Source organism: Neopelma chrysocephalum, unplaced genomic scaffold, assembly GCF_003984885.1.
Source record: "Neopelma chrysocephalum unplaced genomic scaffold, ASM398488v2 Primary Assembly neopelma1_96, whole genome shotgun sequence".
NCBI classification, from domain to species: Eukaryota; Metazoa; Chordata; class Aves; order Passeriformes; family Pipridae; genus Neopelma; species Neopelma chrysocephalum.
In genome coordinates this window covers 791,303-1,012,674 of record NW_020897759.1, presented here as the reverse complement: position 1 = coordinate 1,012,674, position 221,372 = coordinate 791,303, and the positions used below count along the sequence as shown (strand labels likewise).

Here is a 221,372-nt window from a genome sequence, read left to right as displayed (position 1 = left end):
GACAAGGGAATTTCTGTTGTGCAGACTGTCTTAACAGTGAGGAGGACCAACATCTAGAACTTTCACTGGAAGACCAATAATCACACTTACAGGTATGATATTGGGTCTGTACATTGTTTATATGTAATCTATATAGTAAATTACCAAATTAGAGAGTTTTGTCAGGTGGAGAACTTCACAAAGCAAAATGGCAGGACACATTCTCAGCAGGTGCACAAGAGCAATTATTTGCTCTGACAGCAGTTGGGTTTTCTAAAATACATCCAACACACTGTGTGGCATTTATTTTTCTGCCAGATTAATTATGTGGCTTCCCTTTTCACCCTGCCATCACCAGTCGTATTTTATCCAGGGATAAGCCTCCAGCTGGGCTGGCCCAGGTGAGCCATGCCAGGGGGTTGGGCAGTCCCTGTGTGCTGTTCCTGAAACCAAGGCAATTCCTGCTCCATACCACAATTCCACCTCTTCCGTTTTCAGGGTTGTGTTTTCCAGGGTGTATGGCATGTCCATTCAAGTTGCATGGTAGATCTGTCAATGTAGAAATGTCAGAGCAGTCCTCTGTATAGCTTGGGGAAAGGACATTTCATTTTACATCCCAGAGTGCCACAAAGCCACAGCTGTGCTTTGCTTGGTATCCAGCGTCTGCTTCGGGAAGCACAAGGGCAGCCTTCCAAAGCTGAGGAAACCACACTCCATGCCATGCGAGTTCCCTGTGCCATGTCTGAGGGTTTGGTAATATGTTCTTCTTGGATTTAGAAGCAGATTGTAGGTAAAATACTCTGATCACAGAATCATAGAATGGTTTGGGTTGGAAGGGACCCTAAAGATCATCTTGTTCCCATCCCCTGCCGTGGGCAGGGACACCTTCCACTAGACCAGGTTGCTCAGAGCCCCACCCATCTCCATACTTGCAAGGAGACCTACCTGTCATTCTATATGTGAAATGATAATCACAGCTAATGCCATTTTTCTAATGTGTATACAAAATTCTAGGGGATTTTATTATTATTATTATTATTATTTCATCCTTACGAGGGTTTTTTTCTGCATAACTTTCTGTGCAATACCGTTTAGCTTGTTGTTAGACTGTCAAAGAGACATTCTCAAGGGAAGGTGGCACATTTTTTCTGAGGCCACCTGTATTCTAAAAGGAAAAAAAAGTCTTCATTCATTTTTAAATTGATTTAAAGGTGAGTTTGGGAGGAATTTGGATCTTTATTTCTTTTGTAAGTACAACAAACTCCTGTTGAATGCTCGTTCCCATGATCTTCTTTAGCAGCATTAACTATGGTGTGACATTTGAGAGGAATATAATTTAGGCAGACCCATGTGTAGCAGGGTTTTGTTGACATTTATATTGTCTCAGCAATGGTTCTAACACATCATTCAAAGTTGTCCAAGGTTCAGTGTCTTTCTGCCTGTTGGTTGGCTCTTGGTGAGGTTAATTATTGGATACTGTCTCATAATGGAGACAGGTGTTCAAGAAAAGAGTTCAGTGACATTCCCACCCAAACCCTTTTCCTGCCTGCTCAGTTACAATTATCTGGACTGAGATACCAGTTTTATAGTTCATTGTATTTTTTTAATTACAGGTGACTCTTTTAAATGTTTTAGATATTTAGAAGAAATTATGCTTTGAAAATTATTTATAACCTTGCAGAGCCACTTCAGTAGAGAACAGACATGGTGTTTTGTTTGAACATCCAGCAAGGCTTTAGGTTACTTAATTATGATCAACTTTTATTCAGCTGGGTTTTTCCTGTGAGTGGAGAAGCTGCTGTTGACAGGGGTGTTCTGCACAGCACAGAGGAGAGTCCACTTCCCACACACAGGAACACTTCTGCCTGACGTGGTACCTCCTCTTGCCAAGGCTCTGGACACCAACACCACACCTCATGTTTCCCACTGTCTTCCTGTGACAATTTTTGGGAGGACTTCTCAAAGAATGAGAAAGGCCCTTCAAACTGTACTGACAGGGTGGTCATCCAGGTCACGTCTTCTGCTTGTGTTTGCCAGATGGGACCTTAGATTTGGGAAAAGCCCATTTGTTTGTGAAATAGTTACAGGTTTTCTAGCGAGACTGCAGTTTAATACAAATTATAGTAGTAAGTGGTACCACAAAACGCAAACTTTAATTATTTTAAAACTCATAAAACAACTTTAACATTGTTTTCAAATTAACTTTTGAACTAGTGCTGTTTCTAGGCATTTACTTTACGTATATAGGGGAAAATATTAAAAAATATGGGGGAAAATTCTGTATAAGAGAAACGCTGTTTGCTTCATGGATACAGAATTAATCGGAATTAAATTAGTGATTGTTTTTACAAATATATCTGAGATTTGGAGAAAATGCCATGTTTCTTCATAAACTATTAGCCCTTTTTTTTTTAGGAATTAAAAGTGTTAGGATTTTATTCCTTATTTTCTTTACTTTTTTATCTTTTTTATTTCTTTTTATCTTTTCTTTACTTTTTTATCTCTTCCCCAAATATACTCCTAATAATTATTGCTTCATCAGACAGTGAATTGGAAATTTCCAGAAAATACAGTGCAGTATTATATTTTTATTTATATATATATATAGATCTAATATATATATTTAGATCAAAATAGAATTCCTGGGCAATTGCTGTTGGTGATTGCTAGAGAGGAGATGCTTGACTGAACTTGGTTTTACTTGGTGCAGTTGGCTCTTGTATCCATCTTAGTGTAAATTGGTTCATGAGGTTTCTGAGATATCAGATCTGGAGGAACACTGTTAATCTAATCAAGATATTAGGATTTTTTATGGACAGTACTATGCTTCCTCCTCACCTGCTTCTCTCTTTCCTCTGCCATCTGCATTACTGCTCCCTGCTGAACATGGCAGTGGGAAGGCAGAGGTAAATTCGCTTAATGTTATAAGAACACTGTTCTCAAGTGTGTCAGAGTGTGCTAGCATGATCATTTGGTATGTAGAATTTGTACACAGGCATAAGAAAATAGAGTAAAACTGGGAAAATTCTGTTGAGTAGGATCTTTTGGTGAGTTTTCAGTTTCTCTGGTTTTTAATTTATTTTTTCCTTGAAAGAAGAAACAAGGAGTTCCTTAATATACTGCCTGGTGAGTTTGCTGCAGGAGCAGCAGGGGTATGAGCAGGGCCAGTCCACCAGAGTCTATAGGCAGCCACAGAGCAGAAAACGTTCTGTTCATTATTTCTGTCCTTTCCCTTCTCAGCTTTTTACTCCCTCTAGTTAATGGGAGATAGATCTGAAACACACAAGGGAAATAAAAAGTAGGACAATGATAGAAATAACAGACAATTCTTGATAATAATGGGGCACTGAAGGTACAGCGGGTGTTTGATTTATTGTGGTGTCTTGTAGTAAACAGGGAAATAAAATACTGCTCTTGAGGGTTTTTTTTCTGTCTTTCTTAATATAAAATTATAAAAGCTAATGGGCAATGAAAAATTCTGCTATCTGCAACACTATCCCCATATTTGACCTTGCTAGATGATGGAATCAGGAATGTGTCTATATCATTCTTCGCTTGTGGTACCACTTTGGCCTTTATAAACCTCTTCATTTTGTAAAGAAACAGTTCCCTGGGTTTTTTTAGTGATAAGTATTCCTCTTTCTTTCTTTCTTTCTTTCTTTCCTTCTTTCCTTTTCTTTCTTTCTTTCCTTCCTTCCTTTCTTTCTTCCTTTCTTTTTCTTTCTTTCTTTCTTTCTTTCTTTCTTTCTTTTTCTTTCCTTCCTTCCTTCCTTTCTTTCTTTTTTCTTTCTTTTTTTCTTTCTTCCTTCCTTTCTTCCTTCCTTCCTTTCTTTCTCTCTTTCTTTCTCTCTTTCTCTCTCTCTTTCTCTCTCTTTCTTTCTCTCTTTCTCTCTCTATTGCTTTCTTCCTTGACTGTAAAATGCTCCTACTTGTGCTATTCCCCTTCACAACCCCCCCCTCAAGTATTTAGTAACAAGTAGTTTCAGTGGGAGTGTTTATGTCCACAAGATCCTGGTTATGCATATGGCCAACAAGTAATTTACTGTCTGGTTTTATTTGCCTATTATCCACTTACATCACCATTTATTGTTAAGCATTGCCTTATAACACAGGGTTTTTCTACCTTCAGTTGAGCAGCTTGTTAAGTTTCCCTTTTGTCCTCATTCCTGACCAGCTAAGGAAACACCTGTCTTCTGGTGCATCAAGTGATGTAGTAATACACAGTCAAAGCAGAATTCAACACATTTGAACTACTTTATATTTTAAGATTTCTAGCAGGAAATCATCTAGAAGTGAAGTTCTGCTACCTCTAAACTATTTTTGTCTATCCTTGCATCTAAAATCAATGTTTACCTGCATTGGCTCTTCACTGAACCACTCCACCAGTTTCCTAATTTGTTTTAGGAGATGTTGTACTGCTTATTTCATTATTTTTTGACTTGTGGCTCTTCTAAAATATATAAGGGCTTAATTTTATGAGATGCTGTGTGCCCCTGTCGGCTATGCCAAATGGTATTATGGCACACTGACACACACTTGGATCAGTATTTTAACCTGTATCTGTGTTTTTTTCTGGGCTTCTTTCCAAAATGACCTGTTCTTGTGGAGGTGACCAGACTGTGGATATGTGTCTACATAATATGGAGTTGGTGTGCTTGGAATTCTGTGGTTAGACACAGCACAGGAGTGTTATCATTATTGAAAAACCAATGACCTTTGCAACCAGAGTTTTCAGAGTTGATTACTATTATCTGTAACTATTCAGAGTAATTCAAAAGCATGTGAATGAGCGTAGTTTGGGCACTCAAACTGCATTAACAATACCCTGCAGTGACTCCATGCAGTAGCCATATGGCTCTAATTAAGGCATCTGAGTATTTGTGTTTGCACACTAGAGAAAAAGAAACAGATCTGTCTTGGATGATAATTTAATCCTCCTCTCCACTGTGCCACTTGATGCTGTAATTAAGGATGTATACACGTCCTAACTGTGCATTTCCAGTTTTACTGTCCATGGATTTCTTTTCAGTACGAGCTCAAATCCGTTGTCTGACATTTGAGTTGGGTATAACTGCAAAGGTTAGGTGAGGCACTTCACAGTGCCCTCACAGTGCAGTTCCAAAGCAGAGCCCTGTTGTCAGCCAGCTTCTGCCAGGAGACTCCTGGGGTCTGGCTTTGCTACTGTCAGATAAGAAAATTTTAATGTAAACTAATCAAGTATTAGCACATATAATATTATCAAATGATAGTTGTTTTTTTCTTATGACTTTTTTTGATCAGATTTATCAGTGTATTCTGACTGTATCCTGTATCAAAAAAATTGTCTTTTTTCCATCTTCCCATGTTTCCCTGTTCTTTCATCCTCTGTGTTTGCCTCACACTAATACGAACGATGTTCTTCTTGTCTTCCCCACAGCTCACATTCCTTTCATCCACAGCTATGCTGTTTTCACTGCTGCTTTCATTTTCCCAGCCCTACTTTTTATTTCCCATCTTCACTACCGAGTTGTAAAGGAAAAAGTAACTTTTACAAAGAAACATTTTAGACTAATGTATATGTTCTTTTCCTTCTCTTGTGAGATTGCAGCGTAGTTTGTTTGCAGGGATTAGTAGGGATTGCTGCACACAGCTCTGACATGCAGATGCTTCTCAAGAAAATATACTAATTGTTAGCGCACACTTGAAAATAATATTTCAAGGAAACTTGATCCCATGAAACTTCTGGGGAAACCTACAGAAGAGAAACCAATTGGTAATTTGCAGTAAATATTCAAATTGAATTTTTGCTACGACTGAAATATAAAACCATATGCTAAAACTATAATAGGCCCCTGTTTAAGTTCACCACTAAACTGTATTTTCCTCGCCACAGACTTTTTCTCAAATGCTTTTGACTAGGATGAGTTTTGACGTGATGTCCAGCTTTGTACAGAGAGGAAAGGTTGGGCTCCAAGTCCCAGGAAAGGGATGTACCCCTGCATGACTCCAGCCAGGTCACACTGCAGCTCAGATGCTGTTGGAATATTTCTCCCAGCTGCAGGGGTGGAGATACACAGGGCCAGGGAGATTTGCAGGGTGTTTGCCATGTTGTCCTGCTGCTTAACCAGAGCTGAATTCAGACTTGAACTCCAGCCCTGATTCTGCTTCTTGCTTGAAGCTGTGCTAGATCAAACTTTGTTTTCTTAAACTGTCTCTCCTTGGCAGTGGTATTGGAAGAAGCAGCTGTGCTGTACAGAAACCCCCACAAGCTGTGTCCTCACTTGAGCCATGGCCTCAGACATTCAATTAGAAGAATTTGCCTTCCACGCTGCATTTTTCCTCACTCCTGTTCAAATTGTGGCCTTCTTCCTTTTGCACCTGGCAGAGGAACTTCTGAGACAAAGTGCTAGCACAGTATTCTTAGAACTAAAGCTAAATTAGAGAAATTCAGTCTAATTAGTCTAATTTAGTCTAATTTAGTCTTCTATTTAAGCAGGTAAATGTGGGACTGTAGTTTCTGAATTTTTCGTTGCACAAAATGTCCCCAAATGTTGAAATGCCATTAGGAAATCAGCTTCCAAAGCATTGTTGCTGCTGCTACTGGTGGTGAATTATTACCACTAAGAAAATCAATACTGGCATATGATTTTCTAGAATGTAGGTGTCTGGCTGATCCACTGCTTGAATAAAGACATAGGTCTAAACTAGAGTCAATAATAGCAAGAAATGTCAGCTGATGTATTTCATGACCACAAAAGAAAATTAAATTCCTTTGAAACATGGGGGCAACATACCACCTACATAACTACTTAGGAGGATTCAGGGTTTTTCCTTCCTTTTCTCCCATTCCCCAAAATGCTACTGTGAGTAAATAAGTGCATTTCTCATGTTTATAAATTATATAACCCTTCTCCTTGAAGACCTTTACCTCCTGCTGCACTCACAAAAAACCCCAAGCCCTAACCTGCAAGTGGGGATCACTGAGGGGGTGAAGCTGTAATGCAATGTGGAGGTGAAGGTTTTTTGTCTGGGGTCACAAGACAGTTTTGGTTGTTTATGTTAGAGGAGAGAACAGATATTTGGAGGAAGGACACAGCAGTCATTCTTTCATCCTTTCTTTCTTGCTCTCCTGGTACCGTGTCTGCTGAAGAAGGACTTGGCTCCTTCCCCGGGAGCCCCGTCCCTCCTTTTAAAGACTGAAATGTGGGAGCAGGTGGGGGGTTTATCCAAACTCCTTCAGTTTTAGTTCACATCAAAGCCTTAAATAAATGAGCCTCTGTTTTGGGCAGGAAAGGTATCAGGGGTCTGAGCTGCATCTGTATGTCAAATGGCAGGGGCTGGAGCCAGCAGGGAAAGCTGGAGAAGGAAGGGGACCGGGGGAAAAGGGAACAATCTGGACTGGAACTGAACCTACCCACTGAGCCTGCCTGAGGCCCAACACTGATATGAGCAGTAGGGAGGCATTTAGTTAGCCAGGGGCTGGTTTTCCAGGGTTAAGAAGCCATCTGGGAATATTTCATAGCAGTGGGACTCAGGTGAAGGGATATTCAGCTGTTCTCAGACACCTTTTCTGTCTGCCAGCTCTTGCTGCTGCAAAAGCATTGCTATGGAGATAGGCAAGGGAGCACCCTACAGCAACAGGAGGAGAAACCTCTCTTTCTATAACCCAAAAAGAATAAAAAGGTCTTTGTGAAGGGGGAAGAGGCTATTCAGTGTCATCCTCTTCTTGCCTGGAATCATGCAGAATGAAAACAGAAATTATCAAAGGTTTTAAAGGTGGCTTTGAGTTCAGGGTTGGTGATGCATCCTGCTCAAGACTGTAAATAACACTGGTAAGAGGGTTTTTGTTATTACAACAGTTAGTAATGCTTTACTCTCAACATGCTGGGTGAAAAAAGAAGAGCACTGCAATGCAGTCTTGCATCTGATTTTTTCCTCTTGGACTATTCCACATGAAAAGAAATCTTTTTGTAAAATTATGATGATAAGAATGTTAATGAGAGGTTGATTAAGCTATGGCACATGATAGCTACTAATTAGATATGTTTCCTCTGTCTGAAAACTAAGAACTTTTACTCAGCAAAAAATGCTTATCATTCAACCAACAGTAACCAGCAAAACCTCCCATACTGAAGGAAAATAAGATTACTTCTCACTTTAAAGGATTCAAAATGTGGCAAGCACTGTAGAAAGGTAAATAACGCTGTAGTAGAAATCCAACTACTTCCTAGGGAAGCAATGCAATTGGGCATTTTCTGCAAATAAATGTTAACAGTGCTGGCTATATGTACCATCAAGTAGCCTGCAGACTATAAAAAATATTGAATTCCTAATTCAATTTATTATAATTTTGTTGACTGTGAGCTAAATTTGATCTCCAGAAGGCTCCTGGTGATAGACCTCCTTGCTATCCACTGTCTCTTGAATAGCTGTTAAAAAACGTATTTCAATATATTTGCAGAGTGCAGATACAAAGTTTGCAATCACGACAGTTTCACCTGGGGAATTGGAACAAGTTAGAAAAACAACCCCCAGAAATGGTCAGGAGAACAGTTCTGAATAATGAATTAATTTCTGAATATATTAAAAAAATAGAACAAGATGTGGAATTTGTCACAGAAAATGCATTACTGCTGGCTGCTCCAGCCTTTGGGAGTTGCCTTTGGCACTATCACTCATGATGTTCTGTTGCCATGTTTCCAACGGAGGTAACTGAGGTTGGCTGGTGGAAAACCCTGGGAGCTCCTGCTGGGGCCCTGATTGAGCTTTATTGCCCTGATGAGCATCCCCTGAGCCCCCCCTGCCCTCAGGAGAGCCAGTTCAGTGTGGGCAGGCACCCAGAGCTCTCCTGTTTGCCCCCAGCCCTGCCTGGCAGCTTGGCCAGCCCCGGTGAGTCCTGTTTCCTGGGATATAAAGTAAGGGAAAGGCTTAAAAGGGGAGTTTGCTTTTTCCTAAGGGAATATCTTGGCTCTGTTTAAGTCAGTTGTATGGATCCTGGCAGAGGTGGCTGTGCTGCTGCTCCAGCCTGGTGAGGGTGGCAGGGGTTGGTTTGCTCTGCTCCACAGGCACCTTCCCGTTCTGTAGGCTCCTCCAGTCCCACTGTTCCTTGACTCCAGTGGCTTAATTCCACTGGCTGAGGACTTGTAAAAGCAATTGCACTGAAACAGGTGGTCTGCAGTGGAAAGACTCTTTTTTGTATCTTTTATCTGCTGCTGTGTCCATTGGCTTCCTGCCTCCCTTGAGACTGGTTAGAAAGTATTGAATTACTTTTTGTTCTGTGAGTGAGATTTTTGCATGCATTTGAGCTGGCTATTTCTATGGCAACTTATCCATAAAATTACACCATGAGCATGCTTGGGTTTCTGAAATATCATTGTCCAAAATAGTCATTTATTTAGGATGGGGAATGTTGTCTTTGTTTATTTAAAAACTATCTTAGTGTAAATAATAAGTAAATTTGGTTGCTTTTATTGTTTTATGCAGTGCAGCTAATAAATATTAAAGGAATAAGTAGCAGCAGGATGGGGAAAAGGCAAGGACTGAATATAAAGATTACTTTTAATTAAAATCTGTGAGAGCCTCTGATTTCTCTGACATTTTAAATTGCATTGAGCTGCAATGTAATTTAATTTTCAAGGCACTTAAGTAGTCCGTTCTTGAGTATTGACTGATTATCTTTTGGCCTATATACAGAATTGGAATAACCATTTACCTTATTGTTGGAAAAGTAAGTACTGCAGCGTAGCTTCTGCTTTTCAACAGCGTTTTCGGTCAGTAATCAAGCCAACATCAGTTACTGTAAATTAATGGAATAAAGCTCTAATAGCTGCAGTAGGTTAATAGAAGTGCAGTTAAACCTTGAACCAAAACCAACAGTCTTGTATGAGCTCTTGGAGCACATCAGGAAGATATTAAAGAGTCCCAAATTAACTCGTAATTGTGCAATTTTAGGTATACACACATATATAACAGAGCAAACCAGCTCAGTACAAACACAGGAGTAGAGCAGGAGCTTTTGAGAAAATGTGTTATTTCAGCAGAGATACTTTGCTGTCTTTATAACTGAAATTTGGAGCTCTGAAACACATATATTTATGTAGAAAGTAATGACTGTTCTTTCACTTCCAAAACGGATCTATCAGAATTAATACTTGTCCTGGGGAATTCTCTGTTTCTGGAGTATAAAAAAGTTGTAAAAGCAAGCTTGTTTTCAGGCTGCTAATCATTGAGATCAGGTGCTGAAGCAACAGCCATCTATTCTCATGATTTGTGGGTCAGCTGTGTGGGTTTTTGTCAAAATTGGTCTCACCTGTGGTTTCAAAGTTAGTCACAGAATGGTTTGGGTTGGAAGGGACTTTTAAAGGCCATCTAGGCCAACAGCCTGCAGTGAGCAGGAAAATCTCCAGCTAGATCAGCCTCTCACCTCCTGGGGCTGCTCCTGATCTGTTCGTGTCCAGTCTGGGTTGATACTACGGGGTTGTCACCAACTAGTGCAGCAACAGCACTTGGCCTGTTGTTGGACCTCATGGGGTCCCCATAGGTGCACTTCTGAGCTCGTCATGCAGGTCCCTGTGGATGCCATCCCATCCCATCCCATCCCTCAGGCGTGTCACTGTACAGCTGGGTGTTGTCTGCTGGTTCCAGTACAGCCCCCTGAGGGACACCACTCCATCTCCACCTGGAATTGTGTTTTTCCTGATTTGTACCTCTTATAAATACTCACCTTCCTTTTCTTGTCCCCTTTCACACTAATAGATTTTAACTATCATTGACACCAAGATTTCCCATTATTTAAATGTTGGCTTTATGATGGTTATTACCGTTTTACTGTGGGTTTTGCAGATTATCAACCATATCTACTTTATTCAAATAGAATTATTTTACAGCTGGAGCTGTTGCTCAATAAATATGGTTAACTTGTTTTCTGATAGAATACCAGATTAATTGGATCTAGCATCTCACCTCTCAAATGTTTGAAATTATTATTGTGCTATGTCTTAGGGAATTTCCTGTTTATTTGGAGCTAATTAGGTACTTGAATTTAATTGCAAGTGTGACTTTTGGCAAATTCAGGATATTTTTGTATACTCTAGAAATGAAAATGCCAGAGAAGCACTTAGTATTTTGAACATATTCATCTTAATGGCGGATTCCCAGTCTATAAAAATGTAAAAGGAAATTGTTTTGAGCCTTAAAAAAGCCATGCAGTATCTAGCTGTGGAAATAATTTCAGAAGCTTTCAACATTGATCATTTTAGTATACACAACAGCTTGAGCTGATGCAAAGTATGTTTAGTTTCATGAGACTACTGTGCTTGCAAAATATGAGAAATTTTTTTGTCTTTCTTGGAAGAAAAATAAATCCAATGCATACATTTTCCCCTAAGCAGTGGGTCTTTTACAAGATTCAATAACGAAAAGTATTCCTGAAGGTGCTCATAGAAGAATTTGTACTGTAGCAGTTCTGTAAGAAGCAAAACACCTTAATCTTCATGTAATTTTCTTTTTGATAGAAACAATGGCTGTATGGTGTGCTTTTGAAAGGAGTATCTGTAGTGTTACTCCATCAAGCATCTAATGTATTCTGACCTTTGGTTCACAAGGTGAATGCTGAAGTGCAATGCTCACAAGGAAAAGGATCCTGGAAAGATCCTTTAATCCATTCCTAACCTTCAAATTAATTTCTTGGTTGAAACAGGAGGAAAACAAATGACAATAGATTGATTGAGAGTCGTGGTTCATGCGGCTGCATCTCTTGTTGCTCTGAAGCAGTCAGGCTGAGGGACTTTGCAGAGGAGAGGGTCCCTGGGAACACCTGCTGACAGTTTCTGTAGAGAAGTGGGTGGGTCCAGCATAAGGAGAGGGTTTTTTCCAACAGGTGTAGTTTATGTTGACATAGAACTTGTATTGTGAAGAAAACAGAACTAATTACTGTGCTGTGTTAATGTGAATTAGGGTGGGATAAACATCGCAGTAAAATAAATCCATGGGCACTCTGGCCTTGGAAGGAAGTCTGGACCGGTTTGTGACATAGGTGTGCACCAGGGAGAGGTAAGGGATGAGTGAGAAGCCTTACTAAGGCAAAGGTGACAGTCTGGGCAGTGGCTGCCTGATGCAGCTCAGGAGTGGGGCCCCTTGCAAGGTGCTGCAGGGCTGGGCCTGTCGTGCCCAGGAGGGGCAGGATATGGGCAGACTGGTGACCACTGTCACCTGGGCATGTGAGCAGCCCTGCCACCACCTTTGGGGAGCCTTAGTTTGTAACTGAGTTTCCACAGTTGCAGTGACCTGTGCCACACTTCTGTCTCTTCTGGCATTTCCCACAGGTTTAGTTTGGAAAGTGATAATGGAGCTTGTTAGGTGCTACCCTGCTGCACTGCCATCAGTCACTGCCTTAAGCACCTTGTAGTCACTGCTCTGTCCATCCAGACTCTGTCAGCTCATGGCTCCACCATACTTTCTGCTTCCAGGATAAAGTCTCCTATCTGGAAGAAAGAATCAATAATTCACTCTGTATTTATGACCCTGCCACTGTGTCCCCTCAGTAGTCCCTTTGCCGCTCTTTGCTGCCAGCAGCAGAAAGTACAGGTGGTCAAGGCTGTGTCCATTGCTTTTCCTGCACTTCCCTGCCCTGAGGCCTCACCTCTCTGCCCTTTCAAGTGGTGTGGGAGAACATCCTCCAGCTTCTTTCTGCTGGAATCACACCTTTGTGATTCCCAGTGTTCAGGGCATCTGCTTTCCTCTTGAACAGACTGCTCCAGTACCCACTTGCTGCTCCCAGTACTGGTGCTTTATAACTGTGTACTGGTGCTTCCTGGGGCAGCACTCCAGCACTTCCAGCTCTGCTACTTCCCAGGCTTCTGAGCCACCTAAACAGATGCTGGGTGAGGTCCTCTCAAGATGTGCCCCTGGTGCTTGACCTTGCAGCCTGCCTGCTCCTTAACTCTGAGCTCATTATTAAAACTGTGGTGTGGTCACAATTTTCAGCTCACAATTTTTTGCAGGTAGATGGAGCTATTATTTCCATGCACCCGGAAATCACGAGCCCACTGTACTTTCAGGTCTCTCCTTGTGTTTATTTGTTGTTCTTTATTGATTCGTGCTTTTATCATGCCTTTTCTTCTGCCCCTCTCCCTTATTTTAACATAGAATTGATGAAATTGTGGCTAAATGAAAAGATATTTAATCCAAATACTGATTTGATTCAAACTTAGGGATTTTTATGTTTTAGAAAAGCTCGTCCATCTTTATTTTTTTAATCTCTATTTAAAGTTTTGCCTAAGGCAGAGAGAGGTGTTGGAGGTCTTGGAAACCTTGAAAAGCTGAGATTTTTCTGCAGTTCCAGTTCCACAAGGTTAAAATTGGTTTCCACCAGCCTAATACTTCTAGTACGAAGATGCTTTGATAAACTCTATGACTTTAGATGCTTAAAGGAGCATTTAATCATTTGAGGTGAATTTTTTCTTTAGTTGTACATATACTTGTTTTCTAGATGCTTTTAAATGCAGTGATTTTCTTTTATCTGAACTGCTTCAGCTTTATTTGTGTATTTTCCTGTTTTCCCTTTATGAGTCACAGTATCCAATTTTCTAAAGCATTATCTTGGTCTCTTATCTCTCTGTAAAGTGCTAGGTGATACCTTGCATGCAGAATGTTTTATTAAATTGAGTTTGTTTGCTTTGTGTTACACCACTTATCCTTTAGTCTCTGTAAATCTTATCCTAGGCAGGTCTGTCCCTCCTTCCTATCCCCTGCTGCCCTATCTTTGAATCCAGATGTGTCTCTGCTGAGAGGCATTGCTCCTGCAAAGCCATTGTGAGTGGAGATCAGGTGTCCATAACTTTGTGGTGTTTCCCCAGGGAACACACTTGTGCCTTTTTGTAGCTTTTACCAGAGTGGAGAATTCTTGAGCGTAGATTAGAGTGGTGGAGGCAGCAGCAGCTCAGAGCAACGTTGGACAGATGAAAAGAAATGAGATCTTCTTCAGAAGAGTGGAGAGGCCAGGGAAGATCAGCCTCTATCCTGGAAGGGGCCTTGGATGGAATGGCCACAGCATCCTTCCTCTGGCACAGTCAGAAGGTTTACTTACCAAAAAGCATTTTCTTTAAAAAGGTAACCTTGCTGACTTTTTTCTTATTATTTTACGAGAACTGAACAAGATAGGCCAAATCCTTCTTTGCTCTTCCTTTTCTAAAGCCTTTTCATTCTCAGCAACATTAGATTGAAATTTCTTGAGGTTATTTTTTAGGAACTACTTGAGCTTGGAAATAAAAGAAACTCAGCTTGATGCTTGTGCTAAGTTTGGGAACAGAGCAATTGTGCTGTGGGGTTTATGGAAATATAAATAGAATTTATACAAGTTCAAAGGGAGACTGCCGCTCCTAATGTCAACGGCTTACAAAGGAAACAAGTGTCTTCCATTTAATTTTGGAGTAACACCATTCCTTGGTCTCTTGGTCATTACAATATGTCCTGCAAAGCAGTTGCAAAACTACCTTAGGATTATTTCACAACTTTTAACTTTTTTTTTTTTGTATTTTTAGAAAGAATGCAACTCCAGGTTATAAAATAAGTATCAGAGCTAAATGAACTAGCAGAAAATCAAACTCCATCTATCTGTATGTGCTCATATAGCAGAGTTGTTTAAAATGTCCACCTCTCTTTTCTCTTAAATCAAATAAAGAATAACACAATGAAAAACATTTTCATATGTATAATACTTCTTCTGTCTAAATATCAATGGCCTGATCAAACAGTTTGCATTCCCATCTTTTGTGTCCATTCTTGAAAACAGCTCTGTATTTCACTTGTTAAATTTCAAAAACACTTTTGAAATGGAAATCAATCCCTAACTTAATTTAAATCTAAAATTGCTCACATATCAGAACAGTCTGGTCTCCTTCAGGCATTTTATTATGAAGTACCAATTAGAGGCATAATTTAACTTGTGAAATGTACAAATCACACGGAATTCACATGTGCTACATAAAGAAAAACACGTGCAAATACCAGAGTTATGCATTTCAGGGGCTAAATTGCCTGACATCGTAGTCCAGGCCCCCCATGCACTTGTCTCATTTTCATTGGCTTGTCAAGAATATAAAAAGGAATTTAAAAAGTCAACATCATTTATATTAAAAAGGGAAGGTGAATCTTTTGGGCATTTGTTCATCTTATGCTGCAAAGGTCTTCACATAATTGTACCTGGGAGATAAATAGGTGCAGATTTCAAATTAAAAAGTGGCTTTTTGGGTTCCAGGCCAAACTTAAGCTGTTAAGACCTGATGTCCCAAACACAAGACACAGGAAATTTTGCATCACAGTAATTTTATTGAAATTTCTGTCTTCTCTCCTTGAACCCATCTTTTTTGTTTGTTAAACTTGTGTGTCACAGTGAAGTAAAAAGAGGCTAAAGGATTTTCTCTGCCTTCGTGTGATAGGCATCGCCTTGGCCGTCATCTTGGGGATTTAGGCAGCGAAAAGAGTGCTCAGAACTTCACTTTGAGATGAAAAGCTGACATTTCCAATTGAGTCTTTATAACAGACTTGTATTTCTGTAGAGGCTTTTGTAATGCATTTAGGCATCATGTAGTATTTCAATGGGTTCTAAAATCTGAATAACAAGTATCTTTTTTGGGTAACAACTAATCTCTGTCATGGTGTGCTGCTCATACAAGTGAATTATTATTCCATCTATATAATTCCATGTGCTATGCTAAGCTGGTACATATTATTTCATTTCTACCCTCTAATTTATATTACCTTTAAAAACACAGATTTAATTATAACAATTTTATTTTCAAGATCAAATATATACTTACCCAGAGAACAAAAGATAATATAATAAAAATCACTTAAGCCAAATTGAAATTATATTCAAGCTATATTGAAACTATGCAGTTCAAATAATGATCACAAAGAAAAGAGGGCAAGTCCTTTGCACATTGGGGTGGAGGAGAAATAAATACAATCAGTGACAGTCAAACAGCTTTTGTATGTATTGTAAGATTTTGGCTAGATTAGCATCTTAATTATTCCATGGAGAAGAAAATCTATCAGATGGAGCTGCCTGCCTGAAGTAACCTGAGCCTCATGTGGAATGGTAGGAGGGGGGTTTTCACAGCCCCTTGCAGGGCACTGGCAGCTCCAGCCCCGCTGCAGGGAAGAGCTCCAGGTTGGCTTTGATGGGCCTGGCCTGGGAGTGACCACACAGGGCAAAATCAGAGGTGGCAGGTTTGCACCAGCGAGATCCTGAGACAGAACAGGAGGGAGGAAGAGCCCGATGAAGGCTTTGCCTGAGGGCAGAGGGGTGTTCACCACAGTTCTATGACGGGCATTTCATGTCTGCTTGAAGGAAAAAGAAAACCTCAACGTTGTTAGTTAAACTAATTAAATCAATCAATACATTAAATTAGAAAGGAAATATTCCCATTCCCTTTGTAAACTGAAAGTCCTTAAAGATTAAGGTGAAAGTTGCTGCTTTTTTTCTAGTGAAATAGAACACTACTTCGGTGCAGTCCTTTCCCAGGGGTGCAAAGGATGGATTCTCAGTGTCAAGGCGTGTTTTATTTAGCCGTGCCTGCAGCACTCTGCAATAGTGTTGTTCCCTGTGCAGGGTGGGAGTGCTCCTTGTCCTGCCTCTGTGCCAAGCCTGGCAGCTGGACTTTCTTGTCACCTCTGCTGTGGAGCTGGCTGACCTGGCTGAAGCTGCTTTGAGGTGGTCATGCATTCCCCCTGCCAGCACAGGGTGGTGTGGGGCAGCTGCTACTGAGCCATCCCACCCTGGGGAAAGGTATGTCCAGATCCTCACACCTGGAGGTGTAACACAAACTAAGCTGCTCTAGTGCAAATGAGAAGCCCCTTTGTATCTTGAGGCTTTAAGGATAAGGGAGGTCTTGGTACCGTGGTATGGGAAAAAAAAATAAATCCCAATTTTGACATGAAAAGGGAACACCCTGAGACAAAGGAGGAATCTTTCTGGTATGTGGATCACAAGGCTCAATGGGCATCAGTGCCTTTGCAACAGCACTTGCTTCAGGTTTGTTTACATACTATTTTAGCACCTGTCCCAAGACTGAGGAGTGCTTCTGTCTGGCAGTGGCTTGTAGCAGGTGCCTGGGGAAGCAGAGGAAATGAGTAGGAATGTTGCTTCAGAAAACTGTCACTTTCCTGGAATAGAGCAGAGACGCCTTCAGGCAGAGGTGATGGCATCTTTGCACTTAAGGTTAAGTGGATTTTTAAAAAAAATCTATTCATATAACTGACTGCTTACTGACCCCATTTAAATGTTCACATCAGCAGCCACCAGGGAAACGAGTTCCCCAGTCCAGTCACTTTCGGTGAAATCTTTGTATTTCCTTGGTTTGACTCTACATCAGAGAACTTCATTTGATGTCCCCTGTTTCTTATAGCTAATGTGAGATGGTTTGTGGTCATTCCTTATTTATCTTCCCATCTCACTGCTGAGTTGACAGACCTGGTTACAGTGCTGCTTAGTCATGAGTCTTCCAACTGACAGCTTTGACCTGCCTAATTGTTCCTTGCACAGAAGTAGATCTAATCATCCACTCCTCCTTTCTGCTTCCCTAAACATACTGCACCCTTATTCTCAGAAAGAGAGGCTGGATCTATATGCAGCACTCAAGAGAAGGTTGAGCTGAGTGGTGACACGCTCCATTGGTTGGTTTTTCTCTTCTAACTCACAAACTTGACTTTCTTTTATCATTGTTTGGGCCAAAAGTGAGAGTTGAACCGATGTGTGCAGCCTTTTGAGTATGCACAGGAGTGCTCAGTGGATTATGTCCCCAGTTAGGGGGACTTTGGCCTTAACTGAGAGTGTGACATGTGGGACAAGGTATTGCAGACCTGTAATGCTTCCATAACAGAAACAAGGCAGATGGGATTGTTTGGCTTTGTGAGAAACACCAAAATCACTGAAGGTCTTAAAATTCAGAGGCTGAGAGGTCACAGCTCAAACCTCCTTTCCTTCAGGACAAGGATTTATTGGTGATGGGGTATCTCCTGGGAAGCTGGTACTTCCAAAAAGGATTGAAAGGAGTCCTTCCAAAGCGGTTAGGATCACTCTCCAGAACATGGCTGGGATTTGATAGCTGTCAGTTTATTGTCAGGGCTATATGGAAGTGGGTGAATAGGGCAGAAACTGATTTGTGCTGGAAAACTAATGAGCTGATGGTAAATAAACATGCTAAGGTGGGGAGCCCTGCAGGCAAGGAAAATGTCATTTATTGGAGAGAACCTTCCTTTACAACTCAGATTTCAGCTGTCTGTCACATGGGTGATTGGAGATATCTAAGGGAAATAAACAATCCTTACCATTTTGATATCATTATTATCCTTTGGATATAATCTATAGCTACAAATACAGTTTGATTTGTATTGTATGGTTGCACTGTGATTTAAAAAGAAAATTCATGTTTTATAGCACCTAACCTGGAGTGCAATGAAACCTATTTCATTAATTCAAAACAAAAAAAACCCTGAAAAAATTTCTGCCTTCTCATAGTACTTTTCTGCTATTAATTTTCCCACTTTGCAGACACCAGTGAGAAGGATTCACACGGTTAATTCAGTCCTGTCCATCTGCTGGTTGCTGTTTTGGCTAATGCATTAAAAATTTACTTTTGTACGATTCCTTCCAGGCTGCTATTTATTAATGGATTAAAAATGGTCTTTTGAAGTGAACAGCATGTATGCAGCAAACCATTTTGTTCAATTTAAATGAAAAAGAATGGAAAAAAGTGCTGTTAGCTTAGATCTTTGAAGATGTTTGGATTCAAACATTTGGTTTGAGGTAGTGTTATACTTTTTTTTTTTTCTTTCTTCTTAATTGCATGCCTTGGAAGCAAAACAAATAAATTTTGAGGGTTTTCTTTTACTTTTTTATGTGAAAGTTCTCTTCTTCAAAGCCAAAACCAGCTGAGGGACAGGTAATGTTCATGCACAGCCTGTGTGGAACTGTGGTGCCTGCTCTGCTCCCATGCCCAGGGAGCAGGGGTGGCTCCATCCACACTGTGCCCTCTGGATGGACACGCAGCTGCCTCTCCAGTCCCTGATGGTAGGCAGGTTCCTGGGCCAGTTTTGAGATGAGTGATCCTGGAAGGAAACCCAGTGGTTTCCTGATGCTGAAAATCCCCTGAAAACACCTGCAGGAGAGATGCATCCTAGGCTGCCATCTGTCCCCGTGGTGGCAAGGGAAGGTGGTGCTAGAGCTTGCCTGAAAGTGTTGTCACATCTGGGAGGTCTCTGTCCCTGTAGCTTGTGCAGCATCTGTAGGTTTTGGGTAGGTGGGTTTGTAGGAAATTGTTACGTACCTTCAGCATACTGTGTGTGTTTTCACTGCTCGTGGGAGACAAGTAACATGTCAGAGCACCAGCAGTGTCCCAGCCTGGCAGGCTTCTTGTGTAAATGCAGTAGGTCCAAATAAATCGAGCAGAAGTAAACCCTGATGTATGCACTGAGACCAAGGATTGCTACCTGTGAGGGTTACCATTCCCAAATGATGTTAAATACTCCTCAGAGTTCCTACTGGGTGATGGTGACTGGAAGCATGACAAAAACTGGAATAGAAGCAGCAACAGCGTGAGGAAAACCAATTCAGTGGAGTTTGGTTTAGCCTCAAGTATTCCATTAACAAGCTGTTTTGCATATTTGGCAGAGGCAAGGAAAAGCACCAAAGAACAAGTCAGTAGAACAATGAAAACGTATTTTCTAGGAGTGGAAGTTTCCTTTACATAATGAAATACTACATATGGGATTTTTGTGCACTGGCTTGAAGAAAGCTGTGTAAGAAACCAGTGGGAAGGATTGAGGGAGTCTGTCTTTTCCCCTAGGTCTGTGTTTTCCTCAGTGCCTAAACCAATCTTCTTGGGAAGAGCATAAGGGTGACATGACTTCCATAGTGGGCTATTCGTTCTGGCTGTACCTTCTGGCCATAGTGATTTCTTGAAATCATAACTCTTATTACAGCTATGCATTATTCACAAAGAGAAACAAATGTTAATTATTTCTGCTTGGTGCATTCAGTGATAACTTGCTGCCGTAATTTATTCCCCCTCCCTCCCCCTGTGGATTTCTGGAAGTTTTTTATTTTTTTGCATTTCTAGTGATGAAATCACAGATCCTTAGCACATTCCTCTTTTGAAAGGGTGGGTCCAAATGTTAAAGCTGATATAATTTTCTGGCAAAGAACCATTAATTTGTTTTAGCTGTGTAAAATTAGAGGTGAAAACACTATGTTTAGCCCACCATGTGAAGAAAGAATTAATTGATTAGTGTTAATCGTTAAAGAAAAAACCACTTCTATGAGTGCAATCCCCCTGCCCCAACCCTAAATACGGTCAGAGTGAAAATATAGGACAACTTGATGGATAGTCATTCCTATTTCACTGCAATACTCCACCAATACAATTAAACTAAAAACAAAGATTTAAGATGGAAATTTTCATCACTCCTTAGAAATACAAGGTAGAGGGGGTAAAGCCAGCGTCTAACAAGTATGCAGTGGGAAGAACAGAATTCTGAAGGGATTGGCTATTTAAGAGTTATCTGGATTTCTGTTTTGCCTCATGGTACCAAAAAATATTTTGATCTATGTGGAAATCTTCATTAAAAATGTTTGCTTTTTCTTTACCAAAACTGCTTTCTGTATCCTCGTCTCCCAAGTGGAAGATTCACTCCATGTTCATCACAAGATGGTTGTGGGTGGACTGGCATTGCTGAGCACGGTTGAATTTTGTGGGTGCAGTGCTGGTGACCAGGTGAGGGATGAGCTGTGGGCTGCTGGAGCAGCTGTGGCTCAGGGAGACTCTCTTCATTTGCATGTCCTTGCTTTCTGTGGGCAAAAGGGGTATGCACCCACCTTTGGGCAGATTGCACTCCTGGTCATCGCTGCAGCGCTCAGCCCCAGTAAAGCTGTTGCATATGGGATAGTTTGCCATTAGCTGTCAGAACAGATAGAACAGCCTTTACACCAGCTCTTCAAAGCTGCAATGAAAGAGCTCTGTTTCAAATTCAGACATGAAGCGCACGGGCTCCTTATATTTGCTCAGTATTCCCAATTCACCATTATACTGTGGCTGCTCTGTGCAATCTGTTTGGATCTGCCCCCATCTGTTCCAATCTGATGGTTTTTTCCTGAAAAATGAAGCTGGCGGCGTGTGATTGTTGCAAAGGCAATCAATTACTGCAGCTGTAAAAGTGTTTTTTGCCTGGTAGAGACAGTGTGTGCTCTTCCCAGGCTGCTGCCTTTTTCCACCCCTTCCCTTCATGCAGGTAAACCACACTGTGGGCTGCTGGCACAGACTGAAGCTCGGGCTGCTGGCACACAAATTGGAGACTCCCTGCTGTATTTCATGTTTTGTGAGGGGACTTTGTTAGTAAAAACAGCTACTGGTGGTGCATGAGTGGCTGGAACATTTAGGGAATAGTTGGAAGTGGCCAACTGTGAAAGAGGTCAGGCTGGTTGGAGTTCCTCAGCAGCCTGGCCTGGGTCTAGTACTGCTCAGTATGGTTTTTATTTTGTGAATGAATTGAATGAAGGAATAGAGAGTATACTTCAATTGGCACATGATACCAAACTTGGAAGGAATAGAATTCCAAATGAACCCCCCCACCACCCAAGCATCCAATTTTATTGGTACAGCAGATTCAGCAGCTGAATGGGTGGAAGTGTAAGAACAGCATCCACACAGATACAGGACACAGAACAGCCCATCAGAAGGGAGTGCTGGGAGTTACTGTGAAAAATATTAACACTGCTAGGATGTGTGAGGGAGATTTATATTTCTGCAAGAAGGGGGAGTCATCTGCCCACTCTGCTTGTCATGCTGCCAGGTGCAGCCCAGAGCACTGCACCCAGTTCAGGCTACGCTCTAACAGTAGTTTTCAAGCCAGGCAAAAGTAGCCTGGAGGAAAGCGAAAAGTGGTGAGAGGAGATGAAATATGATCTTGGAAGGCTTGAAAGAACTGTGCTTGTATAGCTTTGCAAAGATAAAACTAAATAGGGATGTTTGGAGAAGGCATCGGCTTTCAGATGCAAGAGGTGTGTGGAGCACCACGTAACAATCTGCTCTCCTCCTCGTGCCCAGGGACAACAAATAATGTGTGCCAGGGTTTCTGCATGAAGGACTTAGTGGGGAAAATGTCCTAGGGATAAGCTTTTAAAAAAAGAGTAGTTTTTGGCTCTTGGATTGTGCTATGGACACCGAGCCGGAAGTCATAGAATCATCACAGAACAGCCCAAGTTTGAAGGGACCTTGAAAGATTGTTTGCCCTGACTTTTGTGGGAAAGAGAGCCTAGATGAGGTTATCTAGCCCTTTGTCCAGTCATTTCTTAAAAACAGCCAGGGATGATATCTGTGCCACCTCCTTGGGGAGGTTGTTCCAGTGCATAATTGTTCTGACTGTAAAAAAACTTGATTCTTATATCATCATGAAAATCGTGCAGTAGGTCTGTAATGTTATGGACCTATGACTTGTCTAAGCCTGACTCTGAAATAGCAAAAACCTGAATGTCTTGTATAAAAGGAAGAGAGTGTTTTATAGTTTGGGGGGGAAAAAATCATATTTCTATAAAATATGTTTTGTATAGTAAGCTCTTGGAATTATTTGCCTTTTGCTGCTGTCTTAGAGAACAAACTTTCCTGGAAGCTAATATATGACAAAATGCTTACATGGCATTGGGAGGGAAAGTATCCAGAGGTTACTGCACTGGGCTTCAAGTCCAACTTGGGTAGACTCAGAATGTTTCCATCTACTTTTGCAGTTTAGAATTTCACCAGATGTTTTTGAGAATACATATTAACAGATGATGTAAATAAATACTGCTTATTTCTACCTTTCAAATCTGCATATTCATAAACACTGCATCGTTACTCTGACATAGCAGTTACAGCATGTATGATATATGTGAGTCTTCATTTATCATTGTCCAGCTTTAGGCTTTGTAAAAGGTAACGTTTTAGAAAGCTGCTTACATAAACCACTCTTTTAATGAAGCTGGCCCAATGAGAAGCTAGGAGTGGAAAGCAATAAATGACACTCCTGAGCAGAGATGACAAAGATGGATCCAACTGTTCTGATAAGAATATAGGTTTATTGGGTTACTTAGTTATAAACTTGCTGCAGTTTAGATATTGCTCTTATCAACTTCATGGGACAGGTGTCTTAACTTCCACAGAGTGATTAAGTGCCACATCATGCAAGCTGCTGTGTGAATCATCATCTTCACATTAACATGCACCTACACGAGTAATTTACTAAGTTATGAATATGGGAAATATTTTGCCATGATTATGAATAATTAATACAAGGCTGTATTGGCAACGTCCACCCAGTGATTCATCCTTATAGCTTTGTGATAGAATGTTTCAAGCTGCCTCCAGAAGGGAATCTGAAGAGTAGAATCAGGATGACAAAACCCAAAACTGTAAGGAGGTCCTGTGGACTGATGGCTTTGCAAACGAACTGCTGGTTAATTGGGCAGGGGGTGCATCTGTGTAAGCTGCAGGCCTTTTGCTAGAAGGATGAGTTGTGTGTCCTGCTGGGGGCTCTGAAGGCTGCAGCTTATGCAGTTATCTCTTCAAGGGGAGATGGAAAAGCGGATGTGTCTGTGCTTTGAATGTTAAGGTGGCTAAAGTTCCATTAACCAGAGTCAAATATAATTGGCTGTGCATATGTCTGTTCTCAGTTTTGCCTCTCCTTCTTACATTATCAGTGTCTAATATTCAGATTCACAGTTTCCATTAACCACTTGCCAAGAATTAGACTGTAGTTCTGCTGTTAGGCTGAGCAAAACCTCGGGTACTTGCTGTACCCTTTGGCAGGATGAGCCACCGTAGGCAGAAGAGGGGAAGGGCATGGTGGATCTTGGCATAATTTCCAGCAGTGTGTCCAGGCTGGGAGCAGGGTGAAAGCAGCCCCAGATGCTGTGTGTGCTGCAGCAGCGTGTCCGTATTGTGCCTGGACCGGAGCTGCAGAGTGACGCTGCTGTCATGGACAGTCACTGTGTGCCTTTGTTTTATTGTTGGGGGTTTCTTATACCCACGTGGAATGATCCAAGAAAAAAAGAATCACAATTCAAAATTCAAATAAAAGCTTGATTCTTATATCATCATGAAAATCGTGCAGTAAGTCTGTAATGTTGTGGACCTATGACTTGTCTAAGCCTGACTCTGAAAAAGCAAATAAAAAGTGACGAGTGTTGGAGCAGGGTGTCAGACCCTGATAAGCAGAGGGAGTTGGGCCCTCCTGCACGTCTCTCCCTTTCCAGGCCCTGCCTTGGCTGCCCGCAGATCAGTGCTGTGGTGCTGAGTGTTTTCCTCTCATCTTTGCTTTTTAGTTTCCCGTTTGCCACAAACTGCTCCTTTTCCATGGGCATGGGTAGGTCATGGTGGTTTCTCCATGTGTTGGTGCCCACAGTGCTCCCTCAGAGCTGTGCAGGGCAGAGATTTCTCCCAGCACAGTTCTGCTGTGATGTGCTCTGGTCACCAGTGTGATCAAGAAGGCTGACCTGAAGCCCATCAAAGCACAGAAATGAAGTAGCTCCCACTTTAAGGATTCACTCCAAGAAGGGAGGGAGGAAATGTTAATGAATACGGTCATATTCCCTGACCTCAAGAATGGTACAGGTGGGATTGTTCCAGAGGGGTCCCAAACATCCTCACATACAATGTAAAGTCAGTTGAAAGACATAAAAGAGTTTTAAAAGAAAGATGCTTATCTGATTCTTAGGAAAAATTCTGAAATTGAGTTGTGTGTGAGGAACTGACTATGTTTTCTGAGAGTAATAGCTGAAGGAAAATAATTTTTGAATTTTGAATTGTGATTCTTTTTTTCTTGTGTGTGAAGCTCGTAAAAATAGTTAATGGTTTATTTGGATATTTCCTGACCTCCTTATGGGCAACACTTGGAAAAATATTTTTAAAAGTTCATAACTTGTGAGGGCTGTATACTGATATAATTTGAATCATGATCTGAGTTCTTTCTAAGACTTAGCCTTGCTTTTTTCACAAGGCCTTACTTGCTTATTTTATTTTCTTAATCCCTCTCTGCCTCCGATATTTGTGTTTTGCTCTATGTAACACTCGCCTCCTTTTGCAACAGCTTCACTGAAGGGGCTTTTTAAGCCTCCTGATCTATTGTTCAGAACTGTTTTTATTCCTTTTCCCCTCTTTTATGTATTGAATTAGATGAAGACTGAATTCTTTTTTGACTAGAAAGAAAGACTTTGAAGGCACCAGATGGTGGCACTGGTATTTCACATCTGACAAGTCTGGATCGTGCAGTGAAGCATAAGTTTTATGCAAGTTATACTCCATGCCATCCTCATTTTTTCGCTTTCAAGCTGCATAGTTGGAATGAGGAAGGTGACATATTTTTATGCTTATCTTTAGAGAGTGCCTAGAGAAGGTGAGATGTGTATCTGAGGGAGGAGAAAGGATAAGCCTTGGCAACATCTGAGCATTGCTAATACTATTATTTTCTGTGTTTGTATCACACCATTGCATTCCACTACATTTCAGTTGACACGTAGAGTAGTTTGGATACCAGCTGAGCTGTGCCAGCTTATACTAGATGAGTCTGTTGTTCTGATTCTTAAAATCAGACATGCAATTTATATTCTCAGTCTTTGCTGAATCTTACTGCGTGGGTAGGTTCTAATACCTATTTTTTTTCTGAATGTGGCAGATACTAGCTGTATAGTGATGTTATAGCTCTTTGCTTTATATTCCTGGAGTCTTCTCTTGGGTATATTCAGAGCAACTTAACAGTATTCTGTTTCTCTGCTTTGAGGAGGAATGGCTGGAGAAATCTGTATTTGAGAGAGAAAGAAGTGTTGAATTCCGTATGAAGTGTTTTGTTAGAGAAATATTGAAGACGAAAAAATGCCCTTCTCATCTCTGGAGCTGAATCTGTGCAGTCTGTGCTGTTATTCTTTCCATTTTTGGGCACAAACTGTGTAAGTGAAGAGAGAGCACCTTCAGACATGGAAGTGATGGGTAAAGGCTGATTGTGAACAGCAGAAATGGCAAAATTCTTTAATAACCTGTGAAGATGAGTTATCTGTGAATATCACCTCTTATGGTCCTGGGACTCCCATGGCAGCTGTAACATAAACTGTAACCAGTGTTACATGGAAACAAGACAATGGAAAACTTGCTGACCATCCATGCTCCCACATCATCTGCAGAGCAAATCTTGATGCTGGGAAGTGTCCCAGCACTACCAAAGAGACAAGACATGGGTCCTGCAGTCTTAAATTAAGCAGTGGTGAATGTTTTTGGTGAATGTTTAATCTGTACACTGTAATGCATTCCTTGGTTACTGAAAGAAAAAGAAAAGGTTGAAAAGCAGTTGAGTTCACGTAGCCTGCAGTCTTTCTTCACATCTTTTATTTTGAATTTAGTCTTCCTCCCCATGCAAGGTTTAGTCCACCTCTGATCTATCAAATTGCTAGTGCAAATCTCAGCTGGAGGTTTTTTACTGAGCTACTGGGCTGTGATTTTGCCTTTTTAATTTTTCTTAAGTCAAGCTGCTTTTTCTAATCTGAAAAAGCTCCCATTTGTCTCATTAAAGACAATAGTTACTTATGTATTAATAAACCATCAAAAACTGTATTGAGGAAGTGACCATGGAGTTGTTATTTTTCTGTTGGAAAGTTTGCTGTTGATTGCACAGGGTTTTTTGTGGTGGGGGGGTTTTTGGTTTATTTTTGTTTGGGTTTTTTTTTTATTTGTTTTGTTTTTTTCTTTTGTTGCTTGTTTTTTCTTGATTTGGTTTGGTTTTTGTTTCAAACTTCCAGTCTCAAGAAAGTTTTAGACCATGGATCAAAGTAGAGCCTGAAAGTTGCAATGTGAAATTACAGAATGTCTGTGTAAACAGTGTGTACTTCTCAACTGACAAAATTTAATAGCAGCAATTATGCATTTTCTGCTTTCTTAGCAGCACCTGGCATTCTGTGGAGTCAGGCCTTTATTAGGCACTAAAAAAATAGTTTTCCCACTTTTCTCCTATTCTCACAACTTGCTCTCCTTTTGTTCCTGAACAAGACTTCAGCTGTGAATAATAGGGAGAAAGAATAATTGTTCTTAGTGGTATTTGCAACATGAGGTGGCCTGTTTGCAAGCTGGGGTCCTGACAGGTGGCACTGATTTGAGATATAAATTGTGTTAGTGCTGAATTGAACCATTTGGCCTGAAGCAAGATTTAAAGGCTTACAGTTTTTCAGTTGTTTGTTTTCTTGCAGGGAAATGCAGCCACCCTAAGTTGCCCTTCTGATTTCAGCTAAAGCACTTGTATAATCAGAAACTTGTAAAGGTAAGATCTACAGTTACTGGTTTCCACCTTAGTTGAGATCATTAAACTGTTTTGTCAATGCACAGGCATTGCATCTTCTTATTGCTCTTGGGTTGAGTGGGATATGTAGGGATCAAATATAAGCATATTATATCGAATATAACTATGAGTATAAATGAAAGCAAAGAACTTAAGAATGTATCTCTTTGTCAGCATTGCTAAGACAAGGAGGTAAATAGTAGCCCACACTGACACAGCTTGTTCTTGGTCAACTCCTGTGCCTTCCCTCTAAGGAGAAAAATTAAACTTTGTTACAGGAGAAGCGGGGACAGTGATTTTAGTAAAACTTTTGATATCCCTTAAAAGATTCCCCAAAATCAACAATGGCTGGGAATACTTGTGAAATAACTACAGCTCAATACAGTTTTAGCTGAAGAACAGTAAATGACCCATCTGGCAAGTCTGTAGGGTGGAAGAACAGACAAGTTGTGAGTGTGGCTGATGAGAAAATATGTCCAGAGAAATGAAACCTGAAGGTGGTGGAATGTTTGGGTGGGGAGAGAATGCCCAAAATGGATTTTGGAAACAGAACGGTCTCATGTGTTCCACCTGTCCATATTGGATAGAACAAAAAGTTAAAAAGTCAGATTTTGGCAAGAAAGATGCAAAGTAGGAGTTGAGAACTTCCCAGAAGTAAGACAGCCCAAGAACAGGGTGCCTGGGAGAGTGTGGGCTCAAGGTTAGATAAAAACCTGCCATAAGGACATCCCTTCTAACTCAGTGTTGGTGGTAGGAAACATGCTGCTTTCTAGTATGGCAGAAGCACAGAATTAGGAGTCTTTCTTATTTGTTTATAAGCAAATTTGATGATTATTTATACTCTATGGAGTAAGATGACTGTGAAAGGGGAATCGAAGCAGTCCACAACTTAGTCTCTGTCTTGAAAAGAAAATGTTTATGAACCTGCTCTGCTTTAAACAAATCCCTGAAGCAAATTAATGTTTTGAAGTGGTCTCTGCTTGAAAACAGGAGATGACAAAATAATTCTGTCAAACTATTGTCATTGCTTGCATTGGGTGTTTTTCCCTGTTTCATAAGAACAAAGCAATTCACAGATAAAAGGATTCCTCAAATAGACTATTTTTCTACTTTTTATTCCTGCAACTAGGACATTACCAATATACACTGTAAGGTGTTTGTGGTTCTATTTGCTCTCTTAGCCTTAATATTACCAATATGTTGTCCTTTATTCAAAATTTAGTTCAAAGAAAGGCACGTAATACTCGAGCTTATCACATATCCTAGTTTAGACAAGCTTGCATATAAGGTGACTCTCTTATCTGATTTCTAGGCATGATCAGTTTGCATCAGGTTGTAAGTAGATAAAAAAGCCAGCATTTTTTTGTACAGTTACTGATTTTAGGCTGCCCAGTGCAGTGAGTTACTTGACTGAGAGGGCAGTACAAAAATAGCAGTGTTAGTGCCTACTGTCTGAACAACCTCAGCTCTTGCGTTTTCCCGGGTAAGTGCTTGTTTATCCCATACAGGGGTGCTTCACTACTTTAGGGATAGTTTGAAAATGGCAAGCAAGCCAGTGTATCACTGTGACCCAGACTGACAGAAAATGCTGGAAGGCTGATAAGGAGAGAGGGGAGAGTGTTTTTACCACTTCTGTTGTTGACAAATATAATTTCTAACATGACCACTGTGGGGATGTGACCTGAAACTTGTTGGGAGATGATGTCAGGGAAACGGGCTGTGCTTTGACCTCATCCAGAGCTGTCTGGGTACAGTCAGTTGTTTTCTAAGCTCTTTAGCAGAGGCAGCGTGACATTTCTGTTTTCTTCTGGTGCTTGTGCTTTAATTTGTCTTTTCACTCAAATGTTAAACTTTAAGTCAGCTATTTCATGATGTGATGCCCACGAGCAGTGCAAGCTGGGGCACAGTTGCCCGTTGTGGGTATCTGGAAGTGATCAAGGTGAGGAGTTACCTCAGCAGTCTTGCAGGTGCCCCAGGACACAGAGGCTCCATTCTGTGGGGAGCATTTCTCTTCAGGGCCAGTGGATTTGTTCAGTGAGTTTAAGCCTCATTATGGTTGCAGGAAGTGTCAGCTGGGAGTGTTTTGATCAGTTTATACCTATTGGAAGTAAAAATCTATTCCTCTGTCACTTACAAGAAGACAAATGGGTATAGGATGATGATGTGTGTTGGTGGGAAACTTGAGTTTGTTTAAAGTAGGACCTATCTATCTAGTTTATCTCCCCCATCTAAAACACTTGGCAAATGGGTTGTGCTACCTGCCAGACATGACCACATTAAGTCTATTTGTTTTATGAACACTTGATGCAATTTTAAGATTCTAAGAAAATGTCTCCAAAAAGATATCATATGAAAATCAATAGTTCTTTTCTATGTCATCTTGTTTATGAGGTAGAAGCAGAAAGAGGGTTCACTGGAGCAGGGCTAAGATCAATAGCTCTGTGAATTTTAATTGGACCTTCTTTAACTACTGAGTGCTGTCTGCTTTTAACCCCGTAAGAGTAAAACACAAGACCCTTTAGAAACTAGTGCCTTTGCCATCCTCTGTTCCCATTGGAGTGACCTGTGGACTATCTTCAACAGAAAGTGGAGAAGGAAATTGAAAAGTGACTTGATTCTTACTACTGTAATATAATTTCATTTAAAACAACCTTTCTGTCATTTTTGTTTCCTATTTAAGCTTGATTAGTATATTCCTCTTTTCACTGTCACTTTATCTTTGTACAGTCCTTGTTTCTACTCTGAGTTTTTCCTGTATTTTTTTCCTCTGTTTTACACGTGCACACTTGTAAAACAATATAGTTCTCGTGTATGCAATGAGTTAATAAGATCACCTTGTTCATGGACTCTCTATGGAATGTGCAGATGATAAGAAAAAAATTATATCAGTATTTCCCCATAAAGAAACAGTTTTCTCTTTTCTAACTTTCATTTATCCTTCTCTTACTCTGCGATTGTAAATGGCAGAATGGCCAAAATGAGTTTTTTTGTGTTTCCTTTTTCAACCCCTCATATCAAAAAGGTCTTATGAAATGCTCTTAATAACATTCCCATGTCCTTTTGGTTCCATCCTCTCTAAATTTGCAGAGCTGAATAAGTCTCTGTTTCCTCCAGAAGCCTCACTGGGATTTTTGCTACTGTGGTTTCTCCTTCATGATCTCTGTGTTTAAAGTCCAATATGATGAAATGTGTATATTGGCCTACCCTTCTTCCAAATCCTATTCTCCCTGCTGTCATCATGTGGGTGTGAATGGGAGGGGGACCCTTGGCAGCATATAAAACTTCTCCTTCAGGGACACTGGCTCTGAAGTGGTGATGGGATCATCAGAGTGGGATTCTTTTTCATGTTGTTTTATGGGGTTGGTTGTTAGGTGCCATTTGGGGTTACTTTTAAGAAGAAATGCTGAACACTGTTTTGTTCTTTAGTTTTTAAAAATCTACATTCCCACAGTGGTAATATTAGAAATTATATTTGTCAACAATAGAAAAGGTAGAAATACTCTCCCCTCTCTCCTTATCAGCCCTCCAGCATTTTCTGTCAGTCTGGGTCACAGTGATACTCTGACTTGAGTGGTATTTTTCCCAATGTATGGGAGACTCCTCCAAAAAGGAGAGGATCCATTTTGTAACAAATGAGGACAGATTGCCGTTAAAGAGAGTGTTTTATGACTACATGAAATATCTTTCTTATTTGCATTGAATATGCAACTGGTGACATTTTATGCTGTTATTGTAAAAGGCAAAATACAGAATTTACAGCCTGGGAGGGGAAGGGGACCTGTTTCCTGTCCTGCTCCAGAAAGTGCTGTACAATTGTTAGAGGTTTGATGATGAAACAAATGGACTTGGAGACTTCAAAAACATAGTGCAGCTCATTGTAACAGCTTTGCAAGTCATGATCAAAAACATCTGTGATGCCATTGTTGAGACATTTTATAGCTCAAGTAGTCCTTTTATCCTCCAGCCACATCCTGACCCATGCCAGCCATCACACATCCCTTTCTTTGGAAACTGGGGCAAATCAGTTTATTTTTACTGTTTAAGCTGCTTTGCCAAATGAGTTGGAGCCTGGATACAGCTCTGGTTCAGGATGCTTGGATTCAGCTACTGGGCCTAAATTTATGGGAGCGTATATAGAAAAAAAATGTAGCCAAATTACAGATACTCCAGTTCAGAATTGTATTGGTGCAAACTGAACCATCCTTAGGCTGTGGTAACTGTAGAAGTCCATGACTTATTTTTACTGTGTGTGGGTTGTTTTGCTTTGGGTTTTCTTGGTTTGTTTTTTTTCCCCCCTCTTTTTTTTTTGTTTGTTTTGTTTGAGTTTTTTTTGTTTTGGTTTGGTTTTTTCCTTCTTCTCTCTGGACCAGAGCTGGCTTGGGGCTGGTTCTGTGTGCAGGGCCAGAGGGGTTCAGGGCTGTGTTCACCTGGGCTGTACCTGACTGTACAACCAGGCTTTGAGTGTTGTCTGTAAAGTGCAGTTGTGATTTCAGGGCTTATGTCCAGATTTTTCATGGAAAAATGAGAATTGCACAATGACAATGGCTTCCCTAAAATTCCCTAAAAGGACATTGTTGGTTTCCTAGAACTTTTACTCAGCAATTGCTGAGGTCTGGAACATGTGTTCAGTCCTACTTTTCGTTCTTAATTATAATTTTACCAAGACACTTAGAGTACATTCTAAAAACTTTGTCCACTGACAGTTCTTCAAAATACACATGAAGTGATTTACTTTTTATATTTATGTTTCCATCAGATCTCTTTGCAACTCTTATCTGATCTTCCATTCACTATGAGTTCAAGACTATTTTTGGCATTACTGCTTTTCAATTCAAGGCGTCTCATTGACTCCACAATTCACGTTATTTCTCACTGGATGTATTTATCAAGTTTCAGGCCAGAGGCTCTCAGAGTTATAAGCCTCTTAAAGGGGGAAAAGTGCTGACAGAGCCTTAAATTGTGGTATGGCAAATGTTACACTATAATTACCTTTATCTATCACCAAACCCCCTTTCAGAGGCCTGGCTGTGTGCCGTGGGCCTCTTGATGGAATGCTCCATTACACTGAGATTTTTCATGGGGAAAAACTCTAAAGCAAACCATGATAAAGTACTTTTTTAAGAGTAGACGTAGTGGCAGTGACAGGGTGGTGAGAAGAAGAGAGATGGTGGTGACTTGCAGGAGGAAATATTCTGCGGCATTAGTGGTAGATCTGTATTAGAAAGAGGACAAAAATGATTTTTTTCCCTACCCCTGTGTGTCAGCCACATTACTACTTGTCTTCCAGATCCTTTGATGAGTCAACATTTAGCATAAGCTGTGAAATTTAAGCAAATAGTCTGTGTATTTTTACTGTGCATGGGAGTATTGGACAAAGATGTACAAGCTGGCAGACCCCAGGCTGGCTGCGGGGTGGGAAGCAATATAACCCTGTACTGTCACGGTGCTGCTGCTTTTGGGCTAATGCACCTGGCAAAAGAGGGCTCAGGAGCTTTGGCAGGAGGCTGTGCTGAGGCTGCTTTGCTGACTCCATGACTGCTCTGCAGTTCGTGCACTGTGTCGTGTCCTCGGGTCTGTGCTCGTTTGATCGCCCCGTCAGCTGGCCCGTGCTCTGGGAACTCTGGGCTTGGGCCATCAGCTTCATCTCCTTGGAACACAGGGAAGGGAAAGGAAGCCCTGAATTGAAAAAGGTTCAGGGAAAGGTGAAATTCAGACCAAGAACAAAGGAGTAGATGCTTTTGTAATGCAGAGCTTTCAGGTACAGGAAGAGAGGCCCAGTGCCAGAGCAGGTTTGTGTTGGATCACAGATGGAATCATTTCAAGGGCTGGAATATAACAACACCCCTGCTGGGTGTCTGGGGTTTAGATTAATTCTGAAGAACTACTAGTCATTTAAAACACAAACAAAAGGAACACTTAAGAACAACACTGAAAACCTATTTGGGAGCTCTGTGTGTGTATTTTATATATACGCAGACAGGCTTTTTGACTAAGTAAAATATTTGTATTTACTTGCTTCTTGTCTTCACTGTCTTAAGTGACTTTTGTAGAGTTGCTGTCTGCTATTTAACTGCTAAGGCCATGGTGCATCTATTACTGGAATGTAGCCATGACTGATGTCCTCCAAGGTGTATGGGAGCATTTCCTGTGCAGGTGCTGTGTAAATGGATGGAGAAGGGAAAGAAGAATTTGTACATTGGAGAATATTAACATTTTGGGTGCAGGTGGCTACTGAGGTAAATTAGATTCCCCTAGACAGCTAAAGGGAAATGGCTTTCTGTTCTTGGGTCACAAGAGCTAGTTTAGAGTATCAGATTGATTCATTTCTATTTGAGCATCTTTACGTTTCTGGGGGAAGGGAGGGTGCAGGTGAACAGGGGAGATTTTGCAGTTGAATTTTTTGGCAGAAAGAAAAGGAATTGAAGAGACTTGAAATACAACATGAAACAGCTGTTCTGGCTTAGGATGCTTCCTCTGTGAGTTACAACAGGTCACCTTGAGGAGAGCTGCTGGGGGGTGTTGGTGACTGGGTTTGCCCACAGATGCTCTCTGCTTTCTGCCCCCAGCAGAAACACAGGCAGTTTGTCTGCAGTAGGATCCTGCGTGTTTAAGGAGAAGAACAAACAAAAAAGCCCCAAACCTTCGGTTTTGACGTTCTGCATGTTGAATCTGCTGCAGCTGGAGTTTGAAATGGGGATGACATCTTGAACTGCCCTCATCCATATTGAACACAGGCACTCTGGTCTTTCTCCTGGAAGAAGGGGAAAGTTTAAGGGGTAGTATCTTGTGATTTGCACATCCTGTAGTGTGGTTGGTTTGAAAGATAAGAACCTTATCAAATTTCTGCAGCAAACAAGTAGTGGTTATGTGCTAAAACTCATAAATTATAATTCTGTTGGTTTAACCTTCAAGCGTCTGTAGCAATTCTACAAGAACTTAACTATTGCACCTCAAACAAATTAAGTTTAGCCATCTACAGACCTAGACTTGAAGATACATGTTGTGAACTGTTCTGGTTCTGTGAATATTAATAGATTAGAATGGTGAATTTTCTGTTTTACGTATTAATTTGTTTTTAATGAGTATAACATTTATTTATCTCAAAATATTAGTGATTGTTCTTTGAAGGTGACTGGATTTTCTCAGGGAAGATTGGAATAAGCCAAATCTTCAAAAACCATTTGTGCTCTGGGAGGGGGAACCCCAGGCACTCTTTTTTCCTTTTTTTTACCTCCTGTTTTTTGTTTGGTTTTGGGTTCTCTGTACATAATGAATGGAAATTCTGTCAGCAGCTGTTGATTTTTCACGTTCATTGGGAATGTAAGTGACAAAAGACCATCTTGTTCCCCACTTTGTAACTTTGGTTGTATCACAGACTAATTTTTACGCAGAAGCTGCAGTTCACAAAAACAGTGTGTAGTGTGGAATCTTAAACTGATCTGTAGCCCAGACTGGCTTGTGTTTAATGAAGTAGCTAAAGCTTTTCCATAACAAAATCTAGGATTTTGCTCTTAAAGAAGCGGGAGCAGCTGTGTGCATGAGGATGTACTCGTAAGTGCGGTGCACAGCTGCTGTCGCACAGGATGGATTTTCTGGGAAAAGGTGCAGAGAGAGATGGCTTTGCCATCACGTCATTAGTGATGAGTGCCTGGCCCTGTGCTGGGGAACAGAACCGTGGCTGCAGGGCATTTCTCCAGGGTCATCAGTGCTGGGTTGCTCAGAGGATCACGTCTACATACTGGTTTACAAATTGTTTTCAAGTACAGCATCACATGAACATTGATTTGCCCATAGTTCTTGCCTTCTGCTCTTCAGGATGAATTTGGAAATGAATTTTCCTTGACATGAGTAAATAATGTCAACATGAGCACATTCTATATTTTATTATACTTCTGTAGTCTTTAGAAGAAACAATAGGGGATGTGCCTTGGTTTGTTCATATGAACCTAAAACAGGAGTTTCAGTAGACCTTACCCTACTGCTTTAGGCCTTTCTTCTGTTAATAAAATGAGATCTTAACTTTTATTTCAGGAATATCAACTGGAAAATGTTATTTAAGAAGCTGTGTGTAAAAAGACTAATTTTTCATCTGTAGATCTTGTAGAAACTTGAAAAGAATTTTTTTTTTTCCTTAAAGCACTTAGTTGTGTTTTAATATTGCTTTATTTTTTGTTTGAAATGCTGTATATTTCTAAACATGAATACACTGTGCAAACGTAAGAAACATTAGGTATATTTTAAGTGCAGGAAACTTTTGACTGATCTTTATCTAATATGAATTACCAAGGCATGTGGGATCTGTTGGGTACATCTGTCGCTTTTAAAAACAGACGTACTAGGAGTTGTATCTGACGACTTGGAATGCTCTGGAAGGGTTGGTGTCCTTGAACACATTGCAGGTGTTTGTCCTAGAGAAGCTGGTCCGAGTGTAGGGAGGTTCAAATGACCTTTTCCTGTGTTAGGGAGTCTCTCTGTGCCTCAGGCTGTGGCTGAGAGTGACAGAACACTGCAGCTCTGACACTGAGCACTCATCAGAGAAAAAGGCCAAAGAAGTGTCTCACACTTCTTACTTGATAAAATAATGCAACTGTTCAAATATGATTCCCTCCACTCCTCCCAGGATGCAGACTTGTATGTTTCTAACTTCACTTTCTATAAAGGATGGGACAATATGATGCAGTAGGCATCTTATTTTCCCTTTTTATGTGAGGGACAATGCGAGGAATCCACTGGCTTTGTATTGTTTGGCCTTGCACAGTTTCTTCCGCAGAGCTCTGGGAGTTGATATGGAGATTAGAGCTTGCTAGGAATTAACCAAGTATCTATTTGTTGAGGGAATATAGTTGTTTTCCTTTGCACTCAAACTCCAAATCCATTTATAATAAGAATGAGTATATACTTAGTTCTGTTTACATGTATTAGCTGGTTTACTCTCGATAGGCATTAAAAAAAGATAGCATCACTGTTATCATTCTAAAAAGGCTTTAGTCTCTTAACAGGGCAAACATCAAACAAAAGGCATATTAACAAGAGCTAAATTTTGGGAACCTTCCACAAGCATTTATATTTAAAATATTTATTTGTGGCAAGGTGGAGACGTTTGGAATGACCAAAAAAGGTAGTTTTTACTTTGAACCTCGAATAAATTATTGTTGTTCTGTATCTGCGTTGTCTGTTTTCATGTGTTTTTACTGACTTATTTGTAGCTGACATCTTAGTTTGTGTTTTGGTTTGTGTGGTTTTTTTGGTATTTGGAAGAGGGCAGGAGGTGGGGGGTTTTTGTTTTTTAAATTTAATACCAGTCCTCTGGCATATGCCAATTTATTCCTCATTCCTGATGCCAGTGGAGAGGAGAATTGAGTCCTCAAGCGTTTGTCAGGTGCACTTTGAAAGGCCATAATATCCCGATCCCATCGCTGGGTAGCAGTGCAATTCCCACAGCTGCATTCAGGGACGTGAGAGCGGACTGATGAGCGTTCATGGAATTGAGTGCGCAGGGAATGAGGCAGCCAGACAGCAAAGTGCCACAGCTTTAACAGCTTTACTGCCAGCAAATATGAGCTACATCTTGTGCATCCCGGCCAACAGTGGGACATCCACAGCAGAGCACCCCTGTCACGTGTGGTGTAAGTGCTCAGGGTCTGTGCCTATGGGCAGCTGTGGGAGCCTTGTGACCGAGGCAAGCAGAGCTGCAGGGCCCTGCCAGGACGTGGCCTTTGTGCTCCCTGTGTGGGGAGTGTGCTGCTGACACACTCAGTGCAGTTGGGCTGGCTGAGTTTTCCAACAGCCAAAGGCTTTATGGCAGATTTAGGGTCAGTTAATACTGCTCTGCAGATAAGAATTCTTCTGTGCTCAACTTTGCTACTTTGTATTGTTGAAATGACCCATGTGTGTTCAGTGATCAGGCTGACTGCTTTTTGTTCTAGGAATGATGCTGGCAGCTCTGGCTTTAGAGGTTATGGACAATGCTGGGAGGATGCAGCTTGGCGATCCGGATAATCCAAACTGCAGGAGCAGTTTGACTCACACCCTTCTCCACCCTCCCTCTTGAAATGTGTTATGCTGGTTATCATTAGATAGAGCTGTCAAAGCAGAATTTGTACTTAATCCTAATTAAAAGTACTTTTAACAAAGAACCTCCATGTTCATGGAGAGATTAAAGCAGAGTTTGACAACTGCTACTATTCCTGGATGTTCTATGTGTTGTGGGGGCTGACTTTGGCCTGTGTAGGTGACACAGCTGACACCAGCTGAAGCTGTACCTATGCCATGTGTTTAAGAATTCAGTGTGGGGTGACTGCAGTGCTCTGCTGACAGTGAGATCTCACACAGATCGATAGAGGTACTTGACTTTTCCATCTCTATTTGTGATCAGTAGGATGTTACCTGTGATGTTTTGATTTTGGTAAATCATCAGCCACTAATTCTGCTATTTCCTAGCCTTTAAAGCCAGTTGTTGTGTTAATCAAACAGCAGTGACTTGGAGCAGAATTATACTAATATGGGTTCCTTCCAGAAGCATGAGATGGCTTAAACTGAAATGTTTATATAGGTAGTAAAACAAAGGGCTTTTGTTTCATCCAAGTGTTGTACATCCCTGGTTTAGAGAAGACAACTGCAATGCTATTTTTGTGCTGGGTGGGCTTTTTTGGTTGATTTAGGGAATTTGTTTGAATCTGATCATCAAAAATGGCAACAACTTCCCAGGAAAGAGAAGGTGGCAAAGCAGCTAAAAGAACTTAATTGAAAAGTGTTTGTTCAGTAAAGTTGGAGGGGAAAAAGACAGGAGAACAGCAGCTGTGAAATGCTCTGGTCACTGAGGGCTAAATAAGTAAATTCCAGCAGGCTGGGTTTTGAATGCCATGTCTGAAATTCAGCTGTTGGGGCTGAGAGGGACCTGTGGGTTCCCAAGCAAAGCTGGTGGGGAAGGTTGCAGGGTTTGAACAGGGTGTTGGCCTCTGCCTCTGCAAGGGGAAGGGCAGGAATTGAGTCCCTGCAGCTCTGCTATCCTCACCTTTATGGCAATTTCACCGCTGGGGCTCATTACAGAGAGAGGCTTGCCTGCTCTGGTGTGAGTGTTACTGTCCTGGGCCTTGGCATAAAATTATGGGCATTTGTGCTTTGAGGTTGTTTGGGGTTTTTTGTCACTCTGGTGTTCTGTGTGTTATTTTAATTTGGGGTTTTGTCTCTTCCCTGTTACTTTGCAGTCTGCAGGCACGGGGCAGTGGTTGTTTCCTTATAGCTGCTGTCAAGTTCCCTGGGCAGCTCCTTGCTTCAGAGCGAGGCCCATATCCCTGTTAAACTTGAAGAGGTCTCCTGCAGTGGTTTTGCCTAAAGAAGCTGAGAATAGAGTATTCTGCTCTCTGGTGCAGCTGAGAGACCCTGTGGAGCAGACAGGATGGCAGGTGCTGGAGTCCTGGGAGGGGGGTGACTGCAGTAGCCAAGACTGGCACCAACCTGGAGAAGATGGTAACCAAGGGATCCTGGCATCTCCAGCAACTCCTCCTGCACTGCTTCCTAGGAGTTATTTCTAAAGTTGCAGTAGTGAAATAAGAGGCAAAATATGCCCTGAAACTTGCTCTGTATGTGAATGAAACCTGGAACATAGAAAGTACAGTTTGAAGGTTGACATAAACTAACAAACAAAGGCTTTCGTGCTTAAGCAAGGTGGCTGATTGTGGGGTTGGTTTGTTTGTTTTTGGTTTGTTTGTTTGTTTGTTTGTTTGTCATGGCTGTTGGTGGGGTTTTTGGTTGTTTTTTTTTGTTGTTGTTTTGTTCATTTGTGGTTTTTTTGTTTTGGTTTTTTGTTTGTTGGTTTGGCCTTTTGTTTGTTTGCTTCAGGTGTTCATTTGAAGTTGGGTGCGTTGCACTAGAGCTACCAGAAAGGCCAAGGCATGAAGCACCTCATTCTTCTCAGCTTCTTCATGTCCTTAGGCTGCATACAGCTCAAACCTTGTCTGATGGGAGAGGTGTGCAGATTTAGGCAAAGAACCAATAGATGCGGCAGTCTGGATAAAAAAGTGAACTTGGAATGTATTGCTGAGTTCAATAAGGTTATGGGAACATTTAAAATAATGACTAAAGGTACTCTTGCAAAATCAGTCATGGCTTTTAGAGTATTTGTTCTCAATCATCTTTAGCAGTGCAGCAAATGCTAAAAGAGTTTCGTATTATAGGTGTAAGGAAAATGGAGACAATCAGGTACCTGGAGTGGTACTTATATCCAGCAGGCAGTAAATATATTGTAGAGTTGGATTTAGACAAATAGAATCATGGGTTGTATCAGTATGTTAATGGGTTTTTATGCATATAAACTGAAAGTTAAACTCCTATACTTAAAAAAAAACAGTAAAGTGGATGGACACTGTCTGTACTGCTAAATGCAATTCTTAGTGTTCAGATTTTGCTGTTGATGGGGGCCTTTATTTGACTTACTACTTTAAGAAAAACATCTGTAGAATAATCCCTATGTTCTTTTAATCTTTGTTATCCATTTATCATGTCTATAGTGATTTGTCATACTAATTTGTTGAGCTGCATATGTGAAATGAGCAGGAGAGGCTACCATCAGAAAAAAATTTGAAAAGTAAGGTAAAGGTAAGGGTAGAACCAGCTCTCTGGGCTTCATTAACCATAAGGATGACTGGTAGACACAAACCTTCAGAAACAGGAAAAAAAAGGAGAGGAGGTAGCAGAAAGGGAAGGGAAGAAATAGAGGAACAATTTAATACAACAATTTAACACAACACTGCATTTCATCCCTTGTCAAGGAGTGCCCCTAACACCAAGTTGGTAGAATGGGCGCTGTCTCATAGCTGGGGCAGCAACTACACAGTTTTCCCTGCACATCACTTCCATGTGTATGTATTATTAAGGAGGACAAATCCTGGAATGGGCTTTGAACTCCTGTCAGCAAATAAGTGAGTGCAGAAGTACTGTGTGTGTGAAATTCTATGCCTTGAATTAGTCTTCTATTTGGAGAGCTCTGAGGAGAGATGAAGGAAAGCAGCAGAGAACAGATGGATTACCAGAATTCAGAAAGGCAGAAATGAAAAGCAGGATCAGAGATTTACAGGAAGCAAAAGACCTTCAAAGATCACACCACAGAAATGTTAATGATGCTTTTTGGAAGGCCTGGGGGATGCAGCTGAAAGTTTCATAACACAGGCTGTAGTAGGGAAGGAGGGCTATGCTTAACAGGCCTGATTTTCCATTCCACTTGGGAGGAAGCACCTGCCTATTTTAATCAGGTCTCAACACTTAACAAAGCCATGGAGAATGATCTGTCTTAGGTTACATGGTCTAAGCTCTTTTCTCCTCTCCTACAGTCCCCCCAGTGTGGAGAGCTGTGACCTACTGGGCAGCTGCCTCTGTCACGGGGGCTGTTGTGCTGCTGATGGGAGAGCAGTGTCAGCAGGGACAGATCATTGCTCCTCTTATTCACCTACTCTAGGTTTTGCTATCCCAAGTATAGTTCTAGCATTCTTCTGTCTTTTAATTCCATGCTCTCAATGTTGTCTTCTGACATCACTTTTCTTTTTTTCCCTTGTATGTGTGCATAGAAAAGCTTTGGAGTCCAATAGCTGCAAATATGTGTTGAACCCAGGGAATACCTCTTGCAGGATGTGGTTTTTCCACACTTCTTTTTTAGGTGCAGCTGTTTGATTAAAGATTATGCAAGCAGTTAGAATAACAAAGGCTCCATCCTTTGTGATATATTTAGTAAAGTTATTTATTAAATTGTTTCAAATTGAGAAGTTTCCTGGGTTCACTGGATCTTTGTTTCTGCTTTCATTCTTGGATTGGTGTTTGGAGGAGGCTTCTGAGGCCCAGAGGGCAGTTTAGTACCCAGTTAAAACTCCTCTGATTTTTCTTTTTAGTAGGCTGTGTCAAGGGAAGCTCTCCTTGCTTTATTTTTGTTTTAGTTTTTTAATAACTCTGGAGTGGAGTGATAGTTAATGCTGAAAGTTGATATATTTCGTATATATCTAATATCGTTCAAGGGATTTATTTAAAAGTCAGAATAAACATTCTACTGAACTGCAAAGAGACTTACAGAAGTAGTTTTGTTTATATACAGACTCCAGCTGGAACTGCAAACATAAGCAATAGTTTAATATCTTGCAGGCCATCTGGGAATGGGATTTGTTTAAGAGGAAAGCACAGCACCATAGATCACACATTATGTATTTCTCTCCATATTGAACATCTTTGCAAATATTCTTCTGATATCTTGTCCGTGCCTCCTGCAGAGAGAAACAGCTGCAGTCCTAAAGTGACCATTTGCTCACCATTTTCGAGGCACATCTCTTCTTTCTGTCTATTTTTCTCTTATTTTCCTCCTGAGAAGGTGGAAGCCTAATGGAGGCTTTTAGACAAGCTGACAGACAGCCTCTTGCAGTCCTTTTTGTCGATGGTTATGTCCTATTTCAACCCCCCCCCAAAACTGAAGAATACCACAGTTCAGTTGTGAAGTATGATAGCATTACTGGTATAGATATTGCATTTATTTCCATATAGGCATGAGAATACACATTGTAATTCATTATTACATTTCTTATCTATTAAACAGTGTTGAGTGAATGCAGTCACTGCCTCTCAAATGCTCAATATGGTTGGATTTTAGTCAGTCTTCTTGATGTAGTGCGGTACAGTGAGCTGACACTTGCAAAACTGATTTAAAATCCTTCTTCCTAGATCTTAAAACAAGTGATGAAATACTGTGAGCTGGGTTAACTGTTTTTTCAGTATATATCTGCTGAGGGGCAAAAAGTTAATTTCTGTGATCTAGATCTATTTAGGAATTTGAAAAAAAAATCTGAGCTCGCAACTTTAAAATAGTACAAAATGACTTGGATTGAACAAAGACGTGCACTGGGGGTGAATGAGGGTGGAAGGGGAGATCCAAAATAATACTGACAGACAGCACATAATTGCTTCCCACCCTCCAGTGTAGTTTGTGCTTCCTGACAGACTGAAAAACTGAAATTAAATCTACCTGTCTGTGTTGTGTTTCTTGATTTCTTTAGCAGGTATTGGATGGGGTAGTGCCCAGAAGGTGACTCTCACGTGGAGCTCCTCAGCAAATGGCCTTAAAGTGGCCTGCAGAGCAGACCAAAGCTGGCAGGGTTTGTCAGTGCAGTAATTGAGCCACAGAAAGTCAGCGACATGTTGAATGTTTAGCAGGCTGTGATGGGGGGGTGTAACCCATTGTGGAACAGGGGGTGCAGAACCTGCACTTTGGTGCTCAGCTGGGACATGAGAAAAGCTGTGTGTGCAAAAAAATCGAACTGTGTTAAGAAACCTCGGGGGGCAGGGGGAGAGGGAGGTGAAATCCAAGTGCAGCAGTAAATCTCATAATTACACTAGACATTTGTATTAAAATCCATTCTGCTTTCTCCAAATTACATAAAATCATGCTAATGCATCTCATATCCTTTTTTAAAAAGAAACAGCTGCTTTATATTGATCAGATGCTGTATCTATGAACTTGGGGTTTTTTAGTGTTTATGGAGAAATACTACTCTGTACTTGAAGTAATTTACGGCACAGGGCATTGTGCAGTATCGGTGAAATGCTGTCTTGAGTAAAGTAAAATATGTGTTTTCTTAGTTTTTTTATTCTACTATTTTATTCTTCTATTTTGAGGAGAGGCCATTTCATTCTAATTAGCTTTCAGACAGCTCTAATTTACTTAAATGAATTTTTAAATCACATTTTGGTGACTTTTTTTCCTCCAGATAGATATTTAGTATGTACAAATAGACTACAGTGCTTAATATATATCTTCTAACCCATGATACTGTTTTGATTCAATTCAGTTCTTCTTAAGCTTTGTTTTCAGAAATAGGATCCCAACTCCTAGCTGAATCCACTTGTGATTTATAGCAATCCTTTGCTTTATGTTGCCAAGTACAAAAATGGAAAGGTAGGATTGCTTTATATCAGGGAAAGATCTGTTTTCTCCCAATGGCCTGTTTGTGTGAATAAAGAGAGATAAGAGACAGGGACAAGTGTTGTGACAAGGCAGGTGGGGATGTGCCCCCATACAGTGTGTTGTGTAACCATCCCAAGGAGCAAATTGCAATGTCCACCTTCCCTTGTGCCAAGAGGAGAGATGTTTTGAACAGGTATTGCTGATGTATTAATATGGCAAAAAGAAAGACAACTTTTTCCTTCTCTATATATTTTTTTTAATATAAAAGAGGTAAAGGAAAAATCACTGAAACTGAGTGAGACTTCATTCTATGGGAAGTTTATTTTCCCTTTAATTTTAGGAATCAACACATGGAACTAACTAATGTATGAAAGTGAACTCAGGATCGGAACCAGGTTAAGGAGACATCACTGATATTGATAACTGTACAGAGTTATGGAGAGAATGCGACTGCATATGACAAACATCTGCATTTGTTTGTCACTACATCAACTAATTGCAAGGTAACTGTCTCCAAAACATGTTCCTGTAGAGGTGTATTCTGTACCTCTGAAAGTGGGGTGCACTGAGCCTTCCCTGAGGCAATTAATTTTTTTCCTGCCTCACTGAAATTTTTTTGTTGTTTGTGAATGTCTGCGTCATCAGTACAGATGACTTACTCATAAGAGCAGATTCATAAATCACTTTATGTCCTCTCCACATTACAGTAGATGAGTATATTTTGGGATTCTAGTTAGATAGCTAATATAGCCAGCTATGAAGAACAAGGAACTATGTGCAAGCCATTCCTTGCAATGCAGGCTCAAAGTCTGTTGTTTGATGTCAAAGCTACAAGAACTGATGACCCCCAAAATATCCTTCACAAACAGGGTTTAGAAATGGTTATAGAAAAATGAGGAAGGGCAAAAGCAAAATAGCAGGTAATTTTGGTACAGTAAAAGTAGGATTTAGAACTGTTATGGCTTTAACATAACAGTAGGATCTAAGTCATTTTCCAAAAATAATATGGTCATTACAATTTTTATTGTTTGTCATCTTTTAAAATAATACTATCATGTATCACTGAGTATAATTAACGCTTGATTAAAAAGCACTCCAAGCTGAAATCATGAGCAGTTTGTCGTAACTGGAATGATCAAATCTCTGGATCACTGCTGCCTTTTTTCATATTGTGTGGGGAGAATGCTTCTATTTTAAAATGATGGAACTGGGCAAAAGGAAATTTATGATCTGAACTTGCTGCAAATCATTTGTATTGATCTGTTTTGTTTCCATTCTGCTGGAGCTAATGGAAATCATTTGTCACCTGACTTGTCCCAGTAGATTTGGAAAACCACCATACCATTTATCAGGCCAGTTGAAGGTCTGAGCAAGTGTGCTTATGTCTGCAATCAGGAAGATATATTTAACTTCCGGCAGAGGAAACAGCACCAGGGGAGAGTGTTGTTCTTAATCTAATTCTGGCTTGAATACACTTTCTATATATTCATGTTCATATCTTCCTGAAACTGAGTAATTATAAACCTGACACAGGGATCATGATGAGTTCTGTCGTGTTCGTGTTTTTCTGTTGTAAGGGCAATAACAGGTTGTTGGTTCCTGTAAGTCAACAACTTTCTACTAATTTAAACAGGTAGGTAACCATTAAATACTAGCCTCATGTTAACATCTTGGTCCTGGTCTATATTAACAGCAGTGTGAGCTCCTCATCTGCTTCCTTCAGGAGGGGAAGGGATAACAGCAGTCTCTTAATATTCTCCTCAGGTCCCTTTCCACTGTGTCCTCTCTCTTCTGGCACAGGATGAGTGTGGGAGCAGGTGTCTCACCTGCCCCAGTCTCTGCTTGCATTTATTATTCATATGGATGTGATTGAGATGGGAGGAAGAGGCCTTAACTCCACTGGAAAACTAAATTAGGTCTGCTCTGTGCATCACTGGGAGTTTTGTTTTTTTCCAGTTGGGTGCTCTTTTAGCTGTAGCAACCCCTTGTTATTCCCCCAGACTCTTCAAACTGACTCTATGATTTTCATGTAAAGAAAATGTGGACTTGGATGACCAAAGCTCTAGCCCTGGTCAGTACAAATCACTGTACAGCAGTACTGACCTAGAGTTGAACAACATCCCACATGCACCCAAGACTCCATGTGGGTGGATAAGGTTGAGAGGCCAGGCCCTAAAGGTTGGTTTGTTTGGGTTTTTTGTATCTGTAGTGCTTCATTGTCTATGTGACTTTGAAAATGAAAGCTAGGTTTTGCTATTCTCCACCACAACAGCCTTAAATTCTACTTCTGTTGTATTCCCCATTGCAGAGTCATGAACAGTGTTGTGGCAGCAAGAAGGAACATTGTCTGGCTTTCAGAAAGATGTTGATTAAAAAAGTCTGAACGTACTGTGATAAAAGAGTAGTGAAACAAACTGTGAAAACTACAAAATAATTTGATTCATATTTTATAAGACAAGTTAAACCATAGTTGAGTTAATTTTAAAGCCAGGTCTAAACCATTTTGTTTTTAAATTTTTAAATCCATCTTTTGCAATTCATTATAGGCAAAAGCCTTAGTTGTCTGGCTCTCTGATCTGTGAGGTCAGGAATTGACAACTTTTCACTATGTATAAAATATGACTATAATTTAAGCAACATCTTTAACAAGACTGTTCTGTAGGTGCCTAGTTGTTCCCTTTTGAAAGTAAGAAAAAGGTTTCAAATGCCTGATGTTGTTTGAAACTCCTATACATTTGAAGTTCTAAATGTCCAAAACTTCTATTACTTTACAATAATAAAACTCTTAAAAAATGTAGTGTTGTTTACTAAAATCATATAAATTCACTTATCTTCAGTCTAATGAAGGTTTGTAGAAGTGGTTTTCATTAACTACCCAAGTTTTAGATGGCCTCATCTGCTGTGGAAACATTCAGCATAGCTTGTGTCCAGTGACAAAGTTGGTGAATGGGAGTGAGAGCTTTAATTCAGGTGTCCAAACACAGAACCTGGCTTACCAGCCAGCTCCCGGCTCTTCCTCAGGGGTCTGATCTTGCATTCTGGTCATCTTTGCTGGTGTTTTGAAAAGTTCTAATTAGGCTAGCAAAGCTGAATTAGCAAAAGGTATACTGCCAAAAATGAAGTACCTTATAAAACTCAAAAACAGAAAATAACTTTAAGGCAGTGGTTTGTTTTCTCAGTGGAAATAAATGTGCTTCAGCAATGGGGGACTTTTTTTATTGTGTTCCATTTACAGTTTCATTGATTGAGAGAATTTCCTTTACAATCTAGTCCTTTCTGGCCCCTGTCCATGAATCGTTTCCATGATTTTCTCCAGGATAGTTATAAGTTGCAATTCAAGGTTTCAGTATTCTTTAATATGCGACACACACATTACATGGATTGTTTTGAAGATTTACTTAGAGCACAGTTGGTTCTTTCTGATCAGCTCTCAGCTCTGTGGAGACAGTGGTCCTAAAGAGCAGCAAAACCAAGTCATTCTTCTACACGTGCAAGATGCTCTTTTCTATCATTAAGTGCTGATCACATCCAACAACTTAAGACTTTTGTTGTTCTACTGCTGTAGTTGTAGTCAGTCCCTCTGCTGTGATTATCAACCAGGCTGTCACAGATGGCTTTGTACTGCTTAATTAAGGATAACTTCTGTCTATGGGATTTGATGTGCCTTACTAGTATTTCAAACTCAAACAGTACAATCTTTCTATTCTTGTGTGGGAAAGTTCTCCAAAATGTGGTGTTTTAACAGGCTGGGTGTAATTCTGCATTTCCTGCCCAATCAACCCTGAATCTTACATCTCTTTTTAAATATGTGAGAATGTGTACCTCAGCACAGGTCCGATGTAGGGATGGTTTAAGTAAACAAGTTCTGCTCCTGAATGATCTCCTTTGTTTTAGCCTGGACCCAGAGAAGCTTACAATTTACAATTGAGAAGCTTCCTCCAGAATCCCTTTCAGGATAAAAACATTTTCAAATCCAATGACTAAATTTAGGCTTAAAAATTCCATACTTGGGTATTTGAGAAGCTTGGAAGTGACAGATTGCTCCAAAGTTGGTATGAGCTACAGAGTTTTCTGTAAACTTGAAATATTCTAGTGAGATGGAAGAGACAAGGTTTAATTAGCATTGTAACATAGATAATTTTCACAGCTGACTTTGTCTCTCCACCGCCCATTCTGAAGCCAAATCAGGCAGTCTAGCTCTGGCTATATTTACTTCAGTCTTTTGCATTCTCTGCTTCACTGATTTTAAACAATATCAGTTTGCATGCAGTGAAGGGAAAACTCAGATATGGAAAGACTCATTATGGAGGGGTGAAACAGGGAGAATAACTCTTTGAGGGATTATGTGGAGCAGTGAGCAGGGAGAGGAAGGCACATGGATCTCTGAACTCTTTGCAACATCAACAGTGACTGCACAGTCATGAGAGTCAGAACCCAAGGTATCCTTACATGGCACTGAGCACCTCAGGGGAGTACAGGGAGCTTTTATTTGTGCTCCTCTAAGGTGGGGTGTTGCGTGGCACAGCGTGAGCGTGCGCTGGTGTCCTGTGGGATAGAGCCACCTGTCAGGACGAGAAGCCTGTTCTTTGCCTTGCACTACTGGGCCAGTGGATCTGCCCTGGGGAGCCTGTGTTCTGATGGATATGTGTTTCCTGAGGCTTCTTTTCATCTCCTGTTTCTATGTGCTGTGTATGACAGTGAAAAATTTATATAGTTATAAACTCCCTTCTTGCCTTCAAGTTTTATTAAGGGCGGACATCGTACATGACTGTGTTCTGAGGCGTACAGGATGTTCACAAGGCACACTGGCCCCAGCTCCTCAATTTTCTGAGGAAGGTGGGCTGTGTGTTAGTTTTTCTGATCTGCTCAGCCACGCTCTGCCTGCTCAGCTTGCATGGGGAGGTACCTGTGTGAGCTGGAACAGCTGTGCTTTAGACAAATGGAACTATGCAAATCCTCAGCCTGATTAACACTGGCTAAGTAGCTACCCAGTAGGAAAGACAAAAAACAATTGGAAATGCAAATACTTGAATCCAAGAGGAAACAGCTGTCAAAAAAAACCAAAGTGCACATGTACTTCAGTGGTGATAAGTTAAAATGAGAGGATTGTTTTCTTTTTTTTTTTTTTAACAGGAATTTGTGCTGTTTTAAAGGTAAACCGGTAGGGGAAATGAACTCAACTCAAAGGAGAGATTATAAGTCAGAATAACAATTTAATAAAATAATACAATAAATACGATTATACAGACAAACAGTTGGTTTTAACCCACAAAACCCAAATGTATAACCCAGCACCCTGGGGCATGAACAGAGTGGTGTTCATTGGGCCCCCTGAGTCCAAAGTAAAAGGAGAGGGAAAAACCTGTTGGTGAGGGTGCTGTTGCAGTCTGGTCAAGAGTGGTGGTTGCAGTCTGGTTGAAAAGTGGTGGTTGCAGTCTGGTTGAGAGTGGTGGTCTGCAGTCTTCCTCTGGGTCCCACAAGTGGTTAAAAAGGTCCCAAGACTCCAAGATTATGTATATCCTCCAGTTCAGGCAGGAATGCCCAGTGCCTCCCTCAGGGTGGGAGGTTCCACAATGGGTGTGAGGACAGGAGCATCTTCCTATCTCGCAGGCCTCTTAACACCCAGTTTATAGCCTGAGGAGTCAGGCTGCTCTGGGCAAAGGGTGTAAATGGTCTATTGATAATAGTTTCTGGGAAATGGCAAGGAAGGCTATAGAATACACAGTTTTGGGTTACACTCATACAGTGATGAACTGGCCCCAGCTGTTCTAACTAGGACGGAATTCACAGAATGAGAGCTGAAATTTCATGTGTGCTGTGGCAAGTAAGTAAGACCCTAAGATACAACTCCCTCCTATTTTTCATTTTCGCAGTGGTTGTGTTGTTCTTTTCCCTGGCCTGATGCAGTGCACCATTCTAAGATGTATGATTGGTTTGTCTGTTGCCCTCTAACACCGATTTTGAATGGAATAGCCATATTCCTTCTAATTAGGAAAACAAGCTCTGTTAATGTGGTACTTGGTTCTTCGTATTCATGAAACACTTGGAATCTCTAGAGCCATGATATGTAACCCACCCGCTCATCATCCTGTTCATGTATTTGTTGTGAAGTAATTTTCCTGCTGTCTTTAGGAAGGCCAGACAATTCATGTCTGTTCTGTGTCAAGCTTTTTAACAAAGAACTTACTCAAAATTTCACTTGATAGAAAAAAAACCTCTTTGATTGCAAAAGAACACTGTTTGATTAAAAAGAGGAGTATTGGAGAGATGAATTATTTGAAAACTTTTGGATCTCCCTGCATCCTACTGGGTCTGTCTGTCTATGGGCAGCTTAAGGGTTTGAAAACAGCAAGAAGAGTAAAGGGCAAATGAATAGCACACAGTTGAGGAAGGAAGAGATTCTTGCCTTGTGAATCAGGAATGAGCTCCAGAGGCAGCAGAGGTATCCTATGGATATGAGATGCTTTTACTTTTGTGTTTGTAAAAACTACTCTTTATAGACAATTGTTCAGGGGCACTGTATAAAAAGTGCAGTTGAGCTCAGTGGGTATGTGAGTGTATTGTTACCTTCCCCTGCTACATTACATTTTCCCAGAACAATCTAGAAAACATTGATTTAAATACATTAATAGTTAATAATACAATACTCTCTCTCTGTCAGATTTATCTCTCTGTTAGATGTCTGAGCTGGCTTTGAGAACAGTACAACTGGTTCCTGTTCTCATACCCTCCAGGTTACTGTTTATAATTACCTTCCACTCCATTGGTATTTCATTAAACAGGAGACCTACAAGAGCTGTGATAAAAGCCTGTGGCTATGCCGTGCATTTTTGAAGAGCTTTGTTGCCTCTCTACCTTTTAAAATAGCAGGAGTTGTTGGGGATGGGAACAGTCTCCCCACTTACTTTGAGGAGTAATTCAAGTGATGCTGGCAAGGAAGGCTATGGGGTTTTTTAATTAAAAACAAACAAAAAATTGCCCCAAAACCCCAAACAAACCAACAACACAAAGCTCCATGTGTTCCCAGTTTTCAGTAACAATTTATATTGGATTAAAAATACTATTATTCACCATTAATTAAAAATTATACATGTAGCTACAGTTTAACTAGTCAAACATACTTAAAGATATACATACAGCAAAGTTTTTTATTTTTCTATCTTGATATCCACTTACTTTTACATTAGACAATATAGTCTATCTAGGTCAGTAGATGTGACATTTTACATCTGTTTTCAGGAATATTTAACCACAAGTACAGATTTATAACTCTTTGTGGTTATAATCACACCTAAATTAATATACTTCCCTCACTGTATTTTAGTTAAAGTATCATAATCTGTAATTTTAGGAAAATACATGGTTTCAATAAGATGAAAATAGTTGTATTTCTCTATTTTTCAGTCATAAATGGGAGTACTGCAGTGCTGTGGGCTTTTTCTTGCTAGTGCTTTAGCTGGTAGACTAAACAGATGCTTTGACAGAGTGACATTGCATGAATATTTCAGGTTTATTACCAGTTTATGTGTCTGTATATTTTTTTTTTGTACAATGCAGTCTTTTGATCTGGTTCTTTGTTTGTGTTGTGTGCTGTAAAACAGGAGTTAAGAGCACATCAGGACGTTTTCAGTATCTTGCTAGCTATGGGCTAGATTTGGTAGTGTTTTATCCAAGGCACCATAGCTTTCTTTTTAATGCTTTGCTAGAGTGACACTGTTGATCTTGTAATTCCAATTGTCTCTCCTGCCACCTTCTCTAGCTCTTTGTCTCTTAGGTATCTTTTAGGTTGCTGGTAATTATACCTGCCTGATTTGAAGTAGAACAAAAATTAAGATTTGGGGTTAGCTTTCCTCCCCACCACCCTATCCCCCTTCCCACTACAGCATTCCCTTTCCTCTTCTGTGGATGTGCTGGAAGTCCTCTCACTGCCCAGTCTGGAACTAGATTGGACTGTAGCAGAGTGCCAAATAGTAAACCAGAAAAACATAACAGTGTAGTCTTGAAGAATTCATATCATCAGGGAGAGCAAGGTGAAATAAAAAGATGTGGAAATAAATCTGTCTGTTCCTGTTACACCCTTATAATTGGGTCCTTTGCATTTTAATACCTGTCTGCTGTATCTCAGGAGGTAGTGGAAGCACATGGAGCCTCCCAGAAAAAGGCAGCTCTCTCCTGTGTGCTCCTTGCCACAGATCCCTGCTGCTTCCCTTGCCTGAGTGCTCATGGTGTAATGCAGCAAATCAATTTATTGAAAAACCAATCCTTTGAAGAAGAAAAGGCATAAAAGCCACTTTCAGAGCACTTTGTTCCTGGATGATATACTCATGCGAAAGCAAAAATAGCCTGTAGGTATGTTAAGAAGTTTGAGTTTCATCATCTGATTCTTCATTTCACTAGTTTTCACCTGTTTGCAGTGCAGGTACATATGAGACTCTGCCTCTCTGCCCTTCCCAAATTTTGGCACCTCTGTGAGCCATATGATTCCTAACCAGCAGAAAAAAGGGGATAATTTTGCTTGGGCAGCCAATGAGGGTTTGTTTGTTTGGTTGGTTTTTATTGGGGTTTTTTGGTTGGTTGGTTTCTGTGTTTGTGTATATTGGTTTAAGAGTTTGTTTTTGTCCATCCTAAATCATAAATGTTATCATTACTCAGTAAGTGGTTGTAGTTGTAAATGTGGCTGGGCCAAGAAAATATTCTTTAATGTAGAAGAGTTAGTTGTACGTAAAGATCTGTCCTACCATACAAGTAAAATCTAACACTCTGGTTACCAGTGGGCTGCAGAGTAGGACTGACACTTCTTATGGTGGTGTGAAGTGGATGATGTCTATGGAATGTGTGTCCAGGGAATGTTTATAGTGGTTGGGAGTAATGCACCTGTAAGCCAGTGTTCCGTTTTAGTGTTTCACATCCTTCGTGTGGTGCCAATTGTCTTGCTGAAGACCGAGTCTGAAAAGCAGTGGCTGCTGAAGTCCAAGATGGTACTCAAAAATAAGTGCAGATTATGATTCAAAACATGGGGTTCTTTTTCACTGTGTTTTCTTATTTTGAACTCAATGGAGGAATGTCAAGCATCTATGAATATAAACATGGAAAAGTTCCATAACATCTGCTACTAATTTCTGCCAGATGAAAGTGGTAATTATGATGAATATTTTTGTTGATGATGCTGATACATTGGCCTAAATAAATTCACTTGCAGACTGTGAATATCTAATTCAAAATACATAATTGTATCACCAAGATATTGACTTAGTGCTCACTTAAATTTTAATTGTTTTAATTTGCTGGAGAGTTTATAGTTTACTATTTTAGCAAAAAAAAAAATTGCAATGAAATCGGGCGGTGTTAATGTATTAAATTAAGAGAATGGTTAGAGATTACATATTTGTGCAGTCATACCTTTGGATTGGGTTATATTGTTTAATTATTTTTGAGTGGTACAATAACCTTGTTAAAATGACCTTGTGTATTTCAAACAAACCAGACTTCACTGAAGCTTTGACCTGATGTCGCCAGTGTAAATTCCTGCTATTATCGGTGCTGCTCTTCCATCTTGCTTTTTCCTGCACTGTTGTGGAGTGCTTATGACATATAAGGAAGAGCAAGGACAGTGTCTGAGTGCCAGCAAAGCTGTTAAGTCATTGAATGCTCAGTGTTGGTTTTTGTCAGGTGAAGGACTTCTCTGGAAAGACCAGGAGCGTGGACCCAGAATATGTTTATTTTCTAGATTTTTGAGAATCCACCACAACTGCTGTTTCATAAGGATGCTTAGGATAACGGACTATGTATAGCAAAAGTACGGTTCACCTTAGTGTCATGGGCAGATGCTTATTCTGTTCTCATTTCTTTAGATATGGCTGATTCTTCATGAGGTGCTTCTGCATTCTCCTGTTTGGGCTTCTCATGGTCCCAGTGAGAACTGGATTTGGGAAGTTGATAGTGAGATGGAAAAGACTTGGCTGGACCTTGGTATGGTGCTGTATTCATGGAGGGTTTGTCTGCATTCTCTCCTGCCAGGGTACCTAACTGTGGGATTTGATAGCTGTGCAGAAACTGGCTTGCAATAAGCTTCAGCTTATTCATCAGTGTGAGGCAGCTCCATCTGTAACTAGAATACTCTTAGAATGGCTTGGGTTTGGAGGGATCCTAAAGTTCATCTAGTTCCACCCCCTGCCGAGGCAAGGACACCTTCCACTAGACCAGGTGACTCAAAGCCCCATCCAGCCTGGCCTTGAATACTTCCATGTGTTGGGCATCCACAACTTCTCTGGGCAACTTATTCCAGTGCCCCTCACCATTTGGCCCAAGTTTGGCCCAAATCAAATCTGCATGCTTTGGTAGTGAGAGTTTGTGAGACGATACCACGGTTCACTTTCAACTGCCAGACTACTAATAGGTCAAAATGATCACAGGTTTAAGGGAGTCAATTTTCCAAATCCTTCTGGGACCAGCTACAGACACTCAGATGGGAGTCAGAAAGAGAACAGAAATCTGTTTATATAGAGGTGCTCTTCAGTTTCTCTGCCAACTTGGGCCAATTGGAAAGACAAGTTCCTGAACAAGAGTTGTAGATAGCCTGATAATGATTTATCTGTTAGGATAAGCAGAGGTCTCATTCTCCCTGGATAGCATCATTTCCAAAGTGTTTGAATACACTAACCCAGTGTTATTTCAACAGCTTGATCTGTCAGTGTTACAGCTTATTGTGCTGTGATTGAGCCAATTGCTCACCTACCACACGTTGTGTTTATCCAGCTCTGGGCTGGACAGTTTGTCCAGAAGTATCCTGGGAGAGACAGTGTCAAAAGCTTGGTTGAAATCCAAAAAGATTACATCAACTGGCTTCCCTTGATCAACCAAGTGGGTTACCTTGTCATAAAAGGAAATCAGGTTGGATAAGCAGGACTTTCCTGTCACGATGCTGTGCTGGCTGTGAGACTGAGTTGGTCAGGAACAACTGGAATGAAGAGAAGCATTAAGTGAGGTTTTTGTGGAGAGAGTACACTGTCACAAGGCTGTCTGTAAATACCATCAGATAAGGGGCAGTGAGTGTGTGCACTTGGTTTTAGTTTTAAAAAATTGACAAAACTGGTGTGAAAATCCAGTAGTAGTGGATCTTTAGCCTGGGTGTCAAAGGCAATTTAGATATCACAGGATGTTCACTTTTGTTTTAGTAGCATGTAATTTTAAGAAATATCTTGTAACTGACAGAGCAATTTGAGTTTTGCAGCCTTTGTGCTCATTAGTCCTGGAATACCATTCCAGAACCATAAATGTAAATTGGCTTCTGTTTTGATAGCATATCTGGGGATCCTGCTATAAATTACCTGGGACATTATCTTGTGATATTTATATTGCATTGGTGTATCTGAACATGTGAATATTTGGTGGCGGAAGTATGAATTTTCACAGAAACTTGATTAGTCTTGAATATTTTATATAACAGAATATATTAAATAACACAGTAATATTGCCTCTTTCTACAAGTAATTGCAATATTAATAACAGGTACTTCCACATAGTCAGTGTTGATAAAAATGTACATTTTCAGAAGAAAATGAATTGTATCAGCAGAACAAGTGTGTGACATGCAGAAATATTTCACAATCTGGTGACCACTAGTATTATAATTTTCATGAAGCAGGTTGTATACAGCAAAGCTGGGAGGGCAGTTTGTTTTACTTGGAGAATTATTCAGATGCTGTGCTGAGAGAAGGTAGGCAAGAAAGGAGAAAGGCAAACAGGCCAGGACCTTGGTGTAATACTTTGTGCAACATCTCCCTCATTACATTTTTCAAATGGATGTTAAGCTGGACTCAGTATAAAAGCCCCATATGGAACCTTCTGTATGTAGAACTGATCTGGTCTAAACCAAAGGCTTGCTTTTTTTTCTTTTTAATACCTGAAATAATTGGTAGTTTGAGAGGGGTTTTTTGTATTTATTTTGACAGAGTTTTGGATAAAATGTTAATGCATTTTCACTTGTTTGAAATGTCATGCATTTTGCTTTCCAATTTTCCCTTGTTATCTAGGGACAGTTCCTTGGATGACCTCATATCTTGATTAAAATGTATAAAATGTTGTTTAGAGCCAGGACTAGAAGTGTTTTGTATTTCATCCAGTCTTGTTTGCAAATGTAAACAGGAACATTGCAGTTTGCTTTTTTTCTCCTATTTCGTTGTTGAGGCAGCTCTTATTTTGAAATTCAAGTAAAATACCTTTATGAAAATACCTCTGAGTTCCTAGCTATAACTACTTTAAAGAGCAGCTCAGCCAGGTTTGGTCTGGATGGGAGCAGCATAAAAACAAAATGATTTAACAGAAATTCACTGAAGTGCTTAGATCTGAGTGGCATCTAAACCTTTACATGTTGTAGCCTTTTCACATATTTGTGAATGCTGCCAAGACATTTCAAAGTAGGATGGCATTTAAAATTAATTGTTGCTGTTGAGACATCTCAGTTGCCCAGACATTTTGAGTGTTAAATTCTTGCAGCTTAGCAGCATTCTCAGCTACTCTGTAACTACCATAGAGATCATGCTTTCTTGTACTCTAGCTCTTCAGTGAAAATACTGAGTTTCTTCTAATGAAATCCAAGTGAAATCCAAACCTTGTAGCTTCTTGGAGTGAACTGTAGCTGGAAATCTGAAGTTTAAGGATCAAAAGAATGCTAAACCACTGATGATCACATTTCTGTGACTCAGGTGTTTTGAAATGATTTATTGTATAATGAATTACCTGCCACAGAGCACAGGTGGTTCATAATGGTCAGTGTTGTAGCAAAGCCACTAGACAATATACATAATCAAAGAAGGAAGAAATGAGATCATCACACAAATCAACAAAGCTGAGATGACTTCACTGAGGAAAGTCAACTTAAAAAATTTCAGTACAGCATGTGAAGGATATCTGGAATTCTTTGAAGCTGCTTCTGTAAAAGCCAAATGTTGGGTCAGTGCATTTTTAAGTTTTCTCTTCTGAACTATTCGGATTTTGTAGGCTGGACTATAATCTAAATTTAGCATTTCAAGTGATCTTAGCTTTACTCTTCTGGACTGTAGTAGCTTGTGACAGAATGGTATCTCCCTGGTGTAGAGAAGCTGATGTTGTTGTATTAACTGAGTTCTTTGCGTGTTATTAAGTACCATTTACTACATTTACTTGTAGCTGTTGTGTGAAGTCTTTTAGTCTTCCCTCCTTCATGCCTCACCATGTCACCCAGTTTACTGTGCGTGGAGGTTCTTTGTGTGGCCCTGGCAGGTGTGAAAGCCCAGCTCCTTGGGAGCTGTGCCTTGCCTTGCCCACAGCTGGGTCCTGCTGCTGGTTGTAGTACCTGGAGTACCCCTGGACTTTGAACCCTTGCATTAGATACAACTTTAAATCACTGCTGAGTTGTGCGGTTGCGTACTATGGTCCTTGTTTTACACATGGCAGTCTGGGCATCATGGTATTAAGGGATATATCAAGGTATTAAAGTATAGATCTCCTCACTAAGATCAGAACAGAAAAGGAGATTGTTTTATGGCTCTCTTAAGTATTATCACAGTGTTTAAATAATTGGATTACAATATCCCTAAAGAAATCTTGTGAACTTTTCATTAATCTGTATCTGGTATTTCTGACACTGTAGCCATGATAGGGGTGAAAACTGAAGATTATCAGGCAGAATTTAAGATATCTGAAGCTACTACTACCCAGCTTTCCTGTGGAGGTGTGAGAAATAAAGGAGACATTATCATCTAGCTATAACTCTAAGCCAAAAGCACATGAACTTTCTGAAGCTCAGTGTGCATTCACATTTGCATTCAACGCTTTGCTTTCATTTGCCTTATTTTGCACAGTGGGAAGTTGATGATGGTTTGTTTCTCACTCATGTGATCTCTGCCAGCCCACAGAATAGTGTCTGAGATGTGCTACAGAAACCAAAATGCTCTCTGCCACTGTGGAGCCATCCCTGCTGCCGTGCAAGGCCTCTGAAGGTACCTGTAAATCTACTTCCCTCAGCCTTCCTTGAGAGACTTGCAGAGGGAATGATATTGCTGGATCTCAAATGACAAATGAGTCTGGTCCGGCTGTGTCCTGCAAGCAGCCCAGACAAGCCAGTGCAATTTAGACTTCCATTGCCCATGCACTTCATATTTCTTGCACAGTATTTGCAGGTGATTTGATGCCTCTTCTAGCTCTTGTCTGCAGGTCCTTTGCTGTCACTAACCCGAAGTTTGTTGAAATAGCATAGCAGTGAAAATAGTTAAGGCTTTATGAGAGCAAAAAGGCTCCCTTTTTTCAGTATGGCATAAAGGAAAGTCTTTCGTGTATTGTAAAGCATTTCAGAATTGGGTATAAAACAAAAGCTGTTTTACCAGGAGGAACATTGAAGAATTCTGTAGGATAGGTTTCTGACAGAAGAACATGCAAATTTTGTGTTATTTTGACAGTGAGGACTGAAGGCTATGCAATAGGGAGCCATTTTTCATCAGTATGAGTAAGCATAATTGAAAATTGTATTGATAAATGTCATAGTTTCGATCTTAAAGACTGCCTGTCAAAATGTATAGCAAAGTTAATTATAAGGAAATCACTGTATTACAAATTACAGTTTCTGTTATTAAATTCCTCAATCATTTTGGATTGCATCCAGGTAAATGAGAACCAGCATTTATTATAACAAATATTTTGCAAAGAAAAAAAATGCATCAAAGATTGGCTCTGAGGACTTTCAAGTGGATAAAAGATAAAATGCTGCAGCATAGAACAACACATAGTCAGTGACAGTGTGGATATATCATGCTATAAGTTTATCATCCCTTTGTCTAAAGTTCTTTCTCTCCCATTACTCTTTCAATCGTTTGTAAGAATTTTTTTTTCATTGTCAGGATAGTAAGAGTGAACCTCTTTACATTTATACCATCTTCTGAGTTTTAAACACACAGGGTATCACAGCAGTAGTCAGTGTAAAACTGAGCTTTAAACAGTGTCTGTGAGTTTATTTGTAATCTCTGGAATGAATTTATTGATGTGTCTATAATAGTAGTTCTTCTGCGGTAAACTTCATAAAGTATTGAGGGGGGAAAAAGAGTCTTGTCCTATTCACTGAGATAGAGTAAATACCTGACTTTTGGTAAAACTCAGTGGCTCTTTGGACTTTCAAGCACTGTGAAGTGGGGTAGTATTAAATTGCTTCTGGTAGTAAATTTAATGATCTGTCTCAGTGAGTGGACTAGAAGTTTTGAAAATTTTAATCCAGTTTTCATCTCAAAACTGACAAGCATTTTACAGTGTAAGTTTTGTTGAAGACAATAGAGGCATGGTTATTAAATGCTTATTGCTTTTTTGAAACAGAAACCTTGGTTCTGGAATTGCTACTTGTAATTTTTTTTCTTCTCTCAACCTTAAAAGGCTTTTTTCTTAGTTCAGAAACCTAATATTTAATGCCTTTAATTTTAAAGATCTTTGTAGATTATGTTCTTTAATATACTGACTTAGAAAAATAACTTCATAACAATATTCTGAGGCAGTCTAAAAGCACAGGTCCGTACTGGCACATGCAGAATGACATAGGACACCAGAAGGACATTTGCAGTCATGTCTTTAGTCCTTGTGATAGTGGTATATTGATTATATCCAACTACAAAGCAGAAAGAAGGGGTCAAGGTATTGTGAAGTACTTTGTTTACTGTGCTTTCATGGAATGCTCCCGTTACTCAAGAGCCCTGTCCTGGCTTTCCTGTGCATGTAATTTCCTTCAGGTGTTATGTGAGCTGCTTTCACACTATGCCAACCTATTCAGGGAACACTCCATCAGTCCTGCTGTGCTGGGAGGGGAGGAAAAACAATCCCAGCTGACAGTGGGTCTGTTTATTCTTGTTTGCTTGGAGCTGAGTGGCGTGTGACTGGACAGGCTGATGGAACTGGGGCCAGAGGTCCAGGCGGTTCGGTGTGTTCTGTGGGGACTCCACCTGCACAGGGAAATCAACAGCCATGAAACGGAGAATTATGGAAAACCTTTTCAAAGGAGAGCTTTCATCCTGACTCCTGTTAAACTGATGTTGCTTGCAACCTAGAATGTTAGAAATTTAAATCATCTACCAGTGGAAAAGATCTAAAGTTGTTTCCTGTAGTAACTTAGGATGTTTTCCTCTTCCCTGTGAAAGATCTGTTTTGTGAAACCTTGCAAAAGTATGATAGCTTGAGTAACCCAACCGAATTTTTGGCTGAACATATGAGCACTTTAAGGTGATGTGCTGTTGTCTAAACTGAAAGAATAATAAAGGGAAGTAAGGATTGTTAAATATATCATATTCATGGCAGGAGTGATGTCTAATGCTTCCCAATTTGTCCTAGTGAATTTTAAAAGAAAAAGAATATGTACTAAAATATTTGAGATAAAAAATAGTAGTGTTAAACACTGAATTTGAGAAGGCATTTAAATTAAATTTATGAAGCATAAAAAGTGTTCATTGACACCTGCCAATGAGATGAAAACTATGGAGAACACATAAAACTGGTAACAGTAATTACTTACTTTAAAGAGGTTCTTGGAGAACTGAATTCTCAGCCAGATGTAGGATATGCAAAGCTTCGGGAGCCAACACATATGTGTAAGGCATCCACTGATTTCTGAAGCCTAACAAATTTGCCTTGCCATTTCATCTTTCCCACAAAACCCTCATTCAATTGGCTGACTCATGGGAAAGGACAATGTTGGCAGGATAAAAAGATGGCATGCACAGAGTCATTGAGTAGAACTACCTGGTGCTTTCTGGAGGCCCTACTGGTGCCATTCTTTTTTCTCTGCTACCTGGGCTCCAAACCAGATCTGATAAGTGCTGCCAAATGCTTTCTGCTGCTGCTCAGCAAATCTGTAAAAGGCAGCACAAACACAAGCCATTTTGTTAGTATTTGCTGGATGCTTGCTTTCCCCAGAGATTTTGTAGTGCATTTTGGGAAGGGTTTTTTTAGAGCTAAAAAGAATGCCATGAGCTAAGAAAACCTTTGAGATTTGTGCTGCTGCAGTTGGTGTATTACCCTTCCCTGTGCCCCCATGCTTGAAAACAAAAACATAGAGATAAGGAAAACAACTTCATTTAGTTTAATGTTTTCAGGTAACACACATGCGTGTTATTCCCAGAGATAGGATATATAATGGGATAACTGAGGCTCCTTAGTGAAACTGGAAAGATACTGCTCCAATGTTAAGAGTGTTAGAGTTTTGAAATAAATAGTACAGGTAGGAGGCATTCTTGAGGATGGAGTTGGATGGGGGGATACTAGGAGCATAGAAATTATGAAGGACTAAACCTTTGTTCCTAGAAAATGGGTCAGAGTGAAACTACAGCAGTGAATAAGTGAATATACACAGGTGTTTGTTCTTCCAGGAAGATTTTTGCCTCATTCCTAATCTTTGACTTATAAAAAGCTCTTTGAGACTTTCTTCACACTGGTGAAAAATTGCATTGACCCCAAAATAGTTATTCATTTGTTTAGATTTATTCATGTGGTTGAGTCATTGCAGCCAGGGGATCGTAACTAGTTTTGGTTGCATTGAAATTTATAATGAACTTCGAAAGAATTATAGTGACTATTGATTTTTAGCCATTACATTTACAGAAAACGGTAACTGTGGGAGTCACTATGCCTGCAAATTGGCAGGCAGAAATGTTTGCTCAAACAAGAAAAAGGGAAATAAAAGGGATGGTGATGACCTGTAGCTTCCTAAGGTAAAACATAAAGGAGTCCCAGGAGATGTAATTACTAAGCCAGCTCTCATTTTTGTCTTGTGATCTTCCTGATCACAACTACTGTTCCATTAAGTGTGATCAGAAGGATAAGAGGTACAATGGAGCTCCCTGTCAACAGGGGACTTTCAGGCAGAAGTTATTCAGATCACGCTTAAAACCAGATCCCATAGTAATAGTAATGTCAATGTAATCTGTACCTTATGTTATATACTTGGTTTATTACACTTGCTCTTATTGTGTTGGGCTTTCATGTGCTTCTAAAGGTGTAACAAAGTCATATTTAACCATAAGTCTCAGATATCATTTGCCAGGCAAGGGTGAATTGCTGCTCTGTGGTTCACTTCCCTTCTTTTTCATAGACCAAACAAATACTCTTGCTTGGCTTCTGAAAATCTCAGATTTAATTCTATATGGCAAGAATGTGGGGAGAATTTCTGTTCACAGTGACATTTATAATTGCCAGTAATGGAGCATAGACATACTGCCATAGGTATATTGGTGTTGCTGGCATGGGATTTAACCATTTAAAATAATTAGGGCAAGAAAGTTGACTGAAAAATTTGCTGTTATATTTTTAAGATGTTATTACTGGTAACATATATGCCTTAGAGGGAAAAATCCTAAGTGTGAAAAATCTGTTTTCAAAGATTCTGCAGTTTTGTTTCATGATTGAAATTTCTTATATAAGCAATACAACACTTTGTGGAAAACAAAACAAAAAAAACAACCAACAGAAAAAAAACACACCCAAAGAGATAGAGGTAGTATATCAGGTTTGTTACAGCCAGCTTCTCCATGTTGATTAAAGAAAAGGTATCATGAAAGGAGTAAAAGCTGCATTTTGACTCCATCTAGTAGCCCTTTCTCCACTCTTGGAAAGCTGGCCAGGTAACCTAGGCAAGTGTGAAGGCTTATTCTTTTGAATGTTCTTGTATCTTGGCCCTGCTGTGTGCAAGGAATGAGGCAAAAATCTCAAGTAGAGCATTTGATTCGGTTTAACTCTAATGCTGAATGTCTAAATTGCATTGTCACGATCAACATCTTGTCAAAAAGGAAACACACCTCATATATAAAGCGAATAATTTATTGCTAGTGTAAAACAAACTTTCGCAGTGTAATCGAAGAATCATTATTAGTCCACATCCATTTGCTACTGGATAAACAAAAGAAATCAATGCTACATACAGAACTATATACCAGTAATAAATAATACAGGTAAAATTGTTATGCACACGCAGTACTAACTGGTTTCAATCCCTTTTCCAGCGGTTATGCTCACCATTCCTTGCTCCTCTGAATCCTAAAATAAAGAGCTTCAGTCAGGTATTTGGGGGTAGGGGAGATGCACCCCTTTGCCTTGGAGTATATTAAGTTGATGGTTTCTCTTTCCTCTTCCTCCTTCTCCTGATTTTTTTGTCCCTTTTTTAATTTATGTGATAGGCAAACTAAATATGGGGTAAAAAGTAAGAGTTTTTAAAGCCAAACCCCTTCATCTGTCACAACTTTTCTGCCTGCTGGGTTTGTTATTTCTTGTGCAAACAAATATACTTTCCTTTGTCCATGGGAAATGGGAGACGGTGTCATGCTGGGGTCTTTTTCAATCATGTTCTTTCTTGGAATAGAATCCCTTTTGGGCTTAGGGGCAAATTTCAGTGTCAAGTAGATCAGAAGTCCTCAGGAGCACAGAAATTTGTGCGCTATAACTTTCTTGATGCCTAATCAAGAAAATCTGGGAAGAAAGCTTAAGCCTGGATTGTGTTTTTTCCAGTGACAATTCCTTCTCTTGTGGAACACTTCCTTTTCTTGTTTGAAAGAGTGTCAGCAGTGTTAAGAGCTTTGGGTGCCACCTCTTCACGCTGTCAGGAGAGTCTCTGTGGATGTTGAAGCTCTGTCTGGGCTTGGGTGCTGGGCTGTCTCTCTGCTCCTGCTGTTAGAATGGGAATCTTATGAATCTCAAAGAGAAAAAAAGTCTGTTAGTGAAGACAAGAGGGACTGTTTATTAAAATAGCATCCAGCAAAGGGAAAACCTGAAGAAGAGAACTGATGTGAAGCAGCAAACCCCTTTCCTTTGGTGTATTGTACCGTGTGGTGTTTAGGGGCAGTATTTCCTCGGGTATGTTGAGCCTTCAGGGCAGACCCAAAATGGAGCTACCTTTCCTGTGAAGAAAGGGCCTGTAAAGTGAGAATTTTCCTGGGGGATGTGTGTGTATGTGCAGTTCTGAACCAAGGGTGCCTCAAAAATGGAGCATGTGCTTCCTGGGGCAGGTGACTGGTGTGCCCAGAGGGTGGAGAAGCCAAAGCTCCTGGAATTTCGATGGGCAGGGCCTCACCTGCATGAGGGGAGATGTCACCTGCACGGGGAGGGGCTCACCTGCGTGAGGGGGGGATGTCACCTGCACGGGAGGGGCTCACCTCCGTGAGTGGGGATGTCACCTGCACAGGGAGGGGCTCACCTGCGTGAGGGGCTCCCTGGAGGGACACCTGGGGCAGGCTGCTCCTTGGTAAGGAGGGCTGGGGCTGCCTCAGGGCCACCCCCTCTCTATCCTCAGGGAGTGTTTTATTTCTGGTGTTGGGTTATTTGTGGGTTTGGGCGCTTTCAGCCCAAATCTGTTTGCCTCAGGTGCTGAGATGGCCAGTACTGAAATGGAGGGCGGGGTCCTGTTGGGACAGGGACAGCTCTGTGGAAAAGCACCGTGGCATGGCCAAAACATGGGGAGGGGAGAGGAAGGGTGAGCAGGCTGTGCCAGGGTAGTGAGGAGAGCAGGGATTTTCACAGGAATGCATGGGAGCAGGAAGGGTCAGAGAAGGAAAAGAGGTGGGTGTGGACAGGGAGGAGGTGGTGGGAGCAGTGTTGCACGGGATGGGGTGTGGGAACAAGACCCTGAGGACGAGTCCCCTTCATGAGCTCATGGTGGACTCAAATTGGACTCTCTTATCAGAAAAACTGATTAAAATTCAAATTCTTGCCTTTTTTTGCCAAACAAGGTGGATATTCCATGGGAAATATGTGGGTAGTTTACAGGTGACCACACATCATGGGATAAGGACTTCTTCTGAAGCTGAACATAGTCTAGCTCTTCTCAGTACCCATACTATAAACACTTCTTCTCTAAGAATACACATTAACATGTGCCAGAAGCTGTCTCTGAATCCAGTAATGTAAAACATGAAGATGCATTGCAGACTAACTGTGCATAGAATTAACAAAAAAAGGAAAAAAAGAAGCAGATGAACTTGGCTAAGCCGGAGCTAAAATGTTGCAGTACTCCATGGTTATACAGATCACTCACTGATGGAACATTCTACCACTGTTGCTGTATCAGGATCACTGCTGGCTAATAATCCTGGCATGAGGTATTTTTTTAGCTGTGTTTTTATTGATTTAAATAACTTGCAGTTAATCAGATTAATTTTCTTCTTGCTTTTAACTGCAAGTTGTCTTCTTTCAGCTCGAATGTATTTTTACGTATCTAAAATATGTAATAGCATAATAAACCAGCCCTAATCTGTGTATAAATTAGTTGATGAAGAAAAACTGTATACAGAATATCTAATTAGGCATAACAGCATTCATATTTTTAACTCTATGCTTAAATTACAGAAGTAGCTGCCAACTATTCCACTATAAAATCAGATGATGTAGCAATATTTTCGGGAAAAAAATAAAATTTTTGCTGCACCAGAAATCATCAACTCTATCTTTGCACTTAATTAAACTCTAGCAAATGTAAACCAACGATGAGGACTGTAATACAGAGAGGGGAACCACATATGCTTTACTGCTTTTTAGTTATGTAGCAATATAAATCATATTGGCAAAGGTCACTAAGTATCATTTGTAGTACACCAAGCTCGTCCTAGCAGGAGTGGAAATTCCTAACAAATAAAACCAAAATACAGCTCAGATTCAGTGATCAGTTCTGATATCAATCATTCCCTAAAAGACCTGATGATCCATAAAGCTAATCAGCTTTTGTTTGTCCCTTGTTATGTATTCTCTTGCCCATGCATATGCTCATGTCTTGCCTTTACAGGTGCACGGTGTTTTGAAGGTACTTTGTTTTGTGATATCAGAAGTGATAGCTGGGTGTCATAAACCATTGCCTCAATTGGAAGAGGTTACAGTGGTTGCACCCTTCATTAGAAGTGTACAAGAAATACAGCAGAGTGCCAATCAGGTTTGGAGATGTAAGAAGGTATTAAGAGAAAAATTCCAATTTTCTCTCTACTGAACAGGCTCAGGAAGAGTGCGTTTATGACCACTGGCATTAGAAAAAATGCCAGCTTTGTTTAGAGTAATTATATATGTATTTATTCAAGGAATAGTTTCCTCAACACCATTAAGTGTAGTTTAGATATGGTGATATTTACGATCTAAAAAATCCTGGAACTGATAAATGGAGCAGGATTGACTCCAGCCAACAGATACAGTGAATCACTCAGGCAGGTCTCATTGTTAGGGGTGGAAATCAGCATCAAAAAGCATTAAAAGATTGAGGTGAACTAATTGTGCATTATGGTATTGAAAGGATTGTATGTCATGGCTAGGACGCTGAACAGTTGCTCCAATTTTTTTGTCAACTTCCACAGCTTTCTGTGCATTTGACTTTCTGAAACATGATTGAAAATAGGAGTGTGCCCAGACCCAGGCAGGAGGGCTGAGGAGTGGACTGCAGTGCTGCTGCCCTAATGTGCTCCCCTCACTGCTGACTAGCAAAGAGCAACTGTTCAAAGATGAGCCCTGCTAAGTAATTCTGTCTGCTCCTTCCTCTCTACAGGGTAATACCACACACAGCTTCCTGTAACTTTGGATCTGCTTCAATGATTAATTACTTAGTGGGTTTGTATTTGAATGTTTTTCTTCATGGGAGGTGTTGGTGCACTGGAACCAGCCCTAAAAGCATGTAACAGCTCCTAGACTAATTTAAAGTTCAAAATTGGAAACTAGGTAGGCGATTGTGGGTTATTAGAGTACGTATGGGAAACAGTGATTGAGTCTCAATGAAAAAATTGTTTGAAAATTGAACAATTAGAATCTAATACTGTCTCCTTGCATTTCTAAGGTTGTCTTCTGTCACATACACAGATCTGACGTGCTGGGTAGCACAAGTTTACAGCAGACAAGAAAGGCAGGAGTCTGCTCAGTGGAGTGGAAGCAAAAACATCTTGTCAACTTACTTTAAAACAATTACTGGAGCTTTTCTGTATTTTTCTACAACTTTTTCCTTCCAGTAGCTGGGGATTTTACACTGAACAGTTGTGTGCAATTACACCATGGCACTATCCAATTAACCACCCAAGGTAGCACAGCTCAAAGATATTGCTAAATGATGTGTCCCAGCAGTGATCCGCACTTGTTAACCAGGGGGCTGGAGCAATGTTCTTCTGGAGTGGTGAATCCATTTCATGGAGCCTGCATGCTGTTTTAAGAAGTACAGTTTTTCTTGGTGTCCATATGTGTATTCTAGTGGTGTATTTGTGCCTGGTTACTTCAGACTAGAAAGTTTTTCTATGTGTGTCTTTGTTCCTTCTTCCTGCCTGTTGCATGTAGCGTTTTGATGTGGAGGGGGTGATTTCCTTTCTCCTGCTCATCTGACATGGAGGACTCTGCTTCTGAAGTTCTTTCCCAGTAGAATAGCAAACATTTTACTCCCCATTCCTTTCCTGATTCATTTTGCCAGCACAAGGTCAATTTTTTTTCCCCTTGGGAAAATAGTGAATCAATGATAACACAATGAAATTGTGTTGTATACAAACTCACCAGTTTCAAATTTTCAAAATCCTCTTCTGGGTGTTCTGCCACCCTCTTGGCAGAACTGCAAGCTCATTCTCTCATTTTCTTGAATCTGCAACATTAAGTAATAAGCAACCTCCCTTAAACCCCCCCCAAAACCCCAACCAACTAAAAAAACCCAAATAAATGAACAAAGACCACCCCCCAAGCCCCCTCCCCCTCAAAAATCCCCAAACCAACCCAAACACCTAAACTACATTCAAGTCGGAATTGAATATGATTGTCTTTAACATGAATACTCTGTCTTTATTGACACAAAGATCAGCTTAGGGCAGTACATAAATAAGATTCCTCATGATACATGACTGAGAATTAGGCTCCATGGAAAGAGTGATGCGAAGTAAGGCAGTGAGCTTGGAGACCTTTTGTGTGGGGGTGTGTGTCCACCAGCTCCTCCTTTTGAGCTGCAGGGGAAATGGAATAGCTCCCATCTTCCAGCAGCTGGTACCCAGACATTCTACTTCTATGCAGATGTAGATGAAAATTTTTTGGAAGGAGTTTTTCCACCTGCTCTTCAAGCTGTTCAGTGAATCCCCTTTCTCTTGTCTTTTACACCAGATTTCTTGTATTCCTGTTTTATTCCTGTTTTTCTTTTCCTTTTTTCTCCTTTTTTTTTTTTTAAACTGAGATGAGTATGAAAGAAATTAGTAGAAAGCTTCCCATTTACTTTAGTCAGCTTTAGGTTGTAACCACCAACATTTCTAGTATTGGTTTAGAAAAGCAGGCATAGTTTTTTTGGCCACTTAGGAGGCTTGACTATTGCAAGAGTTGCATGACAGTCAAATTTGGATATTCTATTCACATACTCACACTTCAAAGAATTTCAGAAACCAGTCATTGATCTTACAGGTCGGCATGCAATAAAAGTATTTTTATTATAAAATAAGGTATCTTATGATGACAAATACAATAAGTAATTTTTTTTGCTTTACTTTGACCTGTATCAGATGTAGTCTAAAAAGCAATAATTGATGTGATGTATGTCACTGAAAGCACGCAAGAGGGAAAGAAGGCACCAAATAAAATGACATGGTTGATTTATTAAGACTCAGAAATCTCCCAGTTGCATTTCTCATGAGTGTCATAACACATCTCTAATTAGTTTGGAAAGGCTATAGGAGCTGGAGTGCCGAATCAAGCAGTCAGACTTCACAGAAGTTATAACTGCTAAAATATTCCTGTGTTCTTATGATGCTGATCATGTTTCCTTGCAAAAGCAAAAGCAACTCAGATTGCAAACTCGCTTCACTGTGCAAGCAAAACACTTATTTACAAAGATATATAAGTTTTCTGAGATGACAGACTGTACTTACTGCTTTTGAAAGGGGGTCAGTGTAATGTCAGCCTTACAAAATGATTGTCTCCTGACAGTGTTCTTGGACAGCTGGTCAGTCTCTTCTTAAAAGAAGTCGAAGCATGAATCAGTATGTTGTTATTTCTTTCTCATGAGCTCATTAACCAAGCACTTTGTATAGCAAAATACCCCTTCCCAAACTGCATGTCAGTACAGGATGTGATCTGTGTTTGTGCCAATAATATTTTTGTTATTGTTCTTTTGACATGGTAAACTGAAACACTGCCTTTCACTTCAAAAACTGAATCATTGTCTATGTAAAGGAAGGATGTTCAGAGTTCTAGCCATGTGTTCCACTTGCAAAACTATTCCAGGGACTGAACAGCCCACCTTTATTGTTAAATCTCTGTTATTTTTGCAGTGGATCGTGTTCAGCAATTAAGCTTTATATTGCTAACAGGTTTTACCTCCAGCTTTGGGATGTTGGTATGATTTTTGAATCTGTTGACTCCTCCTCAGAGAACCAAACCCCTTTCTGCCGCGAGTATTTAATTTTGCCTCTCTTCATTGCATTCAGCCCAGCAGCATCCTTTTGGGCATAAAATGAGTTCAGAGGTGCTTTGTATTGGATCCTGTGAAAGGTCTTAACAAGCACAGTCTGGAGAGATGGGGCACAATTCCGGCATCGAAGGACGCAGTCAACCAAATGCTGATTTTTGAAGTGTTCAGTGTACTGTATAAAAAAAATGGATCGTTTTTGAACATCAGTCAGATTAGACTAACACCAGAGTGCCCAATTTTCTTTGCCTTTTGCTGAGTTTTCTTCTGACATGTCATTGTAAAATTGTTAGAGAAAACCACAGGTTCACTTCAGCAGAAACTTAATGCTTTCTGGTTGCAACAGAAGCCTGGCACAGTCAGCAGGGATGCAGGGACAAACTAGGAAATCTCTCCTTCCCCTAGGCATTCTTGAGGCACCTTATTTTATGTACTGCTTATATATAAAGATATAAATATTGTAAAGTTTCATGTAGCAATAGAAAACTCCCTTTTGCTTGGATTGCTTTTACTGTTAGACATTTGCCTAAACACATTCTTCTCAGATTTTTGTTGGTTAGCTTGTTGTTAAATAAAACACACTCTGAACAAACTGAGCGGTCTGCCTGGGATAGACCACCTAGAATAGATAGAATTGATTTTTAACTTTTAACCAAAAAGGTTAGTCTAACCTTTCTGAGGTAGTGGGTTCAATATGTCAACAGACTTGTTTCTTAGGCTTAGCTTTTTTTATTTTTCTTTTTTTAATTCCCCAAACTGAAGAACCTCTGTGGGGTCTTGCTCATTCAGGGATGTATAACCCTTAATTTTAGGGTTTTTTAATACTCTTCCCTCCTCTTTAATTGCTTGGGTTTGGATTTTTTAAATGGTATTACTAAGTATAAATAGTCTTTATAAGCACTATCTCTTATTTAGTAGAATAGTTAAAATGCTGCTCAGTATGGAAGTATTTTATTAAACTCTCAGATGTGATTTATGATTGTTTTGTTTTGTCTAAACCAGCTCCCCACAGCTTCTACTGGCCTTGTGCCAATTCCAGAGTGATTTCTAACTGGTTTAAATTTTGGCAATTTAAAATTATATATTGGAACGTGTAGTCTTTGATAGCAGACTTAAAAAATGCACTTTTAAAAATACATAAAAAGCATAAAAAGCGTAAATGGGTTCTACAGCCAGTGAAGACGTTTTTGTAGGAATGCATCAATATCTACTTACAGCAATCAGCTGAGATTATTCTTGTATTGAAATTGTACTTTCAAATAATTAGATATTTGTCTGGAAAGCTCTAGGGGCTGGGGAGGAGAACACTTCCATAAGCCTGAGGTTTTTATAGCATTTGCAGTCTATTAGTCAGAAGACACATTACTCATTTTTTTCAGTCGTGGAAGATTTATATCTTTCAGTTAATTGCTCATACTTACAGTTTTAATGCGTGTAGAATGTTCACTTCAGAGTATTCCTTTAGACATATATGAATGATTTAAATTGTAAAGCTGTAAAGGAACTCCAATATGTGTACTGTGAGGCAAAACTAACATGCCCATTTGTGAACTGGAGTGGCAGTTCATCAAAAGTCTCTTCACTGTGTGATGCTGTACCATCAAACCCCCAAATTCTACAGTTTGCATCTTGACAAGTGAACTGTAAGGCCAAAAAGAGCTGAGGTGTGATCTTTTTCTTTCTTTCTTTCTTTCTGCTAGAACAGTTAGAGGGAGCTGCAAAACAGAGGTCTTATGTCTGCGTCATGGCTGTCAGCATTACAAATTTGCTAATTAATAAGAAAACAAGAGCTAAATATAAAACATGCAGGATTTGATTTCGAAGCGTGAAGGAAGAAAAATGACAGCCTTCTCCTGCAGTGACAGTAATTACTAAATTGAGGAGAACAAAAGAAGGACTTGTAAGAATGCAGAAGTTGTTTAGGGACAGGTGTAGTCACTCATCCCTTTTTATCTAAAATATCACAGCCGTATAATGCTTTTAACACTTTAAAATACACAAAAATATGAAATTTGATGAGAAAAAAATATTTTGAAGAGCAATTAGAGCCGGAGTGATTCCCATTTGTGCTTTTGGAAATTCTTCAAAGAAGTGTACAAAAATTATAAAGAGTTAGTTACTTTGGCAGTAATTATGTCCCAGTGTGAAGGCATGTATTTCCTCTGGTCTGCTTTATTTTCTTTTCTGAGATAGCTGTAGCATTGTTTTTTCCTTGCAGGTTTCTGTTTCTCCTTCATGCAACTGCAGCATTGAAAACACTCTAAAGTAGTAATAAATATTATGTTTTGAGAGCTGTGAGATTTGTGGCTCTTGTGAGTCTCCATCAACAGCTGAGTTCCACAGGTTTCAGGGGACTGTTCCATGTGTCTCTGCCCCTGGGCTCTCATGCCCTTCATCTAGGTTTGATATTTTAGATTTTCCAAGAAGGTAATAGGCAACACCAAATTATTTTATGAGTTAAAGGGTTTTTCTTTTGATTAGCACAAACTAATAATTTAGAAATACTTGAGTTACTCGCTAGTAATCTGAAAGTGGTGTACCTGTCTGGACAAAGCCAGTGCAATGCAGTAGAAATGCAACCCTGTGTGTTTCTGTGCAGTGACTTGAGCAGTTTTTTAATCCTGAATTGAGTGAAAGCTCCTTTGATTTTGTGGTAGTGCTCGGTATGATTAGCTGTGGGGCACCTTCTCACTGGGGAAGAGAAACATGCACAGGGAAAAGCAGGGAAGTAAAACCAGTGGAAAGTCAAGTCTTCTATAGTGCATTGATAACTCTGCTCATCCCTTCATCTCTGCAGTGACTTGGAAAACCTTATTTGGCCAATATGCCTTTGGTATGATTCATCACCACAAGTGGTTTTGTCTGCCATGAACAAACCCGATAGTTTGTAAATTACAGTCTGGGACAAAAGATTACTTTTGAAATATCTTTTCAAAAGTAAATTGTTCCATTAAGGGATCTTTTTCTTATAAAGCAAACTTGTCTGCAGAAAATTTTTGGTTTTTTTTTATCCCCATGTTTGAAATAAAGTCAAAATATTTCAAGATCATAGCCAGCTAATGCATGACTTCACTGAAACTAGTTTTCATTTCCTCCTGTCCTTTTGCTGGGTTTCTTCCTTGGTGCTTGGGATGTACTAGAGAAGGTCTTTCATGCATATTATTGTGAGGGTTGGGGAAACCCTGTAGAGCAGATCTTGCAGAAAGACAAACCCACTGAGGGGGGGGAGGATGAAGTACCTGTTTGACAGCAGTCTTTAGCAAAGCTTTTTAGCTTTTCTTTTTTCTTTTTTTAATAAGATTTTTGTTTGTTTGTTTGTTTCCCCCTAAATCAATTCCAGTCCAATTGAAACCTAACATGTAAAATCCAGGTCTAATAACTTGCTGTTGTCCACCAGCACTTCAGTGCTTTTAAACTTACTTTAAAGTGTAGAAAGTTGTCTTCGAAATCTGCTGTTCTGTGAAATGTTTTCACTGTCATATAAACCAAGAAACCAACATACAAAATGCTGTATAACAAAACACTTATCTGCTTTTAGCAATTTTCTGAGGGTTTCAAAGGGTGTAAAGCCCTGTGAGTGCCTTGAAGACTTTTTTACCTGGAGCTGATTATAGTTGTTCAAAATACATGGATGATTTATTCCTATGAGCTTTAACAGAGAAACTCAGGTTTAGATTTTCAATAGTTTTCCTATTTCTGTCTGGTTCAAGGGCTGGGTAAGTTCTTTAAATGACTTAGTGGTAACTTTTCCTGTCTTTCATATCTTGTCTTTTAAATGCACAGACCTGATTTTGTGCTGTGTCAGGAAACTCTCCAGTAAGGCTTTTCATTCTGCACTACTGTACTGTCATGCTTTCCTGGTGATCAAGGGGAGACTTCTCCACTTCAAGTTAAATAACCTCAAATGTCAGGACTTCAGAAATAGAGGCACTATCTACATTGGGCAGCAGAAATAATATCTAGCATTATAAACCTCTGAGATTTTGCCCACTCTGCCAGAATGTTGTGACAGCTGTAAGAGGCTGCTGGTGACCCTTGTAGCACTGATTTTCATGGATAGACCTACAACCCCCCCCCAGTGCCTGAGCACTTCAGGGCTGACCCAAAGTTAGAGCCTCTAATTAGGGGCACTGTCCAAATGCCTCTGAAACACTGCCAGCCTTGGTGTTTGAGAGGCTGGCAGTCCTTCCATCAAATAGCCCGTGTGCTGCTTTCAGAGATTCACTGCTGCAGGCTTGGTTGAAGTCTTAGGATTGCCTTTGGATCCTGAGCTCCCTTGATGGCAACCATTCACACCTTCCAACATAGTATCATTAGGCTACTAGTAATGACTGTAATCCCCTGTTGAGCCTGACAGAACCTGTTTTAAGATATTGAGGGAAATAACATATAAACTCTGTAGGTTACAATTTCTGCTGTCATTACTGTAGTTTGCTGCATTGTTCTTTAGGTATTTTAGGGGATTGCTTTGTATGAGGAATGTGTTCCAACACCAATTTTCTTCTACATCTTTACGTTCTGTGTGTAATGGAGTGATGGATGGCTCAGTGACACGTACCAGAGAGTTTGATGGGAGTCTGGTCAAGAGTGGTTATTGCCAATTGAGCCTGAATTTAGCACAGGAATAAGGAATTGTACTTGACAGAGTGATTAATTATATCTGATAAGAATCAATAATCCACTGTCAGTTTCTCTGTATATCCTCTTTGAAAAGATGGACCTACAGTATCCATAGGATTTTGTAGCTGTCATTAGATTATGTGTGGAAAGGGAAAGGGGTTACATGTATGTGAATGTGGTGTGAAAAACTTCCAGGACTGCTGTGATCATCTAACTAAGAAATAGTTGTGCTGGTGAAAGTTAATTGGTTCATTTGCCACAAAATAAAGAACTATATTCCCGAAAGTCATTCTTTGACTCAGAATAGCAAGAAAATAACAGCAATAATCATCTAATTTTTTGCCTTTTTATTTTTTTAAAGTAGACTGATTATTTAGAAAGATAATTGATTTTTTTTTTTTTACTAGCAGATAACTGATTAAAAGAGAGGAAAGTATCTCTAATGGTAACTAGTTTAAAATCTTGGCATCTATAATGCAGAATTACTGTTACACCAAATGCAACTGTTTCTGTTATTTTGGTGGGGTTCTGGGGGAAAGAAATTCCTGTGATCATGATAGAGTTTAAAATAGATGTGTCTTTGTATTTGCTCAGTTGAGTTTCAAGGGTAGAAATGCTATTTCCGGATTCTAGGAAGGAGAAATAAATGAATAACTCTAAGTATTGTGCTTTGCATTTTAAAAAAACCCACACATGGATATTTCACCATTAGATCATGCCTTGCTATATGAATGATGAATCCTCTGAAAGAAACTTTCTCTGGATATTTTTAAACTAAGTCTCTAATTTTGGTCCTGCTGTTGAAACTTTGTTTGTGTGTCTTATAATAGCCCTATATTCCCTAAACTGCTTCTAAATGGAGCACACCTGAGAGAAATTTAATGCCTCAGAAATAGGATTTAAATTTATTTGTGCAGTCATGGGCAGAACACTGATATGCCAGGGAGCACGTGAAAAGAAAATTCTTTTGTTAAAAGTCTGCCTCCAAGCTGGCAAAAAAAATCGCTTGATGGGTTTCTTTGGCTCTGTCTGAACTCTTCCATCTCCCTGCATGGAGCATCATCAGCCAGCTTAAGATCACTCCAGCTGAGTAAGAAGAGAGAATATTCTCTGAGAAGAGACAATATTCTTCTGAAGAGTGAAATTCCTGTGGAGAGCTCTTACACTTTGGTAGTGTGGCAGTGCTGTCGTTCTCCTCCACCATCGTAGCAAGAAAACATTTTTTTTTCTGTAAATAGCAAGTCGAATCAATTCTCCAGTCACACTTGCTTATGGTTGAAGCTGGGGGAGATGGTCTAAAATGATGGAACAGCTTGTGCCAACTGAAAGATGCAATTCTACTCCTTCCACTTGTGCCTGCGTGTGGCTCCAGTGCTGTTCATCTGACCCCTCTGGGAATTGCTGCAGTTAACTGAGCTGGACAACCCACACAAGTGCAAAGTGGGAGTAGTTCGGTGCCGTGTCACGGGGCTGGAGCTGGATGTGGTGCAATCAATCCAGCTGCTGGATGGAGGGCATGGAGGGAGACAAGACTGCAGAGCCAGGCATGGAGCAATTTGGAGAGAGACAAGCAGCAGGACAGACAGTGGTGTGCAAAGAGCTCTTAGATTAGCTCAGCTGTCCTGCCAAGTGACTTTAAAGCCCGAGTACAGCTATCACCATCTTTGGAAAGAGAACTTGTTGTGAACAAAAGACAATTTTTTGTTGGAGCAGAGGACATTGCTAAGCAACTGGTAACACAGTAGCAGTTAGAAATATTTATGTGACATTATCTTTATTTTTTATGTGAGAGCTTTGCCTCTCTACCCCCAGATCTTCTGTGTTGTTTGTTCTGAATTCCATGGCTGAGGTTGCCTGGCACTTAGGTCTATTTTGAGGGTATTCTGCTAAATCCTTGAGCTAGATAAGATGCTTCCTATTCTTTTCAAGTCCATAGTGCTACCATATATATTCAGGCATTGGTGGTTCTCATAAGCAGATTAACAATATTTTGGGACATGCAATTGTCCTTACTGATAAAGTTGAGTTGAGACCCCTGGTGGCCTAGTGGTTAGCGTGCAGGACTTTCACTGCTGCGACCCCGGTCTCCTGGCCTGATGGAGGTCGTTAGCCCTGTGTGGCCATCCATCTATGAGAAGGACACTCTAAACAAACCTACGTCCTGAGGACCTCACTGCCATTGTCCAAGCTTGCTTGGCCCCGGCAGATGAACCTTAGGATTAAAGGGTGGGCTCAGTTCAGCGCAGGCTGTGTCTCACCTAAAAAATCCATTATTATATTGTAACTCTTGCTTCACAAGAGTGTTTCTCCTATTGTTTCTGTCACTTTTGTGATCTAAATGAGTGGTGTGCAGGATAAATGAGGCAGCTGTTTCCCACCTGTTTGCAGACCTCCTCTGCTGATATAAACCATCACACAGCTGGCCAGACGTTCTTGGAATATAATGTTCTTATTGCCTATGAGAAAATGTGCGTGTGGTTACTGAGCAATGGGCCAAATTTGTTCTCTTCTCCTTGACTTTAGTGAAGTTGACCCTGATCAGCACTGGTGTAACTTCAGTGCAAGTCTGGTGCTGTTATTCTGCTCCTGGAGTCAGATGTAGTCTACTTCTGACATGGCCTTTCAGATTCCTACACAGGCAAGAGTTATGCCTAAAAATAGAGATATTTTAGAGACTTACTGGATATTTGTTTCTCACTTCAGGCAACAGTGATTTGTATATTTGTTACAGAACTTTTGGGTTTTTTTTCCTTCCTTTTCATTTAGTAATGCAGTAATTTAAATGCCAGAAATGGCCAAAGCCCTAAAATATTTACTATTTTTAACTTTTTTTGACCAAAATTTGCCTCTAGGGTTTTTAATTGTTTATGTATTTTAGATTTTTTTTAAATTTGTTCTTGGTTATTTGTTCTTGGTATTATCTTCCCTTTTTACAACCTAAAAGATATACTTTAACTCTCGCACTGCAGAATTTCTACGATTAGGGACATCTGGTTTTTTTATAGTACTATGTTTCCCTAGTCCCCTAATTCTTAATCATATTGGCTTGGTTCTAGAGGATAGAATAATGTTAAACATGAATTTTTCCCCCCTCATTCTGCATTTGTAATCCTCTATGGCTTTTAAAGTGTGGACATCTCTGAGATGCAGGAAAAGACATGTAGGCAGATGGATAGTTTAATGACCTCATAGACTTTCAGGACTCAGTGTGTAAATTATATTAACTCCCCATGGCTTGCAGGCACTTTATCCTCGATCAGTTAAACTTCAGTTGTCAGACAAGAAAAAGAAGGAGAAGATGGGTTTCTACGTTAGGTTTGTATGAAAGTAGCAACCTTGAATAAATGTATTAACAATATTAGATTTTAGGGCTCTCACTTTCAAAAGGTTACTCACAAAGCTGTCATGTTGTTTCAGAACAGCAGCTTGTGGAAGGTAAGAATGCCCCACTAAATCTACCAAACTTAATAGGCTGGGATGGGGGTGCTGCTAAAACAAGACTGATGTGGTACTTGCACTTCCTTCATCTGAACTTTCAGATAGATTCAGCAAAATCTCTAGAGAGAAATGAATGGGAAAAATAATTGTGCTAAAAGGCAGAAGTCGAACACTCAGGAAAAAAAAATAAAGAAAGTGAATTATTTGGGCTGTTATTTTATCAAAAAGAAAAATAGCAGGCAAAGGAAAGCAGAAACTAATTTGGTTTTGGCACAAACGTAGCGAGCGTCCGAAGGAAAACTGCAGAGTAGGAAGTAAGTTTTGTACATGGGGAGAAATATGATGCAGTGAGGGGTAAATGAAGTGTGGCTAAATAAAGAAACAGAGTTAAGGTATGAAACACTAGGGTAAAGTATGGGGAAAGTAAGAATTCAGAGAATAGATGGCAAAATAACATCTGCCCTGAGTCTCACGCTGCTGCTGAGCCAAGAAGTGACTCTGCAGGTACTTTGTGGCTTCTGTGATGTGTCTTCAGCAGCACAGGAGGGCAATGTGTTAAGCTGATCTGCAGCTTTAATTATGTTATAGGAGTGGCAGGAGGTCAATAATATTTGTAATATGAGCATTTGTGACAAATCAATTGTATAATGAAAGCAATTATAGGATCATTAGAAGTCTGATAACCCAATAACTTTGTGATAATTACTTCTCAGTTAGAGAAATAATTTACCACAGGAGATGCTGGAATATTAGATACAAACACTAATGGCTATAGTCATATCTGAGGCATATGTGCCATTTAATATCAAGTTTGAATCCCATCATTCATCTGAACATTGCAGATTTTTAACAAACAAGGGCTGGGGTTGGAAACATATATATGGCTCTCTGGGTCCCTAAATAACTTGAGAAATATTACTTGATTGTGTCCTTTAATAGAAAGATGATGGGGGTTGTTTTGCTATTTGGGTTTGCTTTTCTCCTCAGATCAGCATGGGCAGGAGGCCCAGGGTAGGGAGAGGACTGTGAACAAGTGGTTGAGGGCAGAGGGTGAGAATGAGAGTCCACTTTTTTGACAGCAATTAGCAAGGGGCACTGGGTTGTATCCAACATGAAACGGTACCACATTCCAGTTCTGAAATTGGACTATACCTCTAGTTCACTTCTGAGATACACCCCTCACCCCCAGCCCCCTTCATTTCTTTAACCTGTGCAGCTGAATAAACTGATTTCTGAGAACTGTGCTTTTGAAGAAAATAGTTAGTTGTGTTCTGAAGCTAGTATGACCATAGAATGGTTTGGGCTGGAAGGGACCTCTAAGATCATCTAGTTCCCACCCCACTGCCATGAGCAGGGACACCTTCCACTAGACCAGGTTGCTCAGATCCCCATCTAACCCAACCTTGGAACACTTCCAGGGATGGGGCATCCACAGGTTCTTGGCAGTGGATATGATGATATGATTTATTGTTTATGAAACGGTCCTGTCTGAAGAAAGGACAGTTGTTACCTTTCACAGAAGCTTTTAAGCCAAACTTTTGACTATTGCAAGGAAAACTAATTTTTAGTTCTACAAATCTTGTACTTTCTTTGCTAGCAAGTAGTTTCCATTGTATCTATTGTGGTACTGCTGGAATTTATAAACAAGGATGTGATGCTGAAAACAAAGTATATGAAGAAGAGGTTGCCTGCGGTGTTTCTGAACCTGATGAGAGAAATCAGTGTGCATGCACATCATTTCTGATTCACTGTAATCATGCTGCTGGCACGTGGTCCCAAGGTTTCCCATAGGCTGTGGTTTTGCTTGCTCTTTGTTAGTCAGTTTTGCAAAGGTTGTTTTGGAGATGCTTAAAATGCTGACCGTGGCCCTCTTCAAACTAGATATTTTAAAGACAAGTTTAATAGTAAGAGAGATGAATAATTTTGAAATTACAGTAATATATTGAGAATTAAGTAACATAATTTTGACTTATGGGGAGTTTTAGTCATCTTCAGCATATTTGGGGTTGTATCTTTTTGTAAGTTAATCTCCTAGTCCTCAGGAACATGTTGGAGAGACGGAATTGCTGGTTGTCACTCATTCTAGCACATTGCTTGGAGTGTCATGACACAGGAGTGTTTCATTTAATTCCTCACCTTAAGGAGGAACTTGGATCCATAAAAAAAATGAATCAAATCTCTATGGCAACATCTTAATATTTTTGTGTAAATAGCAGGCTTTCCCCATATTTCTTACCCCAAGGAAGATCATCCTACTGTATATACATGTATGTGCATTTAGATGAGCACTCTCACACACATACATATGTAGTAGCCTTTTAAAATTAAAAACATTGAAGAACTGAAGTTCATCTTCTGTCAGAGGACAAAATATAGTAAACAAGTGAAACACTTTGGAGTTCCTACTGGTATCCTATGACACAGTAATTCAGAATGGTTCCTTCTCCCAGCATTGTGTGCCAAAATGTTTGCCTGTGTTTACATTTAGTAGTGTTAAAGTGCATGTTGCTCTGGATTCCACTGGTATTTTTCCTTGTGCATCCATTACATACCCTGCTTCTTACTTACTTTTTCCTCAGTCGCATCTCCAGATTTTACAGTTATTTTTTCCCATCAGGTGGCTAATTGTAAAAAGTGAATTATCAAAAGCCTGTAGAGCCTCCAGGAACCCATTAAAAACTCTGCTCCCCTGATGAGGATTTTCTGCTTCGACTTTCAGCTGAGATTTGTCACTTAATCAGCTTTTAATTTGATTAGCATGTGACATGTATTGACTTTGTTTCACTTTAGGTTCTCAGTCAACATTTCAGAAAGGACTAGGTCTAATTTATCCACATAAAATTCTAACTACATTAAGCAATTTTCTTTTTAATATCAACTGTTAATCTCATCAAGTTAGTTGAGATGCTTTTCCTGCAAATATATCCTGGTTGGAATTAATTATATTACCATAAATTAATTCTTTGTTTATGAAGATATAACTAGATTGTAGTTTATTCATATGAACTATTTCATTGAGTGGAGAAATAATAAAGTTGAAGTTTCTGGAAATAAACCAGTTTCAGTCTGTTTTCAAAGTAGTTCAGATTTTGGGGTTGAGGGTTAAAGGTACTGCTGCTGTCACACTTGGAATGGAGTGCTTAGTATTAAGTGGGATTCAGGCTGGTGATGGGTGTGAGTGTGATTTTTTTTTTGTGAATAGTAAATATTTTTGTGGTTTTATAGGTGGTGGAAAATTGTTTGCAGAAGTTGCAGGCCACCATTGGGCCTTTCGGCACTTAAGAATGAGGTAAGAGCTGTGTCTTCCCTCTGTTTTGTTACTCTAGATGCAAAATGTTTGTTTAGACAAAAATTTATATGTGGTTTCCTTATGGTAGTACTAAACTGAGATGTTTATCTGTTTTTCCAAGTTCTGTGACAGCAGGTGTGAAATATAAACTGCATTCCTTGATATTTATCCTCATCTATAATATGGAATAAATGAAACTAGAAATTTGCAAATAGCTTCTGGTTATCCAAAATTTGTGTTGTGTCCATCCTCATGTCCCGCTGCAGCCTCACCCGAACTCCAGAAAAGTCTCTTTATGTGCTTTTCATTTACCTACTCTAAAACAGGTAAGAAATTGTTTTATGTATGTCTCTGATATGCCTCTTTAAATTAATCAGTGTGTTAAAACTGTAGTGAATTTTTGAGTGTAAGCAATACTTGGATCAAAAATCAGTTAGAGAATCATACTTAAGAGTAACTTTACTGTGTAAAGCAGTAGCCAGATTTTGAAGGTGCTTCAGCCAGTAAAACATTTGAGTCTTCTTGGCTGGCATAAATGAAATTAGTGGAAAGAGAGTCTGGATGCTCCTTAAAATGCTTTCAGGAAAAAGTATGTTTTGGAGGCTCCTAGGTCAGTTTTTGAACCATTTAACATTGGTTTCCTTCTAACATTTTTAAGGAATGTAAAGGCACAGTGCCACTGTGCTTTTGTGTCAATTGAAATGGGAGGCGAGTCCTGTTCGTTTCAGCTACCTGAATAGTACTTTGCAGGAAGAGTGATGTGAACTCACAGCTTTCATTGGGAGATTTAAAAAATGCTCATACTCACATAGTCCTTCTTGTGTATAGTGGTTGTTTCTCTTCACCCCTGTGTGTTGCAAAGTAATTAATTTGCCAGAAGTGTTGATTGTAACTTTGGCCACTCAGGCCAATGTCCGATAGTGGTAGGGGATATTCTGAGATCTCTCCTCCTTCCTCTCCGGCTGGCAAGAGTTTGTTTGGCTTAGATCACTTTTGTTAAACTTCACTTAAAGGTAAGGAACAGCTCACAGCAAAGGGTTGCTGCACATCCTCCCATGCCCCCATGGCAGCACAGTGCTGAAAATGGTGAGGGCCTAGTTGCAGTTCAGTGCTTAACACACAGTTTCTACCTGTGGGAAGATTTTGGCACGGTGTTTTTTCTGCCCTGAGGTTAAATGTCATATTCAGCACCTATTCTTTATTATCTAATTCCTGATGTTTCTAGTTTTATAATGTTAACATAAGGCACTCAGGATTCTATCAGCTTAAACTGGCCATTAGAAGTTCAATTATATATAGTATTAGCTCAAATAGTTATTATAGTAATATGGTTCTATGTTTTGATTTTATTGCTAGTCCGTCTTTCAACCTGTCTTCTAATGACTACAGACTAATTAGTACTGTCTGCTCACACTGCTATTGGATTTCAAAAGACAACACAGCAGGGAAAACTATTGCAAAAATGAAGCATTTATGTTTTGAATTCAATGAAAATTGCAGAAAATGTGAGGCTTTTAGATTAAGGATATGTAATGTAATTAAGGCTGCATGGATTATTTATTCTTTTAAATTCTCTGTCCAGTGTGTGTGAACAGTGAACCACACACCTTCTGTCTGCTCTCTTCTCTGTAGGAGCACCCTCTCTTTAGTGTTTCTAATCCTGAGGTCTCAAGTGTTTCTTTGCTTGGAACTGAAACAGCCACTACAACTTTCTGAAATTCTTTTTAGAAAAAAATGAGAGGAGCTTTTCTAGAAATAAATTTTTAAAAAATCAACCATATTCTCTCTCTACTTCCTATTTGAAAATTCAATTAATTTAAACATGAACAAATAGTGGAAGTTTCTGCCTTCAAAACCCTTTTCCATTCATTTTCTCTTGAAGGGAAGTAGTATGTGGGCCTGAATTAAGAGCAAGGCAAGCTCTCGATTTGAGGCCAAACATGCAGCTTATATAGAACCATGGAATGTTGTAGACTCTAAAGTATCTCCAGAAGTCATTGTGTCCAACCCTGCACTCACACCCATGGCAATTTATAACATGTTACTCAGTAAAGTCACTGTTCAGCTCTAAGATTCATGTTTCTTTGGGTTTGTGGCTTCATTGTTTCTGTGTTTCTCTTCTCTTTTTGACATAAGATTTGCTTGTATCAGGGTGAATTTATGCTGATACTTTTGGTCTGTGTTTGGCCCAGACAACTGTAAAAGTTTTGTTCTTTCCCTTCCAAGTTATGAGAAAACAAGTACTGATAAACAGGTACCTCGTCCTTGGAGAGAGAGCTTCTTGTATAAACTGTTTTAATTGGTGTTCTGTGATTGGCTAATCATCCTCCAAGGCCGCTTGAAGGAGAGACTGAAGAAGAGAGGATGAAGTAATGCCCTCAGACTCATTTGGAAAAGACCCCCCAAGTGCAGTGCGTGGGCGCAGGGAAAGCCACGTGTGCGCAGAAGAGATGCCCTTACATAACCAAGGGGGTGGGACTGAGGGCCTCTGGCTGGGCGGTGCTGGCCACACCTGCCCAGGTTGAGGTCACTCAGTTAATTGTATAAAAGCAGATAGTGCTTTCTTGGAGGAGAACTAGCTTCACATCAAGGACAATGTTGCCTTTTGGCAGGGACACCTGCCAGTTTGTGAACTTACTGACTCTCCAAGGGTACAGCTTCTGCTGTGGGTAATTATGGGAATTCTAGGTTGGTAAGAACTGGGTGACTGGGTAGGTTGTGCTGGGGGCTTGTTTCTCTCCTCCTTCCTCTTTTTTGGGTTTGTTCGTTTTGTGGGCTACCTCTTGGTAATAAACATCAGTTTTGTTGAGCTTTCAATGGTGTCATGGTTTCAGGTTTCAGTATGTCCGAACCCCTCCCTAATACGTTTGTTGTAAGCAAAATTGTTTGCAAACAAGAATTATGCTTTATTTGGGGAAACCTACCCTTTTTTTGGAACCCAGGAATTTATCCCCTGACTTGTCACAGTATTGAACTGCACCCTAGCAGAGCTGTGCCACCCCACCTGCTGTGCTGACCGAGGGACAGCCCCCTGTTTGTCTGGAGTTTGTCTCTTCTTTGATCACCTAGAATCCAGAGGGTACTGAGCAGCCTTGGAGTTGGTGCATTGAAACCAGCCATCAGCAGCCAGGCTTCTTCCTGGGAGACACCTCATGCATCATTCTCACTCCCATCCAGTTCACTTAGAGCAGTTTCATACAGTTGCTATAGCAATGCTCCTGTTTGTCCTTCACGGGGCTGCAACCTTATGCTACATTGAAATTTTATTATATAAAGTACACTATTAAGAACTACTTTGTGTGGTGTATTCCAGGATCTAAAGTTAGGTGATGTAATTTGCATGAGTGTTGGAGGGTGGTTATATATGACCCGCCCTCACACCAACCTCTGTGCAAAGAGTCGTGACATTTAGGCAAAGGAATCCCAATATCCTGCAGCTTTCACTGAATGCTGATGGCTGGATAAGAGGGGCTACTCTGCCCAGAAATTTCAATTCTTGCTGTGGTAGGTGTGCTCCATCAATTTGCTCAATGGGAAGGAATCCACTGTTGCTGTTATTCATCCTCACTGTCCACTGTAGCCTTCTTATTTCCTTAGTAATAATCACATGGTCTCCTTATTGATATGGGTGATTTAAAATTATGCAGTAGTTTTTATTGTACCCCTCAAAGAAAATGTAACCAGGAAAGTAGAAAATCTAGGTGTGGAGTTCAAGTAGAATGACAGAAGATAATGTGGCCAACATTTCTATTAAAGGCTTGGGACATGTTATTTACAAGTACTTTGTATTTTATACTGTAATTAATAGAAGGTAGCTAAAGGACACTCTCTTTGACAAACTGATTTAGGGTAATTGAGCAATGGACAACCTCCATTTTAAAAATGTCAATTTATTAACACAGTTAGGAGCTGTATCTAGCACTTCCAGACATCAAATCCGTGAATTTTATTCAATGCAGTAACTTAGTCTAGTTAATGACAAGACAACAATTTTGTTTATCTAGAGTGAGTCACTGGTTAGAATTTCTTTTGGGCTCTAAGTCATTTGGATGGGTGGTCCAGTCTTGCATGTAAAGTGATGAATTCTTATTAGCAGCAGAATTCACAGTTTACCTTTACTGAATTTTGTTGTCACATTTGCAATAATCTCTACAAACTCAAAATACTTAGGGGGCAAAGGAAGTGCTGCAGCTAATCTGAATACAGAATTTCTTCATGAATTGCAGAAATTAAACCCTTGCCATGGGCAGGCAGAGAGAGAGAGAGATTTAATTACACCAGTATCAGTAAAAAAGAAACAATTCTAAATGCATATGGATAAAGAAACCAGCAGCAATGTTCTTAGCTGAAAAGTTTTGATCTTACCATGCTTTTTAGTATTTTTAATATGGTAGCATAAAACTTCTTATCTGGTTAATGTTATCATATGTGAACAGAAATCTTGACCTAAGAGCTGGAGAATGAATTATTCATATTTGAGAAGAAGGAAAGAAGAAAGTTCAGCCAGAGGTGAGAAAACAGGTGACCTGTTCAGAAGGGAAGAGGAGATAGGGATTCTGTTCCTGGCCTGCTCTGTGACCCTGGGCAAGCAACTTTATCTCCAGCTTCCTCCATTATTTCTCCTACCATTTGCCAGTCTTGGCTATTTAACCTCTCTGAGGCAAGGATCGTGTCTTGATCACTGGGGCTCTGATCTTAATTGAGGCTTTGGCATTTGACGGCAAAACAGGGAAGAATTAGCAGAGTTTACGTGTGCCTGTGGGAGGATGCTTGGAAGCCAAAGTGAAGCAGGATAGTTACAGCAGTAGTTAATCCCTCATCCCAGGAGCAGGTATGCACCCCTAACACTGACACGGGAAAATGAATGCCTGTGGTACTTGTGACATTAATGGACTTGCTAAAATTGTAATAATGTATTTCCTCTAAAGAGTCATTCTGGCAACCTGACAAACCACCATTTAGCTCTAACAATCAGTTTGATGTTCATTCTGAGCAATAGACTTGTTGATTGCTTCGAGAAGACTGAAGCTGCAATTGTCAGACCAGAATAAACTAAGGAATTGAAGTGCAGAGGGACAGAACAGGGCAATGACAGGTCACTGTTTCCAAGCTTCTTGCTGAGTTTGGAGATTTGCACCATTCTCTTTCTGCCATCAAGGGTCTTTTTCTTACCTTATTTTTGCATGTCATCTCTGTTGTCCTGTCAAAACTTTGAGCTTTGTCTGCTCACTTGCACAGCTCCCACACAGACTCCTTTCCTATGGACCGCTCTCCTATGCTAATTTCTGCCAATATTCTTCATATTCCAGTGTCTCAGAAGAATGCAGCTGTGGAACACGTTGGGAATAAATTGTTTTATATTGACAAAAAATCATATGCCTGTTACGTTCTTAAAGAGCAGGGATTGGTTCCAGCAAGAGCCCTTCAGAAGTAATTAACTAAAGGTTATTAAAATCTGTGTCATATATGAAAAACTCTGACCAACCAAAAAGCAACACAACCAACGAAATATAACTCCTCTTTCTCTGTCTCATGTGTGGAAAATTACTTTTTAAATGGTATTTTAACCTCTGCTCTTTGTCTATATATAAACTATAAGCAATGTAGTGTATGCAGCTTTTCTCTTCTCTTTTAGGAGAGTGACAAAGCAGACCAACCACGTTGTGTCCCATGCTCCTTTGCTCCTACTGTTTTGCCATTGTCAGTTTTATTTGTGTAAATGTTTATACATAAGAACTCTTTAAAATTGCTTATTGTGAACTCCATTCAAAGGAAAAGATGGAATGATTACTTATCACTTCAGGATAGAGTGCATGAAAACACACTTTGCCTAAAACTGGACTGGGTAATAAAATCAGCAAACTGGAAATATGGTTTATCTGTTTTTCAGAGGAATCTTTGCAATTTTGTAGGAAAATCAAAATCCTCATTTTCAGTCAAATCAGTTCATTTCTCTTTTAATAGAGTGGCTGTGTATGTTTCTGTGGAGGTGGCAAGAAACTAGGGAGAAGGCTGACTACTATTATCTACAAATCTTATATTTAAATATATAACATTCAAGACAGATACAGGGATAAATTTAAGTGTCTCTGGTACACGAGTCCATTTCTTTCCATATTCCCCAGAGAAACAAATTTCTTTTCGGCAGTTTCCTGCCATTTCCACAGAACTATGAGGTTGATATTTCTCCTGAGTGAAGAAAATTTATTGCTGTAATTTCTTCAGATACACTTAATATCAAAATACCAATTCCTATTGCAGAACGAACTCTTAGTACATTCTTTTTGTGCATTGCTTCTTGCCAGCTGTGCCAGAAGATAGAGTTATCTTAACTGTCTGTCCATACGGTTAATATTATTTTGAATGTTTGAAAAATACAACTAGGGAAGTGAAACAAAGAGATAGAAAAAGGGCAATTTATATAATTTCTATTTTGAGACATGACTGACTTTAAATTTCATTTGTTTAATGACGTTTATTCAAATTGATCTTCATACGTTAAACGTTGTCAGAATCCTTATTTGAGCTTTAGTTATGGTGTTTTTATGGATGGAATGTAGGCTGAAAGTGAATTGAGATAGTTAGCTCGGGTCAAATCTCTTGGATTTTATGGAATACATGTCCTAGCAAGAACTCAGAATATGAGGACATGACAGGGTATATTTCTGTGTTCAGCCACTAGTTACTACTGAGTGCTGTTTCCAAATTGTTCTTCTCCTCCCTCTCTTATAGTTTCCACAGATCTATTTGTGAAGCTCATTTGTGGAAAGGGAACTTGGCCATTTTCCTTTCAAACCTGTTTTTTCATTGGAGTGCGGCAATTTGATGGAATCCTCACAGATTTAGAAATCACTATAATTGTTATTGCCTGCAAACAGTTGTTTAGGAGAGAGGTGCACTTTCATGTCAAAGGAAGGTGGGCAGCCTGGTGTTACAGAGGATATTTAGAATGAAAAATTTACCTGTAAGACACAAGAATTCTGCAAAATGTCAGTGTTATTCCTTCAGGCTTATCAACCTTCACTGCAGTTGCTCGTGTTCCATTTGTGCCATCTATCCCAGAATCTAAACTGAACTAATGTATAATAAATCCACAGAAACCCTTGTGATTCTTACTCCTATTTTGGCTTGAGAAATTAATTTTTCGGTATCGATATTGTTAAATTACTTTTGGAAACTTTTAATAAAACCCAGTTACAGTTATGTCACTCAGGTTGTCACTCATGGTGCCTGGGAAGAACTGTTTTCAGTTGTTCTCACAAAAGAATTTGTGTTTCTGTCTGTTGGGCTTGGCTGGAATGTGAAGATTAGAACTTTGCATCCAATTAGAAGTAGGAATTTTAAAATAAGTTGTCCACTTATGCATGAGGAAAATGAAGCCAGAGTAGAGATCTGGCTCTATTCTGCTTAGTGTATGCTAATGTATTCTTCTCAGTGTAATCTTTTACCTTGCCTAAATAAACTTTTAAATGCATATTTCTCTCAAGGTGCTCATAGAAGTTTATGTGAGTCTGCAGTGTGCAGCAATTCCCAGAAAAATAATACCAGGAGAAGTCACTGTGAATTGTGTTGTCATAAAAGCTAGAATCATTTATTTCCCTTTACAATTTAAAACATTGCACAAGACTCTCCAGGGTAGAGATAACATCTCCAGCTGGCCTGATTTGTGTTACTAAAAGTAACAACACCAAAAAAAGTATTGCCTTTTATAATTTAAAATCGAATATATCCCTTATTACCAGAGTAGGAGGAATGCATTTCACTGTAGTTCTCATGGCAATGTCCATCAGGAGGAAAAGAAGAAAAGGAAAACACCCTCGCTAAATCACAGAACATCCTGGATCGTAAACATTTGGTAATGTTGATTAGAATTCAGTGAAAATTAACTTGAAATGGTTCAAGTAAAAGCAGTGTTTGTGGACGCTGTGTGTATGATGCATCTTTCCAAAATTAGTCTTTTAAAATGCTACCTGTTTTGACATTCTGATTTGATTTTGTGGCTTTTTTTGTCCCTCTGAACAGCTTTAGTTGTCTCTTCCTTAGCGACATGAAAATATAAATCAGCTAAAGGTTACAGGAATTACGAAAATGCTCTGCAAACCCTGGTGTCTGGATAGGTGGGGTTGTTTGTGAGAGGCAGTGACACTTCCCATCAGTGTGTGAAGAGTGTCTGGAGGCACGGGCAGGGCAGGACATCTCTCTGTAGAAGTGCAAGGAGAAGGAAAGGCCATAGGGGATACACTCTGTAGTGCTCCAGGCTCTTGGCAGTAGGGTAGTACATCTAAGAGTTCTATGAAATCCTGAATGCTCTTATGGGTAAAAGGGTAAAAGTCCATCAGCATTCAAGTGTCAAAGCGTCCTTGACTTCAAGGGAATCTGAGTTAGCTCAGCTGGGTAAAAGCTAAAGTGAAAGGATCAGACAGGAGTGGATGCTGTTACATAGCTCTGTGTCACAGAAAAGGGAGAGCAGGATCCACGTGCATCATCTCTGTGACCCTTCTGGGGTTGTCACCAGACAGCCCTGATGGATAGAGCTGTGGCTGAAACTGTTACCTCTGATCACTGCTGCTCTAGTGCATCCTTTTGTTCAGGGTTGCTGATCCCCCTGCAGTGACTGGAGATGTGAGTTGAATTCCAGCCAGAGGACCCTTTGAACCCTCGGCCACTGTTCGGCAGTAGCTCAGGCACACACACGTGTTTTCTTCAACCAGCACTGCCATGGCTGTAGTTCTGGCAGAGAGGTGGAGCACACAGCAGTTGAAGCTTGCACAAAGGTTTTCGTTTTGTTGTTGTTGTGCAAGAGTGAGAAGCCTTCAGTTAATTTGCTGTCCTAATTGGTCTGAATTAATCGAGGGTGCAACTCCATTAGCTTCAGCTGACCCTGCAACATCATTAAAATGATAGAAAGGTATTGATATTTCCCTAATGCAGGCAAGAGTTTGTAAAAGGAGTCATACTAATTCTTATATAATGGAACTAAGACTCTACATATACTTTACTTTCTGTTTTGTAAATATATTCTCTCAAATAAAGCATGGATTATTTTAGCTTGTAGCACTGGGTTGCTCCATGTATCAAACCCATTGATTCTTTTGCAAAAAGACGTTAATTGCAGTTTTTGCAAAAGAATCAAAGTATTGTAGACAAGGAGAAAAGGAAGAAGAATTGGAAGGACAATACAGGCTCTGGAACAGAATTCATAAACTAGTGATGTTCTAATGGTAAACTAAAAAGTGGGTACATTCACCTGTTTGAAGTAGACAAAAATGTAAGTGATGATTGGCCCAAATGAGAGTGGGTTTTCTGGTTTACCCCTAGTTACAATGGTTGTGCAAAGGGAAGCTGTTTATGTAGAATTTTGAAAGGGTTTTGGAACTACTCTTCCTACCAAAGGGAATGTCTTATGCTGAAAAGCAAGATAACCTGGTTGATTGTTGTACCTGGACTTCTTTACACTTGTCCATATTATTTTTCTTTTCAAGAAATACTCTTGCAATATAGTTAGATTTAAGTTCTCAATGCTCTTAAGCTATATTTTTGCAAGAATATTTTTTATTTTTTATTTTAAATTCTCCTTTCTTTAAAAAATGTTTTACTTAATCAATACCTAAACTTCAATCAGTGCTGCTAAACTTGTGTACCTTGGAAACTGCTCCTTCTATTTCTGGCATGAAAAGGGCTTTTATATCTGGAATATTTTCTGCCTTTCCCAGGAGTGCTAGTTGGTCTAGTGAAAGATACTACTTCTACCTAAGACAACGTTTCTGTCTATGTGTTTATTCCAGCTGTTGTAAAACATGCTGGAGCAAAATATTTTGGCACTGTTGCTACCATAATCAGTTTACAAACCAGCCATTGTTTTTTCAATTAGTCTTTTCTAAAATGATCTGCCATGTGATAAACCTGAGCCCTATATCAAGATTCTGAATGGTGAACCTATATTAGTTTTAATGAGTCTACTGAAAACATACTGGGTCACCTGAAAAATACTTTGAGCCATATTCACTTGATTGAGCATCCTTTTGTTTTGGTGATAGTTTTTTGACAACATCCTTTAGGTCTGTATTTCCCTGTGAGTATCTGCCTGACATTGTGACTGCTTATAGACCTGGAGCAAAGTGGACTCTTTAAAAGAAATGTAAGAAACAACTGTTGAAATGGGTATTTCCAGAATAACAGCATAGTTCAGTATGTTTTTCCTTGACCTTTCAGACCTTGATGCTGGCTTAGTTGTGTAGGCTTGAATGCAGCAAAAGCAGGAGAAACAGTAAATGGGATTTTGCCTAAGGCTGGCAGTCTTTTTAAAGAGGATCTGAGGGCATTCTCAGTCACTTTAGGTGGTGATATTACTGGAACTAAGAGGTTAGTGGGTCTCCACCAACTGTTGTATAGAGGATGTTCCTTTCGAGCTGTCACAGCCTCAGACGGGTCCTGTCCAGAATCTGTGTTAGCTGTAAAACTATGCTTGACTTCTCCAATTCCAGGGCTGTTATCTTTTTTTTTTCTTTTTTCTCCTCTTCCTTGTTAAGTTAGAGATCTGGCTGAGTGGAATAATAGAATAATAATAGAATTGAGGAAAAACTACCCGGGAACAAGGCAATATTCCTACTTTGTGTTTAGCTCTGAACTAACCCTGAGTCCCGTATGTCCCTCTGTGCCAAAAGCAACTAAGTAAACTCCTAATTTAGGACTTTAGAGGTCCAGGATGTGCCACCACCATTTGCCTGAAATGCAGATTCTTTTCTGCCCCTTCCCATCTGGAGGCAGTGGAACCAGCTGTGTTTGCAGTAGCAGAAGGGTACATCCAAGGTAAGAGTTATTACTCCCTCTTTTTCTTCCTGACATCTGAGAGAGGATGTTGTATTGTGTTTGCTGCTTGTCACAGCCCTGTCCCTGGCTTTGCTGAAAATGTATTCAGGGTGCTTCTTCAGGAGAGCTTGTCCTGCAGTTAGGGATTTGTCCTCTCCGTAAACACAGAGAGGCTTTTATTTGGCTGAGTAAGGAACAGTTTCCTGCAGAACATGCCCTGAAAATGGCAAGAGCAGCTTACCAGTGTGGAGAGAGAGCAGGGTATTGAGGAAGGAAAAGAGAAGTCTGCTGGGAGGATTGTCATTCATTAATTCTACTTACAATTGAGAGAGAGGAAACATTGAGTAAAGATCTGTCTCCCTTTCTTCCCTCACTTAACTGCTTCTGTCCAAATAATAATGAAAAAGCAACTATTCTCTTCCTCTCTTTTTCACTTTTACTGTTGTTTACAGAAAAACCCTACTCACTTCGGTATGAAGTCTGCACATTTGTTTCCATCAGATTTATCTGAGATTCCCCCCTGCCCCCCTGCTTAACTGGCAACGGAGGAAATGCTTTGGTGAAAATCCAGACTCTGCTGCACTTTCTACCAGTCTGTAAATGATGCGTGACAACGGGGCATAGATACTTAGATTTAAAATATATTTCTCTGAATACATTGATAGTCCAGACTCTGCTTCTTGGTTTCTTGCTGCTTATTGTAGATGACATATTTGCTCCAGAAGCTGTATTCCAATAACTCTGTGATTTCATTTGGGTTTTTTTTGCAAATACTTTTTTTATTTATGGCAACAGAATCAAAGCATCAATGAATATCACTGAATAAAAAGATGTGTCGTATGTATAAGAATAGAGAGCAAACATTCCATAAAAAAAGAGAAGTAAATTTGGTTTTGTTGCATCATAAAGTCGTAGGATAACTCAGGTTGGGAGGGACTTCCAGAGGGCTCTAGTCCAACCTACTGCTAAATGTTCTGTGGAGACCACAGAACTGCTCTGGGTAACCTGTTGCAGTACCTGGCTATCCTCTGTGTGTGGGGGGGAAGTCTTAACCTCTCTTGTCCCACCTCCACTGCACTGTGTGATATAATAAATCACCTCTCTCTTAAACTTGTTGCTTGCTTTTGAAAGGAGTAGTGAGGATATGTGAGGAAATATAGTGCAATATTTATTTTGACTCCATGGGGCTGGAGATACAGTACACGGTGGGCTCAGAGTTTACAACTGGTTCTTACTGTGACAAAGCGGAAAGCTGTTGAAACCCTTCTGGTGTTATGGTTGGTAGTTGTTGTCCTCCTTTGCTTCTGGAAAGTTTATGTAAATCCCTGAGTGTGCCTGATAAATGATATCTGTGATCTCTGATCCAGCTCAGAGATAGGGAAGTATTTCACTGTGATCAGTCTGTGTGGCTAACAGCATGAGGATGCAGGGATAAAGAACTCCTCTAAATTGGCTTTTCTATCAATAAAGGGATAAGAGGAACTCTAACTACAGACTGGAGACTGTAAAGACTGAAGAAAAAGGAAAACTTTGAAAGGAGTGCAATGCTGAAGATAAAACTAAGACCGAGTGCAGCCTCGTAGAACAGCTCAGAGACTGGCAGGCTGGCCAGTTTTCACTGAAAGGGGTTTAGGGAGAACTGCACCCTCTGACAGAGGGACTGACTCCAGTGGAGTTTTCATGACCACACTGAGCAGTTTGTTTTCTGAGATTGCAGTGGAGATAGCACTAACATAAAACTCAATTTTGTTTCCTGATAATTACCTATTGTCATTGAAGAAGCCTGACTTGCAGATCAACTTCTCTTCATGGATTCTGATGAGTCTTTTAACGAGAAAGAGGAATGAGTAAGGTGGAGGTAGTTCTGTGAAGCTGAGTTAGTTATCCTCTGTCTGTCCTTTCTCAGTATTTCTGTATGGGACCTACAGAGGTTTAAATCAAAGGGCTCATCTAAATGAGACCCAAAGCATGAAAAATTTCAGACCAAGTTCCTTCTGTTACCACTGAGCTGAATTCCTGTTGAAATTCCTGCCTTTTTGACTCAAACTGAATCATTAGTGATAAAATTATCAGAGATGCAACCTAATCACTCTGTAAAATGAGCAAGATTGTGTTTTGCTCTCTGCTAGGTAGTTCTATTAAGATGACATGTTGATCCTAGAAATCATTTGCTGTGCACAAAGCAGTGATTGCTCTGGTTGTGTATGTGCCTCATTAAATGTAATAGGAATTTCATTCTCAAAAAAATGGAAGAGACACCAGAGGAAACTGGCAGGGTAGAACAGTGGAGATGCTGAACACAGACTCCTAGTACAGCCTGGATAATGGGCTGAATTACTGGGAATACTTGATCTGAGAGAGACAAGCGGCTTGCTGTTGATGTAGTATTGGTGTGAGCTACTGTAGGGTCATTCAGTGGGTCTGTGTGCATTTCAACAACAGAATAATCTCTGTTCATCTGAAAACCAAGGGGAAGAATGGTGTGGAAATAGTTACTGGAGTAGAATAACAAATGGATAATCCTGGCATTGTTTTAGCCAAACAGTATAGGATCATCTCCCTGTTACTCATTGCTCTTATTTTGTTTTCCCTCTGTAGATGTCTGATACCCAAAGTAGTCATCAACACTTTCCCATTTTGCTTGAGAGTCAAAATTCTCAACAGCAGCTGTGCTGTTTTCTTGTTACTTCTGTGCACAAAGGAACAGAGCACAGGAACTGCTTTTCATTACAGTTCTTGAAGGCAGTGCAAGACTTAAATTAGAATTAGCTTCTGAAAAAGTCATGTATTGTGGGTAGGAAATTGGTGCAACATGTGAATTGCTCCATGGCTAATTGCTCCATAACAAATTTATAATGACCATTTTTAGTTGATACTAATAACTATGTCAGGTACTGAGAACAGTGTACTAGATGGGCATTTAGAAGTCTGTCATGTGTTACTGTTGCTTAATAATGCAAATTTGACAGATTAAATGTAACGGTAAAAAGAAGAATCTGTTTTTAATGCCCCATGGTATCAAACGTGTCAGCATTTGTGCCTTAGGTGGTTGTAGCAGGACTAGGGACTTGCAAACAGGATGAGCAAATCTTCTGTAAACTAAAATGTAATTTATATAGGGTTATACTTCTGGTAATACTCATATAATTATTAAAATGCGTCTGATGACTTTGGAAGGTAGTTGGAGACAGAGGCTGCCATAACATGAATGAAGGGACCCTGCCTGTCTGTATCGTGTAATGGGGCAAGTTGGACTCCCGCAGGCAGATGTGACAAGGGCAGACCCACAGCTCAGTGTTTCACTGAGAAGACAGCACATTTCTCAGCTACAAGTAGTGCTTCAGCTTCTTATCTGTGCAGGACCTGATGTGCAAGACTTACATCTGCATCCAATATGTAGTCTTAGGGAATTGGAGGGAAGCTGCCTTCGGGAGGGGGTGAGTTAGTGCTGAGGCGGCACAGTGGGAGATGCAGCCTAATGATCCTCATCCCCTGCGCCTCCCACATTCAATCTGAATCTGATTTTGCCTGGTCACACCAGTGGCACTAACACGATGGTTGGAAATTCTGCTTTACAAGTGAGATGTTTGTTCCCTGGTGCTTTAAAGCCATCAGGATTCTGAGCCCACTCTGAATGTGAAGCAGCTGTGGGACAGCCATCCCTGGGTGAAACAAGCAGTGTGGCTGCACAGAGCAGTCCCTAGAGCTGGGCAGGAAGATGCAGCAAAGCAATGGTACTGCAAAGACTGGAATGCAGATGAGTGGATATCCTGAGTATCATGTGACAGTGTTGAACCAAGCTGTTAATCAGACTGAACTAAACTGGGATGTTCAAGACCTTTACAGAACACTTTTATGTTCTGAAGGAGCTAGAGTGTTGCTTTTGACTGTAGGGTGATGTCAATTGTGCTTACCCAGAACATTATTTATTTTGTTATTTACTAACTTGTAAAAGACTTATGAAAGGAAACTGTACTGTGGTAAAATTCAAGGATTTCTTTTCCTTTTGGCTGGGAAGGCAAGAGAGCAGAGTCTGAAATTCCATCCTCTTCAACTTCCCCAGGTTCCTTGTACCTGAAGCTCTTCAGAATAGTTCTTAAAGGAAGTGTTAGGGAGGCAAGTTGATAATAGAGCTTATGATATGTTTCCTTTTGGCTCAGGCTGCAGTATCATAATGCTTTAATTCCTTGGTTCTTCTTTCAGGTGACTGGACCATGCACACGTGAGTACCTTTGGGAAGGTACCATGCACTTGGGTCATGTACAGGCTGAGCTGTAACAATTGTGCTGCTGCTGAAGAGAGATGGGAATCAAGGCTCTCCCTTGTAATTGATAGATCAGGGATGCTGATTATGTATTTGCTAGACATGGTCTTTATCCTTTCCTGCCACCATGACATTGTTGGATATCTGGTTTTATAAATTCTGATGTCAGCAAGGGTGAATTGAGCATAGTTTGTGTCCATGTATAATCATCTAAAGAGAACAAAAGTGAATTTTTTCCTGCTAAATCCCTGGAATGCATTACATCAGTGTATTATCTGCCTCATCGGGAGAGCCTGTAAACTGTAACATACATCATCAAAACACTCTTCCTCTGATGATTCATAACGGAACATGGTGTATTAGAGGTAATATATTTTAAAATTGCCATGAACCACCAGAATAATTTATACTATTTTTCTATAGAGAGAAGAGAAAACCTGCATACATTTTCTAGTATATAGAACTTGCACCAAAGTTCACAATGTTAATGTGTATTTTTATATTACGAAATCCATTCATGTGTTAAGTACACCCTGTACCAGTGGTGAGTAGTGCAAAGCTGCCTTTGCTGCAGAACTGCTAAAACCATTTCATTCATCATATTCATTTAGGCAGATACTGGATGGGAACTAAACCAAACATTATACCTGGGGTTATTCACTTTTCGTATGACAGAGAGGAAAACAAACATGCTTTGATTAACACCATTGCTAATTTGTGCAGTCATGCCATCACAGAACATTTGAGAGAGAAACCAAACAGATTTCACTCTCTCCTCTTCTATCTTGTGTTTCACTGTGGTGACATTGTTTCCTGAAAACCCCTGTCCTGTGACCAGTTCATTATCTTGCAAGGAGAAAGCTGGGGTGAATTCTGCTGACTTGCAGAGACAGACATTTCTGTATCTACCCAGGTAAACAGGCTAGTGAGGAAGCTTAAAGCAGAATTGCATCTTTTGCAGCTGCTTCTGTTTCACAGTCAAGTTCTGGAACAACAGCACGGGAATGCTTGCTCTTACATTTGGACAACTTTGTTCTGAGCTGTGGGGGGAAAGGTAGGTCTTTCACCACAAACAAAACAAGTTCTTTTGCAAACATTAGCTTTGGTGCAGTTGCTTGGAAGCCTATCTGAGCATTAGGGCTGTGTAGATTTGAAGACTAAATCTTTGGAGATCAAAAAGGAAAGGTAGGGTTGGAAATCTGGGGTCTTCTGAAAGGAGTGGGATTTGGAAAGATAACTCTGTATAGAACCACTGGTAAATTGCTGCATAAGAAAAAAAGGAAAGAAATTGAAGATCCTTTTGCTTGTTGCAATTTACTGTGTTTTTTAACTTATAGCTACTTATAAATGGAGGCATTGAGCAGCGTACAATCCTGAACATTCACAGGTCAGATTATGTGACCAACACATCTGTTCTGGAACAAGCAGCAGTCACAAGTATTGAGGCCATGTTGCTGAGAACACAGCTGTGTTGGGCAGGGCACGTCTCAAGGATGAAGGACCAACCACCGCCTCCCTAAGATCCTGCTTTATGGTGAACTTGCCAGTGGCTGCCGCAAGAGAGGAGCCCCAAAGAGAAGATACAAGGACTCCCTGAAACAACATCTCAGCCTTGGCCATATTGATCACCATAACTGGTCTACTCTAGCCTCCAGTCGGGAGGCCTGGAGACACACCATCTATAACGCTGCTGATGCTTTGAGAAAGCACACAGGATCACTCTTGAGGAGAAAAGACAACGCAGAAAGAATCGTGCCCTGCAGAATATACCACCTAAGGAGTCTTTCTGCTGTGCCTTTTGCAACTGGATGTATCTGTCTCGTATTGGCCTTTTTAGCCACCAGCGTGCTTGTAACAAACATGGGTGGAGCCCTTCCCAAATCTTCATTCGCGAAACCCAGTGATGAGATGACTTATAAATGAAAACTAATTATTCAGTCATACAAATGCCTCCTTCTGTTCTTCCTTGGAATCATGGCAACTTAATTTCTTGTAGCTTCTTTGGAATATTACGTCAACTGACTTCTTCAGAGAATTCCCACAGATTTGTGCAGTGTGACTTCCTTTTACGCAATCCATGCTGACCTTTTCCCCATATATCACACCTACCTATGTGCTCAAAAATTACTCTTGTAATAGTTCCAAGCAGTTCTCCATCTGCAGGGATTCATGTGCAGTAATGTGCACTTGCTTCTCTCCTGAACTGTTTTTCGAAATGGGTCCCTTATGTGTGACTTCTTGTACTTGGGCACTTTTAAGCAAGAGGCTTCAAAGCACAGTTGACTGTTCAACTGTTTCTCTGTAGATTTGTCCAGAAGGTCATAGGTGAACACCACCTGTGCCCAGCGACTTGTTATTGTTTAGAGTGTTCAGAGTAAAAGTTCTTATGTCGTATTAAGGTGTCTTCCAGCAGCGCTTTGATTTGAAGGGGGCAGAAAAATACTATGATATGCTTTATACTATGAGGGCATCCTACAAAGGAGTATCTTTAAGCTGTCTTATGGTAATAAAATAATTTAAAATTAACCAAAACAGGGTTTTTTTATTGTTTAATACAATAACCTTATGTTCCCTGAGCACTCCTTTTATATCTTAAACAGTGACTGCTTCTACACATTCCTAGACAGGTATTCTATTCCTTATATGTCTGAAGAAGGATATATTACTAGGTTTTATTAGTTTTATAAGCTGATCTTAAATCACTTTCTGTGTCCTTTTACTTTGCCTGTGTTCTTACCTTTAGCCTGCCAGTATTTATGATCCTGTGTATTTCCTTTGGACAAACTTCAGTTTTCTGAGACATGCCTTCTCAGTATTTTAGCCATGGTCTAGCCACATCTGCTTTTTCATGTGATGTTTATAACACTTTTTTGGTTTCAAAGGTAAGGAGTTACCTTGAGCCTCCAAATTAGTGTCTTCCCTTATTCATAAAATGGTTTGGGTTGGAAGGGACTTTAAAGATCATCCGGTTCCATGGGCAGGGATGCCAACCACTAGACCAGGTGGCTCAAAGCCCTGTCCAACCTGGCCTTGGACACTTCCAGGGGTGGGGCAGCCACAGCTTCTCTGGGCAGCCTGTACCAGGGCCTCACCATCCTCACAGGCAAGAATTTCTTCCTGATATCTAATCAAAATCTACCCTCTTTCAGTTTAAAGCCATTCCCCCTTGTCCTCTCACTACAACCCTTGCAAAATGTTCCTCTCCAGCTCTTTTTCAGGGAAACGTACTTGTGCGTGTGTGAGAATTTAATTAAAGTTAAGTTGAGAAACAAACAGAAATGCTTTGATGTTCTGATAGTAACAGTCTAATGCAACACGATATTTAGAGAATACTTTCAAAAGAGAGAAAACAAATAAAAGGATTAAATCCAGAGTAGTATTTACCTCAAAACATCAACATTATTCAAGCCCCACACAATTAATTAATGTAGCACTGCATTCCATGACAGTTAAAAGAAATGAAGAATGAAACTTCTTGATCCACATCCATTCTTGATCTCCCTAGCAGGTCTACTGAAGATTATAGGACTAATTATCAAGTAGATCAAATTAATCTTGTGTGGAACTATTAGCTTTTTGGTGTAAAAGCATTGCCCATGACGGCATTATGATACAGGGGCTGTTGTCATGGCAAGGTATCTCCTTTTTTTTTTTTTTTTAATCTTTGGGTTAGTCCAGGTATAAATACTGAGAGAAAAAGTAGAAATTACATTTCTGGGATTTTAGTGAAGGATGACTGGAAAAAAACCCAAACAAAGCCTCTCACCAGCTCAGCTTGGAGAAGAGTATTGTTGTATACAATAAGCAATGGAACGATTAAAATCAAAAATTATGCAGAGAACCTTGAATGTCTTGATGACTTGGCAGGAAAGTCATCTAGTACATGTGCTTTGTTTGAATATAATTTTGAAAAGTGCTTGTATTTTTAAAGTGAATTGCAATTTTACTCACAATCTGAAGTGGGACAAAGAGTTAAAAGTCCAATGGCTGAAAATTCATGCAAGTGCTCTGTTCATGTAATTTGAATTAATACATTGCAACATTAATACATGAATTCAGTTCACTGTGAATTTCTCTAAAATTCTGGGTTGAATTTTAGTATGTGAATCACTTGAGACTATAAAGAAGAAACTTTCCTTGGTTTCTCATATTCATTAAACTTGCAATGAACTTTGCAGTTATGTCACTACTGTACTGCCTTTGCTTCATCCAGGGCAATGTTTATGTGCATATAAGCTCTTAATACATATTTCAGTTTATGAAAAACAAATCCTGTCCTGTCAGTTGTGCTCACACCTCATTGCTCTGTAAAACCTCCTTCAGGAAGCTGTTCAGTGAAATGTTTTGAGAGGAAAACCCTCACTCCAGGCTGCTCAAAGCTGATGGATATAAGGAACTTGTCCTAGAAAATGCATGGTCATCCTGTTTCTTTCTCTGTAGATTAGGATCTTGCTCATTTTGCTTCCCCTGTATCAGGAAGTTTGGCAAAAGGGCTCTTGAAAGCACATACTGTATAAAGCTGACCAAGAACACCATGGAATGGTCTTCAAACCTTTACTGTGAATTATCTTTATCATAAACTGTAGCTAATGACAACACTTCTTTAGAGCTGTTCAATATCATGATTTGTAGGTAATGTTATTTGTCATCTTTTATTTTTTGCTGATTAGGAATAGCTCTAATTTGGATCACCTCCTCAGGTTCTGTAGAGCTCTCAGGCAACGTGAAGGTAACACAGTAGTTGAGAAATTTGTTATTCAAGTACAAGTACTTCTCTCTCACCTGAATTAGATGTTCTTACTTTCATAACAGATATTTTTTGAACTAGCAATGCTGCTTTCCAAATCTTTTATGTCATTTGACAGATGCACTTAAAATTTTATTTCAGCTATTATTGCATATTATGAAACTGTGTAGAAAATAAGTGTAAAAAAAATTTGCAACATTATATTTTAAAGTTATTAGTTTTTATTTTTATGCTCCTTAGCATTAGGTGGCACTGTTTTCCAAGCTTACCTTTCACAAATGACTCTGAGAATTTGAAAGCTGAAATTGAAATGCCATCAAGTAATGGAGGATTTAGTATATTTACCTTAAGATAATTTAATTAAAATGTGACAGTGTGAATTGGAAATGTATTGACCACTATCAGTTGGAAATATAGAGACTTTCTAAGTTAATGCTGTTACAGTTTTGGATTAATACAGCATCCCATAGATACACTGGGCTTTGTACCAGTCTAATACAGCCCAGTAATGGGGCCTTTGGATTTACCTTAGTGTACTTATGGCTGGTTCAGGTGTGACTGACACTAAACCAGAGAATAGTTCATCTCCATTTTTACCTGCTTCACTTGAGGAACTTTTTGTTTAGATGTGCGTGAGTTTTTTGGTTTTTTTTTTCTGGTTTTTGTTGATTTTTTTTTTTTTATTGGGATGTTGGTTTTTTCCTTGCAGTTCTTAGGGTTCCCATAGCAGCTTTATTTCTTTCCAGTGAAGCTCAGCTGTGCTGTCTTTAAAATAATTTGCCTGTCAACCATGAGTTGATGTTAGTTCAGGATGCTTTTATCAGTCAGCTCAGCAACAGCAGGAAGAAAAATGTCCTGTAGCTCTGCTGAAAAGGGTGTGTGGCTGGAGGTTTAAGGGATTTGCTTCTTCTGGGGCAATAGCCTTTATCACTCTGCTTTCCCACTGTGACTGTCACCTTATGCCCCTTTGCAGTCAAGTAATAGCTTTGGGACAGACTCAGTCAGTATCTTAAGTTCTGATGTTATTTGGGGATAATGGCAGGGTTAACGAGCCACCTTTCCCAAGATGTGGTGTGTATTTATGGCAAGGAGCAGCACAGAGACCATGAATGTTGAGGCAATAAGCAGCTGCCACGTGTTGGCCGTTCCCCGCTCCCTGCACAGTCCTGCCGTGTTCATACCTGTGGGTTGGACACCACAGACAAACAAAAGCTCCTTCTCCACCTGGTCCAAGTTGAACAAGAATTGTGCCTGTAAGTGAAGGAATACACCCAGAGCAGGGGGCAGGATGAGGGACATGGTCCATTAATCTTGGGGAGACTCTTGCCCTGCCTTGGTCACGCATGGCTTTCTCCTGACTTGGAGCATTGACAAGGTTTACTTGTAATTGCTTACAAAGCACAAAACAAAGGCATGCCTTGATACAGCAGTTTATCAGTTTGTCTTTTTTTGACTCAGTAAGCATCTGCAACAGGGGTATCCATTAATTCACTTTGTCTTTCGTGTTTAATTGACTTTCTTTGGTTCAGGGTGTCTGCTTCCTCTTGCAGGGGTAAGAATTCAACAGTCCTGTCACTTGCTTCTGTAATTTATATTAATTAGCTTCTCCTTTCCCCTCAGACTCCAGTTTGCACAGAGAATTAACTTTGAGCACAAGTACAGATGATTGTAATCCTTGCTATGCTGAATATTAAAAAAATTTATCATTGTCTAGGGTATCAGAGGCCTCTGAGTGTATTTGTCATGTGAATGCTCTTAAGGCTCTAATTGCTCTAATATAATAGTTATGCAGAGTAATAATGTACTGTTAAACTTCTCTTTTTTAATACATCCACTTTTTAAATTCATTCTCTTTTTTAATTCATTCACTGGAATGCATTCCAGGTACTGAATAGTTTATATGGTACATCATCCTTTTTGCAACCTCATCTGTGTGTGCATACATTCTTTATTGTATGCCCTGCTCAGCAGAAAATCTCAATATACACTGAAATATTGGGAACTATTTTATAATTCAAGAAAATTCTGTACTGCCCTAGTTTACTTAATGAGTATTAGTTTCACTAGTTGGCAGTTGGGTACAAACTAGGGTTGGAAGAAATAATGTTGCTCAATGTAAGCTGCTGTCTAGTAAACACTTGAGTGTCATTAATACATAATGCCAATACAAGAAAATGCCTGAAGATATACAGGAAACCAAAATGCTTTGGAGAGCTTCTCCTAGTTGCAGCAGACTACAGGAATTTCTGATGTGCCTGTAATACCCTGAGGAAATAAGACACCAGCAGTCAGTCCCTTACCTAAAAAAAAACAGTTTGTGAAGGCTTTGCTTCCACTACAAAATTAAATTTATGTTGGTTTTGAAAAGGTTTTTCTGTCCCAGCATGCATAGGACTATGGGGGAATATTTAACTGAATCTGCTGAGTAAAACCAAAGAGAATCTGCTGGCTCCAAGTTTTGGAAAATTGCACAGTTGTGCTAGCAAAGACAAGACAAGAGGCCTAAGGTAGTTGCTTCATATAAGTCAGGAAAGAAGCTGACTTAAATTTATCACTCCACCCACACATATAATGTTTTCTCTCACCCATCTCAGTTGGTGGGTATGAGAGCAGTTGCTGTGGAAGTTGTGCAGGAGGATGCTGAGAGGAAATGTGTAAAAGTTGCGTATCTGCTCCTCTTCAAACCTGTTTAAGATGAGGGATAACTCTGCTGTTTCTGATTGTGCCTGTGTGTCTATTTGAAGAAAATATGTGGAACTGCCTTTAGCTGTGGTAGCCAAATGTTCCTCAGTGAGGATGGCCTTAGGAAGGAATAGACTGACATCTCCCAGATCAGGAGTTCGCTGGGTGTCTTGGTAGACAAATTCTTCATTCACTCAGCCGTGATTAACACATAACCTTTAAAATTACATTCTCTTTACTTTCCCATGCTGTTTTTTTAAATTAAACTGACTGCCAATTATCGTTTAATCTGTTATATGACATATGACCGCACACATTCTGTAATTAATAATTCAGGGCAATTGAATGTGGGTCAAAAAAGCATTTAATACACTCTTCTCTAAAGCCTTTGCATATCAAAATTAATAGAGAATCTCAATTTACAGACAGCTTGGAATGCAGTTCATTGAGCATCAAGAAAACATGCTGACAGAGAGGAAAACAAAAACATGTTAAGGTACTTCTGTTTTTCTCTTTTATACAGGTAGGTAGCTTTTAATCAGCATGTCTAAATATGAGTGATAAAAATGCAGGTCAAAATTCTGGCACTGTGTCTTGGCAATAAATGTACAAATTTATATGAAATTTCTCTTAAAACTAAATGACTAATCAGAAAACTTGGATATAGATCTGCACTTTCTTAAGATCTACATGTATTTGACATTTAGTGGCTTGATTCTGTCTCATCTAGGATGTTTGAACCCATCTGGTTTTGGTTGCTTGATTTGGGGTTTTTTCCCCTTTCAGAATCAATGACATGGTCATTGTCAAAATACAGATCCTTGTTTGGCTCCTAAATGGAAAATTCGCACTGAAAATCCTGAAATTTAATTTAATTGTAAAGGTCATTTTATCATCTCATTATCTACAGTTGAGTGTACCACTGTGTTTAGTTTTCTGTTAACCAATTAAATTGATGTATATTTGCTTTAGGTAGTTAATAACAGTCTCAATGAGACACTCCTAACAAATGAAAATGCTGGTTTGTAGGTTAGTGGGAGTTAGAAATTAATTTTTATTCAAGATTTTAAAACTCTTCCTGAATAAACCAGTGAAAATATATCACAAGTTTATTAGGAATCATGTAAGTATCATTAAAAATTGAATTTTCCTATAGCAGACATGAGCCTACTTTAGTTTTGAAAGAAAACACAGAACTGTTGAAACAGTGTTTTGTTCTCATTCATGTTGTGATTTATTTGAGTAACAATGCTGTCATTAATTTTAATAATTGATGCAACCAGAGCTTTATGCTGTTAGTGACAGTTCATTTCAAAGGCATGCATAATGTTAACTGTAAGATCACAACATCTCAGTGGAAAAATCCACTTTTTTAACGCTCTGAGGATTTCTCAGCCACACCCAGCTGTACAAAATGCAGCTGTACCAAAATTTCCTTTTGGGTGAAACAATCCATCTCCCCCCTGCCTCTTGTTTGTGTTTTTCTCTCAGGGCTGTTGGTTGGTTTCTTGCAGATAAGAACTGTCACTGGTGCATATTAAAAATATTTATAATTGATACATGTGCATAATTGGATTTATTGATGCATTTAGAAAACCAGTTTCAGGTGTACTGGTCAAGATTTCATCTTCCTCTTTCTTATGCATGATCCTGAGAGCAAGCTTTAGGGAATTGTCATGTTGTGGCTGACCACAACCCAGGATTTGCATTAACAGCAAGTATTGTAGCCAAAATGGGGTTACAAAATAACAAAAAAATGAAGTAAATAAATAAACAGTGGTGTAAAATATAAATTTAAAAGATTGCCTTTGGTTTGGTCAAGACAGTCTAAGCATTTCATACAACAATTGAGTGGCTCTTACTGAGAAGGTGTACCAACAACATCTTAGAGCTGTTCACGCATCTTATTTTTGCCTGTTTCTCATCCTTGATTCTGTATCTTCTCAGACATGGGGTTGGAGGCCAACTGAGAGTCTGGTGGATTTGTGGTGTGGGGTTTTTTGGTGGTTTTTTTTTGATGTTGATGTAACTGTAATATTCACCAAAAAAATTCATTCTGTTTCTTTTATTTTAAATGAGTTTTTTCAAAGTACAACACAGAACTCCTGGTTGAAAAGCGGGGGCCCAGAGGGACACGATGAAAACATTGGGAACAGTTGCAGAAAGCAGCAATAGTAAAGAGCCTGAGTTCAGTGGGATTGTCTGGGCAGGACACAGAAAAGATAAAAGGTTGCATCTGCAATAAGCCAGCACATTCTAAACAAGCACCACAAACATGCTTTCAAATGGTTGTAGAAGAACAAAAAAAGCAAAAATAAAATTATTAGAAAAAATAAATATGCAGCGAAAGAGAACCACCCCATGGGATCTTATAATAAAGACTCTTGTATGAAAATATGGAAGTACATTGAAAACCACATAGGTAATGAAAATATCAGAGTATAATCTAATAGTTTGATTCAACATGTAAAAGTGATCTACAAGGCTGTCTTAGAGAGGAAAGGCTGTTGAAATTAAACCAGCTCAGTTTTCTTTTTTTTTTTAATGGAATGATTTGCCTGTGCTGTGGGATCCCTACCTGTCTGTACTGTAAGGTCTGTTGGAGCACCACACTCCTGTTCCATGCTGAAGAAACCCTGCTCTGTCGGTGTGTATAGAGATGTTGATCTTCAAACATTGCCCCCTTAAAAAATTGCAGTGTCCTTACCTTAATTTTCAGTATAAACCAATTCGCATCTTTCCAAATCACCTTTGGGAAAACGCGGTAGCACCAACCATCCTCGGATCTTGTCCCCTGGATTCCGTGTGTGTGCCTGTGGTAGTGCTGGCTGCATGATCTATTTGTTGCTAAAAATGAACTGGCATTGCAGGAATCTGGTGCAGTTTAGTTGTCAAAATGCTTTAGTAATAGATGATTGAAATATTAAATACCATAGTTCAGGATAAATATTTATATTTATTATATAATTTATTATATTATAGTTTTGGTGCTGTTCTGCTTTAAGGGGAACAAATTCCAAGCTTAACAGCTTGATTCATACTTGTTCTTCTCTGTTGCTCCTGTGTGTGAGCTCAGTCTCTTGAATATCAAGTGGCTTTGTTACCAAATGCTTTTAGCTGCAAAGCATTCCAGCATTGATGTTTCTGGCCAATAGCTTAACCTGCTTCTTTGCCCACACTCCAAAGACAGCCAGATGGTTCCATAATGTACGTCAATACTCGGGCATAAAACTCACTTCAGTGGCGCTCTGCAGTTCCACACTGGCAGATCCCAGGGCAGTGTTTTCAGAATAGTGATTACTTCAGAGGAAGCTGCTTTCACAGAATGTGTTTCATGAAGGTAGTTATACCTTTCTTGATGGATATGCATAAAATTGTAAGGCTGCTTCCCTCTTCTTTTTTTGTCTAAGAAAACGGTTCGGGGTAACCTTCTCTCGTGACAGAAATCCCACTCCATAAGTTCCCTATTCCCCCAGGAGTTTTATCTGTGATGGTTCTATAGTGCTCTGGTTTAACCACGTAGTGACGGGGAGGTTTGGAGGGATGAATAGTGTGAACTCAGGGTAAAGGTTCCAAATAGATGGTGTTATTTCAGGGCTGTCAGTACCCGGGTAAGGAAGATGGGAAAAGGGTGGTCACAATGATCGAGTCAGTCAAGTCAGAGGCTGGTTGGAGTGTTGTATGGCAAGCGTGTACAAAGTTATTTGTCAGTGGACACAGGGTACTCAGCTCCAAGAGCATAGTGGGAACATTGAGTGCTGAAATACACTTTGTAAGGCACAAAATTAACAGTTTTCCTAATCAAAATATTCCTTCTCCCCCCTTAAGAAAGATTGTCTTCCTATCATTAAAAAGTTGAAATTCCTGTGAATCCGTGTGCCTAAGAATTGGGGAAGACAACAAGATACATCAAAACCAATTGCAAAGCTGACTTCGCAAAAATATCCAATGTATTTTTTATGAAGTCTATGGGAAGGTGTTTTGTTGTTGTGTGGTCTTTGAATGTAAAGCTTAAGGAAAAAGCGTCTCTAACTTAGGATACAGCCTTGCTCATGTGGTACCAAACACAAACAGATTAAAAGGGTGAAAGTATGTTGAGTTGCCCCTTGCCTAGTTATTGTTCATATTGTCACTGTGCCTTCCCAGAATCCTGCTTTCTCTTCCCACCCCTCCAAGCATAAAGAAAATATGAAAATGTTTTCATTAATCAAAGTCATCTTTACCAAGTGAATGTCTGACAAGCACCAGTACTTCAGGAATATAGTGCTCCTGAGAGCTGGTGAATCAATAATAATAAAATACTTCTTTAAAGGATAATACAACTTTTTAGACAGTTCCAAATACACTATGCCTTTTTTTATCAATACAGACAGAATAATGATTCTAAATTAAATTACAAAATACCCTGTATTGTTAAAACCTACTCATCATAGATGTTTTAAATCTGATCTTCTATTGTCTTTTTTTTTTTTTTTTGTATTTGGAACATGGTATGGAAAAATATTTAGGGGCCTTCTTGTGATCACTAGCTAATGATTTCTGATATATTACCTGAAGGAATAAAGAAACAGAATTCAAGACATTGGAACTTAAACTTGGAAATATAAATGATTTCCAGAGCCTGGATGCTAATCACAAATTGCATCAATTTATACTACTACATTAGGATGTAGGAGGAAAGAAATTAAATTTTTACAGGGCAGACTTGTCAGGGTGGGTTGAGGGAAAATGACTCACTCCACTTGAATGGAGTGAGTAAAGAAAGTACTTATGGAAACCCTACTGTGGTTATATTGTGAAGCAACTAAGGTGGAAGTGAGAAAAGGCACAGAATTTGAAATGCACCTGAAAGGCCCATCTCTAGGAGCCTCTTGAGATACCCCAAACAGGTATTTTGAGAAATAATGAGCACTTGGCAGCTGCCACTGACAGCACCCAGTAGCTTTCATTCCAAATTAGAAAGGCAGGGAATGTCCTGCTCTGAGAGCTATCTGTGGATTTACTAGCCTGATTATAGTTGTAACTTATTTTTTACCAGATTATGTTGAACTAAGTGTTTTACTGTGTGAATTGAGAATTATAAGGACATTTATTGACCGAGTGCAAGCTGCCAACTGTGAAATGAATAGGCAATTAAAAGGTTTATTTTTATGTTTCTAGTGTGGACATAAAGCAAAAGCAGTGATGTGGATGAAAAAGAGCCTCAAAACAGAGGTGTAGCATGGTGTTGCCTCAAATGGTGAGGACTCTCAAATATTTGTCCCTTTGTGGGATTTAAATCAGGTCTTTTATCTTTGACAGGTTCCTCATAGGAACTTCTAGCACTCTCCTGTGTCCTTCACAAGCAGAGGTACGTTTCTGGCGTTAATACAGAATGGGGAAAAAGTCTCCAAATGACAGATCTTGATAGTGCAATTCCATTAAAATGTTCTTCCTACGGCTGGGTCCTAAATTTACACCTCAAACAACAAGGGGTCTGTGTCAGGTTTAAATCCCCTTTGTATTTCCTCCATAGCTCACATGTGAAGGTTTGCTTGTCTGGGTATTTGCACAGCTCTATCTGGCTTAATGAGGTGAATTAGGTTGGAACTTCAGCTGGCTGCCTCGTACCTCGGCAGAGGTCAAAGGACCAGACAGAGCACCAGAAATATGTAACTGTAGGACATTATTTCCCCCTAAACATTTCTTGTAATTTTGACGTGGCAAAAAGGCATTTTATGGCAATATAAATGTCTTTCCTTTGGAGGGGATATTGTATGCTCTGCTGGAACATAAGCTTTTTAACATCTTAGTAGCACTAGAGATTACAGTGCCTGTGGTGCTTCCATGTAGTCCTTGCTATGTTCTGGAGAATGCTCCAGCTTGTGCTTCTCACCTGAATGGAGTGGGATACAACCATCCCAATGGGAATGCTACCTAGACTCTATTATTTTTCTGAATTAATTAAAAAAAACCCTTAAATAAATAAAATCACCTTTGCTAATGGAGAGGAGATAGAGCAAGTATTCCTTTGTGCTCTGAACTGAAGGCAAAGTTTCAACTTTGTGCAGAGCACATCTTCTGGTTGGTAACACCCAGTGCAAGTGTAAGGATGGACTGCTTTGCTGCAGTTTCTAAAATAAAAAATTTCCCCAAAGCACTACGCAAAGTCTAGTATATTGTAGAAATATTTTGCCTACATTACTTTGGAAATGTTCCTATCTCCTTTCTGACAACACAAATCATAACTCATAACGGATAGGGGAGGTCCAGACTGAACCCACATCACTTCAGTCAACTGACTCAGCTGCCTAATTTAAGAGTAGTATTGATAGGCTCTTAGTAGTGTCAGGGCAAAGAAACAAATATGTTTCAGTTCAGAGCATTGTCCAGTTAACTTCAGAACTGGCAACTGATTTGATTTTAATGCTGACTTGACTTCTGGAAGTGGCTGTGTAGTGCTTACTGGCTGACTGGGGTTAAACCACAATTCAAGACCAGAAATCCTTCCTGCATTTTTTCTCTGGGCAGCAGTGTGTTCTGCTCTTAATGACTGGTGAAGGCAGTGGCTCAGGAACATGTTCATTAAATGATCTCTGTTTAAAGGAAGCAGAAGGCAACTTTTCAGAGCACAACTTTCCTTTGAGTCTGAAGACAAGTACAGGCCATGTTCCCCACACCAAGTTTCTGTTTAGTTATTCTTTTTTAACTTAGTGTAATTGTAAAGTGATTTCACTGCAAGAAACAAGTAATCCATATGACTGAATACATACCAGGTTTAGCTAATACTGACAAATATCTCATTTTTCCTAATATGGGACAGTTAAAAGTCCATTCCCTGTAAGAGAATATGTACCTCTTTTTCCAGTTTGAGAAATAAGTAGTTAAATTATTCAGATAGTTTTAAAATCCTTTGTCATATGCTTTGGCACAACCATTCAGCCTTTCCTTTCTCTGTTCCTCCTTTTTAGTAATGGAAATTTATTGTTGGCTGTATACAGATGATTTTATGTGTTGTTTATTAAATGCACAATAGAAATTCTGAAAGAAGTATAGCACTGGGGTACATTAAGTTGGAGTATTCTAAATTCTCTTAAAGTAGTTTTGGTAAAATAATTTTTTTTTATTTTTTATTAAAAAGAGGAATTATTGTTCTATGGTGTTTAAATGATGGTTGTATAGTACTGAAGACTTTCATGTTTATGTACCTCTGCACTTTTTGTGTTTGTCAGTTTTATTATATTGTGGAATAACCAGCAAGCATAGCGCTTTTCAGTAGGTAATGCTGCACCGTAGTACATATGAAATTAAGTACATGAGTAGGATAGATAATTTTGGAGTATCTTAAGAAGTAATTTTATTCTATTTTGGCATGTTTTAAGAAGCAAATAATGGTTCTGGACATCTGTTGTAAGCAAAGGGCTGCGATATATGGAAAAGGACTGCCTCCCCTGGAAGGACTTCAGACCTGTCCAGATTTCCTTAGCTCCTTGGTTTAAAAGAAGTTGTGATAATAATTTCAAATCTTAGTCTTTTAAACTTTGCTTAATGAACTTCTCATTGGAGAGTGTTCTTACTGATGTTAAATGAGCTCTAGAAGTTTAAACCCGACTGTTATGCCCGAGATGTACCAGGAGCCACAGGCTGGAGTGCAGAAGATGGATGCAGGTATTGTCATCTTTCCATTGCCAGAACACTGCCTAGCAGAGTCACACAGGAAAAAATCTCTTTGTACGAGCCTGTGCAGCATAACCACGCTGCCCAAGCTGTTCTGTTCAAACAGACTGAACACTGAGTCTGTCTTCATATATATGCATTTAGTGGAATAGGCTGTAAAAGTAGTAGAACAGAGTAAACGGTGTGAGTCCGTTCCACTGCTCACCTTCGCTTGCTAAGATAATAAGCAGTGTATCGGAAAAATCAGTTCTCATTCTGAAACTGGGCAAGTGTGGTGTGAAAATCAAGATTTAATCTCTGGCCTGTTCATTTACAGCATTGTTTCTGCTGGTACACAACTAGTTACCGAGACTTTATTATTTAACTTCATATTTTAGTAAGTATTAAGTAAAGGTGACATCTGGTGCATTTAATGAAACTTAACTGATTTCATTCACCTTTTGCAGGCCTTGACTTGCAATAAGTAAACTTGCTGCTGCAACACTTAATGTAGCTAATGGGGGATGGGAAGCAAATTCTTACTGCTGTTGATAATGGAAGTTTCTGGACACTATGACTTCTATCTTATCATGAGCCAATCAAAGAATATGGCATGTGGCAATACTTTTAATGGCTTATGAATATGGAAATCTGTATGAGTTTCTTGTTAGATAAATGAGGGCAAAATTATTTATCACTTGTGTTCCTAAAACTACCCTTGAGATACCTATTATATCAGATGCAGATATACAATACTGGCAATATCAGTAATGAGGTATTTAGAAAAAAAAGCAATTTCCCTGTTACTGTGCTACTGCATTATTTTTAATGCTGCACAGAAATTTTTGGAGATGACAGCCAAATACAATTTTAGGGATAGAGATGAATGACTTCCTACAAGCAGGCTTGATTTTTCATCAAAGCTTAGGTAGGCATGATGATGTTGGGTGACTGGCAACATAGGATTTTGACTCATACATTACAAGAAGCCAAGAGACAACATTTTACAGTGCACAAAAAATATAAAAAAACTCCCCACAATAACAAAACACAGTAAAAATAGAGTAACAAAAATATAAATGAAAGGTATTGTCATTAAGGTAAACAGATGTAAGTTTGACAGGGAAGTTGTGTTACCCTTCTTTCAATTGTCTACAAATACTGAGAAAAAGTTTGAAAATTGCAAGCCTCTGATAATTTTTTTTGGTGAGCTTCCTCTATACTTAAAAGTAGGTAAGCCCTAAATTTGTGGGGAGGATATATTAACTCTGTATATTGTTTTAGAATTGGAATAGTTTCTACAGAGTACAAGTTTGAAATGCTGCAATCCAGTTATTATTTCTAAGTATGGATTGTTCAACTCTTTCGATGTACATGTGGAAAGACATAGTCAGGCTGTACTGCAGTGTGTTTTGTGGCTTTCCTATATCCTGGGTACCATTTAGGACATTTGATCCCCAGAGTGGCATGTAGGATTTGAGTAACAAATGTATTTAAATTCGGTAACTTGGGCAAAGGAGCTTATATTGTGCTTGCTATGACAGTGTGCCAGGGAAGAATACAAACTGCTTCATGCTCCAGCCACGTCTCTGAGTATTGACCTGGTCTGCATAAATGTTACCTGTCTCTGAGGTAACAGAGCTTTGCCATGCGGTTTTCTCTGCCCTCCTCCCTGCTGCTCACCGCTTGGGTTTTTGATTGTATCTCTGTGTTAACATTCCTGGACTACTTAGATGTACATTTGGATCACTGAAAAATAATGTACGTGTAAAACGGTAGATTTTGTCCACTAGTTGAACTTCCAGTCTTTCCAGAAGACCATTTATCCGTGGCAATTAATAGACTGTTTGTGGTGGATTAAGCAAAGATAACTCCTCTCTTGAGCGCTGAGTTAGACCCCCAGTGAAGTTTTATTTCATGGTCCTTTTAAAGTTTTCCTAAGCATGGAAGTTAGATGTGATTGCTGTCTTTATACTGGTACATCCCATTCATTCAAACAAAATGTTTTAAAATAGTTCATAAGCTGCCTTTTGATATGTAGCTTGTGTTGTCTCTGTGAAGTGGCTAATTATTTCCCCTAATGATATGATTTAATGGTTAAATGTTTCAGTAATAATCTCCTACCTTAAAAAGATTTCTTGCCTCCACTCAGGGCTCTCAGTTGACTTCCATGAACCAAAATAAAAAAAATCATTCAAGTGGGATATCAACAGTAGCAGCTGTCACTGACTTCTCATTTGCATCTGTTAATAACTCGCCTGATTTCCTTATCAGACATCATCTTTCATGTGTATGAAATCATAATACCTGCAGCTCTTAAGTAGTCCGAGACTCAAATAACAAGATTTATAGCATCTATGAACTCTTTGATGACTGCGGCAGATAATTAAGATGTCTTGATTGAAGTTGTCTGAGAACTTTCTCTGCAGCCCAGCTCGAGTTGGACAGACCAGAGGAGCTAGTGTAGATTTTATTTCCTAGCAGTGTAGCAGACAGTGGATAAAAAATTCACTTAAGAGAAGCAATTTCCTCAAGTGTCCCTGTCATCAGTTTCAGCAGAAAAGCTAAAAGCTGAACGAAAATACAGACCGTGTTTTTCTTTTGGATGAGTTTTTGTGATTTATCACTGAGTCACACTGAGGAGACAAAGGACAAATAGCAAGTATATGTGGAGCTGCTTGTTTATGAATCTTGCGCCTTCCTAAGCACTCAATAAACTGATTGTGTAATGAATAAATGTATGTTTCCAAAGAAATGAAATGAAACAAACTGGATTAGTTTATTTTCTGGGAGTGTTTCTCCCATAGAACCTGCAAGGAATGTTTGACACTAAAAGGATTTCTCAGAGCTATCAGATATGTATATATGCATATACATACATATATTTTTCTATATACACACAGTTTCTCCTTTCCCTGTAGTTTCTCAAATCTGAACATAAAATTCTGTGAATATGACAGGAAGTTCATGGCAACTGTTTAAAAAAATATATGAAAAATGATCCATCACTACAAAAATACTTATAGGCAGCTTTTCTGGAGCCAGAGTTTTTTATCATGTTCTGTATTTTGAACTTTTTTATCCCTTAGCATAGAGTCAGTAAATGGGGCTGGTGTAGGAGTACAGCCTGAGAGTATGTTTGAATACTCTCTTAAAAACAAGACTCTGCATCAGGATCCCAAATACTTGGGTTTGGTTAATTGGAAACCTGTGTCGATCAGCTTTCAAACTAAAATCTGTTTGTGTAAATCCTTGTCAAGAAATAAGAAATTATGTCATTTTGAAAGGCTGTTAAACTGTGGAGGATTTAAGAGATTTAGTTCTCTTCCCTTAAGCATCTCTACTGTGAAGCCAAGGTACTAGTTGTGGTGCACAGCTGCAGATAGGACTCTCTCTCCTAAGACAGTTACAGGCCTTTTTAATTAATAAGAGCGTAAGTTTGAAAATGCTGATGAATTTTCTATGAGCAGCATTCAGGTTTTGATCTGAGTGCACTTTACAGATGTCACAGCAGAGGACCGGTGGTAAGGATTTTTCTCTGTCAGCTGCCTTTTGCTCGTTCAGAGGGATGAGGTTTTTCTCTGCACAGGCAGAAGATGTCCAGCACTGCAAAGAGAGCAGTGTTCAAGTCTCTTATGACAGATGCCAAAGGCATCAGTAAAAGTACTTGTAATCTAATTTTGTTAAAAGTACATAGTGTTTGTACGTATTTCCAATGCTGACACAACTGGGCTCAAGTCAAAAGGATGAGAATAAAGTGTCTCCTAATCTTATATTCTTTCTAGGCTATGGGCTGGCTTTGGGCAAAGACTGGCGGGGTGTGTCAATATAAACTCAGACAGCCAAATTTACATCTATCTTTACCTCGCTACCCAAATCATCCCTGACTGCATTTCCCTAGGATTCATGAGACACTCAGCTCAGTGGTTGTCATGCATAGGAGAGCTGCATCCTGGTGGCTTAGAAAGTCCCAAATCTGGCACTTTGAAGTGCTTGACTTCCCAAGGCTGTCAGTGCTCCTTTGATGTAGACTGGTCAGCTCAGGAACTGTCTGGGAGCAGTTCAGTGTGTCATTGCTGGGGGTTGGTGCTGCTTTTCAGTTCTCGTAAGAAACACTAAGTCTTAATAACAAATAGTTATGCTTAATAATTGTGAAAAAGGCAGACTTTTTGGCATTCCCTATTAGACTGTTAATTCCTAAACTCAGACTTTGCATTTGTGACATCTGATAATTGCTTGCTTGCAATTATGGTGAGCCCTGTGGTTGGTCAGAATTTCAAGTATGTTTATCTTTCTTTGATTCCATAATAAGTTGATTGCTGCAGTGACATTTCCTCAAAACTTTGCATCTGTTCTTTAGGTCTGGGTGTTGATAGGCAGTCACCTATGTTCTCACACTGTTGGGAGTAAACTTCTAGTTCTTTGATCAGAGAGATATGAAATTCGTTGGTAACAGTCTTTGAAGATTGGAGAGCTAGGAGGAATTCTGAATTTTGAAGTCTGGTTTAACAGAGATTTTTTCTGTAATCAGAGTGAGTTTAAGAGAGGAAAAAAAAAGAAAAGCCAGGGAGTAGGAATGGCACATCCTTTATAGAGATTTAATGACTTCCAATAATCCTCAGGGAAAAGTCTTTTCTGCCATTTTTTACTTTTCATTTGTCTTTATTTTCAGCACTTCACACTCCTCTTTCCAGTAGTAATCTGTTGAGTTTGGAAGTCTTTGCTATTCACTATTATGGAATAAATGCTCCATCCATTCATCCATCTTTCTGTAAGATACAGACACCTCCTGTAACTTCATTCCTCCCAATATCCCCAACTGAGACAAGAAAAGGAGAGATTAATGTTTCACTGGAAATTCTGGTTTGATAGTGGAAACTAACTGGAGGAAGTTGGTACTGCCCATCCTTCTCCTCAGAGACACATAAAATTGTATGCAGTCCTTATTGTGTCGAACTGCATTAATTTCCAGAATCCAGATCTCATAAATAGAAAGACTGCATTTCTCCCCATGACTCAAATACTAATTACACTGAACAACAAAATTGTTAGGGTCTAAGCTTACAGAAATGCATTGAGAGCTTACAGGCAGACTGCAGCAGCAGTAGGTAGCTTAAGAGGAGATTGTGTGTTTACACTGTTTTTTTCTTGTTATTGATGGATTATATCTCCATAACTGATGTATCCAAAGTTCATATATCCTTAGAATGGAGCAGCAAACAGCTGCTAAATTTCACATTTGTTTCAAAAGGAAGTCACTTATTTATAATGCAATTCTTTGAAGCTTTCTTCTCTGGCAGAGTGGAAAACAGCTATGTTGTTAGAAGACTGAAGAAATTGGTATTCACAGGATCCTGCCTGTTTGACTGTCTTGTGCTGAACTGCAGTGTGAGGGGGGGCAAAGCAAAGCACGTAGCTCTATATGTAGCCTTGTGGTCTGACATCCATTCCTAGTGCTGTCAAAGAGCTCCTGGAAACCACTGCTGGGTTGGTTGAAAAATTAACTAGTTACCCATTGCTTATTAACATTTTGCATATCCAAGATAGAACAGTTCATTATTATTCAGCAGATGAAATAACCAGTCCCACTTTTCCACATGAAGTCTATGTAATTTTCAAACACAAAGATTATTTGTTGCTACATATGGTTGATAATTCAGGCTCTTTTGCAAGTAGTGTTTCAGTATCTGTTAAGTTTTAATTAAATACTACCTTTCTGTGTTTCAAAGAGTGTTTAATATGGTATTTTCTGGAGAATGTTTCCAGGTGGAAAAAACTGGGGTTCCTGAACACAGCTAAATTAAAGTTTTAAAGGAAAAATTGTCAAACTGCTGAACAGCACTGTGGATCAGGTTTAGGTTGGTGGCACTGGCAGCTTCTGGGTGAATGGACACAGGGCACTTGCTTGGGCAGTCCTCACTTACCTGCATTGTTGGTAAACCTTAATTTATAATCATTCAAGCTGTAAGTGATATGTTTGGCCTGCTGTGCAAATAGTTCAGCTTTCCTTCCGGTCTAAGACCCCAAAAAATTAGTATTTGGCATTTGCAATGGAAACAAACAATTTTGTGAACTGCTTTTAAACAATTGAAGCGTTTCATGCAGCCTCTAGATCCCTCAAAGCCTCACTCAGTGTGCTTTACAGGAGTGGCTCAGGCTTCACCATGCACCTGTTACACACAAGTCTCATCATTTGGCACCCATCTAATCAGACAAAGACTGCAACTTGGCTGATGGAGTTTGCAAAATCAAAATCTTAGTAATTTGGTTCCATGCCTATTGTTATTGGAATCAGCAGTGTTGCAGTAGGGAACGTCTGAATAAAAGAAAATATTGAGAGTTATCTCTAGATTAAGCCTGTTTGCAGGTTTTTATTCACAGCTGGTTCGTGGAAGCTCAGCAGTACTTACAGACAGCAGCATCTAACTACAAATGTCCCTTTAATAAAACCCTTAAAGTAATAACTTTTTAAAAATCCTTTACAGATGTCTAAGCACTGTCTTTCATGCAGTAATAATGGTGGTTGACTTTCTGTGAAATAGAAAGATGGATAAACCAAAATGTTGAAATATGAAATAGTTACTTTGCACTTACTTTGTTTAACCTTTTCACTACACATAGATATTTCTTGCACTTTTTTTTTTGGTCAATACCATGACATTGTTTAGTGAACATTTTTTTCATTTTGTGGAAGTTCTGGTGGGGGTATCATTTAGTACATTGTCAGGGTCCAAAGAAAGCAAGGTAAGAATTAGCAAATATGAGACAGAAGAAACAAACTGGGTTTTGACACTGAAATAAGTTTGGTTTAAATTGTCTCCAAACTAATGACACAATTAGCTATTCAAATAATGCGGTGTATTCTTATGAAGTAGTCCAGTTGTAAAACTAGAAATGGGATATGGTTTGGTCATGGATTTCAGCTTAATGAAGAGGAAGCTGGGAACGCTTTACTGCTTCTGTCCATCTTCCCCTTTAGGTAGGTTGTTGTCCTTTGTCAGCCTGTTTGAATTCAGTGGAACATCTTCAGTGGGAGATCCATCTTCCCTGTCTTTAGACATTCAGAACATGGAAATGAGGAGGTGAGCTAATCACCTCACTCTTCTCTTCTGAGCCATAAATAGAAATGGGTGTTTCCACAAAAATAAGGTGAATCACAGACAGAGGTTTTCCTCCTGTCAGATTACTCTGAATAGATAAAAAGATCTTTAGGCATTGTCATTTTCCTCAGCAGTGTCAGAGTCAGTTCATTTCAGTGATCAAACCCACACTCCCTCAGAAAACCCAGTGGGATTAGGCTGTGTAGAGGAATAGAACTGTCCTGTTCAGCAGACAGGTGCAGTTGGATGAGGTGATCGTGGAAAAATATATCCTTAGGCTTCTTACTTCAGTCCTCAGCATCTCACCCAAAGCACATGTGCAACAGATGGTAGGCTCTCTGAATTTAATGTGCAAGTGCTATATTTTGTGTGATCTAAGTAAGAGATTGAGTGGGTGAGCACCAGAAGGGAAGGCTCCTTTTCACCTTCTCTTGCCTCGTGTGTTCCGGGTTTTGAAGCAGCTGTGCATGCCTGGGGAGGGGGAATGTACAGACTGGAAGGAAGATTGCAATTCCACTGGCAGATGGCTGAAAAAAAGCAAAGGAGCCTCTGTGCAGTTGAGAACTGGGAAATGGAAGGGGTCCCTTCTAGGAATCAAAACTGTTGTGACAGGAAGGTGCACCTGGAGAGAGGACAGTGGAGGGGTTTACCTCACCTCAGGCTCTGCAGGTTATGGGATTTGAAAGAAACATGGGAAGAGCCACACTGGACTCAGACATTGCATTGAATGTGTTCTGTTTGACCCTGCTCCCTTAGAGTGATGTTTCTCCCCCATGTACTTTTCAAAAAGTATCTTCTTGTTTTTGTTAAATACATGGAGAAAATCAGCTGAAATCCTGTTGTTTGTGATGTACAATTCCATACTTCTCAGTACTGCAGAATTCAAAACTCATTTTATTCTTTGTCCTTCTATACAGTACATATATCAGATAGCAAGCTTTCAACAGCTTTGTAAGGTTATATTTATGGATCATTTCATTATGCTAAGGTGAGTCTATTGCAATTTAAAATACCTGTCTTAAAGCTGAACTCTCACGGGCAAACTCAAGATGCTGCTGTTACAGGGTTTGAAGACACCAGCCCTCCTGTCAACCCTAAGCAGCTGGGAGTCTGTGATCTTGGCTCTGTGTTTGGGTTTGTATCTATCCAATTTTTCCAGTTCTTTTGAGGACAAATGAGTGTCTCGTTACTGGAAAGAGCAGCTTGACACCTGGCTTCATTTATATTACAAATCTGGCCACCTGAGTCTTGTACATGTGATTTCTTGAGGGCGCTGAGCAGCAGCATCATTCAAAGTCACCCACAGCTGATGTTTCTATTCTTCATATAATAGAACTGTCAGCTGGAAGGCTTGTAAGTTTGGGAAGAGGGTCAACTGGAATAGCTAAAAGTAGATGTAGATGGCAATGAACGCTTCCATCATCCTAGAAAGCCCAACAGATTTTTCTCTGAGCAGTAAATGAATTAGGTGTACATCTGCAAGTTGTCAGAGTCTCTTAACAGTGAAAAACCCCATAAAGGCTTCCATTGACTTGTCACAATTTTATTAGCAAGTATTTTTATTAGGTACAAAGTTTTATACCATTTATTTCACATGCTTGTAAAGATTGCTGTAATGACCCAAGCAAAAATTAAAGTCTCTTGCATATTTTGTCCCTTGACTATCTCTTTGCTCTCCTGGAGAAATCATATTTTTGGTATTAAGAATAAGTTTGCCTCTCTTCTCATTCAGAAGTTTGAGTTCTGGTCAGTAAACCAGTTTTATCAACAGTTTTTTCGTGATGCACCCATTGGGTAGAACTGTAGAAAAAAATCAATATGGATATTTTTGGACTAAAGTAAAATACTTTCAAAAGAATTTCTGTTGGAGTGTTTTGGTTTTTTTTTTGGTTCTTACCGGTGACTAAAACCAAAATATACTTGAGCTTTTGAAATCAAAACATGGATTAAATGTTAGATAGTAAGGGGGGGAGTGTCTATGGAATAGGCTATTCCAAAATTTGTTCCTGTAGGATTAAGAAGTAGTTTGGAAAGGACCTATGGATGTCATCTAGTCTAAATCCCCACTCAGATTCCCTGTATTTATTAAATGTAAAACATTGTACAACTTGTACAGATTTACTAATTTCTAGAATCAATTTATTCTTATTGTATCCAAACCATCCCTCTTATTCTTTATGTCTGCAGCTGATATCTCCTTCCTCAGTGACAGGGGGTGATACAATTCTCTTGGCTGCTGTTCCGGCTCCCAGCCTGTTTCCTGGGCTTCAGACTTGCTCTCTACTGTTCTTTTTTGGAAACAAACTCTGGGTTTGTTTGGTTGCTTTCTTAATTCATATTTATAGCCAGATGGGAAGGGGGTATGAGTGAAATTTCTAAGTGATTTCAAGTATAAAATGGAAATAATTGAGAAGCTGAAATATTTTTTCGCTGTTTCTAGTGAAAAGATCCTTTTCATTAGAGAGCTTATTTTATTTATTTTTTTAAATAAAAATTATATTGACAGAAAATGCACAGACCAGGAAGAAAAAAACCCCCAAACTCAATAAATTTTGTCAAAAATCTATTTGTTACAACACAAATGAAACAGTAGTTTACCATGTCCAGGATAGATTGTAGCCAGAGGGAGAAAGAAATGACAATATACTCAGTACTGCTGATATTAAGTAGTAGTGTTAACTTTGATTGTGGCTAAAAAGGTACACAAACCTGGTGTTACTTACTCTGGAAAAAGCTTTTTTTTTCCAGTCTGTTACTCTTGTTTTACTCTTTTTATTAGTAGATGCAAATACATGTTAGTATAGGGATTCAGTCCTCATAATCTGTTTCATAGATTTATGCCATTCCATGTTGGAACTTCTACGGAAATCTTTTGTGTCGAAACACAAAAGTTGTTTTTTAGGTTTTATGACCAAGCTAAGCATAACTTATTATTATGCAATAATGCAGCAAAATATGGTTCAGTAAGTACAAATATCTGTGATAGGGTGAAGTTCACGCTTGCTGTGGAGGGACCGTGGAACATTAAAACATTGGTAGAGGTGAATGAGTAAAGCAAATAAAATACAGGTCTGAACCAACATCATTAGTCTTTTTTTTCCGCAAGGGGAAAAAATCCAGGAAGCATCATATACTGTTTTGGCCAAGGGCACAACATTCACAATTTAAGTAAAGGAGAAAAAATGAGAAAGACTCACACTGGTCTCCCTGGAACACTTGTAATTCATCACTTGAGATTATTGTGTTTATTACCTAAAGTAAAACAAACATATAATAAGGTGCTCTTGAAGTAAATGAAATCAATTAGTTAAAGTGCATCTCCATTTAGATAGTGATTTATAAAATTCCATCATTTTTAAAATATTTGACATGCATAACATGGTATATATTTTTGGATGATAGTAAACCAGATCTGATTGGACTCTGCAGGTTTTTAATAAAGATCTCAAGTGAAACACCTTGAATAATCAGGGCAAACTGTTGTCCATGACTTTGAGTTAAGAGGCACATTAATACCCCAGTCTGCAATCATCAGTGTTAATGAACACTAAAGAACCAAATGAGGTCTCATTTCTTCATTACTTGTAAAACAGCAAAAAAAATTTTGCTGCCCTTTGCAAAATGTCTGTAACTTATGGGTAATGCCGTGGACTATCAGTAGATTTTGTTTCAGAAAGCTCTATTTACAGTTTATTTACCTCTTTTTTGTGTTGACACGCGATTCAGCACTTTTTTCTAGGTTTGGGAGCATCAGGTGCATTTGGACACAAAAAGGGAATTCAATCTATATACAGAGTGTGTGGGAACGAGCTGAGAAAGAAAATAGGAAAGGGGTCAGGTTAATGTATTTCATCCATAATGCTAGAGTGTTTGATATAATGAGATAACATGCAAATCAAATTCCATTTCTGTTTGCATTTCCTTCCAAAGAACAGATGTGGATTCTGACTCTTGCCCCCCAGATTTTATCATTCCTCATCTATGAAGGACGTCTCCAAAAATTCCAGGGAGTTAGAGTGGCTAGCTTGGCAGTATTTGCTGATTCTTGTACCACAATACATCAGAGTTACCAGCAGAATATCTTTGCTAATGAGGTGGCTACTCCAGCCCTTGTTCTTTGTCTCTTCCATAGCTTTTGCAGGGAACAAAAGAACCTCTTTTTCTTGCTATTCTGAAAATTGTCTGTTTTTATTGCTGGCATAAATGCGTAACCTCACAGTTCTGAGCGAAGTGTGCAGCAGCAGCCGGCAAGAGCCCTGACCCAGCAGCGGAGGGAGGTTTGGAGGAACCACTCCTTGGCTGACAGAGTTCCCTGCAGAGCCACTCAGCCTTCCCTGCCTTGTTGGCTCTGCTGCAAAGCTCAGCCCCTCTGTGCTCCAGCAGATTGAAGCTTTGGGGCCAGCTGGGCTTTAACAGCAGGGTCCGTCTTGGAACTACTGACCTGCTTCCTAAGGAAACCCAAGAAACATCACAAATGAGTTTATAACAGTGTTTTTATAGTGCTAGTTAGAGGTTAAATAGAGAGAGTGACATAGTTCATGAGAACATAAAGAGAATCTGAGAAACAGGTCAGGAAGAAGTCATGATTTTGAAGATTTATATTTTCGCTGTCCAGAAGAGAAGCCTGTTTCCATGTAAGCCTTTTAAAATAGAATAAAGAAACCTTAAAGACTTTTAAATTCTGTTTAGTTGGATAATTATTTGGTATAATTTTTCTTCTATAAACTTACAAATGCAAGTCATTAAACATGAAGAAAAAACGTTTCTATATTTGATTACACAAATGCTGTCACCCTCTCAGCCCACCCAAACATATGGACACTAGTGTATCAACAGGCAAAATTTTGACCTCAAAAAATGCTAATTAATAATGTGTTAACTTTACAGATACAACTAAAAATCACACTTTGGATCACACTGTTGCCAGTCTGAAGTGTTAAAAATTATTACTGGCTGGAAGCGTGAGGGTTTTCTTTTTTTAGACTAAAATCTGTTTGTTTGCCATGTCTATGTAGGCATATTAGAGTTCACTCCGGTTTTCCTTTCCAGCCTTTTGGAATGAAAATTTCACTTTACTGTCTAAGCTAATTCAGTATCAATCACAGGAATATGAGGATCAGAAATTTTATAAGAGAAGTTTGAGATAAGTGTAATTGCCCGGTTATTGGTAATGCTGAGGTAACTGAAGGTAAAGAATTTACCATAAACAAGAAAAGAGAGAAAAACTCAAATATGGGTATTGCTCTTCCAAGAAATATGTGCTGTTTCTGGAGTTACACGTCATGATATGCAAAGCTCTATTGTAACACCTTGCAAACAAGGTATTGTTCTTCATGCAATGCAATACTGGCACCTGAACTCGGGTTTACTGGTTGTTCCTATGTAGCTTTGTGCTGCAGTTACCAAAGGCTGCTAAACTTGGCATAGTGAGAAAATATGCTTGCGAAAATTCAGTGTAAATTATTTTTTGCAGTATTCCTCCAGTGTATGAATACTGCACAGAATGTTCCCACACATGACCTTATTTTTGTTTGTGTAACCCTGGACAGGAACCACTACTGCATCTGCTGAGACACCAGCAGTGGGACCCAGCACATTATGCTGGTTCTTAATTTTAATCGTGCTAAGAGGCATAATTACTGTAGATTCCAATTTATTCATGAGGTCAATCTTTAGTGATAGATCTTGTGGAAATGATCCTATCCTCTGTTGCAAGTTTTAGTATCTTTGTGACATTTGCACGTTTAAACAAACATATTCATTATTCCCTTAGATTTAATGGGTGTTGAATGCTGATTTGACTAAATTTTTTATAACAAGCTATTTATGTATCTTTGTAACCACTTGCTGTTTCTTTCATATGTATTAAGAATATTTTCAGTGTAGTGTAATGACATTTCTTCACAGTCCAAAAGAATTGCTTTTAGATGCAGCTTTCATAGGATTCTTAAGGAAATGAAAAGATTGAGCACAAGCAAAGAAATGCATTAAGCTCCTTATTTTAATCCATCCTAAATCATTTAAACGTGTGTATATTTGCATGTGAAAACTGCTGCATTATCATTCCAGTAGAATTGTTGATATAAATAATGCCAGTCACTGTCTACCTTCTATTTTATTTTTAGCTGGAAAAGCCTCTCTAGAGAAACACCAATTCCTATTTAATTGCCTTAGAATTTTATAGATGGAGATGAACCCATTAATGAATCATGCATCACTGTGAACTGATAGGATTGCTGAAATGCCATGTAGTCCAAATTTGCAATCTTAGAAAACACAAGATGGAGTTTATTGTTTTCAGAATAGTCATTCTGTATATGAATCAAGAGCCTTCTTGTTTGTGTTGAAAACCTTTATTTGTTGGAGGCTGCCAATGCCACTTCTCTACTATTATGTTTGCATGTGAGGTAATTACTGCAGCACAGGGTTTGCACCTGTCTGGAAGTGGAATGAGAAACGATTTTCAAAGAAAAATTTAAAGAGGTGAAATTTTGGAAGCTTCAGAGTATCCCAATTTTTATAATATCCTATTCCCAAATATGGAAAATTGGGAGAATCCTGTCTAACTTTCAGATCTTGTTTTAAATCTCCATTTACAATGTGCAGACCAGAAAATTAAAATCTCCTGCCTAATAGTTGTACAACTGCCTCTGTCAGATGTACAGACGTGCTCTTACTTCTTCCGTAACGTCAGACCTTACCAAAAATAATCATTGACGAAGAACTGATTCTAATTACTTGTTTTATGTAGTCCATTTTGATTTCTTGAGTTGCACATGCGAGCAAAGATTTGTCTCATCCACTCAAAGTTAGATGGAACTCTGGATTTAGTGGTATTTCCTTTTTTCAGGAAAATGGGAGGGAGAGGACAAGTATTTGCAGCTGATAACAAAGCAGAACTAGCCTTTAGTCAGCAGGCTTTCTTCAGACACTAACGCCTTGAACACGTTTCAGACTTCTATGCTGATGCTCCTAAGTACCTCACAGAGGAGGAAATCAATCAGACTTTGAGTTTGGAGGAGCTCTTAGATGGAAATCTTACCCTTGATGACCAGGTTGCCCCTTCAAAAGCTGGCATCTCCACAGCAGAGCAGTCCATGAAAGGCCCAGCAGTGAGGGGCAGCTGCACGAGTGCTCTGCTGAGAACTCTGCATCTGACCCAACATTTTAAAAGGAGAGAGGAAAATCAAGAGGAGGAAGGGAGCTCTTTAAAATGATTGTCCCAGCGCAACTTCCAAATAGCCTTTCTCTACCTTCCTGGGAGATTTTTTTGGTCAGCTTAGTGCTGAAGTAAAGGAAGGGATCCTTGGGCAAAGTTGCTTATCTTTTTCTTTTATTTTTTTAATGCATGCGGAGAAGTCCTAGAGTAAGAGTCCAAAATTGCTCTGAAAAGCCTTTGCACTCAAGCTGAAACTTAGCACATAGCAAGTGAGAAAAAAACCCATCAAATAAGGTGTAAAATGGAAAGACTCCTCATTTCAATTATATTAAATGGGTATAGGGGAAACTTAAAATAAAGATCATCCTTGGTCCAGGAAGAAAGTAGGGAGTGTTTTCATGCCTCCTTAGCCTGTGCTTTTGTCTGCTGACAGCTTGACTCGGTGAAGAACAGAGAAGTTTAGTTTGTTGACTTTTACAGCTTACCAAAACTGTAACTATTATTTGATTGTTCTTATCTGTCCTACACATGACATAAGCAAGTTCAAGTCCCTCTGTTCCAGAGTGTGAGACCTCTGGAGAGTCTGCAGGGCAAGGACCTGCCTTTTCAGTGTAATAGAACTCCAATTTAGTGAGGTTTGGTTGTGATGGCCAGGTTGTAACAAGCCTGGCCTCTGGAAATTTGGTAGTCAATGTAATGCATTAAAAGAGAAGGCCACACAACTCTGCAGGAGACTTCTACCAAGGTTTTACTGACACTGTTGTCTGCTCCCCTGCAGTGAATAAAATAGCTTGGCAGCTCTGCAACTGATGGACTGGTGTGCTAATATTTCATACTGTATTGTCTTTATGAGCATGGCACGTTCTTTTCATATTTCATATGGTGTCTTAAAGTTCATCTACTTCACCTAAAATCCATAACTGCAATGCTGAAAAAGTACTAATAAGGCAACTTGACCAGAAAACCAAACAAAATCAGCCCTTGAACTACTTGGAATCAGTTGTTAGAATAGTTCCCCATGGAACATAATTGTGAATTCTGTTTTTCATTCTTTCTTTCAGGCTCCTTTGTATTCAGTGAGAAAGAAGAAATTCAGCTGAACACACCCAGGAAAAAGGTAGAGGTATTTTTAATTTGTGTGGGGGTTTGTTTGTTTGTTTCTTTTATGATCTTGGAAACATTTTTGTTTTTTTTTTTTTTTCTGGACTGCTTGTATCTTTCTAGAGTGAGCATTATAGACTGATCTGCAGAGTGCCTCAGTAGTCTGCTTTATCTGTCTGAATTTCCATCAATAAAATTCATTTTGACTTGCAGTTGTTAGTACTTTCTACACTAAGTATCAATGCCCACTGCTAAGTTGTGCCTATTGCATTGTCCCTTCCGCTGAAGTTGGCATTGCCTTTTTGAGAGCAGTCGTTCTAGATGGAACTAAATAGCATGGAATGTGAAAGACCTCTTAAATATTCATTCTTTAATTAAGCATACCATTTTTGACAAATTATATTTTGTATTTCTAATCTATGTACGTCCATCATTCCTTTGGTGGTGGTTGAATTATTTTAGTAATCACTTCCCTTTCTATTGAGTAGCTAAGCAATTAGTTGAATAATCATTCAAGTAATTACTTCTTTGTTGACTAAGAGCAATCTTGATAGTGAAAATCCATACATGTTAGCAAATCAAAATGTGAGAGTTTTTCTGGTTCGCCAGATTAAATGGATTATATCATGAGTTGGATTGAATCTGTGTTATAAATAGATGGGGCATTTCCGTGTCTCCAAATACATTTTGAAAATATGTTTCAAACTGTAGGTTGTGTTATTTATTTGTATTGAGGTTAGGGGTAAGAAATTAAGCATCTGTTTGTTCTTTTTGGAGTAGAAACATCAGTGAATACTGCAGTGATTGAGCTGTTCTCACATTTGGTAACATCTCATCCTCCCTACATTTCTTGAACATGAAGCATATGTTAAATTTAAAATTGAGAGAAGCTCAAGAGCATTTTCCTATTATGTATATATTAGATGTATGAGTATAACATGTATATGAACTATTATACTCTACAGAAGGCCTAATTCATTGATGCAACAGACTGCACACAAATATCTGGGCACTGCATGTACCACCTGGAATTTGTGGGGCTATACCAGCATTTCTTTTGTACTGTGGACCATAAAGATGGATTCAGCCATTTGCTTTCCCTTGTCCCTGTGACAGGCACTGTGACACTACTTTATTGGCCTCTCGGAATATTTTTTGACTCAGGTCAGTTGTAAATTAAAGGCAAACTCCTTGAGCTGGGTAGCCCAGTCATTTTCCTTGATTAGAAACTCTTACACCAGAAGTATTGGATTGTCCTTTAGAGTAAGACAGCTCGAGTGCTGAGAACGTTAAGCTTGTCAGGCTCATGCAGCTCCATATGCAGACTTAGCCCAATGGGTTTCTGTGAGACAATTGCTCATAAATTAGTATATGAGAATCACCAGCACTCAAACCTCCACACTTGATTCAGTAGAGCTCTTCAGCACAAACTTAAGTGATATAGAGCATGGGGACTTCAGGACACTTGGTTGTCAGCAGAATGAGGCTTTCACATCAGCAGTCATGGGAACCTTTTTGTCCATGTACTTGCACTATGCTTGTAGGAAGATCAAAGCCTTATTTCTGGCTTTCAAGTGTGCTTAAAACCCAGAAAAATTTAGCTACTGATGCTCCCCACCCCCATCCCTGGTGTGCAAGATCTGATTGAGGGTATGGGACAATAGACTTGGCTTTGTGCAGCCTTCAGCTGGCCATGTAGTTTATATGCTGTCTTCTGGTTTCCTCATAGCATAAACTTGAGTTTATTCTGTGATTTTAAGAATCATCCAACTTGCCTCCTTAGGCATCTTAGGCATCATGTATTTGAAAACTTGCTCATGGGTGGGCTTTGAAAATGCTGTAGCTGATACAACACAAAGAATATTACTGAAGCATGGTCATGGTATGAGAATTTCACAGCACTTGTCAAAATCTCTTTCCAGGAATTGTTTAGTGAGTGTTCTTTTGTGACTAACTCTGACAGTGTGACACTTGACAATCTTTACCTTGACTGTGTGCTGTTAGTGTACTATCAGCAATAATGTCCTCACAGTTTGCATTTCCTCTTTAAACCTTTAACGTATGTCAAACCCCAAACAACATTTCATTCATAAGCAGATGTGTTTTGGGATTATCACATGTAATGTGAGGGACTAAAACAGCTCCAACACCGATTTACGGGGGAAACATAATCATATTGTCTTAGTAAGTGACAGTCTGTGCAAGGGACACAGAAATCCCCCCAGATAATGGCTGGAGTTCTTTGCAGGATTTGTGCCAAGCATTCACATTTGCAATAAGGCTGCCTAATAACTTACTGTATCTGAGTTATCTGTGTGTTGCTGATTAGTTTGGTCTTCATATAAAGACATTTGCAAAGGATTTCAGTGCTACAAGCAGTATCCACAAAACATATTTGGAAAAGTCAGGTTGCTCAACATTGGCTTTTGACTGGTCTAAACTGTACTTGGCCTTTTCAGTTCTTTCAGGTTTCCTGAAACAACTCTTTGGCTCTATTTTCTTGCAGTATTTTCCCTGAGTACAGCACTACTCTCTGCTTTCCCAGCTAATTGAGGTGGCTGCAGGTCAGCCTGTCTGACCAGGGAGCTACAGCCAGGCCCTTTTGGATCCCTGAGGTACTTAGCACTGGAGATTCTCTGCGCAGATTATAGCATTGAATTGGAATTACTCTCCATATATCCGAAGTATATTAAACGTTTGTGCTTGAAAGGAGAGATTGGTAGGGCAGGAAGGGTTTTATCTACATTGAATTAAGATTATCTACGTTCTAATTGCCCACACTGACTATCGGGGAAAGGATCGTGAAGCCTGGGGGAACTGAGAGTGAAAAAAAGGAAGTCAAAATCCAGCAGGAGTGTTGCTTTCAAGAGTTTTAGCCAGCCTTACCTTTGAACAAGGGGGAGTCTCCTTCACAGATTGGGGCTGGGGGGAGAAAGGGGCCCCAGGCACCAAAATAGTAGAGTTGTAGTTGGCTGTACGATTTCACTATGGACTATGGAACATTTGAATAAAAGTATCACAATTACACCTTGACATTAAATTCATTATAAAGTTTAGTATTTAACTTGTAGCCCTTTTAGAAAGTGAAGCTACTAATTACAACTATTATTTTTTACTTGATTTCATTTTTATAGAATAATTTAAAAAAATAGAAAACCATCTAAAAAGAATTTTAAAAAGACATTTCTGGATACAGTGTGTTTTCAATCTTCTATGGCAAATAAGATCATATAATCCTTTTGAGTTTCAAGATGCTCTAGAATTTGGTTTCATAGTTGCTGTATTGCATATTTTCTCTGGCTCATTTATACCAATCTCAAAGCTTATTATTGAAACTTTTAGATCAGTGTTTTAAAATAGTAACAACAACTAGAAATGGCTTTAAAGATAGATCTCAGTACATCATCTAAATAGGGTTATTCATAGAAATAATGCTGTAATTGGAGCATTTAGTGATTTTCATGAATTTGTGATGAAGAGTGATATAGAGTTGCAACAACAAAGACAGATTTTTTAAAAGTATAAAATAGTTTTCTGTACAAATTTAATCTTCCAAGGCTTATAATTCTTACCACGATAAAAAGACTCCACCAAAAATATCAATTTGCTGCATAAATAATTATAAACTTTTGTCTGAAACCTTGTGTTCTCCCAACGGAGAACTAAAAAATGCACAGTAATGTGAGCTGTGTTACCTCCTCACCAGTGGCAATAAATGGTATTCTAGAAAACCTAATAAAGTTGATGATAATGGGAACGCAGACAATAAAAATCCCAGTAAAATTTTCTTTTGTTTAAATTATGACTTTCAGGGGGCAGGGAAACTGGCTAGAGAAGAGGAGTTTGTAAATGTGCAAGACTGTCTTTTCAACCAACTGTTCTCATCTGGGGAAAGAAGATGGATGGCAGTGTCTTTCAGCCCATCAGGCTATTTTTGCTGGCTTAAAGGCACTTCTGTCTATACACTTCCAACCATGCATTTTTGGAATAAAGCCAGTACCAGGCTGCTGGAAACCAAACAAAACAATGAAATGGGAGTTCTTGAGGTCGCTGCATTCTAAGGTCACTTCTTATGCTCTTTGGGGTCTCAAGTCACTGCTCTGATTCAGTCACCCCCAAGTTATCTCAGTTATCTCTCGTTCAGGATGTCCAAGTTCTGTTATTCAAAACATGATCGCTATTTGCCTTTGGAAAACCAATATTCCATTCAAGCAAACAAATTAATCTACACCTGATCACCATGAAGCTAATTCCTGGAACCTGAACAGCCCCTTTGTTCTGGCTAAGTCTGGTCCCTGTCTTGATCTGATCAGTTACTTGATCAAAGCAGAGACAAGATTTGCAAAATTTGGATCCCGGTTTGTTGCATAAGCATGGCATCTGTGCCATTGGAAGTAAGGGAATCTCCAAGAATTAAAAAGGTGTGTTTTTCGAATATGACTAGCGTTTGTCAAATCTGTATTTCAAATCTGTATTTCCTGGCTCAAATATATTTACAAGTAAAATATTTGTTACATTTTGGTTTACTTGCATAATATAAGATCAGCATGTCACACGTGAATTCCTCATGTTTCATGGACTCTGCCAACCAATTCCATGAGGCTCATGACTGATAGGATGGCACAGCTACTGAGGATGGCTGAGTGTGATGACTTTTTGGTTCTGAGTCTGGTCAAGCTCAACATAATGTTTGAAGTCCTCTATTAAACTTGAGCTCAATTTTATTGCATGGTTTGCTGAAGATGAGTAGATTCTTATTTATTCTTTTCATGGCTTGGCAGAAGCCTGACAGTGAGTAGGAGTATAAACTGTGTTGTGTCTCCAACAGTTCACAGGACCTGCAGCCCAGGATTGATAGCTTTTGGTTTTCAAGGCACCTATCTTGGCTAGGGAATTTCTGAAACTTCCCTAACCATATCACCTTTGTTAAGAGCAGCAAAATTAATCCTGTGATAGTGTGTTTGAATTCTGCAGACCTACATGTTTTCCCCCTCGTGTGTTAGGATTTGCCTTTGCAATCTCTAGTTTGAACCTGATTTATACATTTTTCTTTAATAGTACTGGAAAATTAACGAAGTTCTTTAGCATTATTAATCTACTGGAAAGTTTTTTAGTGATATTTTTTACTAGAGATCATTCAAGTGGGCAATTCAGACTTCAAATTTAATGAAGCATAAGGCAACAGGCCTCCTGATGTAAATAATGAGCTCTATATTCCACTTTTGTCAAGCTATTCAAAAAAGAAGGATTCATTTATGCTTCACTGGGTAAGTGATGAGAGTCTTCTCTACTGAAATATTTTTGTAGGTTAAACAACTGTCAAAAATCTGATTTTTCTTGGAGGTTTTATTTTGTTTTTTACACTTCTAGTACTTACTACCTAATAAATAGCTTATGGCTATTTACACTTTTTAGTGCAAATCTTAAATATAGTTGTTGGACAAAAGTATAGGGAGCTTTCCCGCACTAAAATCGTAGTTAATTCTGAAGGAAGACAACAACACTTAGAATAATAGCACTGCTCTACTGGGGCGTGCTGAAGCTCACAAATATGGTATGGATAGAACAGTGCTGAGTGTATAACACCAACTTGTCACGCTCCACACTTGTCTGCAATTGTATGGTCCGGAGAGAACAAGGGGAGTGGATGAGTGGGCAGAGTAACTAAGGCAAAATCCCCCAGCAGAATGAGGTGTGTAAGGTGTGTATCATTCTATTTGTAGGTGACCATTTCTGTAGCTTTAGCACAGTACTACACCGTGTGTGTAGAAGGCTTTTGACACTTCCTCAGTGTTCAGGAGTGACAACAAAGTTACATTCTGAGCAGAACAGATCTTGCAGTTGTGAAACTGCATAACTGTTTTTAGGTTGTCCTGCAGAAAAGCAGGAAACTTCCCTAGTCAGGATTCGGCTGGGATGGCACTAAAGTCTCCGTGCATTCACTGTGGTAAAGTACTCTGTGCTTGGAGACAGTGCACTCAACATTCTGTCATCCACGAGCGGTTTATCTGGACTGTGTGTATTCCATGCTGCATGTGCAGGATTCAGGTAGATCCCCACAGTCCCAGGTTAGGTGGGATGGATGCTGGTGACCCAACAGCAGTGGCCCCGTTCTCTGCTTGTCTCAGATGTGAAAGCAATCTTGACTTGTGCATGGCTTGCAACCTCCTCTAGTCTGCCAGAATTCCCTACGCTCTCAGCAGAGCCAGTCAGTGCCATCACTGCACTCCAGGAACTGGAGACATAAAGAACTAAACTATGTTAGCTTAACATGTTTGCCATGTTAGCTGAAGACCAGGTGGATTTGTTAGGTCTAGCCTAGCTTTGGTTTCATGTGATATTAGGCAAATGTGCAGAGCTGTGCATGTCCCAGCACTAGGCCACCTTGTCCTCTGGGGTTTGCAGGTGTTCTGTTGTGTGACTGGGGAGATGTGCAGATTATCATGGTGAGCCTGAAGTGCACCAGCCCGAAGTAGGACAGGGTTTCCAAGCATTTTGACATGAGTCGTGTGCTTATTGCCCAGGGTACCCCCCTCTCAGCCACGGGGGTGCGCTGTGCTCTGTAAAATGCCCTGTCGTTTTTGTGCTTCTGGGCTGTGCTGTTGAGGCTGTGCCTGTCCACGGCACCGGATAACACGGCACTCACAGCCTGGGGGTGTGGAACATCTGTGAACAAGCAGTGCCTCTTCCCCCTAAGGAATCAGGAGTGACTAAGAGTGAGTGAGGGCATAAAGCAGTGAGTGAAACAGCACTTCAGTGTCCTCTCTGGAGCAGACACATGGTGTGAGGACACGCTGAATCCCATCCAGCAGCCTTTGGTATGCGGTGCTGCTCACCTCCGGCGGGCTCCCCAAACCCCTCCACAATTATGTATTGGATGTGTTCCCCCACCACAGTCAACCATCACAGATGGTTGTGCCCACTTGTCATCTCCAAATGCATCCTGACATTTATCCCAAGGTACTGCCTATTGTCGTATGTATAGTCAATTCTGTAATTTGCTTTCACCTGTTGGAATTAATCTCCATATGCAGGTAGCTCTCCCCATTTTAATGACATGCTAGCAATGTCAAGATTAAGTTAGGGCTAGCTGTAAATTCAACTGACTCATACAGTGACTTTTGCGAAGATGACTCTTTCATTAGAGTTTGCCACCTCACCCAAACTAACTAGTGTGGGAAAGCAGTGGGATATCAAAATCTGCCTGTCAGGATTTAGGAGCATAAATCTCATAGAGGGCTGTCCCAAATGACATGGCAATTTAGAAAAATCTGTCAGAATAGTGCATGCAGTGACATGCCACATATGTATGGATTCTTCTCAAAAGAGAGCTGCTTTTTCCTTCTAACCCTGTCACTGTGACCAGGTAGGCTCACAGATTCCTTGTTCTGGGTTGGAAAACTCACAGTAATTGCACCTGTCTAATGCCCCATAAATTTTTAAGCAAAATGTGGAAATCTAACTCTGAAGATTTCCTAATTTTGATATCACATAAAGAAAGGGGGTTAGTATTTGAAAAGCAGAGAATTATAAAAAACAAACAAACAAACCTAACAAACTTCAGAATAAGTTGTTTACTCAATAGAAACCATAAGGAAAAAGCAAATCTTCTGACATATTTCAACTATTTTTTCAGTTTCTTTGCTCCCTACATTGTTCTTTCTTAACCTTCATGCCAGACTTTCAGCTGACCTGTAAGACAGAAAAAAATCGCAGCTTCTTCAAATTCAGATTAAAATGTCAAAACGTTTCTTAACCTCTCTGATTCTCTTTGTGTAATAGTGCAGAGTCACTTGAATATTGAATTTTCTATCCTGTAATTAGACTTTTGATTTTAGACAGTTTTAATATTTGATAAGGAATTTTAAAATCTAGCTTTGAACTTCTCCCTGTCTGCAGCCCATATTCAGGGCTGCAAACTGTGCTCTCGGTAGAGCTTTACAAGAGGGATCAGTCCACTTGCTCCTCTGGAGGTGCCCTTTGGCAGCACTGTGTGTTTATTTGAAATGAATATGTGTGCTCAGAGAATTAAGGAACAGCTGAAGAATCAGTATGTTCATTTTACTGAATAGCACTAAAGTTTACATATAGTATCACACTTTGAATGCTGGTGAGTTGACCACGAAGGCACACTGGAAATTTCATGCCAGAGGCTTTTTTTTTTTCTATGGTTTGGAATGCCCCTGAGAATAAGTATTTTGAAACTTTTTCTTTTGGGCATTTCACTGAAAGCTAACGGAGATTGATAAAGATAGAATACTCATTTAGCACCTCTCTGATTGTACAGCAGCCTTCTGTGTTTGGAAGGAAAAAAACTTCAGTTCACTGATATATTTTCAGTTAGCTGGAAACTTTTCTGCTTTTGACAGAAGAGCCAGAAGGAGAGGAAGGTTTGGCTGGTGGTTGTACTGTCAGGCTGAAGAGCAGCTCTGCCAGGCTCGATGTGTCAGCCAGGACAAATGTTAGTTTGTAAATCTCTTTCCTGTTGGTGTGTTCAGGTCTGTCTCCTTCACCAGCCGTTCTCTGAGTGGACAAAACTGAATGAGCTTATCCCATTGCCTTGTTTTTCACAGAATCATTGGGGCTGAAAGGGACCTCTGGAAATCTATTCCAACCACCCTGCTCAACCAGGGTCAGTTAGAGCATGTTACTCAGTGTCATGTCTTTTCAGGTTCTGATTATCTCCAAGGATAGATCCCCACATCTGTCTCTGGGCAACCCGTTCTAGTGTTCAATCAACCTTGCAATAAAACAGTTTTTCTGTATGTTTTAAATGAAAATTTAAGTAGAAATTACCTCTTGTCCTATTCCGTGAGAAAAATATGTATCTATCTTCTTTCTCCCTCCTCAGGTGTTGGTAAGGTATCTCTGAAGCCTTCTTTTCTCAAGACTGAACAATCCCAGCTCTCTTTGCTTTTCATCTTATGATCAATGCTCCAAATCCTTGATCATATTTGTGGCACTTTTGTGGACTCTTTCTGCTACACCCATGTTTCTACAAAGCTGCTTTCCAGCCATGCAAGCCCCTGGCCTGCACTGATGTTTGAGTTTATTCCTCCTCAGGTACAGGGAACTTCGTTGGCCCATTTCTCCATCCCATCAAGGTCCTTCTCAATGTCAGCACAACCAACTGGTCCATCGGCCCTTTCTCCCCCTTGCAGCATATGCTCAGCACTGTTGGATAAGAAAAAATGGAGGAAACAGTGGTAAAGTGAATGAACGAGGTTTTCTAACAGCAAGACAACAAATGAATGTTCGATGACTGAATTTAGTACTTTTAGCACATTTTATGCAGGAAGGTGTTCATGGTGATACTTTGTATCCAACTGACCGGGTAAGAATTTTTCCTGTCTTTATGTGGGAAAAAGTTATATTAATTTCATTATACGAAGAGAAAGGCTAAATATATGCAAACTCATTGAGACAGATTATCCTCAAGGTTAATTGAGATATATCAGTTTGCACTTGCTTTCTCTCTCACAATTTTCTGCCTGATTACCAGTACTAAATGGTCAAATACCCACACTTTTTATTCAGGGCATTTTCTCTAAGGTTAGAGATTCCAAGAAATATGGATTTAGGCTTGGTTCAAGGATGAGATAATTAATAAAACTGTGGACCAAGTTATTTATGGGCTCACAGAAACCTAACCTCAGCATGGCTCCCTGCAGTCCTGGTGCCTCTGTTGGACTTGGTATGGGGGCACTTCTGATGTGGCTTTCTCCATTTGCACAAACCCAGATTTTCTTTTGGAAGGAATCTGGAATTTAGGGGCAGAAATGGTAAGTTTGTGATCTGAGCTGTAGGTTACTTCTATCTGTGACATCATGGTTCAACCTTAGGAAAATAAAAGATTACTTTTCCTGAGACTCATTCTGGAACTGCTCACTCTTAACATATTAACTGGAGAAGATTACTCTGCACGTGGGAGCTCCTTTTCTGTATTGACCTGGTGCTATTTGTAAGTTATCTGACTTCAGGAATAAGGGCTCCAACCTGATGAGCCAAGCATTGTTCTCAACACAAGTGTATTTCCACTTGCAGTCAATGGGGCCTTCCAGCTTCAAACTCAACTTCCATTGTTGCATATTTGGATAGAAACACAGGAGATCATTACAGAATGGTGGTTAAGTGCCTTCTGAAAGAAGTGCCCAAGAGAAGATGTTTAAGAGTATTTACCAGGTGCACACATTTACAAATAATTAGTATTTTAGGATCTTTATGTATTTCTGTGGACCGGACTGGGCATTTTAGATGTAGAAATGGGAGTGAATTATGGATTGCTGTTGGTTCAACCAGTTCTATCAGTAAAGCAGAACAATGGAAAAACATCTTGTAGCCTGGCAAAGGGCAGAATCCACCAGCAAATGAATGCTGAATTAAGCAATTAGGCAGGGAATCAAAATTGAGGCTTCAGTGTAAGGCAACACATGGCACATGATCCCAGGCAGGTCTAGAAACAACTGTAGAAACTGGCAGAGCATTGTCAGCACCTGGTGGTGTCCTCTGTGGCCAGAATCCTGCACTCTGGACTCTAGAATGGCATGAGTGTTTGTCATGCTTCTTTTGAAATATTTTGAGAGCACCAGGTTGATCAGAAGTAATTTTTAAAAAGAGACAAAAATGGAAGGAAGTTCAAAATGGAAGGAAAAGATGAGGGTTTGATTCTTTCAAGTTCAGTGTATGAAAAGGCCTTCCCTTTTGTTTCATGTGGGAAATAGTTGCTGTGTAGTGAATGAAATATCTGAAATGGAAATATTTTAATTTGAAATAATTTTAATAAGTGTTACGTGTATTACAGGCCAGGATAGTACACTTAGCACTGCGGTCATGAGTTAATGAGTATCAGGAGTTATTGAAATGAGTTTGTGGATTAAGCAATAATCACAAGCTGATATTTGTGACTAAATAAATCTTGCATTTGTTTGTGTTGGAAGGAAGCAGAAAAAACAGATGTATACAACAGATTTCCAACCTGAAAGAGATTACTAATTTTGAATTTGGCTTTCCATATAGACCCTAGGTACCAATATTTCTATTCTGGGCCCTCTCTGCATTCTCTCATCCAGATGATCCTTGCTTCAGCATCATGGTAGAAATTTAGTGACACAGAGGGCCTTTTTCCCAGCCTTCCACACAGAGTTTGATTTCCACAGAGTGGAACTGGAGTACCACAGAGTGGTAATATATAATGCCAAAGCTTAAATAGTGCCTGCTTGTACTGTGTCATTAATAATCATCTGTCAAAAGTAGCAAGATTCATCCAGAAAACATATTGGAACTGAGGGGGAGGGGAGGGATCATTCTTCCGCCAGTGCAGAGAATATTTTAAATCTTAGAGAGTTTTCTTCATTATTTTGCAAATATTTTCCAGTCAGAAAATCTGCATAGTAAATTTAGTCAGATTTTTACTATCTTGAAAATTACTCAGATTGCTTTTCCGTACCAAAGAACTGAATTTCAGTGTTGTTAACACATGCTGGGGGTATGAACAGGAATGTGAGCTGAAGGGGTGAGACTCAAGTGGTGTGGTATTCCAGTGAGACCTGTGTAACTCAAGCTGGCTCTGCTCACGGGTTTGAGCTGTACCTGAGACAGTTCCTGGGCAGGGAGGAGGCCAGAGACTGGTGGACATGCATGGAGCACATCATGTCTTAGTGTAAAGAACAGAATCTTCACCCCTGGTTGCAGTGCCTGGGCATTTCTAGTGACATGTGTATCTGGGAGAAGTTGCTAAAAGCCAGCATCTTAGTGAAAAATGGAATTTCTTCCATAATGTCATCAGCATCACAGAAAACTAAAACTTTTGGAAATCCATGGGGCTTCTTTATAGCCTTTCATGTCATTTGCTTTCATGTAGTTCTCCTTTCTGATTCTTTATTGCGAGGAAAAGTGAACCCCTTCCCTTGCACAGAGCCCAATCATGGGATCACATCCATTGGCTGCAGTGAGATCAGTGTGGGCTGTGAGGGCCACGTGCTTTCACACTTTTGGTTGAGATGCAATTTGCATAATCAACATGAAAATTAAGAACTATTTTCATGAAAAATGAAAGGCTAGGCTTTGCATAGTATCTACTATCATATTTTTTGAGTATGGGATGCTAAATCCGGGTGAGCTGGGACAAATTCTCATTTGATAGCCACAGATGTGCTATCTGGGGAAGTGCCATGTGCTTAATAACTGCTGTTCTTGCCCAGTTCTGCCACGACAGAAGGTGATACCTAATCTGCATTGCTGGATTGTGGAGGGGCCCTGCGTCTCATGAACCATTTACATTCAGGAGAAAGATTGATTCTTTTCACCTGCATGTTAAACAGGAAGTCCTAGGGAGGATTACAAACCACTGAGACTGTCTAACAGATAAGAGAAGCAAATACAGTTCAGAGCAGCATTCAGTGACTGCTGCCAGCTAATGCTGTCTGAGCCTCCCTATTGTTGGATGGAGCCTTTTCAAGGAATCTAAGTCAATAACTGTATGGAGTCAGTGGCTGCATCTCAAAATGTCTTGAAAGCGTGTGCTTTGATAATAGGACACTTCAAGGGTAGGTTAATTGACATTAACTCTCTTTGCTCACACATATTAGGGAACTTTTCATAAAAAGAATTAAGTCCTAATTATTCAGATCAGCAAGAGTAATTAGGAAATATTACCTGCACTAGTAGAACGTGGGAAAGATCTTAACTACTGCAAGATTGGTTCAGGTTGTCTGAATAGGAAGAGTTGCTCTTGCATTTTCAGATTGGACAGGGTCCCTAATTATTGAGGGAACTGGTCTTGGCAACCCAAAATGTTGTTAAAGTTCTTAAAGCATATTCTACACTATAACTTTCAACACTGGCTGCAGAAGGGACTGAACCCTTCACAATAATAGACTCATATGGTTGCTTCATGCAGCCCACAAAGGTTCCATGTCTTACTGCTTTCTAAATGCAACTGAGAAGAGATTCCTGTGGGTCTCCCATGTGCACATCTGGTAGTGCTTCACCTTTGGGTTCATTGCTCACCACCGAGCATGAGCTGCCTTGGCGTGTCAGTGCAAAGGAGTGAAGCTTGTGTAGGTCTCTGTCTCTGAGTCACTTCTGCACAGGCTGCTCAGCTCAGTGGAATTCTGGAGATGTTTATGATACAGGATTGACTTTGGATTTTATTTTTTGCCTTGATGACTATCCTTAGGATACAGTTTGTATAAGATAATAATAATGTCACCCTCCTAAATAAAGGCAGAGCAACTGAAAGCAGATGGAATTGCATTTTTGATCAGAACTGAGGATATTCAGAATGAGGAAATGAAGGCTGATAGAGGGTACATCTGCTTGATCAGTTGCTAAGGCAGGAGATATATGCACTTTCTTATGGGAAGAGATTTTCAGATAAAAATCCCTCTTGTGTGGATTTGGGTTCATAGAGAGGATCAAGACCCAAACCAAACAGTTTGTTTCCCCACAAGTAGTAGCTGTAAGTTGAAAGCTGAAAATCTGACATTTTCATATATCCAAATACTTAATTTCTTTATTTTTTTACACCTTTGAGCCTTATTTCTACAGCTGGTAAAGAAAAGTTAGTGAAGTGAAATTTTCTTGGCTTTTCCTTTTTTTGGTCTGTGCCAGACTTTCTATTATATCCTAGTCCCAATTATTCTGCTAATATAAGAGTATTCACTCGACGACTCTTGACCTTCTCACTGACACGGGCTTTGCTTTGTTCTCTAACCAAAGGAACCTCAAGAACATTCAGGGAAAAATGAACTTTAAATGCCTGCTCATCTCAGGTAAGGAATAATAAGGGTTCACCAGCTCCCAGCAGATGGTAGGCTTTTCTTAGGTGTCAGTACAAATTTATTTCAGTGAAAGAGGAGAAATGCCTCCAAGGTATTTGTGCAGAATCCTGAACTTAGTACCTGGGTAGAATTTGACTTGAATGACATTTCTTCACTGGGTAATGGTTACCTGCAATCACAGGAAACAGTGGTTTCAAAGGCTCAGCTGGCTAAGCCTGGGTTAGATTTTTCAGTAAATCTGTCCTATCCTTCAACCTTGTCTTATTTTCGAACACAAAATATAGTTTATGAAAAGCGTGGTTTAGATTGGAATAGAAAGGAAAGCATTGCCCAATTCATCTAAATTCAATTGTTTCAAGGGCTGATGAAAGCTCATGAAGGTTAATAAGGGTCTTTCCTTTGAGATTAGTGGAATTAGGTCAGTTCTTATTACAGTACATCTGGCCTACAGGCGTCAAACCCAGCTATAGACTTTAACAATTTGTTTGCACACTCCTCACTTACAGCTAGAAGATGAAAATGTAATTGGAAATAGAATGGATCAAAAATCTTTGTATACTCAGTAATTACAGTCCTGCTAACCAACCAACCTGAAAGTTGTACTACCTGGGTAGCTTTGAGTTAGATAAAGAAATTAATTAAAACTAAGCTAGAGATCAAAATCTTACAAACCCCTCAATCTGCAAATACTGATAAGATGTATTTTGTTCCTGCTCTTCAAACAATGGGTGTAAGTCTTTCAGGGGTTTTGTGTTTGCCAGCCAGAACAAGCAGTAAATTTCTTCCTCCCTGACAAAGCAACTCAATGCCAGGTAAACCCATGCAGCTAAATTCCCTCGCTTGGAATGAATGGACAAAGCAAAGGCAGTTCAATGACACAGGGATAACGGCTGACTGAGGGTGAGAGCAGCTTCTCGATTTGTGTGTGTGGGCACACAGGTCTCTGCCCAAGAACGCTGTGCAGAGGGAGCACTGCTCCATTGCTGCAGCAGTGCTTTGGTGAGTGAGCTGCTGCCTATGCTGCTGCCTCAGGCTTTGCACAAGGATCAGTATCCATTTACCACTGACTAGACAACACACTTCTGTTCCTTCAGAAAATCCACACAAGCAGAGTTTTTAAATGTGCTTCTCACTTGGAAGAAAATAACGTAGGAGGAGAATCGAGGTCAGTTTTTATGTCCCAGGTTGCTGCAGCGGGTCACAGGAAAAGAGTTTGTCTTTCTGTTTAAAACTGGTTCAAAGAATCATTTCACCTTTCTAGAGGAAACAAAGGAAAATGCAGGACTCCAACTCCAAACTACACCCTAGTTTCTTACAACAAAGTGTGGGACCATCTATAACTATTGAGACTGTTTCTGAATAGATGATAGTAAAGGACAATTCAGTGACAAAAGGCAGAGTCTGACCAAAGCACTTTTCATAATTGGCAAGGAGGGGGTATAGGAAGAAAGGCTGCCACAGAAGGATAAGGTGTACTGAGAAAGAACTTGTGAAGTTAACTGAAGTTATCAGTCTTTGTTTTGATTGGCTTGTAATTTGTCTAGGCACAAACTAAGTCCTATGCTATTGTGAAGACTATAATATTTCTCCTACATTTATATGAAAGTAAAAGTTGAGGGCTCTTTATAGCCTGTTTGAAATACATGTGTTAGCAACTGAGGTGGTACAGATGAATACAGAAAGAAGTGCCACAGAGGGAGGGAGCAGAGGAAAATACACTGGTTACCTTGAGGAAGGTCTTGTTTTGGATCACTTGTAGGGATTTGACAGACAGTCAGTTTATGGCAGTCAGACTGACACTGATAACAGTAACTGATACACTAGTGACCTGTAAAACACAGGAAGAATCAAGAAACACATGGTAGGTTAGGGCAAAAGACTTAAAAGTTCAGTTTTTCATAACTTGAATAATTTCCCATATACTTGGATCAAAAGAGCACAAGTTAGATTTTAATTCTGCTTCCATCTTGAAAACTCTTTTTTTTCTTTCCCCAGTCTCTTCAGCTTTGGTTGTGTTTGTATTTGCAGCCAAGGAGATTTGCTATTGCTGCAGTTTGGGTTGCTTTTGCCAGAACCTGAGGGGGCTATGCACAAAGGTGGTGGTGTTTCTTGGAAGATGTACTTAAAACTAGGGAGTAAAGAAATGACAGCCTTGAAGCCAAGGTAACAACAGCTGAGTGATCCCTGCTGCTTCTGCAGAGATTGCTGCTGCTTAAGATGGTGGAAGCTAGCAAAAGAGATGGACAAATCAATGCTACTTCTTCCTTTGTTTTCTCTTGTAGTAGTTTTGTGCAGTCTGCTTCATTCCTCAGCACTGCTCCACGAGCACTGAGAACCAGCCAAGAGCTTAGTCTCAGCAATGAGCAACAATAGGACACATTCGTTTGGTTGTGTAACTAGGGAACAGAAGCACAAGATTTATCTGCAGCTCTAGTAGGGTGTGCTTTCTTCCGATGCCTCCTGTTGAGCTGTGCTGCTCTTCCCAAGTAGGAAATGTTTATCTGCTCTTGCTGAGTTGTGACAGTTTTACTTTGAAAATTAAGGATTCCAAGTAACAAAGAGGGAAATGTGCATAGCTTGTCACTGAAACCTGAGCAGTCAATTCTGTTTTCTAGTAGCTTGTTGGGTCAGTATTAGCAAGTGAGAACATAACCATCTCTAGGTTGTTTCCTGCTGTTTGACAGCAGAAGCCCAGGGAAGAGGAGGAAGTGGGTTGTTTCCCTCCCTGGCATGATCATGCTGACAGAAGCAGCTGTGAAATTGCTGTTTGGGTAAAGCCTTTGTTTCTCTTATTTTCCTTTTCCTTCAGTAATTAAGGTAACTAGAAACGGATCCAAGCTTGGAAACCTGGAGTCAAATTCCCATTCTTCTAAAGCTCTTTACTCTTTGGCCTTTACTGCTCCAAGGTGTGAGGAGCAGCTGTGTACAGGCCTGTCTGGTTCCAGTACCATCACAAAGACATAATGGGGATGAAGTAGTTTCCTTTGAGTGCCTCTGCAATAAAATCTTCATCATCTAACAATCTGGTTGCCTTCTCAGGATTTTCAATTTACTGAGGATATAGTTATAAAAATATTATCTTTAAACTAGAACAAATCCAGAATATCAACTGTTTATCAAAGCCATGGGATCCTTTGTTCAGGCTTCGTCCAGAATCAAACCTCTACGGGACAATTATCAGTCTTCTCTAAGAGCAGCACTTTGCTGTCTGACCATATTTCTGAACAGGTACTCTTGTGTAATCACCTCTGAATCGCTTGAGCTAAGAATGAAAACTGGGTGTCTCTCAAAAGGTAAGACTGAAAGGCCTCACTGAAACTATTTTAGAATGTGTGACTAAGGCAGTTCTTACTTACTCCTTTTGAGCCAGAAGAACTGTAAAAAAGGCAACAGATTTTAGGGGTGAATGAGCATTGGAAAAAAAAGGTTGTGCCTTGATTTTATTCCATGTGGGATGAAGAGGACCAGGTCAGACAATCCACAACCTTCTGCCTATCAGTAAAGACCAAGAATTCTAAAGAGTTATTTTGCACTTAGCATTTTACTTTTTATTAAACATAGCATATTCACTGTAGTGGAGAAAGAAGTAATTTGATCGACAGTTACTTTACATTTTAACAGCTCCCTTTCTTTCATTTTGCAGAAGCATTTTCATGTTAGGTATAAGTATAGAGATGTGTATTTATATAAGACCTTTGCTAAATTTCATTTGCTAAATTTCATTTGCTGTTCCAAGACTTATTTCTCATGAACTGCACTTCTAAGAAATTTGAAAATGAACACGAATCATTTGTTTTTGAATGGGACTAGAAAATTGTTTTCTTCCCTTAGTTTAGCAGGTGAAAGAGTTAAGACTTTACTTGCAGTAGATTTATGAATGTTGCTGCAGACAAAAATTAGCTTAGCAGTTTTTACTAACAACTCCATCCTTTTTCTTCTGAACTCCACTTTCATCTAGCAGAACTGTAAATTGTGTCCCAATAGACTAGGGGAACTAAAAGTTGAAGAGAAATGTAACGTGCTGAGTCACATGGCTTCACTTTCATGAAGGTAGAAGAACAGATCATAAACAAGCTGAAAACTGGGGGGGGGTCACAACCCTTTAGAAAAAGTAAATAACTTTTTCCTTGTACCATTTCTGTAGTTGGGTATATGGTGGTGGAGTTTTCTTTCTTTTCTTTTTTTACCTCTTTCTTTTTAATTTTTAGAATAGTAAGAAGCAAAAGTAACACACTGGGTCAACCTTATGCCTTGCTGCATTCAAATAACTACTCATGAAAATTATGAGTCACCCAGCACTGGTTTTATTTACGGTACATAATGCTTGTGGAAAAAACCTGTACCTTTTCTTTGCCTTTGTTGAAGGTGCTCTGGGATCAGGTGCCAGACCATCATAATTTCTGTTGTGCTGCACAAAGCTCTTCGTTCTTTAACTTTATGTTGAGGCTTAATGGAAGAAAACAGTCGGCAAGGTTGGACTTAGAATCATAGAATCATTTCGGTTGGAAAAGACCTTTATATTGAGTCCAAGTGTGAACCTAACACTGCCAAGTGCACCACTAACCCATGTCCCTTAGTGCCACGTCTACACGTCTTCTCCAGGGATAGTGATCCAGCCACTTCCCTGGGCAGCCCATTCCAATACTTGACTACCCTTTCCACCCAGGAACTGTTTTACTAATATCCAATCTAAACCTCCCCTGGTGCAACTTAAGGATGTTTCCTCTCATCCTGTCACTTCTTACCTGGGAGAAGAAACTTCCCCTCATCTCATTACAACCTCCTTACATTTCTGCTTCTGCAGCCCACAGACATCATGAGGAGGTTGGTGACTGCAGCACAACACATCCCAGTGCTGGCAAGCAGTAAATACAGCAGCATGTTTTAACTCTTCCCAAGTATGGCTACAAAGAGTTTGAAGACTACTTTAGAGGGGAAGTTTGGTTTTCCAATGCAAATGTGGGACGGTTAAAGACTTTAGGATGAGATTTATGTCTTTATCATTGCCATTTGCTCTGTCAGTGACCAGGAACAAAGCAGTCAGTATCTCTGTTGTTTGTCACAGACTGTCTGTAGTTTTCTAAGTTTATTCTTTCCAAGTCTGTTTTCTCTCATCTGATGTTAAACAAAACTTATCTTCTGTGCTTTAAAGAATTCCTTTCCTGTTTCGAGGACTGATCTTCTGTCATTTCTTATGCAGTATAGATGGGCCCTACTGCTTAACTGCTTATCATGACATCCTCCCACTTACCAGTTTTTTAAATATCTTTTATTTCTTCCAGCATAGCTAATTGCCAGTGTGACCATGTAGAGTTCAAAAAAGATCACTAAAGCTTCGCTCTTGTTCTTCCTGTCATTTGTGACAATGCTCCTCTCTACCCTGATGCTTACAAAAAGCTTGAGGGAAGTTTGCTTGGCTGTTGTAATGACCTCATTGGTTTTCCATATGATCCATAATTTACTCCCTCATCTGTCTTTCTCTTTTCAGTAATAGGGCAAAGGCGAGTACTTCTTTTTTCTATTTTTATAGAGGTCACATAGTCTAGGTGGCCTCCTTGGGTGGATGCTGGATGACGTGGACAGCTGGCGGCAGCGATGAACCTGTGCTTTTTTGCTTTGACAATGAGAGACTCTAATTTTGTCTCCAATACAGATATTTGAGTGTTTCTGTGTTGTCAGAGGCTCACTGTTTACGTGCTGGTTCTACTCTATTTTTACAGCATCAACAACAGAGATGCAGAGCTAGGACTGCTGTGAAAAAATAACCAAATAATACCAGGAATACCAGCTCCTAATGTGACGTCAGTGCTGACAGGGCTACTGCTCCTTGCACTGTGGGATTGTTTGCTGTTCTCAGTGTGCAGAGCTCTGCCTTGTGCCAGACATCAGAATGTCTCCCAATGGCTAGGGAAGAGCCTGTGGCAGGGCACGCTGGGCATCACCAGTTGGGATGGGGGTGCAATGAGGTGTACCTGGCCCGTGGTTCTGGGTGAATCGTGGGTTAACACTGGCATTCTATGGGGTTAAAAGAACTGTAGGCTTTGAGGTAGTTCAGTTCCCCAGGCTAGAGCGCTGTCAAACCTCAACCCCATCAATTGCTCTCTGGTTGGGAGGAAAAGCAAAAGCCATGTTGATTTTTGCTGGCCCTGAATCAAACCTTAACCTGAGCATGGAAAGTCTGATTGGCTGATGGAAGCCCTCTGTCTGTTCCCTTACTGAAGAGAGGGGATCTGTTTGGATGTGTTGAACGAGACTACAAATATTAGCACTGCTTTTTGTCTAGATCTTTTCTTTCTTGCCTCAATATCCTGGATTTAGTTGAAAACTGAGGCTTCAGGTATTATGTCTTTATCTCAGTTGGGTTACTCTGTCATTTCCTGCTATGCTGAGTGAAATGACATGATTGCTGCCTGATTTGACCTCTTCTGTCGGCGGGAGTCTTTCAGTTGATATTAGCGGGTTTTGAAAAGGGCACATTATGCACAACCTAAATTATAATGTTGGCTGCCTGTGAAATAGCTGATTTATTTAAAATCTTTTTTATTTTTTAAGGGCCTTAATGCCGCTGGCTCTTTGTTACTTAAATCCAGTGTTTTGAACCTGGTTTTGACTGAACTCAAGTATCCAGTTCTGTGAAAAACCTATCAAAACCAGAAAAGTCTTTTTTTTCTGTAAAATGTTATTAAAAATTCCTTCTATTTGTTCTCAATCTATGTAAGTATTTTGAAAAGTCTACTTAGAATATAAGATGTATATCATGTTTATTATTTTAAATTAGTGCAGTTTTAACACCTTTTTTGAAGACAAAACACTTTCCAGGTTTTGTGTCATTCTGTAATACCTGATAATATTGGTAGAAGAACTTGCTCTTTCTTGCTCACAGTTTTCTCAACTTGCTTTTGTTTACATTTTAAATAATACTGTGATTTACTGTGTTACAATTTATTCCTTTTAAAATTTGTGTTTATTAATGGAGTTCTTAAATTAGAGAAAGACCATTATTTTACATTCTCCTGCAGGTGTTTTATTAGGTATCCTAAAATTCTAACAACAGAGCACAACCTTATGCATTCTGTAGGTTTCAACTAAAAACGTTTGCTCTTGTGTATTAAATTCAAGGTAGCTCAAATTAATGTATGAGTAATCAAACTAAAATAGAACCAAAGGTAAAGTATTTGAATGTAAATTATTAATATTCACAGATAAGAAATTCTTAACTACTTCTGTTTTGGTAATCCCTGTATATTTGCTAAGCAGAGTCATTAAGGGTCCTCTCACACTCTTTCCAAACAATAAATTGGAATCTCTCCTGGGCCTACATTTTGGTAGTCAGGTCTGTACACCAGTTGCTCTCTCTGGGTGCTGCTTCTCATGAAGATGTTTAGAGGAGGTTTAGAGATCACAGGGGACCTTAGTTTAAGCTGCACATAATGATTCTCAATTAGGTCAGGTAATGGTGGGTATCAGCATTCTGCAGCAAATGGAGCTTGAAATGTTTTGGGCATGGAAGGTGGGTTGAATTTCTCCATGAGATGCTTTTACTGAAGTTCAGGAAGGACTAGAGAAGCGTTACTTTAGGGTTGTTTATGTAATCAGCCCCAAAAGGGATTCTGGGGGAGTGGGGACCGGAACCTGTTGAACTCCCTTTGTTTTGCATTACAAAAATACAAACATGACACACAACATGACCTCCTTTCATACTTTGATTCTTTTGTGTTGAAGTTGTATGTCATGTACAACTGTGCTAATGTAGTTTAAAAATATTTGACTGCATATTGTACTAAGCATTTTGCTGACTTCTCATAATTTTACGTTTTCTTAAGAATTAAGAATTTCTGTCCTATTTATGCATGGTTTAAGGATTATCATAAATATTCCAAAAGTAATTCTATTTTCTATTCATATGCCAAATGGATTGAGTCTTAGTTATGAAAAATAGTTGTTAGAGTCTAATTATCATTTGGATGTTAATGTTTTCAAATAAAGGATGCTTTTGTGGTAAAGGAAGATGCATTCCATCTGCAGGAGCTGCATCGTTTTTCAGACTTCTTAAGTGGAGGTTTACAAGTTTTCCCATAGAAAAGGCTAATTTCTCATAGTAGATTGCACTGATGTAGTGCGTTTCATCTGAAAGCCTCATTGCTTTTATAAATATCATTATTATTCTTTATTCATATTACAGTGAAATCTTGAATCCCCTGCTGGGACATGTTCCCTTTAAGTGCCGTCCAAAGTATGGAGTGAAATAATTCTCCCCAGACATGGTAATGTCTGAGAACACATCCTGAATATGTACTCTGAGCCCAGGAATGACACTGGATGGGAATCTCCCCTCTCCCAGATGATGGAAGTTGTTGGGCTGTAGGGTCCTGTCACAGAGATGTTCCTCTAGGGAGCCAGAACAGGAGAAAGTGAAGCCTCAAATATAGTTGCCCCAGGGCGATACGTTTGGGAGACATGGATGTAGAACTTTCTCCACATAATTATGAGTTACAGGCAGACTTATTAAAATGAATTATTCTCATGTAAATTAGATGGTTATAAATGGAACATTTTGATCATTTTCTTCCCAGAAAAAAAAGTCTGTAATTGATACTTCATGGTACCTGAATGTTACATCTATACCTACGGTACAACTAGGTATGTTAAGTTCACTGAAGAAAGGATTTCACAGAAAAGGTTTTCACAGAAAAGAATCTACTTTTTTTCCTTAGGAATAATCCTTAATAGTCTTTCAGTCTAACAAAGGAGTATTTTACTAAGGTGATAAGCAAAGTAAGTGAATTTCCTGGTGGTTTTCTAAGAGAGTGTTTTAGATAAACACGTCATATGTGTGTGTTAGCTTCTTGGGTAAAGACTGAAAATTCAAGGTCCAGTTCTTTTTAGTTTCTTCAGGAGCTGGATGGTCATTTTAAATGTGAATGTTTGGGGATCCATTCTTTACTTTGAAAGCCACTACAGCTTGTCACTGGGGCACGCTGACAGCTTTTTGAGGCCAGTAAGCTCTGAGGATGGAGATGAGGCACCCACTCTTCTCTTAAAATGACTTTTGTTTTTCCTTAAAACTTGTTAGTATACAGTTACTGTGCCCACTGAACAGAGAACACAACAGTGAAAAAGGGAGAGCAGGACAATGTGTAACTGCAGCACCACAAACTGACTTTGAGTATTGCTCTCCCTGCCTGTGCAGCTCATCTGGCTGTTAGCACGGATAAGTGAAAAGATACTGGTTTTCTGTCAGATGTTTAGGTACTAAGTATTTTATTTTAAGATAAACATTAAAATCTGTTATAAGTAATTATGTCCTCATTCTTATTTGGCTTGGATGCCTGTATGGTCATTATGAGATCTTGAGAAGGGAGGTTTACAAGGAAAATGCCTTCTACATTTCGGGGTTTTTCCTCAGGGATTTAGTTTTTCTTCACTTTGTAACTTTGCTGTGTGAACCCTGGTTCCTGAGGTTTTCCACGTATTATGTTCTCAATTTCTTAATTTTCAGCCTGTAAGAAAAAAAGGCTGGCTTGATTTAGATAGAGTTTTGCCTCCTGCGTGGCTGAGGGCATGTGTGTCAGAGACAATTACAGAGGGACTTAAAATAAAGAATCTCAGTTATGTTGATCAAAGAGTAGGAACAGCTCATGTCTGTTTAACAGTTTCCATGACTGGAGCTTAATGCTCTTTGTGAATGGATCTGAAGTTGAAAAGGTTGGTTTAAAATGATTGCCAGACTATGGATTACAGATATGACATTTTTCTTGATTATTCTTTCTGCTGGGACTTGTAGTGAAACATTAATTTTTGGTGGCAATTTATTTTCAGCACTTTATTAACCAATAAGTGTTAACACTTATGGGGAAGTAACATTTGACACCATGACAAGAAAACTGAGGTGGAGGTACTTAAAAGGAATGAAAGGCTCATAGTTGAGGATTTTACTTACTCAAGCTCTATTTGATAGCAGTGATTTGGCAACCTGGTGTGAAGTCTTATACCAATATCTAGGAAGTGTAACAGTGGTGATTTCTCAAACAGCTAATATTGAGGCAACATTAATGGTATGTAGGTCTGAAATTGGCCCCTGCAGTCCAGAATTGACTGCAGTCAAGCAACATGAGTTGAGAGCCACTCCTGATCTTGCCACATCTTGTGGCCACTGGGCCAAATGGTTCAAGTTTGGCAGAGACGGGATTGGTGACTCAGTTCCCAGTGTAGGAAATGGGGCTCTGCCCCTTCCTTCTGCCTGCCCCATGTGCTTTAACCAAGCCAGCAGAGGCAGGGGGATCCTGTTATACATTTATTAAACATAAAACCTGATGAGACCTTTTGTCAGGTGGTTTATAGGGACACTCCTGTAATAATAATAATATTGTAATAAATAATAATAAAATCCTGTCTCATCTCCTGAATCCACTTCTCATACATGCTTCTAAAAAATGAAAACCTTAAAAATCATTCACCTATGCGAACACAATGTTAATCACACCAAAACAATCTGAAATCCAGCGTAGCTTTCATTATCCTAAAGTCAGCAATATGCTATCCTCATTGTTCCTTTGTATAATGGAATTTATTGAGGCTATTCATCCTTCACACACACTGCAGAAGTGCACTTTGTAAAGCTGAGAAAGCTGTAGAGTTAATAGTGTAATAATTCAGCAAGAAAAACTGATTTGCAAGTGACCCATGTATCAGGCTGTCAATGGTGCTTAAAGGTAGTTCATAAATTCCTGACAAAGAAAGGTGTGGGCTTAGGGGACCACCCTTTTTTATAAATAAAATGGCCTTGTAAGAGTCGGTCACAGGAGCTTAATGCAGACTGTTATTCTTGCATGTAATTTGCATATCACCAGAGGAAAGCAGGGAAGGAAAACAGCATTTTGCGTTCCAGAGCTGACACAAAAACAGTGTATCTCGAAGGACCAAGCAGTTCTACTTCAACCCAGACAGTGTCAGAGATGCTGTAATATTCCTTCCACTCCCTACCAGTTGCCAGGGCATCTTGAGCAATCGGTTTTTCAGGGTCACTGTTCTTGAAGTCATACTCAGGCAAATAACTGGATGTGACATGCGGCCATAATTTTTCCGGTTTTGAGGACCTTGTTAGGTCAGTAGTGCTCAGAAAAAGCTCTCTCTCTGCCTGCTAATACCATATTCAAATTAAAAATCATCTGGAAACTCAAATTTGTCAGAATGGAAATTATCTCTAATTGCCTGTGCTGCAGTTCAGGCTCTAGGCACTTGCTGTAAAACAGGTTATGCTGTGGATGAGAAATGCAGGAGGAATTTAGTCTTATCAGCCAGTCTTTGAATGTTGAACGGGTTGTTTTGCCTTGTCATCTTCCTCCCTTGAGAAGGGTCTGGCTGTAACTGTTACCCTTAGATCTCCTTGATTGTAGGGCTTTTCTGGGAGTGTTATGTGTCAGCTGAGGAGGTCTGGACTCTCTGTGCTCTGCAGTGCCTTGGCCAGTGCCCACCTAACATGGTGTGCTGGCTCCAGGACACACAGAATGGGACCTTGGTGACAACCTTAGGTGCTGGTTCCTCTGCAGGGTTGAACAGCAGGGATTTTGCACCAGCTGTTATGTGTGCAACCCAGTGTGTCATATCAGAAGCAGTTCTTACTGTTTCTGTGCTAATTAAAGGTAGCAGTAGGTTCCAATACTTAAGGATTAGTTGACAAAAAACATGTTTCTGTGGGTTTATAGCCCTCTTATGTATAGAAGGGATACAGCAGCTCAATAATTGCTGAAGTTATTGATTACTATAATAGCCCATTAGTCTAGAGTCCCATCAAGTCAATCATTACCTCATGTGATTTCAGACAAAAATGCCATGTGTTAGGTTTATACACACTTTAGCAGGCCTGGGATGCATGGAGAGAAGCCTTTTTAGTAATTGAAAAGCTGATTTCTACATAATGAAAACATAAATCAGGCGTTTGCACTCAAGCAATCTATTCAGATTACTCACCTGAATTTCTGCATGGGGCAGTGAATGATTACAAATACATTTCATAATGCTTCCTAGTAGGCTTTTTTTTATAGAAAAGGAGCTAATGATCAAGGTATAAAGGTATGAATTAGACCTTGAAGGCATCTCCAAGAAATTTATTGAAGGGCCTGGTGGAAGAAATTATACCATGTGACAAAAAGAAAGTCAAATGTCAGATGTCAGCAGCAGTGATACAGGAGTCCAAGAAATTGATTTTCTTTAAAAGGATTTTTATAATTGCCCTTTAGAAAATGAGTATAATGACAGTGTACATAAAATATGTCTCCTTAAAACAAACAGAAGGCAATAGGAGAAGGGCTTTCTTTTATGATCTATTTTTATCATCCCCTTATCCTCCACAGCACTGGGAAGTTAAGGCTCAAAATGATTCCACAAGATGGTCTCTAGTTGGCAGTATGGTACCAGCCACCAGAGCTTCCTTATGGATGCTTTCGAGGACAACAATTAAATGTTTTCCCTTATTTAAAAGGTGCTGTGACAAACAGCTACTGGACTCAGTAGTGGAACTGGAAGTGGCTGGACATGACTGATGTGTTTGAGAAGAACCTAAAATTAGAAATGTTAAAATTCTGGGTTACCTCTGTCCTTTGCTGACCACAGTGTTGTTCCCAGGAAGAAAAGCCTGTGTTCTCACTATTGACCTTCCAAGCTTACTGAAAGAATTGCTATGGAGGCAGTGAATATTAAAGATTATTGAATTAATAGAATGTCAGAATCATAGGTCTTATTCAAGCAAATTTACTGCAAAGCACGGAATTTCTTTTGTCTTCAAAAAAGCTGAGTAAAAATGGAATATAGATCAATTACAGAAGTTATAGAGCAAGGCAGTCATTGATGGATTTACATTTGCACTCTGAGATGAGTGCTATTCTTTAGCTGTGCTCATTCAGTTCAGGCTTTCAGTAACTCTAGGAGCAATTTATTAAGGTAGCTAGTGGGGGGAATCACCCTTACCATTCTTGACATTTAGAGAACCCAAATTACAGCATTTCAAGTTGTTGCTCAGCAAAAGATGCCTGTAAGGGACAAAAGAATGCCATTTCCTACATTTTGCAAAGGGTATTTTCTCCAGTGCTAGCACCTGGGTGATTCTTTATTTCCTGATGTAGATACAACCTCCCCTTCGTGGGAGAGTTGCTCTGCTGTTCATGTACACAAGAGCACAGCAAACAGCTAATAGTTCTTCCATATTCATCCTCTGTGACCTCCAGGTCTTCGCTCATTTGTTATTTTCTGGAAGAACTGTGTAATGCTGAAGACAATCATTATAATAAGATCAGATTTATCGATTTAACTTCATGTTTGGATCAGTGGTCTCCAAACTTTTTTTGATTGCATACCCCTATTAGTTAAAAATATGTTTGAGCATACCCTCTCGATAATTTTATGTATTTATTAGTACTGGTCTACTAATGGTTATGTATATTATACACAAAAATAGACATTGAAAAAGGATAAAATAACACTGAAATCCACACTATTTTAGAAGTAATTTTTATTTTATGTCCCCCCAAATTCCTTAAAATGATCATCTCACTCCATGAGGATCAGCGCAGCCAAGTCAGATATGGCAATGCACTTTCTGAGCCCTTTCTAATAACTAATGGTGTGAAACAAGGCTGCGTTCTTGCACCAACCCTATTCACAGTCTTTTTCAGCATGATGCTCCAAAGGGCCACGGCAGACCTCGGTGATCAGGACGGCCTCTACATTCGATATCATACTGATGGAAGCCTCTTCAACCTAAGGCGACTGAAGGCCCACACCAAGACCTTAAACCATCTTGTCCGGGAGCTGCTCTATGCTGATGACGCCGCCCTTGTTGCCCACACAGAAGCAGCTCTGCAGCGTTTAACATCCTGCTTTGCAGATGCTGCTGAGCTCTTTGGGCTGGAAGTCAGCTTAAAGAAGACAGAAGTTCTCTATCAACCTGCACCTCAGGAAGTCTTCCATCATCCCCATTGGTGAATCAGAGCTCAAATCAGTTCAGCAGGTTAAATACCTAGGCAGCTTCATCTCCTCAGATGGTAAGATTGACAGAGAGATAGACAACAGGTTAGCAAAGGCATACAGTGCCTTCGGAAAACTCCATAAAAGAGTTTGGCGAAATAAACACTTGAAGAAAAGTACCAAGATCAGTGTTTACAGAGCCATAGTGCTGTCTGCTCTCTTATACGGATCTGAATCATGGGTCATCTACCGCCACCACCTGTGTCTCCTAGAATGCTTCTATCAACACTGTGTCCGTACAATCCTAAACATCCACTGGTCAGATTATGTGACCAATACATCTGTTCTAGAACAAGCAGCAGTCACAAGTATTGAGGCCATGTTGCTGAGAACACAGCTGCGTTGGGCAGGGCACGTCTCCAGGATGAAGGACCAACCACCACCTCCCTAAGATCCTGCTTTATGGTGAACTTGCCACCAGCTACCACATGAGAGGAGCCCCAAAGAGAAGGTACAAGGACTCCCTGAAACAACATCTCAGCCTTGGCCATATTGATCACCATAACTGGTCTACTCTGGCCTCCAGTCGGGAGGTCTGGAGACAGACCATTTATAACGCTGCTGATGCTTTAAGAAAGCACGCAGGACCACTCTTGAGGAGAAAAGACAACACAGAAAGAATCGTGCCTTGCAGAATATACCACCTAAGGAGTCTTTCTGCTGTGCCTTTTGCAACCGGACGTGTCTATCTCGTATTGGCCTTTTTAGCCACCAACGCACTTGTAACAAACGTGGGTAGAGCCCTTCCCAAATCTTGGTTCATGAAGCCCAGCCATGATGGATGATGAATAACTAAGGGAGGATATATACAAGAAAATGTTTGAGAATCTATTATTAGAGGGGCAGGGGATTTTTCCATGTTTCATTCTGAGATTGAAATGCATAATTGGGCACTTCAAAATAAATATTTACTGTTTACTTTGTGGAAGAGTTTCCCAAAGAAATGTTTTCCAGTTTTAAAATGTTAATTTAAAAATTACTAAGCCTTTTAAACAGCTTTGAGTAGATTTTCATGATATTCAAAATTAGGTGAAACAACATGTTTCAGGCCAAATTATGTGTTTTATATGGAAATATATTCTCACTCCTTATGGTCTGCTGAGAAAATTACAAAGAAATATTTTTCCAGTCAAGATGAAATACTGTTTGGGTTGTGGAGCAGTTAAACAGTTCAGTTGGGAACACTGGTCATTTGCACAGCCCTACAAAGGCTTTTTGCAATGACCTTCAAGGAAGACTTTGTTTCCCAGGAGGGAACAGCAAGGATTGCCTGGCTGGGGCAGGCTTGGAGCTCTGGGCTGAGCCTGGCCCTGCTTGAGGCTTCACTTTGGACCAGGAGCAGAGCTCCAAGAGCCAGGAGGTTGCAAGAGCAGCATAGCTGTAGTTTTCCTGTATTTTTAAAGAGGAGTTTTTAAGGTTCTAAGACTTATGCTCATACAGGAAATACTTTTTCCCGTTTGCATTGATGTTTTCAGTGGGTTTCAGTGCTTGCTGCAAGATAAAAAGAGCAAAATAAATAAAAACCCCTAAAACCTGTAGCTTTGAAACAGCTTCTGTCATACGGGCACAGGGCTCCCTCTGATATTTATGAGTGGGAGAAGGAGCTTTTGTATGAGGGGGGCATGTCTTTACCATCACGTTTCGCAAGCACCTATAGAAAAACCTGCTATTCATACGTGTGTGCCTGTGTGTATGTGCACACACTGGTCTGTGTGTGAGCCTCATTCAGCCTTGGAACCTCTTTGGAGTGTGGCCCTCATAACACAGTCGATCTTGTGTAGCTGGCATACCATCTTTTTAAGTCCTTGTCTGAGATATCAAGATTGCTTTCTTGGTTGTTTTGTGGTTTCTGGCCCATCTGAAGGGCCTGACTCTTAGGGAGAGGCTGACACTTCTCTGTGGGAATCTCTGTGCACTCTCCTCTGCTGTGGAGAGTGGCTATCCCAGGAGGCAAACCGGTCCTGCTGTGCTGGAGAGGGGGCACAGCCAGGGAGAGGCTTCTGTCTTCAGGGCCAGGTCTCAAGTCTGAGACTGGACCTGTCAGACCTGCATGTTGCTTTCCTTGTGAAGATGTGGGGGTTCAGATCTTGGATACTAAAAGAAGCTTTTAGCAGAGGATTTGTTTTGCTGCCCCATTGCCCTGTTCCTTCTGTGCTGCACAGGTAGGGCTTGACAGCAGCTCAGAGCATCTGCTCCACAGGGATCTGCTGAGTTCATGGGAGGAGAGGAAGGCTGAGAAAATGCTGTCAGCCCTGAAATGGAGCTCGGTGTTATAGTAAGATAAAGGTTACAGGATATTGTGAGTTGTAGCCTGCTGAGCTAAGGAGTTGTAACCAGAGAGAGAGATGTGAGCCATACTGTGAACACACACTTCAGGAGTATTGTAACCACCACTGAAAATCAACACCCTGGGACTACATCCACTTATTCACACCACTGAAGGCAGAGGTGTCTGTACAGAGAGTTTTCTTGGCAAACAGAGTGTTACAATAAAGGATTTTGAGGTTGGAGTGGTTTTTTTTTGTTGTTTTGGGTTTGTGTTGTGTTTTGAGTTTGCTTATTTTTTGTTTTGTCATTTTTTTTGAGAGGCAGCAGCATTCTGTAAAAGAAATAATGTAGAATAAACTGAATCAAAGAATAAACAAAATGAAATTGCATTTGACATGCTGGGTGTACTATGTCATTTCTTTAAAAATATAACAGATTAAAAATGATCGAATGGAAAGGCACTGACTTGGTTGGGATTGTCTCTCAAGCTGATTGAATAATAGGCATTTTGCTTCACTAGAAAACCTAAAACCTTGGGCAGGCAGTAGGGGTGTTCAGAGTGAGAAGAAAGGAGAGGTGATTGAAGTGAAGCCAACATAGGATAAGAGTTGTATTCCTGGAATAGGAGAAAAGAGGAATGTTGATTTGATGTAAATTTTGTAATAATTTTGGTTTTTAGAACTGTTTTCTCTCAGCAAAAACAGAGCTTCTGAAAGAAATATTTGGATTTTGAATAATCCAAATGTGTTCACTATTTCATATTTCTCTCTTTTTTTTTGGGGGGGGGGCTGAATTAGCAAACAGTGTAGGATTTGGAGACTTTTTTTTTTAAATTAATTTCATTCAGATATGATTTTTGTGCCTGCACCAGCCTCATTGTACTACTTAAAATGCTTGGAGCTCCATGTGGAGGCCCAGAAAGGACTCCATGATCTTCTTGAGGAGGTTGGTGTATATGTTGGTGCCATTTCAGACAATCCCAGACTATTTCCCAAAAGACTTTGTGTGTCCCCTGGGCAGCACACCTTGGTGTTGCTGAAAACCACTCAGCAGCTGTGATCACAGTCACATTGGAAGGCTTCCTTGATGGTTTGAAACATATTGGAATACATAAAACAGAGCAGGAACAAAGGAAATCATGTAACACTGTCAAATTTTTGGTCATGGTAATGAAATTAAAAATTTTGTTCCTAGCTGTTATTTAATCACCAGCTCAAACTATTTAAAGAAGAACATCATCACTTGAATCAGGACGAGCTTCATTACCTTGCTGCCTCTAGAGCTGCTAAGGATTTTTCTACTGACTCCATTGGAAGCTGTTGTAAAATCCTTGAAATGCTGAGTTTACATGAGAAGACAGTGTATAAATTCTTCATAATGCTATCATATACAGCAACGTATATCACAAACTCATTTAATAGAAGTTGTGACATACATATATATAGGATGGTATTCTTTCCTTTCTTTTAAGAAGGTTTTCAAAAGGGTAAGGCTGGCACGTGGTTTGAAGTCCTTATGCCACCAAGGCAATTCATGAAAAGTGGAAATGTTCCTACAGACCTTCCTTAGGGGCACTGCCACAGCCCCCTCACAGGTATGATACAAACTGAGTTCCGAGTTAAAAGGCTGAAGCTTCTCATAAAAACTAAGCATTGATATCCTGAACTCCTAGAAGTTTTTCTTGTACTAGTTTCAAGGATTTATTTCTCTGTCTGTTGAGGACACCGTTGCTTGAAACACAGGACAAATGATAAGTTGACCAGAAAATACAGCCATCCTCCAAGAAAAGAGTTACTTTTTCAATAACAAATTGACTTGAGAATTGATTATAGATCCAAAAGCAATTACTTACTTATGAACTGAAGTTAAAGCAGATTGCAGGGTAGTTTAGATTTAAATAGGTGGCAATACATATCCATTACTCTGTTCAATATGTTAATGGAAAACGAGGTCAAAATAATAAAGCATTTAATGAACAAAAAACCTTGAGAAACAGTATCTGATCTGTGTTTAGCTTTCTTAATTACAGGATAGCAGCAGTGAAATGCAGGCTTTCATCAGATAATATTTCATTTAGCAGAAAAATGAGAACCGGAACACTCTTAGTGCTGGAAACTTAGACCAGGACTAAACTTAGGCAGAAGTAAAAAGGCTGTACAAAACAAAATATTGCGTGTAAGACTAGAGGTCACAGGAATTGTCACCCTTATGGGAGTCTGTTGCTGCAAAATTCAATAATCGAGTCCCCGTAGATGGCCCTGTGATCTTACAAGGTTGACTTGCCAAATGAACATACAGTAATGAAGAATAATGATCCTACAGAAAGGTAATATCCTCTCCACAGAGGAGAGAACAGAGAGAGGTACCACGTGGTGTTCCACCAGGAAAATCACTGGAATGATTGCAGTGGATTGAGAAGGATGACCTCCATGTTGGGATGTTTTCAGAATGCCTCATATCATGTGGGTCATCTCGTGTGTGTATGGAGTCGTGGCATGGGTAGAACAAATGTCTATCAGCTATCAAAAAAGACTTCAGAAAAATACAAGGAAGTGACAGGGGAAGTGAAGATGTCAGAAATTTAAAAATTAAAGTACCAGAAAACTGAAAGGATAATAAACCAACCTAGCTTAGGTCCTGTTTTGAGAGAAGGTTGAACTAGTTGATCTACAGAGGTCCATTTCTACTTAGAGCTTTCTGCACATCTGTGACTTTTAAGTACAATGTAACAGGCCAAAAACCCAGCCAACCACCACCAAGAAAATAAACAAAAACCTATAAAGCTTGAAAATTCTATTAAAAAGAGCTGTGTAGGGTTTGTGTTGTATTTTTGTTTGGTTTTGTTGGTTTGTTTGTTTGTTGGTTTTGGTTTTCTGGGGTTTTTGTTTGTTTGTTTGTTTGTTTGTTTTAGCATGACAGGAATCTGAAACCCAATGTACAGGCATGGGAGAGAATTATTTTTTACATAATATCTCTATGGAGAAGGTTGGGGAGATACCCGTGCTGGAAGCGTATTTAAAGGGACCATGTGAGTTGACAGTCCATAAAAAGACTGTTTGATGGGATTGCCAAACAAAGGCTGCAGTATGTGGTAAGAAATTACCAAGAGCAGATGTTATGACCCAAAATTTGTGAAGGGTTTCTCCTTCTCCTCTTTGTATCTGATAGTAAGAAGGGTTGTGTTTTTGATCATGCTTTTAACAGGATTCCAAAGGAGAGCCAGAACACTAATGGCATGAGGCTTAATATCTGTTTGGGGGGTTGAAGAGAGAGAAACCATCATAACAAATAGAATGAATGGACACACAGGTGAATATGATATTTTGGGAAAGAGTTAGCCCAGTGCAGAAGAAAAGTCAAGCCCCACGAATCCATAGCAGTTCTCTGAAGGAGTAGCTAAGCAGGTGGATAAGATAAAACCTGATTATATAAAATCAATTTAGACTGTCAAAAAGGCATTTGACAAGGTCCTTGCCAGAATTTTTAAAGAAACTTAGCCACCATGTACTTGTTAAAGGAATAAATAACCAGTCAGGGATCAAGAGAAACTTTAATATGAGATCGAGTTATTCAAGAAGACAGTGAAGGGGACCTGAATATGAGATGAAATATCTCATGATACTGAGTGACTGGGTGATAAAATGTCAAATGAAATTGAATGTAAATAAAATGCAAAATAATACACATGAGAAAGAATAATTCCTTAATAATGCTTGTTTCTGGAAAAACAGAAATAAGGAAGTTTATAATTGATAGTTCAGAGAAAATGCCAGAGTTGTGCTCAGTAATGATCAAAATAAATTGAAGTATTAAAAATTATTATGGTGGGAATAGAAAACAGAAAGAAAAAATGTCCTTGTGTGACTACATTTCCCCCTGATACACAAACATTGACTAACATGCACACTTCTGATGAAACTAAGAAAGGTAGTAACACTGGGAGTGCTACAGATAGAGGTAATAAGTGTGATTACAGATCAAGTATATTCCGTATGCAAAATTACTAACTTGACTCCAGCCTGAGGAAAAGTTTTTGTTTTGTAGATGAGAAGTGGTTTGAGACATAGTAGGGAAATCCTGGCCCTCGGGTGATTCCTGAACCTCTTCACCATAGTGTATCTGCAAAACCAGACTGAGGGAAAGAGGGGATGGGAGGAAACTTGCACACCCTGTTCACTATTGCCTCTGAGTTAGTGTTTTGCAAAGTGCTATTACAGGCTGAGGGAATGTAGAGAAGTGTCAGAAGTGGCAAGAAGGGAGTGTAAGAGGGTGGTGTAAGAGGGATTGGATGAATGAAAAATATCTCCAGACTTTCCTGGCCAACTTGTTTAGTTCTTTGAAATGATCAGCAGGAGGAATGTGTCACATCTGTGTATCTGGAGCACTTGCAAAATGTGCTCATTTTTAGAAATGAACGAAAGAGGGAATCAATCTGCTTTGGGTTCTAGGGACCAGTCCTTTGCCTCCTCGTACTACCCCAGGTGAGTGCTGTGGGGTGTGAGGTAGTAGTGTGGGTTTAAGCAAGTGACAGCTATGCACGTTCTTTTCAAAAGAAAGGGAGTTTTAGGAATTATTGGAGCGCCCTGAAGATACATTAAATTTAATTTGCACAAGCAAAGCCTCATCTGCTTCCCCAAGAGTATCCTTGATTACATGCAGTCTTGTTTTGAAATCCCCACAGTGGGCAGAGGCAGGTTTCCTTTTCGGAGTGTGAGTGTTGGTGTGCCTCTGATTCTGCCGTTTTTTTATGTAGTGGAAAGAAAGGTTCAACCCAGTAACAGTAGAGCTAAGCAAGATGGTTTTGTGCTGTATCTTCCTTTGTCTATTAAAGCTGAAAATGGGGTTTAGGGGAAAAAAAGTATGATTTTTCCTTTCTCAGCACGAAGCTTTTTCTTTTCATAACAGAGATGCAAGCCTGACTTACCTATCACTTAAAGCAAGCAATGACCTCTTGTGCTTTGGGGTGCATGAGTACCTCTTGTATTGTTTGGTTTCTCCTTGAAGAGGAATAGAGAGGAACAGGGCTGCAGCTGAGACATAGTAAACCTGCAGTTCATATTGTCATTGTGGGAAGGAAACAAAGGTATCATCTGTTTATGTCGTTCTTTTTATGTCCTTGAACCAAAGCACAGTCCCAGCGTGCAGAAATCACAGCTGTGCAGTGCATGTAGACACAGAGTTTGCACAGCTGAGTTCCTCTTAGTGTAAGGGAAAAGATTTCTTAGACTATCTCTGTAGGTTTTTAACAAATTTGAGCTTAACTGTCTAGTGTCTAGTAGGTTACTGCTGATTAGCTCTTTTTTTCTGTCTCAGTGCTTTGGTGAAACCACTTCTCTTGACGTATTTATTGTGTTTTTATTGCCTCATTAAAACGATACCATCTCTCACAAACAAAATGATGATTCCTAAGTGGGATAAAACCTTTCCTGCCAGGCCCCCACCTACATGTTCTGTTCTGAAGACACACCTTTGTCCCTTCTGCTACTCCCTGCTCTCAGGACCAGTTGCTCTTCATGCTTCTCTCCTTGATGAAGGCCATTAAAACAACCTGACCATGATGAGGCTGCTGAAGCTTTAGGGGTGTTTTCAGCAGTGCTAAGCATCAGTACAGTGTCCCATTGTACTTCCCTGTTGGTCTGTTGCATCTGCTGTCCCATATCTTATACCATTTCTAAAGCAAAGATTGGATAATAAAGGGAATTTTAGTTTGTGCATCGCACCTGCTGCTACAGTGCTAGTGGGAATGATACTATAATGGTCATAGCATGGCCCAAGTCCCATGGGAATGTTGCCTGGAGGTCTAGCTGTGCTTTCCTAACTGCTTTTAAGGGACAGTGCTTTCCTAACTGCTTTTACTTGTGCTTAGTTAAATGCAACTTGATAAAAGAAGACACTGGTCTCTTCTCTGTGGTGACCAGTGACAGGACCCGAGGGAATGGCCAGAAGTTGTGTCAGGAGAGGTTTAGGTTGGATATTAGAACAAGGTTCTTCCCCCAGAGGGTGGCTGGGCACTGAACAGGCTCCCCAGGGCAGTGGGCACAGCACCAAGGCTGACAGAGCTCAAGGAGTGTTTGGATGATGCTCTCAGGCACAGAGTGTGACTCTTGGGAGTGGTCCTGTGCCGGGCCAGGAATTGGACTCGATGGTCCCTGTGGGCCCCTTCCAACTCTTCATATTCTGTGATTCTATGAAATGAGGTGAATGTTTAAATGAGATTGAAATGTGTAATAAACTGTCCCCCAAAAGGAACTTGAAAAGGATTGAGGAAAAACCACCCACCAGCCTGCAAGTTTCAGGCAGTCTGATATTCCTTAAGCACAGACATCGGATCTGTCATGAAGAAAAAACATGGAAATGCATGAAAAACATGTAATAGTAAATAGTGAAACCACATGCAGCTGAAACACACTTACACTAGAAGTTTTCTGGATCTGAAGCTGTTGTTTCCTGCCATGTCCTACCATCATAGCAAACCGACATCTGCCACTGGGCAAACAGTAGCTGGGGGTTTTTGGCTACTGAAAATGTATGAAAATCGATGGAAATGCCATCTGGGAAGCGTGAAATTAGATGTCTTTGCCAGGTTATTATTGGAATAACTGTATTAAATCAGTACTAGCATTGGTTATGCCTTTCCGTAGTATTTTTGTTGAACTGGCCTTATTACCCCCATAAATCCTGCTATACTTGGAAGAGTACAGAAAATGCCAGAAGAACTGGGCATGGTCTGTGCTATTTACCAAGATGTTTATCTTCAAAATCTGGTACAATGTACTGATCCAGGATATATTCTGAGAGACTCATGCCCATGTCAGTCTGGTCATACCAGCATTTGGAGAAGGCAGCAGACAGGAGGAAGCAGAGATGATCTGTCATTCTATGATCCTGTTTGCTCTTCTGCAGCATCAGATGGTGTCCTGAGATTCCTCTGGCAGACACATTTCCAAGGAAACTGAAAGCTTAGTTGTACCACTTCCTGAGAATTCAGTCATTTCAATGTGCACAGTTGACAACCACCAATTGTCAGCAAAGGCTGATCATTATACTCAATTCAATGTATAAACCACCAGATAGAATGTTGAATGGGATAAAATGATTATTTCTAGCTGCAGCTTAATGGTTTTGGAGTAGAGAATGTAGAGTGTGTGTGCATATGAAGACTTTAGTGCTAACCAGCACGTGGCTGAGTCTCGTTTGAGACACAATTGCTGTGTCATTTTGGGCTGCAACCCAGTGAAACAGTTCAACCTGGAGAAAAGGGGAATAGCTTTTCCTCTTTGTTGTCAAGAAGACAGCCACATGTAGAATGGCAGTGCTTTTGGAAGGTTTTAAGATCTCTGGTACGGATTTTTCCTGACCTCTTATGGAATAACTTGCTTGTGAACTGTATTTACTATACTAAGAAGTTCATGACTTGCCTAATAATGAAATACCTGAAAAAGAATAGAGCACTGTTATGCCATAACCCTTATAGATGTGCAAGGAGCATTGGGAGCTGCTCTGCTTAAGCTGACTTTGGAATTATAAAAACTAATTGTAGTTTTTATTGCTTTACTATGACCAATGTTAAAGTAAAAATTTAAAAATGGTGCTTGAAAGTATGTGATGTTCACTCATAGATGGAATATTTCTGTAAGTAAAAATATGTAGCATATCCAAAATCGTGAGACAAAGTATTCTGAAGTTTATAGGAAACATACAGGATAGCATAGAATAAACTAAGGCAGAAAATTGCTATCCATTTTAATGCTCATCAATGAGTAGGACACATTTTTAATAAGAGTTTAGAAGTGTCTTTCCCCTTTTCTGAGATGTACACGGATACTTTTTATAGCAGAGGAGTACATACTTTTACACTCTGTAGCTTCATACACCATGCTCAGCAGGGCAATTACAATCTCAGTTCATGTAAAGAATAAATGCAGGATGGATATGGAGTATTCTGCTGTTCCACCTCAGGCATCCTGTGGGATGCCTAAATAAGCTGGATACCTGCAAAACTGCCCTGAACCTGGAGTAGTGAAACATCCAAGTACCCTCCCAGTCCCCCAAGGACATTGGTCCCTTCAGAGAGGAGCACAGTCCTCTCAATTCAGGAGAGCCTGGCTGGATTTCTGGATACTGCAGGTGCAATCAAACCTGGCTGCTGGGAATGGTGGGTGAGGGCCAGGCTGCACTGAATCAGCACTTCACCTGCCTGTAAGAATTCTGGAATTCAATCCATTTCAATCTTAATAATCTTAAGCCTACTTTACATAGGGAGCCCCTACATTAATGAGCCCTAATGTTGTTATTAGGCACTGACATCTCGGTGATATTTAGAATAGATTAAATTTCCCAGTTTGCCTGTTTCCAATGATTAAATGCTTTTGGCACAGAAATCTGAATTTATGAGGTGAGATCTTATGTTCTCGATAATCTAGTAAACCCATAACTTGAAGACTGAATTCTGAATTGTATTTTAAATAAGTAAGAAGATTTTTCTGTGGAATTTTTCAACACTAAATACTGATAGGGTTTTTTTCTATTTCACCAGGTGTTTATGGAGGTGTGAATAATACCATCTTTTACAGCAGGTAGTTAGGCAGAGTCTCTTCTTTCTTGCTCTCAGTGGGGCAGAAGAGTCTTTAGCTTTCCAAAATTCTTAGAGTTGGAACTCTATCCTGAAGATTTAAGATTTTTTTTATTTTTCTAGAATAGGTTCCAAATAAGAGTATTTCTCCCAGACTCCTATAATAACTCACTTGTAAGAACTAAGTAGTCATGTTTGAACCACTGCATTCATTAGCTGGTAATATTTTGATGAATCCTGAAATCTAGAAGTGCTGCAGACCTGAGCAAGTAGGGAATTTCAGAGTCTTAAACAGTTCAAGGGCTCCTTAGGCCCAGGCATTCCTTCTGGTATGTTATTCTTGGTGAGCTGCACCGAGGAGATATTCCAGTCCCAGATGTAATCAGGATCTTTACAGACCTTTTTATTGGACAATCCAGTCTTTGGCTGCTGGTGACGACTTCAATAATTGCACGATTCAGCTGTCTCTGCCCATTTTCTGTCTGTCAGGTGAGCTGCATTCAGCTTCAGAGAGGTTTCATTTTTCCTTCCTGTAGTTCTTTATTGAAATTGGTTCAATAACACAGATATATTAAGTGTCAAAATAGGAACTTGACTTAGCAAAAAGGGAGAGGGATTCATTTCTTCTATTATGAAATAATCAGAATTGCGTAGGGCAAAAAGGAATATCATTTTCTTGTTCTCTTTCTAAACAGCACATAGGCAGATTTTTTGGAAAGTAATAAAGCTGATTGACATAGCTGATAAAAATCTGTCACTCAGAGTGCAAGAAAAATTACAATAAATTGGAATTATAATATTCAGATCATACATAAATTATGGACAAGTGTTTAGAGTATAATTAGAAAGTTTAAAATACCTGCTTTAAATTTTCTTTATTTAAACATTTATGCCTAAATAAAGGACTTCAAAATACAATAAGGCTCAAAAGTGAGCTTTTTGTAAAGAAGCCATATTTCAAAGAAACCTTGCTGTCTTTCATGTATCCCTCTTGGAACTAAATTGTTCCAGTTCTTCCAATCTCTCTTCATTTGCCCTTTTCTAGACAGCCTGTAGCTCCCCATGGCCTTCAGTTTATTCGTTTTTATGCAGTATTCCAGCAAAGGAATTTCCAGTGAAAGAGAGCAAATACTTTGCCTGTATAATAGCGTAGGGTGCCCCCCTCTCAGTACTCTCCAGGTGAGTTTTACTTTTGAAAAAAGTACAGCTTTGTTCATTTATCACAAACTTCCAAACCTGCTGAAGACCTGCACAACCTACACAACCAGTTGTGGATTTTTCTTTTGACTAATTTGGTGCTTGCTGTTTCGTGGAGTAAAACCAGAGATAATGCTGCTGCAGGTTTTTAACAGGAAGCTTCATAGATGGGGATGCTGCTGAAAGGGGTCAGTTAAAAACTGACATTAAACTTTTCGGGTCAAACCTTCTGGTTTTTATTTAAACTTACAGCACCTGATTCAGTAGTAAATTAAGCAGTTGGGTTTTTAACTCAAAGCTAAGTATGTTCTTAAATACTTTGCTGGTTTGTGGCTCATCAAATAGAAGCTGGTGTTGTATTGCTGGATGTGTTGTTAACACCAGTACAAAAAAATTAACAAATCGCTGAAAGTTTACATTTCAAGTATATCAGCAATACTTCAGAATTCTAATTCAAAAATCTTTCCCATACTTTAAGGACATGCTAAAACAGTGCTGAGGCATTGTTAAACATTAGGTATAGAAAATTTCTGTCCTTTTATTCAGTCTCTGAGTAGGCAGAGCTGAGTGTAGTACAAAAAAAGCAAGTGACTGTAGCTGATCATTGGTCTTCACTGGGGCAGAACAAAGATTCAAATTAGGCCTGGACAGTATCCACATGAACACAAAGCTCTTGCTGCAAGAGACTCCATTGCTGTCATTGCTCCTGAGGGGCAGAATCCCTCAAGCCATAATCACCCTTCAGGGATAAATTGCATTCCTAACCCTACAGGGAGCCCTCCAGGTGACAATAAAGAAGTAAAATATAGTAGTGGACTCCAATCATGGTCAAATATTTTAAAAGAGGTTGTAGTGAGGTGGGTGTCAGTCTCTTCTCCAGATAACAAGTGACAGGATGAGACAAAATGGCCTCATGTTGCACCAGGAGAGGTTTAGATTGGATATTGGGAAAAGATTCTTCCTGGAAGGGGTTGTCAAGCATTGGAACAGACTGCCCAGGGAAGTGGTGGGCTCACCATCCCTGGAAATGTTAAAAAAATGTGTGGATGTGGCACTTCAGGACATGGTTTCTTGGCGAACATGGTGGTGGTGCTGGTTGATGGTTGGACTTGATGATCTTAGAGGTTTTTTCCAAACTTAATGATTCTATAATTTTAAATACTCCATTAACTTGCAGCTAAACATGCACTGTTGAGACCACTGGCTTTCTTTCTGTCCAGGTTTTGGAAAGGGGACAGAAATTTGGAATTATTGGTTGTCTACAGTTTGCATAAAATTTTAATTTTAAATTTTAGTTCCTCATTTTCTCCATTTAAAAATTTTCTAATTTTTAATTTCAAATCTTTTTTCAAATGCAAACAAGCATGATTTTTAGGTAGACTATTTAAGTTGTCTAATTTATTCTGGGTAGTTACATAATAGCCAATAAATCTGCAGGTGCTTTTTAGTATTTTTCTGATTTTATTCAAACTATTATTTAAATTTAGGGAAAAAAACACACTCACAACCAGAAATGAGCATTGACTATTTTTCTGTGTTCGATTGTTTTTACTAAAAATCCTTATTTTCCCTTTTGTAACTTTCCCCCCTGATTATAAATGCTAGAGAATAGTTTTAATTATTATAAAAAAATTGCAGGTTTATATCACATTTTAATGATTTAGCAGAACATTATTGAAGTATTTCGGTTATTTAAGATCAGTTTGATTGCCTTATGCTTAAATTTTCAGTGATGCTTGTTAGATGTGACTGTCAATTTACTGCCTCCTTTCCCACAAGCAATAAGAAAGATACGTTGAGCTCTTTTTACTTGTCAGATGAAAAGGCAAGAGCTTATTCTTTTCTGCACCAAAACAAATATTTGAGGGTTTTTCCCCCACCACGTATAAGGTATTTGATTTTTAACTCTCACTCTTATGTGACTCTGATAAATCCAAAGAGACTTGGACCAAACTTTCACATAATATTTTACTACACAGGAAATGTCAGTGTGGAGAGCGATTCAGAACATTATAATCATGTGAGAGCTGTGTGACACTGAGGCTCTTGGAACACTGTTAAAAAAGAATGGAAAAGAGAGTTCAGCAGAAATAGGTTTCTTCTTATATGTATAATAAAAGGTTTGAGGAAGGGGAGTGAAATGGGAGATAAAGAGTGGAAGGAGAAGACTATTAGAGTAGAGGAAGATTAGGTAAAAGAGAATATTACCATGGACTCAGAGGAGAAAAAGCATAAGCTTTTTATATGCTGAACTTATGCTGTGTGACTTAATAGGATCCTTACAGTGGATGTAAAATTAAGCCACAAGACTGGCAGACAAAGGACATGTCGGGGGGAAAAGGCTATTTTACTCATCTCAGTTTAAAAAGATGACAGTTTCCAGTACCATATAGCTCTCACTTAATTAGTTTTTTGTTTAGGCTTTTTTTCTCCCCCTAGACTAAAGCTCTATTGCAGTATGAAGGGGAGCATTGGCATGGACACCCATGTCCAGGGAAATTCATTGTTACTGTATCTTCAGCTGTTGTCAGTATTGTTGCTTGCAGATATCACATGGTTTTGATTTGAGATGTGGTTGTTGAGTTTTTTCTGAAGCGAATTGTGTGTCCAAGACTTCAGAGACTCCAGAGAACAGTTTTCCTGGGTGGCAGAGAAACCTGTGGCCATGGGCAAAAGACAAGTGCCTGGTGCAGTTGTCTACCAAATCCAAAACAGTTTTCAGCACAGGAGGGTAGAAGTGTCTTGGGCACCTTTAACTTCAAGATGTAGAACCATTTTCAGAAATACAGCCGGGCTAACTTTGCTTGTTTAAATGTAGCCTGAAGTTTTCTCTCCTCTGTGTGTGAAGACAGCTAATGAAATACTCTCCCATTTCAGTTTGCAAGAGGTTGGAGGCAGGATAGGATCATAGCAAAGTTCAAGTTGGAAGGGACCTCAGGAGGGCTGTAGTCCAACCTCCTGCTTTAGGCAACTGGCTCTGGGGTCAGATCAGGTTGTTCAAAGCTTTATTCAGTCACACCTTGGAAATCTCCAACAACAGAGATGGAAACCTGGGAAACCTGGTGTACTGCTGGGCTTTCTTCATGGAGGAAAAGGTCTTTTTTCAGCCTGTTCCTCAAGCCTATACAGATTCTCCTTGAGGCAGCCCTGCCCTCAGGTGTATTGATGGTTGCCCTCACTTGGTGTTACCTGCATATTCGAAAAGCATGCATTCTGTCACCTCTTCAATGGCATCATTAAAGACTTTAAGCAGGACAGACCTCAGGATTGATCCCTGCAGTGCTTCACTTGTCACAGGCAGAAGAATAATGTGGGAGATGGTGTTGAAAGTCTTGTCAAAAGAATTGATATTTAAAACTCTTTCCTCATCCACAGATGTGATGGTTTTATCACAGAAGGTACTCAGGTTGGTTAGGTATGATTTAACCTCAATAAATCTGTGCCAGTTCTTCCCAATCACCTTATTCTCTTCTTTATGCCCAAAAAGGTGTTCTGAGGGGACTCACTCCATGATTTTCTGAGTGACTTGAGTTGTCTTTTGACAATTTTGGAGACACTTTCTCCAGCTGTTGGGTGTCTCTCTTGGTCTCTGTGGATTTCTATCAGTGGTAGAGAATGACCTTTAAACAACACACCCTGTTTTCTCTACACACTTAGATGTAACTTGTCAAATCCCAGTGACTTTTAAGGATCAATCTCAAATACTTTCTCATATGTTACTGATATTCCATCTTCTCTTTGAACCTGTTGACCAAGTACAGAGGCCTTTTTTGGAGAAGACTAAGGCAAAGGTGGCGTTGAATAGCTCAGCTCCATTGATGTCTGCTGTCACTGGGTCACCCACCTCACTGACCAGCAGGCCTGTATGTACCCATACTGAGGGCTGGAGCTTGTAAACTTCGTGATTTGTGGTTTTTTTCTTTCTCTGCTTAGGGGACCAATACATAGCTCTGTGTGGAGCCAAACTAGGTTTTGTCTTTTGCTTGCTTCTCCAGCCTGAAGAGAGTTTAGTGCATCCTGAGAAACTTCTGTATTCCTTGGCTAATCCCTTTGCTGCTCAGTTTATGTACAATAACTGTGAAGATGAAGAGCCCCAGGTATGTGTGACCTGGCTCTGGCCTGCCTCCCAACGGGATGCCACTCACTTCCTGATGAACAAACTGGGAGTTTGAACATCTTCACTATATGTACTGCATAGAGGTGAGGCCCTGAGATCTTATTAAAAATAGGTCTGTGTAGAATTAACCTTTTAGTTGGTTGAATCCAAATTCATTAACTGTATCAGGTCAGCTTTCAACAGTAAAGACTAACAGTTTCCTGACTTAAGGAAAGGAGTTCTATTTTATTTTACATATATTAAAAATTTTAGCCATCAAAACAAAGACTGGGGAAAAAATGAGGGCTTTACAAATATGAAAAATATTGTGACTCTGGGGTTATAATATTTGAAAATAATGAATTATAATTGTGTAAACCTGTAACCAGGTTTGTTTCTGTGAGCTGTGGGACTGGGTTGGCATCTCTGTGCCTAGTAAAGCTCCTGTTATTCAGGTTGTTTTATATGGCTCAGAAAGAATCAAACAGTCTTTGTTTTTCTCAGAGAAATAGATAATGAAAGCATTTACTTAATTGTAAACTTTTCTTCTTGGTTTTGTCAAAACCCTAACCCACCTATAATTTCCATGGATATGTGATTTGCAGAGTTAGTCTGATATTTGGGTTTGCATTTTACTCTGTTTCCTGACACTGAATTATTTAGCTTAGTAGCATCAACAGTTTATTTGTTTGGGTTTGGAGGTTTTAATGGATTTATGCCAAGCATTGTGAAAGCAAAAGAATAGTTACATTCTTTATGCTACTTACAATTTTAATAAGGTTATGTACATGTTTTAAAATGAATTCTGTATGTAAAGAAAATAGGGTTCCAGTTTCTTTTCATCTTTTTATATCAATTTTTTTTTATAATTCTGTGCCATTATTTCCTAACATGTTGTAGGTAACTACAGGTGACTACCTGTATGAAAAAGCAGTATTTGCAGCTGTAATATCATGGCCTTAAGAAAAAGAAAAGGAGGGGGAAAAAATAAGCATAGCATTTTGTGGTTGAGGGGGATTAAAGCTTGGCACAGAGATTTGGGAAAATTTTTTAGTCCTTGCATTTTAAAATGTACAGATAACATCTGTAGGAGAAGTGGTGACACAGATACACATTCCCTGCATCACAAGACTTATTTCCCTTGGTTGTAAACTGCTGTAGAAAGCACCCTGTTCTGTGAGGCAAGGACATTGTTCTTGAGTCGAGCAAGGGGCAAGAAGGAATTTTTTATGTATAAAATTTTGAAGTGAATTATGAGCTGTGTGATTGCAAAAGTTAAGGTTTAAATTATTAAACAGCTATTGAAAGACAAACCACTTGTGCAAGCACTCACTTACTGTATATGTGAACCTGTATAAGGTCAATCTTGTGCATAATCAACATTTTGGAGGGAATAATCATAAAGCAAAAAGAGTATCTCTTGGCATCTAAACATAATAAAGACATTGTGAAGCAGCATTGCTTTGTGGAGGGAGAGATTTTGTAATTTGGAATTCTTCATTCTGTATTTGTGATTCTCCTTTGAAATTGGCTTTCATAAGAGTGAAAATCTGTCCCTACTGTTTTTAGAGTATACTTTGTATAAAGTTGTGCTTTGGCTAACGGGAAATTTAGGAGTGTATGTAAGAACCTCAAGCATACTAACAGAAAGTAAGTAACTCATCTAATGGGCTTGTTTTGACAATATGTAATTTTAAACAAAACAGTGCAGTATTAAGTTAATCCATTCGAGGATAAACAGAAATTACATTCTATCTAACATGAATTCAGGATAAGTGAATAAATAGAGGAAATTATATATGTCCTGCTAAAGTCTAAGCATGCCAAGAGCATAAAATATGGATTCTGCTGTGTGGTATCATTCCACTTAGAGTTTGGTTTTTTCAGCCTCTGGTATCATCAAATATGGAAATACCAATAATGACAGTGAGTTTGTAGATCTTAGTGAATCAGCCATGGATTATTGAGGTTGTCCTTGGAAGGGGTGAAATCCATGAGGAGACAATTATGAGAATTTCTTATGGCTGAGATATACATCACCATGTTGGTGAGAATCCTAATACTCAGGGCATCTTTTTCCTGAACCCAAGACATCACTCAGACAAAACTATGGTCAATTTTTTTTTTTAAGATGACCAAATATCCTATAATACAGCAATTTCCACTCTGAAAGAGTTTTATACAAATGTTCACGATCACTTTGTCTCCTGGAATGACGTGAAGCATCTTGGTTCTGTTTTGTAAACTCTCTGTGATGAAGGGGGTATTTTGTCAATATCTTAAATATTGACAGAGCATATCAAGTTGCCAAAACAATATGATAAAATCAACATCAGAGACATTAGGTATCTCTCAGGGATTCTGGTCATCTGCTTGGGGTTTTTTTCTGTTTTTCGTTTAATTTTCAGGAGTTGAAATTTTTGGAAAGCCATTTCAGACCAAGTATCGAGGCATTTTAGTAGGGCTACTGTTACACTGACCTGCCAGGGGATCCTCTGGGTGTTGAGGAGAACTTTAATAACCCTGGCTGTACATATGGTAGCATGTGAGAGTTCAGAAAAGGAGGGAAAAAAAACCCAATACAGCTTTAAATGTTAAATCCTTCCTCCATTCTGAAAAGATGATCTATTCATATCTTTCCCTTTGAAATCAAAGTGAGTCCCAATTCCCAGTCAGTAAAGTCTGGGATTGTGTATGTATTTCTTAAGCATCAAGTTAACAAACCACTTGGGCATGCTTAGAGCAGCATATGTGCTTTATTGCCTTTCTGAGACAGACCCAAGCTTTTTAAAAATGGATCATGCTATTACATTTGGTTTAAATACGCATGTTGATGTGTAAAACCTTCGGTTTTCCTAGATATTCTTGTGAATAAAATACTTACAAAATACATGACAGGAAAGTTAGTAAATGCTCAACAAAAAATAACTACCTGACTTTGTGCTTATCTGAATCCAGTGCTGTTTGATGGCATTTTAGTTGTACTTCTACAGCCTGATTTATTACTAAAGCAACAAATATCAGCAATAACTAATAGAGCTATTTAGCTTAAATATTGTCAGTCCACTGGGATAGACTCTTAAGAGGAAGTCTTAGCAGTATGATTGTACATCTGTTTTATATATAGACTATGGATATAATGGCTTTTGCATATGTCTTCAAATGTGTTTTTTGGTGCTCAGAAAAGTACTACACCCAGAGCCTTTCCCTGTACTTTTAGAAAAATGGGATTCCTCTGTCTTCTTCCAGCAGAATTCTCATGTGTAATTTTTCTTTTAAAAATTAGTTATGTCAGATTTCCTGCCTCCTGCACTTTTATGTAAAGCTTTTTTTTCCTGGTGCATGATGTAATTGATAGCCTACATAGAATTTATGGGATTGAATTCTGAAAAATATTATTCAGTAGGTACACAGAAGTTTCCACAACATTTACCTGGTGAGCTGCAGAGTGAGGATTAGGACAAATATAAACTTTCATCTTGGTAACACCTGTCCTTTCTTTGAAAACATGGGAGGTCCCTGAGGGATTTGGGAGACCTGCCACTGCAGGGTATGACAGTTCAGAGTCACCTGTGGTGTCAAGCTGTTGCCCTGCTGGCTTTCCTTCCTCAGAGGGGTTCTGCCTTACATGTGGGAAACAACTCATCAGGAGACCTGGGGAAGTGTAACACTCCAGTTTGGTGAAAGATAGACCCAAATCCTGAGAACTAGTCAGCCTGCCCAAAGCAGCACGGCCCTGAGGAGTGTGGGCACAGCTTTTTTGGTTGGTTTATTTACCCACATGCTCTATGGCTCTTCAGAGTCACCTGAGAGCACTCTCAAGGATGAGAACAGGTGAGATCCCACAAAGCAAAGGGTTAGGTTTTATATTAGGAAAAAGAAGAGTAAACCAAGTTCTGTTTAGCACAAAATTTCTTTTCAGTTGCCTCCTCTGCTTTTCAGGGCACCTGGGAAGCTGATGATTGTAGTCTTGCCTTTTCTTTTTAGTCTCATTTACCACCTGGCTCTTCTGAGTCACATTTTGTTCCTTAACTAATATCCTTTTTCCTCCTGAAGTGTCCTCACTTCAAACCACAATGTTTTCAAGAGTATTTATGCCATTTTTATCATATGTTATAAAAATCTGTTTGTATTTAGCTGTTGAAACATTTGTTTACAGTTTCTCCATTTCATAGTTCTGATAGATAAATTATTAGTATGGGCAGGAGACTTGTTATTTATAGTGTTTTTGCAAACCATCCTCTTTTTAGTCTGGCATCTAATATTAATGCTAGATATATATAAATGCTTTTCCTGGCCTACAAGATGCTCTCTAGAATGCTTGAGTGTATCTTGAGGTTTGAAACGTGCCTCCTTTGGGTGGTGTTGTTTGCTCCAAAAGCCAAATAGCTCAGCAGGTGTGTTAATAACACTGTAGGTCAGCTGAAATCAAGGGAATTGCAGCTCTCATTAGTTGTAGTTTTGGCCCAAAGCACAGGCAGGGTAAATGCATGTCTCTATGGTTCAAAAACCTTAAAGCCATTACTGCAAAAGGGCTCTAGGGATTTAACGGATTTATATTTCCAAAATGGGGTTTTTCTCCAGCAGATAGATGAGTTTGGGAAGCCTTATTAAATGCTATCAGTGTAAATATGAATACTTTTAATGATATTTCAAGTTCTTGCAGCAAATCTTACCTCTTTTTGAGGGCCCCAAATAGCTTCAGTCCTGAGACCAAGGTCCTTTTTGCAAGACACTTTGCAAGCCTCTCAGAAAGACAGGCTTGGCCCCATCTTGCTTCCAAAATTCGGAACTACCCTATAACTCGCTTCGTGCTGAATGTGATCTGTGGCATAGTTTAAACTGTGGATTTTATATTTTTCTAATCATAGGAATCCCCTTTGCCTTTCTGCTTTCCCCAGACATCTCTTGCCACTTTTGTTTCTTCCAGGTTGTGTGTGAAAGACTGGCACTGGCGGGGTTTGTGATCCAGGACTGTAATTACAGCCATAAACATCAGCTGCCACGAGCCTCAGCTTTCTCTGAGCCCTTTGCACAGATTGTGCTGAGATGGAAGAGACTTGGCAAAATTGTCACTGGCACCTAACCTTCTGTCCTCATTTGTAAATGACAACTGTTGTCTGTAATGCATATTTTTTTTAATGTCTCTATTTTTTCGTGCACAAAACGAGTAAAGAAGAAGGAAGGAAGTAAACAGTAGCATTCACAAAAAACACGAGTGGTAACCTTGGAGACGGAAAACGAGCGGTGCAGAGCTGTCAATTTATTTCCAAGCTGAAGTGCTGTAACAGTCTCTCCATGCTTCCTGTACAATGCAGACTTCTGCATTTCAGGAACAACAGGAACAGTAAGGGTACATCTCACCTGTGCAGATGTAAATGTGCCTCTAGGAGAGGAGAGACACATGTCACCATGTGAGATCAGCTGGCTTTCTGTGCCCAGTGCCCCCATCAGGTTGTGGCATAGGTTGTTGGTTTTCCTTTCCCTTTATGTGTGGATTTAACTTGAGGATGCAGACCAATACCTCACAGTCCAAGGCATGTTTTCAGTTTTAAATATAAAAGAGGCTGTGTTGCTGTAGGGAAGAGAGAGATATGTGCTATCCTGCTGCTTTCTGAAAACAGAGAACTACTGCCAGTCATTTTTGCATGGTATAACAGATCTATCTATATGTCTGTTAGTATCAAGAAGAGAACAATTATGCTTTCTTTTATGATTATTTCATAATGAAATGCTAATTGCTTTTAGCTGCATCTTACACTGCCTGGGATACTTGGAGCTGCAAGTAGTATTTCTGGTATTTCCATGGTAAAAAGGAGGTTTGGACTCTGTACTCCTCTACTAACTATAACCAGTTATGAGTTGTTAATGGCAGCAGTGTCATAGCTAATCTGTAATAAAATGAATTAAAGTTCTGGACATCTGCAACAGAACAAATATTGTGCAGCGCTACAATTTAAATGAAATGACGTCTATGATTCTACTCTGGCCGTGGTATGGAAGCATGTCCTTGCTACTTCAGTCCCAGGTTTTTTTCTTGTACATTAGTATATTTACATTTGCTCCCACACTTTTGGCTTTGGATGTGGAATAGATCTTTGTAAGTTCAATGCACAGACATGGTCAGTGGTGAAGAGAGAGATTTGATGGCCAGATTGGCAGAGAGGAAATTGCTTCTCAGTGTTGTCTGTGTACCTACTGTGAGGGCTGTTGAGGGGATCTGCAAAGTGCAAAGAGCTGTGCCCACTCTGGCAGGCATTGTTCAGTCTCACCAGGGCCACGCTGTCCCTGAAGCTCCTGGGAGTTTCCCTCCATTATCCAGTCCGAGATCTGGTTCATGACTGATGATGACATCACTCACATGTCTCATACATTATAGATGAATGCCAGAACCTCATCTGTGTACAACTGCATGAATTACTGTGCATTTGTTTGGCTTGAGAGAAGAATCTGAGCCAAAACCTTTCACCTTTTGAGAGGTGAACATATTTCCTCATTTCCTAGTGCTGTATAACAATTCCTGTTACATGCTGGGCATTAAAGCTGGACCTCAAGGTGTTTCTGCTTTGAAGATGCACTCTCTTCTGGTAATCTGTAGTGTTTCACACCTCTCTGACTTGGCTTGCAGCCTGCAGAAAATGCAAGGTCTTACAGAGGGAAGAGGATCTCTTTTCATTTTTTTTTCTCATTATTATTTTCCAGTTAATCCCTTTTTTCAGGAAGTCTAATGTCCTTTGTGACTGGAATCAGATTTTCTCTTTGTTCTCTTATGGCTTTCCATATATTATTAACAAAAATTGCATGTGAAAAAAAAACCTCTTCATCTTCCACTTAAAAATGAAAAGAATATGAAAAAAACCAACTGTTTTCCCAATTCTCTCTTTCTGTGATTATTATGCAAAAATTCCTAAATTTGACTTGTCCCTTTTCCATCCCACTTCGCAATTCTTTTTAGAATTTTTCCTTTGTTGTTCAGCTCCATCTTTATATAAACTAAAAATTAAAGATTTCTTTTTGATTCATTTAATTCTAGTGCCATCTGGAATTGTATCAATTGTGCTGTTTCTCCATCCTTGTAGACAGCAGCATATACTGCTTTGCAGATTTTCGGGCTACGATCCAATTTGCAAATGCTTCAATGATTTTCTCTTTACGTACATGTTTGAGGATTACAGGGAACACTGGAGTCAGATTTTGAAAGGACTTTTTACCACACAGAGAAACACAAGCTGGCAGTTTAATTTTAATTGATGGTCAAATGACCTAGAAAGTAAACCACCCAAAAGCCTAATGGAGGCAATGTTTCTTTATCTAAATGCTAACACAGGAATGGAATTGAACTCACTGTAAAGAACTAGGCTTGTTTACAGTACAAAACTCTGCCTTAAAAACAAACAAACTTTCTTTTTTCTTGCTTTGTGGTGCGTGGTCTTGGATAGAGGATTTAGAAATATGATCAAGTCAACAGAGAAAATCACTGAAATGCCAACAAAGGGTCTGACACTCCATCTTCTCTTCTGCCTCTGCTACACAAATCTTTGTTTAAGGACAGTGCATTTTCCTCCAAGGGCTTTCCTATGTCTTTTCCCTATACTGCTTCTTCCTCTGTCAGCCTGGCACTTGAGAATAAGTCCTAAGAATAAGAATAAAATGGAGTGTTTCATCTCTGCCCATTTCTTTTTTCAATTTCTAGTCTTGCGTTTTAGGCACTGAAGTGTTAGTGTTACAAAAATATCCCTTAGTATTTGCACGTTTATAGTTTTTTCCTTGCCTATGGAAAATAATGACAGAGCAGCAGCAGTGGACCCCAGAGGTGAGGCTGAGTCTTAGAGGCTTTGGGTCTCCTTGTACTTGCCTGCAGAGTGAGGGGGCCAAGTCTTGGCCCACATACGTGTTTTCCAGGAATCTCGTACTGCACCTACCTCCATAGCAATATCTTTTGAAAATCCATAGAGACGTGTGGTTAAATGATACTGTCAGACCAGCTTCTCATTTGTTTTCAGGTAATTCATATTGGGTTTGACCTGGTTGCTTTTATGTGGTAAAAATATTACAGGCACTGGGACAAATCTTTTTCCAGAGGTGGTGGCCCTGGAATGAAGATCATGAGGTTGTTTTGTAGCATTTATCAGTAGAAACAGCTGATTTATCCCAGAAACGAACACTATGTTGCAGTTCTTCCAGAAATTAAAGAGTAAATAATCATTTCAAAAGAGATGATGAAAATGGGAGGGTAAACAGTGTAATATCTTTGGGAACTTTGCACTGGTCTATAACCTTTAGGAAAAGACATGAGAAAACACTGTAGAAAGATTTAGACACACAGCTGAGGCCAGGATCTGAACATGATGGAATCTGGGATAGAAGGAGAGAAAGAGAGAGAAAAAGGGTGGAATTCGATTCAACTGTGTTTAGTCATAATTATTCCCAGAGTGATACAAAATGGACATCATGGCTTGTTGGCAAGACGTGGATACTGCAATGATTTCTGTTACTCATCACACAGAAACACAAATATTCTTTTTCCTACTGTGGAATATGAGTGTTCCACAGGCTGGTCTGCTGGAGATGTTTGTGAGACACACAAGGGAAGAACAGTAAAAATAGGGACGCAATTTATATTTTACTGTATTTTTTAGCATTCTAGTATGTTTCCTCTGTGGTTATGAATCTTTTTTTTGGAGTGACATGGGCAAAATAACCCACCCAAAGAGAAAGCTAAGATCCATTTCCAGTTGTGATTGAGCTAACCTAAGTAGCCAACAACTTTCAGGTTTTGTTGGTGAAAACATACACTCAAGTGGCAGTGAAAAGCTTTTAACTGTAAATGCTGTTGAAAATGCGAGTGAAGAAGACTTTTATGCATATTTTAAAAAACGCCCTGTAGAGACAGTAGTTGTAACTATGGACATGGGATATGATCAGCTTTTATACTTGTATATTGAAGAAAAACACACTCCTGAGTGATACCTGTGCTTTTAGTGCTCATGAGCAGAAACCTTTCTCCCTGGAGCCTCACATTTTGCTGAGTGAAGTCAACAGCAATAGCTAATTAGAGAAGTGCAATATCAAATTTATACAGCATTTAACTGCGTGTTTAAGGCATATAAGACTTTTAAATCATAACATAAAGGTATAGTTAGAAACCATAAAATATCACAATTATTGATAAACGTGCAGAATAAATGATGAAGTCTCATGGCAGCGTTACAAAAGCAGAGTTGTAGCACTAGGATTTTCTTCCCCTACGTGTAAGTACCTTATGTCTGTGTTGCACCAGTGGGTTGCTGAAAAACAACAACAAAAAGGGTAAGAGACACGTTAGAAGAACCAGCTATAGCAGTGTGAGAAGGATGTTTGATAAGTAAATATTCATCGCATAAAAACATATAAAAATTCAGAGGTAGAACAAAATATGATCTATACGAACTGTAGAATGCACAAGTTTTATAGTGCTGTAAATTCTTTTCAGAGGTAATGGAAATGTTTAAGACATACATATATAAGCACTAATCACCAAATAACTATTGATAGATAAAGGTTTGATCCCCAAACAAATCTTCACAACATAAAAAGATGGGATTATAAAATAACTGACACAGATCATAAAAGATGTGAAACTCCGAACCAATGATGAAGCTAAAAAACAGTGTAATGTTTGAATTTGCAGTGTTCTGGAGAGGTAGGGTGAGAAATACAAGAGGAAGAACAGGATGTCCAAAGGGGACCATGAGATGGTGTAAAGGTGTAGGTCATTATCACGTGCAGTTTAATGCTAAATGGTCTATATTGAAAGGGAATCCTTGAACAATAATAACAAAGAATGAAAAAAACCACCAACAAAATAACCTGTCATTGAAGGAGGGAAGTTGGGTCAGGAATAGGTTCAGTAAAAAATCCCTCAGAATTCTAAAAGAATTAATATGCTATTAAAGAGCTTATAAATCTTCAGGGAAATGCTGCTTTCAAACTGTCCCTATTTCTGCTGTAGGGACATGCTATGAATTATGTTCATAAGCACAAGTACAATTTTCACTGGCAAGTCAAAAACGTGCAGCTCTGTCCAGCTTTCAAATGTGATTCAGACCCCTTATGAATCCATATTTTTTGAAGACCATGCTGGATAGCACTTTTAGGGGAAAAAAAGGCAATTACGAAAGCCCTCTGATTTCTGTAGTAAAGAGGTATTCTAAACTTTTTGGATAAAATGGGCCTATCTGTTATAAGGCTATCAAATTGACCTAACTATCTCTATTATTACAGACAAACTGCACAGAACTGGCAAATGAGCACGAGTTAGTTCCTGAGACACAGTTTGGAAGAGAGGTTTACTGAAGTAACTCATCCAAATGTGTGTATTTCTGAATAGCACAAATGACAGGAAAAGAAGAAACATCTTTCAAGTGACGCTCTTCTTGCAGTTATTTGGCACTCCAAACTGTAAAAGCATTTGGGTTAGTTTAAAATGCCTTTAGATAGAAATTACCTTAGTAGCCTACTTATTCCGTCAATTTTCAGTTATGGGTGTACCCCCTGTGTGGATTTGCAAAGAGGTATCAATATAAGATGATGGTTGTAACAACAATAATCTGAGCTCTTGTTGCGAGCGGCTTGGAAGTTGTTTTAGTTGGATGGAGATTCCAAATTGGCTGTGGCAAAGCTCTGAGTCTTGGGCAGAACCAAACTGCTGTTTCCATGATTAGGTGCAAAATGGGCTGTGTGGGTACTCAATCTCCTGGCAGTATGAAATGGCTCCTGTGAGTATAAACGGTATATGAGTACAAATGGTTTCCTTCAGCAACACGTAGACTCTAGTGGGGACTAAGAAGCTGGTTTATAAAACAGTACGAGGTCTAATTTCACTTCATCATGCTGCTCCTGAAGAGCGTGAATCCTCAGGCGCTCTCTGGAAAGCCCAGGAAAAACTTCCAACCGTGCCTTTTTTAACTGAGAAATTAAAATTTAGGAAAATCAAGGCAGACTCTCAAGTCTCATCTTGGTGAGCACTAGAAAATCTTCAGGTAATTAGGTCTGAACCTACTTTGAAAAGAAATACTGTTATGCTGCTGGAGATCTATCTTCCTATTCATAGCTGGATTTTCTAGATAGAGTAACAATACAGCACATAAAAGCTCTCTATAATTTTATTAAAAACAAATAATCAAGATACTTAAAATGCCAACACCACCTATTCCCCTCAAAGAAATTTGAAGCAGCCTTTATTTACCCAGATGAACTACACCCAAAAAGAAAAGTGATAGGAACTGAGGGAACAGCATAAAGCTGAGGCAGGGGAAGTTTATTTTGGATTTTAGGAAAAGGTTCTTCCCCCAGAGGGTGGCCAGGCACTGGAACAGGCTCCCCAGGGTCACAGCACAAAGGCTGATAGAGTTTAAGGAGCATTTGGGCAATGCTCTCAGACACAGGGTGTGACTCTTGGGGTGTCCTGTGCAGGGCCACGAGTTGGACTTGATGATCCTGATGGGTCCCTTTCAACTCGGGATATTCTATGAGAAGTATATCTGTCCTCAACAAATTGCCATGAAATAGGCTTTACTGGTTTAACAATACTGTGATTTTATCTCTTTTTCATTAACTACTTTTTCTCCAAAAGTCTTTTTTATGTTTGTTATGATATGCAGTATGTCACTGCTACAGATATCTTGGAGCTTGTAAGGAAGTTTAAACCCCAAGAGACTCTCTGATCAAACAAGGTCACACCAGCAGTTATGATGCTCATCAAATGCACTTTTTTTCATCCTCACCCACATCTCAAGTGTTGTATCAGAAGCTGCTTCAAAAGAGCAGGAGAATGGAAGTTCTTTTGGAAACTTTTGTACTGCATGTCTACAGAACAGAAAAAAATCTTTCTAAAGCAACAACAGAACTAAAATCCACTAGTCTTTGCTATAACTTTTTTATTGTTGTCTCTAGTGAAAATTTTCAAGAGATGATTCCACTGTCCTCTTTTAATATCTTCTTTCTGCCGAAGTAGCTGATGTACAAGAAAGAAATTTAGCTGTTGGACAATGTAATTCTTAAGTCAGCATGTTCTGTTCGGTTTCACTAAGTGAGAAGAACCTTAAATATGCTCTCCCTTCTGTGCCAGTTTTGATCACGGTATTAGGATGGGCCTGAAATCTAGCCAGCTTTTCTCTCTTTTGAGCTTCAAATCAAGATGAAAACCCACTGTGGAAGCTCATCTTGTAGGCAATGCTTTCAAAAATCTTTGCTCTCAAAAATGGAGAATGATATTATTGGTATATCACTCTTTAGGCAACTGTTCTGGCTGCTGTTGTAGATGCCATACAGGTTTGGAACAAAAATTAGGTTTCAGCTCTGTAGGCTATAAAATTTCTCTGCAAATTGCAAAACAGTAGTTTGAAACAGAACAAAGTGCAGCATGTCCAATGGCCTAAGCAAAATTCAAGCCAAAACTGCTGCCAGGTAATCACTGTAATTTATAAATATGTGTTCTACACACAGAGGCACCTACTGGCTGTGTTGAATAGATACTGCACAGAGCACGCTTCAGTCTGGTCACACCGTTGTTCTGTAGCAGTAGGACAGAGGTACAAGGGGTTGGAAGACTCAAAGAAAACTGAAACTATTTTATGTCAACTAAGCAGCATTGTTTTCCTTCTTCACAAGTGCCAAGCTAGATGCAATGCCTTTGTTTCTATGTTCAGGCATTGGAGTTGTAACTTACAGGGACCCCAGTGAACCATCCCACGTGCTCTCACTACATTGAGGAATGGCAAAGCTTCTGTAGGAGTCTTGAGTCCAGAAATGTTTGACCATTGCCATCAGCATCCCAGCACACTTTTCTTCCTCCAGGGCAGAAAATGGTGCTACTTGCTCCCTTCAGCGTAGTCATAAAGAATAAAGGAAGTGCCTTCATGGGACTTCTTAAGTTGCTGAACATATTGCCAGGGAGTAGCTTGTCTCTAAACCAGTGGGAAATATCCAGCACAAACAGATGGCCAATCTTCATTCAGCTCTGTGCTGTGGAGCACACAACAGTTTTCTCTCCTCTTTTTACCACATTCTCATTTCAGTCAGATTAGTGATGGGGCTGTGCATAGCAGCCTGTGACTGCCTGGGCACTGCCTGCCCATCTTCTGCTGGAACTATCTGGCCTGTTGCTTTAGATACAGAGATTAATTCTTCCCCTCCTTTGCTAGGCCACACAAAAGGGTCTTCTGCCAACGTTATTGTGCTGGGATTCAGCTTGTGGGGGCTCTTCCGAGGAATAAAGGATAGAGAATGGACTAGTAGCCTCTAGCAATTTCCAGCTTTATCCCTGAGGACAGAATTAGCCTTCCTGATTGCCTTGTAAGAAGATATATGTGTTTGATGAGGTGCTTTGCAGGGTTTAGCCCCAGATACAAGTTCATGAGCCAGTGTGAACGCAGCAGTTCATTGCAAATGCAAACCTGTGTGCACTGCTGAGGTTTACACACACGCACGCTTCCCCCCCTTCACTAAAGAGCACTGAAAACATCTGATCTTTACTTCTTCCCTTCCCATCCTTCCCTTTCTGAGACCAGCACAGTGGCATAAGTAGAGTCAGGTTTCAGAATTTTCCTGTGTCGTGCAGTATTGATGTACCAGAGTGGACAAAGTCTGTGTGTGTGCAGCTGAGAACTCACAGCAGACAGTTCTCCTTACAGGTGGCAGAGTTCCCATGGGAAAAGGATAACACAGCTGAGTTTCTGACAGGCTGTTCTCTCAGATGCAGCCTCAGTGCCTCACCATGACACCCTACCAGCTCCTTCTACCCAGTATCTTTTTTTTCCAAAACAGTTTTCAAAATTTTCCATTCCAAGAAAAAACACCCTAAAAAACTTCTTGCGAACATGTTTGCCGAACTTACCAAAGGAGGAAGATGATTTCAGCTGGTCATAGTCCTGTATTTGTTCTAAATAAATCAGATGTTGACTACAGAAACATCTTTAGTTTCTGTTGTTTACAGCCCAGGCTGACAGTTAACCTCTCAAAAACTTTCAAATAAAACTCAGCTGAAGAAATCTTTGCTTTCCCCAGACTCTGAAAATGTCCAGGGTTTTTTATTTAGTGGTTTTGTGGTGGTGTGTTTTGGCATACTGTATTGCATACCTCCCTGTGGTCTTTAAATTACCTGGTCATCAAGAAGGCATTTACATTCCTGTTAAAATAAGTGCACTCAGAGGTGCCAACAGAAAATTATGCATAAGGATATAGTTTATGTACACAGGTTGCAATCTAATAAAAAACCAGTCACTTCATGTTCCTAGGTCTGTGAATATTTATCATCATAAGCAAGTAGCAGAGAGAGGCTGGGCTGAGGAAATAAGGGATAGTAGAGGAAATCGTTGTAACCAATAGAAGACAAACCTCCTTAGTGAAAACAGGTTCTTGCAAAATCACAGGTAAAAGCTGCTGACAGTTTCCTTTGTATCTCTAAGTGGCCCTGACCTAAACCAGTCCCATAAATTAAGGTGCCCAAGAACAATATGTAGCAAAACAAACGTTCTGCCAGCTCCTCACTGGTGCCCAGGAAGGATCCCATCATTTTGTATAAAAGCAGCTGGGGGAGATAATTGTGTGGCTAAGGGAGCATCAGCAGGTTGCAAGAAATCATTAGTCACCTCTGCAATACACCTGGTAAATTATTAGTACATTTAAACAGAGCTGTTCCTCTCAGTACTGCAGTGTAGGATACAGACAGCTTCAAGGCTCTGAACATAATCAGCAGCTGTGTGTCAGCAATTAGGAAGCAACCTTTTTTCTAGTATGAAATCAAGGCAGAAGAGCTGCAATTGTGGCTGGAAGTAGGCTGTGCTTCTATGATTTTACCAGGCACCTGCAGCCTGACAAGCTAATCTGACATGCAGCACAAGGATCCAGTTCTTTCCAGTCACCCACCATGTGCTATAGGAAGTCTAAACGGGTTTCAAGTTTTCAAGTCAACTGTAGAACACCAAATGACGCCAGGTCAAGCATGATGATACAATGGCAAGTTTGGATGAGGCACTGGGAGAAACTCTATGGTACAAAGCTAACTCTTCAGGGAAAAAAAAAAAAAAAGGCTGGCAGGTTACCACATTTGAACCACAGTGTGAATTTATATTGAATCAGTATTTTGACTTAAGCAGTGCCTACCATGTTTTTCACCTGACGTAGGAGCTCTAAACCTAGTTCATTTATAGTTTTCAGGCGTTGCTTTGGTAAAGTAGATTGAAAATTGCTGTTATGTAAAGTGGAAAGTCTTCTGAATTAGTCTTGGCTGTTGTGAACTAGATAAACCTTTAGCATCTCTCTTTTCAGCTCCACAGTGAGATGAGTCCCTACAGAGACAGAGGCAACACTTTGGTCACCTTTGATCGCACTGAGCAGTGCTTGACCCTACATGGATTTACCTGGAAATTGGAATCTACCCAACAGGGTAAGGCAGTGATTTCTGGTAGACTGGATCCAGAGTGAACAAATCTGCTGATTAGCTTCAGTCAGGCAGGTAATGGGATATCTGCACTGTTCTGCTGTTGTTCAGGCTGTGTCTCTGTGCTGGTTTTGGCGGGTGTAGAGTTAATTTTCTTCAGTGGCCAGTGTGGCCCATGTTTTGGATTTGTGCCGAACACAGCTGATAATTCAGGGATGTTTTCCTTGTTGCTGAGCAGAGCCCACACAGAGCCAAACCCTTTTCTGCCCCTCACTCGACCCCACCAGTGAGGAGGCTGGGGGGGCATGAGGAGGCTGGGGTGGCACAAGGAGCTTGGAGGGGACAGAGCCAGAACAGCTGACCCCAAGTGACCCAAAAGGGGTATCCCAGACCATATCGGGTCATGCGTAGCACACAAAGCCAGGGGAAGAAGGAAGAGGGGAACATTCACAAGGCTGGTGTTTGTCTTCCCAAGTCACCCTTATGTGTGATGGAGCCCTGCTGTTCTGGGGGATGGCTGGACACCTGCTTGCACATGGGAAGTGAGGAGTGAATTCCTTGTTTTGCTTTCCTTGCTTTGCTTTCCTTGCATGCACTGCTTTTGCTTTACCTACTAAACTGTCTTTATCTCAACCAGTGAGTTTTCTCACTGTTACTCTTCTGATTCTCTTCCCCCATCCCACTAGGGGGAAATGAGTGAGTGGCTGTGTTGGGCTAAGCTGCTGGCTGGGGTGAAACCAGGATAGTCTCTGAAGGGCAGCCTCTGTATCTCACTGGTGTGTTTCATGCTGGGGAAAAAATAAAAATAAAAATTAAAAAAAAAGAATAAAAAGAGATGATTTTGCATCTGCAAAAAATACTTTTTTCTTAGTTGAGAGTTACCAAGACCTGACTGAAGCTCCATATCAGAGTTTTAATCTTGTACTGCAATTGCTTAAAGAAGGAGAAGGGGATATGAAATGAGTAATGAGAAGGAACCAGTGTGGATGATGGTAGCTGTGGTCTCCTCCTCATGCCATGCACGTTGTGTGGTAGGAGAGGAGAATTCACCGAGAGGACACACTGAGAGCAGCAGCACTCACCAACAGTCAGGGAAAGCTTGTTGCTGTTTTCATAGATTCATGCTCTCATACACCTGGATAGCCAGTAATGTGTCATCCTAGGTACGTGTTTATGTTGTCAGACAAGGACTATCCAGGAATAGCTGTCCATTTTCAGAGCAGTTTTCAAGGCTTGATACATCCTGTGGAATCTGTCTGGCCCATCACTCAGACTGTGGACATGGAAGTAGCGTTGCAGAAGACAAGTATATCAGTTCTTGTCTGTCTCAGTCCATCTGGTGAAGCATCAAGTGTGTGGGAGCACTTGGTCCAGGTAGAGTATGAGGGACAGAGGGACAATGTGCTGCTGAAAGTTAGGAAATCTAACTAAAGTGGTGTGTACTCTGTTCATTTGATGAAAACAAATTTTTACCAGTGCACACGTCCTATTTCGTGAGACCTCTTCCTGTTTTCCCTGCTGGGTGGTCTAACTTCCAGAGTGCCTGTCACAGCTCAGTGACAGCTCTCAGTAACTCCAGCAGCTGGCAGTGCTCTCTAGAAATCCAGGGTCATTTTTACTGCTTTAGAGCACTTTTGCCAAAGCCAGTAAGTACCAGCTCAAACAGGCCTTGAAACTTGGTGGGGGCAGGAATTGGGATTTCAAAACTAAGAGGTTCCCTCAGTACTGAGATGTTTTCTATGTAGGAGTGGTCTGCTTTTTTCTTATTAAATACAAATACTGGGAATGTAGTGTTCAAGTCATACTTTTTTTTTTTGACTGCTTTAATGAGCATGTTATCAGCATTTCTACTTTATTGTATACAACAGAACAGAAATATTGGCAGTACTGTGCACTTACCACTTGGAACGCAAGTACGACGTGAAAGAGGTTTTAAATACTATTAAATATTTTCTTGTAGAATTTGTAGAAATTGAACTTAATTATTTGAATAATGTTCTAAACATTCAACTTTCACTCTAATTATCCAGTCTTTTCTCTGCTCTCGTGCAGCTATGGTGTCACAGCCAAAGAAATAATTAATGAAATTAGGTGCATGTTGAAATATATATACACACACATACACTTCAGGTTGGCAAATGAAAATAAAAAGAGAGCTTAAAAAGCACTTCAACAAATATTATTTAATGTTCAATTTAGCAATTAAGTGGTCATATGTATGTTGGATATCATCATCATCATGGCTAGGCTTCGCGAACGAAGATTTGGGAAGGGCTCTACCCATTTTTCATGCAAGCGCGTTGGTGGCTAAAAAGGCCAATACGAGAAAGGCATGTCCGGTTGCAAAAGACACAGCAGAAAGACTCCTTAGATGGTATATTCTGCAAGGTTCGATTCTTTCTGCGTTGTCTTTTCTCCTCAAGAGTGATCCTGCGTGCTTTCTCAAAAGCATCAGCAGCGTTATAAATGGTCTGTCTCCAGGCCTCCCGATTAGAGGCCAGAGTGGACCAGTTATGGTGATCAATATGCCCGAGGCTGAGTTGTTGCTTCAGGGAGTCCTTGTATCTTTTCTTTGGGGCTCCTCTCTTGCGGCAGCCAGTGGCAAGTTCACCATAGAGCAGGATCTTAGGGAGGCGGTGGTCCTTCATCCTAGAGACGTGCCCTGCCCATCGCAGTTGCGTTGTCAGTAACATGGCCTCAATACTCGTAATTGCTGCCTGTTCGAGAACAGATGTATTGGTCACATAGTCTGACCAATGGATGTTAAGGATTGTACGGAGGCAGCGTTGATGGAAGCGTTCTAGGAGACGCAGGTGGTGGCGGTAGATGACCCATGATTCGGAACCATATAAAAGAGTAGACAGCACTATGGCTCTGTAAACACTGATCTTGGTGCTTTTCTTCAAGTGTTTATTACGCCATACTCGTTTATGGAGTTTTCCAAAAGCACTATATGCCTTCGCTAACCTATTGTCTATCTCCCCATCAATCTTACCATCTGAGGAGATGAGGCTGCCTAGGTAATTAAACTGTTGGACTGAATTGAGTTCTGACTGGCCGATGGTGATGTGGGGATGGTGGGGGACTTCCTGAGGTGCAGGCTGATGGAGAACTTCTGTCTTCTTTAAGCTGACTTCCAGCCCAAAGAGCTCAGCAGCATCTGCAAAGCAGGATGTTAAACGCTGCAGAGCTGCTTCTGTGTGGGCAACAAGGGCGGCGTCATCAGCATAGAGCAGCTCCCGGACAAGATGGTTTAGGGTCTTAGTATGGGCCTTCAGTCGCCTTAGGTTGAATAGGCTTCCATCAGTACGATATCGAATGTAGATACCGTCCTGATCATCGAGGTCTGCCGAGGCCCTTTGGAGCATCATACTGAAAAAGACTGTGAATAGGGTAGGAGCGAGAACGCAGCCTTGTTTCACACCATTCTTTATTAGAAAGGGCTCAGAAAGTGTGTTGCCATATCTGACTTGGCCGTGCTGATCCTCATGAAGTGAGATGATCATTTTAAGGAACTTGGGGGGACAACCTAAACGTTCCAAAATCTGCCAAAGACCTTTTCTGCTCACAGTATCGAAAGCCTTGGTGAGGTCGACAAAGGTTACATAGAGACCTTTATTCTGTTCCCTACACTTCTCTTGCAGTTGTCTGAGAACAAATATCATGTCTGTGGTGCTCCTGTTGGCTCTGAAGCCACACTGACTTTCAGGTAGAATTTCTTCTGCTATAGCGGGTATTAGTCTGTTCAGGAGTATTCTTGCTAAGATTTTGCCAGCAATGGAGAGCAGAGTAATACCACGGTAATTTGAGCAGTCTGATTTAGTACCTTTCTTCTTATACAAGGTGATGATGACTGCATCACGAAGGTCTGATGGTAGTTCGCCTAGTTCCCAACAGCGCACCACAAGCTCATGAAATTTAGCATGGAGTGCAAGGCCCCCATGTTTCCAGATTTCAGGTGGAATTCCATCAACCCTAGCTGCCTTGCCAATTTTCACCTGCTGTATGGCCTTGAGGGTTTCTCCTAAAGTGGGGGCAGTATCCAATTCGTGTTTCACCGGTCGTTGTGTGATGGACTGAATTGTTGAGTCTTGGACTACATGGTTGGTACTGAAAAGAGTCTGAAAGTGTTCAGACCATCGATTCAGAACGGAGGTTTTATCTGTCAGAAGCGTTTGACCATCTGCACTGAGTAGTGGGCTATGGACTTGGTATGTAGGTCCGTATGCTGTTTTCAGGGCCTCATAGAATCCTTTGTGATCCCCTGTATCTGCACAAAGTTGAGTTTTTGCAGCTAAATCGGTCCACCACTTGTTCTGGATGTCACGGAGTTTCTGTTGGAGTTTGCTGCATGCAAGACGAAAGGCTGCTTTTCTTGCGGGACAGGATGGCAGTGCAAGATGTGCTTGGTGGGCAGTTCTCTTCTTCCTCAACAATTCCTGGATTTCTTGATTGTTTTCATCAAACCAATCTTTGTTCTTCTTGAGGGAGAACCCTAAGGATTCTTCAGAGGATTGCAGGATGCAGCTTTTAATATGATGCCAAATTGCTTCAGGAGAGGAATCTGCAGAATCTGTGGAATGGTTTTCAAGCCTAGTTTGAAGGTTTGCCTGGAATCTTTCTCTTACTGTGGTTGATTGGAGATCGTTAACTTGGAGTCTTCTCCTTGGGATATTGCCCTTTTTGGGTTTGAATTTGAGATTGAAGTTAAGTTTACAGCGCACAAGCCGATGGTCTGTTTGGCATTCTGCGCTGGGCATCACGCGGGTATGGAGGACATCGCGGACGTCTCTCCGACGCACCAAGACATAATCAATGAGATGCCAATGCTTAGATCTGGGGTGCATCCAGGTTGTCTTCAGACTATCTTTCTGCTGAAAGATAGTGTTGGTGATGGTAAACTGTTGCTCTGCGCAGAATTCCAGCAGAAGTCGACCATTATCGTTGCAGTTTCCAACGCCATGCTTGCCTAGTATTCCTTTCCATGCTTCAAAATTTTTACCAACTCTGGCGTTGAAATCACCAAGGATAATGATCTTATCATCTGCTGGTACTTTTTGGGTAAGGCAGCGCAGGTCAGTGTAAAATTTATCTTTTTCAGCAGGGTCAGCTTGGAGAGTTGGGGCATATATACTAAAGATGACAACGTGATGCTTGTTGTTTAGTGGAAGGCGTAGGGAGATAATGCGGTCAGAGTGACCTGTCGGCAGATTTTCGAGTTTAGGGACAATAGAGTTTTTGATCATGAAACCGACACCTGAGAGATGTTGGATATGCTGCCACAGTAAATACTGGTTGATTTTAGTCCCTCAATCCTGTGGTCTCTTAGGCCAAAGTTGGCACCCCATGTGTTTGTGTCCATGCTGTGGGTTCTAACCTGGTGTAGTGCCTGCTGCTGGGAGTGGAGCAGGTGGGGCAGGGAGGTGGTTCTTGGATGACACCAGATTTTCTCTCAGCTGTATGATGGAGTTGTGTGGTAGTACTCCACAGCTGTCGATGGTGGTGTCATGCTGTGGGGAATTACTTTTTGGGGGCAGTCAACTGCTGGAGAGCTCAGGGCTGAACCTTTCCCACAAGCCAAGTTGTGTGTTATAAAGGAATTTGCACATTTATTTTTACTTTATCAGCCTTGCAGTACCTAAAGGGGCCTACAAGATTTTTTTGCCTGGACATATAGTGATAGGGCAAGGGATAATGAATTTAAACCAAAACAGGGCAGGTTTAGATTAGATATTAGGAATAAATTCTTCCCTGTGAGGGTGGTGAGGCCATGGTACAGGTTGCCTGGAGAAGCTGTGGATGACCCATCCCTGGAAGTTTTCAGGGCCAGGTTGGACGGGGCTTGGAGCAACCTGGGATAGTGGAAGGTGTCCCTGCCCACGGCAGAGGGGTTGGAACTGGATGGTCTTTAAGGTCCCTTCCAACTCAAACCATTCTAGGATTCTGTGACCTTCAGTAAAAATAACTTGCCCAGTTTTCCTGAAATACCCTGCTCTGTGCAGCCTGCATGGCTCTGAAACAGCCATCTGGTTTCTTTTGCTGCCTCTGCTGTTACATCCTGAGTACAACAGCAATTTGCAGTTACTCTCTTTTTTCCTTCTCCCATGTCCTTCACCTCCAAAGCACAGGCCCTCACTACAGTAGCATCCATGTGGGTCTCCAGGATGGAAAAACTGAGTTAACATTTTTTCTTCCTTTACAGAGCAAGGAGGTTCTTTACAGAAGAATCAGCCTGATGAGCACTGGTTTTCATGTGCTTGCTTGTTTGCATGGTAGGAAGGCTTTTTCTGTGAATGGGAGGAATGTTTAGCATCTGATTTTCTGAACTGAAAAGATTTCCTGTCTGTATAATTAGCCTTATTTACACAATTAGAGCTTATCCACTAATTGCTTGGGTTTTTTTTTTAGTTTGCTTTCCTCTACGTAGAATATTCATCAGACAGCTCATGTTGAGAAGTCAACAAGATTGTTGTTGTTCTGTTTTTTGTGTCTCTACAAGGAATGTGATTGTCACTGAAGCAATGAATTGTTGAATAAAATCTAAACACCACTTAATGTCAGCTTTTTTTTCCTGAGTGACATGATGATGAATTCTGGAGAAAAAAAGTGCCTTAGAGAAATTTCATTAAATAAATAATCTAGTTGTGCCTAGAAATTCCATAATGACCTCAAGACTTAGGAGCTGCCAAATATACTGCTTAGAATTAGCCACTCTTCTAGAGATATCAAAATAATATACAATGAACACTGCAAAATCTGCTTACTCTAGAACAATGTATCTCTTTAAACCTAATTCATTGTGTGCAAATGACATTTGCTTTTATAATAGTAGCATGTATTCATGCTCTACATTGTTCTTGTCTGTCTCTCTAGCACACTAGGGACTGTGGTGCATCCTGTATGTCTTAGAACTTAATCATTCAGTTACCCAGTAAAAATAAAATGGTGTGAACATGCTCATGAGTGAGAGCAATCAGACTCAATTACAGAAAAAGACAGTCCAAACTTGAATGTCATCCAGATAATTTACCAGGCTCAGAATACAAAACATTTAATGAGGAACTGTCATGTTTATAGAAACTTTAAGGATTGTATAGGTTATATAAGAATAGCGATGGAATTATGATTATTAGAAATAACAGAGTTAGGGTAATTTCTTCTTAATCCATAAGCAATCCAGTCAAACAGAAACATTCACAAGGTAAGCACAGTGGAATTTGTTAAAGCTGGTGGTTGTGCTGCTTTCTTCTCTCAGAGAAACCAGCTCTGCAAGGCTTCACCCTGTGCTGGCCTTTGTCCCTTGTAGTGCTTTGTTATATACCCACCCTACAAGATCTGCTTTGGAGAGGATTGAACAATTTGGGGGAAAGCAGGCAGACTGAAAAGGTTGCTGAAAGTCCAGTGCAGCAGTGTGGTGTCTGCATGTCTGATTCTCTGCTCTTCTGCACATGGACATGTGCTCATTTGCCGAACGGGACCTGCCAGGGCAGCAGAGGGGAATACTTCATCTCCCTGCTAGCAGGAAATGGCACATTCCTCTCAAGTTTCAAGCTGCATCCTGACTCTTTGCTCAGGCAGGCTGTGTATTCAAAGGGTTTTAGGAGGCCGAATTCAGTGTAGTTGATTCCATAAACAAATCACTTCTCTGTTCCTCCTCTCTGTAAAATGGAAATTACAGAGGAGTGTTAAGAGCTTGGGGTGAAAAAGCTCTGCTCAGTGACATTATTTGTGATGTGGTAACACATCAGGGAAGGCAGGATTAATGGTCAGGTAATTCAAGGACTGGCAGAATGTTCCTAACTGAGAGTGATAGAAGGAGTTCAGACACCATGACTAAAAATCAACCATTGATACAGCTGTTATTGCTGTTATTGCTGTTGCATAAATTGAATTCCTTCTGTCTTGTAGTTTGATTTGCATAGCTATAAACTCCCTCCCTTAATCTTCAAATAAACGCACACCTACTTCGTACATACGCCCCTCTTTTTGTCTGAGGCAATGTAAGAGTTGATCCATGAATATCATGACTTGTTTTCTACTTAGGTGGATATTATCACTACAATCCATTACCAGTTTTTAAACACCTGTAGATTTGGGGTTTCCACTATTTCTGTAGCCTCACGTGACAAAAAGTATTTCTTTATATTCAATGTTTTCATTTGGAAAAGCCCAGGTTGTAATGCTATCCCAGTTGTCATTATTTTTTGCTAATTCTTTAGAGAAATTCTTCAGCTTTGGTAAATTCATCCAGTAGAATATGGATGGCAACAGAGAAATATTTGACAAAAGTTCTGGTATTTCAGGGAGTCTCATAAAAACTGTCAGAACTTTCATTAACTCATAACTCCCTCTGGACTGTGTCTCTATCTCTTTTAGGGCCCCTCAGATCAGCCTTTTTATTTCACTAGGCTGAAACTTTTACAGCAGACAGTTCCCAAATGGCATATCTAGCTGCAGCCGTGTATTTTTCTTTGTTAATGCCAGTAGTGTTAACAGCATTGGATTGAATTAAGCTTTACTAAGGCTGTAGCAGTTAAGATCTTCAAATGCTTTTCTCCAGGGCACTTCTTCCTCATAAGAGAATAATTTGAAAAATTTAAAAAAAAAAAAAAAAGCCTAATGCTGAAGAACTCACAGGAAGGGCTTCATTGCTGTCACTGAATGAATCATCCACATCACGGTTTTTTCTCCAAACTCTTTGAGAGCAAGAGTGCCTTGAACAGGTGCTCCAAGTTTGGAGAAACTCAAGAGAGGGATTTCAAGCCCTACATTCAGAGCTCAGATTCAAGTGACATTATGAATAGCTTAAATTAATTACCCTGTCCAGTGAGACTGGATTGTCATACAAAATATTCTAAATCCAACAAAACAGTATTTCAGTGAGAAACCATTGTCTTTACCACTCTGTCACTCTTGCAAGATGTGAGTAGTGCTGTGGAGAGTGTATTGCAAGGCTTTTTTCCCCACGATAAAGCAGCCTTGGAGGGGATTACAGCAGCCAGGCTCCTGAACAGCCAATATGCAACTAGAGATGTGTCATTTCAGGTACCTGGTACAAGAATATATTGAGGAAAATGTATTGGGAGGTTCTGTAGTTTCGTCCTCTTGGATAACTTACCACCAGTGTAAGTTAAGTTGCATGTGAATTAAACTTCTGTCCAGCTGCAATTTGTGCAGACTTTTACCACAGCTCCTGTGTGTGGCACACCCCCAGCAGCCTCGGGGCTGCAATCAGGTCCCCCTCTGTTTCGGGTTCCAGCTGCTGCAGTCAGTCAAATAGCTGAAATCCTAGGAGGACCTTTCCTTCGTCTCCCTTCCAGGGTAGCGTGTGCTGTCTTTACACATTTTTGTTGCTTTTAGCCAAAACTGGAGAATTTTTTTTCTTCCTGGCAGTCGTGCACTGAAGTGCGTACCCGTGGAAAATTCCCATGGTTGTTACACGTGCACTGGTTGGAGTGCTCCTGTAGCTAACACAGGAACTCCCTCTTCCCAGAGCCGTGTTCAGGATCCCTTGAATCTGCTGGTTTATGGCCAGCAGACTTCTGGCTTCCTGGGAGGGAAGAGTATTGATTTACATACCCGGTAAATATCTTGTAGGCAATTTTCCTTTCTAATCATTGTTCAATAAGCACAGCTGGACGCAAATAAATTGACATTATAGTTAAGGCCTCCTAACAGCTCCGCTCACATCTCCTGGGGCCTTTCTGTAGCCTCTAGGATTTTTATAAAGATTTATTTTCCCTAAATATAATTACATTATAATCTAATTACTTTCTTACACTTCTTCTCATAATTAACTTTCCTATGTTTAAAACTTGAAGAAAGAAATGAGATAGAACACACTGCTTTATTAATCTGAGGAGTGTATCTTATATTTCTTAAAATAACTTCTGATTTTTGTTTTATTTCATTGGTCTGGTTGGTATGATCTGTAAACATCTTTGCAGCCAGTGCCAAATTAAAATAATATGTACTTGATTTTTATTGTACATCAATAAAAACATAGGTGGTATGAATAGCAAGAAGGAATAGACACATGGTTTCATTCTATTTTAAATGGTAATGTGTTATATCTAATCTGCTAACGTGAAAAAAATATTGATAGGCCTGAACTGGACAAAATGCACACAGTAAATTCAGTTTCTTGTCTTCGTTTGTAGACCAAGTACTTTCTTATCATTTTCCTTTATACTTATACAGAAGTTCTTGATTTCTACTTTTTTTTTTTTTAATTCTGTTGTCATTTCATACAGAGATAGAACAGTTTTGCACTGGGAGAACTACATGAAAATTTCTTTGGAATGGATATATTTTTATTTGTTGTTCGTCAGTATCTTCTGAATAGTCTTAAAATGCAAATTCCATGATAACAGTGCATGAGCTCTTCTGTTTGTCTTCCTACAGCTTTGTGTTTTTCCATTGGACCAACCAATGGACTTGCATGACTAGAAATTCAGGCAAGCAAATTCCATAAGGTATGTGAAATGTTGACTGACACACATCTGCTTTTCATTCTCAGAAAGCATATTTTCTTAAAATTTAATAACATTTTGAGGGTCAAAGAACATGATAAAAATAAATTATCTGAATTCCTAGGATAATTCTACAAATAGCAGTAGAGAGATCCCACTGTACTGGTTCCCATAATGTATGAAAATATTTTTTTAAATTTTGTTCTCACATATAGAGAGTGTTTCAAGGAAAAGTCAGAGGGGAATATAAATTTTTTTTTATGCAGGTTGAACTTTCTTTCTGAAACAGAACTGAACTCAGTTTCAATGTTCTATATTCCGTATTGAAATTCTTCTAACATTTTTATATAAAATAGGGATTTGGGGGTTTATCTCCTGTTATTTTCATAATGGAAAACCTATCACTTTATATGAGGAATCCACCCTATTGTTTCAGATAAACTCTCATGCCATTCAATGGAAAATAACAGTCCTCTGCTGCAGTTCTTCATGTTTTCCCTCAGTGTGGCCACTGTGCAGAGCAGGAGCAGTTAAATAGCTGCTTGAGCTTGGATCATACTGGTCTGCAGGAGGAATTGGAAGCAGTTCCTGGTTTTACAGCAGTAGCACTAGGAAGCACCATTCTCCTTTTAGGTCCCCCCCCCGATATTTGACCTGATATCAACATGAACATTTTTCAGAAGAGACAGCTTAAGACTTTTCAGCAAAAAGTGCTAGAATTAATTTTGCCAGTTTGGCAAGGGTGTTGGGACAATATAACCTCGTGTATTCCCAGTGCTGTAGCTACGAAGCTGAGTTTTATAGCAGAGGAGATCCCAAGGAACGACACCAACTGTCCCTCTGCCGTCTGGCCCAGCCTGGTTGCAGCACATGGCCAGCAAAGGCATCAGGAGGGGGCAAGGTCGCCGTGCTCTGCCCTCCCCTGCACCGACTCAGCTGCTGCTCAGTGCTCTGAGCACTGCCAGGGCACTGAAGAAGTGGAAGTCTGGTCCAGCAGTTCCCAGGGCAGCTCACATCTGGAGATATGCGGAGGTCAATAAAGCTAAGACGATCCCAGGGAGGCAAGAAGCTGGAATGCTTTATTGGATTTACAAGTTCATATTTAAAGGGTTTAGGATCTACATATTCAACAGGGGGTTGTAGCTATTACAATTTATTACAAATAGGGGATTTCAGGGGATGACATAAGGGAAAAACCTGACTTACAGAATTCGGGGTTTTCACAGAGATGACATCAGGGGAAAATCCAAGTTATACTCTAGATGGAGGTTTTTTCTCAGTCTCTGTCAGCCCAAGGCTTTTGTTTAAGGAGTTTTCTTTTAGGAGTTTTCTTTTTCTCATATCCAAATTTTGAAATCCAACAGATACACAAGGCACAGTTTCGGTAATGAAAGAAAGGCTGACTGGGGTGGAGAGGGAGTTGCAGAGTCAATAAGAAGAGTCAAAAAGGGATAGTTTTCCCCACTTTAATCTCCCTGGTGTGAATATTAGCTGTGGAAAAACCGAAAGGTCATTCAGGCCTAAATCTAGAGCATCTCTTTTTTGGATGGAGTGCCTTTCTTCTTGACTTTAGTAGAAGTGCATAGGAACAAAACTGAGATCACATTTGAACCGGAATATAAACCCACTTTTCCTTTAGTATTTCAGACTCCTCAGCCCAAGTCTTTTAAATGGAAAATACCTAAAAAGTCATTGTGGTGAAAAAAATCAATTTCCAAAGTTTGTTTTACCACTAGTCATCAGGTATTTAAATCTTTGCCTTTTGTCAGAAAAACACCTTTGATAAAGGCCACCTTCCATATATAGAGATTTTGCCTTTGGAGATGAAAGGGAGGCATCTGTGAGATGTCTCTGTTTCCTGCTGGGAGCATGCCCTGTGCACTGGGTACCGGACCAGTGAGGACAGAGGTCACTGGGACCCTGAGGGTGGCAAGAACAAACCATGCCACCTCTCTGTCTCTGTTTCCCTGCTTATGTATTTTGCCTATTAAATCACATCTGTCACCTTTATCACCTCCTTGTTCTTTAAAGATGTACTTCTCTTTGCTGCTTTTTAAACATATCCTTTTGAAAACTTTCTTGCTCTATACCAGCTGTTTCCTTAAGATCTTTTGGCTTAGGATTTGTCAGATGCCTTTGAGTCTATATATATATAGCCTGGATTTTTGTTGTTAGTATACCTACTGCTGCCTCTAGAAAATATTTTGATATGTAATGAGGCAAGACTTCCTTCACAAAATCTGTTTCTCTCTTTACCAATAATTATATTTGTCTATGAAGGCACTCATTCTATTTTTTAAAACAGTTTCCACCAGTTTGCTTGGCTTTCTGCTCCGTGTTTGCCCAGAACACCTCTGGTAACAGAGCAAATTTAAGCCAGAAGTTAAATAGCGCCATTGGTAGTTAAATCTTGAGTTTCTTTATGTTATAGGCAGTTCTCATGTGGTTCTGGTGGTTTGTTACTGATCATTTGTTCATTAGAAAACCTTTTTGGGTGTCTCTGTCATTAATTTTTATTTGAGATATTTTTATTTATTTTATTTGAGAGAGATTCCAGAATAGGAATCTTTCCAGTCTCCTCCCCCCAAAATATGTGCAAAAAAAAATAGAAACAAAACCATAAAAACAAAAAACAAAAAAACACAAAACAACAAAAAAACAAAAACAAAACAAAACAAAACAAACAAACAAACAAAAAACCAACACAAAAACAAAAACAAACAAACAAACAAAATCTGATCCAGTGCAGTGCTTCCAACAAAGCCAAGAGTTGCTTCCTCCTCTCTGAATTTCCTGGCTGCCCATGAAATACTGATTCCTGCTAATGTATCCCAGTATGTTTATACTTTCCACTGAGCATAAGTGAAGTTTTCCCATCCCTACGTTGTTCCACAGTTGAAATATAATAGTAATAGTATTTCATTTCAATGCTTCATTTCATCACCCAGAATATCGGTTCTGTGGGATCACATCTGAGTAAACTGTCCAGAGGGCTTGGCCAATTAGTTTTAAACTACTCTTTAACATATGATTCTATTTACTGTTTGGTACAGCTTACTCCATCTTTTATATATGCTTTGATTTTCTTGTTCCCGGGTCTCTGATTGTTTTCTTTCCACTAGGATGCCTAGTGCTTATTATGCTCATATTTGATATTCTCAGTTAAAAGTGTGCAGGGCAGCAAGTCAGGCAGGCAGTCAGGTTCCCTATCTTATTGCTTAGATGGCTGCAGGAAAATGTGGATAAGTTGCTTTTATTTTTTTTTCTCTGTACAACTATTTCTTTTATGTAGAGCTGTTGCTTTTCTTTGCTGTTTCCTATTTGATTATCTCAAGCTTCCATCCTATCCTTTATATAAATTCTTTTAACTTCCCCAGGGAGCTTTTCTGCACCCATCAGCATTCTTCCACTTTCCTGTTTCAGCAACTTTACACAAACCTTGGCTGTGTTCCTGGGAGGTGAATTACCCAACACTGGAGCCTGCAACTTGTAACTGAGGTTCATGACCCAAGAGTGTATTTACCTCTCGTGAGGACGATTTCTTATGGACCTCATTTCCAGCTGGAGTTCAGGACCCTTGTAGCCAACAGGGCCTGTTGACCTTTAAGTGTTGGCTGCTGGAAAGGGTCTGTATTGTGCTGACATACACATAAGCCCCCCAGGGAGCAGCTGGTTGATGCCTCTGTTGAGCAGCGCAGTATATTCTTCACCTTGTTGGATTTTTTAACTTCCTGCTTGGGTGGGCTGCCTTTCTCAATCCATCCTGTCAGTGCTTGCTAATGGGCTGCCCCTTATTTCCTTGTTGGAGCTCAGATTGACCACAACAGCAAGCTTTTTTCCCACTATTTCTAGCAGTAGTTTTGTGGGCTAAAAACATGTATCTGCTAAATTCAGTTTCCAGGAAGCATTGCTAATTCTTATGGCAGAATCAGACCTCTCCACAAACACTGATGTGTTTAATATATTCTTGATATTCATTGGTCTCCAGTAATTTGCCTTTTACCTAGAAGGGCACATCAACAAGCGGCTCTCCTATGTTTACTCTTAAGTAAATTGTGGTGTTAAACAGCTTCTTTCTGAAACCCTCCTGGTTGCATAAGCCATGTGATTCTGGATACAACAATCTGATGAGGCAAAACAGTACTTGGGTGTGTTAAGTGGTGGTTATTGCTTGCATTTCAGTATATTTGTATTGAGGGTCACTCTCCTGGAAGTAACAAGCACGGAAGAGGGATTAATTCGAGAGTCCCAAAGTCATTGTCCAGAACAGGAGGTTTGCAACTATCAGACAGAAAGCATCAACTTTCTATTTTTGGAATTAGTAACTTTGGTCTTGATGAGCAATGATAAAATCATGCAGAACATAATTCATTAAAATACAGTTCAGTCTGGGATCATTGGTGAGGTTTGCCACCTGTGTGGCCTCGTGCTTGCCCAAGTGGATTGTAGGTCATAGAAATATGTCAGGAAACAGCTTACAGGGACACCTATTTGAATACTCAAGGTTGAACATCTGCCTCTCCTAATCTGTCACTGTCCCACTAAAAAAGTAATTTCTGACATTCAGTCAACCAAAAATATCCTGGGAACAGCCCGGTGGTTGGTTCAGTAGGAGTTTGTGAGTGGAAAGAAACCAGTTTGATTTGCACAAAATACTGTTTGGTGATAAACCCTCACTTTTGTTGCTGGCTGGAACAAGTACGGGCCTTCTCATGTTTCTCACTTTAATTTGGCATTAATGAGTTTTTGCAAACATGGCCTCTGTGTTTATACAGTCATTCTTTGCTTGTTTCTACTAGTCTGTCAAAGGCCACACTGGGGTTTTGTGTTTGCTTCTTTTGTGTGTGTGTGTTAAACATTGAGCAGAAAGCCAGGGCACATACAGTTGTATAAGTGTTTCTAAAATAATATCTGCTCAATATGCCTGGAAGTAGTACCCCTGTTCCCCTCAGATGTTTCAAGTCTGAGGGGAACACTTGGATTGGATAGACAAATCAGTCTTATTTCCTATTTCTGTTCTTTTGAATTTAACTTATGCTTTCTTTAGGCATTTCAGAACAACGTCTGCTCTCACAGACGTTATAATTTGTAATCTAAATTGTGAATGTAGAATTTTTGTCTTATAAGAAATAATGAAAAGCATCAACCATTGTGTACAAAAATGGCTGCCCTGAGGCCCTGTAACATCTCCTATAAGTATTTATTGGATTTTACCTTTGGTTTTCACTGCAGTAATTGCTCATTTTCAAATTGCAATACTTCATCTGTTTTAAATGGGTGTTAGAAATAGTTGCACTTTTCAACATGGCAAAAATAGCTTTAAATTTTTTGTGGTTGGATTTCATTGCCTGTTTCTAGATAGTCACAAATCTCCAGACGTTTAGAGTCAAATTTCAGGTATTATTTTTGCAAGCTAGGAGTGAAAAATAATTTTTAAAAAGTCACCAAAAAGAAAAAAAAAAGCCCAACAAACTTAAAATAGGTTTGTTTTCTCCCTATTTTTTTCTGCTCGTGGTTGGTCACAACCTTACAGGCAATATTCCCTGCCTTGACACAGGTTGAGCACAACACAAGCCTGGTTCTAGTGGGCAGCTCGGCATGTGTAAATAAGCTGGGATTGCAGTTTAAAGGATGCTGCTGGTCACCAGAGATGAACACTGGCTAAAATGTGTCAGAAAGCTTGAACCAAGCCTTCCATCCTTTCACAGGGAAGTATTTGTAACCCACCCTTTTAACAAGAACAATTCCTTTGCACGACAAGTCAAATGCAGCAATACAAATAAATCCAGCAGACAGCTTAAAAAAATGAAGTCCAACTAGATGAGTAGACAGACAGTGTTCATGCTTTATTTGCCTTAACAGATTTGCAAAGCTAAGTCATGTGCAGCTGTTTGAAAATTTATGGAATTCATTTCTAAAGCAAACCACTTGGATGATAGACACGGCTGGGATTTTGGTTGCGTCTGTGCCAGGAAAGCCTTTGGTTTTGTGCTGCAAACACTCTTTAATAACAGGTCTTGCATTCAGCCCTTTGGCTTCTGGAGGCAAATTAGTCCCGTTGACATCCAGCTGATTGTGATGCAACCTCATGGTTTTAGCTTTGAGCTTGTAGTTGTCACTTCCTTCCCAAGTGTCCAGCCAGGCTGGCAGTGGCACTGCACAGCTGAAGCAGATCTGTTACTGCAGCACAGTGCTCCCCAACTGCACCTCTGCTGCCTTACCCAGCCCGCCTGCTCCATAACACCATTGACTTTGATTGCCTCTTGTACACAGATGTCCTTTTAAAATGTACTTGAACTCCTGATAGATTTCCAAATCTTTCCAATTGACAGCCTCCTTACAAATACCCATTTCATGGAATGTGAGCCAACATTTCCATAATCATGTTTGGCCGTTCACACAGCCATAATGTGTGAATATAATGAGCAAAACTGATTGTGCTAAAGCACAAGCGTTAATTGGAAGCAAATGCCAAAAAGATGTTTTCATAATGGCTGCATCGATATTTAAGTAGTTTCCTATCATTTTAATATCAAAAATGTGTTGGGTTCTGCCAACTCGCTTGGTAGACTTGGATAATACCAGGGAAACCGTACATAATCAATGGCTTTAAGCAGCACAGTTACTCAGCAGACTTCTTGGGATCTGTGCATTTTAGCAGCAATTACTTGCTGCCTTTCACAGCCTTGGCAGCAAGTGTCAGAGCAACTGCAGGTTTTGTCCAGAGAAAGTGCTGTCCTGTAATTCCAAAAGACACTTGAGGACACCACTCACCATAACAAAATGAGGATCTGCAACATTTTACTGGGCCCTGGCTGTGGACCCACTTGCAGCCCAGCTCAATAAGATCTGCCTGCCCTGTAGGACTGCTGTGGAGAGTGGGATGTGGATTTAGTGTTTTCAGCATTTACACAATTAAAGCTGGAGGTGGGCTTTGTAGCATGGGAATTTTGCTGGTTTGGTTGCAGTGCCCTAGATGAACGTTGTGCCACGGCACAGCAGCGTCTGAAGCAAAAAATGCAGCAAAGCAGGGCCGTAAGAGCCACTTGCATCTGCACACTGCAGTTCTGAAGTGGTTAAAAATGAAACACTAGCTAGTTGCAAAGCAGAGCTACTGAGAATCCATTCAAGATTCTGTAAGTAATACAGTTCATATCTCATGGCAAGTCATGTGCAGTTCCATCAATCAGTGTTTCATTTTCCATTATACTGTTGGCATGACAAAGCAAGGAAGTGTTGCCAGAGTTAATACTCCAGCTCTCTTATCTATGTCTAGAAACCAGTTCATATTGGCCATGGGAGTGTTTTAGATAGTATTTCCATCTTGTGTTGCTGTCCAGTCCTGATTCCTTGGCAGACTGCCATATCTTATATATTTTGCTCCTGTAGGTTTTTTGCTTTCTCTCAAGGCTGTGCACAGTTTGTCTTCCTTGTTTTTTAAGTGGAAAATACTTTGTTATTCCAGAGAGTTTGAGGATATTTTTTGTCTCGCATTTCCCTGTATTATTGTTTAATTTTCCTTTCTTGTGAAAGGAGCTCTGGCTTGGAGAGTTCCCAGAATCTGTGGCTACCGTTTAATTTCTGTATTGTCTTTCCTGTTGTGGGAAGGTTTAAAGGGTATTTGTTGTGAGGGAGGAAAAAGAATGAAGGAAAACTGATCTTAGTTGGGGAAGGGTTTCTCTGTAAGAGTTCAAGGAAATAAATTATTCTCTGTTCCAGCATCCCATCAGGTCTTAATTGACATTGTAGGTAAATGTATGTCATGCTAAGGAAGTCTCATCATGCTCCTCTTTAAAAAGAAGTTTGAAACTCCTGATATTATTGGGCTGCAATGCAGATTATTTTTCAATAAAAATAACTGCTGCCAGTGATGAAAATTAGATATATAAAATATGTCCACAGTCAGTGTTTTCAACCTGTAGCTTATACATAAGTCTAATGTGCAGTTATCTAAGAGAAAACCTGGTGGCTAAATCCACAAATGGTTAGAAAATGCCTTAAGGCATAAAACTGTGTTTGGATTTCCAAAAAGTTCAAATGAGGTCTTTCACTGAGACCTTCTAGAAGAAAAAAACAGTCAAAGGATAAAAAGAAGACATGACTTGTAGGCTGATAAAAGATATAAAACAAAAAAGGGAATAAATAGTTAGTTTTCACTGCGGAGGGAGACCACAAACATTTACCAGCAAAATCTCATCACCTATTCTTAAATAATCTCAGGAAAGTGTAATAGGAGAGAGGAAGCATTTGCTGAATATATGACATTATTTGTGGTAGTAAAAATGGAAGTGGCTGTGAAAAGGTGTACTGGGATCTCAAAATAAAGAGTGATTAAGGGATCCGATGATATATGAAACCCAGTGTTGATATTGCAAATCACTGTACATTGGAGAAACCAGTCCTAATCTGTACATGTAACATGAAGGGCATTGAACTGGTGCTTATTCTGAGCTATTTTGGATAATTCTGTGACTGTATCAGTCTGGTGCTCTGTGTCTTCATCTTGGCTGTTAGATACAGTTCCGCTGCCTCTCCCCTCTCAAAAAGATAGATGAGGAACCATACAAGGCTTATTGCATTTTTGAAGCTGTTCCATACAAGGAATGACAAAGTAGACAAGAAGACTTCATCTTGGAGGAGAGATAACTGAAGTGGTATGAAATAGTGAGCCTTTAAAATAATAATAAGAAAATAGATGGTGAGTAGGGAAGGATTAGTAAATGTTTCTCCCAGAGGGGATAATATTTGGAAGTGGATTTTAAAACCAAAAAGCAATGGTCTTTTTTTTCCCCAGACCCATAATTAAGTTGACTTGCTGCTCAAAAACGTTGTGGATACCAAAAATATAGGTGGATTAAACACAGTATTACAAAGGCAAGTTAATGAAAGAAAATGCTGTAAGAGGCTGTAAAAAATAAAGATACCACGTGTGGCTCAGATAGTTTGAAGGGTTTGCTAGAGTAAAGATGAAATAAGATTGCAGTGGTTTTATCTTCTTCTCCTAAACCATTGTCAGAGATTACGTGCAGTGTTCCATGGACCTTTGGTCTGACCAAGACAGCAGAGCCATGTCATCAGTAAAACATCAATACAATACAGCAGTGGCTGAAAAAACCCAAACTCTACCACTGTATACAGGCTAAAAACAGAATTATATGTGTGCTGTAGCCATTTACATACCTGGGGTATTTGGCTGACGAGGAAAGCAATGATGTTCTGAACTGCCCTGACTCTTTTATGACCATATTTCTCTTTTTTATTTTGAGGTGTGAGATTATTGCACTCCCTTTATCTGAAGACGAGTGGCCTGTGAACCTGGTTACTGTTCAGGTTCCCCTGGAGACCTGGATTTAGAAGGCCTTCTATATAGAACAACTATACTCCTTTCTGTCTTGCATTTAGTGAACTCTGGAAAGCGGGATGACCTGTACTTGGCAGCCTGCACAGTACGGCTAAACAGCTGATGCTCTCACCCAGGCTCCACTGCCTCTGTTAGGAGCTGTGCTACTCTAGCAGAGGTACTTCTGTGTGTATCGGAAATGGAAAGATTATCCTTCTCCATGGAGCCCGTTTCAGTTTTGTGGAAATACTATAATGATCTTGCTGCCATTGCTTGTGCTCTTTTCTTTCACAAGCACTCCAGCAGATTGCAAGGCTCTGATTATCAGGACAGAGATACTGATTTCCCTGGGAGGCAGTGAGGTATGCAAAGTGATGTGTTTCCATGGCCCCTGTTAGTGAGCAGATGGGCTGCTGCTTCTCATAATAATTGGACTACTTCAGTCAACTGTGGCTTCATTCCCAAGTATTAATCCGTCGACTTTGAGGCTGGAGCTCACAAAGAGATGGTTTACCATGACCAGGTGGTCGAGGCAAATGCAGCTATTGAGGTGTTGAGTGGATTTTTTTGTTTGTACAGATCTTTCTGTTTGGACATCCAGTAGCCTCAAAGAGTCCAGCTGGAGCCCAAAACTCCAGCTCATCCTAATCATCTTGCAGGTGTCCTACACAGATGGAGATGTCATGGAAGTGCTTTTGAAGCACCCCTCCCTGTCTAACTGCCGTCATTTCTGTCTTCTCAATGTTCTGATACAGTAGCTGGGCTCCTGCCAGCACAGCCAGCCAGAGAAATCTTGGGAAAGCCAGGAGAGAGCATTCCCTGTAACGGGGAGAGAACAAAGATCTAAGTTTTGAGCAAATGTTTCCTGTTTGTCTGAAAGTCTGTTATTGTGCCCCTCCCATCCAATGAGGAAAAAACACTCCAATTTCTAAAATTTCTAAAGGATAAATGATTCAACTATCAGCCACATATTGCTGCTGATGAAACTGTAACTATTAGACACTGATCTATCTTGAAAGGACTATGAAGAATTGTTACACTGCATACAAAAATATCTTGACTCTAATAAAACAAGAGCTTAGTTGACAGACAAGGGGCTGCCCTTCTACCTCTGCTTTAAAACACTTTGTAATGTACGTATACTTCAGTATGTAATTTAGTGCTATTTTTTTTCCATGCCATCAGTCTATTAAACTCAGAAATAATCTCAAGTAGTTTGGGATTTCTTCCAAATCTATTTTTAGCACAAAAAAAAAAAATTATCCAACCTGTTGGAACTGTTTGTTTACGATCAAGTATTCCTTCTTCAGGATTTTGCAAGAGACAAAACTTCTGACATGGAATTTAGGGTAATATCAGAGTTGGATGTAGATGACCTTTTTCTGTGCTCCTTAAGAATAGAGGAACAAGCTGGCATGAGAGAATCCTCCAAAAAAGCAGAGGACTGAAATGTACCATCTGAATTAGTCAGAAAAATGTCCTTAGTCCTGGTCTCCCACATCCCAGCTGCTCTGGGTATTGTGTATTTACTCTTTGCTGTTGTGGCTTCTGCACAGACACTGAAATCTTCATGGAAAAAGAAAATTACACAGTTGTGTGCTGATGGAGACACAGGAGAGAGGGAAAGTCCCCTGTTATACATAACTATTAATACGGTGTGGGACTGCACTAGCAGGTCTGATACCTACTCTGGGATAAAATGTCACAAACAGGGCATCGCAGAACTGCCAAATGGAGAAGTGGAGGTGCTGGGACTCGAGTTGGTGCCACCCTCACCATGTGAACTGCTCAACTGTTCACAGTTCTGAGACTGCTGTGTTTATAGAAACACTTTCCTTTTCTTAACTTCTGGAGGGAGACTTGTTAAGAACCTATTTACTCTTTACGGGACAGGAAAAAAGCTCTAGCAATTGTTCTGCTACACATGTTAAGTTGCAGTTATGCTGAATTCCAATGGAGAAATCAAATCATCAGCCTGTGTTTAAAATTCTGGTTCTACCTTGTATTGAATGTGTCTATTATAATACCCTTTCTTCTTGCTCTCACACACAGCAGGAGTTTTTTACAGTCCATTTCACTAAAGCATCCTGGAGAAAGCTGACCTCCTGGCCTTATTTAAACTGTGCTCTTCAGGAGTACTCTTCTCATTTCACTGGTAGATGAAATGGGCAGCAAGGGGCACACACAGCCCACATCCTTATGGAAGAATTAGGATTGTGCCATATCCCTGCATAGTCCTGGCAACTTCAGCCAATAAATGTACAATGACAGGATCCTTTTAGGAAGCTTTATTTTATATGTTCCCAAAAGATATTGCATCCATAAGAATTTACTGAGGAATCCCAAGAGAACAGCCACGATGTGAATGACTTCAGACAGCATCCTACCTCATGTCATAGCAGAGGAGGTTGTGCAAACACATCACTACCAGCACTGCTGGCACAACTGCAATAGGTTACTTGACAAGAAATGCATTTTTGTCATTCATCAGTCATTGAATTCCTTTAATGTAAATGTGAGCTCACTCCTAATTACAAATAGATGAATGAAATACAGAATATTAAAGAAAATGTTTCTCTCAGAGAAACGGGCTAATGGACTTGTAGTTTTCAGGAATACAATGAACCTGTCCTGAAAGAGTTTCTTCTTCTGGGGGGTGGGGGGGGGATCATGGGAGGAAAGCTGGATACTCCAGAGCACAGTCTGATTTTTGTTCAAATATACAGGTAGGGATGAACACAAACGTGGATGTTGGCTTGTGGTTATAACAGGATCTGATTTTTCTGGGCTTCCAATGCTCTGAATGTGTTTAGAAAGATTTTTATTTTTTATTTTTTCCCCAGACTTCAGAAAAAGTAGATATGCTACTATTGTTTTTTTTCCTTTTCCCCTCTTTTCTGCCTTGTAATCTTCACTGCTATTTGATTTGGTTTTCTGCCCAGATAGAAAAATTAGAGTTTTCATCTAGACAGAAGAACTTTACTCTTTCAGGAGGCAGTTATTTAAAGCAGAACGTTGGAACAACATTTATCAGTGTTATGTGGACTACTCACCCAGTCTAGGTACAGTCAAAATTCTCTTGTTCCTTACCTGTTACTTAGGACCAGAGTAAAATATGGTCCCTCTCAGTGAGTGTTTACAGCCTGATTTAAAACACTGTTCACAGTAATGCTGCAAAATGCATCTTCCTGTACAGCTTTAGGCTGCTGCCACCTTGCACAGACATGGCTGCAAAGGCTCCTGATTTAAATTCTCCCCACTGTATGTGAGCTGAGAACTGCTGCCTGGATGCATGGAAAACCTCAGGGATACAGGGAATGCCTTTCTGACTGAGCACTCTCTTATGGTTAACTCGTGCAGTACTTAAAGCACTGCCATCACAAGGTTATATTTTGGGTCTGGTTTATAGGATAGGCCTATTTTTTTGGAACATCCATTGTATGTGGATGATTTTGTTTCAAGGAAGCTAGGGTGAGGAGGATGGATATAGCCAGATGAATCCCTCAGCTGAATTTCTTTAATGTGGGATTTTTTGTGTACTTGAAAACAAACCAACTGCCCTTAATTATTGTTTCCTTAACAAGCAAAGTGGTTTAGATGTACAGTGTATCAAAGCAGCTGTTGAGAAGGCTCTGATGTGTAATAGCACAAGAAGGCAGGATGGCAAATAAAGCTTTCAATAGCATGAAAATTATTGTAGAGATAAGGGGAAAGAAGATGAGAAGGGTGTTGGGAAACAGTGAATTGTAGTATTGTTGTTAAGAACATAAAGCTGTATTTTCAGAGGAAAAATACTGAGGAGCTAGAGGAACTGAACATCTGAAGAATATTCTTTAAGAAAAGACATAATATCAGAGGGAAAGAGTTGCATTTAATCGGGAAAAGCCGACTTTATTGGCATTTAGTGAAAAACTTGTTTGTGAGCTACATCGTGGGTTGATTTACATCCTGTGCCACTTACTAAAGGCACTAGGGTTTCACAGGATGTAAATTAGACCAAATACTGTGTCCTGATTTAGTGAGACAAATTAGTTTTGTTGGAGATTTGAAGGCATTTACTGTCCTTGATGAGAACAGCCTTTGGAAAAAGGGGAGTGAGCCTCAAGCAAGGCTGGAGGTGATGTGAAGGTGCAAAGGGATGTTGAGTTAGCAGGACAGAAATACTGCAGTACAAAAGGTCAGTGTTGAGGGCCTTTTCCATGGCTGAATGAAGGCAAACGAGGCATTCCTAAAGTCAGGAGTCACTAGAGTTGTAGCAGAAACATAAGAGATGGTTGCAATTTGCTGGCAGTTATTGGGAGCATTCAGGTATCTACTGAAAAACTAGAGAAGACTTTAGCTTCTTTTCTCTTTATATAGGTGTGTACTGAAGGCAAGCAGAAGGATTAACTTGTTTAGGCCAAATCATCCCCTGCTGCAGATTTAATTGAGATCAGCAGAATGTCGCCGCTTCCAAGTGAGTTGTGCAGATTTACACCAGTGCGAGTTTGGAACTCAGCCTTTCATCTCTATATTTTTCTCAAATAAATAGTCCAAAGTTAGACCACAGACTTGAAAGATAAGTCAGGAAAACACACCAGAATATTAATGCCCTTGTTGGAATGATTTGTATTTTGCCTCTCAGAGAAATTTGGGTGGAAAATGCAGCAAATGAAAAAAGTAATTACTATATTATTAAAAACACCAGCAAGCACCCTAAAACCTGCAGCTGGATTTCTACTAAAAATTAAAGATGTTGTGAAGCTGGATCTGAAGCTCTGAAAACTATTATGCAAAGAGAAGTGTAAATCTTAAGGCCAGTATAGGATGACAGTTTAGTCAATAGCAGGTGAAAAATCAAAATGAGAGTGCTGTGAACTTCACAGTGAGGCAAAATAATAATACACATTTATCTAGCACTTAACATTTCCAAATTGTATGACCATAAAATAATGCAGAAAGTTGCACTGATCTTGGATGCATGGAAAGGAAGAAAGGCCATAGCATATTTCTAGAGCCTCTGCAGCCATGAACAAGCTGATGTTAAACTGGAGGTCTGCATTAGAGAAACACTGTGACTAAGGAATTATGGATAATTTTAAAAAGTAAGAAGGAAGGAGTGCTTTCTATCTGGATTTAATAAAAAATAACATGTACTGGGATTAGATTGAGCAGCCCTTGGAAAACAAAGTGATTGGTGTTTGAGACTGAAATGGAGGTAACTGGCATGTTTTAAGAGAAATTGGCAAACAACAGAATATGTCTTTCTGAACTAAAAATTAACTGTGCTGTTTAAAATTGTTTTAAAGACATTTAAGGAAATACACTGGTGAAGAGCACCCATCATCCTGAGGTACTCAGTGTGTGTTTGCCCACCAGCCCCTCCTGCCAGGGCCCCCCGTGCCCTGCTGGGGGGCACAGGGCAAGGAGGGACAGGCAAAATTGACCCTCTTCATCAGCATCCATGGAACAGCAGCTGAAGGCCCGGGGTCAAAATGTCCACTGCCTACAGACTGTATTATGCCTCGTGCTCATGTACAGACTTGATTGTGGGGGAAAAATCTGAACAAAATGGTTTTGATCCATCCAAGTAATTAGAGATGTGACTGATCTCCCTGGGGCTAATTCTGTATATGAAGTTCAGTGTATGCCTAGAGCGTTTCCTGAATACATTCAGAAAGTTCATTCACTCTTAAACTTGAGAAATAAATCAGGGTAAAAGCACAGTAATTGGCAGCTCTTAGGTTTGACTTGCTTTCTGACATCGCCAGTTGACTTCACTACAGGAGGAGGGACGAAGGCAAGACCCAAGTTCTCAGAAAAGGGACTGTGTTCAGAGGGCTCTGTGGTGAATTTGTACATTTGCAGTCTCAGACAAATTCATTTTTGTAGTTGCCAAATGTGAGGGCTTTTCATAAGCACCATCTGTGGAATGAAAGGCAATCCAGGCTAAAATGTGCACAGTTGCAAATATTAGAAAATACGGCTATTATAAAAAGTCATAAGAACTTTATGCAAATGTTCCATCTCCAGTGGAAGGGCCAGATTCCAATATCACGCATGATGCACAGGAACAGATTTTTCTTAGGTATGCCGGGATGCCCACACTGCGCCTGAGATTAGAATCTGTCCCAAAAATGGATTATTGGGATATGAAAGAGCCAATGATGAGGAAAATCAGATTTTACTGAGCTGTTTTTTTTTCTCTCCCTTACTCTGTGAGAGTTGGCTTTCAGCATAGTTCTTGATCTTTGTAATTCATTAGGAAAATTGGCAATAAAAATAACGACAAAATGTAAAAACTAATTTTCCTCTTTAAGAAATTCACATCATCAAATTAGGACAGAGAAGTGATCTCTCTACACCCAGTTGCTCAGAGCAACTGGCAAATTTTGACTCCATGGAGCATTACCTGAAGCAAACAACAGTGACTCCATTACCAGGGGATTTCCCTGGGGTGGTGTTATCAGGGACTGGTAGCAGCACAGTTCTGGTGGTGTGGAGGTTGCATGCAGGTTAATTTACTCTGCAAATCCCATTATCAGCAGATCTTCATTTATTTAAATCCCGAAATTATTATCTTTATTTCCCCCCCATATCCAAATACTGTCTTTTGTTCTTGTCTCTTTGGGGAGGAAGTAAATGGGATTTGGATACAAGCCATAATTATTCTGGGAAAATCACCCTGCAGCATTGATTTATATGCAAAATTTTGCCTTGCAGCAGCTTGACAGCTACGCAAGACTAAGAAGGCAAAGGCTACAGAGCAGAAGGCTCTTAAAAGCAAAGGCTTCTTAAATGAAATATTGGTGGTCCTCATCTCTTGTCTTCAGTTCTCAGTGACCCAGGGTTAGCAAGAGAAGTTGGTACAGCTATTCCATTCTCATCTCCAGAGTAACCCAGCACAGGCCAGGTAAGAAAATCTCCTTGGATAGGGGATGTTTGATTTTCTAACGTGGGTTGGTGAGGGGTACAGTGAACCAAGCTCCCATTCACTGCCCAGGGGCAGAGCTGAAGGAGCCCTGCAAACACTCCAGAGTTAGAAAGCTCCTCATTACTCCTTCAACATTGAGCAGCAGCTGCAGCATGTTTCCATGGTTTTGGATTAAGAGATGTTTTCTTGGAATGCTGAGGGATGTCTGATGTTTTGAAGTTTAGAGTGCTCCTAATGACTTCCATGAAAATCACAATATCAGTTGGTTCTGAAAATTAGGCCCCTGGTCTAAACGGCCAGGTAGGAAGGAAAGGACCAGACCCCTCAAAGTGTTTTGTTGGATCATTATGGTATATAAAACAACTGATCCCCAGTTTTGCCTAGCCAAGGCTGGAGCCACGCTTCCTCTGAGGGCTGCCTGGAGCTGCAAACCACCAAGCTCCCTCTGGCAGCAGACTCCTCAGAGCAGCAATTAAGGAATCCTCCTGATGAGGCTTTGCCATCATTGTGAACGCATTGTGAAAATCTTTTCAGGCAGAGTGACAACTTCTGAAGTCATGGGGCAATAAGGACTGGAGCAGTCAGTGCTTCACTCATCCCATACAATCACCAGGAGCAGGATCTTTTCCAGGAATAAGTTCCTTTTCTGTTCCTTCTGCCTTCTCTGTGGCCCTGATTTACCTTTTATCTTCTGAGCAGCAGAGCCTGGTTTTCTCTGTACCAGCAGGAAGCATCCAGGTGGTTCTTCCTCCTCTCTCCTCATCCAGGCAAATTTCTACCAAAGAAACAAATAAAAAATAATTACAAAAGCTTGGAGCTTCATTAAAAGCATCTCAGATTTTAGTAACCCAAGTATTGGCCTGCTATTTTTCAAGCTTTTTTTCTAGATGATGGTGATAGCTGAGTGTCACATAATTACAGCAATTGGTTTATTTTTAACCAGAAAAAAAATTTATCTTTATTTTATACTTGAAAATTATTACAACTTTTTTTAAATCTTCCAATAATTCAGGTGAGGGATGTATGCGTGGTACTAAATTGCTAGGTAGAAGAGTTTATAACAGGAAGCAGTAGACCAGCCTGTTTTTATCTAGGGAAAGAAGTAATCTCTTTGACTTTAAAAGAAAAAAAATGAAATAACACAAAGTAAATCCGGAGGGGAAAAAATCCTGCTGAAATCAAACTCTTATTGATTGGCCAAACAGCAAAGTGCACACTCATATCCGTCAAAAAATAATTTCAGGCTAACACAAATTTATTGAAAACATCTGCTCCTCTAATTAGCATACTAGGTCTTTATCATCCTTACTTGTTCAAAATTCCAGACTGCTTCATTACAACAGGAGGTATTGTGATGCAGAAAAGTTCAACCAGGATGAAAAAGCAGCTATCACTGTTGATTTTTAAAAAATAAAATATTAAATCTGAATATATTTCTGTGTTTTATAGTAACAATAAAAATATTGTAACAATAAAAATTAGAAGTATTATTAGGTCATATATGTCAGGAACAACACAAAGTACAAATCTACAACAGAAGTTTCATCTAATAATAAAATTTCAACTCTTTTCTAGTTGTAAATATTTGAAAAGTATCCATTAGCCCCTCCAATTCCTCTTTTAATGGGGCATTTTGGAAAATGTTCTGTTTGATTCTCAGAGTGTTTTTTATACTGCCTGTGAAATACAAATCCCAGAGCCCAGCCTGTTAACCAGCAGCCTCTGTTTACTGTGAAATCCTGCCATGGTGATAAACACATCTCTGGGTGAATTGTCACTGTGAACAGAGCAGGGCAATGGGACACCACGACATGTAGCCAGCTCAATCCCTTCTGTTTTGTCCTGCATATTATTCTTCTGGATTGTATCAAGCTCTAGACTCTGGCTTTTAGCATTTCAGCTACTTGCTGATCTAGAACGTTGCCAAATATGGATACTTTTGAGTAAAGGTGAAAGCAACTTCGCAAACAGAGATATGAAGTTGTGCCATTTAGGTCTGCACAGCCCTGTCTCAGCGGGGACAATGAGGAATGTAACAACGGCTACACAGGGGAGAAAAATGTGTCTCTGCTCAAACCAAACCTCAGCCAGCATCTCAAAAAACCTCACTGTGGACAAAGTGAGCTGAGCCAAGGAGCTGCTGAGATCTGTATCATCTCCTCTGATGACTGAGTTTATTTCTGTAGGCAGGTCATGTAACATGGGTCAAACTCTCCTTTGTTGTAAACCCATGACACTTCATGTGTTTCATTGTACATCTGAGGAATTTAGACGTATTCAGCTGAGGAATTTACCCAAATTCTGTCTCTGGAATATGCCAAGCTGGTGAATGAACTCAGAATTATCCCTCCAATACTATAGGTTCACAAGACATTTTGGACTTTGGAAATTAAAACCTGCTACCAGGCTGATAAAAAGGACTCCTTGACTCCCACGCTACTGCTTTTAAGAATAATGCCAATTTAATATTGAGTAGGGATATGTCACTCTGACACTAAATGAGTACAAATGAGAAAAATATTATTACCAGTAAGCACAAAGATATGTTCCACCATTGTTAACAGAAAGACAAGACTGGTTACATTTATGACTGTTTCCTTTCAGAGCTCTGTCAGGGATATAATTTCAAAAACTTTTTGTATGCTAGGTGTTCTGTTGTGGGGTTTTTTCTCTTTCTCTAGGCTTGCACAGATTTCAGACTACTTCGCTTAAAAGAAAAATTTATTCAATGTGAAATATTCCTTTAGATTGAGTCACATCTACTCCAGTAAGAAAATTTGTGCTTAATAGCATCTCTTGTTATTATCAGTTCTTTCTGAACAATGGGAACTTTTTTTTTACTTTCTGCAGTAATTCTGTTTATTGAGAGTTATGTTATTTTAAATTATTGTTCTGTCACTTGGGGGAAGGGTCGTCAGTAAAAGAGAGACAATCTATTGGTGTTGCACATGCAAACTCACCTTTGCTGAGGCTATGGGTGACACTGCACAACTCTGAATGTTCTTGAACTGTTGCTGTTGGGGTTGGTATTAAGGGTAGATATAAGGCTCTTCTGGGGCAAGAGAAATTTATTTCATTGCCTTTTCCAAAAGTTACTGCTTTTGGGAGTGGAGCCTGGGGGATGGTGGAGCCAGAAGCCTGCTTTATTCTTTGTTGATGGTATCAAGTTTTAAAACAGTCACATCTGACCATAAAAAAATACCCTGTGATCAGTATATTACTGCAGTTCTTGGACAGTGTAACTGGTAGTGGAAGCACACTGCTGGGACGTCTCTAAAGCATACCCACTGTGACACGCAGATAAATCCCATGGCATGGGGAAGCTGAAGGAAAGTGTCAGACTGCATTTATTTTAACTTTTTCTTCTGTGCAATTCAGTTGAGCTAGTGGAAGGAATGACTGCTCCAGCATCCCCTTCCAGCTGCGGATTTCTTACTCCCAAAGGCCTCTCCGGGACAGGGAGCAGTGCAGCAGGAGGTGCTAAAAGCCACTAATTAGGACTGTGATTAACAGATAAGGGTACATGAGAAATCCTCTCCTCCTTCGGGATTTAAACACACTATTTCAGCTGTAGTTCCTGTCAGCATTAAGTCCAGTATTACCCTCCTCGGATATTGCCTAGAAGTAAAACTGTAGTATTTTTAACAGTAGAGCATTTTTTGTGCAGCTGCATGGAAACTGCAAGGGAATTGGCTGGTCAGACTCACCTCTGTCTGCTGTAGCTGCTTCTGCTGTTGGAGGAAATGAGGATTCAGGGATCATCTGGCAGAGCTGTGCAATGGAGAAGGGCTTTTGAAAGCAGCCAAGTTTGCCTTTCAGGAGGAGAGAACCTGAGTGGAACTTCAGGGACAGAGATTCTGCATGGTTTGACGTCATTTAGGAGAGGTAGCTGGTTTCATCAACAGCTCCCAGACCTTTGAACAAAGTTTTAAGGGAAGGAAGGCACTTCAGCCCAAAAGATCTGGTAGCAGGAGAGCTGCACACTTTGAGATGTGAGCAATACCTTGCAAGAGGTGCAACTCCTAGCAAAATGCAATATTTGGATTTGAGTATAATTCTGAGAGGAGAAAATTGTAATTTTTAATTGGATGGTAGACAGTTTACTGACAATTTTAGGTAGGAAAAATAATGTCCTGCAGAGATAAAAAAATAAATGAGACTGTGCTGCGTAAGGCTTGGCTAAAGGGAACCCATTGTAGGAAGAGAAAACTGAAGTGATAGTTATCTTAATCCATTACTAAAATGTGTCTTTAATATTTTCATATATTGCTTTCTTCTTCTTGACATCCCCATTATTTGTGCTGAACACACTTGTGATGCTCAAAGCAACACCTCAGCCTACCAGGGTTGGAGGAGGGGAACTCCAAAAGGTTAGGTGGATGAGAAGAGAGATTTCTTTTTGTTGCTGTGGCAAAGCTGGTGCCAACCGTCCTGTTCTCTGCTCATTAGCCTTGGTGAGGGCTTATTAAGCACTAGGCAGGGCTCGCAGCGCTCCTGCACTTCGGGAAGCAGCGCTCCAGGGGGAGCCTGCACACGGCACCGGGGAGCGATCAGCTGAGAGAAGCTATCAAACCCCGATGCCTCATTTCCAGAACTGAACTAATCCTAATAATACCTGTTATAGAAGTGTCGCCTTCTTGATCTATTTATTTTCTTATTCCAGTGGGGGAATAACCCTGGCTTTCTCGTCATTCCTAGTGGTGGGTCAGGTATGCAGTTAATGCAGCATACCTAACTGAGGGTTGAGCCTAATTTACTCCAGTTCACAACTGCAGCCCCTCTTGATTAGGAGGGTGACTTTGTTCTTATTTTGAGGCCTCTGATTATAACATTTCGGCTCTCCTTCCTGTAATCTGAAGGTTTGGATCAGTGCTTGGCTGGCCGTGCAACCGTATAGTCTTTGCAAGTTGGAGTGTGGTGGTTTTGTTCTCTTAGGTACATGGGGGATTTTTGACGAAAAAGAAAACTATTTGTATGTTTTATGGAGGCACTCTGCTGCCACTGAACACAGTCTGGATGAACATTTGAAAATACCAGAGAACTGACAGGGTAAATCTGCAGTGCTAAGAGCTTTTCACTGTTACAGTTTAAATTGTTGCTTATAACTTTGAGAGCCAATCCTGAAAGTTCCGCAACTTGATGCTGCTAAAATTGGTGTGCTTGAGTCTGAACAGAAGCTCTGCTGCTTCAGTGATTAAGGAGAGGTATTTCTTAGACTAAAAATACTGTGTTGAACATCAGGAAGTCAAGTTATATCAGTTTAATATTAAATTAATGTTCATTCTTACACATCATTATCTCCTACCATAAGCTGTGCAGCTGTTCATGAAATCTGCACCCTGTCTATAGTTTGTGACATGTCTTGACAGATACTTTACCAAAAAACCACCCTGTCTAACGTTGTGGTCATCAATTTAGAATGTTTTATGTTTCCTTGTTAATAAATATACATCTTCCTTTATATATATATATATTCCAGCAGTGTCCCGTGTATGTTCTAATAGTTACCCACATTCAATACTCCTTCATGACCTTTAGGAATGTAAGGGGCAATGAAAATGCACTTGGCACTTGTACATGTCATGGTCCAGTTTAATCTTTTATAATTGAAAGAAGCTGAATGTATAAAAAAAATAGTGCAATTTTTTTATTATTCTGGAAAATGCTGTTCAGATTCTATGTGCTGGAAAGATCATCTTTTACTGCTCTATAGAGGACTGTCTTCGGTCACATTGTTGGGGGTGTTGAGGTTCTTCTGACACAGGAAGATGACCACAGTCCTAGAATTAGTAGCAATCCTCCCTGGGTTCCTGTATGCCTTCAATTTTTCCAACTTATATGTGCACTGTTTTTTAAACTTTAAATGTTGTCCTCCTGGTAGATTACTGGATGCAGATCCCAGTCAGTGGAATTACTCTTGGCTGGGAACTAGAGAGAAACAGACTGATGAAGATATGTAAACTTTTCTAAAAAACCCAGAGATATGACTTTTAACCTGCACAGTTGGTTCCATACTGAAAACAGTCTCTTTGAAAGCTTACATGAAGATGACATGTGAATATGAGAGAACTGCTTTTTCTAGGATGCCAAATCCAGCAGGTTTTGGAAATTATACTACTCTTTGCCTGGAGACTGATTACTCTGAAAAGTATACTTAGAGGCAATTTGGAATTCTTGCTCTGGGAATCATGGCATTTTCTACCTGCAGTCTCCTGTTTTCTCCTCTCCAAGAGCTCTAGAGAAAAAGAAAAACAGCATTTATTTGGAGAAATTGTTTCCCCCTGCTGTGTAAATTAACTTCACCAGTTAGAAATTAGTATCTTTATTAGTATCTGAAGTTCATCACTGTTGAAAAGCTTTGTTTCTGTTTGTTTTTGGCTTCATTTCTAGTAGGAGAATAGTGAAATAGAAGTTTGTTTTTAGGGATTATACTTCCTTGTTCTCCCTGACCTGTCATAATTGTGTAAGGATTGAGACAAATTTTCTTCTTTCTGTTCTTGGAATGGGATCAGCAGCAATATAACTGATAACAAAATGGCATTGGCTCTGGCTCTGGAATCAGGACCATTCTTATGAGAAGAAATGGTCATTTATTCAGGGGATGAGCCAGTACCAACAGCAGTGATGTATTTTTCTACATAGACAAATGAACTGTGAAGTGAAGGTTCGTTAAGCAAAGGATATTGAGTATGCAGAAAACTGTGAAAGTTATCAAATACAACGTAGATGAGCAGGAACTGAAAGGGATTTAGAAAAGTGTTGGCATCATAGAGCCAATAGCTTTTCAGAAGCAAATATTTGTCAGTGGTTTGAAAGTATTTTTATTGCATTCTTAATCTCTAAATATTTCTTAGTAACCTCTTACCTATTGTAAAGTTGCAGGGTCAGCAACTTTCAAGTGTAGCATCAGCCTGGTTCCCAGAGTGGGAACAGGGACCTGCCAGGAAGGGTAATGACTAGTGGGAATAAGGACAGTGGAATTTGGCCCTAAATTAATGCCTCTTGTAGCCTTGAGGGTTTGTGTGCATTGCTAGCCTAAGCTATTGCTTCTCAAGGCCTGTTTTGTATATTGATTGCAAAGATTTGTTTTAAATCTCCTCTGATAGCCATCATAAATCACTGCCTTAGCTTTTAATTATTGTCTCGGCCGCTGGTTTTCTGAATTATATTCAGTGTCAGTAGTTTGGGAGCTTTAGTCTGAATTCCAAAAAGTCACATTTAAATATAAGGTGTCTCAGGTTCAGTTGATCTGAGAAATGAAAATTCTGAGAGGATGTAAGAAAATTCAGCTGATATTTTAGTGAGAGGGTGTCAGAGAGAGACTAAAAAAAAGAGAATGAAATAGTTCAAGTTATGTATGGACTGATACATTCCCTTCAGATCATGAGGCACAATTTCTTCCTAATGTAATTTTTAACTTTTTTTTTCTTCATTTCTCAAGGGAGACATTTTTTCTGGCAAAAATTAAAAAAGAAATGGTATAGTGCTCTTACTCCGTAATATTCATTTGGCTCAATTAGCATGAATTTTGAGTATATAATTTGCATTTAAAAAAGATAAAAGATTAGCTTTTACATGTATTTTCCTTAACAAAGTCTCAAAGTCCTACAAAATAGTTTTGCAGCTACAGTTTAAAGTTTAGCTTAGAGCTTTGTTAGAAAATCAGGGGAGGGTTTGAGGTCTAACAAAAACATTAATGAAAACACAGATAAATTGTTGAAGGTGTATTTTTACTGATAGAGTATACAAATTTGTTTTGTTCTCTTTGATTTTTAAGAAATGATCTAGGCTCAGGTAATAGTAGAGTTAAAGTACAGAATTTAACATAAGAGAAACATTCCTTTTTGGGATGAAAATGAGGAACCTGATTTATAGCTTTTAGCATGCTCTAACAGTATCTTGACAATATTCTGTATTTGGAGAGTCCTGGGAGATAACGCCACAAGCATTCTGGGGTCACACTCTCTGACAGTGCCATGAACACAAATGGTCACTGTAGGCTGAACAGAATGGGGGAGGTTGTATATTTGATGCTCTGTGCACACTGTGGCATATAAGGCTTTGTTATGGGAAAACAGGGAACACACCTTATATACATAGCAACTAATTTATAGTTAATCTAGTGAAAGAATGATTACTAATCCAGATCTACTTATTGTAGAAGACAAATAAAGAAAAGAAAGCAATCTCAGGAAAGTTTTCTAATAATGAAAGGGTTCCAACTGTTGCATGCTCCTGAGTACCCACCCTCTTCTCTCCAGTGTGTTATGGTTGTCCTTCCATGGCTCCCAAGCCTGAGCACTCCCCTTCCTGAAGGACGAGAAAGGTGCTACATGAGCCATCTGCAACCTCTGGTTCTTCAGTAAGAGGAGAATTTTGATTTTGGGTGTTTCCTCTACTTTGCTCCTGAGCTTCCTAACTTAAATAGGAGAGTCATTTGCCTTTTTTTTTTTCTTTGGGGGTTCCCAATTTCACCTGATGCACAGTTTTTTGTATGTGCTCTTTGTTCACATTACTGTCTGTAAGCCAGGTCCACGGTCACGTTCCCTCTGTGACAGCAATTAACTATTTGTGATTATATCCCTGGGGCCTCTGGTATCATCCTCTGCCTTTACTTGAAGGCCTCTGCCATTATCTCATGACTGCCAATAGTTTTGAGAGCAGTTTTGGATATCTTATGAGTGACTTGGGGATACTTCATCAGAGGTTGATGTTAAATTTAGAGCATGGCCATAGCATTTAGCATATGGTTCTTTCCTTTACACTCTGGTACTCATCTTACCTTCTAGAAGCTATTTAATTTATAATTCAGGAGTTTCTCTAGTGAAATAAGTAACTCTCTCACCTCCAAACCCAGCCAAAACAATAAATCTAAAACTAATGGTATAATGCTTGAATCAAGTAGTGCAGAACAGCTGCAAAACTCCCTTATAATTGGTCCTGGTGATTCTCTTTCCTGGAGATTATCTACCACATGTATAAAACGTGTGCCTGTATTTCCATTGCCACTGCCAGTTCTTGGCAGGTCTGGTTTTCTGTATATCAAATTAATGATCTGAGATTTCCTTCATAATAGTTATTTCGGCAATTTCCTTTTATCTGTTATTTTCATTCCAAATAATTTATTAAACTGATGTTCATATTCAAAACATTGGCTACAACAAGCAAAATACTGAGCAGCTCGTGTTACCTGCAGCTGAATTCCATGTTTATGCAAAATAACAGAATATTAGAGTAGTTGTCAGTAATCAGTTGTCTGCAATGCAATGTGATAACGTTTTAATAAAGGGACTCTTTCCCTAATTCAGGATAGCAAATCAATCTTTAATGTTTATTTCTTCTAAGCTAATATGTGAGATTGCAGTAGGCAATTTTTAGTTGATATCTCTCTTACTCCACGGGGAAAAAGTTACGGAGAAAACAGCAAATCTGAGAAAAATATTTATAAACTGTCATACATAAGAGGAGCTGTTATATATAAGATGCCTCATGTTTTTATAAAGCAAAATATCTACTTGGAAAAGTAATAATTACAGAAACAAAGAGGAGTATGAAACAACCCTTTTAACATTGGGGGTTAGGCTTAGAAAACACTTTCGTACCTGTCACAGTTGACACTAATACAGAGTTGTAGTCTCAGGATTCTCTGATCTGCTGAAAGAGAGAATTATACTCATTTTAAACCCAGCTTTAAAGTAGCTCACTTCAATAAGACACTGACTCGTGTCAGTAACCGATGAAACTTTAAACAAGAGGGTACTGGAATAGTATGAAATGGTCTCACATCAAATCTGTCCCTGCAATTTGTATTTCTTG

The 221,372-nt window shown here is 39.7% G+C and overlaps 1 long non-coding RNA gene across 3 annotated transcripts; it reads left to right on the top strand.

The window, feature by feature from the left end:
- The first annotated feature begins 79,913 nt into the window (after positions 1–79,913).
- LOC113972758 lies at positions 79,914–216,265 on the top strand. Of its 3 annotated transcripts, none has more exons than XR_003535994.1 (8): positions 79,914–79,977; positions 125,435–125,490; positions 184,720–184,837; positions 186,015–186,205; positions 191,034–191,103; positions 195,236–195,306; positions 211,346–211,535; positions 216,220–216,265. It is a non-coding gene; the product is annotated as an uncharacterized LOC113972758 (long non-coding RNA). The 3 variants fall into 3 exon arrangements; XR_003535993.1 differs by having other exon boundaries at positions 185,995–186,205; XR_003535995.1 differs by lacking the exon at positions 186,015–186,205.
- Positions 216,266–221,372: the final 5,107 nt, after the last annotated feature.